We start from the raw sequence: 261782 nt of genomic DNA, 5'->3' as shown, positions 1-261782 counted from the left end.
TTTGCTCTGCATTAGCCAGGACAAGGGCTGTTGGGATGCAGGGGCTGGGAAGGGACGTGAAACAGGGAATCGGTGAGCACACTGGAGACAAGCACTCCTAGAAGAGGAGATTGTTACTATAGGATGGGTGTAGGGGGTCTTGCCTTCAGCAGTCACATGGCTATACTAATGCATTTGTAGGAAAGTGAGATGGCTTTCTATGAGCTGTTCACTGAAGGGATCCCAACAGCTATGAAAAAAGAATTAAAACTTTGCCACCTCTTAAAAAAAACCCCCCTCTAACGAGGAATAGCAGTGAATTGACAAAATTGAAACCTCTGCCAATGAAAAAAAAGCTATCAAAACATGCTCCTGTGAGCAAGGTACAACGTTAAAGTCAGAAAACATTTACTCTCAAGCCACATTAGTCAGAGCTTTAAAATATTGGCAGAATTGGCTCCATGGAAGGCATACAAACAGCACTAGTTTTATATACTGAAGATGCCAAGTAAACAGCCAAGTCTTGACCAAACAAGTACTGCACTGACAGCTCAGCCAAGGGAAAAAAAAAAAGCAGCCATGAGGGATGTAATAAAACTCCAAGCAAAATGTGTTGCCAGCCTAAAAAATAAAACAAACCTCAACAACTCAGGATAAAAAGACATTCAGAGCCTCTGAATGCTTACTGAGATTAGACATAAAAGCCTCTTCAACTTATCTTGAGTTGTACTTTCCTCTTAATGTCAAAGGGTACCCTGCTGCATAGGGAGATGTTTATACCCTCTCATGGGAAGCCAGAGGCTTCAGATAAGGGAATGTCTTTGGAAGAAGAGAGCTTGAAAGGCTTGGGAAGATAGCCTTCATTATCAGCCAACCCTCTATTAGGTTGGTGAGATTCCTGTTTGATTTGGCTGCAGTCTCTAGCCTCAAGTTCCTGCCCTAGCTTTTAAAATAGAACCAGATCTCCCTACAGCTGAAAAAGGGCAAAGGGTGGAACAAGTAAATAGCAATTAAAGCAAAAATCTTGTTTTTCAAAAACCCTCCCCTAAAAGATACTTTGTGCTCTTCCCTAGTGGCTGAGATTGGCAGGCTGACAAAGCGAAACATGCCACACGAACCAGTTCAGCTTAAATGTAAATGGCTATTTCAAACTGTGGACAGCAACACGATCCTGACATCCCCCTTCCTTGCTCTCATGATCAGAGGCAATTTAGGCAAAAGGACAGACCTCTGGACTGGAGTTGATGAGTGGTGGGGGCTGTCTTCTGCCTCCCCCACCAACTTGCTAGGTAACATCTCAACCTTGGAACATCTCTGCTTTCTGAAGCATTTTTGAGAAGTTCTGCATTAGGTATTACCATATGGTCCTACTGTCAGTAGTTTTTGTTCCATACAGGTTGGTATGATGACATGGGAAAATAAAACAACTAAGCAAACAAACCTTAATTTGAGGAATGAGAACCCCTCATCTCCTTCCTTACCATCATGGAGCAGCCCTGTCAGGCTGGTGCTTCACAGGAGTTGAGTGTGTTCAGCTCCCATTCACCATTCGTGTTTTGTGACCTTACCTCATCTGTTTTTCACTTTTTCACGATGCTGTTATAAATTATGACTTTCTTGTCTCTCAGCATTTCAATCAATATAGAAAATGTCAGATCAGATAACTGGTACTCTCTCAATGCACACTAATGTAATTTCATAATGTGATTTAGTTTTTCAGACAAAGAATCAGAGAAGCAATTATTGGAACAGGAAGAACTGTATAATTGATCAAGGGCACTTTAAAGGTAAAATTCTTTGAGTTTTAAGGACATTTGGCTTTGGATTATACATGAGTCGCTTCTGTGACTTCCACTCCATTTGTACATGTCACGAACCAAAACTACTTCCAAAAGCTAAGCGCATGTATGACTGACCTAGGACAAAGCGGATTCAAAGTTAGGTGCCAGTACCTCAGGAGATCAGTTAAGTCACAGAAGTTTTTCAGCAGCTGTAATTTCTTTTTATGTAGCATTAGTATCATGTGAAAGAAGTTCACTCCAGTCTACTGTTTTCTGTCTCATTTACAAGCAATATCTGACATATGGGATGAATTGAAGGTAACATGTATCTCCAAGTATGACAACACTGTATAGAGATCTTGAAGAGCTGCAGAGGGTGGGGTATGAAACAGAATCAACTAAAGGATTCATGGGAATTAATGAAGAAATCATACAGGGAAAAAACAATAACAAAACCACTCCCAAAGCTGTGCTGTTAGTTTGAATCTGTACTCCAACAGAGGACAAATCCAAAGATGCAGTCAAGTCTCAGTCCTGCCGGCTCTGGAACCAGAGCTGTGCAATGACCAGACGAAGTTCTGCTAATATCTCTGCACATTTCCCCTCTGTTTCTTCATGGACATATCATCCAATCTGTGTTAGAAGATGATGAGATTTTGCAGTGGAGATTCGTGGTAAGTTGGCTTTAGTAAGTGGGTAGTCCCTTCAGGGGCAGATTATGAATGTCTGGGTGAACCATTGATAATTCATGCCATGTAACAACAGTGTGCAATTTCAAAGCACTCTGTAAACTTTCCTCAGTTCTCTGGATTATCAGTATTGTCCTCTCCACTGCCCAGACTTGAGACCACAGAGAAAGTAAATAGTACAAGTCATTGGAATAGCCGGTGTTTGGGCCAGAATTACAATCCTTATGTTTCTTGCTTTAACCACCACTTGGACCATCCAAAATCTTTTGAAAGAATAATCAAATAGTTTAATTTTGACTCATCTTTATCGCTAAACTCTGGTTTTGCCCAAGGACTGGGTGGATACACAGAACACCTCCGTGGGGAATACAAATAATTTTCTGTAATAGCAGTGTCACTGTATAGTCTTGATGACTTGCCTTGTTTCAACTTGTAAAAGCTTTTGCTTCGTACAGAGTGAGGGATGTTTGGCTTAGATTTTAAAAAGTCGTTGCATTGTAGTTACTCTTATAATGTCCCTAATTTCCAATTACTTCTGCAAAGCAAAATATCATAACGACGTGTTTCTGTAAAACAGGGAAATAAGCAAAGAAGCAGACCTAAGTATTACTAGGATAGACCAATTTGAGATTAGTAGAGAAGGAAATTTAAAAGAGAAATTAAGGTATGCAGCATGGGTAATTGGCACAACTGTGGGTGAACATCTTGATGAGAATTAAAACCACCCAAACTGCAAAACTGCTCGCTAAAAAACGCTCACTGAAACCAGAGTGATCTCTGACTTTTTTAAGCACTGATAGGCTGAAGGGATGCCAGCACTTGAAAGATCTCATTTTTTTCCTATGAAAAAGGAGATGGTGAAGGATTCAGGAGATCCAGACATCTCCACATATAAAGTTCAGCAATATGGGAGAAAGAAAGGCATTTTTCTTCAAATCCTACAGTGCTAAAACTAACAGGGATTCAGACTGCACTGGAGCTGCATTTCACCTGCAGTCTCTGTTTGCAGGGACTTGTGTTGCCATGTCATTAGGCACACGTGGCAGAGCTGAGAAGTCTGGGCAGATACTGATTTTAATCAAGTTACTTGAAAAAGTCAGTGTAGAAGGTGACTTTACCTTGAGGTGAGAGAGATAAACCAGATACCTTGGACACTATTACAGAGAGATAACTTAATGTCAGTGTGTGCCTTAAAGCACTGAAGGTTATGTGGGCAATTCGACACAGGCATACCTGACATTCTTCCCAAATTGGAGTGAAAAGATCCGCCTGTGATTTATACAAAGGGGAGACAAAGCTGCACAAAGGGCCAGGGGCAGGAGTGAGATCAAAGTTCTTAAACAGAACAAGTTATCCATATCAGATTGAGGCTTTTTTTCTTTTTTTCATTTCAGGAAACGTTTCAAATTTTAATTTCCAGCAAGAATTTTGTTCCTGGAAAAATCTTCCTAAAAAATGAAATTCCAAGTCAATGAAGCTTCAGGTTTCTTGTCCTTTTTGATGATGTTGTTGTTGATTTCCTTTATCATTTTCCCTCCCTTCACTTTTTCAGTGACAAAATGGAAAGATTTAGAATGAGAGAAAATGAGAGAAAAAGTCAGGACATCTTCTATACAAATGCTGGTGAAATATTTGTAATTAATAAGGTGTTTATGCTGTATGCAAAGGCCTTCAAAATTAAAACATCTTTAAAGATCATTTTTCTACCACCATCATTCACAAGCCCTAAAATAACACTCTGAGTTGTACAAAGCATTTCTGACATTTCAAGGTTTTCCAAACTGCACTTGAATATAATCACAGTAATAACAATTTAAACAAACAATCATCTTGGAGGTCTGAGTGTCTGGATTCGGGCATCACTCAGTATCAGTATGAAAACAAAGAGCACAACATGATTTTTTAATTGTTTCTCCAGCATCTCTTTTTAAAGACAACATTTACAGGAGTACAAGGCTCACTGTTTCTTATTCCTGCCTAGTGTCCTCTGCTGAATGGCAAGCAGAACAAACCTAGCACTTGTTACTGCCAACCCATGGCCAGGCACAGCTTAAGACAATAATTTCCAGGGCCTGTTTCTTTAAACGGCTAAATTTCTTGTATCTGTGCTTGCCTTAAGAATTTTCTAGTTCAGCCATGTTCTAAAGGTTTCCACTTAAAGCTCAGGCCTTCCAAATATTGAGATGTCTGAAAACACGCTCATTCCAGGCCTGTAACTCTGTTAATTCTCTCCAGGCATCTGGAAAGAGAAGGTGGAACAGCAGTCAGTCAGAAAGACATTTATTTTCATCTCTCATGCAGCTGATATCTGAGAAGAACATCTCAGGGAGGCCCTGAGGGCAACAAGGACTGTGATTTACTCCAGAAACTGCTTTCTTAGACAAGTTGCTCTCTTGACAAAATTTAGAACAAATTCTTGAACTACAAAAGCTTGGGGAAGGTTTTGACTTCCTGCCTCACTTGAACAAACATCGTTTGCGCCATATTCTGTGTGACTCCTCCAGCCCCCCAGCAACAACACTTCACATTTCTTGATGGTATGTCTACACACTTCACATTTAAAGCCTTCATTGTTCAAAATATCAATAGTTATTATACAAACACAACACAGAAGAATTATTTCAAATCCTCATTAACTTCAATACCATCAGGAAGAGGAAACTAGGCCAGGAAAAACCTGCACTTGCTGTTATGCGTTCCCAGTAACATCAGTCACACCGCATCAGTACACTGTCTGCCTCGCTCTTCATCTCTCTTCATCTCGGATATCCTCTGGCAGAGCCAGCTCAGAGAACAAAAGCTGGATTAGACATTTCTACCACTAAGAATAGTATCTGCTATTTCTCTAGCTAATGAAAAATGTCCAAAGATACCAACCGTCACGCTTCAAAGGGATAAACTGATCACCAGCTGAGGTCAAGAAAAAATAGCTTCCCTACCCTCATCCACCCAACACTTCAATGTCACTGCAATGGGAACACAATAAGCGTTTCAATCTTTTTTGAAACAGCCACAACTGGAAGCACTGGAAAGAATACACTTCACCAAACTCACTTGCCTCAAAGATTCCTACAGCAGTATGAAAAATAGACAGGCTAGCAATCCAGACCCAGGTGGTAAAAGAATTTTGTCTTTTGTCTTGAAATGCTGGCAGATGAGCCACATATGGCTGCTTGCTCCAGTTCATTCCAACACATTAATGGGTTAAGGCACTACAGTTACTTCAAAGCATATTGTCTGCATACCCACCAAGGACCCGTATTACAGCTCTGCACACACTGTTTAATAATTCTGGTTGTTCTCATAACGGGTCCTGCAAGGTCAAACTGCCTTCATTTAGTCTGGCAGTTCTTCCTACCTCCACTCTAATGCATTAAAGTTCACTACTTAACAAGACAGTAACGCACAGACTCAGAGGCACATGTTGCAACTCCAGGCTCAGCTAATCTGTCTCTACATATGTCCCTTTTATTGCTTGTTCAGTCAATATTAAATACACTTCTGAGTAGTAACTTCTGCCTCTGCTTTATTTACCAGGCAGAAGGATTTATCTGTCTGCCAGTGCTGTACATTCAACCTCTTATCTGAGAATTAGACTTGTCTTTTTATTTAATTCATCATTTTTAAGAAGAGTGATCATGTATTCCCATGGAGAGGTAATGGATGAGATGGTGCCTTGTCCTGGAGCTGTGCAAATTCTGAATCAGGAGTAGCTAATACGTATATTAATTACCTGTCTCTCCTTAACTCTTGTATCTGTTCCTCTCTGGTAATATCCTTGCCTTCCAGACCTGACTTTGTATTTATCCTGGCACATCCAGAAAAGGCTGCAGAAGCAATATAGAACTAAAAATGCTGCACAACCAAACTATCTGCCTTATTGTGGCATTCTTTTTGCTGTTGCCCTATCTGTAATAGTGCAGAAATGAAGCAGATACTATGTGGTGCCTGGCAGTCTTCCTTCTTGAAGGTCAACATTCTTTGGGGTAAATATTTTATTACAGAAAGGGCAGGCAGGAGAAGATTTAGAGATACAAGAATGAAGTTCACAATTTAAGTATCCAAGGATAAAAAGGGCTTTCTAAAGAAGCTCTGAAATGTGTCATTAGGGAGCTCTGATGCCAGATTCATATACTATCTTTTGAGCAGTATTTCCTTGTCAGTTATCAAGAGAATGGGTATGTCTGGGTTGTGTGTCTGGCACGGTCCTACAAGAATTTAGTAGCCACAGTCATATGTAGATTAATATTCAGCTTCTGATTTGGCTGAAGCATGATCTGTTTATTGATTTCAAAACTAGATCAGTGCCTTAAATTGGTATAAAAACTAAATGTGAAGCAGCAGAGAGCAAGTTGTAGATGCTCACTGTGGCCTGAGGCATGGGGAAGGCAGGCAGGCAGACAATCATATGCTGTCCCCAGTGAAATCTGTGCACCATCTTCAAACCCAGCTTTTGGTACAACAAATAACAGTAACGCAATCTGGAGATGACGAATGAATTGGCATAATGTGGCCAGATCCTGTGTAAGAGAAGAAAGGCGAAACGTTCTTAGAAAGCTGGAAGTGAAAGGTTACATTTTTAGAAACTAATGTAAATCTGAGCTTCCTCAAGTAAAGTATGCTGATGAGTCTCAAAGCTTCAGCTGGCCTAAACACTGTAAGTAAACAGTGTAAGAGAAAGATCTTACTTTTTTTTTAACACCCTCAACCTTTATGACCAGATCTAACCTTTAACCAAATCTAGGTTTATGACAGCTTTTATATTTTTATACATGCACTTACATGTATGTATATGATGACAGAACTTTACCAGAAAAAACTATCTTCCCACTGGAAATTACTGACTTCGTTTCTTCTCACAAGAAAGCATTACTGTAAATTCCAGAGTCAGACAGAGTTTGTTTAAAACCTAAATCAAATGATGGCTCCCATGTGTAAGTATAAAGGTATGCAAGGAAACTGCTGGTAGATCACCTGTATTTCCTAGCCCCTATACACACTGGAAGACTCTGAACTGGAAATTCGGTATTTTAGTTTCCAAAGACCACACAAGATTTCTAACTTTTAAAATGCATATGCTTATTGCACACAAAGAAGTATTACCAGGTGTCCTGAGTGAGTGCTGTCTGCTGTCAGAGACTAAAACCCATGCCTTTTCTTTTCTTCACCTACACAAACAAACATGGGTACAATAGATTAGTCAACTAAGTTAAGCTTTACTAAGCCAGCACACAGTTGACGGCTGACTGTTAGCAAGACGAACTGGATTTAAAGCATCAGCACAGGGAAGCCAAGAGACAAGAGCTGGGCTCAGAGCACTATATCAAGTAGCTACTGATTCTACCCTATTATGAAATAGGTAACCAGTTAGACAGAAAAGGAAGTGTTCATTCCTAAAAAGCAACTGCTATTGTACAGGATGACTTCCAGCAGAAGTCAAAGCTGGCTTATGGCTTAATTTGGTATTGTAAAGCACAATTCCTCTGGTGACTAAGGGGAGCAGGGCAAGTATCTCAGGTAAGGCTGTCAACCCTTTCCTTTGCTGGCCCCTTTGCCAAGCTTGCTACCTCAAAGAGGAAATAAATATTTCACCTGTTCCTGTGCTTGTCCAACTTTCCCATGTTCCAGTTCCAGGCTTCAATTCACTTGTATGTGAGTTAACAAGAAAGGAAGAGATTATATGCATTGTTAGCCAAAAAGACATTGTAACCCCTGGAAATCTTCAGAGGGTGATGTTCCAAGTTAGATACAATTCACTGCTCCTAAATTAGGATCTTGGACTCTCTAGATAGTTACTGGGAAGAGCCACAGATGCTTCCAGAAGACTGCACCTGGATTGGATGTCTGAAGACAACGGTCAGAATACGTCTCAGATTGCTATTACACAGTCAGCAGCTTCCCGTCTCACATTTGGTTTGGAGGTTTTCTGCAGTAAGAATTGAAGGATTTCAGGCAGGACAACAGCTCAGGATCTATGTGCTTTTTCTAAGTGTCAGCAGACAGCTCTAGGTGCTGGGATACTTATTGTCAATACTCAGGTAGGCTGGAACTCTCAGATCTTCAGTATAAGACAAAACTTGGAGCCACATTCTCAGTTCAGATCAATTACAGATTAGCCACTGTCCTATAAAGACGGGGTGGAAGAGACTGAGTCTTTTGACACTTTCCTATGAAGACAGGCTGAGAGAGTTGAGGTTTTTCAGCCTGGAGAGAAGATGGCTCCAGGAAGACCTAATAGCAGCCTTCCTGTACCTAAAGGGGCCTGCAAGAAGCTGGAGAGGGATTTTTTACAGAGGTGTGTAGTGACAGGAGAAGGAGCAATGGCTTTGAACTGAAAGAAGGTAGGTTTAGAGTAGATATTAGGAAGAAGTTCCTCCCTGTGAGGGTGGTGAGGCACTGGCACAGGTTGCCCAGAGAAGCTGCAGATGCCCCATCCCTGGAAGTGTTCAAGGCCAGGTTGGACGGGGCTTTGAGAAGCCTGGTCTAGTGGAAGGTGCCCCTGCCTATGGCAGAGTGGTTGGAACTAGGTGATCTTTAAAGTCACTTCCAACTCAAACCACTCTATGATGAATCTATGAAACATTTCCAGTTTGTCTTCCCTATTTCTCCTCCCACTGTAGGAGAGGTTACAAACAAGAGTGGTGTCTAGTTGGATACACTGAGAAACAGCTTCAGATCCTCTGAAGTAAAAACAAACCAATCTGAGAGCTGCGATAGCTTTGAGGAAATCTACATTCAGTCAGGCACACCTAAACGTGAAAACACGAAGAGGCTGTGGCTTCCTTGCTGTCTATGTTTCCTAAGGAAGGGTGGATTCATTTCCAGATAGCATGGACTTGGGTGGAGGGAAGGGGGAAGACACTAGCAGCAGCAGTGTCTGACATGTATCTTTGCTCTCCTAATCTTTAAATACAACACCGTGAAACCAGAGCAAGTGTGAAAGCTGATGACTCCAGTGGGGTTTCACATCAATCAGGATTTTCACAGGCTAAAGGGTATGAAAAAAAAGGAGCGAGACAGCAAATGTTAGATGTCAGGATAATTTCTGAGCTCCTGCATAGACAAAACAGGTTTAAATCCATGACCCTTAGATTTACAGCCCACCTCAGAAGCTCACGCTGGCCCTGCCCCGTTCCCAGTCCCCAGGTGGCAGAGGAGGTTACAATACAAACAATGGCTATCTCTGGGGCAAGGCCACTTCAATAAAAGAATCGTGCCGGCTCTCCTCCCCTGACAAGGGGCTCCAAGAAGGCTGTACGCAGGCAGCAGGGACTCCTTCCTCAGCAGGATCCCTCTGCATTGCAGCAGCAACTCCAAGGATTTGCGAAACGTGAGCACTGGGAGGGAGCTGCTCTTGGTTGCCCAAAGAAGGGGGAGTAGCTTGCAGAGTAACACAATGACAATGGACAAAAAGCAAATTTAGACCTACTATCAGAAAGATAAATTGCTGAGAGTTCTTATGACCAGAGACTAATCCTCAGGGACTGCACAGCCCAGTGCCCCCCACTGCACAGGCCACCACACCTGCTCTGCTGCTTGAGATCAATCACTCCCTCATGGTAAGAGAACTAGGCAACATATAATAGCGGGTCTTGTTCAAACTCTATGTCTGGGAATGCACACTTAAAAAGCAGGCACACAATGGCATAATTGCAGCCCCTCCAAACTCCTTGGCCCCTTGCAGCATGATAACCAGAACTCTTTGTCTTTCAGAATGCGTGTTTGGACACTGCAAGGAAACCAGAGCTGAGCTGGATAGGAGAAGTTGAAGACAGAAGGGCAGAGGTAGTGTTGAAAGGAGGATTGTGTAAAAGGCAAGCTAGACATGAGGCATGTGTACACAGACTCACTAGCAATGAAGGATATTGGGCTTCAGTTTTATTATTGTAGGTCAAGAGTTTTGTTTTTCCCTAGTTGTTTCAAGCAGCTTTAAAGCCAGTTGCAAGTCCTTTGAATGAGCTGTGCATCCAGGCCTAGTGTTTTGAATTAATAATTTTAAAAGCATCATGAAATACAATCACAAAGAAGAAAAATGGCAAATGAAAACAGAATTTATATGTCCCTACTGTGCCGAAACATTTACAAAAATAGTGAAGTAATAATAACAACACTGTCTCATAATCATAGGAGTTTAAGGCTGAAGCATAGTATTCTAGATTTTATACATTTAAAAGAAATAGGAATTTAAACATAAGAGCATAGCATTTCTTTGAGAGGGCCAAAACAGAAAGAGATTAGGCTGGTTTTTAGACTTTAAGCAGGGTGAAGTGACAAACTAAACAATTGGTTTGAATGTCAGCAATTTCTTAGCTCCAAAAATCCGTGTATGTATTTGGAACACCAAAGAATCCAAGCACACACAGGCTCAGCTGTACACAGCATCACAAAGACTTCATTCACCTTTTGGAAGTCTGTAACATCTATGCTGGTCAGCTGCTGCATTCAAGGGACAAACAGATCTCAATCTCTCTCCTCCACTGCCTGTAACAAGCCAATATCTGGCAAAGGACAAGCAGACATACTCACATTCTGCTTTTACAGATGGTATCAGTTTCGAGCTGTTTGATCGGAAGGCAATTCAGTCTCCATCCAAAGTCCTGACTGGATGGAGATGGTCGAATTTGCTTCACTGATGTAGCTGTGAACCTGTGTAACAGACGTAAAGTGGGGTACATCCAAGTTACAGTTCTCAAAACTATTTGGATGTACTGAGTTATTGGTCTTCCTGAATGAGTACAAACATTTCTTGCCATTTCATGGAATGCATTCTTTTTCAAAACCACTAATTTTAATTGCATAGAAGCTTACAATTCCCTAATTAAACACCAATCACCTTTCACATGCTGTTGTTTGCAGCTCTGTTTAATGCTTATTACTCTGAGGTCATAAAAGTTATTGTAGTCTCAAATGTTGTGCTTTTTTTAATACCTTTATTTTCAAGATGCTTATTTTCAAGAACTTTACTCCCTCTGATTTGTGTACAAGAGTATTTCAATGCCCATAAGGATTTCAGATAGCTCTGTCTCCTTCTCCCATTCCCACTTAACTAGACTAATTGAAGGTTATATACCTCAGTGCACCTACTGAGCCACCCCAAATTCCTGCATGTGGTCTTGAGTACTGTGCAGTTAAAATAATTAGTTCAAGTCCCACATTGCATCTCAGCTGCAAATGATGAAAAAGCCAGAGTAACACCTAAAAGATGGTGTTAATTACACCTTGTTTAGGAAAGATATCTTTCCCCAGTCTTGTTAAAATTATTTCACATATTCAAAATTCTCTGGAAAGTTACACTGTCTAGAGATGTCAGAGGGCAGTTTCTTGAATTCTTGTTTGGTAAGAGTGTGTTCCTCACTTAGGACATATTGAGCCAAGTTGTTTAAAAAGTTCTCTTAGAACTGAGACAGTAGCAGAGCTTACCTCCTGGCTAGCCACTGTAATCCTAGCATTTTTTAATTTGATGTTGTTTTGCTTACTACTTCCTGAATTATTTATTTTAAATTTCTTTGTGTGAAGATAATGCTGCACATGAGAAAATGAGAGTAAGTCATTATCTATCATTTATGTTACAAACTTCATAATGCCTGCCTTTGTGAAGATAAAACTTTTTCAGTGCTATGCCAAAAAAACCCACCTCAAAATCACGTAACTACCTGCTGCCAGAAGTGTTCAAACTTGTGTCAGCCTAACAGAGCACTATTTCTGTAATACTGCTGTGAACTGTTAAAAAGCTGACATATGAAACTCCCCAAATGTAAATAAGGCTTCTCTAATAAGAAAGGATCAAAGAGATTATGCTATACAACTACACAAGTTGTATTTCAGAAACTCAAGAAAAATGAGAATCAGCAAAAGGAGAGGAATGCCTGCTACACGCAGTCCTAAGAATCAGAAATAGCGTGTCCAGCAGCACCAGGGCAGTGATTGTCCCCCTGTACTTGATGCTGGTGAGGCTGCACCTCGAAAACTGTGTTCAGCTCTGGGCCTCTCACTTCGAGAAGGACATTGAGGTGCTGGAGCATGTCTGGAGATAGGCAATGAAGCTGGTGAAGGGTCTGAAAAACAAGCCTGATGAGGAGCACTGAGGGAGCTGGGGATGTTTAGCTTGGAGGAGGCTGAGAGGAGACATGATCACTCTCTACAGCTACCTGAAAAGAGGTTGTAGTGAGGTGGGGGCTGGTCTCTTCTTCCAAGTAACAAGTGATAGGCCAAAAGGAAATGGCCTCAAGTTGTGCCAGTTTAGATCGGACATTAGGAACAAATTTTTCACTGAGAGGGCTGTTAGACACTGGAATGGGCTGCCCAGGGAGGTGGTGGAGTCACCATCCCTGGAGATATTTAAGACATGTAACTGAGGTGCCGAGTGATATGGTTTAGTGGTGAGCTTGGCAGTGTCAGGTCTGTAGTTTGACTTAATGATCTTAAAGGTCTTTTCCAACTGAAATAGTTCTATGATTCTATAAAATACAGGGAACATTGGTTACCTTTAATGTACGTTAATATCAAAATGAGCTACTTTTGGCACTGAAGATTCACTACTATGTGAGGAAAGACATGAAACTGTCAGTATCGTACATTATAGTTGCTTGAACCATACATTTTTAAAATTTAGATTTAAAAATATGTATTTAAACAGATCATTTTTGTAAGAAAACTGGGAGTATCTAACCTTGCAGTACAGGATGGCATCAACAGAACTCTCCACTCAAGGCAATGCTAAACCCATCTTTCTGTGACATGCTGTCAGTCTTTTCAGTTCTGAGTTCATGTGTCTTCAGTTGTCTATTTCCGTTCATTTTTACCTGAACTGTAGGAGCATTCAGGGGTTCTAGTTTTGCACATAAACATCTGTCTTAAAAAATGGATTTAGAGCCAAAGACTAAATCATACAAGGAATTTTTATGAAAGCCAAGAACTCAGCAGTTATGATACCTCTTTTTCTTATACCAACACAGCTCCAGTAACTCCAATTAACTTACTTTTGATTTATAACATTAAAGCGAGAGTTGAACTATTGACCCAGCACGCAACACACAGAAGGCTGGGGGTTTTCTTGGTAAGAAAATTAAGAACTTCACCAGTGGGGGAAGGGGAGGGAGAAGAGGTGACTGATGCAGTTATTGTCCCTCTGCTCCTCTCACGCTGCAGTTACCTGTCAGCTCGTCTGTCAGCTCCTCAATGCCAATGTCACAGCAAGGTGATTGCAGGCAACCTGCTGTAGGGTTGGGTGAGGCCAGACAACCAGAGAGGCCACCTCATCAGTCATTTCAAGCCAGGTTGTCATCATGTGTCCTTCATTTGGCCTGAAAATTACTTCAAATATACGTAAACTCAGTAATGATCTCAGTACCTCATCCTTCTTGGAATTTTAAGTATGAAGTTTCCTATTGAGTAATATTTTAAAAATATTATTGTACGCAGAAGACATGGTTTAGGCCAGATTTTTAAGGCTCTGACATTACTCAGTTTGTATTTTAGTCTTACTGTTTCCTGAGGGTCAGGGCACTGTAACATAGCCAGCATTTCTGACAAGTCAGTTATGAATAATCGGCTTCTTTCCCAAGCCATGGAGAAATGTGCTAGAATTGCTATTAAGATCAATCTACAGAGTATTTTGGTTAAGGCTTTACAAGGATTTAAGAAAGTTTGTTTAGGCCTCAAAGCAAAGCCATCCATCTGCTCTAAAGGCTCACAGCTTGAAGAGTTAAACCTCTAACACACTACCAGCGTTGTGGTCAGCCTGCAGCAAGAGAGCAAATGCTGCTTTTAAAAAGACAGATCGGCATTGGTTTTAATTAACTTTAATGGCTTGTGAACTAGACTCAACATACATTTTTAACTAACATAATTTAAACAAAAGCAACAACCATCTGCTTCTCTGGAAGATATCCTTCCATTTGCAGGTAAAGGAACATTTATCAAAACCTAGAAAATGGAATCCAAGCCCAAGTTGGACATATTACCTTTAACACATGTCAGGAATGAACTGGAAATTACATGTCTCCAGGAGGCACCTGAGTCTATGCAACTTTCTGAAGTGGAGACCTTAGGAAAAACATTCAAAATACAAGCTGCCAGGTAAATGCAAACAGCAAAGCAAAAGTCCTTGGTGTGTAAGACTACTTAGTACTAAGAAGTTATAGCACAGTAGTACTTGAAAACTGCTTAAAAACTCTTTAAGCTGTGTGTGATCTACTAGACAGGCTCTCCAGACCTCAGAGACCTTATTCGGATAAAGTGAGTGAAATGGTGAGATATACAGAGGTTGGAAGACTGGTGCCAGATCAGCACCATGTACAGAAAAACCAGTCTAAGGATAACAACAGTGAAGTGAAGGTAGTTTTGCCATAGTGACACTGAAAACAAATTCAGGAGTCTGCAGAGATCTGTAATGAACTCTGAGAAGCAATTACCTTTCTTGCAGTATCTCTTATATAGACTGAGCTCTTTTGCAAGGGCAGGTATTGTTTCATACTGTAGGAAAAGGAAATACTTAGTAGCATGGTGTCCCAACTCACCATTGTAAATCAATTGCTAGATGTACAAGTGCTTCAGATATTAATGGCAGAAGTAAAATTTAATATAGCTTGCCAGCATGTGGAAAAAATTGAAGGTCCAATTCAATGAAGTCAAATGTGATTTTGGTCTGAATAACCCATCTGCTACCTATATTAAGTAGTGTAACATTCTCTACATAAATAAAATACATGCATTTTTAATCACACTTGACATTTCTTACAGTGCTAAAATGTTTCTCAGTTGTCAACCTGTATTTTTAGAGCTCTCTTGGACTGACTACCAGGGCTCCATCTGGCAAAGTTAGAGGTGTACTTAATTCAGAGCATTTCAAAGCAATTCTTCCACATTAGTTTAAAAAGATTAAAGTGATTGCAGGTGATTGTAAAAAGATGGAATTTCATTTTCTTAAAAAACACAAACAGTGAAATAGTAACTTAAAAAACCTCTTTAAGTTACTGCACCTGCTACCTACCCATCTACCAATACTTTGTGCAGGTAGCTGCATTCAGAATGATTCTATATGAAGCCTGGTGTAGTATTTTAAAGGAATTATTTCAAATTATAGTATCATTTTTTGGTTAAACTAATCACTGTATTGCCCATACTATAAATGTGATTATAATCTGAAAAATACAGACTGTAAGGACAATATGTACACCTAAGGTACCTAATAGGTTAAATGTTTTTTTTTTCCTGAGTAGAGTGAATTTGAGAGCTGGTCTCACATGCAAGTCCCACTCTCAGAAATATTCTGGTTTGTATTCTGTATTCCTGAAGAAAGTGCACTAGCAACTTCAGATCCACAAACAGATCACTGTCTTCTCAGAGAAAATGTCCCTCTTTCTACCTTTGGGTAATCAAAGGGATGTCACTTTAAGGACTGCACCTACAAGTTATGGTAAAGTCCTTCCTAGACTTTGAAAAGGCAGAAAGCTTGTCTGCCATGACCCAAGCTACATGTGTCAACACTGCCAGCACAATTACCAAATACCCTGCCCAGTTTGGTAAGTACTCCAGCATGGATTACGTACAGAAATAGAGCTCTACATGTTCTAAAACCTTCCCTGCTTTGTCACAGACAAACACTATCAATTGCTAGTGGCAAGGCCCTAAACTGTGGTCAGCCTACAAGAGACTTGCCACACATAGCCAGTGTGCACACATCCAGATTCGCCATGCAGTCCTCAGTACAAGGGAGGATCTCAGTTACAGCAAATTAGTTAATGGAAACTAGAGTATTCTATGCTCATCAGCTTCCTTTGGGACTTTTCAATCATTGGCAACGCTCAAGACAGATGTTTCAGTAGGATGTAATGGTCCTTGCTAAGATCCTACCTCCCTTTGCTTAGTCCAAGTAGCCTGTAAAAACTTAATAATTAATATTTATTTTTTTTTCCTCTCATGAGTTTTCTGGGTATAGGGTAATGCACTGCCTCATCAGCCTTCAACCATCACTGGAACCAACACCCACTCTCCCGGAGTCATACTGGCTTGGATTTTAGAGCCTAAACTGACACACACACACACACACACACGTACACACAAAGTGCTACATGCATAAATATTAAACTTATCTACAAGGATTGCTCCTTGTCCAGCTAAATGATTTGGAAAAAAAATAAAGCAGTGAGCAGAGAGGTCAGGGCAAAATCACAAAAGGCAAATACAAGTGATACGGTTCGCTAGCCAAATACATTAGCTCATTTTAATATTTTCTAAGAGTACGTTACATCACAACTCCTTATCTGCCCCATTTTTTTCACTGTATCAGCCTTCAAGAACATATAAATCATAATGAAAACACAACATTAATCTCTATCGCTTACCTCACCATTATAAAAGAAGTTATTAATATAAGCAGTAAGAAGGGGGTTCCTTATACAGAATGCACTTACGGAAAACTGCCTTAAGAGAAAACAAAGCTCAATTTTGAACTCACCAGCTCAGCACATCCTACATGCTGTAGATGTGTTAGCTGGCGACCTCCCCAAAGCCCGCGTCTGAAAGACACAGCTGCAAATGACAGCTGATGTGACAGGCACTACCTAAGCATTACATACTGCTTTGGCAAGGTCTGACTGCAGGTGAATTAAACTATCATAACGTTTTTATTTCCGGACGATTTATGGCTTAGTCTTACATACGCCCCTCAGAAACTGTACTCAAGCAAGCGCAATGTTCAGGAAGAAAGCTGGACAATAGCAACAGCCTAGTATTTCTCACCCCTTTTAACTTCTTTAGATTGCTAGCACTACAGCTGTTAGCTCTTTATAATTAATGGTCTCTATTATGCCCAGAAAATCCTTGAATTGCTCTCATTACAAACATTTAGAAGGAGGCTGGCTCCGAGTTGAGTTTTAAATGATCTAAAAGTAAGTTTCATTTTATCTCTAAAAAGACTGCTGCTCTTCTTAAGCCATGTAAGAACATTTTAGCTTTTTCTGTAGATTTCAACCTCTCATTCTATGCCATTCACTGAGATATATAAGCATTAACATCACCGGTCTCAGACAAACCCAAGCGGTTTGTCGTATGATACCGATCTTCTACATCCCTTCAATGTGAACATTAGAACAGAAAACGCCAGCCTTTTCTTCCGGTGACACACCAAGTACATGCTATCACATCAGCGCATGAAATCTATGTTCTGTTATCCATGTACAGCAAATCAATATAATCAGCATAACCAAACGATTACTTGAAGAGAGATTTGCCAGTGAGGTGCATAGCAATTATGGTATACTACACAGTTCCAGCTCTCAAATCCACTCTCCCTGAATGATGAGACCAGTGAGTGTTCCCATGACCAAACCATAGCTGTCAGTAACTAAACCCTGTAGTTACAGACTTTATAATGTCTGAAATCCAGTGCCTTGATTTCATAGCTTAGGCCAGTTGTTGTAACTATATCTTGGAACTTCTCTGGGTAAGAAAATGCAGAGCACAGTATTTTCATTTACGTATTTGAGCCTTTTGAATTGACTTAATCCGATACTACTGACAGTAGGTCTAGAACATGTGTGTTGACTATGCCTTTCTCCACAGTAGATTTACTTCTAATTTCCATACTTTGTGGGAAAAAGTTCAGTACTGGAGGTCACTTCATGCCCTATTTTGTAACTCCGGATTTTACATACACACACATATATCATACCCATGAATTATACTTTTCTTGTCATCGCTGCGAAGTAAATAACATTCACTTACTCCTGTTTCACCTGTATTCTCTGGTATTTAACTGTAAGTCTAAACAGCAGTTGCCAGTTTAAGTGTTTTACTGCACTATACACACAGTTAGCACAACTACGGTGGTGTATGTGCTGCTCACCTCCAAGAGCTTTTCTTTAGATTTTCTTAGGGTAAATAGGTCAAAATATTCCCAAAACAGACTACTCTGCAGAGCTGGTCTTTCAGACAGTCGTGAATGAAAACAGTCAGAGTCCTGCTGCTGTCTCAAGATGCGCACAAGCCCATCAAGGCAACAGTAAAGGGAAATTATGTACTTCAAACACATGGCAATCTCAGCCTGCCCCAAACATTTTCAATCTCACAAGCTCTGCTTTCAGAAAAGGGAGAGTTTCTTTCTAACACTTTATTTCTTGAGATGGTCTGTAAGGAATTCAAACTCTAATGCCCTGAGACAAAAACTAAACTACATGTAATCCAGTTGGAGTTACAACAAAAAAAAAAAACAACCCCACAGCATTCTGGTCAACAGTAGGTTTTACTACACGTAAGGGCTTTATGAAATGTATAAATGTTACTGCTTTACAAAATACATTTTTTCATTCAAAAATGCAAATTCTAATTAATCTTTCTTCAGGACCTTCCTTTTTAGTGTTTGAAACTTGCTGTTGAAAGAAAGACACAGGACTGCCAAATCAAAATTTATTATAGCGTTTTTATTAACAAACTTTCATTGGAAAGTTCTGGGCGCATTAACATAGGAGGCACATTGGCTTCGACGTTTGGCATTTGACAGTCAACAGAATTGCACTTCACTGTGATAGCCTTGCTACAACAGTGCGAGTTTTCACGGCAACCCTCGTAGCGAGCCTCTCTCACTGACCTACTCAGCACGTGTTTTTTATCATTTGGGTCAGCCTTCAAAACCCGGTCATTCTGCAAAGCATGCTGATCTATCTTGCTCTCAGCTTTCTTTCTCTGCTTTGACAGAGAGGCTCTCTTGCTTTCAACCCCGTTCGCTTCTGTACCACCCTTTTCGTCACACTTGTCTGCCTGTTGACAGAACCCCTTTCGGTTACTCGATACACTGTTCTCACATTCGGAGCAACGCACTATTAGAGGCCCTGCGTTTCGGCAGAGAAACTGTGAGGAGCTCATCACCTTTGGAACATTTCTTATGCTTTCTTCCGGGTTTTGGTAAGCATGTGAATCTGTCCTATTTATTCTCTGATGTGCCTGAAACTGTTGCACGGACTGGAGGAAGAAATTTTTAGGCAGAGAGTTCTGCGTCATCGTTCTTTTGAGCCTTCCTTGAAGGCAACTGCAGTGGAGGACACACTGGACTGGGTGAACATAACCTTCTGCAGCTTGCTGCAGAGCATTTATAGCAGCTACAGAGCTTTGGATCTGTACAGTTCCTGGTGAAGGAGAACACTGGTAACAGAAGGTGTTGCTTAACTGCTGACACGACTGTGGACTCCACTTCACTGCCACTTGCTTATATGCATCAGGACAGCTACACTGCCTGTTCTGAGAGAAAATTGGGCATATGGTGTGTTGGTCAATAGCTGTCTGTAGCATAGCCGAACTAGCAACGTTTTTTATGCTTTTACTCACTTCACTACTATAGGCTGAATGCAAAGGCATACACGTGTTCTGGGGCCTGCTGTTGAAGAGCTCTGAGCAGATATGAGTTTCCTCGTACGCCACTTTCTCTGCAGGGTTACAGATACTGGTTTGTGACGCCAGAGGCTCGAGCTCATAGTGCTCATGCTCCATTTCTGGTTTTTGACTTCTGGAGTCCAGCTGGTATTTGCTAACAGGGTGTGATTTACTTTGACCTCTGCCTCCTTGGGCTCCAGAAAAGGTCTGAGAGAAGGCATTACACCGCAGTTTTTTTGGTAGTGGGATCTGGCCACAAGTGCCCTGAGGTCCAAGGCATCGGCACATGCACTGGAAGAAGAACGTTGCAAAAGCCCAACTAATGCACATTATAAGCATCATAAAAGTGCCAAGCTGCGTGTATGCCAGCACCGTAGAGGGCATCATCATTGCTCCAGCTACAAATGTAGTCAACGCAGCCATTGCAATAGCAGAACCCATACGGCTTAAGGAAAAAATGACTTTGCCCTCTCGGTCAGGGTCGGGGGCTAAGCGATAAGCCACTCCATAATGAACAGCAAAGTCTACAGATAAGCCAACAGCCACTGAAATAGTGACAGATTCTAACACATTTAGCTCCCATCCAAGAAGAACCAGAGAACCTACAGTGACAAAAATAGTTCCAGCTATTGAAACTATAGCGTAAAGGCTTATAATTATGTTCCAAGTTGTAAGAAGCATTACGCTAAACGCAACGGCAACCGAAAGACCCATGGCAATCAAAGTACCATCGGAAAGACTGTCCTGAAGGTCGTAAAATTCGAGGTTACTCACAAACCAACCATTGCTAAGACCTTCAGGAGCGGAACTAAGCTCACTTGAAATCCACGAGTCCACCTCTTTGTAGAACTGATGCATTTTCTCATAAGCCAGCGTGAAGAGGTAGGTGCTTTGGAACTCCAACACCACTGCCCTGATGGTGTCATTTAGGTCAAAGCGAGGCCCTGGGGTTTTACTATCTAAATGATACCCTGTGCTTCTTTCTAACTCCATTATAGCTCTCTTGATACATAACTCAAAAACTTCTTGTTTGTATGGAAAGGTCCAGTGGCTGCAGCAGGGGTAAAGAGATGGCTCATCACAGTCTTGATTTTCCATCCACTGCTTAAATGTTTCAATGAAGCAGCTTGTGAAGTCTTGCTCTTCGGTCTGATAATAAAATGTCTGATTTCTTAATTTCTGACAGAAACGTAAAATCCAAACCTGCGAAGCTGGGCTAGCGATATTAAAGCTGCTATCTAGCTGAAGCTTTCCTTTACTTTTAGGGTTTAAAGGGTCACCATTATCCTCGGGTGTGACACCCCAGATTACTGTAATTGGCATGTGGAGCTCCTCTCCGTGGTGGACACGTTCAAACATAAAAAGCTTTTTATATTCTGCATCATATCGTTCAAACGGGTGAGAAGACCTAAATACCTGAAACTCAGAGAGCTCCAGTGACGGCAATTTCATCTTTGGATTTACACATACAATATATGCTCCACCAATCGTTAAGGCAAGGAACCAGAAAAGCCAAATATATCGAAACTTGATAACAATGCATGGCAAAACTTTTTCAAAAAATATCCTGGATGCTTCTGAGACCGCAAAAATAATCTTGTGGAACATTTGGCACAACACTGTCCAGCAGTTTTTGTTGTTGTACACCCTCTGCTGAGGTTTCTTAAAGCAACTGAAAATATTGAGAAGATATCGTTCGTGTAATACAACTACAGCAGGCAGCCATGTGACCATCAAAACATAATTCACCAAAATGGCAGTGCCGGCATAAACACCGAAACACCTGATTGCCGTGATATTGCTGACGTAATTAGCATAGAAGGCAGCAGCGGTAGTGAAACTCGTGACAAACATGGAAAGAGCAGCATGCTGCAGCGTGATGCTCACTGTCTCTGAGGTTCCAGCATGAGGTTTATCAAATTTTGTGTAGTTCCAAACGTCGCATAAGACAAAAGCATCATCTGCTCCGATCCCAACGAGAATAATCAATGCCGTGAGATTCATGAAGGGAAAGAACTCAAAATTAAATACTACCCGATAGAGAAAATAAGAAATGATCAAGGAGCTAATTATTGCAAACATAGTCATCAGAGTGATAAACATGGACTTCGTGTACACACACATAACTAATAAAACAATTACAATGGCTATGGCAGGATACACAGTATCCATCAACAGGTAATCTTGAAACAATCTATGTTTTATTCCAAACTCAATCCCTGTGACAGTTGTTACACCATCAGAAGAGTTCCAGTTCTCAAAGTTGTCTAGGTAAATACTCATCATGCTTTCCCCTTTCTCAGTCGGAGAGAAGAGCATGCTGTATTTTAAAGCTGGTAAGACATAGTCAGCTGTCTTTGGGCTTAGGAAATCCTTGTCCACTAGGTAGTGGAGGATCTGGTAAACAGCGTTGTACTTGGTACATTTGCGAGGCACGTTTGTACACTTGAGTTGGTCTTTCCTTTTGGCATTCATATCCCAGCAGTCCGGCCCCAGGGTTCCATTGTAGTAGTATTTGGCACATGTGCGAAGCAGCTTCAGGGTGTGAGACACATCCCGTTCTACAATTTTTTGACACGATGACCTGTTGTTTAGAATAGCGATATAGTTGCCCAGTGTCCAGCTGGGACAGCACGAAGCAGCAGTGGCTCTCTGGCACAGATCGCCAAACTGGGAATGGGATCTGATCTGTATAAAGACAGGCAGGGCAAAAAATCCAGTTTAAAGTAGTAGCCTGAATTATTAGAAACATTCATCCATATACAAAAAATAACCCCAAAGCGATGAAAATTCAGCTTACGGTCCTTTTATGTTAATGTTTTAAATTCTTACTTCCATATACAGTTTTTGATCAGTGTCCTCTTACCTGCAGCAGACTAAACCACCAGTAACTCAGTACACTGACTTGTCATGGCAGCATAACATTGGCAGAAGAATTAAGAATATTGTCATTCTACTGTTTGAAGATGCACTGAGAGGTATTTTTTTCCAGACTAAAGACTCCTAATTTCTCTTCTATTATCTCATACTATACCCCTGAAAATAAACACCCATCAGTGAAGCTTCAATCTGCTTGGAATCACATACTGAAGTTTCTAGGAAAGGCGGGGATTTACCATCCAGAAATAAAGGATGTGACAGCATTGTGACAGCTTCCACCACCTGATGTCTCTTCTACAACCCTCACACTTTATGACACATTTTTTGGCTCTTGTACAGATGACAGACATTTTCCCCACCCAAGTCAGCCTGTAACCCAGGCCCTGTGGGTCCCCCAGTCATGCAGGATTACCAAAACACAGGCACAGGATAATTCCACTGTGGCACAAAGCATCCCTATTAGAATAAGCCCTGCTGCACAGAGACAACGGTCATGCCTCTGAATGCTGTACCAACTGTGGGACAAAGCCCCAAGAGTTGACTCTGGAGTAGAGTGCAGGAAGCAACAGCAAGGCCAGAGAAGTCACAGGGACAAACATGTACCCGTTGCAAGTGCAGAAAGGACAGAGAGCTGGGTCATGGGGAAGGTCTGCTGTTGTCAGCTCAAGTGAAAGCCCAAAGCCTAGAAACTCCTACTACAGCTTTAAAAACAATGACAGCAATTTTAACAGTTTGTTTAAGGCCTCTCCTTAGCTAAATGAGTGTTAATCCCTTATGTGGATCCTCTTTTTTCACTTCAAGAATATTCCAGATTTAGTTGAAGCCAGAGCATGACTTAGCTAAACCATCATAAGGCAATTCTAGGCAAAATGGAAAGTACCTACAAAATATAACTAGACTGGGGCTGTTTAGAGAAGAGGAGACTGAGGGGAGATCTTATTAACATTTCCAAATATCTAAAGGGTGGGTGTCAGGAGGTTGGGACATCCCTTTTTTCTATGGTACCTAGCAACAGGACAAGGGGTAATGGGATGAAGCTGGAACACAAAAAGTTCCATTTAAATATAAGGAAAAACTATTTCACTGTTTAGGTGAGGGAGCCCTGGCACAGGCTGCCCAGAGGGGTTGTGGAGTCTCCTTCCTTGGAGGTCTTCAAGACCCGCCTGGACATGTTCCTGTGTGACCTGATCTAGGTGAACTTGCTTCTGCAGGGGGGTTGGACTAGATGATCTCTGAGGTCCCTTCCAACCCCTACCATTCTGTGATTCTATAATAACTGAGACTCTTAAGTAACAAGGCTAGATGAGGGAAATTCTCTCAAGCTGGGAAAACTCAACCTTCATAGGGCAGAGGACATGTAAATCTTAAAAGTCAGAACTTCTAGCTCGATATATGTGACAAATTAGAATCAATCTCTCAGGTGTATGCAAAATTTTGGTGTTAATCAAGTTATGTAAAATGAATACATATTAATACAGTCACATTAATAATGCCATGTGCTTAAGAACTTACAGGATTAGGCCTTGAAACCATTATCCATGTATATGTTAAATTTAGGTGATCTGAAATACACCACTTTGCTTTTTCTTTTTTTTTTTCCACAGGTTTACTATTAGTAATCCTTTATAATGCAGACAAAAGACCTGCACTTGGATAGTCTCATGGCAGTTATAAAAGCTTCAGTATCAACTTCACTTTGTCAACTGGTTTCTGAACAATAACAAACTAGCATTCCTAAAAAACAGGATAATTCACATTTGATTGTTTCCAGATAAAAATACACAGGCAAACTCAGGAAAAACTGAACAGTCTACTAAATAAAAGGAAGCACTGGAATAGTATAACTATTTTTTGTGGCACATCTCCGGTTTAATCCTATGAGGATATAATAAGGAAATCGGGAGGAAAGGATTGTATTGTCTCTACGTATCTGAGTTCAGGATGGGACAATGAAGTTTATATGCTGTTCTTCAACACTTGCTGCAGGCCATAAACATTCACTGGTGAAGTAACTGTTGCCAAAGATGAAAGTAATATGAGCTGGTTGCTGGAAATTAGAAATTAAAATACAAAATTTAGCTCTACACAGCTCATTAAAATACTATGTAAAATGTTACTGTATTATAGCATTGGGCTTTGTTGGTGATTCAAAGAAATTGAAAAAGGCCATTTTGCTGTTGCCAGACTTGGTCTGCCACTGGCAAGATATTCATTTACTTTGGACTGAGTAAGGAAACTAAGCTGTGTGACCTGCACACGTGCTCTGCCTGTGGGCAGATCTCCCCAAATGGATCTACTGCAGTGACAGAGAATCACACACAGAGAGTTTTGGGCTAGCAGTCTGACAAGACCATTTACAGTCTTTGAAGTTTATAAAATGACTGTTTACAGGGAAAACATGCTGCAATTAACAGGTGAAAAAAGGGGCTTTTCTTATCCAGGTTGTAAAAAATTAGAATGCCTCCTATAGCTATTTTGTATATAAAGTTTCTGTGAAGATTAGAGGACTACCATATGCTGACCAGCTGTGGGATGGAGCCCCTAAATGTCCGTAAAACATACAGTTAAAGTACTTACAAGCAGATAAGAACACAATTAAATGAAATTCTGCTTATCATCAGAAAAATACACAAATTCTAACATTTACATTTGCAGAAAATAATGTCTGATTTTCCTGTCTTTGAATACAGAAAGCTCTGCCACTTATTTCAACAGAATTGTGGCCTTAAACAAGCATGAGTTCAATGTCAAGAATAACTACAGCCAGAGGAGAGTCTGTTAAGACCAGAAGGTCACCAAAGTTATCAATTTATTCTGCTATCTGCAGTGCAAGTCAGCATCCTCTCTAGGCTGCTAGCAGAACTTAGAAAGCGTTACAATAGTTTAAACATGTTATTTGTATGTAACAAGCATTTAAAAAAACTAATGAAAAAAGCTTCAGCTTTTTGAACCCCGAGTATGTAATTTTTATTATCAGTTTACATACACAGACTAGCAATAACTGCAACGCTTTTGTCTACTAACCAGCTAAAAATCAGTGCTGCTATCATGATGCACTGCTGCTTCACTCAGCTGAGACGTTCAATTACTATGTTTTAAATTAAATACTTAAAATTATAAAAACACAAAAACATTATCTGCAACAATATTCTCTATAAATATCTACATAACAGTGAGTGTAGCTGAAGTAGCCAACATTTACTTTTCTGCAGTGCTCTCATTTCAAAGGAAGAGCTATTTTATGCATACAAGATGTGTGGTGCTTGTTTTTTGAAGTTAAGTAGTTTCATCCTTCCCTCAAAAAGTAAAGTAGTATTTGAAATAACAGTGGGAGGGGAAAAAAGAAAAAATCCTCAGGAGTAATATGACTGTGACAAAGACTTCATTACCTTCAGAGGTAATTATCTGTCCTGATTTTGTCACACAGACTGCACTGCTTTGCAAAGATCTATACTACCTGAGATTTACCTGCATCAGCTCTCTGTGTGACTAAATTTCTATAGTTAAATGCAATGCTTAGCACCCCCTCCCTAGCTCTCCATTTTTACCCTTGTGAAAGGCTATTCTCCACTGTATCTCCTGATTGAACAGGTGCTATGATTACTCCCTAGCTCACTTAATTCAAAACTGAGCCGGGTCCAATATTGTACTCTGCTCACCTGGCTCATTCTGATTGAAAGAGATAATGGGTATTCACATGAGCCATCCTGTCAGTGCAATAATCTCTGAAGGGGAAACAAGGAACATTTCATGAGCATGTGAGGACAAAACCCACTTAGACCAACAGAGGCCAACCAGGACAAAACGCCTGTCAGCAGGCTGCCAAGAGAGATTAATTACACAGCATTTCCCTTCAGCTCAACATTTTAAGCTAGTAAATGCCAACCATTAGAGGAAGCAGTCTGGGAACTCATTAAATAAATACAGTTGTCTAAAAGGTAATGATAAATAATAATAATGAAAATATTCCTCACAAAAGAAATGTGAAATAATATGAAGTTAATTGTTTATGATTATTTTAGGAGGAGAAAAAATACAGTAGCTATATTTGTAGCTACTATTTCTACATCCCTTTGATGTCCACTTGCAGTTCATTCTCTTTTGACCAAAAAATAAGAAAAAATAAAAAAGTCTGAGCAACCCACTGGGTGTCAGAGAAAATTACATATGCTATGAAGATGCAGTTAGTTTACCTGAAGATGAAAAATCAAAAGAAATAATTATTTACTGGGAAACAAGAACAAATACCAATGGAATAATATACTAAGAGGAAATCATATAATACAAAGATACTCCTTTCTGCAAAGAAATTTCTGAAGCTACCCTCCTCCACCCCACTCTGGATGGCATTAGCAGCAAAACCAAATAAATTACCCTAAATAATCTGATTTATAGATCAAGTTGTTTCCTAACTTCATCTGCATGCTGATCAACCGTCTGAAAAGGATGTGAACAAAGTGAAGCCCTCTCATTTGCTACTGGATGGCAGTGGGCAGTAAACCAAAGTTTCAAATATATGCTTCGTATCGAACTTTAACAAATCAAATGCCATCTTTACTTACCTTCAAGTTATCCACATTGCACATTGACTTAATTGCATTCAAATTCCACAAATTCTCTCCTTCTGTTGATGTAAACACCATTCGTGAATAGCGATCACCTGAAATTACAGGAGAGGGGTTTTATAGATTGTTTGGGTGTGTCTGGTATCAAAGACTGAGGCAAAATCCCACCATTTAAATGACTCAGATGAAATAATCTTTGTCAGGTTGTAGGAATCCACCTCCTTTTCAAGATTAGCTATTTATCTGTAAGACTCAGTCCACATGAAAGTTTCAGTTTCCTTCAAGTGATTATAGTAAATATGGCATCTTCAATACTATATACCACTTAGAAGCTCTACAGACTTCTATTCAAGCAAACTATCCTCTGAAACATGACAAACAAATACGAATCAAAAGATCTAATCAGCAAACTATGAAATTCTTGGCACAGCATAATGGCAGTACACAGATAATAGTAATCAAAGGCTGATTTAGTAAGTCATTTGGGAATATAAATAATAATTATAAAGCTGCTTCTACATGAGTATTTTTGCTTTAGAAGCAAATGACTGCAGCGGAAATTGTTGAAATATCCTTGAGGCCATTTTTAAAGAATTCACACAGTTTAGACACATACAGCTTAAATTACAAATTAAATCACATTTATTAGAAGACAGCTCTTTGGAAAGGAAATAATTTCTTAGTGGCAGTGAGATCTTTATGCATATCTAACAAAGGAAACGTATAGAAACACAAATATACAGTACTATATAACACAATATAGTACTTTGGGTTAAGAAACATTATCACATTAATTACAATACTCCAAAAGTCAAAAGACTGAATTTTTCATACTGCTGTGAGTGTGTAGATTTTTTGCTTTTGACAAGACAGTAATGAAAAGACTCAGGAGTAGTGCTTTACAATTTCTAACCATGCTTTAGGACGAAGGAAACTGAAATCTGCAGATCTTGGAGTAGACAAAGAAAGATATCAGGAATTACAAAAGTGGGTTAAGAGGAAATAAACTGTTTTCTTAACATAATGGACTGGCAAGCCTTCCCATAGAAGCACAATTCCTTCATGACTGCCACAACTGAGACTACACAGAAACAGTAGTGGAAAGAATGAGAGAGACTACACAGGAACAGCAGGCAGGATAAGACGAGTTAAATCTACTTCACTTCACAGTTACTGCTCAGTAGGGCTTTGAGCACATTTTGCTCTTCCTTAAATAAGGTATGCTTAATCCAATTTCGGTTCTGCCCACAGAAGCAGAAATGATGACCTTGCTCACATTCTCTCAATTAGATGTAAGACCACATAGTAATCGGAAAAAATCTCATCAATCTGTTTTTCACCCTGGTTTTTACTGGTCATTGCTCTCTCAAATTAAGTAATATAAACAAATAATTTCACAATGACGTTTTTGTGCTCTGTTATCGGTCCTCACATATTGAAGTAGCTGCAAAAGAACCTAGGTCATTATATGAGTAAAGGCAAGATCTACATCTTCTAATGCATGTTCTCTGCCAGAACAGGACTTATCAGGGTTTTGCAGTATGTCTTGTAAAAAGTCAATAAAGACTTCTTTGTCTTTTTCTGTCCTCCAGTTTAACTCAGACAGCTTCATAAGCCTTCAATACTTTTAAGATGGTTTTTTTCAAATCATTTTTGTTTCTTTTGGGGAAGGTGTTTTGTTTAGTGTTTTGTGTGTGTGTAAGGTTTTTTTTTGTGCTGTTTGTTTTGTGACTTTTCCTAAACAAACCCCTAAATTCTGTACAAGATATGACCTGTGGATATTTTCTAGGACATATACAGGAGAAGTATTTTGATTTAGGTTTCTTAGCAGTAAATTCATGGCATGGATGAAATACAACTTCTTCTCTACTGTGAATAAAGTGCTACCTCTATAGTCACAAAAAACCCCACTGCTTTTACTATGATCAGCAATACCAATAACTAATAAAAACATTTACAGAATATTAAATCACTTAAAGGAAGTACTTTAAGTAAATATGTTCACTTCCTGTAAGATGCAATAGAATATAAAATTTCAGCCCAACTTCTCCAAAGGCTTCTGCACACAGAAAGTCATTAATGAGCACTAAACTTACTACGTATGACCTGGATGACAGACTGTACCCTCAGCAAGTTGGCTGATGACACCAAACTGGGAGGACTGGCTGATTCCCCAGAAGGCTGTGCTACCATTCAGGGCGATCTTGACCAGCTTGAGAGTTGGGCAGAGAGGAACCTCATGAGGTTCAACAAGGACAAGTGCAGTGTCCTGTACCTGGGGAGAAACAGCCCCATGCACCAGTACAGGCTGGGGATTGACCTGCTGGAGAGCAGCTCTGCAGAGGGAGACCTGGGAGTCCTGATCGACAATAAACTAACCATGAGCCAGCAATGTGCCCTTATGGCCAAGAAGGCCAATGGCATTCTGAGATGCATCAAGAAGAGTGTGGCCAGCAAGTCAAGGGAGATTCTCTTCTCTCTCTACTCTGCCCTGGTGGGGCCTCATCTGGAGTACTGTGTCCAGTTCTGGAGGGTCAGGGAACTTCTGGAGAGAGGCCAGCATAGGGCTACCAAGATGATCAGGGGACTGGAGCATCTTCCTTATGAGGAAAGGCTGTAAGAACTCGGGCTGTTTAGCCTAGAAAAAATTGAGGGGGGACCCCATCAACACTTATAAAACCTTATAAATACAAGTGTCAAGAGGATAGGAAAAGTCTTTTTTTCTGTAGTGCCCAGTGACAGGACAAGTGGTAACAGGCACAAGCTGGAACACAGGAAGTTCCACTCAAACGTGAGGAAAAGCGTGGCACAGGCTGCCCAGGGAGGATGTGGAGTCTCCTTCTCTGGAGGTTTTCAAATCCGCCTAGACACTTCCTGTGTGGCCTGTGTTCAAGGTGAACCTGCTTTAGCAGGAGGTTGGACTAGATGATTTCTAGACGTTCCTTCCAACCCCTACCATTCTGTGATTCTGTGTAAGCCAAAAAAACCAGAAAATTTCTAGTAAGGCACACTACGCAGAAGAGCTCAGAAATCATTTAACTGGCAAAGTTTTTTAGTCTTCCTTACATCGTTTCCCCACTTACTTGGAATATCGCAGAAAAAGGTATCCTTGTGGAAGTTCCAATCTGCTTGCCTCTTCTCTCGTTCGTAATGATCATCTGACCATCTGTCATCTTGATGACTAAAACACAATAAATTCGTTTACTTTAACTTAAACAAAGAGACTGATAATAGAAGGAGCATCTAAACTAACCAGACATCTTAATAATTCTTACACACGTGAAAACACATTTTTACCACTGTGACTTTGGTATACTAAACCTGAAATATTCATTGGATTTTCTGTGTAGAGGCTTCAAAGGAAATTATATTGAGTCCAGTACTAAAAATACCCACAATTCAAAAAGAAAAATAAAATTATACTTTTTTTCCAGGAGTTTGTGATGGGAAATATCTAATTTAATGTGAAAAGCCGTCAGAATTGCAGATGGTGAGAATCAATATGAATTGAAATCTGCAGCACTATATATACCTTAACTTCAGAGGGTACTATGCACTACGTACATAAAAAACCAAAAGCCCAATAAAATAAACCACATTTTTAGTACAAATTCTTACCTTTTAGCTTGTTCATCTGCATATTTGAAAGGATAGTTTGCAAGTGTTGCTTTGTAACCTGTGTTTTTCACCATATTGTTCCATGTGACCAATCTCTGTCCTATGGCCGTCCCTCTTGGTTCAAAACCCTAGGGGCAGAGCATCACAAAATTCCATTAATACTTTTCATTCTTTAACTCAAACAGGAAAGTGGAAACATGATCAAAGTGATGGATAGTTTTCATTATGAAGCATAGTCACTCCACTCTTCTACTTTTAAATGTAAAATACTTTATGACAGGTCAGACAAAATAATGACTGACTGTATAGAGTGACAAGGGATTAAGAATTCCTGCACGTGCTACTTCTCTCCCTGAGAATTAACAATGATTTAGTCTGTCAGACGTTCAACACTTGGTTTTCAGAGAAAGGGCATTCCACAAGGTCCTCTCTTCTGTCTCAGCTATGACTCTTTACTGATTAAACATGACTAAAAACCACTCAAGTACATCGTCTGTATTTCTCCAAGAATAAGGCAAATCTTCAAATAATTTTGAAAGTGACTTTGAAACAATTTTAGTATCTTGGCTGTTTTCACAAAATATCAATTCAAATAGGTATGTACAGATATACACTACTAAAAATAACAATAACTCACAGGAACGCTATCTTTTTATTTGAGGGCAATAATTAAATACAGTACTTTCATTAAGAGTCCTGAAAGCTACCAATGGGTAAGACTACATAGGAAAAGTAAGAAATGACTGCAGTATTTAATAGAATCTGATAAAAAATACTTTCAGTCTGTTAATATGGATATTATTTCATCCCCAGAAGGCACTTAGAATTCTCCTTCCTTTAATAGATCCTGGTCCTTACTCTTTGAAACCTGATTTAGAACGTATGGTCTGTGTTGTACTGCGCTGCACATCCAAAACTGGGATGAATTTACATTATTCAATCCATAGCAGTTCTGTTGAAGGACATATGACCTTTCAATAGCAAAATGCAGAAGGAATATAAACTAGTGGATAACACACTCCCATGTAAAACTGATTCTTTGTAGTGCCACCAGCTGCTCCAAAGTCAAGATTTAATACTTTTTAAAAAAAATTAACAGCACATCTGCTGTGTGGATTCATTACACAGAATTTGCTTTTGCAAACTTACTACTACCTGAATATCTCTAGAAATTTATTCCCAAACGGATTCATAGCACATGAAACCTTTTCAAGCATTTTGATGAGGCAGTTTTTTCACCTGGGCAGATCTCAATTTAAAAGGAATGTATCTATTGCTCTACTTGCATGTGCTGTTTACTGACATCACTGAAAAAACGGAGTAACCCAAAAATACTTCTGTGACAGTACATTTGATTAATATTTACCTACCAGCAATGGATCAGAGAAATCTGGAAGATCTGGGACTAATATTCCAACCAGTGCACACACCACTATTAACACAGTACACATGCCCAGGACTACCACAGGCCAGTCGGCTATCAGTGCGGCATAGCTACATGGAGAGATACAGAGAAAATGATGTTACAGAAATACAAGTTATACACAAAATTAATCCATACTTCTCTAAAGAACCATGTTGAAACACTGACCTGTTTCCATTGTTACAGGAAATTAAATTAGTTATCAGAAATGGATGGAAACCATTTGGAAGCAGTTTATTTCTATACTTTTTTTTTAAGTAGGAAAACAAAAAAATCCACCCCAAACATCTCTAATGAAACATAATATGACATGGAAAGCTATTCTGTATACAAGACTACTCTTTTTTTTTCTCCCAGGATTCTAACAAAAATGAACGCTTTATCTTAGATGTTCCTCATGCTGCTACAGAGGTAACTAACTATGGGCTACCGAAACAGACATATGTTCAGTATTTAAAGCAGCCATAGTACCATTTACATAAAATGTTCTTACATAAAAAATGCCAGAAAACAAAGTATATGTGAAGTGAAAATGTTTGTGTAAAACTAAACACATTTTAAAACAATATATAAATATTTTGTCCTTAATTTTGTATCTAACTTTTGGCATGGATATTATCCATGGCTGGGGACTGCTAGAAAATAGACCCTTTGTTAAAAATTTAGTGATAGAAAACACCACAGTTTCCTGTTTGAAAGCCTATGCTCTTTAATGAAAAATATCAAAGAGAGGAAAAATCAATTATGAAGTGGGACTCAAAAGAAACATTTCCTCTACATTTAAAACAGTCATTAAAAAAATACTCAAATCTCATATACTAATGATCCATAAAATCTGTTGTAAATTCCAAGGAGCATGGGAGTTGCAACTTGATACATAAACTAATCAGCAGTCATTGTTTGGTTTTCCAGTATAACATATATCTCTGGATTTGAACTTTGAGTTCATTCTAAATTGTAAGAGTGCAAGAATTTTTATATGCAAATCTCATTTTAATGAAATATTTTAATTTTTGTTACATTGGCAGAAAAGTATCAGAAAATAAAACTAAACTCTGAAAACTTAGCTTCTTAATAATTTTTCATATAGTAAAGACTTGCATTCACAGAGTTTGTTTCAAGGGCAACATTGTTTAATCTTGGGGCAAAAACAGTACAGAAAGTCCCATAAGGTTTAAAAGGCATTAGAAAAATAATTATATGCTATGAATCATTCAATACTGTTAAGTCTCTGTACACACTAAATACTGATTAAAAAGATCTATACTATTATTTCCTCCTCAACTTACATGCAATGCAACATGAAAGTTTATAGCAAAGCGCTCCTTTACTTATTTCTACTGTTGTAAAAGATCATGGTTCTCTTTCAGTTTCAGAGCAACTTGTTATCTAATCAAAGTTCAATTGTCTGTCCCTTTGCTAGGAAGGAAGGTAATTCCCAGCTCCTCACCTCAGCAACAGCTTCGCAGTTTTCTAATAGTAAAATCCATGGCAGCAAGCAAGTTTGCTGCTGACTTTCCATAGCACATGGAAATACATGGTACCAGTCTAGGGGATCTAAGTACAGCTTCAAGAAGCAAGGAAGTCCAAAGCACTAGGTGTATCTCAATTTGCCATTAGGTAAATGTGGAACAATTCCTACACTCTCACACAAGAGGTTAATTAGCAAAAGCTTGAAAAGCAATCTGAAGTATAAGTTTTTGTTAAAGTGAATTACAAAAGGGCAGCTTGCCAAATGAGCAATTGTACAAAGTAGAAATGAAGGGAAGTAAATGACCTAATAGAATTTTCCTATTTATAGGACTAAATGTTTTCATAAACATCAAGCTAGATAGACTAGCTATTATAGACATTTGCTCTGAAGTCATAAAAACTATACCCAAAAGATTTTTCATATTCATCATTAGTGCCAGATTTACCACTGACATGCTGTCTCTACACTTCCATTTTCAGCTGAGCAGCTCTTAAACTGGTTAAATTTTTCAGTCACTAGCTGTAAAAGAGACTATGTCCTAGGTGAAGTGTTTAACATGTTAATAAGACACATACAGAAAACAGTAGGTGCTTGTTTACACCTGGAAATTTGTCCTGTTCCCTGTACCACATACTGAAATTCAGATAACCAAAGCTGACCTCAGCTAGGACACCAAAAAGAACTAACCACGCTATACTTTAATTTTATTTGACCCTTGTTCAGCTCTGCTGAGGGCTCTGGCTCCAACCAAGCTGCCTACAGCCACTCTTGATCCCAACCCACTATAAGCAGCTAAGCAGATGGCAGATATTTTTTCACCTGTTAAGAAGTCATAAAATGAGTCCAGTTACTTTTTGTCTGTGAAAAGTAAACCTGCATAAATGACCACTTCCCTGAAAAATTTCTAAGTCCAAGAGAAAAATCCTTCAACTACTTCCTCAAAGAATCACATCCAGAAAGCACATCCTTTAGTACTTCTCTAAATCTGGATGACACTCCCTGCTTTTTGATGCCTAATGTGCAATAAGCTGGACATAATTTTTTATTCTCCTCCAAACTAGTCAATCACTGAAAGATGAATTCTCAATAACTCTGACTTGAATTAAATCTTTTTTATATCATGTTGCCCCATGCTTTTTAGTTGTTACAATGGTAACACTACTTTAAGCTGCCATGTACCATTAAACTGTATGTAATTTTCATTAATTTCTTACCTCCTGATGTTTTTCACACACTTGAAAAAGGTTTTGTTTTGTGGTTTTTTTCCCCCCTCATGTTTCAGATAATTACAAAAGTTTAGGATATAGAGTAAGTATTTCAATCTATATTTAACTCACCCATTTAGCAACAATAAAAGACTGGTTCAAGCAATTTGGTTTTAATGCATTTTCACTTAAATGGTTCCTTATTGCTATTACTGATGCACTAACAGTTTAAGGTGAGAGGCTCTGTTGATTTCTATGACTCTGTCATTCTTCAGAGCATATACAGTCCAAAGTCAGTGTTCCTATTTCTGAACTTTTCTGTCAGGTTGTTTAACCATTATTGATGATGCAACCAAGCTGCTTCTCAGAATAACCCTTACTCAAAAAGGTACGAAGCCACAGAGGCTGGATGTTGCACAGATGGTGAACATACACACGAAGAGAACGGCATGGGTTGTAATAAAAAAATGCCGTAAAATGTTTGAAAACATTGAACACTGAAATCTGCACAGGCTCCAACATTCTGGCTCAGTATTTCTAGAGAGACTACTTGTCTCTCCATAAATAGCGCACATGAGTTTGGCCACTATGGAGCAGGAAGGTCTATCCCCTAGACCTGTGTGTGATGCTAAGGAGCTTGTCCCTGTCTCCTTTAAGCGATTAGGTAGGGATTCATTGTAGATCAAGGCTTCTAAATGTTGTTTGAACTTGCTGATGCTGTCTGCCTCCACAATCTCCTATGAGAGTTTCAGAAATTCACCACCCACTGCATAAAGAAATACTCTTTTATTTTAAAATCTGCTTTGATTGTCTACCATTTTCCTTGAGCTTTCCTTACTCTTTCTTTCTATGGGGAACAACAGTTTTGCTATCACCTCATCTCAATTGTGACAGTATCAGCCCTTACCTTTTTGGTAACTTGAATGGTCTGGCTGGCCTGGAAGGAGGGAAGAAGAGAGTAATTGAAAATATATGAAATATACATGCACATGGCAATTTGTTTTAACTTTTTCTCCATCCATGAATAAGCAAATAATTTATAAAAATAAGATATTTTAGAATATGAATTATTTTTAAAGGCATACAATCATATCTAATTGAGTGTCTGCAAACAAGTAATTCAGAGAATAATTACAGCTATAGAGACAGCTGGGTTTTCAAAAGTAGAATTTTATGCAGCTGATTTTTGGGATTACTATTCCAGAGGCTCTTCCAGTTTTCAACAAGAGACAAAACAAACTAACATGATAAAAATCCAGCACCATTGAAAATCATGACAAAGTTTGCATTTGATGGAAACGGATAACCAAAGCACCATGTAGTGACATTGCACAAACCTCCTTAATTGTCCTTCATAATTCCATTAGAAAAAAAAAAAAAATTGGTCATAAATTCTGTCTTGCCATCATACACAAAACACAAAAACAAAGGTACCTAAAATAACTTTTCTATGCAAGGTTTATTTATTAAAAATTTACTACAAATAATATTACTTTGATGCAATAGCAACCCCAAACATAAATTATTCTGTTCAGTGAGTATTTGCATTTTGTTAGCTGTTGAATCACTAAGTTCAAACTTCACACTCTGCAGAGATTTTCATGAAAGTTTAAAGCTTATTCAGTGCTCAGGAAAGAGACTTGCTGTCCTTCAAAGCGTAAGATTCAACATGTTGGGTTGAAATTCTAGTCCAGAGGAACCAAAATGTTTTGGCACAATGCCCACACTAAGTTTGAGTACTGCTTAGACTCGGTTTAACTCTGAGCAATATACATGTGACCATTGCTGTTACTCCTTTCCTCAGCAGGGAGAATGGAAGAACAAATTAAACTAGCAAAATTGAACACTGATGCTAAATCCTCTTTTACCCTTCATTTTAATTCATGGTGTGTTTCAAGCAATATAGCACATAAATGTAGTTATGGATGGAACATTCCATCAAGAAACACAAAGCTATTATATTTACTTCCACAAAAAATATAAATCCATTTTAACCGTTATAAAAATTAAGAATTGCATAATATCAGCTACTAATTCACTGCTGTCTGGAAATGCTCCAACCTGAGGAAGTAGTACAGCTGCTAACTGGGATATGCAGTAAGTACATAGTAGTAAAAATTGTTCCTTGCAGCCATGAAGAAGCTGCAGAAAAAGAAGAGAAAATCAGAATAACCAATCTGCAGTTGCAGTAACTCAAGGATTAAGAACATGTGCAGACAAGGATTTTATGTTAAATCCAGACACTAAAATTAAGACTGAATTTATGAAATATCACCAACCTTCAGAGTGTAGACCAAGATGCACAAACTTGACTTTCAGAGGTATTGAACACACTCAGTTTCACAAGTGATGCCAAAAACTTCTGGTACCACCACAAGAACAACAGATTCGGCAGCAAACAAAATATATAGAAACACAAATAAACTGAGTTCTGAAACAATTTGGCAACAGCAAGTTGTCTGAGGCTGAAAAGGAATTGCGAATTCAGGGGACTGCTCGTCATCCTACTTACAGTGTCAACCACAAAACCAACTTTTCTCAACTAAGGCTAGACTGGACAATAAGAAACCAGGTACTGAAGTCAGAAGTCACTAAACTTGAATCTGTAGGTGGTGGTAACAGGACTCTATATGACAAAAATTGCTAAACCAAACAAGTCCTTTCATGGACTAATTCAGTACCAATGCAGAGTGCAAATGCCTATATGAAAGTGGAGACAAAGCTACAGAGTCAGACAGAATGGAGTTCTGTAATTGGAACACACACTCTTGGGTTTACAGATTAGAGAGAAATGTATACAGATATAGTTACGGTTGATATGATGATTCAAACATGAATATCTAGCTTTTATTTGTAAAGATCTGAATTTCCATATATGCTCAGTCACTCATGAAAGTAAATCCTATTTTCATCTGTGCTATAATGGACCCTAACTTGAGCAATAATACCATACAACTATTTGGCAGTCATGCAAGGACAACTACTAGTACAAGCTTTTTAATTGTGATGACTTGTATAAAGGTTTATATGACAATTTCAGTTGATACTGGCAAATAAAATTGCCTTCATATCTTCAGTTTGTCAATTTTAGTACCTACTTTTACAATAAAGTTCATCTATAAGGTTGACAAAAACAAACAGGTGCTTTAGTTGAGAATTAACTCCCATAGAGGCAACGGTTCCCTCTGCCTGGGCTGCAGCACTGCTATGCACATCATCATACACCACACTGTATGATTGTTGCCACAATCTCTACTACTCCATAAAGGGTTAGCTGGTTCATCCAGACAGCCACGTCTACAACACTACACACTCCCCCCAGGTGCAAGAGTTTGCTCGGACAGTGAGGTACAGAACCTCATCTGAGGTCCCGAAAAAGCTGGCAAGCCAAACATTTATTGGGAAGGACCAATGTGTAATTGCTGACACTCTGGTGATGTCACCTCCTCAGTGCATCTTGCTGTGTATTCCACAGCATTCTTAGCTTCTTCTGCATGCAAAAACTTACTAGGTGGGCATTTTAAAAATATCTCTCTTCAAGCTTTATTCTATTTTTCAATTATGTCTCTGTAACTAAATGACAAACCAGATTTTTCTCAACAGGACGTAAAATTTGTTTAACTTTCAAAAATTAACTTTGCCAAATTTGGTTTACACAAAAGGGCTAAAAAACACCAACACAGCCATTTCTCATCCTCCCCCGTTCCCATCAAAACTGAACTACATTTCCCTCTGTTTCCTCCACCTGCAAAATATATTCAGTGCCAAACAAATGATGATGATTAGGTTCTTCAAAGTTAGGGAAGGTTAAAGGTCACACCTGCTATCAAATGGTTTTGTTTCGAAAAGCATACGTTAAAAAAACCTGTGTACACCCGGGTGATTTCCAGCAGTGTAACCAATCCCTTGCAGCTGTTGTGATGACTCTATTATATCGGTCAATTGGAAAAGTTATCCCTGAAAATTATGCCCAAAAAATTCTTTAGTTATGCTCTGAAATACAGAAATGCATGGCAGAACCAGATCTTTCCCACTTAATTATTGCTGCTGTATCTAATTTTTGAAATATTATACTTCCCTTTATCCAGTATAAATAACACCACTAACCTCCCCCCAAAAAAGTCTAGACAAAAAAATCCTCATCACTTTTCATGAGAAAGAAATGGTAAATTCCATTATTTTGCTGGGACAAAATCCAAGCTGATCTGTGTATTAAGTTCCCTCTGTACTTCATTCTCACAAGTTTGATACTGGAAAGTGACGATCACAGTTGTTTGTGACAAGACTAGCACAACCAAGTTATTACATGAATTACAACCACTGATTAAAATCCAATGCACCAAAAGGGGGAAAGGGAAGGTGAAAGAAAAGGGCAAGCTCTCTTCTACCACTACTTACTGCAAGCCACAGCCCCCATTCAACAGATGTTTTGCTTCATCCTGTCTGTTCCCAATGGCAAGTTTAGACTGAGAACTATATAATTAGGAACTACACAAATAGATTATAAACCCCAGACGTTTCTCAACAAGAAACCTATTTGGTTGATCAGCATCCTTCAGTGCAATATGGCGAAATTGGAGTGGTGCTTCTAAAAAGTGTTGCTACAGTATCTGGAAGCTTACTGTAGGAATTAACAAGAGTATCAGAAAGAAGGATCAGGGCATTGGTTTGGACTGGACTACTACAGCTCTAATATTCACCTCTCCAGCTTAAACAACAACTTAACCTCAACATACTTATCAATATTTTGAACAGTTAGGTAAAAGAAAATGTTTGTATCTTTGTGTACATGCCAATACGGGCAGTTCACATGTATAAAAACATACTACTGCTTTACCTGTTTTCCAGTCCTAGAAAGATGAAGGGGAGGGCACCATGCCACTTGACCACATCCATCCTGTTTTCAGGTTCCCGATGCAGCCAAAATTTCCTTCCAGTTACAGCACCGAATGAGTTTTCTCATGAAAGTTAATAAATTTATATGGGTGTAACAGTGAGGTGAGTTTGGCTCTATTTTCAAGAATTGCAATGGAAAGCAAGCCTTTAGAAATTCTTAAGCATTATTAAATCTAGTTCTAACACCTTCGTGTCACCTGGACATTACATGGCAAAAAGCAATGTTTCGTGAACATGTTCCTCAGAATGAGACTGTTTCAAATGCATTTAACAGTTAATATTAAATTATGGTTGGTTTACTGCTTTTGCAGCATACCTGTTTCATTAATCTAATGCATTTCAGGGGAATACAAACCTGATCGTGTCAGACGACAATAAAAGTATCTAGATATTCCAAGACATTCTTTTGCAGTCTTTCATTACAAACCTCAGTTGTGAGAAAGGAATCAATTGAAATAAAACCCTTTGCCTGACACCACAAGGAATAAATGCCAGCTACTTCCTGAGCAGGTGCAAGAAACTCAGTAGAATGTAGCCATGGAATAGAAAATTAGGAAAACAGGTTGTGTTTTGAGTGTATTTTGCAGTTTTCTACCTGTTGTGGAGGAACCAGCATTTTTTAAGTGTTAGCAGCTAATCAGTAACCTAAAAGCTTGAAAGAGGTACTAATATAGTTTTGAACAGCAACATTCCTGCCTACATTGACAGTAACACTGTAACATTGATAGTTTTTTCAAGTCAGTTAAAAAGCATTAATGTATTCTAAAACATAGGCTTGTACTAACTTACCTAAACAATACTTTACAAAAAACACTTAAAATCCTGTAATTCTGGATATTGCCCTGGATAAACCTTTGATTTCTGATTCACTTCACATCACTCTGGTACAATTACAATCTGCAGTGTGTAGATGTAGAGATTGGAGCTTGGACAGAGGAGGGCTTTTCCCAGTTAGACCTTGACCTAAAATTAATGCCTCTGGGGCTACCACCCTGACCTGAGGCAGCAGAGAGGCACTGCCTGGGGTTGTTGCATCCTATGCTAAGGTGTAAAGAAACTACTAAGTGCATCACAAGTAAATCCAAAATTGCCAGTACAAGTGTTTCTCCTCTGTGTTGTTCACGGGAGACAGCATCCAAGTGAAGCAGCTTCCAGCAGTGATATCCAGCTGATTCTGGTGCTTTGCTACAGCTGAGCCAGCTTCCAGAATCAGTTGAAAGGTACCACCTCCCAGCTGGAACCAGCACTAATTAAGGAAGCAGTGCCCTTTATACCATTGCCTCCCATCAAGCAGTTTACTAGGAACTAGCTGCCAGGCGACTGGACTAGAAGCATGTAAAAAAGATATACAAAGTGGTTTCTGCAATCACTTTTCCTACTTCATTGAAAGAACCAGTCTCAGATGAAAAAGTACTGACTAAACCCCATCCCTTAGCAAATCCAGCTGAGACACACGCTTGGTGATGTCAGAATATAAACAGTGGCAAGTCATCCATAATTTCAAGGCTCAAACCCAGGCACAAGTGTGGCACAGAAATGATCACTGACAGAAACCTAACAGATCAGGAAACTCCCAATTTTCCAAACAGTCATTCAGAGAAGACTAACTGGTCAGGTGGCTGGTCTCCTTCATTTTGGTGCTGAGCTGCACAAAGTTTCAAAAATCAATGTATAGCTTACAACTATTTATCATGAAGTAGTTGTCACAGGGATGTAAGGTGATCACTAATAGTACTGCAGATAATGCAGCAGCAATCATGACATGATCCAGCAAAACAGGGTCCAGAGTAAATTAAAATTGTAGATATTGCAGTATATCTGTAACACCTTCAGTTTCTGACAGTGTCGACAAACACTGGTAGTACAGCATTATCTTAATTCTGCTACTCTCATGCAAGAGTTCATAAGAGGGATGTATTAATCCTCTTGACACAAATAATATCAGGTCCATAAAAACAGCATATTTGGGAAATAGTGTACACTGTAAGACACAAACTATATTCTTTTTAAAGCAGGCTGTACACCACAGCTGTCTAAACATACTGATACAAAAATCTCAAACATTAAAAGCCAATAGTAGAAAACCTCATTTTGCACTCTTGCTTTCACTTAAAAGATTCACTCGAGTCAAAAATGTTAGGTTACAACAAGTAACTGTACTTACTGAAAAAAACCCACCCAAACAAAAAAAATCAATATAAAACTCCTTTGCCCAGGGATTAGGAGGTGTTTAACCTCAATGCTCTACTTTGCCAGAGGGAAACTATTTCCTTTTTTGCTAGATCTGGTTACAAGAAGAGATAAAACATAGGGGTTTTTTGTCATTATTACACTCATGGATAAGCTAAATCCCTGCAGGATAGAATGAGATATGCATCATATTGTACATCTTCCATTAGAACATACAATACAAAGTAAATCCCCTCAGAAGAAGAAAATCCTCATGTTTTCAGAATATCATTGACCCATGAGAACAATTTGAATTGCTCTTAAATAACAAGCTAGCTTTTGCTGCTATATCAGACATAACACCTACGTGCTTTATCATTTTAACAATCACTGCAATCACTCAAACAACAAATCTAACAGATTAAGTTGCCAAAAAAAAATTTACAAGCCCCCCCAATTTAATCTTTTGCAATGATGTATAGAGTTTTCCTTTAATCATGGACTTACTCTAGATGTTTTTTAAACATGTACTTTTTATAGTATTTATCTGCTTTATTTATTTACATCTATGAAAGAAGAATAAGACAACCCAAAGCAGAAGGATGTTCTGATAAGCTCTTCTTTTTAAGATTTTATTGAAAGCAATAAAAACGCAAAGAATTTCCTTGTTCTCTCCCATATAAAATGTCAAAGAACAATCAAAAATGATTCTATTTTTTTATCTCTAGATTATCAGGGTGAGATGATCTGAAACTAACTGCTATTTCTTCCTACTAAAAAGCGTGAAATCTCAATGTTGCAGCTTTGCTTAACCTTATAAATTATTTCTGCAAAGACTATTCCTTTGCATAAAAGATGGAACTCTTTCTAGTAGAGAGACCAAAAATCAATATGCTATTTGGCATCTGTATTATAGACATCAATCCACATTTTTTATTGTTGAGACATCAAGCTATATAAAGGTTCTGGTCTACTCTTTGCATTCTTACCTACTTCTTCAGTTCCAACTGAACATCTGCTCTCTGATCACAGCAAGTAAGAGCAAGTAACATTGCCTTTCTGCAAGGAAAGCAATTGTAAGCAAGGTGTTAACAGTACTAAAATCATTGCCCAAGTGATTCCTCCTCTGATTTAAATTTAGCATAAAACCTTACAGCATATACACCGGGTGAAACCAGACTCCTCGAATATCAGTGGCAAATCACTTAACTAAGGGAAGGCACATTTGGCTATGAAATCAATATTAAACGTTATTTACCTGCATTGAAAAACAACAGGTAGTTTTGATACCTCCCACTCACAAACTTCTGGCTTAAGCCAGCATACAACAGGAAACTGTGTTTCCATCAAGTCAAGAGAGGTGGGAAAAGGTCAATGCAATCATATGGACAACCAGTATATACGTATTCGCATTTGCAAGTTATTTTGATAAGTTCAGCATCAGTGCTGGAAGGCACATTCTATGAAGAGTGGGTGAGGAATTTGGGCTTGTCTAGTTTAGAGAAAAGGAGGCTGAGGGGTGACCTCATTGCTCTCTACAACTTCCTGAGGAAGGATGTAGAGAGGGAGGAGCTCATCTCTTCCACTTGGTATTCAGTGATAAGCAAAGGCTCAAAGCTGCACCAGTGGAGGTTTAGACTGCATATTAGGAAGCATTTATTTACCAAGAGGATGGCCAACATTGAAAAAGGCTTCCTAGAGAGGTAGTTAATGTCCCAAACTTATAAAGCATTTAAAAGGCATTTGAACAACGCCTTTAGCTTGGCCAGCCCTTAATTGGTGAGGCAGTTGGACTAGATGATAGCTGTAGATCCATTCCAACTCAAATAGTCTATAGTCTTCTATCCCACTATGATTCATTAGATGCTAAAATTAAAATGTCTATAAATTTATAACATACTGATGAATTGAAATTTAAATGCTCCTATAAACATCTTCAAGGTTTGGAGTTTGTTGTTTTTTCCACCCTCCTTTTTTCACTGCTCCATATGGATGGTACACAAGGAAGAGCTCAGTATTTACTTACAGTCTGCAGTTTAAGTTTCCTTAGAAACTCATTTTTGCAATACTGACTTATAACACCTTCCCACTTTCATCTTCAACAACCGACTAAATATTATCAACTTCTAGGAAAGCTGGCTCTTTTCCTTAACAGTACCTACTTGGTTCACTTGTCTTGAATAGGAAATAAATCATCTTCTCTGTAGGAAAACCTGACAATGTATGAATAAGCCAAGCAATATACACCCATATATTTTTTTTGTATTCTTCTTTTCCTAAACTTTTCTCCAATGACTGAAGACACTTTTAAACACATTTCTCAAACTGTCAATAAGAAAATTGCCTTCAAACATACTTACACTGGAATACCCTAGCTTTAAATCACAAAGTTTATACATAATTTAAAGTATATTCTTCTTCAAAAGATTTAATTTAATATATTTTTATATATATATATATATATATTCAACTAACTTCTGAAGTACTAAGGGCAGGACCACGTATAGCACTGCTTGGCAAGTTAAACAAAAGTTTTAAACTATTCAAGACAATAAAAAAAGCTTAGCAAAATACCACCATGAATCACTATTTGAAAGCAAGCCAACAGTTAATTTGGAACAGACTAATATTATTTCAAGATCCTTCACAAGTCTAAAACCATTAGTCTTTTTTCTTTTCTTGGTAATTACAGTGAAATTAATAGATATGTTCTGGGATTTAAACCATGACTAGAGTAGTTTTCAGCATTTTTACTAGCAAAAAGTTCCTTCCTTAGAAATCTTTTATTTCAAAGCTGTTTTTATTGCACTTCCCAGTTGAATGGAGCAATGCAAGGTCATAGTCACATCTTGTATTTCTCTGACAGACAGGAAATTAACATGACCCAAGAAATCACAACATACATGCAAGAAAAACTCTATCCCATGATACCACAGAGAATGAGAAAGATGTACAAGAGCACTTATTTTTAATCAAAGTATTTCTCCACAAAGGCTGAAATCCATGTTCTTACGGGTATTAATGATTGACATTAAGCATACGTAAGTTTGACTCTGGAGCAGGGAGACTTTAGACTGTCATATATCACACTTCAACTGCTACATGCTTCAGTCTTCCTTCCTGTGCAGATGTAAGAATTTGTCAATGTAAGTCACCAAGGAGTTCATTTTTGCTCTCAGAAAACCTCCTTTGACCAGAGAGCTTCTACGGAGATAAGGCTACAAGCCCTTAGAATACCTCCAAGTTATCAGACTCACTGTGAGGACAAACACTGGTTTTTATCTGTCTACATATTTAATCTCTTGCAGTAAATGAAAATATTGTTACTTAGGCCATTTTGTTCTAAATGTAGCAACAAAGAATTCACTTTGAACATACATTTTGGTGTTGAGCTACTGTTCCAGTGTCTGTAAATTTAGTTGCTTAGAATGTCATGATTTTAAAATGGTATAAAACAAGTCCATATTCAACAGAAAAGATTTTAAAGGCTTTACTATGTACCTAGACAAGAAAAACTCTTTAGATCATGCTGACAGATTAAAAGCTGTACATACATGATGTGACATCACCTTCTGTACCTCCTGAGATTAAATTTGTTTTGTTTGGTCACTAAGAAGCAATCAAGAAGGGGAATAGTTACTAAACACTTAGAAGTTTGTCTGAATTGTAGCTAAACCCCCAAAAAGTACCATGAGATTAGACAAACTATAAAGAAGATTCAATATAATGAAAATTGTTCAGCAAAAAGTTTTCAAAAGTTCATCCATTTGAATGAATAAACTAAATACCCCAAAACTGGAAATGTAATGCAAAAAATATCCCATTAACACCACAGAAAACACTGGAAAAGTGAGAGGAGTGATGCATGTAAGCTTTTCCAGCCCAGTACATTAATGTAATTTTTTTTAAATTAAAAATACAAAAAACCATCCTCATTTCCAAATATATGGGCCAGGCTTTCTGAACTATGATCAAGATTTCTACTTTTAACTTTCCTTACCTGTACTGAGGGGTACCATCTCATTTCTATTTTGCATTGATAATCAACCCTTTAGAAGATTTCCTTAATAGCAGATGCTCTAGGCAGAAATCTCATAGACATCTTAGTGTAGCAAAACTACTGCCAAATTGCTCAGGTGCCCTCTGTATTTCCCTCTTGCATTATGTTTGGGGTTTTTTTTCTTCTTTTGTTTTAGTGTTTAAGCACCACTGACTACTTAAAAGCATATACATCAATTATTACTTACTAGGAGACAAAGACAATATTGATATATCATCAGAAAGGAAGGACAAGTGATTTTGTAAGGAGATAGAGACAATTACGGCAACTTACAAAGAGCTTTCCAAGTCAATGTTCCTCCTTCTGCATACTCCCCTCAACATAAGGAAGACTAAAGAAGTAAGACTTTGAAGAAGTAGGAATGCGCAAATCTTTCAAATCCTGTTTCTTTAGGAGCGCTGAAAATCAGGTCATCAGCTACAATTACTTTAGATTTTTGCTCTTTGTGTCTAGGTTTGAGTTTTTTCACATTTGAACCTTATCATAACCTTCAATTAAATCAGCAGTGCAGGAGAACAACCATATGCAGTCAAAACATTCCAATAAACTGCCATCATTTTGGCTGCTCTGTAGCACGTGTTTTTCTAAATAGGTGTACATAGATGCTCAGTTTTCAAAGTAATCTCAAAAACCACACTAATTAGTCCCTTTCAGGAATGAGTCCAGTTGTTGCTGGTTTTCCAGTCAATTTAGTACAAAAGAAAGGACCCATGCTTTTTACTATTATCAGCTTTATGTCTTCTGAAGACTGCAGTTCAGAGACCCAGCAGATTGCTGGTTAAGTACTAGCTCTTCTGTTGTCCAAGGAAAGGTGAGGGATACAGGGCACAAGAAATTAATCTTCCAGTACACAGAACTGGGGTTTGTAAGTGGCAGACTAAAGTTCAAAATACGGCCAGACTGGTACTCAGCTGCACTCGGATCAGAGCAGGAACCTTCCAAGTCTCCTAATTGCAAAAATGCCCGCTTCAAAGCGATCTGAAGTCTAGGCAAATACTACTGATTAATTAGTACAATTAAAATCCTGCAAAAATCCCTAGGACTGCCTAATGTGCACTTAATATTTTTCTAGGCATGTTATTTTTAATTTGGTCGGCCACTGAAGTATCAATGGAATGTTTTATTTGTATCCAAGGTCTTGTCAGCCCTTTGCTTTCAGCTCTGTGCAAGACTACTATAAAGTGCAGCATGTTGTTTGTACAGCCAACAATGCACAATATCACAGAAACAGCAAATGAATTAATAAAACCAGAATAAATCCCTTGAGGTATCACACTCAGGGATAATACAAGACTAAAAGTAAAAATGAGTGAAATGAGAAAAAAAGGACGCAAATTATTGAATGCCATGAAAAAGTATTTCTGAGAAATAAATTTCTTTGGTCATAGCGATAACTCTTCCTTCATACATGCACGACAGAGAATGCTATATTTGGCCTCAGATGGAAAAGGATGCATGAGATTGCTACATGCTCCTTTTTCCTTTCCTTAACTACATTAAAACGCCCAAGTATGCCACTGGGCTGTTAATGCTGCAACATGAAAGGGAGCAGCTAGTTTGTGGTTTCCAGGTGCCTCGAGCCTCTTCATTCTGGTAAACCATTGAATAAAACATTCCTTGTTTTAGCACGGAATAAATGGCTTAAATAAGTATAGAGACAGAATTTGTATTGTTTCCATACAAATTACCAACTCCTGATCTACAGCTCGAATCAAGATACTTGCAAAATCCTGATCACTGAATTCAATGATGGTAACAGCTTTTGTCTTTCAGTTGATAAAGATTGATAAAAAGTTTAAGAAATGACCTCAAAAAAAGTGACCCAAAGCATTTTTTTTAAAGGTATCTATTTTTAAATCTTCCTAGGTGAAGGAAGTAAATCTCTTTTACTCATTTATAACACAGTATATGCATAGGTATTTTGTACAAAAGACATTAGCACACATTTCATAAGAAGTGAAAACAAATGTCATCTTTTAATGTATCGAAGACAACAGATGCCAGCAACTTTCAAAATGGAAAACATTTAAACAGGTGGAAAACACTTTGTTTAAAAAGCTCGATGTAGGAGTTCTTACTAACAGTTACCTTCACTAAAACAGAATATTTTGAAATATTGTAGACACATGTATACATACAACCAGCCATGCAGAATGTACTAGATAACAATTATCCTTTTCCTGGAATCAAGCAGGGAACTGTTTCATAACAAAGTCTTGTTATTAAGATTGGTATTTGGCAAACATTCCCTTGCTTTTGGAAAAAAAACAAGAGCTTTTTATTCCTTTCTGGTTCTAATCTTTATGCCATGTAACTAGAAGGAAAAAATAAAATGGGTAAGAAGTAGCTATAATGTTCTATCCTCACTCCACAGACTTTCATTTTTATAGCTGTTTTTTAAAGTATTATTAAAAGTGTAAGTATTCAAGTATATCTGTAATATTGTTTAAACAGTGTGTGGCACAGAACTCTGAGATACAGCAGAACTCTGAATCCCAGAACCATCACATAAATCTGCAATGCCAAAACAGTTAAAAAAAGGCTTAAATCTAACTGAAGGGAAGACATACAATAAGTCAGGAGATAGTAACGCTTTAACAGTTTCCTGTATTGTGTTTTTGCTTTGCTTAGAATATAAATTGGTGTAGCAAGCAAAAATATTGAATTCTGCAACTCAAACTAACTAAGCTTTGGGAGTTAAAACCTCCCAACTAGGCTGGTGTGGGATGAGGAGCAATTTACGTGTATCCTGAAGTCTTATATTTTAGTCAAAATTTTGTGAGGCATTAAACTGATTTTATTTTCATGTACTTGCTTGAGATGACTGCATGAACATGGAGATATCATTTGACATATCTTTCTACCCTGTCCTTTTTCACAGAATCACAGAATCTCAAGGGTTGGAAGGGACCTTGAAAGATCATTCAGCCCAACCCCCCTGCCAGAGCAGGACCTAGAGTAGGTGACACACGAACTCATCCAGGTCGGTTTTGAATGTCTCCAGAGAAGAAGACTCCATAACCCACCTGGGCAGCCTGTTCCAGTGCCTCGTCACCCTCACAGTGAAGAAGTTTTTCCTTATGTTTCTTTGGAACCTCTTCTGTTCCAGCTTGTACCCACTGCCTCTTGCCCTATCACTGGCTATCATTGAGAAGAGCCTGGCTCCATCCTCCTGACACCCATCCTTTATGTATTTATAAACATTAATGAGATCACTCCTCAGTCTGAGGGGGTCTCAGTTTTTACCAGAGATAATTCTAAGATAATTCAGTTGCTTTTCAGAACAGTTCTTTACTTATCTGCTTTAGCCAAAAGCATTAACAATACAGTCTTAAAATGTATATAATAGTAGAGGATATAGAGCGGGTCTGAGTGAAGAGTACTTGTATGAATTTATTGGTTCAATGTATTCAATATTTCAGTTTGGAGCAGTTTCCTTATCAGCAGTACCATTGGTTCTTTCAAAATTCCCTGCATCTTCCTTCCCTACCTCTAGTCTCCATGTCCATAGACCTTAATTTTCTAAAGTGTATCACCAATCAGAGATTCCAGAAGAGTTAGCATCAAGATTAGCAAGGATACAGGTAGTTTTTAAGTGGTGTTTTCCCACAGAAAAAGCTCACATACAAGTCTGAGAGATGCAATTCAGTTTGGTAACAGAGACAATAGTCATGCACAGCACTATTATCTCATGCTTTCCACAACCCCGAGACAACTTACTGAACAATCTCTGCATTTTCTTCCTCTTCTGCTCCTGTGTACATGCATATGTTTCTACATAAATAGCAGATTTTGTAAAATAGCAGGAATGATTTTCAAGACTTTCCTGTTTTTACATTTTTTACTGTAGTGTTTAGTTCTGACAGAATAGGCAACCCTTCATTATTTATTTTATCCTGCTTTCATCCCACAAAACATGATGCTGGCCTGCATAGTTTTACTCTTCCCTAGTGACTCCTAACTCAGTGCTTCCAAATGTCAAGCATCAGTGTTCATGCTTCTTCCACTTGTTAATACTAACAACCTTACTTGGTTCTTCTGTTTCATTTCTACTGTCTACTTGGTGAGTAGAGTACTAATGATTACAGAAACAGACAGCAGCAAAGGAGGGGCAATAACTATCCACCTTCCAGCCCCACAGGTTTCTTGAGATATGTAAATGCATTCAGACAAAAAGGGTAACCTCAACATGAGTCTTCAGAAGGATAGGGAAAGAAAAAAAATCTTCCAATAGTAGCTGAAAAAAACCCTAATCATATCATGCTCCAAACAGCTAAGTTTAGAAACTGTTTGTCACAAAGTAAATCAAGTTCATGGACAATTGCATTCTGATATGGAGAAATGGCTAGAATCTCCCAGGGAGTGTTTGTGCAGTCAAGATACTATGACCACTAAAAAGAGGTATGAACATGTTTGAATGAACTACATATTAAATATGTGCACAAAATGACAAAAAAATCTGTGTTCAAGATTTCTTCCAACCTCAGAAAAATATCTAAAAATCATCAGAGTCATTATGATCAACAGTTGACCTATTTAACCTACTTTTACAAGAGAAGTGTTTGCCACAATCACATTGTAAACCACAAACCATTAAAAAACTTTTCTTTCATGCTACAAGCCTTTCCTACCAAACTAAAAAAATTACCAGCTGCCCAGCCATTCTAATTATGGTGCATAAATTATATTTCCATGTAATTTAGTTTAAACTTCAAAGCTGAATACACCAAAAAAAAAATCCAGATCCAACCAGCTTTAAGAGGATAAGACAAGTGTGGCATTATTTCAATCTGTATTCTGTATGTACTCCAATCTGCAATGATATACCAGAGCCACATTCCTTTAATATTAAGTCACTGACAAATGTTTAAGCCTTAGGCTTCAAAGCCTGACAAAACCTGTCGTGCTGAAACAATTGGTTACCTGCCTGGAGTTGTAATCACTAGCAATACAGTTTGCAAAAACTGTTCCCCCCTCTCTATCTAATCACATCTTTTCCCTCCTGTAAAAATTATAACAATAATTGAATGCATTTTTAAAATATACTGAAAACCAAAGAGAAAGCTAATTTAACTGCACATTGATTTTAATTTACGTATTGTATGAGAACCTGAGTTTTAATTAACTCTGTTAAAACAAGCACATGTTAAAGCTGGATGATTTCCAATTAGCCATGTAAGAAAAATATCTGGAGAAGAAGTTGTTGTGCAGATTATAGGCTGAAAATGTAATAAAGTTAGAATGTGGAACAAAAATAATGTAAAAATATCACACATCTAAGTGTTACTCCTCCACGTACAGAAAGCTATCATGTAAAAAAAAGAATACACATTTATCACCTATTCTTTTTAGTACTGCAAAGTAACTATCAATGACATGGTTTGCTTCTTCCTGAGCATAAATTCATTCACCTGCAAGGCTGCATCCAGTTTTTTTACCATCCAGCAAGAAGTCTTGATTGCAGTGGCCTCTCAGCATGATAAACGAGATTCATGATGCAACAGGAGACTATTACATTTAGACACATCGTGTAGACTGTTCAGAAAGGCTGTCTTTCTGAAGGCTGTCTTTGTGTCTGTATCACACAAATGATACAGTTGGACATATGCATTGTCCATTAATGCAGCTATGGACAATTTAAGGAGTTACAATACATCCAAGGAGTCCAGCTTTTCTGGTCTTACATGAGACCTGAGTCATATTTACCATATGAGCAGAACTTAAAGAACGGATAACAGCAATCAGAAGCTAGGTGGCCTTTAAAAGTGGGACTTATTTGATTTGCTGACCTATGAGGTGTATTGCAATTACCTTCTCACTGAGAAAACTCAGTTGCCTTAGCTAGAAGCATGTCCAAACCCAAAACTAACCACTTGACAGTGATATGTAGAATATGCTAACAAAAACAGTTGAGTAAATATGTACAGGTGCTTTAAAGGTCAGATTGTATCCTTATTTTGACTGTGAGGCACACTTGTATCATAAATCATTATAATTAATGCACATTTATGTACAAATGTACAACGTGGTGAGGAAACGTAAGACGAAAAACAACCATCTTGGCTCAAGGTCCCACTCAGAACAGTTCAAAGTCTTTTTATTTGTGGAGCAGGATGGAAAACATTATTTTACTATATCTGGAAAAACTTTTCACTATTCTTTTTGCTAGACTAAGAACAGAAACACGGATTATGGATCACATTTGTTCCCTTCCTCGAGACTATGAGATACAGATGAAATTCAACAGTCCTGCTGCACAGGGAGAAAAACAGCAAAATTAGTGCACTCATTCTGATACTTTGAAAAGTATGACTGACTTATCCTTCAACAGCTCAACCACCTGCATACTTTTGCATTAAAAAAAAAGTTTTGATCTTTACCTAACATTTAAACAAGTATGGGGTGGAAAAAACATGTCTGATCATAAGCAGCTCCAGCAACTAAGAATTTTTCCATTTGTTAAAGGAATAACTGGCTGGGGAAAGTCGATTTGCACTTTATATTATATTATCCTTATTTTCATCTGCTTTCAGCTTAAGGAAAAAAGCTTTATACACTTTGACTTTTTCCATATTACATATTTGTTCCAGTCTGATATTCTTGGATGTTTAAAATTAGTTCATATATTTCATCAAGACAAAAATCATTATAACTGTGTGAAATACTTGTAGCTCCAAGTTTTCCAGCAAGGATGCAGATGTTAAATGACAGGAGAAGGGTAGCTTTTATTACCCCAGTGAAAATTCATTCAGTTTGGCCCAACTGCAACTGAGAAAAAACCTTGCATAAAAACTTAGAATGGTCTTACTGCAATGGGAAATTGGATTTTTAGAAAATGCCTCTTGGACTGACTGATTTTCCCCAGGACCAGCAGGCTGTAGAAGATTTTCCTAGTGACTGCTGCTCCTTGTAGCTGTGACTACAGTCACTGAGACTCCAAAGCTAACAAATATAGAGAGGCAAGTTCACAGGAAGTGGATAGGCATGATTAAAGCACAGAACAATCCAAAATTTCTCAATCCAACCACAACTTTGAAGTTTAGCAAATACATACAGTGAAAAGACAGGGGGACAACTCACTGAATTAGTTAATGTGACAAAGAAAAACCACCCAGTACACTTATGAATAGAATTATTTAAAGTATTTTATTAATAGAATTATTGAAAGTATTTTTCAGTAAATCTTCTTGATGAAACATGGGTATTCATTACACTAGGCAGACACTTTGTGACCTGATCTAGGTGACCCTGCTTCTGCAGGGGGGTTGGACTAGATGATCTCTAAAGGTCCCTTCCAATCCCTACCATTCTATGATTCTATGGTTCTTTCAGTGTTTTCTTAGCTATCTCTTTATTGGTTTGTTTCACACAATACAGGTGTACACTGTGTCTTGTAAAAGAATCAAGGAGTTTCCAAACAACCCCCAGGAAGAAAAAACAACCTTTTATTTGTCTCAGAAAGAACCAATTAACTTCAGGAATACTCATGCAGGCCAGCAAAACTAGTTACCTGGCTTGGGTTTCTTCCGGAAGTAAAAATGAATACAAATTTGTAACACATCAAAGATTAACTTGTAAAAACACAGGGGAAGAAATCTGGTTTCTCTTCCCTTTGGATCTCCTGCTTTTGTAAGAAAATAAAAGAATCATGGAAGAGGCTAACCATACCAAGAACTAACAAGTAATCCAATCTGCTTACCTTATCCTGGTTATATGTTGCTGTACAGGCTGATGCTGAAAATGGTCAGGCCACTGATGGTGAAGGCAGAAGGATGAGGAGGGCTGAAGACAGCAGGCAGGCTGATATATGGGAGTGTGTTTTTGGCAAATAGATGCTGAATACTCAGCATGCGGCTGCATGCAGCACGAAGTCACAGGAGATGGTGCTGAGCTGCCAACCACCGAATGACATTCTTGCTTGTTATTATGGTTACTTAAAGAATGATGGTATGGACAAGGGTGGCAGCATTGTGACAACATCTGCTGAGTTCTTTGGTTGTCTAAAGGCAGAAAGGATGGTTTGATTGTACCATTAAGCTGCAGGCAGCCATTAGGACTTGCTTTTGCTCTTGGTGTTTCCTTGGGTGGGAGCTGTTGGACCGCGACATCTCCATCATTAGCTGCAACAATACCTGGGCCAGTAGCACTTGACAAGATGCTGCCATTGCTCAGAACCACAGAGTCACTGACGTTGCTCATAGCCATGCTCCAAGGTCTTGGTGGCTACACGATGGTCCTGAAGAAATAAAGAAGTGAAGTTTACAGAGCTGCAGTGTATTCAGATGCTCAGGAATAACTTTAGATTAAAATGCGTAAAGCTTCTCTCCATCTTAATCTTTCTCTACACGGGGAAACAGAAAGGAGTCCCACACACACTGCCAGGAATGTTTTGTTTGTTCAACAAAGATTTCAGAGTGAAGCTATGTAAATGCTCAGTGATTAAACCAAAATATAAGTCAACTGAACAGACATTTGACAGTCTCTGGACCATGGCTAATAAGTAATGGTTGAGATGCAGGGGAACAAGATAATTTTGCACAAGACTAAGTAACAGCCACTAGTTATGAAAACAGATTTTAGTATGATCTGTGTAACGATCCACACCTTGTATTGCATTTTTGCCTGGGTGCTTTGAAAGCCAGCAGGATACAGGATCACACAGCAGAGATTGTTTAATAATCCTGTGCTGGTTTTAGTAATCTCCTTTCCTATCACTAATTTCTCTTGAAAATGAGGCATATTTGTATTTTTGAAGAAATTCTTTTAAAATGTCTTGTTTAAATAAAACAAGACACTTCAGCAGAGATCTGTCAAGATTTCTAGGTGGCGGACTAGGTCTTTAGAAAAAGTTCAACATAAACTGCTAGCAAATACTAAAGAGACAGAATGGAACTACGTGTTTTCCTCAAGCTTAAATAAATAAATCAATCAATCCCAGGACTCAATTACTGCTGATTGAGAAGCTCATGCTTCTGAGTGACATGTAGTCCAAAGGCATTTAAGAAATGTACTGTGCTGTAAATGAAGAATATTAGAGATCTGCTTCTTAAATGAACGTATTTTTCAAACAAAATATAAACAAATGAAAATTGTTGTTACTGGAAAGGTGATTGGGGAGCTTGGCTCAAAATTAAAACTTGTCTGAGGTGCTCACAGCAGTCAATTTCCCCTATGTTAACTACAATGACATTTTAATAAGATCTGAAACTAAGTTGAAGATTATTATTTTGATCAGTAAGTTGAAGGGTCAAACATCACAGATAAGAATTTGTTTCCCACATTGGGGGGGGTGGGGCGGGGGTAAGGGAGAAGGGTGGAAGAGAGGAAGGAATTAACATTACTTTTGTACTATTTAGAAGAATAAATTAAGACTTGCTTAAAACCAGAAACAGTTAATTACAACTGCTTGAGCAACCCTAATGTCGCCTTTTTAATATTAAATTTAATCAACAATATTCCAATCCCAAATTGCAGGACTTGCATTACAGACACATAACTTTGCAGAAAGACACAACGTACAGATTAAGACAGATAAGCAAGGAAATGTCTAACTAGTTTTCTTCCCCGATACCTTCGCAAAGTGCTCAGAGAGCTAAGCCTGCCCAGCCAGCTGAGCTATTTAATTGCCTGAATGCTACTTCTAAGCCTAAAGTGCTTTACAGAGTGGAATGCTACCCCCAACAGCTCCCCCGTGCAGCATCTCGCCTAGACATAGCTAAATCCTTCACTTCTGAAACAAAAATTAATCCTCTGCTATTTGTTCTAGATCATGTGCAGAGCCAGATGCCCTGGGAACTCGCTTTCATTCAGATAACTACTCAGAGCAGGAGAATATGCTGCTCAACAAGCATATATTTTTTTCCAGCCTCCAATTCCACACATTCCTGATGGACACCCCCTCCCCTGGCCCAGGCAAGTCAAGCCCGTGGAGGAGTCTCTGCTGAACACAGAGAGTAAATTCAAGTGGCTGGCTAAACTTCGTTTCAGACTGAAGAGACATTAGTTATGCAAAATACTGCTGTGTTTGAATAGTCTGATGTTCTCCTGCACTGTAGGCAGCTTCAAAACCTGAAGCGGACAGAGCAAGAGCTAGACATCAAGGCAGAGAAAGCTCCTCTTTAGGTGTCTGGCAGCATTTTAGGAATTTCTGGCTGCTTATTCTCATGTTCACTCTCATGAGAGAGAGACTGCATGGTAATGTTGTTACATTTCTGTTTCTGAGCTAGACACATCTATATCGCTTGAAACTGCTGTACACTGATCAAAGTTTATGTCCACCAGACTACTCTTGTAACTGAAAGTAAGGTATGGAGATACTGCATGTATCTAGCCCTTCAAGAAGACTGAGGCACTATCTCTTTGTTTTAAACCCAGGACATCTGCAGCACACGGCAATTGAGATAACATGACACAAATTTTAATCACTGTTTCAAATCACTTTAAAAAGGAAACCACATATTTACACACAAGGCACACATGTGTCAAACAGAGATGTAAGCTAACACACATCCACAGAAGCTGGGTAATCCCAGCACAGACACACAGGCTTGAGATCTTCAGTGTCCCTCATGAAGACTGACATAGGAATGATGACTTTTGTTCCAGAGAGCCCAGCAGCCTCCGTTTAATATGATTACAGAGAAAATGGTTTCTCTTCAAGTGATGTAATATCTACCTGCGTGCCTTTCAATTTAAACACAATCTTCAGAAAGACTATTTAGAAGCTAGTAAATTCAAAGAAAAAATAGAAATCATTACCATCATTAGTACCACAACATAGAATTCTGTCTTTGTTCTCCTGTTAGACAGGCTATTCACAAACTATTTCAATCTATAAAAATTGTAACACATCAAGTTGATTCTTTCTTTCCTTTCTTCCTAAGCCTTGAGAAGCTCCTGAGTTCTGTCTATTTTCAATGGAGTCTTTGAGCAATGCAGTGAAAGCACCTGCTTACCTTGAAGTTCTTTCAATGCCATATTAAAATAAGCAACATTACTTTGCATGCATCTGAGTAAATATTTTATTCAGTCACAGCTAAGAAGAACTGGGACTAAAACCAAATCTCCAGTATATGAGTTGGGGTGTACTTTTTCATTTTGTTTGGTAGCATTTGTTTTTTCAAACAGATATAAGATAGCTGATGTGACTTGAAAAGTCTAATGTTATCTGAGTTTTCTTTCACTCAGTAGGTAAACGTTACCTACTGTGGTACTTCATTTCTATACAAGAGACTGCAACTCCACTGACAGCGAAACTCCACCTGTAGTTGATACACCAAAATATATTCTTAGGCTGTATTTTTATCTCTGCTGTATTTTGTCCCCTCTGCCACAACTGCAGTGTCTGGAAACTTCATGAGAGATTAATAATGGCCCAAGAAAACAGGAACTGACACTTTCTCCTTTAGAGGATGCACAAATAAGCCAGTTAAAATGGAACAAGTGAATGCAGTCAGATTTTAACAACACATGGCTGAGGGAGATAGAAGAATTTGTTCATGATGAAAAAAAATTCTAAAAATGTGAATCTTTGAAAATGCAGTCTTTCAGAATTCATTCCATGCTAAAGTTTATTTTTGCTGCATTCCTCAGACCACTTTAGGATTTAGTATTCTCCAATACAATAGATTTTTTTTCAGACACACCACTTTGCATCCGAAGGCTTTGAAGCAGTGGACAGGTATTCTGAATAATTAAGTTGAGGATAATGAAGACTTTAATTTGGGCAGCCCTACTCAACAGAAGATTAAATACAATTAGAAAAAGTGTGAACCTACATGTTTAATACTTAGGAAAAACTTCACTATTGTAAGGGTGATGGAGCTCTGGCACAGGCTGCCCAGGAAGGGTGTGAAGTCTCCTTCTCTGGAGGTTTTCAAAACCCATCTGGATGCGTTCCCGTGCAGTCTGATGTAGATGAACCTGTTTCAGAAGGGGGGTTGAACCAGATGATCTTCAGAGGTCCCTTGCAACCACTACCATTCTGTGATTCTGTAATGCACATTTCCAGCTAGACACAAGGTATTTTAAACATTAACACCTATTTAGAAATTATGCCAGTTGGACTCCCAAGAAAATTAGAATTATTTTTAATTACTGCATGCTTGCTAACAGCAACTGCTACAAAAGCACATCAGCCATGAAGTTCAAACCAACAGCTTGGAAGAGTGTCATATCTGGAAAGTACCACGGTCTGTAGTGATAATGTTACTCAGTGACAGTTTTATGAAGTAATCCTTCTATTATTTGTGGACCTAACAATGAACACAGTTTACCCAGCAGATATCTGCCATTGCACTGTAAGTCTTTCAGGAAATAAAACTGTACCACACTGTAACCACATAGGATTTGGTGTTCTCTAACTAGCGTGTTCTTTTAGACTTGGATTAAGTTCACCTGCTCTGTTGGCTGCAACTGAAACAACTGCTCTTTGCTTTAAAGTTTCTTCAAAACAAAACACCAGAGTTAAAAAAAACATTGGTTCAACAAATCCCATCTGGGCTTATAATACCTACAATTGAGAATGACAGAAGTACAAATTCAAGGAGGAATGATGCAGTGGAAATTTAGTATAACCTGGTATACTGGTACAGATAATTTGTAGATCTTCAGAAGATGACAGAGAATAGCTGAGGGTTGCTTTAACCATATAAGAAAAAAACCACAAATAATCCCCCAAATCTATACCTTGCCCTAAATACAAAATTAAGCTGGTTATAAGACTTTACTTTTTTTTTCATTTAAAAAATATCTAAAGCCCTTAAGCTGTATTCAGCTTCATGTCACTCAGCCATCTGAACCAGTTCAGGTTTTCTGGACCTTGCAGGACTGTCAGCTACAAAGTGTCATGGTTCTGAGATGAATACATGTCTGAACTAACAAAAACATCTTTTCATGTCAAAAGTTCATCTAAAATAGTCAGATTCCAAAAGTAGTGCATTCTTGAAATGAGTAACGCTTGACAATCCCAGTGCTACCTATTAAGTCCCCTTCTAGAGGAAATATTATAATGGCTTTATAGTCCCTTAAGACTCTAAAGTTTTTCATTATGGCAAATGGGTTACATGGTCTCAATCTGTAAACTCAATTACAAACTCTCCATAATCTGTTTGCTGTGCCAGTCAGTGCTTAAGGAGGGTTTTCTCCTCCTCCACATCACCAAAATCCTTTGCATCTTTGCTTTTTCTGCATGCTCACAGGAGTAACAGGTGGTGCCTGGTGTTTGATACTGGGTTTTATGGGAGACATCTAGTTATCTATCATTGCAATGGTCTTTGGCAAGTCAAACAGCTTTTTAATGTTTTATGGTTGTTGATCTGCGTTTTGGCTCTCAGATAGACATTTTTCAAATTCTCCAGCTCTTACTTCTATGCATTCATACGTGGTGCTTGGTTTCTCTCAATAACCTGATTTTTGCTTTTACATTTCAGCTGTTAACCACCAGGTCTTCCCTAAAAAGCTTTCACTATACAAAATATAGACATACACTAGAACAAGCATTTCCTAACTTCTCCACTCTTTCTTCAGAATTTAAAGTATATTTTAAATACATGCATTTTGCCTTCAAGAGTCTCAAGCTCTTATTTCATCAGCACAGTTTACCTAGTATATTTACTAATGCAACCGCTTCACTTTGAAGGCTGATACAATGTAGCTCCTATTTTCAAGAAATGCCATTAAGGTCCATTTATTTTTTGCAGAGTCTATAAATAGCTATTTTCTCAACCATTGTCACCCTATGAACGAGCAGATTTTCAGCAATCTAAGTACTCATATCATGCAGCAGTAGTTAGAAGACGACTATGAAGCAGAAGAGGTTTGCAGGAGGGAAATTTCCCCTCCTCCTTTTTCTACCAAGTGTTCCAAGAGCCAGCTAGCCTTTCCATCCCTCTCCACTGCCCAAGAGGTTGAGCAGCTGTCCTGTCCTCAACCTGAGATGCCATGAGCTCATTTCCTGTGTCGCAGGCTGGCTTGGGAATTGCAATTCCTGTGACATAGAGTTTCCAGATCTCACTGTGCCAGGAACACAGCTCATGCTACAGACAGGCACTAGTGAACCAGTGTTGCCAAACCAGCAAATGAACTGACCCACCAGTGACAGCTGTGGGGTGAGGGAGATGATAAAGACTGAAAAGGGTAGGAAACTGTATTCTGTGCAATTTCAAAAATAGATTCTGCTTTGCTTTTAAGCTGAAGTTCCTTCTCCTGGCACAACAGAAAAACAACAGCAGACCATTTCTAGAAATCGTTGGCAGGACTTTGACTAAAAAAATCAATAGCAGTGCTTTAGCTACAAAGTTTTTAATGTCAGATTTGCAATAAGTATAATTAAACTACAGATAAAAGCCACAACAAGAAGCCCTGAAAATTCTCTCCCAGAAGTTTTGTATGACACTAAAATTCTCTAAAACAAACAGCCCCCCATCCCCCCAAACCTCACATATATATATGTAGGGGAGATGGAAAAAATGTAGTAAGAAAATTTGAAAAAACTTCAAATACCTCTGAAAGGAGAGAAAAACTACAAGTAGACATTATTAGAACAAAAATAATATTTTAGAAAAAAATGTGCATAGTTCTGGAAAGCAGGTTTACTTCAGCACGGTTTAAAAGCATGGAAAGCGGTTAAAAAAACCCCTCCAAACACTGCTTACAACTACCATGACGTTATCACACTAAATCTTATTTACACAAATTACTGACTTTCTATTACCATATGAAAGACATGTAAGTTGCTTATAATTGCAAATATTCTGATCAAAATATCTCTAATCCTACTTACACAGTAGGGGAAAAAAACAAAATATGTCTCTTTCGGTATGTAAAAGGAGTTACCCACATTGAAAGTTCTGCAGGTTTTTACTTCATCCTGCTGCAGGATTAACATTTAAGTTATTACAACTGTAAAGAGACAAAACCAACACTCATCAAGACACAGGTCCAGCTATAACTACCATCATCCTGACCACGTTAGCGTTACACTTCAGAGGTTAGGATACCTCTCAAGTGTCTATTTAGAATAAGATTTTTATTGTTTTCTGTCTGACTTTAAAAGCCATGTTTAAACATACTTAAGACTATCTCTAATCAGAGCAGTTTTTTCTTCGTATTTTAATAGAAATGCTAACATAATTTTACAACTACTGTATATTAAACAAGCGAAATACTTGGTGAGAATGCCAGGGCACCTCAGGCAGGTATACACCAGCAGTCACACCTTTTTGATAAACACTAAGCATTCTTCGCGTTCAGCTACAGGAGTTACAGCAAAGTAGTTTCACACTAGCAGTGCAACGATAATTTTCTTCGAAAGCTAAACATGCAAGAACCGATTTTTTTGCGCTTCATTTCCCAGGCGTACCTTGGTTTAGAGTCTCCCGTTTGCAGAGCCGTGCTCTGAAGGCCAAATGATAAACCTCGCACACCACTTTAGTAACTGTGGATCTGCGGAGAGCTGTACCCTCGAGTCGGGGGGTGTTTTTCTTTCTCACCCGGCCCCTCAGGGCTAGCAGGGTCCTGTTCTGTGCTCTCCGGCTTTTCTACCCAGTTGTAGTCTTTTACAAGCTGAGGAGCCTAGTTGCATTACAAAGTAGCATTCTAGTGTAAATAAACTGAAGGTACACAATAGTCTTAGTTAAACCTACATCCTAACGCTTTCTGAAAGCCAGAGTTGTTTCAGCTGTAACATAACATACGCTATGGGAAGGCACAGGCCAGATTTGAAGCAATCCAATATAACACACTTAACACTTACCAGAGCCAAGCCGGAGAAGATTAGCAGTAAGGAGAAAGCGGCCCCCTCTTGATCCAGGTATCCCCCCCGCCTACGCGGCCGCTCGCCCCGCAGCCACCCAGGAGCCGGGCCCGCCGCGCCGCTGGCCTCAGCAACGGCCGCGAGCGGAGAACGCTAAGCCGAGCCGAACCCAGCCCAGCCGAGCCGAATCGAGCCCAGGCGAGCCACGCCGAGCCGCCGCGGGAAGACGGGGCTGGGTCCGCGGCTGCCCCTCCCCGCGGCAGGTCAGGGACTTGGCAGCGACCCGCCGGCTCCTCCCTGCTGCTGCGGGAGCCCCGCGGCCGCTCCCCGCCCTTGCTGGTTCCCAGCCCCCCTTTGATCTGGTGGGTTAAGGCTGATCTGGAGAGATTAGAGCCGCGCTCGGCAGCCTCGCCTGCCTGTGCCCGCCGGGGCGGTGGGACCTGCATCCGCGGGGCGCCCGGCTCCGCTTCCAGTCAACGCAAAAGCTTACGTGGGAAGGACGAGTGGCATCATCACCTTGCCACCACTGTTTTTTAAATGGAAAGAGCTGAGGAAGGCGGGACACCGAAAATAGCACCGAGTGGCATTTTGGATTGTTTTTCAAACTCACTTCAGGACTCATTAGTTCCCGGTGATGTCTAGTGCCCCCAGCACCGAGGCTCTTACTTCATCGTTTGGTTGTCAGGCATTTATTACAAAATAGCTCTGAGTGGCTACAAACCTCTGACATTTCTCTAACAACAAAAATCGTCTTGGAAAAACTAGGCTTTTTCTCCACCAGATTAAGATTACTGTACCTAAAATGTCTTTTCCTGAGCTTCCTTCACCCCTGAGCACTTGAGAACACGGCAGTCCAAAAGTAAACATCTCCATATACTCCTCAGATATATATTTTATTAAAGAGATGTTATAAATACAAATTATTACAGACTACTAATGCAAAAAGCTGAAATCTCCATAGCCTGTTCACAAGACCAAATGAAAAAATGAGAGATTGCCAAATCCTGGGGATATTTTAACCTTCAGTTCCCAGACTCAAAGAATAAAGGTGCAAGTCGTGTTCAGAAAGAGCTCAGCATTGAGGCATGAAGCACTGTCACAAATATAGCTCTGCGAATTGAGTATAAACTTTTAAAAACATTACTATGGGAAACGCTACAAGTTGTTTTCAACCTGCTCTACACCAGGGTGTGCTCAAACTACTAAACCTCCATATGCTCACAAGCCTTGTGTTTTGGGAGATGGCTGCTTGTTTTTCTTCAGCTCTGGTTATCTCAGATGCAAACCTCAGAACTGGCATCCTCCTGGAGCAGATCTCAATGAGTCCCCTGCCGCTCCAAAGTAGATCACAATCTACCTGGCCCTGGCTTTTTATTTAAGGGACTTTTTCCCCTCTGCCAAAATACAGGAGCTCTGATTCCATGGTCAAGTTGAACTGATTGTAGCAATAATAATTTCTCATCTATAAGCATTTTTACTCTTTGTAAAGCAAAAAAAAAAAAAAAAAGAGAAAATCTTACCAAAGGAAACACTGGGGCGCAATTTCCCCCAGTGCAACTTTAGAATTATGCATCCTAACTCTGGTCCAAGTTTTTATGCAAGGCAGTGTTTTCTGCTCACTGGATCTGGTCTTTGACAGGTGGTGAGAGACTGTGCTGCTTCCCCACTTCCAAGATTTGTGTTGTTTTTTTTTTTTTAAACCAGTGTTTCTTGCTGTTCTCAGCTGCAATTGGAAAAATTCACTGACACTAGCTGCCTTGTCTCCACCTCCCACACACCATCAGCATCCTATCTAAAATACCATTTTTCTAACACTAATGAAGTCTCTAAACAGAAAGCTTGCTTTCCATCCAATGTAGATTAGTTCAGTGCTAAGGATCCAAGACAGTTCTTACATAAGAAACTCAGATTTACTGAATGAAACAGCAGCACTATACAGCAGGTAACTTTAAACCATAATTCGGTATGGAAGTAGGACTACAGTATGGTATTCACTTCCTGTGTAGCTGAAATGCATCCTTTATGCCCACATGAAGCACAAGAATAATCTCAAAGCTACTTTTCCAATGTCACAAAACTATGTATTTTTTGACAAGCCTATCCACTAAGAAAAGTATCACCTAGGTATGTAAGTATAGCTGCATATCAGTCCACTGCAGATACCGTATCACTTGTATTTGCTAACTACCTCAAAGAAGTGACAAAAGACACATATTTATTTACTGCTTTGTTATCTAGGAGGAAAAGTACTGCTGTTTCTAAAGGATTGCAATATCTTAAAGCTCTCAGATTATAAACACTGCAGAAAATAGTGCTATATCTCAGCACATGAACTTGCTGCAGATACTTTGTTCCCAAGAATGATAGTAAAATTAATGTATAATGTATGGTCACAGGTTATGCTTAATGATTCCCATGCAAATTGGATTTCAATAATGTATCAGGTATTTGAATTACAGATTTTTAGTCAATTATTGCTTTTACAGTATCTGAAAGGCAAACAGCACTGAGAAACCTTCCTTACTCGCTATACTTTCCCCCCGCTCAAGAGCCTTAACTGTCCAGTGTCCCCCTGGCACACTCCCGATTTTGACATCTTCATCATATAACTTTTAACATCCCTTTCTGCACCACATTCAACTTCTGAAGTTGTTACTTAACCCACTGTTCATCTCCAGTAATACCAGAGAAATGGTGACTTCTTCATTTGGAAGTGATTAGGAAACCCAATTGAGCATATGGAACACAGGTACAGGAAATATAGGGGAAGGTGGAAAAGGATGGAAGAATTTAGGTCTATTCCAGGCCGATGATGGATATCAAATTTCATCTGTGGAGGCCTCAAGAAGACAAATGAGTAACACTGCTCTACCCATCACCTGGAAATGCATACATACAGCAAATCTGTATGACATCTGCACTACTAATTCAGCCTTGGTTTAAGTCAATACAATCTTTGATCAACCCAGAAGTTCCAACTACCTTTGAATCTATCAATACATTTTACAAGCAAGACTTTTTTATCATAAGTAAAATGAGCTCAGAAAGCTTCATTATGTATGAAATAGAAAATGAGCAGAATAAAATTTAACTGCTATGCCATATTGAAGATTAGTTATTTCTAGATTTGACAGATTAAAAATTTGTGATTTCAAGTTCAAGTCTGTAGTTCAAACAAGATATAAAGAGTTTCAACTTGATCCTTTTATAGCCTTTACCAGATTAAAGACACCAGGGCAATGCCATCAAGTGCCAGCCACTTGTTAGCTTTTTTGCCCATGATCAAGTGCTGCTACCAAGCTACCACCCTTCCAATGGTGTAGACGCAGCTCTTTTCTTTACCTTTTGTCTTTGCTGGCCACCTTCAGGTATCGATCTGAGCATAACTCAACATCAATCACAGATTCTTGTCATAGTGGTGACTTTTTAAAGAGAGAGATTTAGAAGAAGCTGAAGGACGGTGTTGGACATTGATAGGAGAGCTGACAGCCTTTCTGGGTGCCCTAGGGACAAACTGATGCTGAAGGACTAGACAATCACTAGGGAAAAAGCACAGAGGCTTTTAGAATCATTCAAGGCCAGAAAGAGGGCACCAGTGCTTTTGTAGAAATTCTGCTGAATTGCTTATAAACTGAGGAGAAAAAGAGAATGTGGACTAGCAGTAAAGAGCTAATTAAAGGTTAAAATGACAGAATGAGTTCTGCACATGGCACATGTATTCTGCAACTATTTTATTATAGCTATACTGAACTTTTATTACAATTCCTATCCACCTACAGAATTTCCTGACTGGTGTGTTTTTTCTTGGAAACAAATATTCTCTACTGCATCTCAGATGCTACCGCATGCTACCTGTAGTAGCCAATTCACCAAAAGCCACTGAAAACAATACATTGGGAGAAATATGGTAGGGAATACACCATTTATTTGCTACTTTTCATAATGAAGGATATTTTTGTGCAACACTGGAGCTAATAGCAGCAGCTACTTTTAACTATTCAGAGGCACATAGGGCACATTTCATAGGATCATAGAATTGTTACAGTTGGAAAAGACTTTTAAGACCATCAAGTCCAATCACTAACCTCACACTGCCAAGCTCATCAGTAAACTAAACCATATCCCTCAGCACTTCATCTACACATCTTTTGAATATCTCTAGGGATGGTGAATCTACCACCTCCCTGGGCAGCCCGTTCCAATGCTAAATAACCTTCTTGGTGAAAAAGTTCTTCCTCGTGTCCAACCTAAACCTACCCTGGCACAACTTGAACCCATTTCCTCGTGTTCTATCATTCATTACTGGAGAGAGGAGATTGACCCCCACCTCACTACAACTCCCTTTCTTCACGTAGTTGTAGAGAGTGATCACATTTTCTCTACGTCTTCTCTTTTCCAGGCTAAACATCCCCAGCTCCCTCAGCTGCTCCTCATAATTGGGATCTTCCACATTCAAACAGTACATGGAACACACCAGGAGCACAGTACTGAGAAAGTTAATTGGACTGAGTCAGCTTGATCCATTGGAGATTATTAGGTCTAGACTGCCACCGATTGTGTCACACCTGATGATTTAGTAAAGATATCTGAGTGCCCCATAGTGCTCTGAAGTGCTCTTGGGTCCAGAAATAAAAGGCAAAGACACAAACTGACTGATCTGAGACTCCAGCCACATAAACGAGTCATTTGCTCCTAGACCTAAACTAGACCTGAAAGCAGAACAGCTGTGTTTGCAAGACATCACCCCCCAAGATGGAGACTCTCAAAATCAGCATTTGGAGGCCTCTGAACAGACAATGGGCTTAATACACAGCCTATGTTACCCATTCAGACTCTTTCATCTCAGACTATTGTAAAAACCAAAACCAAAAGCACCTAGCAATGAAAACTCTGTACTTAGATCTGTGGTTTTATTTTTCTGAGATACAGGATGAATAAAGTGAACAGAATACAAGGTATTAAATGTAAAAACTCACATCATCTTATATTGACATTCTTCTAGACACTCTTTTTTTCCTTCCCAGGGGTGGAGACAAACCTCCAGTTCGCTGTATAGCAAAATTGACTCAGTATCATCATATACCTATGGCTGAAGCCTTAAGCACTGAGCCTTCCATTTTCAGACTACAAGCACCATGAGGATGAAATATTGCCAGATCAATAGATGACGTGCAGAAAATTTGCTGTCCTTCTCCAGTTTCCACTCATCCAGACTTCATTACCAAATCTTTCATAATTGATATCTTCAAGAAAGGCTAACAATTAAGTGAGTATTGAGGCCAGGAAATCTTTAAACCTTGTCCAGCACTTGTGACAGGCAAAATGTTAAGACATGATTGCTGATTGTGCTCTATTTGAGTTTTTTAGATAAACAAATGATTTCTGTCTTGTAATTGTGGAATTTAAACTCTACATTCAATAAAACAGATACCAACACATTCTTTTAACATTCTGGAAACTGGAAACTTAAGGTCATATCGTCTTAAATAACACTGAAAGCCAAAGCAGAGAAATAAATTTCTGGGGACAAAGAGTCTTTCTTTGTCCATGAAGTGCCTGGAACAATGTACTCTCAGTCCCTAGTGTAATTAAAGAGTCAGTTCAGTATGATATTGCAAACAAATATAGCAGGACTCTAAACTACTTCCTCTACTGATTTTTTTTTTAAAAAAAACCTCTCAAAGTATGATAGTGACATTTTCCAGTCATCCTCCCCTCAACCCCCACCACACCTCTCAACTGAAAACATGATACTCTAGCAGTATTTCTTTAACTTTTTCACTGAAATATTGAGGTTTTAAGCCAGGTCATGTGAAGGTTAGTTTGAAGAAAGATAAGACTGCCTTGGCTTGTCTACTTAGAGAACAGAAATACTAACATCAATTTAATGATTCTTCAGTACAGATCTAATAAAAATAAATATTTTATTTTGCATATTACCACGTCACATGTGCTTCAAATTGAAACGCATATCTAAGGCTCCACAATAACTCAAGTCTCATATCAAACAAAAGTCTTGAAAAGCGATTTAAGTCGAAAAAAAAAATCCCCACATTGAAAGCAAGGATTCACATTACTAAAATAAAAACCCTCAAAATTTTGTATTAATCATGCAGAAAAAACCACCGTATTTCATAGTCTGCAAATATGTTTTAATATGAAATCTCAAATAGATTTTAGATAATAGTAAAAAAAATTGTTAGAACTACAAATAAATCTGGAAGCAGAATTTAAGAACTATATTTTTTACTTCTCTTCAGCTCACACTGTTTTGAAGGCATTTTTAATAGCTTGTCTTCTGTTGTAAGTTTTATTCTCTAAACATAGCACTCCAATATAAGTTACATTAAAATGCAGCTGCATAAACATGTTTACACACAGTTATATTTTCTCATTCACATTCCTTTCTTACATATGTACCTTTTCCACCATGAACTAACTACATTTAAGTGTATAATGTATAATGTCACTTGTAAAACAGCCCAGATTGACCAGAGGGAAAACCTAACAGAATGCTTTATCTGAACGTAAAATAAACAAGTGACATAAAAAGACGTAATTCCATCACTTGTACACCATCAGCATTACAACCACCATCCTAACAGTGTAGGGAAAGTGACTATTGCAGTATATATTTTTTTTTTTCAGGTTATAAAAGAAATACACTTTACCAATTCTGTTACAGTAACTACCATATTAATCTTAAACTTGTCTATAATCAAAGAAATAACAAAAAACTGCATTTCTTTCTCCCATCGTTTGAAAGAATTCATATAGCAACAGTCCAAAAATAACAACTACCACTATTTGTATTTTGGCTAGAGAAGCAAAAGAAAAGTCACTTTTTCAGATTCATATTCTTAGATCAGGAAACACTGAAGTCTTGAAATCACATTCTTTAAAAAAACTATGGTATCGATTGCTTTTAAGATAGGGACCATTCTTTTGCACTTCATTTCAGAGAAACTAAAAAAGAAACATCAATATTTATTGCAACTGCATAAATATTACCGTATAATATGGACACAATATAAACAGTTACATGCAAAATAATCTTTTTTTCTTGCAGATATCAGAAAATGTTTCATGATCTTGTTCATTTCGTTCACTAAAACACAGCTACAAAACACAGAAGGATCTTGCTCTTCGCTTAAGAGTAAATTAGACAACAAATGTAGTTCTGAAACATTTCTTCTATCTATTACAAGTTTAAATTCAACCCAGAGGATAGTTCCCTTGGTTTAGAAGTAACAGTAGAGAAATCCCCTGTCAGCTTCTTAATTATTCATTCTTCTAAAAGATTTTCAAAGTTGACTGCCTAAACCTTCAAATAATGCATGAAAGAGCTCCCCAGTTTTGTGCACAGCCCACATCACACCTTCACCTTTCCTCCTTAGGAAAGTGAAATAAGCAAAGCTAATATTTTTTTTTTTTGTCAGAAGAAGAAAAAAAAAGATCTAAGCACTTGCAGTAAACATGCATTGCTAGAGCCCACAGAGGAGCTTTTATTTGATGTGAGCTTTACCAACACACTAATGAAGGCCTGATAGAAAGGCAAGAGAAAATGCCATTTGAGCACAGACTCAATGTTTGCTCACTAGGCTGCTTGTCTGCCAGAGGGTTACCCAAACAGCTCCTGCAATGGGAAGTCAATCTTTTTTAGCTGTCTCTTGGCAAACAGATGTAAGCCTGAGAATTTCTCATACGTTCAAATAAATCAAGAACCATACCTTTCAGAGCACCAACCTCCACAGCTTTAGAAGGAGATGTCAGATTTCTCAGAGACCCTCCGATTTCACACTGTTTAGACTAAACTACCGTTACAGCCTACCATACATAAGTCACAACGTTTCCAAAGCTGTTGACTAGACTAAGTTTGATACATGCCTGGTTTTTTACCTGCTACTCTGACTCCAAAATCTTAAGACAAATCTAAACTACGTTACATCTATGTAACGTTCCCCTACATGTTTTTTAAAAATGCTATTTTCTTTTTATATTATGCCTAGGGATAATCTGGTGTATTTTCTTAAAAAACTTAATTTGGCATTTTCTGCAGTGCACAGGTTCCCTGAAGCCACATGGCTCAAGCAAAACTGCAACTGTGTACCTTCTTGATCAATTAAAAAAACCCCAAAAAACCAAAAAACCCACCAAAAACCCCACCAAAAAAAACCCACATCACTTAGAAAAGCACAGAGTATACAGAAATTGCATTACGATTGTATTGCAAACTCAGATATATTAATTCTCTGCCTGAAGTCCATTTAACAAAGAAAAACTTTCCATTGAAGATGTCCAGTACTGATCAAATGTCTACAACGATGTACTCAAAACGTTTTTCAAATCTGATGGTACCTCTTGAGACTTACATTCAATAAGAACATTGGACAGTTATTTAAAGATTGAATTCAAGATCAGACTTCAATAAGATTACTTCTACTACAGTCTGTGATATATGTAGCCAATTCAGACAACATTGGGTTTTTCCAATTACTAAAGGTTACCCATTTTGTATATGCTAGATACATTCTGTTTCTAGGAGATTCATCAGAATAAAAATTTGGTTCTCTACATGCAACGTGAATTCTATTATCAGATTAACCCTCCTCATGTAAGAATTAAAGAATATGAATGATTAAGGATCTGGTGCTGAAACATATTTAGGAGTACAATTTCTTTCTGTACCCAGGAACTTAGGATCAGGAAGCACTCCAGGACTCTGAACCAGCAAGACTGATACCAGTCTTCTGCCCAGAAAACACGGTATGGGATCTGAAAGAACACTGGTCACTTTTGGTCATTACAGAGATTTTTTTTTTTTTTAAATATATCCTGGCAAAGAAGAATGACTCAGTGTATGCCAGCAGTACCACAGCTGTACAAAGTCAGCACCAATAAACCACTTGCATATCAGACACGAAGACAGGCATATAGCAGCTGCTGAAGACCCCTGGCAGCCCTGCAGCAGCAGCAGCTGCACAGCCATTCTGTGGCTAGGAGAAAAGTTTGGTCCCTTCACAACTCCCTCCCTTTCAGCTCACTTAATTGGGCTGTGTACCTGTTACAAGGCACTGCTCATTTTAATAAAGCTAAGAAACTGGTTTACTACCAAAAGCCATTGAACCTTTATACAAGTGTTCAGATATTAAAACTTAAAACTTATTTAACAGAACAGCCTTGTTTAGTCTACAGTGTTTAACAGTCAACAGCCAGGTATTATTTTAATGAGCAATGCATGCATAAGACACTGAACTTCCCAGCAAGAACTCACAGTCCAATCAACTATTGAAAGCACAACAGCAGCCACAGAAAGACAGCTCTGGTTGTCAGAAGATATTAATCTTTGTATATACATCTTCCAAAATAACTTGTGTATAAATCTATCAGCAAAAAACCTTTCAAAGAGTTTGCTTTAGAGACAAGATAAGGAAAAGAAAGAAAAATCTAACCTTGAAGAAAGCATCCCAATCAGTTTTGGATGACTTGTTCTTCATGCTTGTATGACATATCCACTATTGTTAAGAGTTTTCCCCTCTGAGAGAGCAAAAAGGTATCACGTAAATCTGGTCATTGTACTCCAAGGCAAATACATACAAAGTTATTGCTAGGCATTAGAGAAGACTAATATCCACCAGTGTTCTTCCCACCTTTTCAGTACAACTGAGTGCAAGATGTCAGGCAGGACCAGCAGTATTTGTGCATGGCGAGTGGAAACAGGTGACCCTGAGCTCCTTGGTTACTGGCATATTATATGCCAGGGATAAGAGCAAGCTGTGCATTTCAAGGGGAAGGGGGCAGGGAAGAAGGGAACCTGGAATGCTCGGAGGTCAGAGGACAAGGAATTTCACAGCTAGGCGATAATTTTAAGAGGCAAGTGCCTACCACACAAACATGTGCTAAGACGCTCACCCACACACTTGCTCCTCGTAGATTAGTTTTAACATTCACAAATTTTCAAAACTCAAATCGCCACATACCTGGACAAGCACATTTGCTGGCCTAAGGATAGCAACCATAACAAGCAAGAACAACCAGCAGGAGTGTGGAGATGTGCTTCTCTCGATGACACTAATGTTTTAGGTTCATTTAGAAGTATGTATATAATGTATATATTGCAGTACATACCATAAGAGAAATAGTCTGAGAGATGACACTTAGCAGTAATTTTTTTGTTTTTTTATATTTGCTTAAGAAGAAAACATGTAGGACAAAATAAAACTAAAAAGAAGAACTGCAAATTCAAGGGATAAGCAAGATGCTTAATTTTGGGTTGCAAGTTCTCTATAAAACAAGTTATTGCTGAACTAATTTTGAATTCTCACAAAATAAAGCAGAAACAAAGGGCTGTTTGAAATGCTTACAAATTGAAATTCCAGTCCCCTACATACAGGAATTTCTTTCATTAGGACAAGATGGAGAACTCCTTGGTGATTAGCATTCTAATTCAATACTAAAACATAGTTGGGTACAATTGGTAAAGCAACTGAAGGGATTTTCCCAGGTTTCTTGCCTTCTAGTTGATTGACAACACTTTTCCTTTCAGAGCTAAACAAGTCAACAGTTCATCACTACCTTCTATGAATTTCTTCAGAAGTGCTGCATTACTCCCCTACTTGCACAGTTACTGTAAACATTGAACAGAAGCATCCATACTCTTCAGATTATCAGTCACAGCGTCACTTTAGAGCAGGCTTCTTGTGCACAGAACAGGTCTGAAAGATACCAGCCCTCATGAGCTCCTTTGCAAGGCTGCATGTGAGAGGCTGCAAAGCAAGCTGTATTCCATTAAAATGGCATGGGTGAAACACGTGTGTCTGCCTTCAGATGGATGTAGTTCAAGAAAAACTGTGCTGTGTATTACTGAATTCTGTTTAGTACTTAGCAAAAGCCTCATGACCTTAAAAATAAAAGAACAGCCAGGTCCTGTTAAATTTACTACTCTCACCCCCTTTACATTTAAAGATGGAAAGAACTATTTCCCTCAGGGAAGGGGGGCCCATCTTATAATTTCTGGATTAAACCCATTACTATTAGCTCCAGAATGAAATTATTAGTGACAGGTTCACTGAATTACCTCTTTACAGAGGTCACTGAAGCTTCCTGTTAAAAAAACAGGTGAGTTTTTTAAACCACCAAAATTGGAGCTAAACATAATAAAGAACCTGTTTTAATACCCCGATTTAGTCAGGCACTGAAGTACAATACATTTGCATTTTCTTCACTTCAAAGTTACAACCTGTGTGTAATGCCATCACAGTAACACACAGATGTGGATATGGAAATTCTGTTGTCTTTCAAGATGCTCATTTCTCTTAAAATTATAACACAAATCAAGAATAATTTCTCTAGTGAGGACACTGCTTATCAACACATTTAAATTAAGACTAATCAGAGGTTTAAAATATGATTAAACAAAAGCTTTAACCATGCATAATTCTGCTGTGAAATTAATAAATTTTGCAAATATCTAGAATTTGGAAAAAAAACCACAGAAACCACATGCACAGAAAAAATTTACTTTAATTCTGTGTCTATTATTACTATTTTAGAGTTCCACCAATTATTTACAGAAGACAGAAATTGCACAATCCAATATGTTATAGGCTATGTTTTGTTATATGTAAGCTTTCAACATTGCTAGTGAACTCCATACTCTTCATGTAGAGTAGATACACAGTCCTCAAAGTACAGCCTGTGTTTCCCTCCTCCTATGTAAGCAACCTCATCGCTAGACTACAAAGTCCTGTTTCTCTTCCCTGTGTGCTCCCTCACTCTGGTTCTGTAAATTTTGTATCTGAGCTTGAATTCTGAGCTGAATCCACGTGGGTTTCAGCGTAAAATCCAAGTCTTCCTTTTCTTGGAATTATCACACAATTATATCAAAGCTTTGCAAAGCATTTGAAGACACTACTGCTGTTGCAAGGGAATGTGGACACTGAAGCACTGGTAGAAACAGCAGTGGACACAGCTTCTGCCCTACAACACACCAGAATGCCTCGCTGCTTGGACTGCGAAGAGACTGGAGCATTGCACTTGCTTAGACTGAGTTCTCTACTCCTCTCCTGTCCAATGAGGGCTTTCTCCCTGTCGTTCCTTTTGTGATCTACTTTGTCAGATGTTACTTAAAGAACAAATGATCCTAGCAAAAAGCATTTTAAAATCTGTATTTTTAAGAAGTAAATTAAACGTCTTGAATTCTGATGGCTCACACGAAACTGACTTGTAAAATGGTGCTATAGCTGAATTACCGGTGAATCACAGAATCACAAGAAATTGAACATCCCACAAAATGGTCATGGTAAATCTTACACTAAAATGAGAGTTACTTGTCACAATTGAGCCATGCTCATTAATATTGAGTAAGAACTTACTAAAGTTCTTAAAGTACCATAGCCTTAAATAGATTTAAAATGCGCTCTGTCATGATTTATTTTACCTGTAGAAAGCTATTGTGTAAAAAACGCTTAAAATTCCACTGCCTTTGTCATAAGTTTGCATGGAGGTATGACCAAAATTCAACAGCTGTCATATAGACCCTGAATCTGAAGTAGACCAATAGTAATTTGCAATTAAGAGGCTAAATTTTCATAGATTTCATGGTCTAAATTCACTTCACTATAAATTCAGTTCTTTTTGTAATTTCTTTTTTCTGCTTAATATTCTAAGGGGTTTTGTTTTAAACAACTAATACATTTCATGTAATAACTAGAGACACCCAGTATCAGACAACACCACAAAAGGCTGGAAAAAGTAATGAATTGTGACATTCAATATTACCTTTTGTGCAGGGCACATCTGCTTTTGAACAAAGCAGGCAAACAACCTCTTCTCGGCTGTGCCAGTTTCTGTGTCACTGTGGTACAGAGTAGGATCATGTTGTTCAATTACCTCTTGGCACCAGGTTTAGCTCTTCAGATGTCTAGCTTGAACAAATGGCCTTATTGAAATAAGAATGTCTTTGAATTGTTCTACTTTGCAAAATTTGCAGGGTAGTCTCAGTAAGATTAAGCCTAGCAGGGACAGGCACTTAGTAGAGTGGTCTAAATTACTCTGTCTCCCAAAATTAGTACACTGTATTTCACCAATACTAATATATTTCACTATCATTTCAAAGGTCTGTGGGTCTAGCTCCCCTTGCAGCAATCGGTACCTAAATCTGAAGAGCAACTTCTGCTAGCCTTCAGGACACCAGGTGATCTGGAAATTTAACAAACTCTGTTAGAGGCTGCACTGAATTATCTACCATCTGGAAACTGTAAACATCAAAATTATATGAAGGGTAATGAAAAAATACTATTAAAACATGATGGTGACGGCAAAGTTTGACAACTTTCCAACAGAACTAACTGGAAATCTGCTTCTTCTTGATGACCCATAAAACTTAGAGTAAGCTGAGTGAGAGCCAAGAGCCCTGAGGCATCAGATAAGGCAACTCAGCAGGGTCTCCTACCTGTGGATATAAATGCCCTGGAGATAAACTATTTCCTTTGACAAAGAAACACAGATTTTTTTTTTTTTTAAACTTTTAAATTGGATTAGGAGGAACCCCCTCCCCCCCTCAAAAAAAAAAACCAATGAAAATCTTTGCAGAAGTACAGCTCTCTTTCGCCAGCCAATTCTACATGGTATCTTTCTGAAAAAACATAGCACTGTTCAGAATTAAGTTAAAGGATTATTTGGAGTTATCTTGCATAAACACAAGCCAAGTATCAACTTAAGTTACTATAATGGTCTTTATATAGGCTCATAAGTCACACAGTAAATTTTGGCAGAAAGAGACTTTAGTCTTTAGAATATACATGTTGAAAACAGAGCCAAAAATCTTCCAAAGATAAGTGAAACATACAAGGAAAACTGGTTTTAATATCCAAAGAGTTACTCAACCTGAACTGAATTTATCAAGAGAAAGAATACATTTTTTTTTGCGATTCTGAGAACAGATAAATCTTTCTGCTCAATATCTAACAGCTGTTGCAAACAACAGATGCTGGAAATTCTCTAAGAGATTCTACAAAAAAAGGTCTTTATTATACAGTAAAATACCCTGCAACTTAAACACCAGAGTTTCTATGATGAAATCAATTTTCTGCCATGGTCTTAATTTCAGTCTGCTTCATGTATTCCTTCAATCTACAGACTCTAAGCTTTACATTTATTAAGTTCTCATACCGGCTGTAGTCTTCCATAAAAAGACTTGTTCACATAACAGTGCTAGTCTTTTCTCAGTGAACTATTAGTTCCTGCAACCTGTCAGAAAGTAGGTGAAAAAAACAACATACTCCAGCCCAACAGAAAAAGCTGAAAAAACTAAACAAGAACTAAAAAGGCTACCTTTTCCAAACTGAGACTTCTTGTCTATGAAGCTGACTAGTTTAATCTACATAATACAGTAAAGCTTATTCCTCCATCCAAAACCGATTTCACCAATTTGCTAAAAAGCTTTTCTTATTTTCCACACACAGTTTAAGCCAAATGTGCCCCAGCACTAGAGTCCAAACTTTAATTTCCTTCTACTTCTGCTATTGTTATGCCAGCACTTCTAAATATTTACCCTTCCCAGATTCCTAAAATGGAAGGAGCAGGGGTTCTTTTGTAGTGCAGATCATTTGCACAAACCCCAAGTAGTGGAGAAATTCTCACGCTTTCATGGGAGGGAACTGGATTTAAGGGACACTTTGTTCATGACAGGGTAAAGTAATAAATTTGAATTGAAGGGTCTTTCTAATACAGAGGGATTATATACACCTTCCTCATGTACAATGATAAACATTAAAGGGATTAACAATCATTCCTAAGAGAACTGTAGATTTGCATTTTTCATAAAAGGTAGATATGATTAAATTGTATCTATATCTGGAAACCTTTAGCACTAAACTGTCAAAAAGTTACTTTATTACATAAGCTACTTCAATTTATATTCTAAAAAATTAAAGTGTTATTATAGAAAACAATTTGGTAAAAGACCAATAAAAAACCCTAAGGCAAAACAAACCAAATGCAAGCATTAAACAATGTGAAAAAGGAAAGTAAGTGCCATTTTTATATCTAGTGAATGTTTTTGAGTCTCTCCAGGGACAGTTTAGCCACTGCTACCAACTGGGGAAGCTAGCTTGGTCTTTGTTGGTGTCACATGCATTCAGTAAAATGTACAAGAGAAAGGTTCCATATCCTATTAATTTATTAAATTAAACCCACAGTCTAAAAAGTTAAGCTACAGTAAATCTAAAGGAGATATAAACATAGAAGATCCTATGGAGTAATCAGAGACAAAATCAGTTTTCTTCCTTTTGCAAGCATACACCAAGTTAAATTCTAAGGCATTTACTCCTCCTGTTACAAAAGAACAGAACGCTAATTAAAATCTGATAAAGTCATTGATCACACTACCTTAGATGAAGCTATATATAAAAGTATAAAATAAACTATACTGTAACATATTAAAAGTTGACAAATTATGCCCTCTAACTAGAATGAAATCCTTCCAGAAAAATCTTTTGAGCACTGAGCCTCTTTTGTTATCAAAGTGAACATTTCCTTGTGTATATATTCCATCTGATAAAGTTGGATTCCCCCCTTATGGGTGCTGAAAACTTGGGGGATAAGAATCTAAATGAAATCATCGTCTTCATAAACTCTAGAATTACTTAAGAATCTATACAAGTGACATGGGCAAATAAAAAAAATACAGAAAAGAAAGCAGAGGCCACCAAAATGTGCTTTTCAGTGTAAAGTGGTAAAATAATTACCAACAAGTCATAATTTCTATAAAACCAGAAAAATACTTCAAAGCTCTGGTTGTTACTGCCAAATGCATTTCACACAGCTCTGCTAGTCTACCAATAACCATCTCTCCTTATGCTCAAGGCATAGTCCCATTTCTCTTTCACATGGACCTTTCCTTCATTCTCGTCTCCTGCTTCTATTTTTATATTCATTTTCTCTGTTACTGACTTTTCCTAATTACAAGTTTAGTAGAACCAGAAACTCCAAAGACTAATTTCTAGAAGCAGCAGTCTAGTTAGGAAAGGAAATCTCTGCATCTGTCCTACAGGCAACTTTGCTGCGTAGAATACCTAGCTGCATAAACACTATCATTGCAAGTAGTTTAGGTGTGCAGGACAGTTTTAAAATATGATCAAGAAGATTTTGTGGGAATACAGGTTCTACAGATTCTATTATCCAGTTTCACCTTTTAATCATTGCAGTGACCTGCAGTGCATTTGCACCTGCAGAACACTGAAGTGTCAGACACCATAAAGCTCATTGACGAGGTATGTCTTGAGTTTTCCAATTTAGGCTAAGATTATTTCAAAGCTATTTCTCTTCCTTTTGTTGGAAGACAAAATTGGAAATTTTGTTTATGAGTTTAGTGAGAAACATATTCAAAGTTGTCATTAAAATTATTTTTGTTTTATAGACGGATTTCAAGAAAATGCTTCTGAAAACCCTTTCTAAATGATTCTCAGTCAACTGTTAAGTTAGAATACAGTTACATTTCACCAATTTCAGATCAAGACAATCAACTGCTTTAAACTGTCAAAGACCACTGAACAAACAGTAGCTATTTATTGCCAAAGCCTCAATCTGTATACAATTAAATAAATTATTAATTATTTAAATTATTAATTAAATCATTAAATAAAATAAAATACCGTATTTCCTGTGTAAAAGGAAATACTGAATACCAGTGCTAGAATTTAAATCCTTGAAAAAAGAACTTTAAAAATTACAGTGGATACTGACAAATTTTAGGTACTTATTTTTCTTAGACTTACTTTACACTTACAAAAGCTGCTTTAGAAATCATAAGAAAAAATTAAGAACATTTAATTATTTCTACTGTTTAAAACTCACATCTGAGCCGTTAGAAGCCTAATCTATGTGCTTACTGAAGGGATAAATGCACATTATCTATCCAACCTCATCCACAACAGGATCTGTGATCACCTGAAACTACCGGAATTCAGAACAATTGATAATCGTGAAACACTTTAAATGCTCCATCTCCTCTGACTATCCAAAACCTGCAAGTATCACATATTTGGTTTACAAAGCAGGCAAATCAAGGTGTGTTGCGTGTCCCTAATAAGAATTTGGAAATACTTTCCACATACTCTAACAACTTTCTAACATTATTTAAATTATGATTAATTATCATAGTTTATGATAAAGAATCCTTATGATTCTTTAACTAGAAAAAAAAAAAAAAGAGAAGCAGAAAGGCCTAAATGCCATCAATGGCCATACTATATATAATAGAGTGATATGTTTCCTATGGCTTGGTTCTGAGATGTAAATAGAACGCATTAGTTCACTTGTATGTAACTGAAATCAGAAATGAAGACACTACTGTTATCTCTCAGTCTCTGAAGAACAATGACAGATAACAAAGCAAATGGGTTGGAAGAAAAATATCAAACATGAACTCTCAATTTATCTATTTTGTGAACAAGCTACAGAAGGTGGCTTTTAAAATGAAAACTATCAGGAGAAAAAACAAAAATCATCCTTGTTTCCTAAAAGCATTATTGGATTTTGTGATTTTTCTACGCTGATAATGAAAATAGTGCCAACCAGCTATAATGAATATTATTTTCAGAGTTATAATGTGACTTTGGTATTACTGGGTTTAACAGATACCAAACAATAGAAAATATTTCCAAATATAAGTTTAATCACAATAACATTACCTACTTGTTTGATGCATCAAGTAACACAGATGCTAGCTTCAAAACTAGTAATTATCAGAAAATTTTTAAAGCCAAAAAGAATCTGAACTTTTCATAATATTTTAACTATAGTAACCAAAGATTAAGTACTAATGAAGACTATATAAAACTTCTTAAGGTCTTTTATTTATAAAATTATGTGCTCTCTCATTTTTCTGGTTTAAAAAGGTATATTTTAATGAAATCTGACTTAAAAGCTGAAGACATTAAGGCAGCTAGCTAAACTGAAAAACTTACATTATGTGGGTACATGTCAAAGCTATGTGGATACGTGCAAAAAATATTTTGCCGACACTGAATAGCAAAGTAAGCATGCCTGCCTTAAGTTGGAAAAGCAGTTTTAAAAGGCAGGAACTTTGCTGAATAGGCAAGGTTAATTTGCACAGAAAAGAATAGCTTTAAAATGAGGAAATTATATACATATATATAAATACAGTCAATAGAATAATAGATGGTAGGGTTTGGAAGGGACCTTTAGAGATCATCTAGTCCAACCCCGCTGCAGAGCAGGATCACCTAGATCAGGTCGCATAGGAACATGTCCAGGAGGGTCTTGAAGACCTCCAAGGAAGGAGACTCTACAACCCCTCTGGGCAGCCTGTGCCACTGCTCTGTTTTGGCTGACATTCTCAGGAATCTCGTCCTCTATCCAATGCAGTCTGTATGATGTCAACTATGGAGTGCAGAGGCAAAATGGAATAGGAGGAGAAAAGACAGCTGGAAAGAGGTAACCCAGTTATAGGCAGGATGATGCCATGCTGAAAAGTGCTGCATAAGCAGAAAAATCCTTTGAAATAGCTCTTGTGTTTACCTCAAGGTAAAACTTCAATTATATTGAAAATAATTCTCACAGGGAACTATAGAAAAAAAATGAACTTGAAGCTAGATAAAAAAAGAGAATGTGTTCACAGGAAAAGATGCAAATACTTATTGTACCTTTCTTCTATCTGTCACTACAAAACATGACACTTTGTGTCCAGAATTACTACGTTTTAATCAATGCTTTAATTGTCACTAACAGCTAGAAAAGACATCACTTTTTGGTCCTGGCTTAGTTACCCTGAACATGAATGAGCCAATAACTGTAACATTAGCCTTCTCAACACAGAAGAATTGAAATCTTGAACTTCCGAGAGCCTGCAAAATGCAACCCCTTCCTTCCTCACCCAGCCAACAGTGTGACTCATGAGAAACAGCTGACTGCATGCAGGACGAAATCTCCACTGGAAGCCAGACTCATGTGTTACATTTGATGTACTTCAGGCAAGTGAAAAACTTCATTATAACATTCCAAACAGGTTTCCAGGAACAGCAGCACAGTGAATTAAAGGCTAAAGGAAGAGGAGTTGTCAGTTATAACTGCATCAGAAAGAAAAACAGGAACACATTTCCTGGGGTTTTTAAAATTACCCTTCAAGAGTTATTGTTACTAATAGCTGTGCTGAGCTGTAAAAACTGCAACCTTGGAGGGCAAAAGTCAAAGAAACCCTACTGATTTTCCCCGGATTACTCGCAGAATTAATAAGATCATTTGGGAGCTAGCCTTGAGGTTATCAGAAATCTCTCAGTCACATGCCTGCAGTTCACTTTTGCAGCATTTTTGTTTACAACTCTTTAATGAACTGCAGCACCGAAACGGAAATCCTCTTGCCTGCTAGTAGGTTGTACTGGAACGCAATTTGGGTATCTACATATTTTGTGTTTCCAACAGTGAAGTTAGGAAAAAAATGAAGCAGGTAAACCTTTAGTGGCTTTTCAGTATGTGGTTCAAAAATATATTTATAACAGTATCTTCATCACTGATAAAAAAATAGCAAAACATATACCAATATTATTACTGATCATGTCAGATAAAAACTGTAATTATTCATTATATAATCAAATTGTATTATTTATTGATTACATAATCAAACAGGACATTGTCTTCAAGTGCCATAAAAGACATTCCTTTAAAAAAAAAAAAAAAAGCAATAATCTCAAACAGGCAGAAACAACCCAAGTGATGAGAGTTCCATAGTTGAATTGAGCACAACACACACAAATTCCTAAATATCTACCAAACCGAATGGAGGCCATGCTGCAAATATTTTTGTCAAGAAAGGAATCATCGGGTTTTAGCTACAAGTAAAACACTATTTTAAGCACTTAGAGAGTTTTAACCCAACCGTCACCACTATTTGTGCACAACTATCTTACTCTGAGCACCTGGTTTGATGGAGTTCCTCACATTACTACTTAAGCAGAACAAAATAGACACCAAGCTGGGTAACACCTTTCAGCATCAAAAACATGGCTTGCCAGCCATAAGCTCGGACATCTGCTGTGGATTTGTGATAGGAGGTCAGCAGAAGGCAAACCAGAACTGGTATGCCAGCTACAGACTAGACTCAATACCGCCACAAGTGTAAGTTGGTAGAGATCAGACAAATAAAAAAAGAAAATAGAGATGATAAAGCAAGAACTCAACTTGCCCTTAATGTGAGTGTCACAATCAAACACTCAGCATTGCTGGTAGTGCGGTGCATTTGAAAACATTATGCATTTGAAAAGCAATCCCTTCTTTTGGCTTTCTGGACAAGCCTTCTGAGAAGAAAATGAAATGACTTGAAGAGGGTGAATTGGTCTAGGAACCAGAGTAACATTACAGCAGAGCTAAGGGATTGAACATCATCAGTTGGAAAACAAGTATCTGACCAAGATATGGGCTGGGAATAGTAAGAACAAAGAACCCAAAAACTTACTTTCCTCCTTAAAAGGAAAAGCCAAAAAGAAGCAAAAATCACCAAAGTAGCCTGTCAACAGGTAAAGAAGTTGACTTAACTTTGTTATCAGTTTGAGAGAAATCACAATATTTATGGAAGGATTTGTTTGGTTTGATCAATACAAGCATTGGAGGCTTAAAATTATCAGGGATTCACCATCACAGCCTAGAAGAAAGTTTTTCAATATTTGACATGCCTTCCTACATCCCAGGCAATCCAAAGGTGATTCTGAGCAAGCAAAAAAAAAATATTAAGAGTCTTTAGCCAGTGACATCTGTTTTATTTGAAAAGTTGTAAGTAGAACAAATCCAGCACATCAAGAAACAGGAGTAGCACCAAGATACATGCAAATACACATAATTTAGCTTCTGAAAGGGAGGTTATCTCAACTGCTGTACATGAAAGTTCATTGTGCTGAAATGGGTTAATACAATCAATTTATTGACCATTTCAACTTGCAAACCTATGCATTTTTTGCACATTAGCCTTGAAGCACTGAGACATCTGAAGTCAAAAACCTTATTGTACAACATGCTGTTTTAAGAAATCCCGTGTTGTTGCTGTAATCTGCTATTTAGGCACTGCTGATTCACTATTTGCATGCAAGTGTTGCAGAGACTACCATCACGTGCAACATTCTGCATCCAAAATCAGCATCGTGTTTGTGTTGACATAAACTTTAGTCCACTCTTGACCGATTATGCTTTTTGTATGGGAAAAGCTTAAGATGAGTTTTAGAAGTTCCTTTGACAGGGCAGATTCTCCTTTCCCTCATACAACTCATTGTTCAGGAGGTGGAGAATTAAAGCTTTTAATAAACTCTAAAGACAGAGAAAGAGGACACATTTAATTTTGGTAAGTCAAATTATCAGCAATCTACATATTTTGTGCCCCAAAAATGTAAGCACAGAGTATCTGCTGCTTCCTCTGTACTGCCACAACATCCAGGCAGGAGAGATGCATATCCTGCCTTAGAATCAATCCATTGATTTCAGTCCACACCTAACAGCAGCTCCTGTCCCCATGCTTCTAGTTGTAACACGTTCCTTCTGTCATCAATAAATGAACTGAATTTGCCATCTGAACAGGCTGGCACCAGCAGTTTGACAGCCTGCAGAACACTGGTCCCTTCAGCTACTTTCAGTTTTTGGCAACCGTTCAGCACAGGTTCTTACATCTGGATGCTGCTTTATGAGCTTGAGCAGCAAAGTGTCAACTGGAACACCTAAGTAATGGGGCAGTTGTACCCTGGCTGGAGATACCAATGGCAGTAAAGATGACACAGACAATATCTGGTCATGAAGGTTATGAAAATCACTGTCTTAGAGAAGCACCAAGATGCAGGATAATTTCCATTACCTGGAAATGACAGTCACATCAATTTCCTCATCCATCTTGAAAAGCAAACAAGAAGTTCTTAAGACTACAAAAAATCAGGTCTCTGTCCTGGAGCTACTGTAACTGACATCACAGAAGTGTAAGGTAGAAACATTTTCTTTTCTCACATCCAAAGGCATTCCTTACCTTTCTTACAGGTTGGGGTTTTTTTTAGACTTAAATTGGTTTTGAGCAGTGACCACCTGGGTGCCTAGAAATGGTACCACTTTCCTCGGAAAGAAGGAAAGTTTAGGGTTGCAGTAATTTTCTTCACATACTTTGTTGATCATTCATCCAAACCAGTCACATCAACGGAGTTTCAACACAGAAGTGTCATACTTCATTGAGCCAATCACAGAGCAACAAGAATAACTTCACCTGCCTGTTATGCTGTGAGTCTAATTACTACTAGCCCAACATCTGTATAAGTCCTTAAAATTTCCCTGCAAGCTTGTCTATGAAACAGACTAACACTCCATTTAAATATAAGAAAAAATTGTTTCACTGTGAGGGTGACGGAGCAGTGGAACAGGCTGCCCAGAGGGGTTGTGGAGTCTCCTTCCTTGGAGGTCTTCAAGACCCTCCTGGACATGTTCCTATGTGACCTGATCTAGGTTGACCTACTTCTGCAGGAGGGTTGGACTAGATCTCTAAAGGTCCCTTCTAGCCACTACCATTCTATTATTCTATGATCTTCAAGCAAAAATTTTCAAGACTCATAAAAAACAAAATGAAAGAGGATAGCATCTACTTTCTGTATTTAAGTTTAGACATTACTAACAAAAAAAGAGCAATTAAGATAAATCAACTCAAATATTTAGAATTCTGAGTATTAAAAATAAGGAAAAAATTAAATAGCTTTTTTAACCTGAAAACAAAGATCAAGAACTTACAAGATACCAAAACACTAAATGTACCGCACGTGGAATAGTTGAGAACGTAACTATACAGCTTAGAGACTAGGAGTAAGAACAAAGTTCTCTTACATGCTAGTTAGACAACTTTTTCACTGCTCATGGAAATTGAATGAGTGGCTTAATTTCAGAACTGACATCTGAACAAGTCAAGAACTTCTAGGCACACAGTTTCCATTGTAGTGAACTATCAAGATTTTTTTTTTTTAAAATAGAAATCCCATTTCCCCACAATAAAAAGCTTTTATTCAGTTGAAGCTTTTATTCAGTTGAAGCCTCAGGAGTGATGGGAACGGAGCAGACTTGCCTTCAACAATGGTCTAAAGTTATTTCAGTATACCTTGATTACCATCAGGTCACAAGACTCCCAAGCATGTTCCAGGTAAGGCCTCTACTACATGTTTTGTCCCGGATGCAGAAAGCTACATGAATTGGCAGTCAGAGGAACTAAGTGTCATGCTGACCTTGCCTACCACATGATTATTAAGTACCTTACTCACTATCCAAAATGTAATCAAATCCGTATATTACAAGTAATCAAAAGGTAAAAGTTTGTGTGCAAGATGATGGCAGATTCTAATACTCTTAAAACTTGATTTATGTCAGAAATATGATCTCATATTTCTAAGTTTTGAGATGAAAAATTAACTAACCGAACTATTTGTGCTCATTTGCAAAGATCACATCTCCACAAAGGACACTTTAGAAAGATCAAAGTTTCTCATTTTCAGTACCAGAATATCATGTCACTCACCTAAATAATTTTCTTTCAATGAAATAAAATTTTTCTTAATGTTTGGAAGAGAGTTAAATAGCAGTAGTTGTACCTAGATTGCAAATAAGCAGAGTCTGAGCCAATTAGCCTCATGAGGATAGGAAGGAATCTCAGTGTAAATTTTTAAGTGGGCTCTGCTTGGAATTTCAACAAGGTAATTAAGTATAGACCACTTCAAAGTGGGACATGTCTACACTGATCACTGGAACATACAGTATTGCAGAGGAGAAAGTCAGTACTTCAAACAGCAGCAGAATGAAATATGGCTTTATAAAGAAATCTGTATGCTATGAGAAACACAACAACACATTGACAACCTATTTGAGTAGGATTGCTTTTCTTTTTCACTTAACATTTATTCCAATACACAAGTATTTCTTTACATGCAGCAGAACTCAGTTGTTGTCTCCAAATGCCTTTTAAACATTAGTTATGCCATGATTCCTGATCTTTCTGTGCAGATTGTGAGGTACTGCAAATCCAGTTTGCCTCCTCTCTAGTAGACTTTAGGTAGTTGAGCTTATTCTGTTTGAACTCAGAAGTGTCTAATGTCTCTCCTGTAGCTCATGACATTCGTGATAATACTTCTATTGATATGTGTGCCAAAATTGCAGTTTCTTTCCTCCCTCCTTCAAACTCCAAACTCTTGCAGACAATGAAGAGAAAAAACACTGCGCTGTGCTGTGCACACATTACACTGCTGGACTGCCCTGAACACTGATTACTCCTAATAAACTCTTCTTTCATGCTCACTGACTCCCTCAAAAGATTTCCAAGTCAAAATTGTTCTCCACAACAGCAAAGGTGTCAATATATTAATTTTATGCACTTTATTGCAGAAGTGGGACTAAGATGATTCCTCCCCTTCAGTCTGCAAGCATAAGTGAAGCAAGTATTTATTCCCAGCATCAGAGAAAAGAATTAGCTGTCAGGCTTAGCTGATGTTGCAAAAGAGTAGCTAACACAAGCAGTAGGGTAACTAACTTATTTTGACAAAAAGGAGTTGCAGCTATTATAAAATCTGGATTTTTTAGAAGGAGAAATTCACTTACCTTTATTTCAAAATAGAATTGGTACTTTTCAGTGTATTTGGTTTGTTATTTTTGTAAACAAATTTAAAATTCTGAATTTATAATTACTATATCCCAATGCCCAAACAGATATATTTGCATTGAAAATACATTTTGTAGACAGAGGTGCACAGACTCAGTGATTTGAAACTTTGCCTGAGATTGTCAGCCAGCTGGAAGGAGATTCTAGGTGTACTGTCCAAACCGTATGTACATGCCGAAAGCCCTGGCCCCTTCTCTGGAGACATAGACAGAAGGCAATTTCACATGTAGGATGGAATACTCAAAGAAAAATAATATAAATAATATAAAGTAATACTAAAACATATAAACAAAGTAATAATATAAAGTAATTTTGATAGACAACTGAACAGGTCATGCCTTGAAATTAGCACAGGAAGATTCAGGGTGGTTTTTTTGGTTTCATTTGTTTGTTTTTAAAATACAAATATACACACTCTTTTTTCAGTCAATATTTTGTTCAGCAAGCATCAGAAAAAATATGCCATATTCTGCAGATTTGCAAACTGAGAACATATGTTAGCATTATGCATACCACAATAAAAAGAGCATGCCGCCTGTTCAGCTGAACATCTCTTCCTGCACATGTACACAGATGGAAGCAGCTGTTGCCTCTAAGTACCTTGCAGAGCTGAAATGTATTTGAGAAAATGTTCCACTCCTTAGGCAGGACACGCTCTGAGGGACTGCAGCAAAGCTGGATGGGGTAGAAAGTAAATGCAAGTAGTGAGATGGTTCATCATTCCACCCTCCCCCATGTAACAAGCTATGAAAATATATTTATATAGTTTTGAGAACTTAGAATACTAATACACTTTCTCCTGTAATTGTTAATCTAAGTAGCAACATTCAAAGCGCACACATATTTTACAGCACAGCATGAGCAAAAATCTAGGCTTCTTGCACTGAGCTATTAAAACATGCAATTCGCTCACCAGGTAAAAGTAAGCAAAACAAGTAGTGTCTGCAACACTGACTTACACTGAAAAAACAAGTGAGTGGAAGGATGAGGTAATGGAAAGAGGGAAAGCAGTTTATCACTCCACTCACTCTCCCCTCAGAGGACTCTGAGCACTCAGGAACAGCAGAGGACTATGTTCCTACTCATGACCTTTCTTTGAAAAAGTGCAGTGCTAAGTCTTGAAAAGTAACAGAAAAGTCAGGCTGGAGGCAGAAATCTGGCATTCCAGCACTCCCACTCCCAGCTTAAAACTTCAAGGCGGACCGATTGCTATTTCACAGTCTGCTGATTTGCTCTGCTTTCCATGAACCAAGAATGCTTAAAAAAATTTAACTTAATCTCTGCTTAATGTCTCAGGTAAATCATGTTACAATTTTGCTTCTGGAATCCTTAATGTCATCAATAGCAGTAGTAGACCATTGTAAGTAAACATTCAATAAGAATAAGAAAATTAAGGTTCTCATTGCTTGGACAGAACTCCTGTTGCTTGAGGAATTTAGAGACAGGTTAGTTTGGTTTGCATGTTTGTCAGGCGGATGTGCAACTATAGTAAGAGAAATTACACAAATCAGTAAACAAATTACAGTCTTCTCTGACATTTATTAGGTTATCAAAGATCACTAGCAATGGTACTGAATCATAAGGATTTATGGATTAGAAAAGGCATTACTGTTTTCTGTAGCTAATCAAGCTATTTCTTCTGTAGAAACTAGCTACAATATTGTACACTGCTGTATACAGTACATATAACTGTATATATAAATGCATATTCCTATACAACTGTAGGTATTTACATTTCTGTGATTAAATTATAGGAATGATTATGCTGAATCAATCCACATGATAATGGATTTCTGAATCTTTGAAAACAACAAAATATCTGATTCTTCAGAGAAATGTATATGATTGCCACAAGATGGACAACTCTATGGGGAATGTTTTCCCTAGAAGCTGAGCCTTAAATTTGTAACTATGAAAGAGTTTTTTAACTGATTGTCTAAAGTTTCATATTTAGAGGCCACAAGATATTTTTAACGCAAAGGCCCTACCCTTGTAACATTAACTCTTCAACCATGCAGCCAAATTTTCTGATTTCTAAATAAACTATGCCTACTACAATCCATCTCATACTTCCAAGAACTGTAATTTTTGCATTACTATAAAGTGAGTAAATTTGTAGAAGTGGTTAGCATTGGACACTGTTTTCCCTATCCTAGTATGGCTTTGTAATTAATAAAACTGCTATGGCACACATTATATTAACAGAGATGGGTACAGTCAGTCTCTCTGGGCAACTTCCTACAGTATCTGATCATTCTTATCATAAAATAAGGGTTTTTTCTCACATTTAAATGGAATTTCTTGTACTTTAATCAGTGTCATTGCCTCTTGTCCTTTCACTGGACTGAGATGCAAGCAGAAAGAGAGCCACAAATGAAAATTGCTACTCAGACAGAACTGTCCAGTGAGAGTGTAGATTTCTCTAATCTCTGGGTACTACTGTGTTTTGTTTGGAAATGTAGCAGGTAAATATTTCTAAACTGCTAGTCAGTTGCTGTCCCTTTAAAGATGTTAATGAGAACACTGGAAGCAGGAAAGCACATACATGAGAGTTTTATTTGCAAGTTTTACTCTACATTCTGTCACCAAAGAAACCTATACATTTTCCATTTCTCTAGAGAAACTGTGCCAGTATCTTCATGCACACAGCTGCATTTTTCCTTTTCTCAAATTTAGAATAAAACCTTTTTTTAATATCAAGTAAGCGTTCCTACAGTCAATTCCAGGCTTCGCTCCACTACCCATCCAAGCTACCAAGCAAATGGAAGAAGGTAAAAATGCCACAGCAACAATTCCATGAATCACACGGAAATTATTTTCCTTCCAAGCACATGAATAATGTTTAAGCTAGACACTCATAAAATCTTAAAGGCTCACCCTCCTGTACTTGAGGACCTCATCCTCCATACCTTCTAACCAACTTACACCCCACTCAAGAGCATTCATGAAATTTTCCCCTCTGCAGTAGGGTGCACTTATGTTTGTACTATATTTTAAACCATTTAATTGTTCTACCTACTTTGTAACAGAGTCATTACCTGGTAAGATATTAAAATCATTACAAGAAAATTAATTTTAAAAAGATTACATAAAAAGAATCCTCATGTAATAAATTGCCTTTTTAATCTAATTCATTCAACTTTTCTGCTTCTTGTTCTTCAGAGATATCAACAGCTCATTTTATTAACTCTTTGAGAGAGTCAGTTACTGTACTGGTAAAACACATCTTTAACAATGAAGAGATTTCAGGTGGCAGTTGTTGTCGATTGATTCCTCAGGTTCTCTCTCAAAGGAAAGTTCTTGTGTTGCAGTACCTTTCTGTAAGCCCTTGCTTTTATTCTTCTCTGACAGCATCAAGAAACTGATTCCCAATCACAGAATTTCACCTAACCTCCATCCTAACTCTCCCTAGTAAAACAACACTTGTGTCATTCTGACTCATTTTCCCAGAAGGCAAAGGAAAAAAAACCCATCTATAGTAAATAGTAAACCCATCTACAGTAAATGACAGTGAAGTTACAGATATCACTACCCTTGCAAAGAAAAGGAGTGCACCATACTAAAAACTATATGGAGAATAACTGCACAGAGAAGTTAACCAGAACTGGGAATTTCTGTCCTCCTTGTCTCAAAAATTGTCTCATATATTTATGAGACTTGCATGTTACAGTCCCACCTTAAATTGCTTCCCCCTCAGCTGCTTGTATCTCATGCATTTACATATAAGTACCTTCACTTTCTTCCCAAAACCTCACGTTTTATGAGCAAGATGCAGCTGGATAAAGCCACCAAGCATTTGGCATGTGCAAATCAGGAGGAAAGAGAATAAAACCTTATTACAGACATATGAGGTTTCTCTCCACACTCAGGACTCTCATTAGAAAGAATACAGTTCCCAGTGGCAACCTAACAGTGAAGAGAAATACAACAGAAGAGAGTTGTCTGCTCATGACAAGAGAACATTCAATAAAAATCTAAATTTGGCACCATGACATCTTTGAAACCAATTAACCTTTAGATTTCACTGCCAAATGATGCTAAACATGGAATATGGCAAGACTTAGTGCACTGCAGACTTATGGTTGACAAGAACATTTAGCTACTCATATTGTTAATATCAATGGAAAGACTATTGAGAGACAAAAATCCTGTTAAGACATTAAGATTTTCATGTTTCTGACTCAAATCACAGCAGTAATTTCACGCTAAGACAGCAAGATTCCTCAGACTAAGATTCCAGTCCCATCCCCGTTCCAACCAGCCCTAGTGCTTTTCAGCACCTGAACTGAAATGCTGCTTCTATTGGCAAAGATCATGGAAAAAAAAAATCATTCTCTCCCCGACTCTCTCATACTAGGTTATACTTTCACCTGGTTGGCACACCAAGCTGACTCAAAGGTGGATGTCTGAGTGCCAGAGCATGCCAGATCTAGTGCTGAGACAAGGCCATTGCAGTAGCATAGCTGCACTACGCAACCTTCACTCTTCATTTATCCTAAAGGGAGCCTGAACAACTAAGTCCTCAAGTACTTAAACAGCTAAACTTACCTGTGATGAGCTTTCCAAAGCTATTATGGGATGCATCAAGAAGAGTGTGGCCAGCAGGTTAAGGGAGGTTCTTCTCCTCCTCTACTCTGCCCTGGTGAGGCCTCATCTGGAGTTCTGTGTCCACTTCTGGGCTCCTCAGCTCAAGCGGGACAGAGAACTTCTGGAGAGAGTCCAGCACAGGGCCACCAAGATGATCAGGGGATTGGAACATCTTTCATACGAGGAAAGGCTGCTGGTATTGGGGCTGTTTAGTCTGGAGAAGAGGAGACTGAAGGGGGGAGATCTTATTAACATTTACAAATATCTAAAGGGTGGGTGTCAGGAGGTTGGGGCATCCCTTTTTTCTATAGTAGCTAGCAACAGGACAAGGGGTAATAGAATGAAGTTGGAACACGAAAAGTTCCATTTAAACATAAGAAAAAACTATTTTACTGTGAGGGAGCTGTGGAACAGGCTGCCCAGAGGGGTTGTGGAGTCTCCTTCCTTGGAGGTCTTCAAGACCCACCTGGACATGTTCCTATGTGACCTGATCTAGATGAACCTGCTTCTGCAGGGGGGTTGGACTAGATGACCTCTAAAGGTCCCTTCCAACCCCTACCATCCTATGATTCTATCATTAAGATGAGCCTGCTCCAGCAAACAGATTCTCACAACTATCTACCACAGCACTTTTCACGGACCGCTGACACCAGAGATGCAGTAACCTGGCAGACAAGTTGAATTGAGCACAGCTAGTTCTATATTTTATATATAGAATATCTATTCTATATTCTATAAGATCTGTCTTCAATATTCTGTTGCCAGTTCTCCCCAGACATCCCATATACTTTCTTCATTCTTCCTCAACTTGCTGCTTCTCCAGCTTTTTAATGGTGTGCTCTTTCCTCCTGCTTCTTCAGTTCCTCTATGCTTGCAAGAACATTGCTCCTCCTATACATATCCAGCACTCTGACAAGCCTTGTTCAAATAAGGGCAACTTATTTCAGCCTACTCACTACTATTAATGCTTGGTTCTCTGCCATCTCTAATCAAACTTTTAGAATACTAAAGTAGTGAATAAATTGGTACAAAGAGCCACTAAATACTTCTCTCTCTCTTTTAATAAGCCTTTTCCCATTAGTAGCAGCACAAAGTTAACAATTATTTTCAGTATCAAGATCCCAGTGCTACCAAACAGTGAGAAACCTCAACTAAAGTCTCAAGCAATTAAGTTCTAAAAATAATCTTACTCCGGTAAGCACCGCTATAGGCACTTCGTGTAGCTACGCCACACAGAAATCACAAGAATCAGTTCAGACACAATAAACCCCTGAAGATTCAGTCCTTGGCTTCTCAGTTGACCGTGATCACCCAGAAGGTTTTAACAATTTCAGTAGGTGTTCTATGAGACATATTGTGACTACAGCATATACAGAGTAAGCAATCCTCATCTTACACTTTAACAATCTCCAGCTTCTCCCATGAATATAAAGCTAGGAATTAGTATTTTATTTGTCAAAGACCAAGGCCACATGCTAATTTTAATCAGATTTCACTGCCATCATCTCCCAAGACCAACTTAAACATTTTTCCCCAAACACATTTGTAAAACTAGATTTTGTAAGCAACATATAAGTTCTTTCCCTTAGCAGGAACCTATTTTGTGCAAGTTTCAGGTACTAAAAACTCATCTAAAAAGCACACTGATCCATTGGATACTTGATTTTTTATTAATATAGTATTGATCTTTAATACTTATATGTCTTCTCAAATAACCAAAGCAGCTCTCTAATAACGCAGCAAACTGTGGTACAGCAAGAATGTTATCACTGTCTCCTTTTAGCATATAATTTTATCAGTGCAAATTTTACTGTAACTATCTTCCACTGCTTCTCCCCTCTCAGTTTTCCTATTTTGTAACACTGCTAACCCAACATCTTGCTTTGAAACAGCTTTAAAACAACTGGCCTATGGCCAATTTGCAACTGATACTACAGTTTAAATACCTTCCCAGCAAAGTTGCACAAACTTCAAAATACTCTGGGATCAGTCATTAAAATGTTTTTGTTTCAGTTACAACACTAATGAAAACCAAATGTCTAAATTTATTTTAGCTAGCTTAATAGTCTAGGGACTTTCCTTAAGAATAAGGTCTGAATCAACCCTCATTTACCCAACTGAATAGATTAGCAGTACAGCGATAGGGATAGTACTTTAAGAAGATTTAATTATGAGTGTTTCTTTCAGTCACATATTTAATTAAGGAGGCCAAATTAATTGCCTCAATTTGATTCTTCTTCTCTAAAGTCTTCAATTACAGTGCACTCAAAACCATACACTTTTCCTGAAAGTTTGCAAAGTTCAATTTGCAAACCGATTTAAGACCCAAAATTAAAATTATACTACAGGATAAGCTATTACCAACTGGATGTTTTTACTATCCAAATACGGTAGACAATAACAGATTCGGCCTGAAGTTTAACCCTTCTTCAAGTGTCTGCTTGTAAAAGATCTCACAGTGTTATATAAGTGTATATCTTAGTTAATACATATGCCACATTCAGCAATCACAGGAATAGTCTGAGCAGGAATTGTAGCATTTTAAATGAAATGCTTCATACAAAGCTGCCTTTCAGCTAAGAGTCATGACATTCTGCTGCTGGTTTAATCCATATCCTCCACAATTCAGCCAGAAAATTCTATGCTGGTTTTGTACAGGTTTAACAATTTATAACGAATTGATAGGTCAGCAACATTTTATTGAGAAATTAATATTAGAATGCTTTGTGCCTACTTCTCCACAGGAAAGAATATCACAGTTCTGCTAAAACAAAATCGACACAGGCTGACACAAATATCTGCATTATCAATGACAACATTGTTGACCATTGTCTACGTCTCAAGCTATTTGAAGCATGCACCACCTGTTTCCAACTAGCACTCAAACTGTTCAACCACAGGATTAACAACAGCTGCTAAAAAGTCTAAAATATCAGCCAAAAAAAACCCCACCAAAAACAGTTTAACAGCAGCCATATAGGATCAAGGCAAGCCAGAGTCTTTTGCTAAATGAGTCATTCTAATACATACAATACTCTAACAATATATATTTGAGATTCCCGGCATTCTCTTCAAGACCATTATAACCCAAAAATTAACAGTTTCTGTCTGCAAGAATGCCAGCATCTGTGTGTAACAAATAACTGTTCCTAGGAGAGGAGAGCAAGCCGCCTGTGTACTTCCAGAGTTGCAAGTACTTAAGAAATCCCTAGCAGACTTCCCAGTACTCATCTCTAACATGTACATTCATGCTATGTTGCCAGAAACATATAAAACAGAGCAAATGACTGCCTCAAGAGGCAACACCAAGCATACAAATGCTAACACAAAAAGAAAAGCTGAGATTCAGTCATTTAAAAATCAATTGTTTATTCCCTAAAATACGTAACATTTTATAGACAGCAAGAAATTAAAGGTGATAGATCATTGATCACCCAGGAAGTATGCTTTATAGCACCAATTCTAAACACTGTAATTTCATTTGAAACTGCAAGTCTATTTATGAACACTGACATCCTTGCTGTGATCTCAAAAGTATGTAGAGTTCTCCACGTAGAAATTCTTCTTCCTAGCATCCGAAGACATTGAGAGGAGTAACTTTTAATATACTTAGAGTTTCATAAAGGCCTCAAATGCTTACAGTAATTCAGTTAATTTCACTATTTTAAGAGGTTTCTTTTAAAGAAATTAGAAGAAAATATTCCACTAAATAGAAACAAATAGCTGATAAATGGTTTTTTCTGTTAGTCCGAAAGATGGGAGAAAGGAATAATGCAGGAAAAAGAGATACTTTATACTAAAGTATAACAAAAAAACCCCAAACAAACCACAAAAAAAGGCATTCAAAGCCTTAGTTCTCTGCCTTGATCACGACTGTGAAATTTATAGATGACAGCCATCATATCAAGAGCAGCAGAAGCAAAGAACTATCTCTAAAAAGCAATAGCCAACATTATTAAATTGTTCATCTATTTAAATGAAGTGAAAAAGTATGGTAAGAATAATTTCTTACTATTCTTTCTTTTGTAAATCCACAAACCTGCTCTTCACTACTTTGAGAAACAAAACCATGTTTATCAATATAAGAAATAACTGTGTAAGGCAGAGAAGACTGATCGGTATGAATTCAACCACACCCTTCAAGAAACTAACTATAAAAATACCATTTCTTAGTATTAATTTTCTCAAAACCTGGCAGCATTACAGAACACATGCATACATGGCTCTAGCCAGCAAAGAGGTCCTCTTTTGCAATTTCAAATGGATACAGGAATGCTTTCATTTATTAAACTGAGCATGGCTTATTTTCTTAATCTCAGACATTCAGCACAGAAGATTAATAAAGGGTATGTGGATCAAACACACAATATCCCTCAGAGATCAAGAATAACCCATCTCTGCAACAAGAGAGAGAAGTTCCCACTATCAAGTGCTATTCCCATAAAGCAGCACAGAAGTGCAAATTGTCAGCTTTAAGGAGACTCCCACATCTTGTATGCACACAAGGAGTACTTTACCTAACCTATCATTTCAGGCAAACTTCTCAAAAGTGAATCTACTAAAGTAATACACATTCACTCCTCTCTCAAAGGAAAATAATCACATTAAAAAGTAGATTATGGAGAAACAACATACTGAAGAACTAAGTTTCAAATTCTGAGTATTAAGAGTGATTTTTATGGCTTTTAGAAAAAGATTCAATTTCTTGCATGAGACAGAGAATCATTTCTGTGAACATACTGTGAGGAAAAAAAAATAGATAAATATTAAGTCTTCCCCAGCGAAGCAGAACCTAACACTTCTCATACTGAGCATTCCTGCTTTCACGCCTCACTCTACTTGGTTATTTATTTAAAATGTACCTCATCACATCAGCTGTTCCACAACAGTAATATGGAGGTAAGTATAACTTAAGAACAAGGTGGTTGCTCAGCTTCCTTCATATCAGCACACTCACAGCAGCAGTCACTCCTTTTGGACTAAGAGGACAGCTCTCTGAGTTAGTATCTCTTTTGTCCCTGCCAACACTTTGCATCTGAGGCATAGAATTTCTAACTGTGCATTAAGGGTTAATCTAAAAATATTTAATAGAGACTGCTTTGTGAATATTTAGAATCTTGATGGCTGGTAGTGTCAGTCTGGGAAGCTAGCTGTTGAGTAAGACCAAGAAGACTGATGAAAAATTAGGTAATCAAACAGATGTATATAGTACTTTAGGCTTTCTTCTTCTGTCACTAGCCCAAGTGGCTTTTCTGCCTACAGCACAATTTCCAAGTATGGAAAAAAGACATAAGAGGTGATTAGAAAAAAAAAAAAAAATACAAGGTGTTTTTTACCTAGAAACCTACTTGGAAAGTAAACTTAACTGCCCTAAAAACAGACTTACCCAAGATCATTTAACTGCTGGCTATTACCAGTAGAGAAATAGTTTGGTACTGTTAAGACAATATCTAATATAATGAAATAAGGATAGACTGGAAAAGGCATTCATCTCCAAGCACTATGAATTTATAACATCCCTCTGAATTTGCACATTTATGGTATATGGGCTACATTAGAGTCAGCAAGGGGAGCCATACAGTATCAGGCCTCAAAACCCAAAGCTAGTAATCTGTTTCTCAGCATTTCCAGAGACTACTCTCACAACTTCATTTAATCCAAGATACATAATACTAGTCCCTTGAAATCCATGCTCATGTTTTTCCCATAGAAGTTGAGCTTGTGTCATATAATACTCCAAATATTGTGTCTTTGTGTCAAGAAAACCGGACTACAGCTTGCCTTGCTGTTTTGCAAGATAAATGTTGCCTTCCTGATGCTCATGACTACATGTTTGCCTACGAAGAGTACCCAACTGTATTGACAACCAGGTGCAGAAAGTAAAGAGTATTTTCTATTCAGAATCTGAAGCATATAAGGTGTTCAAGAGTGGTGGATGCTAAGTGACATCTACCTTGCATGAACTACATCTAAAAAGCAAAGAGCAAGCTCATCTAATAAACAAGCATAGTTTATAACACATCTGTCTCTCTGTACCTATCACTTGACAAAGACACCTCTCTGGCTATATATCCATACATATATATGGATACCAAACCCATAGAACGCCTTGCCACTTCCCTTTGGTAACTCAGCTCTGATGTACTGCAGTACATAAAATACTCCCAGTGTGGTAATTTTATATATTTCAAAACATACATGACACTCCTTTGCAGAGACATTTCAGCTTTCTGGAAAACATAAGGTATGACTTGCATTTTGTGTGTCATGTAAGAACTTTAAAACAAGGCTGACAGTAGAGCTAGTATGAGAAACTATTGGTGCACAGCACTGTGCTACATGATAGAAGATCGTGCCCTGGCTTCTGCCCAGCTCAAGAAACCTGCCTTTCTTTATTAAGCACAGACTGAGCCATTGTGGCTGTGGAGTTGCAGAATTAAGTTTCTCTCAACGTGAGCACAAGGCTCATTTTTACCAAGAAAACTGCTAATTGTTTCTTTTGTATGATTAAAAGTGGTCATATATCTTTTACAGAGCTGCTTTAATAGAAGTTTTTCTCTCCTTACGCATTTTCACTTTCCGTATGAAGATGTCTACCTTTTCACTCTTTTCCGCTATGTCGTCTCTTGACTTTTGGCTTCCTTGACCAAAAAACTAACCATGTGAGTTAGGCAGTTGTTCGTCTTGCTCTTAATGGCTGGAAAGCTTAGAAAGAGACATTAGCAGTAGTCTACCTGTATCTTCACTATGACAAAGGCAGGGTTCATTTTTTTCAGCTTTCAAACATGTCTGCCCATACCTCTTCCAGTGTGACCTGGGAAAGACGCGAGTTAATGTTTGACTTATGTTTTATTTGAATACATTTTCTAGTGGTTACTTAGTAGCAGAGTCTGGTGTGCTGTGCAGGTAGTTTGCATGGGCTTTGAAGTCAGTAATCCATATTTCTGAATCAAGATTTGAGAAGATACAAACACATTAATCTTCATGACCTTTATTTTGGAAAATAAGAAAAGTAAAACATTAGTTTGCAAGGAGCAAAGCAGATGGTTTAGAAGGCAGAGAACTGACCAGAAGTATACTTCAAGTGTTATATTACGTAAGTAGTCTCTCCTGGGCATTTGATCTATGCATGCAGGAGTTTTATGGTTTAACTTCCTCATTATGCCAGCTCTTAGCTACATAAAACCCACCATCCCCTTTTCCCAAATCACAGGAAGTCTAGGACTTTTCCTTGCTTCATGAAGAGACATGAAATACAGCAGGTTTTGCAGTGGCAGCACTGCATTCCTCCGTTTCTGGGCATTGCAATAAGGCATGTACATTGCCTACCCATTTATGCTGATTGACAGGACTCCAAAGTACTGCAGGGCACACAAAATTAGCAGAGTCATTTTACTGCGGAGGAAAAAACGCAACACAAACAACTGACAAGCTAGTGCAAAGTAAAGATATACACATGAACATCTCCGCATTAACTCATTCCAAAGTGAACTTCATCCATTTTCAAAGCAGACATTAGAATTTACGTTCACTGGCCAGTTAACTTCCAATGAGAACAGCACCAGTTGGATGCAGAACATTCACTTGAAAACAGCTAGCGTGAACCTTCTCTACCTCATTCCTCTGTAAACAAACATTAAGAACCTGACATATCCATGGTAACTTGTGCTGTGGAAACAAGAATTCAACATAATCTTTTAAAAAATGATGCCAGCTCTTTCACAAAGAATTCACTGAAGGAACTATAAACCCTGTAGGGTGACACTGTAATAATAAATTTTAGTGTAAATGTCAGCGGAGGCCTAGTTTAAAATGCACACCTGCAGAAAAAAGCCTGAAGGGATTTCAGTCTGATGTTACCAGTTTTAAAAAAAAGTATTTCATTGCCCAAAAGACCCCACACACCCTTGTACTCTTCAACACTGCTGGTTTGTGAAACCAAAACGACATCACATCAGCGTAGTCCCCAGCCTCTTAAGGAACTTAAGACAAAAAATAAATCCATAGGATAGTTGTATTGCTATAATAGTTCATACTGATGCAGCCTTCTCAGAAAAGCTAACTAGTACATAGAACTGGGATTCCAGTAAAATCTAAATTCTGTAAGCTTTCTGTACTCCTATAAATCAAGAACAGAGACAAATTACACCACACGTCTGAAGCCTTTGATAAGAGAGCTATCTTTAACAGCAGTGGAGAAGCAAAGGAAGAAAATAAGAGGCTGTATTTTCCATACTACAACAACTAGGGAAACTATCACAGTAAATTTAACTGAGGTAAGTATTTTTAACCTACTAAAATTTTAAACTGTTGTTCTTTAACCCAAAGATACTGTAGCAGAAGTCAAAATTGACCTAAAAACCCATGAATGAAAACCTTGGACTTATATACTAACTCTTCATGCAGAAAGAGATACATATCTGAGAGTTTTCATCTCTCTGCAGACAAAAATTAATCCTTACAGCTCTGCTTTCTGTGTGTGGAAAGCAGGGCCAGGAATTAAACATGCCCTTCAGCAAATCATAATTCAACATCACATCTCAGATTAAGATGCTGACAGTTCTGTCTCCCAGGCCCAAGTTCCTGCTACCAGACTACACTGACTCTTATTTATGCATCTTAATTGCCAGGTTTAGAAAAAACGGCATGCAAGATAAAGGCTGGTGTCTGCTAATGAGGGAATGTATTATTTTATATCTTAACTCTAACTCTGAGTAATGAGCAAAGCTCTATGAAATCTCAGAATCTGATACCAAACTTACCATGGAGATTGAAGAGTTTAATCTCTCCCTTGTCCCAAAGCAATTTTATACGAAGCTGGGAAAGAAAGATGATTCTGTAATCACCAGTATACACTTACTGTATTGACTGTTATGTATTTACAGTCATGACATGGAATTGAGACAGAAAGTTTTAAAAATACTTTCCCCCCTATCCCCCCAAATACAATATTACTTTTCTTTGAAGAGCAAGGAGCAGAAATGAGAGAGCACAGATGTGCAATTTTGATAGGAAGACCCATTAGCACAAAATGAGCAAGTGACTATCATGGGTCCAATGCTATTAACCACTCTGATGCCTTTTTAATTTGTATGCCCCTGCTTTCTAGAAACCCTGCTAGGATTTTCTAATACTATAAAATAATGGTTTGAAAGGAACTTAATAAATCAGCTAATACTACCTCTCAGGCATGGGGGAGAAAAGCACAGTCTAGACATAGTTAATCTGTGCTTTATAAGGCACGTTAAAAATGGAAATAGAGTCTTCCCAAGGAGTCTGTTCTAGTGGTTCTTTCAGTGTCCATTCACACCATCTCTCTTGCAGTTTAAGCACATTACCAGCGGTTCTGACATCACTGTGGCTAGAATGAATGCTCTCTTCTTCTTGTTTATATCTCATCTGAAGATAGGTCTTCCTTCTCCCCGTAGCCATCTGTTCTTTAAGGGAATGATCTGTAAGCCTTTCTGTGAATCAAATAATTGCATCTTCAAGATTCTGTTCTCTTGATTTTTCTCTATACTCTCTCAAAGTACTCTACCTCTTCCCGAGGTGAAATGCCTGAGTCTACAAGGAAGGACTGTCATGTGATTTATGGAAAAGTATCCTGCTTATGTGTCAGAGAACATCAGTGTTGCAAACAAGTTGGACGTAAACAAAATAGTATCTGGTTTGTTAACTGCAACATTCCCAAATCCTTTGCAAAACACACATTCTACTCCACCATTGTCTCCTTCTGCAAAAATGATCAATAAATGGAGGATCTTGAGTCTTGTCCTTACCCAGAAGGCTTAGTCTTCTCCAGACTACTTCTCCACTTCTTTCAAATAATTTTGAGCCCTAACCACATTTTCCAACATGCAGCAATTCCTAGCTTGGTACCATCTGCTACTAATATTGCATAGCCTTAATGTTTCACTTAAGTCGAAATTAGTGACAGAATCCTGCAGAGACCATTCAGTCTAGACATCCTCTGGTCTGACAGTGATCCACAAAACTATTTAAGGTTTTCCACCAACTTTAAAGTATTTAGAAAACCATTCCCTTGCTTTTCTTACAGACAAAATCATCAGAATAGCTCACTAAGCTAAGAACGTATTTGTTCCTCCCAAACAAGACTCGATACCATGTCATGAAAGGAGGTTTAAATGCTTGTGAGTTTTGAGAAAATCTGCTTTTACATTATTGAACACTTGTACTGATTACTTGAAGAGCTTATCAAATAGTTCATATTTGTTACAACGTTTTTGCAAGTGGTCTCCATTGGTTCTTTTTCACCTTAGCTATGGGGTGGAGTCTTGGCTTCTCCTCCCTTTAAAGAACTTAATCTGTTCACATGGAAACTGATAATGGTTCTGAGAACAGGAACCAAGTGAAGCAAAACAACCTTGTTTCAATTTCACTTGCTTTTCAAATTAGCTTTTATAAATGTTCATTATTCTTCTTACCTAAAGAAAGTTCTTCAACTTCTGTTTCAGGGGTCAGGTATAATTGAAGCTTATCCTGCAATAAAGATAAATCTGAAGCAACAAGTGCACTAAGTGTACATACAATTTTCTCATCATCACGTTAACATTTCTCTGCTCAGAAGCAAGCCAACATCTTAAGAATTCTATCACCATACAAAAACTATTCTAGAATTACACTATCTTAATTGTAGGAATGATAAAAGGATACCCTTAGTGTCAAAGATGCCTGAATAAGACACAACCAAAGAACTAACCATGTAGAAAAACCTCTCTAGAGACACGAATACACTAAAGTAAGCAGTTTGTTGTATGGTATAATGCCTTCATATCATGCATTTCTACTATTTATTTAACCACATTAACCTTTTAATCTTTATTCTAAATTTGTATAACTTTTTTGATTTGATCTCACTGTCACAATTCTCAACCAATATGTGCCCTTAACCAAATTTATAGAAAGAAATGAAACTGTGAGAAAGCAAAACTGAAGTAATGGGATAAAATTACTACATAAATTCACATCAGCCCCACCTGCCCTTCTCCACCATGAGTACTTCTTCTGGCTCATGTTTTATTACACTAAACAGAAAACTACTCAGGAGCAACCCACCCATAGGAGATAACTACAGCTTATTAAGAACTACCAAAAATCACAGAATCACAAAATGCAGAGGTTGGAAGGGACCTCTAAAGATCATCTAGTTCAACCTCCTTGCTAAAGCACATGCACCCAGATCAGGTCACATAGGAATGCAGAGAAGGAGACTCCACACCCTCCCTGGGCAGCCTGTGCCAGGGCTCCCTCACCTGAACAGGAAAGAAGTTTTTCCCTGATGTTTAACTGGAACTTGTTGTGTTCCAGTTTTTGTCCATTATCCCTAGTTCTATCACTGGACACTACAGAAAGAAGTGTTGCCCCATCCTCTTCATATATATCTTTTAAATATTTTTAGATTAATGAGTTCCCCCCTCAGTCTCCTCTTATCCAACCTGAACAGCCCCAGATCCTGCAGCCTTTCTTCATAAGAAAGATGCTCCAGTCCCTTGATCATCTTGGTGGCCCTGTGCTGGACTCTCTCTGGAATTTCCCTGTCCCTCTTGAGTTGGTGAGCCCAAAATTGGACACAGTACTCCAGATGAGGCCTCACCAGGGCAAAGGAGAGGGGTAGAAGAATCTCCCTCGATCTGCTGGTCACACTTTTCTTGATGCATCCCAGGATGCCATTGGCCTTCTTGGGCATGAGGGCACACTGCTGGCTCACAGTTAGTTTATTAACAACCAAAACTCCAAGGTCTCTCTCTGCAGAGCTGTTCTCCAGCAAGTCAGCCTTGGCAGTGAAGACAGGCAAAGATATTCAGTAGCTCTGCCCTCTCTGTCACCAAAACACCCTCCTTGGTCATTAGTGGGCTCACATTCTTCCTAATCTTCCTTTTGCTGATGATGTATTTGAAAAAGCCCTCCTTGTTATCCTCTACTTCTTTTGCCAGATTAAATTCCCAAAGGGCATTGGCTTTCCTGGTTTTACCCCTGCATACTATGGCAATGTTCGTGTTATACTCTTCCCAAGCAACCAAGCCATTTTTCCACCTTACACAGATGTGTTTCCTCTCCTTGAGTAGTTCCAGCAGTTCTTCTTTTGCCCATGTAATCTTCCCACCTCCTTTTTCTGATTTTCTACATGTGGGAACACAATGATCTTGGGCTTGGAGGAAATGTCACTTGCAGATGGACTACCTGCCTTGGGTACTCCTACCATCTAGTACCTTTCCCATGAGATTCTTCCAAGCAGGTCTTGGAAGAGGCTGAAATCAGCTTGCCTGAAATCCAGGGTCACAACCTGGCTTGGTTTCCTAATTCTCTTACAGAGCATCTTGAACTCCACCATCTCATGGCCACTACAACCAAGGTTACCTCCAACCTTCACATTCCCAACCAGACTTTCTTTGTCAGCACAACGTCCAGCAGCATACATCTGCTTGTCAGCTCCTTGACCACTTCTGACAGGAAGTTGTCATCAGCATTTCATAGGAACCTCTTGGACTGCGTGTGCTTGGCCAAGTGGCTTTGCCAGCAAAGATCAGGGTGGCTGAAGTGCCCCAATGGAGGACCAGGGATTGTGATCCTGAAGCAGCTCTCAGCTGTTTACAGAAGGCCTCATCCGCTTCCTCTTCCTGATCAGGTGGCCTATCATAAACCCCCACAATAGTATCACCCACACTGCCCTGTCCCTTCATTCTCGTAAGCTCTCAACCTGCCCCTCATCCCCACCTAGGCAGAGCTCAATGTACTCTAATTGCTCGCTCACATAGAGAGCAACTCCACCTCCTCGTTTTCCTGTCTTTTCTAACTAGCACAAGCCCATTCATGGCTGTGCTCAAGTCACTGGAGCTGTCCCACCATGTGTCTGTAACTGCAGTGAGATCATGGTCCTGCATCTGCACCCACATGTTCAGTTCCTCCTGCTCATTCCCAGGGCTGTGTGTTGGCAAAGAGGCAATGCAGTGACAAACAAGGTTTCCCAGGACAGATGCAATAAGATCCTCCCTTGTTTGACACTCCCTCAGGGTGGTCGGCTTTCCGCTTCTCATCTTGGTGTGGCGCTGAGGGGCATCATCACTACAATTCCTGCTCTGACCTATTTCCCTGTTGGATGGGATGGCACTTGCTTTGCCGTTTTGCACCCTACCTCCCTGAGTCCTTCAGTTCAAAGCTCCCTTAACCAAGTTGGCCAGCCTATTCCCAGAGAATGCAGTGCCCTTGTGAGACAGATGTATTCCACTCTGCCTTATCAAATTAATCATCAAGAAGGTCCCATTGTCATAAAAACTGAAACCTTCTCATCAGCATCAAATATCTACTTTGCTCTATTTTTTCACTTTACTTTTGTTTTCTACTCTGCTCCAGTCCTTCTGCTTAGAGATGTAATACAATTGACAAAATTCATAACAAATATGAATACAAGTTTCCAGAACAGGCAAACAAGATGCCAAAGAGCATTCTCTTAACAGGGTTGACAATAAAGGTGGCACTATGCTTTGAACAACCAAGTAATTCTGGGATATCATTCAGACCCACTATTACTAGTTTACTAAATTTTAACTTGAAACCTCTGACACTAACGCTGCAGCCATTAGACCCTTCCCTGAAACAAGAAACGGCAATACCAAAAGGTAGGTTAGACAGTGAGCTCTCAATCTCAAAAGTCAGAACAAGCCTCAGTGTCTCATCATCCTGTTATTACAGCTTGAGTTTGTGGGTTTTACAGATTTAGCAGCCTAAATTCTAAATACAGCAGGTAACTCTGCACAGTATGTTCAAACTGCCTTTGAGGGTTAGAGGAAATTATGCCAATTTAAGAAGAACAGTAAAGTGTTTTGCACAAGCAAACAGATGGTAATTTCTCCTGCTTAGATAGTAAAAAATATTAGAAATTCATGTATTCCTGAGAGTGAATAACTTTTTCAGTATATGTTACTAGCAAAGCCAAGACAAAGAACTTTGCAAAGTAACATTTTTTGAAAAGAAGAGATGAGCTTCCCCCAATCCATCCACTGTCACACATCACTGATCAAAATCTACTTTAAAAAAAACAAAGACACAAACTTCTCAGTTTCCCCAGAAAGCAGTTTAGTTGGTAGAACTCAACTAAAGGCAGTAACAAACAGCCATGTGACCCTCTCGTGGAGAGATCATAGAAAAAAAGAATCTGGATGGAGTTTGTGTTGGCCAGGCAAATCAATATACTTAGTCATAACTCAACAGCACTACTTACAAAGCAAGTAATTGTTTTCCCACTAATGCCATCTCTACTACTTTTTAACAGAGAACAAGTTGCCAAAGTACTGAGTTTGCAGTGTAGCTTAAACTGGCTTCACTTGACAGCAGATTAAATAGAGAAAAAGTTTATTCATGCAACAGTTAAGCAGTTACACATTAAAAAAGCCAGTTACAGTTCACTATTAACCATAACACTACTTTCTTGATCTGTCTTACTGTATAAACATGATACAATTTCACAATGATACATTTACAAATACTATACTCCAAAACCCTTGATACAAATCTTGCTTTTTTCATTTCATAAACTTTCTCCATCAAAGAAAATACACAATGACTAACAACGCAGGCCCCCAAAATTCCTAGGCCTATTCAGGACTTCAAGACTTTACAGTCACAGAAGTGAGTTCTAAACTACAGTAATAATCTTACTTTTAGTTTTAATCATGATTTTGGTTTTAATTTCATTATGTTTTCATAAAGCTATCAGCATGACATACATTTCACATGATTTAACTTCAAAGGGTTAAGATTAAGTTACTGAATTCTTGCAATACCTGCTGTAGTTTTTTATGGTATTAAAGAAGCTATCAACAGTAAGTGAGAACATATGTTTAAGACTGGGGTAAAGTTTATTCCAAGAGGCAAAAATTCTTTCCAGCTTTATATAATTATTTTGAACAGCATACGTATTACAGAAAATATTTTAACTTACTTACATATTCAAACTATGTGACATAGTACTCTGTAATTTTCTAAGAACAAAATTTCCTAACTACAGCAATCTTTAATTACTTAGTTCTCAAAGTTCCCCTCTTCCTTCCCTCCCACGCAAAGGTACCTCCATATCACTCAGTTTTTACGCAGCTTCAACCCTTGTTGCTGCCCAACAAGGGTGTTTCAACCTTTTTTTACCTTTAAGAATCAATCTTATCAGCTGTACTGCTGAGCACAGCAACTACTTTCTGCAAACAAAGGAGAGAAAAATTCTAAGAAAGTCTTTGAAGCTCACGTCAAGTGTAGAAGCATCTTCAGTCTAAGTCTGCAAACATCAAGCACTGGCCATATCTCACAACCAACAGGAAAGTGCAGAACTCAGAAGACCACCAATGAAGTCTTGCAAAAAAAACAAACCCCCAAGATTCAAGCTTTAATTCCAGCACTACCCCAAAGCACAAGTGTCATCTGAGAAGTATCATTCCACTTGCATTCCAGGTAGAATGGATTTTATGTTTACAAAATGTGTCTTCTCAAATCTCACTACTGATGCTCCATAAATATTTAATCACAGACAAGCATTTCACAAAAGGCAGCTTAAACACATTGGTGGCAAATGCACTTTCCTAAGCTGAAACGTAAAAAAAGTTATGTTACACATCCAATTAAATATAACATTGGCAAAAAAAAGTCTTGCAGAGATGAGCATCAGAAGAACCAATTTCTTAAGGTAGTCACTTTTAATCGAAATTATTTTTAAAGCATACTCATTGATCAGACTGGTACAAGTCACAGCAAGAAAATTATGCTGTACTGAAACATTTGAACATGAAACAATGCTGAACAATGCTCTCCTCAAATGCTCGTGAAAACAGCAAACATGATACTTGTCAAAAGTAAGCCACAAGCACGGGATTAGCTGTGGCAATAAAACAATGTCTTTCGGATTCACTCCTTGGTATAGCTCCCACAGGCATGTCTTACCACATGCAATGGTATAGAGAAATACCACAAAGCCTAAAACAAGGCTGTTTATAGTCCTTGATCAACCTTGGTTACGTAAAGGCAGAAGGTAAAGAATTTCAGCTCTATGGGTGGGCAGTGATTCTTGAAAATCCAAGGGTAACAATAGTTTAATTTCTAAATGTCATGGCTCTGCACAAGAAAGCATTATTGCTTCACCCAGGAAAGTGTTTTCATCTGAAACCAGAAACATTTCCTCCTGCTAAAGCCAGTTGTCTCATTCACATTTTATCTGCATTTCAAGTTCATTAACAAGGAGACACTATAGTAGCCTAAAACAGTATCCATCTGCTAATAGTTATGTCTTAACTTAGTTATTTTTATTAATTTGTGCCACATAGCACAAGAGTTATGCTGTACTACAGAGACTGCACAAGAATGGCTCACTCATCTTCCGTTTGTCCGTTTCTACAAAAACAACAATGCTCTAGATTAAGATACACAGCAAGATCTTTCTTCAGACACTTGAAGGCAGAAATGTATCACTATTTCCAGACGTACATCAAACTATTACCGACCAACCAGAACACAAGTTGTTCACCTCTCCCATAGACAATAAAGATGGAACAAGGAATAAGAACATGAAGGGCAGAAAAGAGCGTTTCATTCACAGTTTACATAAGCTGAGCACACTGTGACCACTGCTCTGAGCTCTGCACCACTGAGGACATCCAGTGTGGCACCCTACCATGTGCCTCTTGAGGGTACCCACAGAGATCCTCTCATTTTGAGCCACATGTCTTAAGCTGTCTCCATAACACACGTCCTCCAGTTCCCCACATCAGCACTCACGTTGCCCCCCACAAGCCAGGCTCCACATCCCCGTAGTCTCATCTCTATCCATGCACTTTGAGACCACGTACTTTACTGTTCCTAGTTCTTCTGGTGCCTGTTAATCCTTGCAGATGTATTTTGACTAAAGTAGCACTTTCCTGGCTATATACCAACCAGCTTCTCCCTCTGCCTCTTTTCAATGACAACCTCCCTCCACAAAAAGCTTACTCTTGCAAGGTCTATGTCCCCTAACATCATGACTAGCAACCTTTAGTCTCCCATGACCTCTCCCCAGCTTCACCCCAGTCCACCTCCCAATACCTCTTTCCTCCTTTTTTTTTTTTGCCTCGCTCACTGGGCCCATTTGCCTTCACAATTCACGATCTGACACTGCTTTTCCTTCCCCACAACTCTGCCAGACAGACTTACTTCTTTCAATATGGCATGCTGGACAATCTCCCACAGAGTAATTTAAATTGCTATTAATAGCAGAGAGTAAAGGTTGGCTTAAAAAAACCCCACTTTTCACCTTCATGAAAGTGCTTCACACACAGCTCAGGGCTTCCCAGCCAAGGAATCCTCTCTGTTATTCTGGCTTTCACCAACTCAGCAGGACTGTTCTCCCTGATGCCCAGAATGTTTCTTGAAACCTCTTGACTTGTTAGTCTTTGGTGTTACAAAAATTACATGATAGATAATATTGTAATTTTTTTTAAATACTGCAAGTCTCAAAAATCAGAATTCAAGATGGAAATTTCATGTGGCTGTTCCACTAGTTAAGACTCATGCAACGCAATATTAGTGTATCACAACCTTAAGAAGAGATCCCCTTAAAACAGTAAGCTACTGTAACAGGACTCTCATTTTTGCAATAAAGCTAAAAAGTACTTTGATTACTACAAAACACTAATCTGTTAATAGTTATCTGCATTAAAAACTTCAGTGTCAAACAAACAGTAGTTAAAAGTTTTGATTATTTTAGCATTAGTCTCACTGAACGTATGATTTAGAAGCTACAATCCACCCTCACGCTGAAGTGAAAGCGGCCAGTTTTCTTAGGACAGAGAAGCAACTTAATTTTTTTTTAAACATAAAATCATTTTCACACCTTCCTATAGTGTTTAATTTTTGCTGCACTTCACACCAAAACCCAGCTGACATTGTAAAAACTGCTCACAGGAAGTCACACTGAACTCAGAAATACCGTATGGTCGCTGAACAAGAAAATAGCCATGGTTACCAAACAAATTAATGCCATTGATCATTTTAGAGAGAGATAGTTGTAGGCCTGCTAATTATCTGAGGTGCTTATTATGTATTTCAAAGTTTGAAAGTAATTCTATACTTCTATCAAAGCTAATAAATCAATCATTTCTGTTAAAGGCTTAGAGGCAAAGCAAAGCTTACTGCTCAAAACTATGGTCAACATATGAGAAGCATTACTATGAAAGCCCTTCAAAAAGCCTCCTCATGGGAAAGGGTAACATTATGAGAACTAAGTGTTTTCACATGTTCTTTTTACCTTTGTTCTTTTATAGTGGTTTTTTCACCTCTTCTACCACATGATTTTTTTGGAGGCTACTAATCTGAATTCCATCCCTTTCTTCTCAAGACCCCTTGGGACCACTCTCCCCCATCCACGTCTTTTGTTCCTGCTACAGTAATTCTCTGATCTGTCAAAAATAGCTTCACATGGCATTTTCCAACAGACTCAGGAATCTGCAGTGGTAGTGGATTTGTAAAGAAGGAGTGAGAGGAGGAAAAAAATAAAAATCCTTTGAAGGGAAAACCCCTTTTTCTCAGCAATGTTCTAAGCCCACATGCTAAAAAAATAAAGAACAAGCTTCATCCTGAAGCCCTGCCTCTCATGCCTTCTCTCTCAGCAAGAGAAGGCACTCAACCCAAAGCAAAGGTACTGCTCTGTCTACAGGACAGCTCAGCCACTGTAGCCTTACTTACTGCATCATACAACAAGCAAACAACTGTAATTCTGCTACCACGAGTTCAGAAGCAGCTCAAAAGAAAAGAAAATCCAATATTTGCATTTCATTCCCTACACATAGACAAGGCTCCCTAAAAAGAGGAAAAAATAACCCCAATCCTCCTGAGTTTTGCTACAAAGTCTCAAACCGTAATGTAGTCTCCTATATTTTGAACCACTCCAGTATCAGGTCCCAATTTCAACATCCATCTGTTTTTAACTGATGTACACATTCAAGCCATTCTCAAAATAACCATGTCTTCAGACTAGGCTATTGTGTTACTACAGGATATTACTCACTTTTCTGGAAAGGAGGAAATAAATCTTTCTGCAGAATTGGATTTTCCTTTCTATTTAACGACTTCCAAAACATCATACACTACAGTCACAGTGTAGTTCAACTACTCTAGTCCTAAATAGAATACTAGTGTCAGAGGCTGTTGTGTTTTGTTACTTTCAGCTTAAGAATTACTTAAGCAAAAAGAGATCCTGTATGTTTGTTTGCCTCTAATTTGTATCTCAGCTGACTGGTACATTCATCAACCAGCACAGCAGCATCCCAACACCAGCTGCAGTTTCTGGGAGCTACTGAAAAACTAAAGAAGCACAAGTCATGTTTATTTTGTATTAAGAGTAAAATTCAAGTATATACAAACAAAAATGTAACCTGAGAATGTTATAAACATTCTCTAACATACTGTGAATGTTTTTAAGCATTATTTGTTAGAATCCACAATTTAGTGATTACAAACCTAATTATTTGGTACAAGAGTCTACATATGCTGATGTTTTAAGTATTTCCTAATACACATATTCCCACTGCAGACTGCTATCCCTCCCTTTGTTGTTTCACGCTAGATTTCTGCCACCTCCATCACTGCAGGTTATTTGCTTCAAGCTCCTATCCCTTTGTCCAGTTAAAAAAAAAGGAAATATCCATCTTCCTTCCAGTCCATACCCATTCTCACTGCTTTCTTGCACATTTATTCCCTTGCATTTTCATCACCCAACATTTTCAAAGCTGAGCACATTTATAACCCCATTGACACTTTGGATTTCTTACCCTAAGTGTTTGTGTCACTATTTTAATAATTTGTCTAAGCCAGACATTCCATAACGAGCCACTTGCAATTCTGATCAGACAGGTTTTGTTCATTTAAAACACACACATGCTACAGACACTATGCATAACTACTTCTTTCCCTTTCTCTCCTGAAAAGAGATGGTTCTCAATTGCTGATATATAACAAGAGTTATCAACTATTCTGGAAAGAGGCTGAGAAAACAGAGTGTCCTATTGCCATCCTCACAGAAGTGTTTTCAATTAAACTTCTAATACTCTCTCATCCCCTACTAGGAGAAAGATGAGAAGAAACCCCCAGGTGAGCTGTCCTTCACGGGGAAGCTAATTCATTCTGCAAGTGAAATACTGTGATAGCTAGTAGTAGCTGCTGCAGATGCCATCACTGACAACATGGTAACTGCCTACTTGTGCTGAATCCAGAAACTGAGAAGGCTGGTGCATTATTTCTAATGTATGTGTCTCTGGATAGACCTCAGCCTTAATGGTCTCTTCAATACAGCTCCAGCATTTGCTGTTATCCTCATTGGAAGCAACACATAAACAGCTTATCAAAATACTGATTGTGCAGACAGAAGTCACTATATCTTAATTTCCCAGGACAAAGGGTGCTATACCCTTTAGAAACCACTGCCTGTAGATCTAATGTTCTCACTGAGACTTTGCTCCTGACAAATAAACCAGGCAACTGCGAGCAGCATGTGTCTGAACAAAGACCAAAAGCACACGGAACGCTGATCATATTTCAGTTCTTAATGAACAAAAAAAGTTAGGTGCCTAAAGAAAAACCACCAAAAGTCCCCAGCTCCCACTAAAATAAATACAAAAAATCATTATTAAACCTGAAGTAAATATATATTTTGAAGATAAAGCTCAGCAAACGTAAAGACATCTCGGGCTGCCCAAATACTGAGAGGTCAACCACGACCGCCCGCACACCTCCACCCCCCTGAGAGCCGACCCTCCCGCGCTGAGCAGATGCCAATATCCCGTGGGTACGGGTCCCCGGGGGAGGGGCCCACATGCCCTCAAGAAGCCCTGCTCCCGGGCAAGGAGGTGACTCCCCTCACTACAGCCGCCGCCAGAGCACGGGGCCAACGCCGCCTCCACCGAGCCGCCGGCCCAATCTACTCCAAAGAGCAGGTGGGGGACAGTCGCCTCCCGAACGGAAACGGGGCGGGAGGCCGGCGGCGTGCCCGGCAGTCCTGAGGGGCTGGAGGCAGGGGGAACCGTCCCGGCAACGATCGCGGCGGAGGAGAGGCGAGAGGGCTGCCCGCCGGCCACGCCGCGCCACGCCGAGGGGCCCCGCGCCGGAGCCGGCTGCGGCTGACGCGGCCGGTACCGCCCTCCCGCCGCAGGGGCCGCACACCTCAGCGGCGGCGCCGCGGAAAGACCGCCCCGCGGGGCCCGCCCGCCCCGGCGGGCTTCTCTCACCTCACGACCGGGGGCGGGCGCCGAGAGCCGCTGGCTGGCCCGGCCGGCAGCGCGTACCTGGCGGCTGCCGGCGGCGGGGCCCCCGAGGCGCCTGCCCGTTGTTGTGACCCGGGTGGCGGCAGGAAGCGAGCAACCCCCGCAGCGGCGGCGTCTCCACCGTGGCGCAGTTACCATGGGACGGACGCCCTCTCCCTCCGGAAGTCACCGCCGGGAGGGCGGAGAGGGGAGGGGACGGCGGGCGCCATCTTGAGCGCGGCGCCCAGCTCGGCGCTTGACTGCCGCCATGTTGAGCGTGGCGTAGCTGCAGAGCTCGTCCGAGGGTCTGTCCCGCTCCCCATCTCCGTCTTCAGCCTGGGCCTGAGCCCCTCTGAGCGGGCAGGGGTTGTGTCGGGGAGGTGCTACGGAGCGAGGTTTTATAAAGCTTTACAAAGAACGATAGCCTAATACAGTCTTATAAAGAAATCTAAACAGAGGTAAAGTCCTATCAGGGCTTGAAACTGCTCTTAAGTGTAAGAAAAGCATAGTAAGGGAAAGAGAACAAACATAATGCTAGCAGTGGAAAATGTTTCCTTTTTTTTTTTCCATGGAGGAATGAAAAAAACTAAACGTGTCTCTCTCAGCAGCCAGCCGGTAACTTGACATAGTCGCGGAAGTTTTGTGGCACCACACCGAGACAGGGAGCAGCAGGGAGGAGAGGAGGGCCATGAGAGACCTAGGCTACCTCTTCAGCCTCACCCCCAGCTCCAGTAGCCAGGCCTGCCTGGGACACACCACGGGCCACAGTGGCCCTGGTGCAGTTTCAACCCGGGCTGTAACACATATCCCTCTCCTGGCCACTGCAGAGGGGCCTGTAGCATCCCTGTGCATGCAATGTACAGTCCTTCATCTTTTAAAGAAATGTTAGTGTTGTATACAAAATTCCACATAAAAATCTGTGTTGTCTAGATGGAAAACTCCAGTGCCAAAATGCTAGGGAAAGCTTGCTACAGCTGTAATCCTGCCTATCTTGTGCATATGCTTTAGTTTTTAATTGCACGATTGCATACCATTTTGTCCCAAAGGATCTCTGCTGCATTTAGTGCACAGAATGGGCTGAAATAACAATTGCATTGTTGGTCAGAGACACAGTTTCCTAACTTTAGAGTACTTGCTTTTGCAGCTGGAATAAAAGTATGTATTTGTATTTTTTAAAACCAGAATAAAACATTTGCAGCCATCCCTTGCACATGACAAGCCATTACAGTTTTATCCCATCCTGAAGGTAATTGTCTGTCTCCTGACAGACACTCTGAAGCATGTGAAACATCCCCTGGTCAGGCTGTCAATGGTTTCAGAGTCAGTTTGCAGCCTGAGTCAGAGACACTGATCCCCTCCCTCCATCTCTCCTCATTCTTCCCTTGGGATTCACTTGACATGGTTTTTATTAAAGGCTCATTATAATCTTGAGTTCTGACTCAGACCTCAGCCTAAATGCCAGTGGCCTGTCTCCTGTATCAGTCCAAGAGTTAGTGTTTGGTCAGACAGGGATAGGATCAGAACATTAAATACTGTGGAAGCTGATGTTTTTAACTCTGTCAAGTCTGGCCCTAGAGCTGTACTCAGGGAGCACAATGGTGAATGGGAAAGAGGATATGAATTTTAGAGATTTCTTTTCTGCAAAGCAGCGTGAGCATGTGGAAGTGCAAAGGCTTCCAGCCTCTCCAGCTGCAGAAGGCCTTTGCTGCCAGGCCTGGTTGCTTAATACCGTGTTCTGCCACTTCATCTCTAATTGTGACAATTTCTTCAGTAGGCTCAAGTAACTACTGAATCATGTAATAGTGCTTCTGTAATTCCTGTGAAACGTTCTCCTTATTCACAAATATATCTACAGGAGATCATTTATGCTCCGGCGATCCTCCGGTGAAGTATAGGAAGCTCAAGAAATTTAACACACCTGTGTTTCCATGCTGCAGCTCCTGTCTTTCAGTGCCATCTAGTGTTCAGGCATGGAAGAGATGCTGTAATTAATGGACTTTCTCATCAGATCGATTTGCCATGATTAACACATCTTGGAAATTGACAGACGTCACTGATAGAAGCTATCTTTGTAAATTAATATTAATATTAAAATATAGAAATATTTCAAGACATCTTTTTATTTTATGGCATTAAATTCTGACAGATCTCTCACACATTGATAAATTCAATAACACTCACAAATCAAACATATATGTATATGTCAGTTACTTCTGTCTGTGCTGTTCCCTGTACCTAATTGGATTGCTTCAGAAGATAGTGGTCACCAAAGAGAAAAATTAAAAGCACCAACATAATTTCCCACTTTGCTTCTTTTTCATCTCTCCCAAAAAGTAGACATCAAGATCAGAGCCAAATCAAAACTTCACTTGCAAAGTAAAACTGAAAGCTTAGAGTGGCTTCAATCCATCTATGGAAAAAAAAGCAATGTGGTTTTTGAAATGAGGGAGAGACAAAAAGTGAGGGATTATCCAGAGACTATCTGCCTTCACTTTATCTTTTCTCCCTTGATGTCTTTACAGTGACTTCTAGTTCTTATTGTCATCTTCAGTCCATGGTCAGCAGTTAAATAGTTCATAACCACTGAAACACCCGTGTCTACTACTATTAACAAATAAGAGACAAACATGAGTGACTTACAAAATCTCCCCGTATTACTGTGAAGAATGCATTTAGTGGCCAATACAGATGATTCACCCTTGAACATCTCAGATGCTAAATTAAGATACAAATCCTGAGTAGGAAACACAATAAAGGAAATATGAATACAGAATTTTGTACAATAGTTTTGTTCATACTCAGATCCTTATTGTATACCTCACAAACCTTACCCTCCTTTCTTGCTCATTGGCCAAAATTGGAAAGTCAGTGTGCTCTGAATTAGTCCAACTAAAAAGGAAACAAAGCGAGGTGCTCAGCTGCTTTCATCCCAGTTAAGATTTAATTTAATTAGAGCAATTTCAAATCACACTTTTGGCAGCTGTGTTTATCACACTTTCTTCAAAGGATAGGAATTAGCGGTGACTGACATTAGCATCAAAGCTCATTTATTCACCCGCCCACATCCTACCAGCCCTTCTCAGTTTGTCTGTTTGTTTAGCACTTTAATAGCACCGCAGTAAATATTTCATTTCAGAGCATGCATGTATTTTGTCAAAGCATTTCGTACAGGCTTCTTGTAATGTGATGACAAAACCCCCGCTTTGCAGGGGAACAGCTATCTGCTCTTTCATCAAACCTGCAGAGACATTTTAAATGGACATAGGACATAGACTGGGATCCAGAATTTCTTTATGTTTGGTTGTTTGGAGGTGTTTTTTTTGTCAATAACTAGAAAACAGCTGTCTTTCAGCAGGGGGAAAATGTGCCCAAAGTAACCTGTCATCCTTTAAGCTGCAGAAGACTGCCAGAGTCAAAAGCCAGATAGGTCAGAGGGGCTTTGCACTTTGAGGTTTGCGGAAACCACATGGCACTGAAGACTCAGATCAGTTTCACAGCTGCTTTGTCCTTGCTGGCTCATACAGAGTCAGTTCATTGGCAGTGCACAACTTGCTGTCAGCTCTTATGAACTAAAAGAAAGTTCTTGCTGGCAAAGACCATATTTTTTTTTTTCATATTTGAGTCACACCTGACAAAACAGGACTTCATCCCCAATTACAGCTGCTGGAGCACCTGAATGAAGTGAATGGATTGTAGCCCAGCTGCCTCTTTTGGAGGCACATACAGAATTGCTGCCACATCAGATCGAACACCAGAGACATCAGCAACAGGGATCTGCTGCCTACATTGTAACTTTAAGCCCTGGGATGATGGAGAGAAGTGGTTAGGCTAGGTCCCCATGGGATTATTCTTCAGTTATCAGTGATAGTCTGCATAAAGTCATGATTGTTCATGGATGACAAACTATAAGAAAACAATGCCACAGGAAGAGAAAAAGCTCTTTTTGATTGCTTTCAAAAAAGAGGTATACAACTTCATTTGAGTTTTCAGCAAGTGGAGCCCAATTGAGCTGATAGAGCAGGTTCACAGCAGGCACCCTTCACCGAAACATTCCCTCCAGATCTCATCTTTACCACTAACTTGCCAACATAGATATCACCAGGTATAAACTAGAAGCAGCAAAGAGAGGTAACCTTTCAAAAGCTAAAGAGGGTGGAAATGGAGCTTCCTGTGTACATTACCCAGACAGAAGGAGCTGATTGCAAGCCTCTTCTGTCATGCATCACTTACTTATCAAAGTAGGAGAAAACCAGTGAGAGCAGCTCTGCAAGCAAAAGAAAGATGTGGGCATTTTCTGTCTTGCAGTGAAACATCAAAACTGATGATTGAAATGGCTGTTACTTTCCAAAGGTTTATCATGCTATGAGCAGAACAGTAGTCTCCCCTAAACAGTGTTATCAGTAGCTGAAAGAAAAAGATCAGAGCTCTCAGAGACAGAGTTAGGAATATGAAAAAGGAACAGCATAGTTGTAAGTTGTCTCTCCAGTGGGCATATGATTCTGAAGACAAACTTTAGAAAACCTCACAAAACAACAAAGAAATCATAGAGAGGAATGACTAAGAGGAATAAATTCGACTGCTTTGACCACAGCATCACTTTATCAAATCTCAGGACTTAATATGCAACAGAATTATCAGAAGACAACAGTTCTGTGTAGTGGAAATAATTTCAGTTTCAGTATTTCATCCAGCAGTGCAAACAGGCCTGTGGTGCATGACATCTTAGTGGGACATTTATTGATGCTGACCATTGCTTTATACAGCAAGAGCTGTGAACAGTTCAACTTTCCAATTCTGAAATTAGGAAGAAACTGAAATGCCAAGGAAAGGAGACACTCATCAGCCTGTGAGAAAGTGATGGAAAATTCATGGCTTTCAATCACTTCACAGCAGAAATAGGCTAAGCTCCATTTTGCTTGGAGGCTGTGTCAGTTCCAATCTTTCCTGTGAGACTCAAGCGTGGTGTATACTGCTGATTTGCATGTAGATGAATGAAATGTTGGCTTTCAGTGATTGTATTTCTGAAACTTGTTTTTCCCTAGTTGAGAAAGAAAATGGCTTTTTGGGGTGGGAGATTACTCTTGTAAAAAAACCTCATGCTCTAAGCCATTGCAATCAGAGCACATGCAACAGAGGAGCACTGATTTGCATTTTCAACTGACAACCCAGCCACTGGAGAATTTTGTTTATTTCATTTTCCTAGCCAGAAATCACACAGGCCCACACAAACCCAATTTTTTGACATGCTTTTTCTCAACTACCATGAAACTGTCAGATAAAAGCATAATTTAGATATCTCTTCAAAAGTGTTGACCAGAGAACTCATCTTGCGTAGCACTTTCCATAATTCACTCTTCCAGATGTTCATCTTGCTTTCTTCATGTGTACAAGTAATCAAAAAAGTGCAACGAGAAGTAGCTTAGGAAAATATTCAGTGTCTCATAAGAAGATTATTGAAGCAGCATATCAAGTAAGATAAGTAAAGTCTTCTTTTATTAGCTTGGTGGTCTACAAAGACACTTCACCTTTTTACAAATACTGACTGACATTTTAGTTTGCCAAAAAAATATCGACTCAGGAGAGCAAGAATTAATAAAATCATTATTATTAGTGTTAATTCACTTGCTTTGCTAAATATTTTAAAAGGTAAATTTTACGTGTTTTCAGACAGATGAAGTTCATTTGGTTTTGGTTTTTTTTCCTCATTCAGAAACGACCAGCTAGTGACAGATCTGTGATCCATGCATCAGAAAATAACAGCTTCAGTTAAATGGGAACTAGATGACAGAAGCTCCAGCTATCTCCACAGCTTACTTAAAGTGGTAGATGCCACAGAGTCCATGTTCGTTATCTCAAAACTCCCTTTTCTCTTCAATGATTGTATTGTTTTTTTCTCTACTGAACATTAAAATCTTGCTGTGCTGGGCAAAGGGAAGAGATGTGTTATGCCATGGCCTGATAACAATTCATAGCCTATAAATTACTTTAATTAGAGATGTATTGGAACAGCAAGATTTAGACTTCAATAGTTGAGACACTTTTTGGGTCACATTCTGAAACTTCATTAATATTTACAAATTATTTGCAAAAGCTCTCTGGGAGAAACTCGCTGTATCCTTAACTGGTCTTTGTTTTGCCAAATGATGGTGTTGATGGAAAGGACACAGCCACCAACCAAAAGAGCAGTCCTATTTTACCATCTACTTCAAAATATTACAGAAAATAAGATAATGCATTTAGTTACAACAATAAGCCTGTTACGCTCTACCTTTAAGCAGCAAAGAACGTAAGTAAGGTAATGCACCTAATCATTACTACATAAGGACAGTGATAGTGATTAAGAAAGGTACATCACCAATTGCCCTAATACTTTGCCATCATCCAGATCTGCAGTCGCTGGGGAGCCCTGGTTGCAGCAAGGATCAGGAGAGCCATCCCTGGCAACTGGGAAGTCCTACACAGTGCATCCACTTGTGGGTGAGGTCTCCAAAGTCACTGCAAGAGAGTCCAGCTTTTATATAGTTGAGTAAATATATTTTGGGATTTCAAATGCAGAAACATCTGGTGTCATCTTCCCTGTGGATTCCACCTGGCCAAGGCTCAGGAAGAAACCAAGGGGAGCTTCTCTATTTGTAGATTAGATGTCTGGTTTCATATTTTTAAATAGAGGCTTAACAAGAGTAGATGTCTGGTTTCACAGCCCTGCTCCATTTTGGTCCCAACCACATTGTTGAGAAACATGTGGGCAAATCCAGAATAGATCAAGGCCAGATGTGCGTATTACTCCACTGATTACTGATACTCAGTTAGTGTTACAGCAAAGCTTTTATCAGATGTGATTAATACTGTACACATTAGATATATCACTAGGTTGTGAGGTTCATCTAGAGGGCAACTTTATTTCGGGGCATATTGTTTAGGCCTGAGTACTTCACTCTTCAACGCCCTGTACCCCAAGGTGGATTTTTTGACTCAAAAAGTCCATTTCATTTCCTTCAGAACTCCCTCCATCATCTCCATGTTCCTGAAAACAAAACTGTGAAGCACTCATTAGCTAAAAGGCAAATAATTTTGGTATCTTCTATTAGGAGCAATTAAACATTCTAGTTGTCCCAGTGCTTCTAGTTACCTTGAACACAGAGGCTCCATCACATAGGGCTGATTGATGGTTGTAGCTTTTGTGGTGAGGTAATATCAAGACATTTGCAATAACAGAAGCCACAAAACGTAGTTAAAATAAGTCCTGAAGGGCAACAGTGTGGAAACACCACCCACAAATCTGCTGTTCCATTTAAAAAATGGACTAGTTTTGCTTTAGTAGCAAAAACCTTCAAGATGTCAGAGTTGGAGCAGGATGGGTGAGCTGCATTCACCTCTTGCTCATGTTTCAAGCAGGGTCCCAACTGCAAAGCCTCCTCTGCTACCCTTTACCTCTCAAGTTATGAAAATCTGATAAATTGTGATTAAAAAGGCTTATGTATCAAAGGCTTATATTGAACACTGATAAAGAGAAATAAGAATAGTATTTGACAAATGATAATCACGCACAAGTGTGAAAAATCAGGTTTTTCTATTGTTTCCAAATTGCTTTTTTGCTCATCCTAAGGCTGCCTCTAGGCATCCAAAACCAATGAGAGTTTCTTTCTGAGCACTGTAAAATGCATCCTTTGGAGAAAAAAAATGGTAGGCTGACACCAAGCAGTGCAATTTGAATTATGTCATTGTTTATAGAGTTTATATCATCTGAACAAAAGAAAATACCTAATTAAAAAAATCATCAAGTGTTTTAAATCCCGATGATGATCCCTTGATACAATGCCACTAAGTATTAAAAGGGAAAAAAAAATAGCAAACTACCGGCTTTGTTGCTTGAATAGTGGTTGCATCCTAGTTAATCCATCCTTAAAATACGCTAATCAATATTTTAAAAGTAAAAGAAAGCATAACTTGCTAAGAAATTCAGTTGTTGCAATTCAAACTACCCAAAAATAGATATTCAATCTCCAAGAGAGTGTGGGCTATGCAGCAGAAACAAGAAGAAAGCTGTACTTCTGAACATTGAGGGAAGCTTATCCATGAAGTTGCACTAAACAGAGGCCTGTACCATTCATCTTGCAATACAAAGTGATCTGTCAGATTGCAAAGAAAAAAGCCTGTAGCCTGTTTAATTGGTCTCTTCACACTGGCCAAATTCAGCTAATATATTATTTGCTTTAAATAATCCCACCATGACCATCAGATTTTGCTAGGATAGTTAACATATGCAACAGCTATACAAAGATCTGAATTTGGAAAGATAAAAATCTTAGAGATGAACCACCTAAAATCTGTGTGCCAGTTTGTCAAACCAAATAAGATAAAAAGGGCAAACTTGCATGTTTCCTCCCTAGAATTCATAACTCCGTACCCGAGATCTCCAGAGGGAGGGTTCACGTTAACCTCAGTTGTATCCTGTTTAATGTGGTGATTGGAAGAATCACTGGTGGTCTCTGTAATTACCTCTTATATTTCTGGCTTCCCGTGTTTCTAATACTGATATTTTGCCCCATGGAGATTTCTTGTTGTATTTGTGTTTTCTTCCAGACATTCACGGCTAATTCTCCTGTATGCTGCTGCACTCCTCTTCTGCAGACACTCAGTGGATGCTGATGGTATCACATCGCTCTTTGGCAGCTAAGCGCCACATAGCCACACTCACTGTGGGAAGAATTAGAAGGGTAAAATGCAAAACTCGTGGCTTAAGATAAAGACAGTTTAATTTAAAAAACCAAAACAATACAGGAGTGAAAAAGAAAACAACAAAGAAAAAGAAAAAAACAACAGAAAAACAACAGACTGATGCCCAGCCAGTCCCTGAAACAGCCTCCACCAGCCTCTCTCCTCCCCAGTTTTATTTGCTGAGATGCTCAGCAAATAGAGCATCTATTGAGAATCTATAGAGCACCTCAGATGCTTTGGTCCGTAGGGTCACTTGTCCCAGCTGTCACCATTCCCAGCCACTTGTGCACCCCCCCCCCCCAACTGCTCACAAGGCAGTGTGGGAAGCAGAAAAGGCATTTGTGATGGACTCAGCTCTAGGCAGGAGCAGCTCTCTGTTGGGACCAGGTGGAATGGGCTCTGTCTGAGATGAGGGCGGCTTCTGGTGTCTTCTCCCAGAAGTTACCCCTACAATCTCCTCACTACCAAATCATGTAAACCTCGTATGTGACCTCAGAGAAACCTTATGCAGGCGTATGCAGCATCACATCGCTTTCTTCCTAAAAGGCAGAAGCCCTGAAGGGGCTGCCAGGCCCTGGGACTGAGCAGCTGCTGGGACACAAGGCAAGAGAGTTTGTCAGTGCTTCTGCTCCATGGCCTTAGTGATAACCTTTATGGAAAGGCAGCTGCTCACCTGGTCACACAGTGTGCACGGGCTCCTGGATGTCACCATATTAAAAACATGTTGTTTTCAGTGTAACCTGATGTAAAAGATATAACTTGCTATATCTCTTCACATTTTAAAGCTGCAGTATGCTCCTGGGTACACACCATGTGTATTACACAGGCACCTAGAGGGCCTGTTGCCTCTACAGACTTCACGCTACTGACCAGAAACCACAAAACTGCAGAAAACGTGAGCTCTGCTGACCCTTAGTGGTCATAGCTCCACTACAGTACTTCGAGAATGCTCTTGTTCTGGTGCTGTTATATTCTGTGTTTTACTTAGGGGGGAAAGGTATAGACTAACTTGCTGGGGCCAAAAATTAGGGAAGTACTCTCAGCAGAGAAGAGGATCTGGGTATCACATGGGAGAAGGTAACTGACTCATTTTATGGCAATTCAACAGGGCAAATATTTAGGGGCTATCAAAATCAACACTGTAAACTGAAGGCGAGTTATTCTTTGCAAAAGACAGACAGACAGATTGGAGGCACAAAGCAAAATGAGTAAAGACTATCATGTGGCTCTGACAGACAGATGTGATTCCTGGAGATATCAGGAGATGCATGTCTGGCTCAGACAGGGAAAAAACACACTGTGCTACTGAGGCTTCACCTAGAATTAATAATAATCATCATAATAATAAAGACAAAAGTTTGGTTTTCAAAGATCAGGAAACAGGTACTTGAATATGTAGACAAGGACTCAGGTTGATCAGGACAACTGTAATGCTTTTTTATGAGTGGAACTTAAAGATTAAGAGGAGCCACCATAAAGGCAAGCTGGTAAACATACAAGGAAAGGATACCTCTTTAACCAGAGTCCTGAGACATCCCCAGTAGGCTAAGTGGAAGTCTCCGTGATAGGAAGCAGTTGGCCAGACAGAAGAAACCTTGATGGGTACAGGACAAAGAAACTGTGATCAAGAATTGACTTCCCTGGAAAACAAGAGTGAGCAACAATGATTCCTAGAACTGTTATCCTGTGTCTACTTATGTATTAGCACCAAAAAAGGTCTAAAAAGTAACTCCCTACCTACTCAAAATGAGCTGCTCTGCAAAAGCTTCATCAGAACTTCAGAGCCATTGTGTGCTTCACAACATTGCCTGCTTGTTGAGCAACTAACAGCAGAGCACATTTGATATCCCTGTGCTTATTCAAGCTCTTTCTTGACAGAAACTTAAATCTGACTTTGCTAAAATTCTAACTTCTAGGTGGGTCTGATGTAGTAGAAAGTAGAGCTGTACAAGAGAGAATCTCTTTTTGTGTGTGTGTGTGTGTTGCAATCATATACCTGCTGCCTATAAGAACTAGGGGAAAACTGTAAGGTTTGCTGTGTTTTTAAAAAGGCAAAAGATTTAAGAATGAAAGTCTGTGCTGTCAGACGAGTTCCCACACCATGCACACAACAAAAACTACAACAATGGCAACTTTCATTGATCTCAGGAAAAAGTACTGTGGTATAAGCTTTGTGATCGAGTTAGAAATCTGAGCAAAGTCATCAGCCCAGGTGATACGAACATGCTAGTCACAAAACATGAAACACATGGTTTATTTAGTCTTCCCATCAGCTTTGATTTGAAGTCACGGTTTAAAGAAAAAACTCCTGCAGACTTTTCCTACAACATCCAGCGCAGAATAACAATGTTGAGTCTTGCATTTTCCAAAGTTACTGAAAACAAATGAGTATAAGGCTTGCTACTCAGGTATCCACCAGAATCTCAGTTGTCACCTTCACGAAGCAAACAATGTGTGGACAACTAATCTGAAAAGGCAGTTTTACAGTTTTAACTGTCCATTCATCCACTTTGGCCTAATGATGTTAGCTAACATCATTGATAGTTATTTCACTTCTTCCTCAATTGTGCAGGAAAAATAGGGAAAGCAGTAACACACAGAAATCTAGGGATTTTCCCCCATGACTTAGAAGTGAAGGCATGAAAAGCAGCCTATAAGGCACTAGAAAAAGCACACGGATAGGGAAGTCTTTCACATTCAAGAAGCTGCTCAGCTTTCTGAAGTGTTTTATGCAATTCATCATCTGTTTTCAAACCAGCATGATGGAAATTGTGGGGTTTTAGGAGTTCCCAACATAAACCAACAACTTTCTGACTTGGAAATCTGTTTTACAGTTAGTCCATTTCAGCACAGACTGCTGAAAAGGTTACTTTATGGAGGTATACAAAGCAAAAATCCAGCCCAACAGGTACATGCTAAAATTATGAAGGCTCCTTAAATGTATCAACCTGTTTGTTTGGCTCCCTGGTTGAAACAATGGAATCTGATACTGGGCAAAAAAACTCCCTAAAGTAGAAAAAAAAAAAGTTTCTAAATTGAAGAGGAAAGTTTGTCTTACAGTTAATATCCAGGACATTGTCAAATTCCCAGATTGTCAAATTCCATTGTCAAGTTTTACGCTCAAAACAGTCCAGTCTTCATATTCCTTTAGCAGTATTTGATATTCTCCAAAACAAGATCATTTTCTATAGCCAAACAATTCTTATTCTCAAAAGACTACACAGAAATTTAAATCCTTTAAATAACTAGGAAGGAGGAAAAATAATATGGAATCAGTGACAGATACTTTTAAGTCACAACATGTCTGAAGGAAAACGCCTTTTCATCTGGGTCTTTTCTGTGTACCTTGTTGAGGGCAAAAGATCCATTTCAGAAGGAAATAGAAGACATCGGAGTTCGACAAAGACTTTTTTTTTTCTTCTAGAATCTGTGACAAAGTCCGAGAGGCTAAAAAGCCATTAGTATGTGTTTACTAAAGGAGCCAATCGTGCCTCTGAGAGTGAGAAACCATGTGTCCTCCAAATGTACTTGCCACCTGCTGGCAACGTAGAGAAGTGGCCAGCAATCTGCACTTCCCAAATAACTTTCACATAGCACATACAATAACCTACAGCATCACAGACTTTTGCAAGGACTAGCATTTTGTACAGGCACACAAAATCATACCTAATTACTTCCTTTGTGTTAAAATAGAAGTTTGGAAATTCCATCTCCTCCCTTCCTGTTCCGTGGGTTCAAGTGCTTCACTGTAGGTAATATTTCCATATGCACTTGATTCACACAAGTATCTTGCTCACTCAAGTCCTCCTTTGGGCATACTGCAATGATAAAGTATTCTCTGTGATTATCATGTTTGCATTAAATTTGAGAGAGTAGCAGTCCAAACAGACACTTTTCCTTGTTACTATACTTAAAATTGTAAATAATCAAACAAACTCCAATGCATTTAGATTGTTTATTGTAAATGATATTCTGAAACTTGTGGTTATGTACAAATTTTCAAACTATGAAGCTTAAGATTGCAGGGTGACTGTCTTCACAAAATAAGGCTGCTTGGTCAGTCTTACCAGAGCTGATTCCACTGAAGCTTGATTATTCAGAGCACAAGATGGCTTCAAGAAGGCTGTAATCCAGGAAGGCACCAACACCAAAGGGGGTAGACCTTCCTACAAAAAAAGCTAATCAAGGACCCTCTCAGCTGCCATGTGACATCATTTGTTGAATTGGAGAGCATCACCAGCAGGGAAAGATCTGAGTGAAACCAACAGACATTATGGAAAGGTCTTTATACTGCGCTCAAAATCTGGAGACAGTTACCTGCTGCAATAGCTTTTCCATGCCAGTTACATTTTTATGCTTTATTCCTCACTCAACCAGGTCAGATCGTGCGGGACAAAGGGAAAAAAAAAGAAGTTTATGCTGCTATGATAATTTAGCAATGAACTTCAGAGACAGATTTTTAATAATGGATAATTAATAGACATGAACAGAATTTATGTTAATGCAGAAATTTCAATTTAGGAACTAAATGTAGAGCTAGGACGAAACGATGGGATGAAACATATCATCCCTCAGCCAATAATTTCTCTGAATTGAAGCCTTAAATTTCTCTGAATTGACATAGAAAGCAGATTAATTGCTGCCTCTTTCCATGTTGCTCCAATACTAAAGGCAGAGATATGCTTCATGAGTTTGTTTTATACACAGACAACTGAAAATACAGTTTAGTAATGTTTTCCCATAAAAACCTTACCAATAGCACAGTACTGAAATCAGTGCAACAAAATTAAAATGACAGGAAAGAATATTTACAACCATGTTATATTATTCTGAAATTGCTAGATGAGAACTTCCTGAAGTGCAAAATTGGCTCTATTCTATAAAGATAAAAGAATCTGTTTTCTTCCTTACAGTATGAACCACAACCATCATTACACCATATATCCATGCTGAACATTTCAGTGACTAAATGTCATCCATAGGCTGACAGGCAAAACTCCTCTACTGAACGCAGTGGGAGGCAGACATCAGCATCCAAGGACCATATTTAGTCCCTCAGTTCTAGGAGTGTCAAATGTTGGATTAAATGTTTAACTACTGTAAACCCAGGAACACAAAACATGGAGGAAGTGTATTTAAACACATGGAGGAAAGTATTTAATTTAAATAGAAATCTTACAAAGAGATTAATGGTTTTATATTAGATTAAAAGACAATCACTGCATTTTTAAAAGCACAAAATAGAGGGCCCAGCACTCTGCATTTTATTTAACTGCAGTTTTGTCCTAGTTTAGACTAGGCACAATTTTTTTAAGACTATTTACACCAACAAGATTTGCAGGTTCAGCCACAAGAGCCTCTCAAACCAGAAAGAGGCCACAAAAACAGGCTCCTGCAGCATTAGAGTATTAAAAAGTCACGATTCAAAATACCTCATTCTTAAAAATTACAAAAGGAAATCATAACAGAGGGAAGGTGGCTGTTGGTTTCCAGATTAACTGAAACTCCCAGTCAATTCACGCACATTTTTAAGCATACTGGACAGTTAATCTGCTTATTATTTACAATAATTCTTGCTACTACCCACCCAACAAAACCAAGAAAAAACTGCTGGCTGACTCACAGCTCACTCTACTTTGCAAACTAAATGGTCTCCAGTTTGTTATTTTTGGGCAAAACTATCCATTGTTTGCCACGGGATTTTAACTACAAGTAAATAAAGTTTGTCTTGAAAAGCAACACATGTGAAGTGAATCAGTTTCTTCCATTAGTCTATTTTTAAACCACTACATCATATTTACTGAAACAGCTATGGCATAAGAGGTTACGCAGCTAGGCTTAAGTAATGCCATAATCTGAGACAATCCACTTGGTTGTGCCCTAAACTATTTACAGTGAACTTGATTCCAACAAACTGCTTAGTTTGAGAAAGCATCCAAAGAATTGCAAGTCCATAAAATAATCTTTCCCGAGGAGTTTTTTGGGAATGATTTAGTCATGATGTGTTCAAGATATTCAGATATTGAAATACACCCATGGGCAAAAGCCTCATTGGAAATCAGTCCCAGGACATAAACATGCATCAGCGAACAAAGGGAACAGTGTGTAGCAGGTGGAATGGCAAATGAGAGGAGGAAGGAAAAAGGAATCTAGTCTGCACAGAATGAAAATTCATTGAGACATGTATGTATGTCTCACACAGGCATCTGAAATGAGTAAATAAAAAAATCAGGATTATGCAACTGAGTTAACTGCATCTTGATCCTTAAAGGAGGCAGGCTCAGCAGATGTAGATGGCTCCTGCTGTGGTAAGATTTTTAGAATTAAAATCTATATAAACAAAGTAGCTCCACACTCTACTCTGTCAAAACCTAAGCTGGTCTATTAACAATGCAAGAAGTCTAAAAATGCAGCTGATCAAGTTATTAACAGATTTGAGTAACTCTTAATAAAAATATACCCCAGGCCCCTGTGCAGCATCAGAAGAAACATACCAATTTTAGATATAAATTCTTCTTAATGCTCATTATCCTCTACCCACGTAAGCCTTTGCAAAACAGAAAACATCTTCCAAAGCAATTTAGCTGATTTTACACTTATTTTTGTGTGCACAACTGGCTGAAAGAAAAATCCATCACTGGAAACAATGAGTTCTGCATTTGATTCACCCACAAGAGCCAGCATTAAGAGCCTCTTCACCTTTTGCTGCAACAAATTGTATAGTTTGGTTCAGAAATTTCAGGAAGATAATTGAGTTTCTTGTTAACCTCAACAGTTTCTGTTCCACAGGTCTTCAGAGGGAGCTACACGTGTGCCCTCCAAGCTAAGTTACCCTAAGTACCACAAAAGATTCCAAACAGAAGCACCAAATTACACCACAGTGGAAGATGAGGCAATCCAAACAGTACAAAGAGAGGAATCCCGTTACAGCATCACCATGATAACTGCATATGCCAACATGTTTTCTTGAAACAGGAACATTTTCAGTCTGTTCAGTTTCTTTCTCGGGTAAAGTGAAGTACAGCACATGCTTGAGAGCAGGAAGGCTCTACAGAGGAACCCAGACAGGCTGGATTGACAGACTGAGGCCAATTGCATGAGGTTCAACTGAAAAGCCATGTAGCTGATATGTTGAGGGACATGGTTTAGTGGTGGGCTTTGTACTGTTAGGTTAGTGGTTTGACTTGATCTTACAGTTCTGATTTTATGACTTCAAGACTCTCTTAAGACAAGCATCATATTCTTTTGCATTTGCAGCAAATCAGAATTCTATGTTTTTGCTGACATGGGTGTTTTGCCATGTTCAGCACTGAAGAATGTTATCACATTTTCCACAGTAGGCAGAATGGAAGACACAAGTTCTACAAAATTTTTTCTCAGCCTTGACTGGGCTTGGCTTTTTGCAAGTTCTCTTTAGAAGAAGCTAATTTCAGTGCATTACTGCAAAGGCTGAGGAACAGCACTGTTCACAAGAGACATAAAGGAAACCTGGAGTTTGGTTTCCCAGTTGTGCTATCAGATGTTCAGCTCATCTCTTCTCCCTATTCTCCCAACAGCTTCTTATAGACACTACCCAGATGGAAGCACAGCACCTTATTTATATTTCCATAATCTTACACATGGCAACTTCCTGAATTCTAGTACCCCAAGATTTTAACTGTCTGCAGTTTTCAAACTTAACCAAATAATTCAAAACTCAAAAACTCTGAATCAATGACACCATGATGAACTACTTTTAAGCACTTTCATATTACTTGCTGCATCACTTTTACATACACTTTGATAGTAAAGGATGTTAATTTAAGGACAGACAAGCTAAAGTACTTAATACATATTCTGATACAAGAACCCTAGTCTATAGAGGAAAGAGCAGAGGCTAATAGTTTCAGAAGAATGTAAGTTGTGCTCCAGTTAAGCAGATATTAAAGTTTTCCAAGTTCTGGCAAAGTCCTGTGAAATACCATAGGGGTGTTATAGGTTTTTTTCACTCACTACAACAGGGTGTTAAGCCTGAATGACAAAACCTGAATAAATATAACTGTGCAAACTTTTGTTTGCAGAATTTGACATTATATACCATATAGTTTAATGGAAAAATCTTCAAGTGTTAACAATCATGATCCGTCCTTTGCTATTTGTGGGTAGAAACTCAACCCACAAAAAAACACACCTCTCTAGAGGCACAGGAGGAACATTTAAGCCCACTCATTCTATGACATTCCACTAAACCCAAAAAGTCAGATATAAATAAACTGCTAGAAATCCACCACATTCTCAAGCAAGACAGATTCATACTAATTAAATTAAAATAAATTAGTTTTCTAAATTAAAAAAGAAGAATCAGAAAAAGGGAGATCAGAACTGAAGCCCCAAAGTCCAATTAATACAGTTTCAAAGTCAATTCAAAGCACTTATGGCACTTAAGAAATCTGGCATCCACTGTCTTTTTGAGGCTTTATATCTGGTTCCTTCAGAGGTTTTACTTCTTCATCTGGTTTTGGTTTAGCCTGCAAGCAAGAAGAAAAAAACCTAAATACCACAAGTACAAACCACGGTGTCTGCACAGTACTTATCCATGCCTAGCTTTATATATTCTAATCTAAATATCCCCTCTCTTTTCAAGGTTGAAGGCTTCAAGCAAGCCTCGACCAAAGGGGGAAAAACAAATATTCTCTATTTCAGTATCCATAAATGAATCATTTTCTAAAAGACAATATTTCCATATAACTCACTCCTGTAACATTTTAGCATATACACATTAAAGAGCTTCTTCCTGTTCAGGACTTAAAAAAAGAAGCCTCCTCATTTCCAGATGCTGGCAGTGTGGTGGAGAGGTTAACTGACTTGCCTCCTGGAACAGAGGAAACACGAGCTCAAGTGGAAGCTTTATATCTGCACCCTGTGCTGAGCTGAAGAACGCAAGAGAAAAGAAAAACAGTAGCTCTGTATTACACACAGAATAAAGTACATAAGCCCATCTTACAGTGTCATCCTTTGGCCTCTTGGTGAGATCAAATGCTGCAAGTGTTTCAGGAGTCCAGTGTGCGTTCAAGGCAGGAAATTCAAAAGGAATAGGCTCTACTAAGCCATAGTTTGCTTTCAGTTCCAGCTGTGGAGCCTCTGTTGGCACCTTCTGAAAATAGCTGTAACAGAATACAGCAACAATTTGAAACACAATGCACTCTGCAAGTCCCCTTTGCAATTCCAAAGAAAAGCAATCTGGACCTTTACAGTAGCAATCACTGCTCTCTTCCATTTCATTGAGGCACCTGCAACTGCATTCTACTGGGGCTTTTTCTTACTTGATAACCATTGTTGCCAGTGCTTGAATAAGAAGAGCACTTTTTGTCCAAAAAAAAGACCTTAAAAATCCAAATGAGGATTTAAAATACTTACCAAGAAAGATGAACAGGTCAGTTCTTTTCCTAGTCAGTCTTAATGTGCCATTGTGTGTAACAGCAACAACACTCACAAAGACTTGCTACAACAAAAAGCCTGAAGGAAGGTATAAATCTACCCTTGGCAAACAAACAAGAGCTGACAACTGACAAATACTGACACACGCTACCTTACTACCTTATTTCCTGTGTTGTGGCAGGCACATCTCCCAAAACAGTAACTGGTTATCTGGTTTCTCTTTCAAAGTTTCTTTCTAGAGAGACATGGATTTGTTGAAATTTCCTGTATGCTGCTGTTGTCAGCTATGACAATGGTTACTGGAACTAAAGCAGAGCAGAGAATTTCTTTCCTATTTGCAGTTCAGCTTGATGTATTTGACAGTTCTTTTTCTTAAGTCAATTTCCCTATTAAACAAGTCTTTAAATATCATAAAAAGGAAAATTATGAACCTATTATGGAATACTAAATCATAAGAGGAGGAGGGAGGAGAAAGAAACGATCAAAAGAATACTAAAGGCAAACTAATCTTGCTAGTTTAAACTGCTTTCAAACTCTTTCTGGAAGGAGCATTAACTAACAGAAAACCTTATTCACAATATCAACTATACTTAGACTGGTAAAGCTCCTAGCACCCCAAACATATTCTTCACTGGCTATATTTTGAAACCTCTGCTAGAAAACCAGAATCAGCTGACATCTTCTCTACTTCCCCTCCCTTCTCTTTTGCCTACCAGATTCCAGCAGGTGGAAAGGAAACATTAGAGCAACACAGCAACTTCTACAGGACTTTATTTTGTGCAGAACAAACAGAAACAAAGTGGCTGACAAACAAAGGAAAAAAACTGCTTAACCTCTCTGGCACGTCAGTCCAATCTACCCTGCTGAACTGGCACAGAACACAGAGAGGGTGACAGCACAGACCCACAGCAAATCTGCTAAGAGAAAACTACAAAATTGCAAATTCATCTTTAAGACATATGCCATGCCCTAAAGAAACATTGAGAATTGGCAAGTAAAATTGACCATCGCATCTTGAAATAAATGCAAATAAGGTAATAACATGGCATATGGAGTACTGTATCAACCACAAATTACTTACATGAATCCATTCTCCCTCTGGCATTTTTCTAGCGTGTTCTTAATCAAACTTCCTAATTTCCTGAAGAAGAGGTGTCCAGAAGGTTTGGCAGTAGTCCCAGGCCCTTTGGTTTCTCCATATTCTTTGCACAATGCTTCAGCCTTGGCAAAAACTTTGAAAGAAGCAAATGTAATAAAAATAATTTATATGACTGTATGAAATCACAGTTCGTATCTAGAGGACTTCAGTTTTAGGAGCTACTAGAACACATTCAGGCTTCTTTCTTCTTAGAAAAAAAAATGCAACAATAAGCCCAAAAACTGCGCCACATGGCAGTGAAAAAGAGAAGGCATGAAGGTGTCCATGCATAGTTGATTCTCTGAACAGCAGTATTTGTTTTACTGAAAGTAAGCTAACTTAATTTGTTCCTAATAAATTTTGTGTTTGTTTTAAAAATTAATACTAAAAGTTTCCAATTTGATGATTTGAGCGTTTTTTATACATTGTGGTAGTTACACAGCATAAGCTGTTAGGGTAACAATATTTTTGAAGGGAGAAGGATGGGCAGAAGACCCTGAACTACTGCATACTTCCCTTAATCTACCTTTGAAATGAATAGAAAGGAAATATGTTACTGAGACTTATTTAAAAACAACCAACCAACTAAAAATGGTCTCAATTTGCTATCTAAGACAGAGCTACCTCCAAAACAGAAAACACTGCAGTAACTTAACATACAAACGAGAAACTGTGACGACTAGACAAGTGATTTTTACACTGTATTGCAGACAATTCGAAGCCAATCTTTAACAGGCTCAGAAGTGAGGATGACATTTTCTGCAGCACTGTTAAAAAAGATGGTCGTTGGTAAGACCAAAAAAAATACAGTGCCTCTGTTCAAATACGTGCTGCATTTTCATCAGATAAAGGTGACAGATGAAGTCTTAAGTTTACATGAGATGGCAAAGTTTACAATACAGCAAAACAGAACAGGAGTTTCATCATCAGACCCTGTAGCCCAGTCTCAATCCCACTTACATTTTTCTGATTCCTGCAGAGATCGGATTGCTTCCCCACATTTATCACTTGCCAGTAAAGTTTGCCCATGGTAACAATAAGCCTAATGGGAGAGGACAAAACCATTACCAACATCATGGGGCACATCTACACATTCCTGTCAGACAGCTGACAATTTGGGAAGTCAAAGCAGCTTCCACTGGGCATTGCAGTTCAACATAAACATCATGAGGTAGGTATGAAGCATGCTGTCTCAAGTCTAGCCCAGAGTAACTTTAAGCTTCATGAAGGTTGTTTTACCAAAAGCACTAGTATATAATCTGGTCCAAACATCTCTGTCTCTCCCTCCCCATCACAGAAAGAGAATGAACCCTAGTAAAGTTTACAAAGCAAAGACTCTAAAAAATAAAACTACTTGAACATTTAAAAATCAAATCTGCAACAAACATCAGTGAATCCAGAAGAGATGAGCTGTTCTGCTGCTTGAGATATTTAGCCATAGTCTAAATAATCTTTCCACCCCAAAAGGTCCCGTTCCATCACATTAGGTTTGAAGACAGTAGGGTATTCCAGAGAGAACTGAATTGCCTCTTTTCTATTATCAAGAGTTGTTGAATTTGAATTCTAAATGCCATAGGTAAAGGAACAATCCTATGAACTACTGACTATCTTGCATACCTTTCTTCAACATCTGTTCTCACAGCAGAGCAAGTGCTACCTAAATCTACCATCGCCCGTATTACACAAATATTAAAAACCACATAGTACCACAGCTCTGTCTCTCCCTCACCTCTAGAACTTGCTAATAAGGCAGGCAGCTTTTAGCTACAGGTTTAACATAAGAGAAAGACAATTGTATTAACTGTAGAGTTTGTGCCTTTTTTTGCAGTATGAGAAAGATAGGTTACAGGCTCTGGTAAAGAAGTAATCAGCAAACTGAGTCAATAATGATCACAAGAGCATCGCTGCACTTACTAAGAGATCGGTCATGTGAAAAGGGATAGAACTTGGAATGGTACCTAACATCACTTGATGCAACTTCATTCAGGGCCTTCCAAACAATGATCAGTTCTGAATTACGCCTAGAACCAAACTGTGATGCAGGTAATGGAAGACAAGTATTGTGCTCAACCTGAATTCCCCACTGCAGTAATTTCACTTGGCTCAACAGAAACACTTCAAATGCCAATGACACCACACAGTCTTTTTTCACAGCACGGAAAGAAAGTCAAGGCAATGCTCTGTCCCCATTCCCTATCTAGCCCTCACACAACACTAAAAACTGTGACTGTTGCCAACCAAAGTACTTACATAGGCCATATAGAAACAGGTCTTCAAGTTTAAGTACTTCCTCCATTTACCTGCATAGGTTGGATCCAAACTGGATAATGTTTGATCTATGAACAGAAAAGGAAAATTATGCTTTAAGACCTTTCCAAAAAGAGAAAGTGCACACACTCAAAGACCAGAATTCTTAAACAGCAATAGATCTTAGCTATAAAGTAGAAATAAATGAGAAACTACTCCTGCAAAGGCACAGAGAAACTATGAGAGAAAAAAAAAAAGGAAACACATCAGTTTACTGAGTTATCATGGGGTTGTCCCATCACTGAAACCACTGTCCACAAAGTCTGGAAGGCTGATTTTCCTAAGTATTTTTAGGCAGCATTTCAAAGCTTGTTCCTAGTTTAATTTCAAGTAGCAAGCTATAAAAGCCCACGTTACAACGCTCTACATTGACTTCCATATTTTTGCATAATCCCCACTTGCCTCAGTACACCCATAGACCAGCTTACTTTACAGTCTGCATCAAAATCTGCTGCCCAAAGGCAGCTGAAACACTCCACTTGCATCAAGCCATCATTTGCTCCTGTTGCATACTCTCAAGACATTACTCTGTCTTCTGTCTCCCCTCACTAACATTTCCTACCACTAGCACCAGAAAGAGATTCCCAAGAAAACAAAAGGCCTTGTCAAAATATAGCTGTTATGCTGATAACTGAAGCCTTAAACGTCCTAAATAGAAGCTAAATACAGAAGCGTACCCACTGAGAAACAGCGTTAACATTGCAACTGATGGGTGGGTGAAGTATGTCTACTGGCAAGAACGCATAAATCAGGTCACTAGGGATAGAAAACAAGACACTCACCAGCTTTTTGGTAGAAATTAGCTGTTTCATAAGCAAGAGCAGCTATTAGTCCTGGATTGTGTTTCAGCTCAATAGCCCGAGCGATTGTCACTGAAAAAGAATTCCACACCACAGTATTAAAGTTTAATTGAAAATGTCACATCAAATCAGCAGAGGCATTTAGCATTTTCACACCCCTGCATGAGCAGAAAATAAGTATTGTGCAGTCAAGCAAACTGCAGAATAAAGACAGATTGTTTCTTGGACAGAATGGTAATAAATTAACAGCAAAGCTGAAGGAAGGCTAGACTGAGGACTGACTAGTAAAGAGAAGCTGCAAATATTTTAAAGGAAAAAGGAATTTATGTTAGACAAGTATCTTGGTGAAGAGACTACTGAAAGGAAAAAAGAAAAGGAGAGAAATGCCACACGTAAGTTCTTGCAAAATGGTTACATTTGTAATATCAGACTGATTTTGACATTTCCCTCCTATAATTGTCCATTAAGTTTCTTTAAAAGAAATCCACCCCAATAAGCCACACTACTTCAGAAATAAAAAAAAAGGCATTGCTGCCAAGCAGATATCACAAGACATCAAAGTAACCCACAAAGGCTGTCATTTCCGATCCTCAACAAACTTGTATTTGTAGATACCTTCTTGAGCTTCAGCTTGACACTGTATGATGTATGAGTCTATAAGTCGAGCTTCTAAATCTCTTCCTTTTTCTACAGGTGTAATCAATTTTGGAATGTGACTTTCCTAAGTACGAAGCAAATATCCAAGTTAAAGTAATACCACTGCTGCCAAAGCAAAGCAAGTCTCTTATCCTAAATAGATGGGACACTGAGTGAAGATCCCAAGACAGCTGCAACTGTTGCATGTGCTGCTGGACAGAGAAGAATTACTCTTCCAGAGCCATTGGGAAAGAGGAGCAGGGATTGTGTGGTAGCATAACATATTAATACTCTTCTTTTTTTTCTGTGTCATTCAGACAGTCTGAGGTATTTGTTTATTCTGTAATGTCATCAGAAAAGCAAAGGCTTTTCCAAGACAGAAAGTCAAGTACTTAGAGACAACTTAAAGAACAGATAGGAAAGAGAGTTTTTCTACCTTTAAGTGTTTAAAAATCCCAGCTGCTATCTTCAGGCTTCTGTGAACATCCTTTGCTTCATCTTCTGTTATACTAAGAATAAAGAATGAATCAATTAATTTCAGTTAGGAAGGCTCTCTAGTTGTCATTTAGTCCCACTTCCTGCTTCGGAGTAGGACTATCGAGAACACTACGTCAGGTCACTTACGGCTTTGTCTAGATGAACCTCGACTCCTTCAAGAACAGAGAGTCCACTAGTTCTTTAAAGTAACCTGTCCCACTGCTGTACTACTCTCATGGTAAAGAATTTTCTTACAGTGTCCAATCATTTAATAAATAAATACAAGTCACTTAAAAAAAGAAACATAAGACCTTGTAATGACTCTCAAGTAAAAGTAACCTCAGTGTTAAGAGCCAAAGCTTTAGAAACGTGTAAGGCTAGAAGTCAGTAAAGCTGGGATTTTGAAAATCTCAATTTTGTACCTGGATGTTTAGAGCAGGACTGATGAAATATTTATTCACAACTAACACTTTCTCTACAGAAGAGTCCCAAGGTACTAGTATACTTTGCTCACGGCGCAAGAAGGGATTGAAATGCACTTGACCTTTATTCATGTGCTGTAATGTCCAACTGCCTCCTTGAACTCCTACTATCTCAGCTGGACATGTACTACAGCAGTCAAAACTCAGAACCTGCTAAGTTTTTTGGTGGAATATTGCTGCAATGGAATTAATAAAAAAAGAAAAACACTTACTCTTCTTTTCCAGCAAGTCTTGATGCATATTTTGTGTACCACAGAGCTACATTAAATCCCATGGAAACCAGCTCAAACACTGCATCCTGCTGCGCGCTGAAGACAGACAGACAAACCCCCAAACAATTTAATGCCTTCCATTTTGTTTTGACAAATTCTATCTGACGATAGTTCACATAGTGAAAGTTGACATTTCTCTCCATAAGATATTTTCCATTTCAGAAGTCAACAATCTCCAATTCAGAACCTCCTACTTGCTTGACTGCCTAAAAAGAGACTTTGATTTTTACTTACTCCCTTTAAGAGCTCATAATTGTAATTTCCCATATTCAGAGGCCTATCCTTCCCATTTTGGAACTTTTATTTTAAAACAGTAACTCAAGATTTGTTCAGCTTTGGGTGTGGCTGACATTTTTCCTTTTTTTTTTTTTTAATTGCACATTTTGTGGAAAACTTTGCTCTGGAATGTCTACTTTAAAGTTGTAGCTGCTAAGTTACTAAGTCAGAGTCTATTACATCTCCCTCAAATGAATGTTATTGCAAGCGTTTATGTAACTGCAAACGGCATGTGCAAATAGCAGGAAATTTCAGAAGCTAAAGACATGGTCTTTTAAAAGAGAATTTGCAATCACAAACTCAGTGTAAGTTAGGAACTAGTAAACTTTTAAAAGAAAGGTGTGGAAGTGGAAAGAATAGTGTTGGTACAATTAGAAGTATGTTTGATCATAAGAAAATTAGAAGAGAGTCCTAATCAACAGATTGTCTTCCAAGGGGATTAAAAGCTTAGAGGAAGTCGAACACTTCTTCTACATAAAGCTTGCCAAATTTGTAAGCGTGGTTATACAACAGTTACCTACAACAGCAAGACCCAACTGAATAATCCAGAAGGTTATAGGTCTATACTCCTATTCAAAACAAACGCTTTGTTTGTTTGTACTAGGAAGTAGCTGTACCAGGAGCTTCAGACAACAAGAAAAAAATAGATCTTCAGCAACATTTGTACTTCAAAAAACTCACAAGATACTGTTCAGGCAATAGTGCCAAGAGATAAAGTTTTAAACTCTAGTAAAAATCTCTGTTCAATTCACCAGTACTCTCAGGGTTCTGCTTTGTACTGCTCTAGCTAACTGTAGGTATAGTTTGTGTATCAACTAAGACACTTCTACCATTGTCATGTGTGGGTACAACTATGACTTGGATCAGCCAGAAATTTCTTCAATAAAGTGATAACAGCTGGCAAACCACTTCCAGTTATCAGAAATATGTGCTGCAGGTTAATCAATTGAGCCCTGGGTAATCAGGTGGGAGGAGACAGCATACATAAGGAAGTGGAGGGCAAGCAAGGGGTGCCTTCAAGTCAGCCTTGCTGGTTACTATGTTGCCTGTGTGTGTCTTTGTATGTGCATTTCCTAGCTTCTCTACATTTTTGGATGAGTATTACTTGCACCATTACAACAGCTATGTGTTACCCATAGCTTTACATAAAAGAAATACACACTTCAGAACACCTAATACAGTACAGCAATTACCAAATCACAAAGCAACAGTTTTGGAACTACTTTGTATTCAACATTTTGCTGCACTTCTAAGTTTTCCTTTGTATCTGTGCTGGCACACATGCATGTGCATACACATACCAGAAGAAAGCAGCTGCATACTCTCTAATCGTAAAAGCATACGTACCTTGGAACTTGTCCTTGTAACGTGTCTGTCCACTTAAAATTCTGAATATATCTCAACTTGCATTCTTGGGAAGAGTCATCCAGTGAAAGGATAAAACCTATAGAATAAAAAAAATGTACCAACAGGCAATCTCAAAGTAAGAAACAGCAATAAGTGATGAAGGAATGGGGATCAAAGAGAACAAGGATATAGATAAAGGGGTGTTTCTTGCTGTACTACTTCAAAACCTGTGTTACTTTCCAAGGCTTTTATTCCCCAGTATCTTGAGAACAAGATGTGCAAAAACCCAGACTGGCTACCTACAAGAAAACTCCTTGCCCAGCAGGTTGCCAATTCAACTCTGTGAGCCTTAATTATTAAAGGAAAATCTTGTAGACGTCTGCATGTCCCATATGGTGAGACTAGTTGGGAGCTGCACTGATCCAGGTACAAGATGTCTGGGGCAGCTGAAGGACTGTCTCTGCCACCATAGTGGCAGTCAGGAAATTCCAGGAGAAGCTGCCTGGTCAACAACTAGCACAGACTGTCCTAGTCATCGTCTTTTTTTTGTCTCCAGGGCTATACAAAATTGGTTCTTTATGTCCAGCAGCCCAGAAAGCAGCAGTCAGTGAGACGAAGCTCATGCTATGAGATGTTTAAATCCTAGTATAAGCAGGCTCAAGGAATTTTTCAAGCAGGAGCAAGACAGGCTTTGATTTGATCAGGTCTTACAGACTTTGAGAACTCAAGGCATGCAACAGCAGCTATTGGGGCTACAGCTCTAGATGCTGTCTCCTGTTTACAAAGATTGAAAATACTCATTCCTTCCACACCCATAAGATTTTAGTGACCAAGCATCATGCTCTCCTGAAGAACTCTCCAAATCCTGTCTGCAGCAACATGAGCTGTTATCTTACCTTTATCTAGAATATCACATTAGCTTACACTCTCCCAGGGACTGAGAGAACTAAACCAGCTTCAGCTGCTCCATTTCCTACAGACTGAAAGATCAGTTTCCATGAATCAGTTGATTCCTGAAAACTAAGTCCTAAGAAACTTATCTGAGCATCTGTATGCTAAGAAAGAATTACCAAATATTGGCAGGGTGAAGATTTCAAGGGTATATAAATACTATGCTAATAAGCACCTAAATATACACCTAAGACAAGCAATAGCAGAAGTGTAAACTTGCAACAAGTCTATTATCTAGACAATATAGCAATTATCACCACAATCTAAGAGACAAATAAACATTTTCTCCTCCATCAGGAAGCAGAATTGAGGTTAAAAGCAAGAGGACAGGACTGCCAACACTCAGTACTTCCCGGGTCACAACAGACACTGAAACTTGTAGCAAGAGCCTGGTGAGTACCAATGACAGGTATCAAGCATAGAACCCATTAAGATACTCTCCCTCCTGAGAAATGCAAAGCTTCTTTACAGAAGATTAGCACAATACACATTCTGAGAAGTGTTATTAAAATTATATATGTCTCAATGTATCAGCAGTATTGTTAAAAAAACATTCCTACCTTGCAGGAGTGAGAAGTACAAGTCAGTTGCATTCTTCATCATTTCTGGGTTACAACTCGAGTCTGTAAACAGCTCCAACAATCGTGTTCGAGATAACCTCAAATCACTTTATGGAGGGAAAAAAAAAACCCAAACAAATAAAAAAAAAACCCACCTATGAAATTCTACCCCCAAATGTACTATTAATAAAAGTACCCATCCATGTATAACCCACCCACGTATATCACCACCCTTTTCTCTAAGAAAGTGAAGCTAAGCGTTCAGTTAAGCTATCTGAAGGCAAGGAAAGGTATTTCATCAGCAAGACACCAATAAATACAGAAAAAAATTCCTTTATCCTCTGGATACATATGATTGACTCTCGAGTTTTGAGTAGAACCCATTTTGGTCAAGCAGTTATGGATAATCAGTACTCATCAATCCACTGTTGTAACATAGAGTCATAGAATGATAGGGGTTGGAAGGGACTTTTACAGATCATCTAGTCCAACCCCTCTGCCGAAGCAGGGTCACCTAGATCAGGTCGCACAGGAACACGTCCAGGCAGGTTTTTAAGACCTCCAAGGAAAGAGATTCCACACCCTCCCTGGGCAGCCTGTGCCAGGGCTCTGTAACTCTCACAGTGAAAGTTTTTTCTTATGTTCAAATGGAACTTCTTGTGTTCCAGCTTAATCTCATTACCCCTTGTCCTGTCACTAGATACAATAGAAAAAAGGGATGTCCCTGTCCACCATTTATATACTTATATATATTAATGAGACTCCCCCCTCAGTCTTCTCTTATCTAGACCAAACAGCCACAGTTCCCCTAGCCTTTCCTCACAAGGAAGGTAATCCAGTCCCCTGATCATCTTGGTGGCCTTGCGCTGGACTCTGTCCAGAAGTTCCCTGTCCCTCTTGACCTGGAGAGCCCAGAACTGGACACAGGACTCCAGATGAGGCCTCATCAGGGCAGAGTAGAGAGAGAAGAGAATCTCCCTCGACCTGCTGGCCATGCTCTTCTTGATGCATCCCAGGATGCCATCGGTCATCTTGGCCACGAGGGCACATTGCTGACTCATGTTCAATTTATTATCAACCAGGACTTCCAGGTCTCTCTCTGCAGAGCTGCTCTCCAGTAGGTCAATCCCCAGCCTGTACTGGTGCATGGGGTTGTTCCTTCCCAGATGCAGGACTCTGCACTTGTCCTTGTTGAACCTCATGAGGTTCCTCTCGGCCCAACTCTCAAGCCGGTCGAGATCCCGCTGAATGGCAGCACAGCCTTCTGGGGAATCAGCCAGTCCTCCCAGTTTGGTGTCATCAGGGAACTTGCTGAGGGTACACTCTGTCCCCTCATCCAGGTCATTGATGAAGATGTTGAACAAGACTGGCCCTGAAACAGATCCCTATGGAACTCCACTGGCCACAGGCCTCCCACTCAATTCTGTGCCATTGATCAATTCTGTGCCACTGAGCCCTCTGGGTTCTGTAATTCAGCCAGCTCTCGATCCACCTCACTGTCCACTCATCCAAGCCACACTGCCTGAGCTTTCTGATGAGGATGTTATGGAAGACAGTGTCAAAAGCCTTGCTGAAGTCAAGGTAGATGACATCCACTGCTCTCCCCTCATCCAGCCAGCCAGTTATGCCCTCATAGAAGGCTATCAGGTTGGTCAAACAGGATTTCCCCTTGGTGAATCCAAATTGACTCCCCTTGATAACCATCTTTTTCTTCATATGTTTAGTGACTACGTAAACATAAAGTGAAATAACTATGTCTCTATCTACCAAGAGGTGCAGGAGGATGGATATAACAAGCAGGAACATTCTTCAGTGTTAGAATGGGATAAGTACATGAAAGAGACAAGAATAGATCTGTAAAATAGGCTGAGATCTCTTTTCAGTGTATTCTTACCTACAATAGAACAGTCAAGCATTATTCACTTATGGAAATTACTTTAAGTAATCTTTTCCCAGAAGAACGCAGAGTCATCAGAAAGACAATGAGATGTTTACTCTTTTGCCTCTGCATTATTATAATGAGCCTTGCTATATACTACACAGACTTGAAAACTGGATAATTCATTCTTTGTAACTAAATGTTGAGCGTTGTCAGTGTCTTTTTGTCTCACAGCCTACATCTTTCTAGTCAGCTTCAGAATAAAAACTGAAAAGTAATCCTTACTTTCAAGGATGTCCTGTAAACTGTGAGAGACTGAACAAAGTTAATCACAAGTACACTTACTTGCAAACCTTTGTTGCAGCTGGAGTAGTAGCTACCCCATAAAAGTTGAATGAAACTGGAGCTGTAGCCTTCAAAGGGTTGCGATGAAACCAGTGGGTCATTTTCTTTCTGTAGTGTTGCTTACGCCAAATCTAAAGTGCAGAAAAAAAAGAACAGCTGCAGGAACAGGTACCTCTGAGATACTATATACGTCACACTCCTCAGATCACAAAAAATATACTCCAAATGTAAACATCTTGGAAAGAAATTAACTTGCAAAGTTAATACAATTACATGGAAGAAACACTAACCTTCCACACAACTTGTCTGTATCATACATCAGCGTAGTTTCAGAACTTCACTCTCTCAAATCATATATGCTTCCTGAGACAACTATTTTAAGCTAGGCAAAAAGCTGTAACCTACCTTGCTCTGTATTACCACATACTTTCTTACTCAAAACACCCCACATTTGTTACCTCCTGCATAAGGCTATTTCTCCTGTAATTTACGGTATATCTTAATTTACTGAGGTCATTCAATTGAATCTGGTCAATCTATTGGTAGCTTTTATTGCAGCACCACTGATACAGATGAAACTGCAATTACAGAGTAACTGTAGCTAAAACCATGGATATGTTTACATACGTGTAAGAACCCTGAAAGTTTCGTAGCGTGCAGCTAAAACAGACCATTTTTTATCCTAATTTCAGCAAACATATAAAACATAAGCATTCCACTGAGCTTTCAATAGCCATGCATCGAGGGATTCTGAAACATAATAGGCATACATGGAAATGAGAGAGGTCTGTACTAGATAAAAGGAGGAACAAGTTGCCCAAAGATCTTGTGTGGTAGAGTGCACGCTCCAAGGCTTTCACGGGCTAAAGCCCTAAGCCAACCTGGACTAGAGACCTCCCAACACCTCCATCATCTTATGATCCCTTTTGAATCTCTAAATTCATCGTTATAAAACACTTTGCAGCTTTCCTAAAAAAACCTCAAACAAACCTGCCAAACAGCGAGCCCCTGCCACCGTTCAGGTGTTCCTGAGCAGGGAACTCGTTTACCTTGTCAGCACCTATCACGACATCTTCACACACCTGCGCAGCGGTCTGCACAGCCAGGCGGTGCTGCCGTACGGCTCGGTCGCCTGGGAGCCCGGGGACGGTTTGACAGGCACTTAACAAGAGATCCTCCGTGTCCAAACCTCCTTTACTGCCTGCACTCGACAGAGCACAGGGTGCTTTCCTCGCAGGCGCCTCCCGCCTCAGGCCCGCGCCGCCGCCTAGCCAAAGCACGCCGCGGGGCCAGCGACACACATCGACCGACCGCCGGACGGACAGACGGGTGGGCGGCCCCTTTCACAGCAGCAGTAACTGCGATGCGACCCGTCCGCCCGAGCCCCGCTGACAGCTGCGAGTCGGGCTCCTACGGGCGCCGGGACGCTGTCGGCAGCTGCCCCGCCGCCACTTCCGCCCGGCCGGGCCCTGCCCCGGCTCCCGGCGCTCCGTCAGACACCCGCCGCCGCAGGTAGCGCAAGCGGAAGGCCGATGACACCGTTCCGGGGCCGACCGCATCGATCTCGCCGCTTATCCCCCGCCTCGCCGGGTACCCCCGGGCCTGCGGCTGCAGTCCCCCTGCCCGTGACAGCTGACGGATGCACGGCTTGGCCCCGCAGCTCTCCGCCGGTAGGGACTCCTCAGCACCACAAACGGGGCGGGAGCGGAAGGGCACGGCGGCCCAGCGGAGACACCGGCCCTCCCGGATGGGCGACCTGCCTGCGGCACTGCGCAGAGGCGCCGCCGCTTACCTGTGGGGACGTCCCGCGGCGGCAGAGCCGGGAGCGGAGAGGAGGAGCGGTCTCTGCCCGGGCACCGCCGCCGAGACCCAGCTGGGAGGGCGGGCTCCCTCAGGAGACACGTGACCACCGCCATGACACATACCGAGGCGGAAGCGGTGGGCCTCTCCCTCCGCCCACCCCGCGGGCGGGGGCCGGCGCCTCGGTAGCGATGGCGCTGGGCGGGCGCGGCCGGCGCAGGCTCACTCGCTGGGCGGCGCTGGCGGGAGGCGCTCGCTGCGTTCGGTTGTCGCGGCGGCGGCGCTGGGCTGGGCCGGGCCGGCGGCGGGCGCGGAGCTGGCGGGAGCGGCTGCCCGGCGCGGTGCCCCGGCCTGGGGTGAGCATGCTGCCCTAGTGCTGGGGCTATGTCGGAGGCGGCCCGGAGCCTCCTGCAGCGCTGGGGCGCCAGCTTCAGGAAAGGCACCGACTTCGACTCCTGGGGGCAGCTGGTGGAGGCGATCGACGAGTACCAGATGTGAGTGCGGGGGCGGGCGGCGCCCGCCAGTCCGCGGCACGGCCGCCGGCACGGGCCCCGTGCGAGCCCTGTGCGAGAGGCAGGGAGAAGGGAACAGACCCGAGGCGAGGTGGGGGGGAGCCCCACCGGGCCTAGGCCGCGGCCCCCCACACCCCTCAGGCCCTACCGGCAGATCTCCTCTGTTATGTAAGGCCTGGGGCCATGGGTCGGGACGTCCCCTGAGGCGGGGCGGGGGGGGAATCTCCCGAAGCTGCCGGGAACTGCTCCACCGAGACCGCCGGTCGGTGGCGAGTACTCGACCGGGAGCTGTCCCCTCGCCGGGGGATAAGGCGGGAACCGTTCCATGCTTTGGCTACGGTGGCAGTAGGCTGGCGCGGAGCTGCAGGGCCCCCCCTAGCGCGGGCCTTCGAGGTGGTTGGTACAACCACCGGTGGTCCAGGGTAACCCCATCCTATCGCTCTGTTCCCCACCTTCGTGTTTATGGCGAAAAGAGAGACTTGTCTGAGGCAAATGGGCTGCTGAAGCCACAGCCTGACCCCCCCTAAAAAAAAAACCAAACAACCCAGTCAGGGTGAAAACTAGTCCGCTACATGCTTGTTTGTTTCACCCCAAGTCAAACCTGGATGGAAGAGCGGGGAACCTAGCAGCCCCAGTTCAATGGGTTGTAAGCCCCATGGCTCATGCTGGGTGGGATGGCACCATCCACAAATCCTTTGGTATGAGAGGATAATTGGCACTGTAGGGTACTGTTGATGGTATCCTATGGAACACACTTGGTAGCTTTAGTCAAATGCTGTTCTCTACTACATTCTACTGGATGAAAGTTATTTTGTTGTGATCAGAGTATTGCAGGCTAAATGTCTTATGATGCATTTTCTGGAAGAAGTCCAGAGAGTTTGCACTTGTTGCCTAAGAGAAAGTCAGCTGAAGAGACGCTCTTTGAGAGATCTTCTAACGCTACTCAGGACTATTCAAGTTATGGGTTGTAACTGTACTGGCTACCGGTTCAGTTGCCATTCAAAGTAACTAGGCAGCTGGCCGCATACAGCATAATCTTGAGATGCTATAATATTATAATTTCATTCACTCACTAGGCAGGATGATGCAAGTTCAGTTCTTTGCAGTTTGCTGATGGTCTTTAGAGCAGGGCAAGCTGTTACTACAAACTTTGGCACAGGGAGGAAAAGAAGTTCTCTTCCAGATCTGTATCTCAGAACAGAAAAAACACATCATCAGAAAGTAGAAGATATTTTTAATAACTTCCCTTATGTGGACATTATGAGGAGTCCACTGGATCTTAATGCTTTAAACTGACTTGGCAATCATAGCAGTTTTATGTAATGACGTTTCTTCAGAATGAGAAGTCTTCAGGCCTCTTGTTCTGAGCTCATTTCATTGAGAAGTAAGGTCACTAAACATTCATAGACAGTCCAGTTTGAGAGTTGAAGTATAACTTTAGTTCACTTCTTCCAAACATCAGTTGTATGATATGAGAACTGAGGTGATCTCTGCACCTTTGCTTTATTCTGACTTTGGAGCAGTGCGGTGTAAGAAAGTAGTTGTGTTGTAGCCTGCTTTTAAAAGCCTTATCAGTGAGTTTCTACTCAACAGAGTAGTTGTCAGTAGATGAGCTCTGAGGTTCCAGGAGGGTGAAGAAAGGGGAGAGAAGGATCAAAGGATTACAGGGAGCTATTTCCTTGTGAGGAGCAGAGCCTTTTCAGTCTGCAAATCTTGCTGCTTGTAGATACAGCAGGTAAGTTAATAATAGATCTATAGAATAGAAGTTGCAAATAAGAAGTACAGGGCAAGATACCTTCCTCTAGCTCTGGAGAGAGATAAGAGCCTGGTTTTACACCGTTGCCCTCTTAAATGGCAACCTGAGATGGGAAGAACAAGTCTGTTGCAGTTGACTGGCTGCCACTAATGTTGGCAAAGTCTGTACAGATCAGCCCAGAGAGGCTGGGGAGGAGCTGGTTATGGTGAGCTTGCTGACACTGAGAAAGATTTTCCCAAATCTAAGCTAGTTCAGGCTATGAATTTTGTGGCTACTGATGTAAAACACAGTTATTTACCTCCTGTGTCCAGCTGTGCCTACATCTGCTCAGGTCGTTGTTACTCTAGGAAGTGCAGGAGGCTTGGTGCAAAGGTTGGCCCTTGTTCGTTCAGGTGCTTACTTGAGCAGGAGTCCCCTCAGCTGTCAGCAATACCTTCTCTGTTGAATGTCCCTGGTTGTGGAACTTGGTCCAATCCAACTTTGAACTAGCCTCAAGTGGGATGCCAGATGTGCTTACTGGGGTTAGGATGATTTAATTGGTGACAAATGGAAAGAGGGCTGTGTTACTGGTGCTTGCAAAAATGTTAATACTGTTGTGCTGCCTGTTGTGGTTGGCATGATGCTGCCATGGTGATATGTTTCCTTAAATTGTTACTTTTAAGTGCCCTATATATCCTGTGTGTCATATCAGTGGGGTGGTAGGGAAGAAGTGTACCTTTGGGTACACTCATCTGTCATCTTTCCACCTTTATGAAGGGGGACAATGCCCTGAGTTGTTCAGTTGATTTGTCCTCTTATCTCTTCAGTAAATAAATAAGTTCTGATTTTTTTTTTTGTTTCTGACACAGGCTTTGAAGTTCATCTGTTTTGATATATGTATGTTAGCACTCCTTCCAAAACTCAGGCAAATTCCCACCGCAACCGTGACACAAAGCTGAATCCCTTTAACAATGCAAACTTGTGAGGTTCCAGACGGAAGTGTATTGTGGTGCCCTGAGTACTGCTGCTGCCCCTGGGTTTCCCCTCAATCCACTGTCCCCCATCCCCCTCTGCTTTTTAAAATAAGATTATTTACAGGGAATGGCAACAATTACCCAGAGGTTTTGCTTGTTTAACATTCTCCTTCCTCCCTGGACGGAAACTGTAACTCTTCCCATAGCTTCCCTCTCTAGCTTCCTTTCGCTTTCTGGAGCTGTTTGCTTACTGTTGCTTTCCAAACCCCTTGGTAGTCCTGCCTCCGTGGTGACAAGGGGTGGGAGCTCTGGCTCACAGGCAACGCTGACGGGCTCAAATAAGAGAGAGCCAATACACCCCAGCAGTGTGGGCCAGGCCACCCTGTGCCTGGCTGCCAGACACTGGGAGAGAGAGTGAGAGGCCATCACTGAGGGTGCCCGCACTTCCTGGCAGTCTGACACCTCAGACTCTCCCTATGAAATGCCTGTGGCCTTGGGCCACAGTAGCTCTTCATCGGGAGTATGGTTTGTTATTCTAGACCAAGGTGATGGGAGAGGAAAAAGGTCAGTGCTTATAAAGAGAGGGGCTGTTGGCTAGAAGGACCTTCTTACCTGTGCTCCCTTTATATTACATGATATATGTAGCCTTTCCTGCCTATTGTAGTTGCATACTAATTGTCCATCTTCTGAATGTTTTTAAGTATGGCCCACCACGGTTATAGAAATCTTTGTTAAAAAATCCCAAACAAAAACTATTTGAAGCAACTGCCTGTGGACTTTCTGGCTGAAACATTTTTTGGAGGCTGGGGGGAAAAGTATATGTTTCTGTGTTGTGTTCCTACTCTCTAACTTTCTTCCCCTCATCCAGATTAGCAAGGCATCTACAAAAAGAGGCTCAGTCTCAGCACAACAACTCGGAGTTCACAGAAGATCAAAAGGTGAGTGTTACTGTTTGCTCAGTCAAGAAGCTTCACCTATAGATGTTAATGTGTATTACTGGCTTTTTATCTCACAGACCAGAGCCTTATGAGACCTCTCTTTCCTTCCTCAAAATACCCAAACAGAAACAGAGCCCAGCACAGCTAAAACGATTGCTGTCATTAGATGTGACAGATGCTCTGCTGTGTTATATTGAATGTTGTGCTTGCTGGCTGTAGCCCTTCATAACTTCAGTGTTTCTTTTTTTTTTTTGGATGACCTTTTGATAACTTGCTTACACAACATTAGCACAATTTATGTTGTGAAGTCTGAATACAAAATGTCTTGAACTGCAGGCGTTGAGGACCTGTGTAAGGAGGACATTAGCTTAACATGTAACACCTGACTAGGAAGGGTCCTGGCAGAGTGCTCCCTAACACTTATTTGTTTATAATATTTCAAAATATTGAGTTACTTTACTCCTTCCTCCCTCCCCTCAGTTTAAAAAGCTGTTTCTTGTCTCAGCATCATATTAATGCTCTCCTGTGACAGGATTTAAGAGAAAAATGCTAGCTGAGGTCTCATACACTCAAGCATTTTCAGCAAAATAAAATCTTTTGATATGAGGCCCTGCTACGGTTTTGTGTCCTGTATAAAGACATGTTTTTCTTATGGATGTGAAATTAGAGAACCTTTGTATTTCCAGACTTCCAAGTCATAAGATCACTTGTTTGAGCAGTGGTGTTGCCTGAAAATTGATGTTTGCTAGCCTAGAATCTCACCTATGGTAATAGAGTGCTAGAATGATGGGATGCATGTTTGGAAATGCTGGTCCTGAAAACAGGTTATTGCTGCAGGAATATAACTTGATGAGCTTAAAGAAACTCATTACAAAGAAATATACCCTTACATAGACTGATAGGAGTTTGTAACTGTTTCCTCAACATGTATCAATAAGAAAAGCCAAGAACTTGTCTTCCATGTTCAGTTTAACTTCTGCAAAGAAGAAGATAAGGCTCATGATCAACCTAAAATGGTTCATAATCTTGGAGAAGGATTTCGTCCACCTTTCCTGAACTGAAGGCTTTGGGGCCTTGTTAAAGTTGGACAGCTGTTTACTGTTTGATTGCTTCTGCCATCATACCTTACTGGTAGTTTTCTCCATCATTATCAGCTATTGTCATCTTTACTATGTATTTCCCCTTGGTGGGTACTTTGGAAAATGTAGTTACTTCATGAAATCAAAGCTGTTAATCTCACTTCTGAAGGCATCATCTCCTGTGAGTGTGGGAACCAGAACCACAGAGGGCTTTGCTTCCAGATGTTCTGCAAATCTGATGGAAAGGACCTCAGACCAGATTGTGGAAGTGAGTGAGGTCAGCCATGAGGGAAGGCCTGGAGAGTTCAGGAAGCAGAGATAACTGACCTCAGATGTTGGATATGCGACTATGATCATGGCTTAAAGCAATAATCTTCTGAAAAGAAAAAATGAGTGGCTATTTTGAATCCTTGCAGAGTGATACCTCTTTCTAAAGCTGATAGAACCTACAATAGAGATTGTAATTTTTGTTGCTCTTTTTTTTTTTTCTTTTTTTTTTCTGATAAGTAAGGGGCTGATGCACTGAAACTTTGAGCATGGTTATCAAACATAGGTGCCTGTTGCATTGGCCACATATACAGCTGAATTCCCCAATGTTTTGCTACAGAACATTCTATTTCCCTCCTGAACTGTGAGGCATGCTAGTCCCCACAAAAATAAGTCTTGCTTTTGCTTTGAAAAAAGCACGTAGAACTGTACAGCAGAATCTTTTATAAGCTCCTTGCTGTTCTGGGCTTCCCTATTTCTGCAGTAGCTCAGCCAGTATAATGTAGTGATCATGACCAATTACTATCATCACTAGTATCCTTCCCTTGGCATGTAGGAGTAGAGTTTACCACAATTCTGGGCTTTCAAACAGTTTGGCTGAGTAGAAGTGTGTCTTCTCTCTGACCACCCTTCAAAAAAATCTACATACCAAACCAGCTGCTTTTGTTGAAGTACGTTTCTGCCAGTGCATCCACCAGCATGCTACTTTCTCCTGGTTACAGAAGGTACCTTCCTTTAATATCTTGACTTCCTGAGGTTCTGTATGTTATATAAGAGCCACTTCTTTGTTTTTCGGAATGTAGAAGAGTGTGTAAACTTCAGGGCATGTTTATGTGACACTACTAGCCAAGCATGTGCACAGGATTTCCTAGATTGGAGAAGGCAAGGCTGTGAAGCTAACTATGATTTCCAGTTGCTTGATCTACCCTCATTCCAGCCTTTGTGTAGATTTACAGTTAGCTGCTTTCCAAAAGACCATCCATACCATGGAGAATTACTGTGAGGCTGTCATTGTTTATTACTTGACAGCTCTGTGAAGACGATGGATTTCAGCAGTGATTCCTCAGTACAACCAGGGGAAAAAGTATGACCTTTACTGCTACAAGGAAAAGACAAGGCTAGGTTCAAATCCCTAGCCGCATCTGTCTGCATAAACTTTTACCATGTTTGGGTTTATTTCATGCATCACAGGTGGTGTTGCAGTACAGATATGGCCACACCATAATTGATGGTGTATTATTTGCTAATGTAATCATACAATCTGTTAATCTAAAAACACTTGACAGATACCACCAGTTTCTTTCCTAGGTGTACTGTGAGCCAGTTATCATTTATCTTTATAATAAATGTTTGTGGTAAGAATTCAGACTTAAAAGTATTCATATCTTGCCTTTTTGCTCTTGATCTGAAAAGTCTGCTTTGAAACACCGTATTCTACATTCCTTGATAGAGCAGACTGGTTCTCAGAATTTGCCATTCCTTCCTCAATCTTTAGGTTCTAGGGGAAGGGTGTCATCTTATATCTCCTACTGGATGTAATTCTGGAGTTTTAGCCCTTAGGGTAGGCTCTGTCTTGACTTGGATGGACAGTGCTGGAACCTTTTTTAGAGATTGTGAATTTTATATAAAAAAAATTCTCTACAGATATATACTGTAAACAACAAATCAGTATGTTTAAACCTATTCACCTGCAATAGCTTTAAGGAGGATGTGCAATAATTTCATCACCTAGAAGCTGTGTGTATGGAGTATTGACAGGTACAGTTACCTGGTGGATTTACCTCAGTCTTAATGTCTGCATCGTCTGTTCTTTATTTCACCTTCACTGTCTGAAAAACTCCATTCATGATCAAGCCACAGTGTTTTGCTACATGAATTGTTGCAGTTAGGTTTGGCCATGGTTGTCAGCTTGCCTCCAGCTATAGTTACTCTCACCCAGTTCTCTGTGCAATAAATTTGACCTTTAAAGCCCTCTTCTAACCGCAGTTGTTGCTTCTCTTGTAACTGTTTTTGTGCTAGGCTGAGTTTGCTTCAGTATTGTAAAAAATCATGCTTTTTTTATGCAATGATAACTTGCTGAAATAAGAGCACTGTTGAACAGTCTTTGCATGATTCATTAAACTACTGGTCTCCTAACAGCCTAGACCTCTTTTTAAAGCCAAACTCTGCTCTGGCTCAGTATTTGTGCAAACGTCTTTAACTGCAGTACCGTTAGCACAGTCATTACTCACACAACTGCACTGAAGAAACCTTGACTACGAGATCAGCTGGCTTTTTCCCTTTGTGATCACAAGTTTACGTAAAACTGAACCTTACATATTTCAAACTAGCAAAGTTAATTATGGCTTTAGTCTTTCTAATGAGATGCAGAATATTTTCCCTGCTGTAAAATTGAACCTTTGCATGGGATAGTTGCAGCTGAAAATGATAGCAGTGTTTAGCTGCATTTTTAACTTTTGGGTTGGGTGTGGTCCCTTAAAAAAATAGTTATGAATAATGCCTGCTGGGAGCTTGCCATATTTCAATAGATTCCATATAAAACCTATTCTTTACTATTTTAAGACTCCTGATCTCTCTTCAATTAATCTGTTTCTAGAGCCATTATTGCCTTTCAGCCCCGAGGAGCCAGAGGATGCAGACTTTGTATTGCTGTTTACCCTGTTAAGGAGGTACTTGCTTCAGGCAGTTTTACGAATATACAGTTCTTAATCTGTAGGTGACGGGGAACAGAGTTGTTGCTGAGCTGATTGGTGAATTAACAGGAAACAGGAGTTAAGCATGGTTTCTTGAGACTTCATTTACCATGCGGGCTTATTGCTCAGTGTGTGAGACTGGGAGGGGAAGAGCCATGTGAAAATCTGTTTACACATTCTGATTGTGTGGTGAGACACAGAGACTGTGTGCTGGCATCGCGTGAGCTTATCGCCCTTTTTCTGTGGTGCGGTTGGAGAGGTTCTGATGGAACGTGGAATGGGCACGCTCTTTGCTCAGCAATCAACTGCCAAACTTTCGGAACAGCTGGGTTTTTGCAAATGTTAGAGCTGTAGTCAAACCTCAGAGATTTCCCCTCCCTTCCCTAGGGGACCTCTGAATTCCTTTCTTTTACCCATTACTTCACACCTTCCTCTTTAAGATTCTACCTTTGCAAGTGTATCTTTCCAGATGTTCTCAAATATAAAAAGGAATTCCTGTTGTTACCCTGCAGCTGATTAGACGGATGTGGTGCATTCTTACCCTAGGGACTGAGAGTCTGTTTCTCTAGTACTACCTGGTGTGTCCTCCCATCCACCCTGAAGGTACATGTAAATCCACAACACTCGTGTGGAGTGTGGGTCTGAAATGCCAAATTTCATCCAGGACTGTATGTACTCCTCTATCTTTCAAAAATGTGTGTTTTTCCAAGCTGTGCTAGAGATCCAGCTATGTATCTCTGCTATGTCGCTGGGTTTATTTCAAGGAGGTAGGAGTTTGTTTACTGAACCTAAACTACAAAATGAACCTCCACAGAAACAGAGCTGTAATACTTTGCTGTGTTGCATGCAGACATACAGTCACGTTACTCTAGATCAAAATTACCAAGCAGCACACTGTTGCACATGGCATGTCGTAGATAGAGGAGAAAACAGTGTGTCCTGTGCTAATATGCATCACGGTGGACAGTAATATAAACTATGAGGATGTAAAGTCTGGGCTAATGCCATGCTGTAGCAGGGTGTTACAAGGAGACGAGAGGAGATACCAGCTGGGGAGAAATGGCTTCACAAGCTTTGATGATCCTGTGGTGACAGATGAAAGTCAGATATCTGAGGCTTTTACACACTCCAGCTGTTGGCTCTCCCCTTGAGATATTGAAGTCTGATCTGCTTATGATTCAGCTCCTGAACTCTTTCAACTTTCAGTGTGATGTAAGGTGAACTGAAACTGGAGCCATTTAGCTTTTAGCCTGGCCTGTCAAAACCAGTGGTGGCCCAGGAGCTGACTGAGGAGGAGTAGTGACATCTCCTTGCAGGAGAATTAGGATGGATGACTGGGGAGGATAGTTGCGAAAGCATGTCTAGCTTTTATCTTCTGCTATAAACTTCTTGGAGCCCTAAGATGTGATCCTCCTTTGAAGGAAAGTTTTGGCTTTTGACTGATACCACGTAACTTGCCAGATGCCCCTACTCTCAAACTTCTTTGATGCTGGAGATGTGCTCTAGGAAATATTTTTCTCTCCTTGCATCCAGCTTGGGTGGGGGGCTGTTTTTAAACTGGCTGATTTAAAAGGAGAGAATGAGTTACAGGTGCATATTTCAACTTTTATCTTCCTTCTGAGGAGAACACTTACTTTGAAAATAAACTGCTTTTCGTTGTAGCTTTGTTGTTGCTGTTATTCTTGCCTCATAAATGTTCCATAGAGTGTTTTGAATTTTATTTGGCCCCAACCTCTGCAGCTAGTCTTAGTTTTTCTTCACTAAAACTTCTTAGTTAATGAACAATCTTGTGATGGTCAGGTGAGGTAAAATACACCGTGCAGTTGTGTCCACTTGATGTCAGTTAAGGAAGTCTTAACTCCTCCTTTCAGTTGGTAGTAATAGAAACAAATGTGACTGTTGCTGAAGCTTCTTACTTTGAGACACAAAAGCTTAAGTAGCACCATCTTCAAAGTAAGACTGCTAGCGACAGGCTATTTCCAAACCCTTCTCTCTCTTCTACATTTTAAAATGAAAAATGAGGAATTACTTCACAGTTCTGCTTGAGGATATTTTAGATAGCTGACAGGTTTGAATCAATGTATTTCATACATCACTCAGGAGTTTACATGTCCTCATTACAAAAATAGAAAGTTAGAAAAATAATCTGCCTTTATACTTCCTCTCCCTTCAAAACCCACAAAAGTGAACTGTATTTTTTCAGTGCTGATATACTGGGCTTCTGTAACTTCTGAGGAGGGCTGACTTGGTCTGCTGAGATTGTTCACACGTAGACATGACTCTAAAAGGGCAAATTAGAACAAAATGCTCAAGTTCTTGGAAGCTATTACACTGGCTGTTTCTGATGTTAATTTTTTTTCTCACAAATCACTTCAGAACAGTCAAGTTTGTAAACAATTTATGATGTGGTAGGTTATTACAGTTTCTGTTGAGTGAATGATCCCTGTCTACACTGATGAGCTGTGGGAGGGGAGTTAAGTGTCAGATGTCTGTTTCTTCTATTGCACTTTCAGAAAGTCTGCCTTGTGTGTAAAAAAAAAGTTTATGATGATGAATTGTCTGGTACAGTATAATAAATCTGAAATCTTTGCAAGAAAAAAGCAGTTATTTATATTTTCTTTTAAAAATTGAATATGCTTTTTTTTTCTTCCAGAAAACCATAGCTAAAATTGCAACATGCTTGGAGCTGAGAAGTGCAGCTTTACAGGTATAGCACTTTTTTCCTATATGACTTCATAGATTAGTGACAGGTAACTGTAAAGCTTTTGAAAGCTAGTTTAGTGTCTTCAGAAATACCCCAAAACAGAATGAACAAACCCTTGAACAGTTGAGCTTTCCAGGTTGTCAACATGATGCTCCAAGTTCCTGCCTTAAACTTTTATATAAACATGTGTTAGGGTTTCTACAGGAATTTAACCACAAATTTTATGTCTTTGGTTCTTTGCCTCATTTTCCTCCTTCAGAACTGACTAGTTTGTCTTCCTGACCTGTATGCAAGGTAGAAAGACTTCCCCGAGGGATCCTTGCACTAATTCAGCTGCTTCACAAACCATAATAGAGCACGAGGAAGAATGTGTGTGTAGAATTGTCGTGGTTTAGGCCCATCAGGGAACAAAGGCGACGATTAGCCTCGAGTACCGAAGAGGCTGAGGATTGCTCGAGGGCAGGGAGGGCTTAATTGCCGCTTAAGGTTCAGGACAAAACAGACCAGGCTACTCGGTTTGGGGAAGAAAACAGAAAATAATTTAATGCAAAATCAACCAAAACATAACCAAAATGAAACAACCCAGAGTAATACATCAATGGAGAGTCCAACCAGCCTTTTTAAGAACACCTTCTTGCCACCCCTCCCCTCTTCCCGGGTTCAGAGCCCTGATCCCGGGGTTTTTACCTTGCCCCCCCCCTGAACGGTTCGGGGGGGCAGGCAGTGGTGGGGGTTCAGTTAGTCGGTTTCCGAGAGCTTCTGCCGTTTGTCCCTCCTCAGGACGGGTGAACTCCACGCCAGTCCTCCCTGCAAGTCCGTGGGGTAACTCACAAGCATGGCAGACTTGCACGGGCTGCTCCGATGCCCACTTATTCCAAAGGCTGCAGCTCCTCTCTGCCTCTCGTGTGGGGCTGCTCTGCGGCGCGCAGGCTCTCCAGCACGGCCTGGGCCATGGCCATCTCCCCACACAGTCCCTCGCCCGTCCGGGCTCACTCACATGGAGCTGCTGGTGGCTCTCAGTCCTGCCACGAATCTCCATAGGTTTCAGGGGCACAGCTTGTATTCTCGCCACGGCTTGCAGAAGGGTCTCCGGTCTACTGCTTCTCGTTCCTTCCTCCTTCTCTGGCTGAAGGGTCCGCGTGGTGGCCTCCATCTTGTATCACTCTCCACCTCCCCTCTCGCATTTCAAATTCCCGTCCCCTAAATAGTGATCGCAGAGGCGCCAGATTGGCCCAGCCGGGCCGGAGGTGGGTCTGAACCTAGGAGCCGGGGGAGGGTCTTCACTGCAACCCGCTCCCCCTGTTACCAAGCCAAAAGCTGCTCCTTGCTAAACCAGGACAAGAATAAAAACAACTTTGCAGCAGTCATGAAAATTGGTAGTGCTGTAGGCAAATATATGAAAACAATGATTTAGAATCTACTCTTTGAGCTTTTTACTAGACTGAAAGTAGATGTCATGAAAATTAATTTCTTTTTCTCTTAGCAAAATGTTATACTAAAACAAGAGGAAAGTGAGAGAAATTAAAATAATAATGTGGATGGGGTAGAGATTACAGAATCACAGAATCTTAAGGGTTGGACGGGACTTTAAACATCATCTAGTCCAACCTCCCTGGCAGAGCAGGACCACCTAGAGTAGGTCACAGAGGACCTTGTCCCAGGTGTGTTTTGAATGTCTCCAGAGAAGGAGACTCCAAAACCCATCTGGACAGCCTGTTTCAGCACTCTGTCACTCTCACAGTGAAGAAATTCTTCCTTGTATTTCTTTGGAACCTCTTATGTTCCAGCTTGTACCCATCACCCCTTGTCCTATCACTGGACATCACTGAGAAAGGCCTGCCTCTATCCTCCTGACGCCCATCCGTTACATATTTTTAAACATTGATGAGATCACCCCTCAGTCTCCTCCAAGCTAAAGAGCCCCGGCTCCTTCAGCCTTTCATCATAAGGGAGATGCTCCACTCCATCATCTTGGTGGCCCTGCACTGAACTCTCTGCAGCAGCTTCCTGTCCTTCTTGAACTGAGGGGCCCAGAACTGGACACAATATTCCAGATATGGTCTTATGAGGGCAGAGTAGAGGAGGAGGAGGAGAACCTCTCTTGACCTACTGCCCACAGCCCTTCTAATACACGCCAGGATGCCATTGGCCTTCTTGGCCACGAGGGTACATTGATGGCTTATGCTTATCCTGCTGTCCACCAAGACCCCCAGGTCCCTTTCCTCTCCACTACTCTCTAAGAGTTCATTCCCCAACCTGTGCTGGTACATGGGGTTCTTCTTTCCCAGATGCATCACTCTACACTTGCCCTTGTTGAATTTCATTAGATTTCTCCCCACCCAAGTTCATAAACTGAAGCAAAGTTTGGGTTACTGGATTACCTCTTTACCAACCTGGAGTGGTGACTGGCAAATTTTGCATCAAGTTACTCACAGCAACGAGGTGCATCAGCTGCATTGTGCTGCCCTGGGTTGTCTGAAAGGCTGGGATACAGTGCCAATTTAGGCAATGTGCTGAAGCTGGACTAATGAGGACTGACTTGTCTTGAGGTTGTGTGGAGTTCAAAGAGTTATTTGGTTAGCTCTACCTGTCTTTCAATTTTGCTTTAACCTGGGGTGTTTGAACGACTTTGTACTTGTTCTGATTCACCGTGACAAGGGCAGGAGTGTTGCATTGTGAGACCATGGCTCAGGTCACAACTTGGAGCAACAGCAGAAGATGCAGTAATGTCATAACCTGCCAAAAGGGAGAGAGAATGTCTTGCAGGAACAGCCTTCCTTGCTGTTGGTTCCTCAGTAGTAACTTGAGAGTTTCATAACCTCATGTGAGTGTACTAGAGCTTCTCATCCACTTGACTTTGGAGAATGTTTTACTTGGTGCAATTTTGTTACGGTTTCTGAGCAGAAATTAAAGCAGTGAATGTGGTAATTTTTACCCATTCTTCTAATGTATGGTTATAGCTGCTTTACCGTCTTTCTGTAGTCTTGCAGAAGGTCGCTGTTGACCCAGGCAAAACCAAGACATAAAAACCCACTGGGCCTTAAAGAAGTGTTTAAAACAATAGATGATCTTAAGAGTTACTGAGGATATAATGACCAGTAGGTAAGGCCTGATCCTCTGCCTGAAAGAAGTCCAGTGCTCTTGTTTGCACCACGTATGCCAGCTCTGCCACTTGTCGTCTCAGAATAGGCTAGTTCAGCCTACTGTTGCTGAACTACTTCAGAATAAAAAGTTAAGCCCCTTTCTGTTGAGGTAGTGTGTCAAACAGGCTCACTGAGGATCAGACATGTGCTACAGACAGGTGAGGAACCTGCATCATTAACAGTTGGAGAAAGGAGAAATGGGAATTCCTCTTTTGTTTGCAGTATTCTCTTAGCTGAGTGTTTTGTCAAGCTTGTCCTGTGTACTGTTATTTCTGCCAGTGTTACGGTGTCTTGGATTGTGAGCACTTCTGTTGGAACATCATTTTGCAGTGCAGTCTTACAACTGATTTTGCTTCAGAACAACTTGATTGGGAAAGAATTAAAACAAGTCCTCCTGTCTTAATATTCCTGTGGGTATTAAGTATGGAAGAACAACTAGTTGGTTTAAAAATATTTATCTTGCGTTAGAGCTTGGTATGTGGGATAAGTTTGTTTTCAGTAAATGAGAAGTAACGTGTTTCCTGCCTCACCCATGAGCCTAGCCTCTGCTGGGGAGATTTTGGTTGGTTTTTTTTTTAGGATGTAGCTTTGAAGTGTAACCTGGTATGCTTGAACAAAGGAAGCACCTCGCATGCTTATTCTAAGATACGGTAGCTACGTCTGAGGAGAAGGTGCATACTAAGATCTAACTCTTTCTTTGTAATGTCCTAGTCCACCCAATCACAGGATGAATTTAAGCTCGAGGATCTGAAGAAGTTGGAACCAAGTAAGTAATATCTTCATATTTTGAGTAACTTTTGTCATTACAGTGGAAAATTTGACAGCAGTATGAATACTGACTCACCACAGTGTGATTTGACAGTAATGCTGGTTTTAGGTAGTTCTTCTTAATATTCGTTACCATGTAGACACAATCTGATGTGTATTAAGGAATGTAATGTGGGTAACTTCAAAGTATAGTCGTCCTGATATTTTAGATAATATCTTCATAGAATTATAGATTCATCATTATTCTGAAGTACGGAATTCTTTGGATGCTGCTAATTCTTGCATCAAACAGTAATGTACAAGTAGTACAGTGTATAATCATCTGGGAAGTTTACCTGCAACGTTTCTTATTTGCACTGAATTTCAACACTTTGTGGTCTTCCTTCTCACAACATAAAACTTATTTTTTCTTCTGAAAACATTTAATTTGTGCTCATGGTAGCCAATCACCTGTCACCCAACACTGTAATACTACCAGACTGACATAACTCTGAGGGTCAAAGTGAGCATGTGAGTCAGTCTTTGAAGGGTTTTGTGTGATGTTGTGTTTTCCCAGCTGATCCTGGATCAGTTCTTAGTATGTCAATCCAGAAAAAACTTTTTCTTGCAGGAAGTATCTATTTATCTGTTACTTTTTCTTTCTTGTAACACTGACAAATTTATTCTCAAAGCATCCTGATGATCTAAGCTTCCACATCTAAGTAATGTTATCTTGAATGCCAACGTTTCTGCAACTCTTGGGGAACAGGAGCTGTGGAAGAGCTTATTTCATGCTGCCAAAAGCTAGTTTAACCACAACTTTGTCACAGTCATATTAAGGGGGATGTTGAGGATAAACACGATGGGCAGGCAAGTGTTTCTACATCATGAGTAAGCTGAGCTTCTCTGCACTCCCATTCTCTTAAGTAACTGGCCCAGGATCCTACAGGGAAGCTTTTCAAGAAGCAGGGCATGGAACTGAGCTTCCTAATGTCTTTACCAAAACATAGTTCCCTGAAAGTACATGACAAGACTGTGAAGACCCTAACTTGGGAAAGGATTTAACTAGTGTTGGAAGTATTTGGCCTTTCTCGGTCTACATATTGCATGTCTGGCTTCTGCATCCTCTGATCTGGAGTTATTTGGTATAGATACTCCTGCTTCCTGTTTACAAAGCATATAAAATGTTGTAATCATTGAATGACTGTGGGTTCTAAACCCCATTGTGCAAACACCCTGTGACAATGATGGAAGAGGGAGAGGAATCATGTTTTAATTGATGAAACTGTTCTACAAATCAAAAGAAGGGGCTATGGAAAGGTTTAATCACAATTTGCATTCTGCCAGCAGTCACAATGCTTCCTTGAAATGTCTCCTTTTCTTAAGCCAAAAGTTCAATTGTGGTGTAACAGTCCTATTGCTTATCCCGCAGTCCATCAGAGAGATGATTTTTAGCTGTCAAAACCTGTTCAACAGTGTGAAGTGCGTTCAGCCTGTGCCTCATACAACCAGCAACTATATTAAAACCAAGGAAGAGTGTGTGGCCATCAGTTTTCCAGGACACTCAGTTCTTTTCCTTGAGGAGACTGGGTGCTTCTACAACAACAACTGAACATTGATATTCTTAATGCTGCTATCTGGCTCGGATTGTTCTGGCCTCTTCTCTCTGAATTGTGCCTTTGTTTTGTGGTTTGTAAATGTATCTCAAATAGAGTAAATCTTAATCAGGCCAACACCAGCCATTTCCTAAAATACACTGTGAAGTGTTTTAATTTGTCAGTTTTCTCTTGCACTGCACCAGAAAAAGCTAAAAAAACCCTTCTGAGCTGGCAATGCAAATAAGTGTTTCCTTTGTTGGACCAAGCCGTTCTGTTAGGGTGGAAGGAAAACAGCTATTCACACAATTTGACTTGTTTTAATTACTCTTGTGCCTGAAGCTGTCAAAATGGCTGAGAAACTTGGTTTGGGAGTTTTATGACTACCAGAGCCCTCAGATTTAACCTTTCCTTTTTTTAAACCTTTGTTGTCAAGTTCTAACTTTTCCTACTGCAGCCTGCATTTCACACTGCTTGGGAAGTGAGGCAGTTGGCTAGTTTTGTTTGTTTATGGGATTTGTCGCTGAATCATTTGTGCTAGAATAATGTCACAGGAGGGTCCATAGATACAAATAGTTCTTTTGAGACTACGTTGTGAGAAATAATTGCTGACACACTAGATGTCACAAATCCTTTTCTTGTGAAAGCTTATACCAGTTTTATAATTCACGTTACAAACAGATAAGCTGGGACTGTCCTGTGTGTCTGTGTTTGTGTGTGATGATTCTAGCTGCTAAACAACTAGTTTCAAGCTCAGTTTATATGTGTTATAAGACAGATAGATACTGGACTATACTGGCGAGCCTGATAAAGGACTTATTGCCCTTTAATCTCTACTTAACAAAACAAATTGGTAGAGGTCTTGTAGACTGTCACTAAAATCCAAAAGGACAGTGGTCTTCACCAAGTTAGTGTGTTACAGCTCATGTTGATAATTTCTTTTGAAGTCAGCAAGAGAGAGACGGCTGCTGATAAAACCAATGTGGTACCGTCCAATGTCACAAAAGAAAAGGCAACTCCTGCACAAAAGCCAGCAGAAAAAGGTTTTTAAGATTTCTTCTAGTGGAAAAGAAACATAAGTGGAAGCCACAATGCTGGGATTTGCCCATTAGTTACACATGTGAAGAACTTTCTGTGAATTGTGTTTGTAGCAGCAGCATTGCAGAGGGGAAGTGCTTTTTCTCCCACCGGTGATGTGTTTTTAAAAACAAACCAAAAAAAGGCCCAAACTAACCTCTTAAAGCTTGGGCGTCTTACACAGTATTGCAAAGGAGATTCCTGCTCCTTGTAGCCTCATGGGTATTTTTTTCTGTGATGTGGTTAGTTTTATTTAAATCAACTGAAACTCGTGCTTGTCATAGATGTAAAGAGATGTTTCCTTTTTCCTCAGAGGATGATTGTTGCATTGCTGGTTTATCACTTTGCTTTTTCTTACTGACTTAAAGTATTTTACCTGGCTGAATGCCATAGATCCACTTCTTGCCCTGGTGATGATTAAAGGAGCACTGTAGTAAACCACCCTGTTACAACTTGGCAGAATTATTTGCTGTTGGTGATGAGACAGAGTTGAAGGCCTTTTAAAAACTTAACCCACAGCTTTATGCAGCAAAAGGCAAGAGATTCTGGATGTTGTTTCCAGAAGCATTTCTGAGCTAAATGTTCAGCATCCCCTTTGCTCCCAGAACTGCCTGCAGGTCTGAAGGCAGCATGTCCTCCTGTGTGCACGTCTCGTACCAATGCCCATGTGTGTGGCTGTGGCTCTGTGGTAGGGGGATGTAGGTTCAGCTTTGCCTCCAGACAGCAGCACGATTTTAGGTGCTGCAAAATGTTTGTCTTTTGCCTGTGCTCGCATCAGTGGAGTATTTTGTGCCCTCTAGTGATGACTGAATGTATTACTAGAAGGGGCTTTTTAGGGGGTGTTCACATAGCAAGAGAAGCTGGTTACTGGGAAGAAAGGAATCTAATGCTTACCACACTTTGGAAGATGGGAGGAGAGCTACTGTAATTTCTATTGTTTCTGTGTAACATGCCTGTGATGTGGAAGAGATCTCATTTTACTGAGATTCTTCTGCCTGGGCCAGTTTCACTTTCTGTCCGTGGTATGATGTAGCTCTCCAAGAGCTGGGGAATTCTGAGTGATAAAAATCCCCTTTTCCTAAACCTCAGCTATGCTGGAAGGTGACCGTGTTATTAATCAGCTGCTTTTCTGTTGGGAAGTGGCTGTGGTTCTTCACCACCACGTTGAGATCTGCATTACTGATGGCTCAGCAGAAGTCTTTGGGAAGAGAGTGAGATCAGTTTTGTCTGTCACATCTCTGAGATCAGCTTATACCTTTTTATGTATTGTGTTCAGCTGGAATCAGAGCTGGAATCAGACAATGCCTAACCTCTTAGGCGATTATTCAGAAATCGGAAAGAAATCCGAGTAAGCAAAGACTAGAAAGACTTTTTGGGTTCTTTGTAGTTTTCCTGAGGGATTCATTATTCTTTGTAGTGTTCAGATGGTGTCTGGTAAGTTCACGATGGAGCTCATGCCAAGTGATGTGAATATGAAGACAGATAGGAAACTCTTCTATGCTGGCTGAAGTGTGGTGTGCAGAGAGTTCTGGCATTGGTTCTTTAACCATCACTGGTATTTAAATGCCTCTGGGTATTAGTGTAATCTTGACATTGTTTTAAAACAGTGTTATTCTCCTTCAGTAGTCCTAAGGGGAGATTCCTTGTGCTCTGAGGGGGCTTATTGCTAAGTGAGGCTTAATGAGAGGACTCAGGTTTTGTTTTGCTTTGGATTTTTTTACCTTTTCTCCCCCTACCCAGACTGGGATACTCATTGTCTGGTGGGAGAGAGCCTCTCCTTGCAGGTGTTCTTTTGTCAATTTTTAGGCCTTTTAGCTTTCATAAAATCATAGAATGGTAGGGATAGGAAAAGGCCTCCAGAGATCATCTAGTCCAACCCCCCTGCAGAAACAGGGCCACCTAGATCAAGTCACATAGGAACATATCCAGGCGGGTCTTGAAGACCTTCAAAGAAGGAGACTCCACAACCCCTCTGGACAGCCTGTGCCAGGGCTCCCTCACCTGAACAGTGAAACCATTTAGATATTTGTAAATATTAATGAGATTCGCCCCCCCCCCCCCCGGTCTCCTCTTCTCCAGACTACATAGCCCCAGCTCCTGCAGCCTTTCCTCATATGAAAGATGTTCCATTCCCCTGATCATCTTGGTGGCCCTGTGCTGGACTCTCTCCAGAAGTTCTCTGTCCCTCTTGAGCTGAGGAGCCCAATGAAAATGCTTATTTCTTGCACATGATTTTGCAGTCTTTGTTTTTACTCATAAATGTTTTTGGAAATAACAGCTCAAGCTGTGATTACTGAAACTGGAGTAAGTTTCCAAAACAAATGGCAAAGCCATTCTCCACTGAGCGCCAGAGAGTATAGTCAATGTCTCTGGGGCTTGATGCTGTCGTGGTTTAGGCCCATCAGGGAACAAAAGACCACGATTAGCCTCGAGTACCGAGGAGGCTGAGAATTGCTCAAGGGCAGGGAGGGCTTAATTGCCGCTTAAGGTTCAGGACAAAGCAGACCAGGCCACTCGGTTTGGGGAAGAAAAAAAACCAGAAAATAATTTAATGCAACATCAACTAAAACATACCCACAAAAACCCAAAACATAACCAAAACGAAACAACACAGAGGAATACGTCAATGAAGAGTCCAACCAGCCTTTTTAAGAACACCTTCCCGCCACACCTCCCCTCTTCCCGGGCTCAGAGCCCTGATCCCGGGGTTTTTACCTTGCCCCTCCCTGAACGGTTCGGAGGGGCAGGCAGTGGAGGTCTCAGTCAGTCTGCTCCCAATAGCTTCTGCCGTTCGTCCCTCCTCAGGACGTGCCAACTCCACACCAGTCCTCCCTGCAAGTCCGTGGGGTAACTCACACACATGGCAGCCCTGCACGGGCTGCTCCGACGTGCACCCAGTCCAAAGGCTGCAGCTCCTCTCTGCTTCTCGTGTGGGGCTGCTCTGCGGCGTGCAGGCTCTCCAACACGGCCTGGGCCATGGCCGTCTCCCCACACAGTCCCTCGCCCGTCCGGGCTCACTCACATGGAGCTGCTGGTGGCTCTCAGTCCTGCCACGGATCTCCATAAGTTTCAGGGGCACAGCTTGCATTCTCGCCACGGCCTGCAGAAGGGTCTCCGGTCTACTGCTTCTCCTTCCTTCCTCCTTCTCTGGCCGAAGGGTCCGCGTGGTCGCCTCCATCTTGTATCCCTCTTACACCTCCTGACTCGCATTTCAAATTCCCGTCCCCTAAATAGTGATCGCAGAGGCGCCAGATTGGCCCAGCCAGGCCGGAGGTGGGTGTGAACCCAGGAGCCGGGGGAGGGTCCGCAAACTCTTTACCGGGTCTTCACTGCAACCCGCTCCCCCTGTTACTAAGCCAAAAGCTGCTCCTTGCTAAACCAGAACATTCCACCCCTCGCCTCTGCGAATCACTTATTCAAGAAAACATAAAGGGAATCTGAACCACCTTCACAAATCAACATATAGTAACTAAGATCAAACAGAACCAAACACTTCCCCGTGAAAATAAATGATATACACATAACACAATAAATACACATAAATAAAAATCCACCCCTAGACACAAGGTAGCCTCACCCAGACGTCTGTTTTGTCCTTTACCACTCCCAATTCACCATCCTTATCACAAATTCCAATCTCCAGCAGCTCAAGGCCCCACGTTGGGCGCCAAAAATGTCGTGGTTTAGGCCCATCAGGGAACAAAAGACCACGATTAGCCTCGAGTACCGAGGAGGCTGAGAATTGCTCAAGGGCAGGGAGGGCTTAATTGCCGCTTAAGGTTCAGGACAAAGCAGACCAGGCCACTCGGTTTGGGGAAGAAAAAAAACCAGAAAATAATTTAATGCAACATCAACTAAAACATACCCACAAAAACCCAAAACATAACCAAAACGAAACAACACAGAGGAATACGTCAATGAAGAGTCCAACCAGCCTTTTTAAGAACACCTTCCCGCCACACCTCCCCTCTTCCCGGGCTCAGAGCCCTGATCCCGGGGTTTTTACCTTGCCCCTCCCTGAACGGTTCGGAGGGGCAGGCAGTGGAGGTCTCAGTCAGTCTGCTCCCAATAGCTTCTGCCGTTCGTCCCTCCTCAGGACGTGCCAACTCCACACCAGTCCTCCCTGCAAGTCCGTGGGGTAGCTCACACACATGGCAGCCCTGCACGGGCTGCTCCGACGTGCACCCAGTCCAAAGGCTGCAGCTCCTCTCTGCTTCTCGTGTGGGGCTGCTCTGCGGCGTGCAGGCTCTCCAACACGGCCTGGGCCATGGCCGTCTCCCCACACAGTCCCTCGCCCGTCCGGGCTCACTCACATGGAGCTGCTGGTGGCTCTCAGTCCTGCCACGGATCTCCATAAGTTTCAGGGGCACAGCTTGCATTCTCGCCACGGCCTGCAGAAGGGTCTCCGGTCTACTGCTTCTCCTTCCTTCCTCCTTCTCTGGCCGAAGGGTCCGCGTGGTCGCCTCCATCTTGTATCCCTCTTACACCTCCTGACTCGCATTTCAAATTCCCGTCCCCTAAATAGTGATCGCAGAGGCGCCAGATTGGCCCAGCCGGGCCGGAGGTGGGTGTGAACCCAGGAGCCGGGGGAGGGTCCGCAAACTCTTTACCGGGTCTTCACTGCAACCCGCTCCCCCTGTTACTAAGCCAAAAGCTGCTCCTTGCTAAACCAGAACAGATGCTCAAATGTTGCACTGTATCTCTTCTGAATTTTGCCAGTCTGCCCAGACATCTGAGTGTGGGAAAGGGAGAGAAGAAAAAGAAGGGGAGGTCGAGGGGCAGAAACCCACAACATCAACAGAAAAAAACAAACCTAAAACATACACACGAAGAAGTAGGAAATCTCAACTAAGCCACATGTTAGCAGTATGTTTGGACTCCCACAGTGGAGCCTACATGCGTGCTTAATCATGTCGGTTCTGGAGGCTTCAGTCTCTTTGGAGCTGACGCCAGTACCAGCACCACTCTCCTTTCAATAGCCACCAAAGACTACTACTGTCACCCTGAGGCCTGTAGCTTTTTCTACTGATGCTTTCAATTATTTGCCATGTTTATCATCCCTATCTGTGTAAGATTATGTACAAGAGTCACAGTTATCTTGTCTGAATGTTACAGTGACACAGCTCTAATCAGGACTGTACTGGTGTTTAAAGTACAAGAGAGAGGGTAGGAGTTTTTTTTGTATTGATCAGATTCTTTTTAAGATATTTTTATTACTATTGGTGTCCGTGAAGATGCTGTGAGAATCGGCATAGCTGGCATTACATGCCTGTGTATGGATATGGATTCTTATTTTTGTTCTCCTCTCTGCAGTCCTAAAGAATATCCTCACTTACAATAAGGAGTTCCCCTTTGATGTTCAGCCTGTCCCAATCAGGTAAGAGAGAGTTGGGTCACTTCATGTACGGATCTGTATCTGACAGAAAGCGTAGCCTGGGACCTGCTGTGCATTAGAAACTAGAATTTCTAGAGGCATTTACTTGCTGTACTGTTTCAGGTAAACTTGTTAAAAGCATTTTTGAATTCTGTTTGTTTTGATATTGCTCAAAGTCAAGCCTATGCTTTTGGTAAAATCGGGACTTTGTACATCCCTACAGAATGAAATTCCCAGTATTGTGTCTTGACTCTGAGGTTTCTATTGGACTGGGTTCCTGCAATCTCTGTCAGAGTCTGTAGGCACAGATAGTAGCTAATGCAAAGTGTGAAGTGACATTAAAGCATGTTACTCTTGCCCTATATTCAGATGCTGACTTGTGAATTGAAAGCCAGGTGATGAATCATCTTTGGTCTCATTCTTCTTCCTTGTGTTTTACAGAAAGATTTTAGCACCTGGAGAAGAGGAGCACTTGGAGTTTGAGGAAGATGATGAGGAAGGAGGAGCTGGAGCGGGGTCTCCAGACTCTTTTCCTGCTAGAGTTCCAGGTAGGGGCACTAGCCTTGCCATGCCAGCCTACGTAGCATGTGTAAGTTCTGTCTCTGAGAAGCCCCTTTATCCACCTGTGATTTGCAAAGTTTGAGTGAGGAGCCACAGGCTAATGTAAACTCTGATGCTGTACTGGAGAACCACAGAGGTGGCCAGTGGATTTTTTTTTTTCCCCTCTGCAAACAGTATCCTATTGCAAAACACTTGGATGGATAACCTGTGAGGATGGTACCATCTACCTCAGATAATTAGCCTTTATTCTTTGTTCAGACTTGATATTTTCATTCCATGCGCTTTGTTAACTGCACTGTGTGAAGTTTTTCAAATGCATCTAAATGTAAATTGTGGCATTTCTCCTGCAAGGAGCATCACATCCTACTAGAGGTACGATAAGTTGTTGCTGGTTATTTTTGTATTGCATAGACTGAAGCCATTTTTGTGTTGGCTTAGACTAAAGCCAAGCTCTGAGAGGAAAAAGAAGGGGAAGCTTTGGTGTTTGACATCTTAAGTTCGTGTCCAAATGAAAGCATTTGTATAACTGGATATACTAACATCTAGATTCTAAAGGAGGTCTTCCTGTAACTTCAACTTTTGACAATTTACCAGCTAGAGTAGGACATTCTATCAGAGTTCTTTTGGTTCTTGATGTCATTTCTTTTCAGAACAAACAAGCTTCTAGTTTCAGAGCAGGTTGGCAAACTTAGTACTGGAGTTATGATCGAGAGAGCTGTGGTGTGGCGTTAGTGAACACGTGGAGGAAACATACCTCTGTCCTTAGATCTGAGCCAATGTGTGCTACTGAATATGATCCCTGCAGGCTAAACTGACATAGATACAGTCTACAGTTGTTTGTCAAACTCACATTTACTGTCTTGATCCTTGTTATTCCAAATGATGTCCATTTATGAAGGTGCATTCTATCTGTCCGAAGTCCAGCAGAGAGACATTGCGTAACTCTTGGTATGGTGGTGAATGAATAAGTCTGTGGCCATTACCATAATGCCAGCCCATAACAGCTGTATGCATCTAGTGGACATAAAAGCTGTATATTTGTGTTTAACAAAGAATCTAAGCTGATTATGGACAGATTGAGTTTACAGTTAAATCACTTCCAAAGGAACAGGGTAGCCAAATCACAAAGAGAAGGGTTTGGGGTGTATACTTTCTTACAGAATTACTCCTCAGTAAGACCATGCTTCTAAGAGCAGGTGAGAGCAGCTCCTGAACTTCCTGATATTTTACATTGTCATCTACTTAACCAACTACATACCTGACTTTCCTGATTCTATTTTTAGCATTAAGGTAAACTTCCCCATAGCTACAATGACCTAACCCCCTGAGGTGGTTTGTACTACTTGAACACTGACTTTGTTTCCCCATTGGATGTAAATTAGTGTGATTGGAGGCTGGTTTGTTGCCTTTTCTCTGGATAATGAGGCTTAAACAAAAGCAGTTTGAAGCCTTTTGGGGTGAGCCTTATAAGTAAAATGGACTTTCTCTATGGAACTGATAGAACTGTGTTGCACTCCTTGCTTCTATATGCCTTTAATCCATAGTGCATAACTGTATTGTCTAACTGATCATGGTCTTGTCTTCTACATGCATGGCTTCATCGTTATCACATTGCACCATTCATCTAACCCAGGAGCCAATGAAGGTATGATAACTTTTTAGTACATACAGTTATTTCTTTGATCTTATTCATTCATCTCTTAGTTTCAGCCCTCAAAATACAGTCTTTGGTAACAGTCAAATTACTCGTCATCTAGGTATTGATCTTCACTTGCCTTCAGTACTGGACAAAGGGAAGGTCATATTTGGTGGTGTATCTTATATAGCTCTCTACAAGTCCAGCTGTGCTAATAAAGACTTTGTGATTTTCAGTGTAGCCAAAAGTAAACGTAGCTAGATGTCCTTTAGTGGAATCCACGTTTTATGGGAAATCTTACCCAGAGTACTGACATAGTTAGACTTATGTGCTGTATGAGACTGAACCGACCAATGGCTTGCTGCCTCTGACACAAAGGGTTTCCTACCTTTCTCCCGTTATATACTTCTTTGTTCTAGTCTTATGCTGGCAATGGATTCTTCTGTGAACCACTTCAGTTTGTGAACCCAGCAGGAAACTTGTCACTTCTTCCCCTTTCTCTGATCGAGAGTTTGGGAACAGAGAGAATGCACCTCCCCGTCTTGGTGGCAGTGAGCTGTTTGTGTATCTGCAGTGCCCTTGTAGGAGGACATAGCTCACTGGTAGATGCTTCCCTACCCCTCTGGAAGTGATGCCCTGTGGTTGTGTCTCAAATGGCTGGCAGTTTTTCATGAAAAGCCTTGGTGTGAGCTAAGGTGGAGGGTAATCGACCCAAGCCACGGTAGCAGACTGGCAGCACGATGCCCAACCCTAGTGAAGCTCTGCCTCTATAGAGAGATTACTTTCAGCTACCGGTTCCCATGTGAAATGGCAACAGAGGCTTCAGAGAAAGATATGCTGAGGTGGTTGTTGCTCACGATGGGCAAGTTACAGTCAGCTGTTGTAGTCTATTGCTGGCTTGACTGTTCATCATGCTGAAGCTGAAAGGAAACAGTCTTCCTTGGAGATGGTTCATGCTACTGCTCTCTACCTGCTGGGAGTGAGCTTGACTTTGCATAGTTGCAGTGAACAGGAATTTCACACGTTTTGGAAAGTGTTTTTCAAGAACGGAATAATTCCTCTTAAGCCATGGGTTTTTTTTCACAAATGCCAGTCTGAGGCATTGTTCAGATGACTTTTCTGTCAAGTGTTCTATCACTTAGTCCCTTTGAGCAATGGATAGAAAAACTGAAGGTTACAGTATTCCTTAGCTTTTGGGGGATATGCTGATTTTAGGAGGCAGCTGAAAGATGACAGAGCAAGGTTTTGTGTCAAAGAGAAGATGGGCTTCTTTCTGCCTTCATTTAGATTGAAATAAGAACTCTCTTTGAAGATCAGTCTGAGAGACAGCAAGAGTAACTTGAGTGTGCATGCTGCTTTGCAGAAATGGATGCTGTCTAGTAAGTTTACTTTTCAACACTTCTCAGAAGCCTGTCTTGTTACTTCAGAAGGGTGGGTGGACTTCTGCCATCATCTGTTGTGAAGCATGTGCAGATGTCGTACCTTGGAGGTCGTGAGTCTACTAGCAGCTATGACAGGAAATACAGAAACGTACTGCATCATAGACGTGAATTCAAGTCTTGCTGATGATCCTGAAAGAGGGGCTGGATGTGGGAATGCTCATGAAATCTTGCTGAAGCTGTGGGTGCAGTTCTAAGAGCTGAATGCATGGTCCTCTCGTGCTAAGTCAATCTCTCTAATAGGACAAAAACTTCTTGGTTCTCCAGCTCCTCAAGCAGCTGAAAACTGTCAAGGAAAGGAAAAAAAACGATCAAGGACAGCCTGTATTGGACTTGCCAAATGAGACTATGTTTTGAACTCAAGTCTTGGGATAACTTTTGTTTTTTTCTTTTTAAATTAGAAAACCAAAACTTGAAATCCAGCTTGATCGTGAGTCTCAGCATGTTCTGTCTTGGTGCTTATTCACCTAACTCTGGAGAGAGGCTTGAAGCCCACTGTTTTCTTGTTAAAATCAGCATAAGGAAACTTACTCCATTGTTATGACAGAATCTCATGGCTTTTAGTGAGTTTGAACAGTCTGGATTTCTTGCCAGCTGCATTGTCTTCCTCGGCACTGAGAGAATTCATTTATGCTGACCATAAAGCTTTGATGCTAAATGTTCTTGTGTAGAGCTGGAAATGCATTCCTTAAGGCAGAAGGGAACTTGGGGATGCAAACATGTATTTGGTTTCATTTTTTCCCTTTCAAGTACAGGCCCATAGAACTTAAATAATGAAGAATCTCTCTTCTGGTTCCCTTATGTCCGGTGGGATTTGCAACAATGCCATTTTCCAACTTATTCTCCCACTCTAAATGGCCAACATGAAGCCAAGTCATGTTTCAGTGGGGTGGGACTCCTGATTAAAGTATCTGAAACTTCCTGCAACTGCAGATTGCGTCCAGCCTCCCGAATTTAATCCTTAAAAAGGGTATAAAGTGAGTTCCATGAATGAGTTATTCTGCATGACAGCATGAAAGAATGCTTTAAACAAAGGTTTCCTCTGTTCTTATGGCCTTAGCTGCTTATGAGTTCATTTGACTTGAAGCAGTCCTAGGGCTTTTGGTGTGGGCTTTGAAATCTGTCAGATGATGTTGTATGTCTGTGCACTCAGCCTTTCCCATAGTGCTGTGTACTATGGGGATATGAGTCCTGGGACTTTGAATACCATAAGGAGAAGCACATCTTCAATGAGAGGTGATGGGATAAGTAAGGCCTCTGCTGTAAGGTGACACAAAGGGTTAATAATGTACTTTACTCTTTCCAGGTACTTTATTACCCAGATTGCCATCTGAACCCGGGATGACTTTACTTACCATCACCATAGAGAAAATTGGTCTGAAAGATGCTGGGCAATGCATTGATCCTTACATCACAGTCAGTGTAAAGGGTAAGGACTTCTGCTCCTAGCTCATCCATTTTTAGTTTGGAGAGAGTGCGTTTTCAGAAAGCTCAATTAATCATATATATTTTTTTTCTACCTGCTGGGGAAAAGTATTGGTTAGCACTTGAATTTTCTATTGTGGACTTAAGGCTTCTGCTTCAGTCAAGGGTGGAAAAAAAAAAAATCTGCATTTAAGAGATAGTGGGAGGCGAGTCACTGCAGAGACAGGCTCACTGTACTCTCCAGGGTGCCTTCCCCCTGCTGGGAGCTGAGCTTCAGTGATTAGGCAGACTGTACTTCTCCATTCCAGCTTCCTCAACTGACTCCTAGGTGCAGATCTGTTGGCACTGCTTGTACTCCCCAAGACATACTGGTTTCTGGGCTGTCTGGAGATGGTGAGCCACAGCCCGCTGACATTGTTGTTGCCCTGTCATTAAACTAATTTTTCAGTAAAACAAAGATGGTCTTGCCAAGGCTTAAGGTTTAGAGGAATGAGTGCAAAGCTGGGAACCAAAGCTTGCAAGTGAAATAAAATATTAAAAATGTTTTAGCCTTGGCAGTGAGATATTCCAGCCAAAGCCTGTGGGCTGGCAGCCTCCCACTCTGCGAGCCCCTCTCCCTGTCAGTCCAGGACAGGCAACAGGATTTCTCACCGTTTCAGACGACATGGTTGTCTTTTGCCTGAAGCTGCGAGTTTCGGTGTTCAGGCTCTTTCTAGCATGAGCATTGGCTTCTTCCCCACATTGCATTTCTTAGCAGGAAGCCCCTGTAGTCAGAATCGCTTACCCTTAACCTACCCTACCTGACTTCTGCTTCGAGGTACAGGATTGTTTTTTGTTTGTTTATTGTGTACTGGTCACCAAGTGTAGGGGCAGGACTGTCCCTTCCCCAGTTGCTACAATTGCCTGTTTGTGTTTTCAGTCTTGGAATCATGCCGAGTTTCTGTTTATGGTGTTGCCTTAGGTTTGCAGCATTACTTATAGGTTGTGTAACTGTTCTTCAGGCTCCATTTCTCTAGTCACTTGTGAATCTTTCTTTGCTTCTAATATGCCAAGAAACAGACGAGTGACCTCAGTGGTGGGGCTGGCTGGATGGATGGTAGGTTTAATCAAATTGAATTCTTTCATGCCGAGTTTCTGTTGGCCAACAGGAGAATGCCAGCCCTAACAGGGATCTAACATTGGATCCTGGAACTTAGCAGAGCTTGTAAAGCAAATGTTCATTGCTCCTTCCCACTGAAGTGTTTGTCTTCACTTATTACTTACTGTTGAAACTGTTGCTTGCATTCAGAGCTAGCTCTCAGTTCCTTTCTGGAGCTGAGGGAGGCAATGTGTTGCTGGGCTTACTTTTTCAACAAGCCTTTCTGTTAACATGTGGCTCTCTATTTGCAAGCTGCTATAAATGGTGGCTGCCAAGTAACGGTGTAGAAAACGGGATGAAAAAGCATGTGTGTGGGAGGTGGGCTAGAGCTTTATCCTGCTAGTGTGACTTCATACTTTATTTCTCCAGTGTTTTGGTGAGGAAAAGTAACTCTGACATGTCATTTTGTCTCTATTAGGAGTCTGAAAATGCTTTGTAGTTATTTTCCCTGATTCTATACCAGGCTACTCTTCTGCAGATTTGGAGATGCAGACATCCTGGTGCAACATCCATGGTCCCAGCCCACTCTCTGGATGCAGCGCAGCAGTGGTGCTCCAGGGCCTCAGCCTGTACCCCAGACACAATGCTTGCACTCCGTACATGTAACCTTGGCCACATGTTGGCAGCTGTGCTCCACCTGAGGGAGAGGGATCACTGATCAGAGGAGAAGGAGGACAAATGCACTCACGTAAACAGTGGAGGCTTAGCGAGAAACAGGAATGGGAGGTGCTGGAGCTGAGAGCTGGAGTCTGAAATGAGTCTTAAAATGAGGGATAATTCCAAATTTTCATCTTTGCAACTGAAAACCAGTCAGGTTTTGACAGTAATCAAAAACAAAGCTCACTGTCTGTGAAGGGATGTGATTGCCTCTATTTTTTTAACTTTAGGGGAAAAATCCAGATGTTCATTAACTCTTTGCAGCAGTATTAAGAGTGATTCATAAGTCCCTTAAAACAAGACCTTTAAGTATGAGAAGCTTCTGTTATTCTCATGGTGTTTCTTTCCTGCAGATTTGAATGGGATAGATCTGACTCCTGTGCAAGATACTCCTGTGGCTTTGAGGAAGGAGGACACGTATGTCCATTTTAATGTGGACATCGAGATTCAGAAACACATTGAAAAACTAACAAAAGGTATGTAGTATCAGAGCCTAGGAGCTTTGAAAGCCTAGGAGCTTTGAAAGTGTAGACACTGGGCTGGTCCTGGTCTCATGAACAGTCCATGCCCAAGCTGCTGCTGCTGCAGGGGTCAAGATCCAGACGAGGATAAAAATAGAGCTTTGTATCCCATCTCTTTCAAATTGGTCACTGTAGTGAGTTGCAGACAAGGGAAGAATGACATAAAGAGATAAAAATGCACCAGTCTCCTCTGTTAGATGGGTATTGAGTTCCTTTATCACTTTCTTAGTCATTGGGCAAACTGTTACCTGGCTATGAATAACTGAGTGAGATTAGAAGCTCTGAGTGTGGTGAGCATTGTAAGGTGTTCTGCCTTGTGAGGAAACAACAGAAGCACTGGAGGTAACTCCCTCCAATGTACAGGGGTGTCTTAATGGAAGATATGTTTTCACATAACTATTGGCTATAATTGCTAATTGTTCTATTAAACCATTTTCCACTCTAGGTGCAGCTATTTTCTTTGAATTCAAACACTACAAGCCTAAGAAAAGGTTTACTAGCACCAAGTGCTTTGCCTTCATGGAGATGGATGAAATTAAACCGGGGGCAATTGTAATAGAACTGTAAGTAACTTGCAATTACAGATGCCAGTGACAGAAGAAATGAAATAGACTTGGGATGCAATGGATGGCTTGTTGCATCAAGGAATGTTTCTTGGGCTCAGTAGATTGACTTCTGTAAGGAATATTCTATTTGTAATAAAGAGGATCTTATTAATGGGGATCTCGTTAATATTTATAAATGTCTAAATGTTGGACATCAGGAGGTTAGGATATCCTTTTTTTCTATGGTACCTAGCACCAGGACAAGGGGTAATGGGATGAAGCTGGAACACAAAAAAGTTCCATTTAAACGTAAGAAAAAACTATTTCACCGTGAGAGTGAGGGAGCCCTGGCACAGGCTGCCCAGGGAGAGTGTGGAGGCTCCTTCCTTGGAGGTCTTCAAGACCTGCCTGGACACGTTCCTATGTGACCTGATCTAGGTGAACCTGCTTCTGCAGGTGTGGTTGGACTAGATGATCTCTAAAGGTCCCTTCAACCCCTACCATTCTATGATTCTATGAAGAGGAGAAAATAAAATGCTTTTAGGCAAGTAATATGGCTAGAGACAGTTTAAAAAAAAAACCTGGGCTACTAAGTAAAATGCTGTAACTAAAACTGGTGTTTGTAACTAAATTTTATATCAAGTTAACAACTTGGTTTTGGGAGATTTTAATGTTGACCTTAGCTTGAATTTCAGATTGCTAGATTTAAAAAAAACCACCAGACAACAGTAAAATCAACTCTCAGTCTTTTGGTAAATCTTTTGTTTGTCTGGGTCCAACAATCATTTTCTTTCTGTATAGGAAATGTGGTTTGAGACATGGAATACTGATTTGTAATTGAATTTTATGAACATTGCAAAGCATTGTTGGGTGGTTGGATGTTTTTGCCACTGTAAGCATACAAAGAAATAGACAAGCCAGCTATGCTGCAGTGCAGCCTGCCCTTACAGTGTTGCTGGAGGGCTGAGTGAGGTTTTTGAGGTTCTTTTCTGTTTGTTTTTGTCAGGAAGAGGGCAAACGTTGCAATTCTAGGCATCTTTGGGAAGGGTGCTTAGTCTGTGCTGGCTGGAGTACTTCTGAAGTACTGAGTAACTGAGGCTGCATCTCCTACAGTCCCAAAGCAGCATACTGGGAATTTTCCTTAAAACAAAAACCCTTTACGTTCATTTAACAACTGAAATCTGTTTTGTGTAGTAATCCAGAGAAAATACTGGTTTGAGTTTCTTCCTGTAAATCTACTCCTTGTTGGTGCTTCCAGTAAGTCTTATCGGATGTACCTAGAAGATGATGGTAGTGAGATGTGTGCAGGGCAAGCTTTCCAGCGTGCTGTCATCTTCTGAGGCAGCCATTAGCACTTGCATTAACTTCCCTTCTTGTGATTACAGGTACAAAAAACCCACTGACTTCAAAAGGAAGAAATTGCAACTGTTGACCAAGAAACCACTTTACCTTCACCTCCATCAAACATTGCACAAGGAATGACTCTAGTTGTGCGACTTCTGTGAACTGAACGCCAGTCCTAGTAGCTGTGTGCCATAGCCTTGCCCTTCGAGGGGCAGGAAGCCGAGTGGATTGATGCCAGTAAGGACAGAGGGGCCCATCAGTCACACCTGCACAGCACTGCCTGGGGCTGGGGCCAGCCCCACATTCCAGCCCAAGATCTTTTCAGTACCTTCCTTCCCCATACAGGCTTCTCCCAGAGCCCCAAAATACGTTGACTGCTTTTCCTAATTTTGCTGTTCATCACTTTTTTTATCTTAACCGTTATTATCCTTTTGCCTCGAGCTCCACCTGAGGATGGAGAATGCCCCTTTGCCAAACCTGTAGCAATAAAGATGTGGCAGGCCTACTAACTGTTGACACTCGCTGTGCCATTGCAGTTCCTCTCTTCTGCATTTTGGAGTCCTCTGTAGCAGGTGGGGTGGCAGGAGACGGGGAGCAAGATGAGGTGGGGCAGGAAGGAGCTTGAGGTAAAGCAAGTTGTTTGAAGTGAGAGAGAAGGAGGATGGGTCAAGTGGGTGGCCGCAGAAGAGCTGCTGTTGGCTTTTCTGCTTTGGCCAGGCCAGGAGGAGGACAAGTACAGATGAGAGAACCCCGAACTATGATTTCGACAGCCTTGCCTGATCCACTCATACTGAGTTTTGGGTACATGTTACAATCCTTCAGATCACTGTCACTCTCTCAAAGAGTTAATTTTTGTGTATCTTGTCACAGAGTGATTTGCCAAGGTGGGTGGGGAATGGAGAGAGGCTTCCTCCTCATGGCAGTGGGCATCTCACCAGTTCTGTGAGAGCAGGACAGGCCCCTCAGTTCAAGCCTCAACTTTCCAGAGTTTTTGGTAAAGTAGATCTGGCTAACAGGTTGACCCACCTTTTACGTGAAACTGCTGTTCTCATGAAAACTGATTAGATGCAGTTTTCTGCATTATTTTGTGCAAGTCTGGAAACTAAAAATTACCTTTATATGTAAGTAGATAGGATTATCATTTATTTTCTATATTTTTGATTTGGTGTGTAATAAGCTGCAGGACACTGGCTTATTCCAACACACTTGCCTTCACCTTTTCACCTAATAAAGGGACAGAAGTAGAACCCAGTCCAATCTTTCATATATTTGTGTGGATATTTAATATACTACCTTAAGGTTTGATGCATTTCTTTGCATATCTAACTAGTGCCTAAATACTCTGCTATGCTAACAAAAGACCCACCTCCTAAAATGCCATTGAATATTAGGTTTTAAACAGTCTTGATGTAGATGCATCACCCATTCTTCTCTTCTGGCCACGATGAGAAGATGATGAGATGATTCTTTAACCCCAAGATGTTACATTATGCTTTGATAGATGGGATGTTACTTTTCCTTTTTTGTCTGACTGCAGGCAGGTCTTCATCATTGATGGTTTTATGGGACTGGTTAGGACAAAAAACTGATTTTTTGAGTGTCCTAATCTTTTTGCCTTCCTTCTGTTGTGGTTTAATTAGGGATGTCATTGAGGTGTCAGGACAAAAGTCAGCTGCCCTTCCTCAAATTCCACTACTGCATGGAAGGGGGAAAAGTGCAATTGAATTTTCCTGTTTCTGGGTCTTTACCCCGCCGCCATGGTCTTATATATGTGAAGTAGCAAGCCCTGGACTGATACCCCTATGCATTTAGGGGATGTAGCTCTGGAGGCAGCCTTCTTGATACCGGGCTCAAGGATACAATAATAACTTGTAAAAAATCATCCTTTGGAGTCCGCAAAAGGCTGGAGCAAAGTGTTAGTCCATGGCTGCACATACCGGGGAGCTTGGGCCCTAGGGCTGCTACCTGTCCCTGGCTGGCTCAGGTCCCTGCCTGAGCTCCTGCGAACCGAGAGCAGCACTTGTGCCTGGGCCAGGGCTGGGGCTCTGTGCCGCCCTCTTGTGGCTGCCGGGGAGAAAGCACAGCTGTGGCCACCCGTGCTTGGCCCTGAGCGCCTGCCTCAGCCCCTCCCGCTGCGCAGGGGAAGGGAGGAGACCCCACTATCAGCCGGCTTGGTGCTGGGGAAGGGAAGGGCCCGAACTGAGCGAACCCGACTTTCAAGCACAGATGTTCCTCAATGTGCCTACGCAACTCCACCATTTCCCCTTGAATTACAAATCCACCCTGCCTCCGCCCCAGTTTCTAGAGATCTGTGTTAACTCCTTCTATGAAATGTCAACTTTGAAGTGTTTTTTGTTAAATACACAAGTAGAGCTTTGTATTTAACTAATTGTGGATTCATGGCTGTAGAGTGTGAATTACTTTTTATAAAGCTGCTTCTGTCCTTTGTGTGTTTCCTAGGACCTGCCTTTCAGGGAGAGGGGTGCTCCTCTCCCTCACACTTCTTGTACCATTTTATGCTTTAGCCATGTTCTATCTTGTCTGTTGTCTGAAAGCTAAAGCTCAAGCCTTGTACTGTAAAGATGTAACACAGAGGGGGCAAGTCAGATGGCTGCTTGTACAGTGCCAGTAAAGCTGTAATGGCCTCTCAGGAGGGGTTTTTTGTTATACCTATTTCTTTTCCCTTTTTCCCCCCCTTGCTCAGGCTGACTTGTGTACCCAGCACTGTTGAAAATCCTTAGTGTCTAGGTAAGGCAGTAGCAGCCCAGCTACACCAAATGCTGCCTCCTCAGCCTCATCCTGTTATGTTCAGGGCCTTCTTCATACACCTGCAATGGGAGGGCGTGTTTGTGGAAGTGACGCAAGCTCTGTGTATGCAAAGGGAGCTAAAGCAATACAGGTTAACGTGGTTGACTCACTCACTGCCCCTGGCCTGGCTGTAACAATGTAGCCTCTCGCCTCAGCAAGCTGAAGTGGTCTTAGGATGTACCAAGACAAAAACTCAGCTCTCAAAAGCTTGCTTAATGCTCTAGGCCTCTCATGAAAACAGCCCTTGCACCAGGGCTTAGTTTCTACAATCCTGGAGCCTCCACCTGTATTTCCCTGCACTGCTCTGTAAGGGCTTCTAGCTCCCAGGGAAGCAGCTCAGCAGGAGGGCAGCACAATCCGTCATGCAGCAGTTACTGAGCTGTGATTTGCCTCTTGAACTTGGTCAGTGCTGGGGAATTCTCTGGCTAAATTACTGAACCCATCTCCTTTCTGCATGAGAAATGGCACAGAAGCAAAGCCTACAGAGTCTAGCAAAACAAATGCTGCATTTTATTATAACTTTCCTTTGTATACAGCGGTGTTTGTGCTTCTGATCTCAGACCAGACACCTTTTTTTAGAAGAAAAAGGGAACAAAACCCCTTTTCAGTCCTCCTGTAACACCCCCTGGCCTACAGTAGCTGGAGCTGAATGATGTGATGGAGAAGGCAGGTAGGATAGCATTTTACTTAAAAATTATTTCCACAGGAAATGATTTGCTTTACATTTTTCACGAAATCAGTCCATTCACCAACTGGTTACAGAGGCTACATTTAATTAAAACTAGCCACACAGGTACTTCCCTTCTATTGCACGTTTAGAGGAGGTTCAAGTCCATCACGAAATGGTTCTTGCAGCCCAAGAGGGTGGATGAGTTGAAGGAGATCAGAAATGCACATGGGATGGCTGTAGCAATTGGATAAAAATCAATCCCGCAAAAGCTGAAATATACTGAAATGAGGCCGGTGGCTTCCCAGAGAGAGCCGTTTCTCTCCTGAACTGCTGCCTGCAGGAAGTGCGCTGGAGTCCACGCCGCTGAGCTGCTGCTGGGCAGAGGCTGCAGTCAGGGCTTCTGGGCTGGAGGCTGTGGTGTGCAGTCCTTGGAGCCTGCCACGTAGTCCCTGGGGCCCGAGGGAGGCAAGTCTCTGTTGGGAGAAGGTGTATAGTCTCTGGAGCCGGGCGGGGGTAGCCGCGGGCCTGGAGGGAAATCCCTGGGGCCAGGAGGACCGAGGGGTCGGAAAGGAGGATGCCCACGGCCGTAGCCTCGTGGATCAGGAGGTGGCGGGAGCGGGCCAGGAGGCAGATCTCTCATTCCTAAGGGTAGGCCAGGGAAGAAATCTCGCGTAGCTGGAGGTGGCAAGGGAGCACCGCGAACTAGAAGGGAAGGAAGAGACAGAGTTAAACAAAGTGTTGTTTTAAACCTCATTGGTGGAGCTCCTGCTGCCTTCCTCACTTTATTCTCTTTTGGCTTTCTGGAGCAGCTCTGGCTGGATCACTGTCCCATGTCCCACTTCACAGGCCATGAATTACAGTCCAGTGACTTTTGGCTACTGGTTTCCATTTTAGACTAAACAAGGAAAAAGACCTCCTTTATACCTTGGCCTTAAGGAGGCTTCAGAAAAAGCACCTGTCTGAGCGTGCCGCAAAAGGTGGCCAGGCCCCGCAGGGCGTGGGGAAGCCGTGGGAGCTGTGTGCTGAGAGCGGGAGGAGAGCTCAGCCCTGCAGCAGGCTGGGCAGAGCCAGGGCAAGGAAGGGAGATTTGGAGCAGTGTGAGCGTGGCTATTACCTAGGGGCACAGGTAGGGGGCGAGGGCCCAGGTGCCCGCGCAGAGGGGGCGGCAGCGGTCCCGGCAGCGGTCCTGGCGGTGGTGGTCCATAGCGAACAGGCGGTGGAGGCGGAGGCCTCATCACCGGCGAGGCCACGATGGGTGTCCCAGGGAAAGACGGCGGGCCTTGGGGACAAGCAGGAGCCTGTGCAAGATGAGGTTATACTTCAGTGTTACTCATGGCAGTAAAGAAGCACTGACACTGCTGGACACTGCAGCCACTCGCATAAACCCTGAGAGGCAGAAGCGGGGGAAGAAAAATCACACCCCAAAACACATTAACCAAGCAGAAAAGAGAGAAAGTTACTGCACCATCGTTGTCCCTTCACCCAAATGCTGCTTGCACTACGAGGAGTCAGCACTCTGTACCTTCTGAGGTGACAAGGCTCTTTAGCTAAGGCTGCCCTAAAGAAGTTTGATCCCTTCTGACGCAACAGCCCTTTGGCAGAGAGCCTGGCACCTTGAATTATGTAAGGAATTGTGCTTGAATTATCACAGGTGAGTCAGCTTCTTAGGGTTAGTGTTGAAATCACTTGAAAGTGTTTGGCTGCAGTGCTTAACGAGAAAGATCTCATTTCCTCAATTCCATAAAAACCAGACAGCAACTGCTCACCATTAGAGAAACCTTTGAGACAGAGGTATAAGCCCTTGGTTAGTTTTGCAGAGCATTCTGTTATTTAGCAGTTCAGAACACCAAGACTGTTATTCCTGGCCATCACAGAAGGGTAACATCATATTCAGCCTCCAAATACTCACTGTGCCTGGTTCAACAGCTGCAGGTGAATCAGCAGTTACACAGGGGGCTTCAGGTTCTTTGGGAGAGGGTTGCTTTTTTTTTTTGAGGGGGGTGCAGTAAAAAAGGATAGTGACAGGATATAGACAAGACAGAACATGATACAGTTAAGGATGCAGCAGGAAGTACAGTGAATCATGTATTGGAAACACTTTCTGAAGGTTGGGGTGTTTTCAGCTTACCACTCCATCCATTGATGTGGAGGGGGAGGAGGTTCTTGGCCCACTACTGCCCAGGGATGCTACAGCAGGCCCAAGGTCTGTGAAGAGAGACACAAATTCATGTCTTACTGTGCCTGAGTTAAGGAATGGGGTTAAATTGAATTTCTCAAGTGAAAGAATGACTGAATAAGTTGCAGTTGGTTGCAGGCCACAACTTACCAGGAACAGACATCCTTCCAGGTAATTCTGGTGGCCTTCGTGGAGCAGGAGGACCATCTACCATTGTACCTTTAGGGAAATAAGATCCCCAGAGATCCTCATCAACACATGACTGAGCTATTTCTGTTGGGTTTTTAAAAAAGACCTGAACAACTAAACCACCACCCATCTGTGTCTCGGTAAGACACGGACCAAGACTTAACACCAGCCCTACGACCAAGGTCAGACCTCGGTGTTCTTGGGTTTGTAGCTTGAGAGAGCTATCACAGCAGAGGAGCTGCACTGCTTACCGAGGTCACCTCTTGAGCCTTCCCTTCGAGGTGCAGAAAGGGGCCGAGGAGGAACTTCTATCATCTGCGTGGGGGATGGATTTCCTCCGCTCACAGGTGATGGGCCAAAAGAGCCATCTCTGCTTAAGGGCCCTACGCCCAAGAAGGAAAAAAGAAACCCACTCGATTTACTGCTTTACTTTTCTACAGTTTGTCATAGCCATGAGGGGGAAAGTGTTTCAGGATATACTGATTCAAAGAGCAAAGTTTTGAGAGGAACAGCAGCTTCTACCTCGTCGTGGTGGGAGCTGGCGATCAGGTCTGCCTGGAGTTGGCTTTACAATCAGTGGCCTTTGAAGCATCACGATTTTTTGGTTTACTTCTATTAATCTAATTTTTAAAAATAAAGTTTTTCTTAATTACTCAAACAATACACAAGTTATATTTGTTATAATGCAGCAAGGCAAACTGCATCTTAAAACATCACGGCTTTTACCAAGAAATCTGAATTTTAACCACCCAAAGAGCTGAACAGTTTAAAACCAGTAACTCAGGCAGGCAGTGCACATTTGGTGTAAGCAGGCTAACAGCACCTACCACTGCCTAAGCTCCTTCTCTCCCAACGTAACACCCACCACGTTCAAAGAGCAGTAGCAGTGGTCTGTGCTGTACTTACTTTTGTCTCAGGTTGGCTGCTTCTCTTTTTTCCTCAGCCAGAGCTCTCTCGGCAGAGCGGGCAATGAGCTGTGAGGGGAAAATGTTGTCAACTGCATTAACTGCAGCAACCCAAAGGCAAATACAAACTGTCTGTAGCAGCAGGGGAAGAACATTCTTACCCAATTGTCGTGGGCCTTTTTCTCATGAGCAGCAATCTGAGAAGAAAAGCAGCACGTTAGTTTGTTTTGTCCAACTATGAGTATTTCCACTAATTCACCACAGAGCACTGGAATGATCCAGTAAAAGGCGATACAATAACCTGCAAGCAAGCAGCTCACCTGGTTTTTGTAAGACCTCTCTGTTTTTTGCAATTCCTCTTCCATGTCTTGGATCCTTTGCCTGTACAGAAGAGAAAAGAGGGGAAGGAGAGAGGTTAAATGAATTTTCTTCAATAGCTGAAATAAAGGAAAACAAGAGTCTCCAGAAACTGAAGTTACTTGTAAACTTTCACTTCCTCGACAGCCAGCACGGCTTTTTCATCTGCAGCAGACAGTTTCTGCTCCTTCTCCTGACGCTCATACTCTTCCTGGGTTAGTTTTCTGCACAGGGGGAAAAAAAAGAGAGCATCATATATTCCACTGTCTACTACACAACTCAAAATCAAGGTACTCTCCTGCTATCATCAGTGATGACAGAATCTAGGACAATGTATGAGAAAATAGAGGTTTGGGTTTTTTTCTAAAGGGACAGAAATACTGCCTTTTGAAACCAAGAGAACAACCCCTTTGTGTATAAAACCTGCAAATTAAGGACAAAGAGTTGACTGAAAAGTTCCATCAGCATTTAAAGACTTGTCAGAATCCCAACAACTGCAGACAGATCATCTCTTCAGATCCTGCAGCGCACTTACCAGTTCTACAGAGGGCAATCCAGATTTCCAAAGGGACAGACAAGGAGACACACAGAACTCACATCTGACCAAGGGAAACGAATGGAGGAAGGGAAATGAATGTGGAGTGAAAAGGGGAGAATTTAGGGCCCAGGTGACACATACATTCCATTGTCATCAACCATGTGGAAAGAGGCTTTTATCTAAGTATTCTCCATACCAATTTATTACACAATTCATTCCCACAGTTTTAATTTCCTCGTGGTTGACTATTTTTTTCCTCTCTTTTTGACATTTCTCTGGAAGTATTTAAGAGGTCCACAATGTGTTCCTAACTGACCAGAGCTGTCCCACACAATGGGAACCATTAAACTAGCAGTAAAACAGCCACTGCAATCTAATCCAGTTCCTTGGCCACATGTGGAAACTGTTTTCCAGGAAAAAAACAACCTGCAGGAAGTCCTTCATTCTAATCAAGTAACATCAGGCAGCATAATTGCCCATAAGTTTTGGATGCATGAAAAAATCCTTCTGAGAGGTCAAGATGAAGTTTTCCTTGAAAGGGGGGCTATCCTTCACCTCCCTATTTGGCATTTACTACACCTGGATCCTGAACTTGAGATCAGGTAGTTTCACCATCAAGTTGTTCACCAGCCTCAATTCCTTTGCTTGTTCCAACCTTACGCCTCCCCCAACCTATACTCTTGAACCTTAGAACTTGCAATTGCTTCCTCGTGCCAGGTTCACCTTTTCCACAGAATTTAGCTGAAAATTCTCCTGAATCCTATCTCAAATTTTCTCCACAACGCTGAGATAGTGTTACAGACCTTTCAGTAAGTAAATACACAAACAGAGATATACAAGTAGATCTTCACTGCTAACAGTTCATTCATCTCAGATCCCACCATGAACTCAGCCATAGTTTAGCCCTTTAAGGATACAAAAAGCTCACAAGACTAAAATACTACATGATAAGAATTAATTTCACTGAACTGAGGTCAGAGTAATCAAAACAAACCCTAAGGGCCACTATATTCTCCTTGACGTGCCCGGATAACATGATGGAGCTACCACGGAATTTGCAGACCAAGCCACACATCTCCCCTCTCCAAAAGCTGTTTGTGGTTTGTTGTTCAATAGTAGAAGGCAGTATTGTGTGTGCAAAGTGACAATCTTTTTAGAGTCTCTGGAATGACGGAGCAGTGGAACAGGCTGCCCAGAGGGGTTGTGGAGTCTCCTTCCTTGGAGGTCTTCAAGACCCACTTGGACATGTCCCTATGTGACCTGATCTAGGTGAACCTGCTTCTGCAGGGGGGTTGGACTAGATGATCTCTAAGATGATCTTCCAACCCCTACCATTCTATGATTCTATGAATGGTGGAATAAAGTCCCAAAAAGTGTGCTAGCTTCAACCACACTGGAACCTTTCACTCCAAAAACAATTTCTAAGTTATTTGGTCCTTCTGAACAAAGTTCATTTGGATAGTGGCTATCATACAATACGCTGTGTATGAGTGGAAGAGCAAGGAAAGGCTTACTTCTGGAGTGCCATCTCCTTCTGCTGGTAAAGTTCTCCAAGAATCTCCACTTTCTGCTGCAGTGTTTTGCATTCGTTTTCCAGTCGAGCTTTGGCTGACTGCAGCGAACAGGAGTCATGTTCTAACTTCTTTATTTGCTCTGTTGGAGAAGCAAAGGTAGGTGAAGAAGCTGAAAGAAGCTGCAATGAGGACCGTTACACCACTTCAATGCTCTGTTTCTTTTTAAACCACATGCAGCATTTAATCCAGAGCGATTGCTTTGCTAAGCGCACCTTCCAGCTCATGTCTCGCTGTTACTTCATCACTCAGTTTGGATTGCAGAAGGTTTCTGTCTTCTTCCACTATGGACAACATAGTTTTTACCTGAAAAGAGGAGTAGAAAGTTTATGATCTTAGGCATGGCAGTAATGTGGCTGCATTTATAAGGTATCTTGAGCAGCATACCCTGGAGACATCCATCATCTGCTTAATCTGAGTCTTCATCTTCTCACTCTCATTATCTAAAAGAGAAAAAAAAGGTATTTGTTTTGCTGGTTTCTTAACCCCCATCCATTGGGCTCTATAACTGCTAAGGGCAAAACTCCCTACACTTTAACCTGGGATAGGCCTTCTGATGTGGTCATTAGTTATGTGTATGGAGGTAGGCACGATACTCACTAATAATTTGTATTAAACATAAATGCAGAATATAACAAAGCTGAGACTCTCATCCCTGGGAATGTTCTTAACTACTAACCCTTATGGGCAATGTTTGAAACTGTGTCATTACACTTACGAAAGACCTAAAAGCAGTTACTGTCCTTTTTAACAGCTTCTCCCTTCAGTTAGCAACTATTTTGTGCCTGAGACCTCTTAACCCACAGGGGCAGCTGAAGGCACGGACTCCCCTTGCTCCCCGCACGACAGCGTGCAGGCTTTGGCTGCTGACTGTATTGAGCAGCATCACTGTACCTGGTAGCTCCCCATTGGCCAGATCCTCGCCCGTGCTCCATTCCTGCCCTTCCCCATCCTTCTTGGCCTCAGATGCTGGATCCATGTCAAGCTGCTTCAGCTGCATGATGCAGTTCGTTAAAACCTGGTAACAGAATCAAAGGGTCACCGAAAAAGAATTGCTCTGCACTTCGTAAAGTATTTCCAAGTATTTTATGCCACATAGTATTTTAAAGCAAGTTTGTTAGACAGAACCTACTTCAATCTCATTTTCCTTGTAGGCAAGTGCTTCTTCTATGTCCTTCTGAGATTTCTGATAGAGTTTGATCTGTTCACTGAGCTCGGTATGCCTCTCACTCCAGCCTTCGGCTTCTTTCAGCAGCTGTGTGAGGCACCAAGGCAAGATGATTACTTGCTTTATTTTTAGCACAGGGTATACATAATTAAAACTCTATTTTACTGCCAGCTCTGGCGATCACTGATCGCCACTGGTCACAGATAAAGAGTAAACGTCAGTTATCACACACATCGTTAGTCTGTCGGTAGAACAGGATGCTGGGAATCTTTCTGCAGTTGATATTACTAGGTGGATTCTACAAATTTAATGTTTTCCCAGATAATATCCCAACATCAGCACCAAACTGGTGACATGCTTCAAAATAGGAGTAATTAACTGCAGTCCAGAGGCACTCAAACCTCACTCCCTAAAAGGCCACCTACTTCAGAGGAAGAAAATAGGTATTTACAGTGATTTGTAACAGAACTGTCATGGCATTTCTGGGCTTCAGATCCTCTCCATTGAGCTTAGCTTCAGAATTGCTTTTTGGCAATTCTTTACTACAAGTTCCTTCAGTCCCTATTCAGAGCAGTAATCTGATCACTCGGTGACTAATACATCAGCACAGGCTCTCTGTGAAGGTGCTGACAAAAACCGAATCACCGCAGTCGGTAAAGCCTTCGTACATGCAGCTCACCTGCACAGAATGCCTGTGCAGGGAGGCACAAGAGGTTTACATTTTATCTTTATAACATGAAACATCAAATTCTGACACATTAAGAAAAAAACCCCACAGAGACACACTGAAGTTATATTCAAGGAAACTAGGAATAGAGCCCTGATATTTTGTCTAAAAGAGAAACAAAAGTTGTCTGGCCAGGGCATAACTTACTTGCTCCTTGCTTTTTTTCAGCCTAGCATTCTCTTCTTGCACATGATGAAGCTCGGATTTCACCTTTTCTTCACTCAGTTTAGCTTCATTAAGTGCTATCTGCACCTACATACGAAATAAAAAGGAACAAAAAGTCAAACTGTAATGGAGCAAAACCTATGTACTTCTTGGTAAGATGGGAAAGAAAAAGGTACGTATGCTCAACAACCTGGAATCTGCCAAGCCATTGTTTTCTATTACATCCTAGATATGACTTTTTTCTGGTACAAGAACTTTTGACTGTTGAGAGGGTATAGACAATGCATTACCTCTGAAAGTTCTACAGAATGTACATTGACAGCCTCTTGAAGTTTCTCCAAGGATTTCTGGGTTTCACAGATCTGTATGAGAAAAAGATGAGCGGTGATTTAAGCTAAAGCATGTAACAGGCTAACACAAAGTAATTACCTGTGTAATTTGGGAGCATAAAAGGCAAAGCATCAACACATTTCCACTTAAAGCAGCCATCAGACCAGCAGCAACATCGTGCTGCCTCATCAGCAAGGCAAGGAGCAGAAACACACAGCACCTGAGAAGTGACTTTCCGCCACTGTGACTCTGCCTGTTTGTGGCTGGGGAAGTTCCCTGTAAACCTGCACAGCCTAGAACGAAACTAACACGTGCTGCTGTCATTAGGAACAACCTTTGGTCAAAACAAGACCAAAGAACTTGTTGGACCTTCACATTATTAACACAAACTCAGGCTTTAAAAAGAAGGTAAAAAAAGAAAATACAAATGCAGCTGGGCAACAAGAACAAGAGGCAGTTTAGAGATCTGCACACTCACTACAGAACTAGATGCCTCCTCTGAGTAGAAGGCAACATCTTTCACCAACCTGAAACCTTCAACTTACAGTTAAGGAACTTCCTGGCTCTGGCTAGCAAGCATTAGACTAGCCCACAACTTGCCTACATCTGTATGTGTGTGAAAGTTTGTAACCACACAAATCTATCAAGATTGTATTTAAAAAAAAACAACCAAACCCCTACCCCCTTCCACCAGTAAGCAGATGCTACTCCTTGAGCTTAGGATGAATCTGAAACATAATTTCAGTTCTCTTTTTCAGGTGGTTCATCTTGTTTGCTCTGCCTCTACCTGATTAGCCATCAGGTTGTAGCAAGCTTCTCAGGCACATTAAGTTAAGGACAATGTAAGACATGAGTGGGATTACTCTTACCTTATTCTGTTTCTTCTCATTCTTTTTTCTCTCCGTTTCAAGCATTGTACGGAGATTTTTTACTTTGTCATCTAGCTGTCGATTTGTTTCTTCCAGTCCTTTGACAGTGTCCTACAACAGAAATAAAACAACCATGGAAAAGATCAGCTGAAGAAGCTGTTTTATTGATGCTTTTTGCTTCAGCATGGAGACAGTTAACTGTTTCTTACCTTAAGGCCTACAGTTTCATCAGAGAGAATGTCTTTTTGTTCTTGGGCCACCTTCACAGATTCCTTTGCTTCCTTTATCTAAGCACAGAAACAACCAAATGTAAATGAGGAACATAATATTCAGTAAGAATAGAAAATATAAATGTATTAGCTGTGACACAGTCAGTGCAATCAACCAAATAACAGAAAATTAGGAAGCAAAGGATGGGAACGTAGAACAATACCTTTTGATCATATTCTGACATCTTTTGTAAGATTTCTGATTTTTCTTGAAGAAGGTTTTTAATCTTTTCAGCAAGTTGCTTTTCAGTCACTAGGAAGAAAAAGAAAACTCACAGAAACTGTACTTCATATCTTCAGGTTAAAAAAAAATCATTAAGAAAAATCAGAGCTCTCAAAACTACCACTTTAGGGAACACTTTCAAGTAAGGATTAAAGCATAAATCAGGATAGTGTCAGCTCCCTGGCAGTCAGCCCTCTCTGCAGGAGTCCGCATCTCCAGCTTTCATTTAAAGTTAGGACTGAAAACAAACAGTAAAGCACTGAACATGGACACAAAGCATACAGTTCTTGCATCCACTTCACAGACGCTGGTCTCAGAACGCACAGCAGCTTAAGGTGTTGGCTACACGCAGATGAGGCATGCTTGAGAGAAGAATTGGCAGCAGGGATGTCAGAGCAGTCTCAGACTACTGCTGTGACACTCCATGTGGTGCAACACCTTCCCTAACAACCACCTCTTTGTGCTCTATTGAACCTGAAGGTTTGGTCAGCAAAGAGAACAGGATGAAAGCTCTGAAGGACCTACTGGGAACAGACAAGAGACTGCCAGCTAGCAGTCAGCATCAGTAAGCCTCATGGGACTGCATGCTCTCTAACAGGCCTCATAGGGGCTGGGACCAAGCAACAGTTCTTTAGGCAAGCATTTGCTTCTTAACCAACCCTTAGGAGTCAACAAAAAACATGAGCACACTTAAATTATTTTATTGCAAATGAAATTAAAGATGATCCAACTGTTGATCTTTTACAAGCCCTAAACCACCTTGGCATTCAAACACTCCCAGCCTCCTCTGCCTTGAAGCAAATCCCACAGCACAAACAGGACCCACTGGTTGTCCCAACTGCAACCCACAAGCAGCAATGGCAACTGCCACTCCTCCTTCCCCTCCTACCACAGGCCTCTGGGCCAGAAGGTCCCGAGCCCTTGCCACCAGCAAGTGACCACTGAGGTACATGACAGATCTCAGCAGTTTAAGCAGGGCATTAGCTCAGTCTCCCAGTTTTACTACTGTCAGGAATAGAAGATAATAGATTTAATCTGGGGGACTCCAAATGTGATCTATCTTTTAAATCATTTTGGTCACTGTTAATATTCCTCCTTCATAACAACTCAACCTTTATCATGCTTGAAGAATACCTATTTGTCCCCAGCTTTAGTAGTTTCTATACAGTACCATCCAGAAGAGCATTTTCAGAAAAAAGAAAAGAGGGTTTGACCCGTGTTTCTCACTTTTTTCCAAAGTGGGCTGCTAAATAATTTCTACAGCACCAATACCAATGACTTCCCCCTGCAATAACAATTATTGTTTCGCAGTATAGAAATCACCTCTCAGTACACTTTAATTTTATGTACTTGAAGCTGGATAAATATTCTTGTAACAAGCAATGTGCTAGCCACAGGAATATCTGCATATCTAGGTCTACATTTAGAAGATCTCTTTGCAAACACACAGCAGGCAGTTTCAGGCTGCCCTCAATCCAAAAAGGCAAGAGGAACTAGCTACTGCTTTTTGTGAGATGCAACAAGATGATCCACTGCTAGTTCAAAAGCCAAAACAAACTCTGTTGTCCCAGTAAACCATGGGATCATACCTATGTTGAACAAGGTGGGGCTTTCCTTACCCTTTAATTTGCAGGTGTGTGCTGCATTGTTTCTCCTAATCAAAGAATTATCAAATGCAAAACTGAAATCATCAGATTCGAGCACATCCTATCTCCTGGCCTAGCTTACACTGCAACCTTAGATTTAGCACTCTCCTTGAAAGGCACTATGCTCAGGCCTCTGAAACTATCTTCAAAATTTTTACATGCCTAAGTATCAAGTACACTGGAAATCATGAGAAACTTACCTTGGTATATTCTACTCTTTACCTATAGAAGAGGAAAAAAAAACCCAAGAATTAGCCGTAAAAGGTCATGTGAAAAATCTAGTAAAATTTAAGTCACAGATTATATGTAGATTAAAACACACATGGAAAATACATCTCTTGCTGCCAACAAAAGTGTTGAATAACACTTCCAACAAGCTTAAGCTCTTTTCTAATAAAAGCTTCCAGGTTAATGCCCTGTCCTGGAGCCTTAGTAAATGCCTGTTCACTCAGCTACTAGAAGGAGAACATTAACTACCCACATCCAATTTGCAACAAAAGAAAATGAAGCCATTTTGCATCAAACAACAGTCCTGCACTCAAAAACACAAAAACTACTTGCATCCCAGTTCTGATCCTTTTAAAACAATGTATGTTTACATGACAGCGGCTCATTTCAAAATGAATACCGTCAAAGAGGGCTTTCAGAAGCTTTCTTTTTATGCTGTTACATTAACACTATTTGGCATTTGAAACTGGCTTAGTGTATTCAATACCAAAACTAAGCAAGGAAAAAAACCCCTACAGATAATATTTAGCGGTAGCTTATTTTTTTAAGCGAAGATGAAGTATCCCACAGACTTCCAGAGTGTACCATCACTGACTGGACAGCTGTAAAATAAACTGTCCTATTTGATTTTTATCTGTTAGTTCCCAAAGATATGCACTGCTGTACTTGAGAGCTGGTGACGGTATTTTTCTTGTACAGAGAATTACCCATGTAGGAAAGAGAAGGACAAATGCAGAGTGAGAAGAATGGGGAAAGGGCTCTCCAGTGAGAATTAAGATCAAGTTTTAAGGTTTCTAAATTCAGGGACTCCAAGCAGCTGGATAATACGACGGAGGGGGATTAACTGCTTGTTTTGGAGAGAGTTAGCAACAGACTCAAGCACATGGAAGGCTTCTCATTTCAAAGATACGCTGACCCTTTCCGTGTCCTTTAATTTACACTCTACTCCCCTATTTTGTTTCTGAAAGTGTCTCTTACTAAGAGAGATGTTAAACTAATAGCTTAAAGGAAACAGTTCTTAGTATTCTGTCTTGAAGAAAACTGCAACTTACTTTAGCTGCTAAGCCCAGCATTTAGTTTGCGTTAACGCTCCAAATGGGAAAAGTAGAAATGCCAAAGACTACATGTTGCTTTAATCCCAGAAATGCTGAAACAGTTTAACCATTCAAAAGACTGCTCAGTAAGTGAAATACTAGTGGGCTCGCAAGCAGGAAGTATACTCACTGAAAGGCAGGTTCTCCAGAAAATTACAGCAAGCGTGGCAATTCCCACTAAGGCAGTGATAATAACCGGCTCCCATGGAAGTCCATGGAAATCAGGCCCAGGACGAATTTCCTCAGGCAGGGTAGCAACCAACTGAAAACCGACAGCATTGACAACTGTGAGTATATTTTCCTTAAGAACTCGGGCAAAATAAGCAGTCTGCCAAATGCTTTTATTCTTCTTTTAAAACCAGAGAACCATCTAGAGCTTTCTAGCAGGTTTTTTTCAGTTCTGTAAACTGAAAACCAAAAAAAACAAACAAACCGCAAAGCAACTTGATGCTTACATTTCAAAAGCCTCAGTATCTGCAACCAGACACTCAGCACTAACAACCTGCTGGCAAAGAACAGCTACACCAAAATGAGCTGATACACACATTTTGCGTTACATGGCACTACTACTTGTTTCATCTGTTTCCAAATAAAGCTTGAAGGATGGAAAAAACATAGAAAAAAAAAAAGCCCACGACAGTTTTATATGTGGAAGTTCCTACACAGTGTAGCAAATGCAGCTCAGATCTTCTCCCTGCTGTCACCCTGGTCACAGGGTCATGTCATGTGTCTCGTCATACGCCTCCCTAAAGGCCAGAGAGCACCAGCCGCAGCCGCCTGGAAAAGGTGCAAATACCTGGTACGGTTTGCAGGGTCGAAGTGACATGGCGCTCAGAAAACAAACAGTGCAAGCCACACAGTGAGTGCTGCTGCCTTCTCCCTGGCGCCAGCTGAAGATGAGGGCTCACACTTGCCCCTGCAAAGCCCGACCCGGGGCGTGGGAGGGGGCTGATGTCCCGCCAGCGCCCGGGTGCGGTGGGAGGCCAGGCAGCCATCCCTGCCCATCCTGACGGCGGCACACGGCTCCGCTCCCTTCGGGACTGCCCCACACTGCGGCGCGGGGTCGAGGGGAAACAAAACGGCCCCTTCCCGAGGGCCGCGGGGCAGGCGTACGGCCGCGGTGACCCTCTGGCCTCAGAGCTACACCTGCCTCGGCCCATCTCCCTCGCGGAACGAGTGTCACTGTGGGCGCGGAGCGCGCCCGGTCCGGCCGAGCCCCCCCCCCGCCGCCTGCCACGGCCGCGCGCCCTGCCCCGCTCCGTCCCGCTCGCGCACCTGCAGCAGCCGCCGCGCCGGGGGCCCGGCGCCGCCGCCCGCGGGGTCCATGGCGGCGCCAGCCAACTTGCGGGCAACACGTCAGCGCGGAGTGACAGCCCTGCCCTGCCCCCCTCCAGCCCGCCCCGCGCCTTCCCGCCGCCCCGCGCCCGCGTCATCGCCGTGCGCCGCCTCCCGCATGCGCCGCCGCTCACCCGCCGCAGGACCTCTCGCGCCGCTGCCGCCGCTGCCGTTTCGCGGAGGGCTTCCTGCGAGGCGGGCCCTGGCCCCGAGGGCTGCCCGCCGCTGTCCTCCCGGCCTGAGGAGAGAGGGGAGAGACAGAGAGAGACAGGCGTTAGTTACCTCAGGGAGAGGCCGAGCCCCTGGCAGCGGGGCCTGCGGGAGCCCCTGGCCGCAGCGGGTCCCGACTCTGCACCACCCCCGCGCGCTTTCGGTGGCATTCTTTAAGGAGACTTCAAATTACGGTCCCCCGCTTCTCCGAGGCATTGGAAAAAAAGGGATGAGTCCTTAGAAAGGACGGTGCCATTCCAGAAGCAGCTCTGGAAGAGGAACCCCACCGAGGGATGCAAATAGAAAAAGTCACTGTGCTAAGCCTGCCCCGGAGCACATACAACTCCTTCAGCAGCAAGTCAGCAACACTGCACATGCTCTTCAATTGCCAAACAATAAAGCTACATCTGCTAATGAGTTTACAGCACTACTAGTACAGTATAAGCTTTAAGCCGTCTTCTACCATGATCAGAAACCCGCCTCTTCCTCCCATTGCTGTCACCATGAATTCAGGTTAGCAGATTGACACGACCCGCCCAGCCTGTTGCTACACTCTGGAACAGCTGCTGTCATCACCAGTTCTATAAGCATCTGTCCTGCTTCTTAGCTCTCCTATAGGAGTCCTCACAGGAATTCCTGGCAAACAGCATCTAACTACCGTTAAGGAAGGAATGGAAGACAGTCTAAAGTGCAACTGAACATCTGACTGTTTAACCACATCAGTAATCCATGAGCCATTTAAAATTCTTTAGCTGTCTTTGCATTAAACCGAGAGCTGCTCCCAGAAGATGCTCAGCAGTGCTTGGCTATGGGGACGGTACAGTGCCTCTGCAGCGTACAACAGTTGAGATATGCCTGGATTTTTTTCTAAACCCTCAGCGGAGGCAGATTCACGAAGCATAGCCAGAGGTGAATGCAGAACAGCAAAGCTGAGCTTAGCTCCGACAATGGAGTCAAAGGTAATTTCATGCCAAAACACAGCTGCGGATGTTGGCGGTAATGCAATCCCTGCTTGGTATGATGACGAGTCAGCACAGCTCAGCACACTTGCTCCAGAGCTAGAAAGCCTCAGCAGAACACAGTTAAACATTTCTCCTACAAACACCTTAGCCAGGAATTATTGAACTGCTTGAGGGAAGCTATACCCTGTCTTTCCTGGAAAGTAATAGAGCCCAGAATCAAGAGGTTAAAAAAAAGAAGGTGAGAAGAGAGAGCACATGATTCTATTGCCTAATGGTCAGGCTGTTGGTTTCCCCTTGCAAGGGGGAGGAAACCTGGGCTGACAGCATGCTTCTGGCAGTTTCTGCTCTTTACCCACTACCGTCCTGAGACACGGTCCAGCAGCCTAAGCACAGACCTCTGACTCTGACACTTATAGGAAACCTTTTAACTCTATAGTGCAAAAAGGTAGTAGAAAAACCTTTCTGCTGAGATGAGCAATGGCAAGGCAATACTACCACTAGAGGGACTGTCACAGATGAATGAAAGCTGTTAGGATTACAGCAACAATGAAAATATTCCCCAAAAAATTTGGTATTTGCCCAAAAGCCACTCAACCATGCTCCTCCAAGAGAAAATGAACAAAATAACATGGTACTAAAAGGTTACCTGTAGCAGTATCTTCCCAGGCACTCTGTCCTGAATCAATCGACTCTAAGGAAGTATCTTCCAGCAGTGATCCTCTTTCACTGTCATACTCTTCTTCAGCTTCTCTATTATCCGAGAAGTTGGCCTCTTCATGCTCAGGTGGAACAGGAACAGCCCTCTCTTCTTCAATAGGCTCTTCTGGCCTGTTCTCTTCAAGCTGCTGAAAGTCCTGATTACTCTCATCAACAGCATTTGGGTTACTGATGGAAATTCTGTCATATTCAGCTTCTTTTGCATCATCTGTGACAGATAGCAAGACACAAATTAAGCACTAAGCTAGCGTATATTTCTTACCCATAGCTATCTCCAGTGAAATACTGCATTTGACAAACTTTCCTGACAGTTTTTAAACACTTCAGCTTCTGTTTTGCTTCCAATATCTTCTCAATCAGCTTTCAGTAAAAGTCTAATTGAACATTTCTATGGGATTTATGCAAGGTATCAATCACTGACCTTGCAATGAAATACTGCAAGGTAAAACATTTGTGTCATTCGTGACTTGATCAGAAATCAACTATTTAATATGTGTTACTGTAAAAGGTGCCTTGCTAAGAGCATATCTTCCCATCTTGCACATTAATGAGAAAAACAGACTCTACAGTTGGTTTTACCCCCATCAAAAGATCTGTTTCTCGAGTATTTCTACTTATGCACTCTTTTAGGAATGTGGGCAAAAATATGATGATAGGGACACCTGAGATTTTAGGTGCATGGATTCACTGCCTAAACTTTAAGTTAATCACTGGATCTATCCTATGCGACCTGATCTAGGTGAACCTGCTTCTGCAGGGGGGTTGGACTAGATGATCTCTAAAGGTGCCTTCCAACCCCTACCATTCTATGATTCTATGATCTCTCAAAATTAGGTGCTAGCCAGTTCAGTAAAGTATAGCTTTAAATCCTCTGGAAAATTCACCACATTAATATGTATGAAACTCTTATTTCTTCAGAGGAGGATGTACTGATTACCAGAATGGCTCCTTCTAGCCATATTCACGCACAGGTCCCACTAGGCTTAACACTGGCCCATAAGAACACAAATGCTGAGCTCAACGTTTTCTCTCAGGATTTGTCCCTGAGCCACCTATCACAATAACAAAAATAAGCACTAAAGCAAAATCCCAGTAGATTCCACATGACCTCTTTAAATTCTGCTCTCTCACCCTCCTCTTAAAGCTCCACTGGGTTACACAATGGTTTATGGGATAGGGTTTCACTTCTGTTTCATCTATTGATTAACTGGTTCAACATCCTACCTTGTATGTGCAGCTGATCACCCTCCTGTTCCGGAATGGATGCAAGCGGGACGCTCTCAGCAGCAGCAGAGTATTTACTCCTTAAGGAATATATTAATTCTTGAATATCATCCATCAGTGCACTCTCCTCATCGTATAAATCCATCTCTTTCACCACTTCCTCTTTATTTTCTGCCACTCTGGAATCTAGAACTTTTCCTACAACATCCATAATGCTTGACTCTGAAAACTCAAGTATCTGGTCCAAAGCTTTTTCTGTATCTTCATTATTGTGGCTTGCCTTCTGAGCAAGCTCCATCTCGACCTTCATGTCGTGAAACATGGCTTCTATCCTAAGCATGTGCTGAAGCCCAAGGTACTTTTGTAAACGCACTACTCGCTTTTCATCAAGAAAATCTCTCGTTATAGTGAGCCGCTTCACAGACTCACTGAAGTCTGTTATGGTGTCATTCAGGGCTGCTGAACTGGCAGTAAGGCTGGGGATTTGTGCGGAGTGCTGGTGATCACTTCTTGTATGCTCTAAATTTTGCACCTCTTTTGAGTCTTTCTGTGAAACACCCTCTGGGAGATGACCTTTCCTTTGGTTAAAGTCACCGTCATCTTCTGTGTCGGGAGACTGGAAATTATGGTTTTTCACAGCTGGTGGTTCCTCAGCTTTAGAAGACTCATCATCATCTTCCAGGATGTGTTCAATCTCATCCAATTTAGCATCCTCACTCACTGGTACACCAACCTCTTTGTTCCCAGTCTCACTTACTTCGTGCATGCCGATAGGTTTTTGAGACTCTTTAGAAAATGAGTTTATTTCCTCTCCTGGTTCGTAAGTAGGATTTTCGATTCCCACAACAGCTCCACCTAGTGCTTCTACTTCAGAGTTTGTGTGTTTAATATTTAGCATATCACCCCGTACATTCACAGCCCTTGCTTGCAACAGCTTTGCACTGGCAGCATTCTCATCTTCCAGCAGCTCTTCCTCTACTTCTTCCAGGTCAAGATTGTCTTCAGCATCTGGCTCTTCAGATTGCAATTCTGCTCTCAGTGTTCTTTCCTTAGCTAATTCTGTGCCAAGATCTCTGTCTGAATCTGCATCCTCGGTACGAACAGTCCCTTGCTGAGTAAGATTCTCTGGATTAGTATTCTGTGTGGTGCTTTTTGATTTTTCTTCAGCAGTGCTTTTCTCAACGCCTTCTTCAAATACTGTCACGTTGCCAAGATTTCTTGAAAGCTCTTCTTTCACATCTGCCTCTGAATACTCAGTCTCATTTTCCCATGACCTAGGTTGCTCGACAGCTCCTCTATGGCTTGGGTCTCCCTCCCCTGTAGTAGTTTCTTTCATATTTCTCATTTCTATTTCAGGTTCTTTGAGAGAAGTGGGGGTTTGAGTTTTGTGATCAGTCTCCTCTGTTTGTTTCAAACCTTCTTCGTGTCTTAGAAATTCTTTCTCCACAGTGGGCATTCTATGCCCCAGTTTCTCCTTCAAGAGGTCACCATCTCCTAAGTCACTTTGAGGTGCTTTTTTTACTTCTTCCACTGTTTTGGCTGGAACATCAACAGAAGGCTTATTCTCAGCTCTCCCTTTCTCCTTTGTTTTCTCCCATAATTTTTTTAAATCACTTTCCAAGACCTCTTCCACAGTGTCAACTCCCAGCTTTTTCTCATCTTTCTCTATCTGAGCAAGTGTCACGCTTTCTGGACTTCTGTTGATCTCGCCAACAGATGGTTCTGAAGCATCTTGCTTAAATGATTTGGAATGCAGATCATCTCCCAGACTAGGCAAAACGTAAGGATCAGGCACAGCTGTACTCTTCAGCTCTTCAGTATGTGACTCAGTCCCGTCAACCATTAGCTCTTCAAACTGTTCGGTTTTGTTTGTGTCTTCTTTCAAAGCCAGGTCACCTGTATCTACAGGTTCCTTTCTAAGGAGTTCTTTGGAGAGATCCTCAGGTTGAGTTGTTGCTGGTGTGTCTCTCTTACTTATTAGCATCACCTCATCCTGTTTCTCTTTTGTTTGTTTAGATTCGGACCTGTCCACCCCTATACTGTCACCTGACTTCTTGTTCTCACTGAAGGCATCCTTAAGAACGAATGCATCTGAATGAGGTTCTTCCTCATGGTCTCTTTGGTTTTTTAGCTCTGTAGCACCCTTTGCATCTTCATCAGGTTCATGATTTTGAGACCCAAGGACATGATTTTCAACTTCTTCTGAATCCACCGGGGATGTAATTTCTTCCTCTGCCATAAAAGACAGCAAAGGGATTTCTTCAGATGGATCTGCAAAGTCTGGCTCCTCCTGTGCATCGTGAGGATTAATGCTCAGGTCTTCATTAAAATCATCTTCCAGTGACGTAACAAGGCGAGTCACTTCATCATCTGATACAACAGCATCAGCAGTTGAACCAAATTTTGTTTTCAAGTTCACAGAGAGCTCTCTGTTTAAAAGTGTATAGGCATTGACTTCTTCATTCTCTTTGTCAAGTTGACTGGTGTCACCCTGAGGAATACTAGTGTTTTTGGTATTTTCACTTTCTAGCCCTTTTAGTGTCCCATGTAGTATTCCTTTCAAGTGCTCATGTGCAATTTGATCTCCCTGAGAGTTTTCTTTGTGACTACTGGCGCTGGAGTCTCCCCCAGTAGTTTCAGTTCCTTCTGTAATAGAACTGTCTATCTCCTCATGGCGAGGAGCTTCCTTGTCATCTTCTGTACTTTGCTCAAGACTGTCTGTCTGCAAAGTATCGTGGGACTTTGCTGTATTGACCTGTTCAACCTCCTCATCCCTTGAAATTCCTTCAGTTGGTTCTGTCCCTGGATCATTTGATTCATTTTCCCCTTCATTTGCCATCGTCCCTTGCAATGACTTCAAGAGCTCATCTACATTATAATTATCAAAATCATCCCTTCCGCCATCAAAGCAAACAAAGTCTGTTTCCTGAAATGAAAATCAGTATGTAGTCACAAATATTATTCTTCTCATTATGGTGATGAGACCAAATCCATTTGGTGGGTTATAGAGAGAGTAATGCAGCAGCAGACTAAATGATATTAATCGTTCAGAATTAACCCCTTGAGTCCTTAACCAAAGCTCTCTTTGAAAGCAGTGGAAGTTTTGCCCAAGGGCTCTTAGAAACCTAAATAAAAAGCTTATGGCTTAGCCCCATCAAAAATCTCCTAGTGATGAACAAACTGGAAGTTGGCAACGGAGTTGACAGTATTACACTTTACTCATCACATACATCCTGAATTACAAAGTCTATTGCTGAATGCCAACAAGGAGAAGAAAACAAATGTCACTGAGCTCATTTATCACAATCTCTTTTAGCTGATTTGTCCTTAAATGACTGAGCTCTCTGAGCAAGAGCTTCCTCTTACAATTTCTGAAATAAATGGCAGTGCAAGCCACTGAAGGGATAGGGGTCTCAAGATGCACCCACGATCAATGTAATCAATGCACAAAAATCATTTACGTGTGTAAGGGTTGAAGGCCCAAATCTAGAACCAAAGAGCTAACGTATAAGGGTTTGTTTGCTTCTGATTGTACTTTAAACTTCAAAACTTTGGGAAAAAGAAACAATTCTGAATACATACCAAACAGCCTCTGTGTGAGCCAGCTAGCAGCATTTCTAGAGCTCAATCCGAGCAGATTTTTTTAGAAGGAAACCGGAATATTCAAGAAAAGCAATATCAATGCCCATATTTTCAGCTGATGAGTACACAGTCATCCACAGGCATAGCTACACAAACTTCCCATCCCCTGACACATAATGTGCGTCTCTGCCCATCTGTAGCTGCTTACTAACAACAAGTAACTAAGGATCACTGATATTCCCATTCTTCTCCTCAGAGATTTTACTGAATGGTGAGATAAAGGATCATGAAGAAGTCCAATTAAGAAAAAACAAATAAAACTTACATCTGTTGGTAATTCTAGCTCCTCATTGGAATAGTTATGATTTATTTCAAGTAAATCCTTTGGAAAATATCCAAAATCGCTTCCAACCTGAGAAGAAAACAAACACAAACAAACAAAAAGCAGTAAAGCAGCTTTCAAAATCATGTGACTATGCTAAAACCCTAATTACAGACACCAGTAACAAACACTTTAAACTCCCTCTCAAGTATTTCTCAATGACGTTTAACACAGCAAATAAGAGAGAAAGGTTAGCAACAATTTGTTTCTGGCAGGAGCCTCCATTGGGTTTTACACTTTTACAACACCCTAGTGAAGTTGACCGGTAATAACTAGGAGAGTTGGGAGTGAAGCCCAAAGCTTTCTGGCTCACGTGCTTTAACTGCTATTGTGCACTCTCACTGGCACTACATAGGCCTCAAGTATTTTGCCAGGTAATAAGCAGAAGAGGAACATTGACTAAGAAGATTTATATCCACGCACAACAGCCTGAAATATGCTCACTTTGTAGCTCAAAGAAAACAAAATCTTACAGCAGATTGTAGGAAAACGCAAAATGGTAGCTGAGGCTCTAATCTAGTTTAAAACCTGGGTGGAAAATGTGGCCTCTCTGCAAACACATTGTTTCTCTTCAGCAACTAATACAGGGAAAAAAATTAGTCCCAGGTGGCTATTTTCAAGCAAGTGAACATGCTAAGCCAAGGGAAAAGGTGGAAGACAAGAGTCTCTCTTATCACTCACGAGATAAGATCTACACAGTAATGCTTTGGCTTGAGAGTTCTGACAACAGCTGTCAAGCAGCCAATATTAATAGCACGCTATCACCACGCAGATTAGATAATCCAGGCAATTAGAGCCTGCTGGACACACCTAGAAAGGTACAGAGTTCCTAGACAGACAAATTTTCCAGGGGAAAAGAAAAAGTGTGGCTCATTTCCTCAAGGTTTTGTTATAACAGGAAGATGACTGTTGCCAATTTTCTTGAAGAGTTTGTTTGGGAAGAGCACTCAAGAGACCAAATTAAAAAGGAAACAAGTTACATGAAAGCAGTTAGAGATATACAGATAGACATATTGTTACACCAACAACACTAGTAGGTTAACCTGGATTTATGGCCTAAAAAAAAGAGGAAAACTGTATCCAGTCAATAATATATATATAGTAGATATACTAATACTTTTTTTGTGTGTCTGATTTTGTTATGCAAGCAAAGTAAGCACTGATACATTTTAGGGCTTCCTTTTTTAACATTCAAATTTTACTTTCCACAGTTGATATCTCAGAAGTCAGTTACATGTGTGTATATATATATATATATATATATATATATAAATACACAAAACCCCTAAACTATTACCTCTTTGTAAACACGTAGAGACCCTTTTCTGGAAAAGAGATAATGTATGCAGGTTTGCTATTGAAAATTACTGGGAACAGGAAATTCAAAAAGAACTGTCAAATCAAAAGCTTACCCTTGTGCAGTATATTAAAGTTTTATTCTAAATTGGTTTGTTTCTCTCTACAGACTTCTACTCTAGTATGAAATGATCTTTCTGAAAACAAAAGGCAAAGCTTCAAAGTAGCCTCCTTATGGATTAATCTTGGTGACTACAGTTATAATTAGGCAACACAATTCGAAAGTCATTTAATGAAATCCAAGCTGATGACCATTCAAGTCCTCTGCAGTGACCCAGTTTGCCACTTGTGTGGTTTATGAGCCATATGGGATCTGCATGCCCAAAATTTCATCTGCTCCTCTCCCTACAAGTCCTCTCTTGTAAGGGAAAAAAATGCCTCATTGTGCAAATAAAGGAAACAGTCTTCACTCTCTACAGACACAATAGAGGAAAAGCATTATGAATGCCAAGTAAATAAGGGAGGAAAGAAATGCATCCTTCATTTCAACTCCCTTCCCAGCTAAAATGCTGTGGGCAGACAGAACACGTAGCAGTGTGCACAGCATCTGTCCCCACCAGCTGCATCAGATCCACCAACCACCACTGACCAAGAAGCCAGACCCTCACGCCACCTTCTTCAGCAACAGAAAAGAGAAAATTGGCAAAGAAGATGTTTAACTGTTGTCATCTTAAAGCCCACATGCCTAAAGCACAGGCATCACAGGTACCTAAAGCTGCAGAACATTGGCCTGTCCTTCTTGACAGATGTTTGCACTGTTAAGACAACACAGAAACAATAGGGTCCTCCAAACACACTCTGTCTTCCTGTCTTACTTTACCCCTCTTGCCTTCCTTTTTATTACCAGGTGTATAAATACCTGAAAACAAAAACATCACAACAGAAAAAAAAGCTACAATCTGCAGCCAAGTCCACTTCTTGTAATGCAAGGACAGAAATAGTTTCCTCAACCTTGAATCAAAGGAATAAAGAGTTCAGCCTTTTGCCTTAAGATAAAATAACATTCTGTGGCAAGAATTTAAAGTCTTTGCTGAAACGTTTTGTTAAAAAGCAGCAGTTTTTACTTGGAATTATCGGGAGTAGTTTTGGAGTTCTGGACCTTTCTAAAGATGAGGGCAGAGTTCAGGAAACATGCATAGGAGGAAAGTCTAAAGAAGACAACTTGATGGAGCAGACAATGTGAGGTGGATATTAAAAGAGTTTTGAGCAAGACACGGGGCACTGTACAATGAAAGTACCAGATGTGCCCTACCTTTCAGCTTTGGGAAAAAAAAAAATCAGCTGTTTTCCTTGAATCAATGTCTTTGTGAGATTCATAACATAAAATCACTATCAAATCATGGTCATAGAATAGTGTCAAAGCATTTGGGCCTTGCTTTTTTAAATTGAGGTTTAGATAGCTCTGCTAAAAAGTGCATGCCATATAACGTACAGAATATATATTATAGCTGGGTTCCAGAAGTTTTTCACATGCAAAATACTTACTGGGCTCAATGGGGGCTCTGCAAGCAATAAAGCATATAAGTTTGAGCTTATAAAATAAAGAATCTGTCTTGTTAAAACACAGCCATGTTTGTCAGCACAATGAAAAATAAATTTAAAAAGAAAATCAACAATGGCTTGAGAAGGGTGGAGTGAATTAGAAAAACAAAGACAAACAAATCTCAGACCCAACAGCTACATTTTTCAGCCTTGGTGAAAGGCTCCTTTCTTATCAGATCATCTCCCTTCAGGTCAGAAATACTATCATATTGCTCCTCAAAATCAATGTCAGGGTTAGAGCCTGTATTTACAATTTGTTTGAAATAAGCCCCAGGCTGCTGTAGTTAAAGCTTTTCATACACACATTCCCCTAACCTCTACTTCTATGTGAAGATCAGAATACCAGCTACTCCTTGGTTTCATCATTTCCATCATACCCTAATAAATACTTTCCTCAAAATCTTTGAGGAATGGAAAAAGGCAGTAGGGAAGATGCGTGGGATCAAACGATACATACGAGCACACATAAAGTCACATGCTCATGAGATCCCAAAAGGGCTGCAGTGGAAAGTAAGATGCCTTCCATTGGAGTCCATTTGCTCGGAGACCCCTCACTACGTAGCCTGTTTTCCATTAACAAGCAATAGCCTCCCTCTAGCTCCAAGACTGCACACAGCAGGCGCGGCTGGTCTGCATAAATCAAGTTGCCCAAATCCGGCGTGGTAAGTCACATCACGCGAGACATCCCAGCATCACCTGCAAGTCGGGGTCAGAGGGTCAGACACGCCAGTGCCCTACTCAACATGCAAAAGTTGGCACCTCTGACCTTGCCACCGCGTTCGCACACCGGCTGTTGCAGCATTCTGATGAATGCGGCAGCAGTCAATCAAATTGGGGAAAAGAGAAATAAATATCATAGCCACCGACTGAAAAGAATTAGTCTGTCACCGCTGCCCTGAAAGGAACATTGAAAATAGTGTCATACAATTAAAAACTCACCACAAATAAACTGGAGCTTTGCGATTCTTTTAGATCTGCATGCTTCAGCTTTTACTTGTTAAACTCAAAGCAAACATCCTTTCAAATTGGAGACACACCTAACTGTTGCATGAGCTCCCTATCAGCGAATAGTTAAACCATACCAACTGGGCAATTACCTTAAACCTGCTGTCTGATCTTGCATCCTGCATTACACCATGTCAGAAGATGCAAAATTGGCCCCATGCTGCTACTCTGCGTTTTAAGAACTCGCAGCCCTGGAAACCTGTACCAGCTAATTAACCAGATTATTTATGGTACAGTACATGTCAGAAGGGAATTACCAGAATGATACAATTATAAACTCTTCTTTAACCACATGCTGCAGTTTTATGCTGTCCTCTGTATCATTCTAATTGGATTCAGCTCCTGCTGAGACGCTGGCTGTCCACACCCAGCCTGAACAGGTTAGAGAAAGTGATACACCCTGCTTTTTGCTAAACCACTAGTCCCACAGTCAACACTCAGGTGTGGCTTCAAGCAGCTTAGACCACTGTCTCAGGAAAATCATCTATCCCTTGTAGAAGACCAGAGTAAGAACAGATGATGGAGTAATCGATTCAGACACAAAAAGATACGTAGGGGAAAAGCACAGGAAGGGGGCAACAAGGACAAGGTCTATACAAACTCCAGACTGCTTAGGGAAGTCTACAAAAAGTGCTCCTCCTCTGGGGTATCTCAGCACTGCCTCTGTCAGTCAAATAAGGTGTTTATCACCAAAGCCAAGAGGAGTTTCTTATAAATTAACTGCAAGTATGAGTACCCTCCTTTCTCGTTAACCCTTCCTTTATTGCCCAAAGACAACAACTCAGGCAAGGCCACTACTCTGCCAGCTGCTACAACACGTTACGAAAGCTGAGACAGACCCTTTAAAAAAACCAATTCTACCCTAATTCTTTTAAGCTTTGCTACTTTTTTCCCCTCCAACTCTGCATGCAGCTTAGATAAAAAGTGGAAGACAGCAGATGAACATTAGGAAGAGAAACACGATTAAAACACGTACATGGAACAATTTTCAACAGGATTAGAGAGTGCAGAGTGAGACCGTGTCACGGGTAAACAGAAGTGCCGGCTTAAGCCTCCCTAGATGGGAAGGGAGGCCCAGCTTCCAGGCAAGCACATGAGCCATCACTTACAGTGCTGCAATGGGAGGTTTTCCACACAAAACCAGACTTCTAACAGTTTTTAGCACACATTAGCATTCCCCACTTTTCACAGCACTTAATAACACCTTAGGTTTGATCAAACCGCATCCCATTTCACACTGGTCTCCACAAAATGGCACTCTTCATGTTATTTGGCAATGTTCAAAACCGTAAGTATTATCCTATGACACAAAAGGAAGGAGAAAAGAACACCAACAGAAAGCATCAAGAAGAGGATGCAGAACAAAAGCTTTACAGTACTTACACTTCCAGCCCAAAGCTCAGTTGATTCTCCTATTAGCTTGTAATATACGTACACGGCTTCTCCCTTCTTAAAATTTACAAAACGACAATCTGGACCTTTAAAGTCCTGCATTGCCTTCCCTCGGCACATTAACACTGTGCAAAGAAAGCAAAACAAAAAGAGTATTACTTTAAAAATAATACCAACGAAACAGTTTCATGAAAAGAGTCTTTGCTAACTAGCAGGAAACGAGACCTTCCCCGCATGCACCATTTTCCTGTTTTCCCGATTGGGTCAAGAGAGGACTGATCTTACAGTTTAATCAAAATACGAGATTATTTAAAAGGAGAAGAAAAAAAAATAAGGGAAAAAGGGAAAAACACTCGAGAATTACATTTCAGAAGCGTTTTATGAAGCTAATTATTAATGCTAAATTAGATGGGCTGGAAGATGACATCTGTGTCCCTGCAAATCGGCCCTGAAATTATCCAGCGCATAGAAAACACCCAGAAAAGGGGCTGATGGCAAGGGGAGGGAATTAAAAAAATAATAAACCAAGGAACTGTGGGGATCCGAAAACTTGGTGAAATGGAGAGGCATGCCGCGTGTCGGCGCCGCCTTTCCCTTTTCCCGATTCTCCTCAATTTGCGTGCCAGAGCCAGGGGCACTTTGGAAAATGCCCCCGTGAGGCATGCGACGCTCGCATCTCTTCCTGCAAGAACTTCTCGGGGTCGCGGAGCGGCCTCCCGGCCGTGCCGAGCGCCGAGAACCTGGCAGGGCCCTCTCGCGTCCCACCGGCGTTCCCCGCCAGCCCCGTCCCCGCCGCCCCCACTCACTGCTGCACTCGGGATCGGCGCAGCGCTTGCGCTCGGCGAAGCGGCGGCCCAGGTCGGGCCCGGCGGCGGCGGCGGCGCGGAGAAGAGAGGAGGGCGGCGGGGGCAGGAGCAGCAGCAAGGCGAGCAGCAGCCGGGGGTCCGGCGGCGGGGCTGCGGCCATGTTGGCGGGCACCGGCGGCGGGGAGGGAGCAGACACGTCAGCAACGCCGGCGGGAGGGCGATGTGGCGGGGGAGGTGCCGGCCCGGCCCAGCCCGGCCCGGCCCCGCCGCCGCGGCGGCGAGAGGAGGGCAGCGCCCGGACCCTCCCTCCTGGCCTTATCCCGATCCGCCCCGCGGAGACGGGTCCCGTGAGAGGGCCGTCAGGCTACCTTCCTAACGGAGCGGCTCTCTACGCCCTGGAGGAGTAAGAGAGAAGGTCCTATCTATTTGAGCTTATTGATGGCGGTTTTCTGTGAAGAATAGCCCCCTGGTCTGACCACGGTGCAGAAAAGATACAATCGTCTTCCCCTTCCCCAAGAACGCAACATCCCTCTCGCTGCTCTCCCTCCTGCCACGCCGAGAAGTTCCTGGCGCCGGTCGCGAAGAGCAATGGTCACCGAGCAAGCACAGGGGAACCTCCCGAGAGTTTGAGGTTAAACCTGCGGTAACACGGGCGTAGGAACTCACTCACCCGAAGTTCCGCTGAGGAAAGTGCAGGCAAATGAAGGGCTGCACACCAAAGTACCGAAGGTGCAGGCTCTCCCAAGGGGACTATTCGGGCCCTTTCATAGTTGGCAGCAAGTGGAAGGTGAAGCTATGGATCTTTGGAAACCAAAAAGATGCCCTAGTTGAATCCTCACACCCATCACATTTGTATTGCTTATAAGATCTAAAATGGCAGAATAACAGCATAAGTCCCAACGGTCGTGTTGGAGGAGAAAACTAAGCCAAACTTCTCCCTCCTTTTCCGACCAGTGTTATTTGTTCAGCACACCCCCTGACTGCAGAGAATAAAAGGTGCAGCCAAGTAGGAATGTATAGTCATCTTGGTGGTTTACAAAATGCCCAAATATTTTTTCCCCACTTTTAAAGGGAAAATTCTGAATCTGCTCCCAAAATGAATAGGCACTGATAGTCAAGGTGAAGGATTCTGCTTTTCTGTATATGTCAAAGGACAATTCTGGACAGCTGAGGGAGTTTTTCTTAAGAGCTCTTTAAAACGACACATCGCAAGAGTTAGCAATTGCCACTGTTAATTGTGTTACTGGCACCGCTGGTCTTACCACTTCTTCACGATTATAGATTTTTGCTCCACATACTCTCTCATTTCCACAGGCACCTTGTGCAGGGCCCAAGATCCAAGCTTAGTTACTGCTACGTAATCTCTGAAATTTACGTAAGTGTTTCATTTTCAGCCCCCATCTAGAACATTAATATATATTTTAAGCACATTATGAAAAAGCATCAGGGTAGAAACGGGTATCTGTCTTCCTTAGTGCTGCAATGAACAGCTTGGTGACTCTGCCCAACATACCTTGATCATCTTGCCATATCTTACAGCCATGTCCATTCTAAGGTTAAGGAAACGTTTGGAGGCCACAGGAATGCGAATACTCATTCACCCGGAGCCCACACACATGCTCTCCAAGCCCAGCACAGTTATCACAGCTGTAACATGGAGCATTGGTGACAGCCGCCCCTGCAATTTTGTTGCTGTTTGTATTTCACATCCTGTAAAACCAGGGGATACCTATCTGCCATTGCTGATATTAGCTGATAAAAAGCTCTAAGAAAGCCTAATTCATAAAACTCAAGAGGTGAATTTTATCACAACTTAAAATGTGGAAAACATTCAAGCGACATTTTACAATGACTGTACAAATGAGAGACAAGGCATTTTGCCCTTGACATCAACATTTCTTGTGGCTTAATACCCAAAGCTTGGCTTTTTAGGTCCAGTTGCTTGTGAAGATGAATGTGTTTGCTAATTACCCATCAGTATGAATTTATCAAGCTTATCTTTATTAAAAGACGAAGATGAAAGGTAATGGTGTCAGGGTCATAAAGACAAGGGCAAGAAAGGGAGATGTGGAGAGAAACAAGATTACATACTTCTTGTATAAGTCATTGCCTTTATTGTGCAATAGTAAGTAGCTCGCAGTCAATACATATAGACAAGTTTGCCACTGCAACCACCCAGCATTCTCTACAATTTCACGTATTTTATAGCAATAATGTACTCACTTATTATATACCCAGGTTCCTCTAACATGAGACATAAAAGTCCTTCTCTTAGTTCATTATTTCCTTCATCTTCAGCCCCGGTCTTGGAAACAGATGTGTTCAACTATCAGAGTAGTCCTATAGTACATGAAGAATCTACACAATTTTGTGTGTCTACAGTTACAAAGCAGTTCTCCCATCTAAAGTAATATCCATTAAACAAGATCAATTAGCTAAGTTTGCATAAGAATCTGCAAAGACTCTCATGTTTGACAATGGAAGATAAAAGTAACAAGTGCAAACATTGCTTCTAAGCAGATGTGAGAACTTTAAGAAATAAAGTGGGGTAAACTGGATAGTGAGATTTGGGTCCTGACCTAACAAAAGATCAGAAATGTTTTAGGAAGTGACAACAAGCTTGAGAAATGCTAGCAATCAGTGAGACATTCATATGAGGTGTCATATAAAGGACAGATACTGTTAAAGAATCGGTGCTATATAAGAGTTTATCATCAAATTGTCATGTAAGTTAACTATTAGTAACATAGGATATTTATGAGCTGAAATGCTAATCATATACTGGAAAAACAGAGGACTAAAAAAAAAAGAGGTATCTGTTACCCCCCACATAGATGTATTATATGTTATATACTGAGGTTAAATGTTTAGAAATCACAAACAACTGTGCTGCCTTGTACTATTCCATTGACACTTGTTACTGATCAGAGTTGAACCACGACACTGAGTTACATGAACCTTCCATCTGAGCCAGTTTATTATTTACTCATCCTCACGTGGCAGAGCCATTCTGAAAAAAAAAAAAAACCCAAACAAACAACATCTGTAAATTCTTACTTGGAAAACTGGACTTTACACATATTAAAACGCTCCATGGCAAAGTCGGTTGCCAAAAGCAACTTAAATAAACCAATTCCAACACAAATTTGTACAATCCAGGTTGCGTGGCTGAGGCAGACAGAACTGGAACCCAGGAACTCTGTGAAAGCACAAGCAACATTACTGCTCTACAGTGCACAAGAATTTGATTCTGAAGATATATTTTGCTGTAGAACACAATGTTCCAAATGACAAACTATCAGAAAAGTCACCATAGAGCTAACAGAAAGAGTGACAACTGGATCAAGTTAACTATCATTTTTAGAGTACCATTAGTCACAGTAACGCTGATTGTGCTACATTTAGCAATTAAACATATCCCGCCGCACTACTGAACACATCAGCGAGCCTCCCATCCTCTTCCTGATCCCACCTGCTCTTTTCTCCTATCCCCACATCCCCAGGCAGGGGGAAACCAGCACGCCTCGCCTACAGTAGCTGCAGGTGCTGAGGCGCCAGCTCCAAGGCAGCTTGCCGCACTGCCATGGCATGTTGGCTCGATTCGTCGCTCACGGCACTCGGCCTCGGCATACGCCGGCCTGGGCATATGCGTGCTTGCGCCAGGGCCTCCCACGAGGCCTGCGCCGCTTTCTGCCCAGCCTATTGCTCGGAGCTCCCAACCAAAGGGTGCTGAACTCCGAGGGCGAAAACCACCTTTCTTAAAGCCGAAGCCATTACGAAAGGGCAAAGGCAGTGTCTCCCTCCACCTCTAAGACCCACAGGACCATATCAGCCCATGCCAGCTGCCCGTCCTGCCGACTGCTCCCGTGTCCCTTCTCCGCGCAGGCGCCTGGGGAAAAGGGCCCCCGTAGGCACCGCCCGGCTCCCTCAACGCGCATGCGCGGCGCCGAGTTCGGCTTCTCCCCTTCACTCCCCCTTTCATCATGGCGGCAAAATCAGGCTGTGTTTCTCAAGACGTGTGAGCCTCACCAGAGTGTGTGCGTGCTGTAAGCTCGTCTGTTGGCCAGCGTGAGGGCGTGTTCTCTGTTTAACCGAGCTCTGTCGCGCCTTGCTGGGCTGCTGCTTTTACGGACTGACGGGTTACGGGAGACACCTTGGCTGGTTAGCTGACAGAGGCCCGTAAGGTCTCTCACCGAGGTCGCCCCTCAGGGTCAAAGACGGCTGTCTCCTGCTGCAGCGGGACGGGGAGGCACAGTTAGTGCGGGCGTGCCGGCCCGCCTGCGGCGCCATGGACAGCTTCCTGGAGGAGGAGGAGGAGGCGGCGGCGGCGGCGGCGAAGAGCCTTGAGGCCCCGGCGAGGAAGGCCCTGCTGCCGTGCCTACACCTGCCTTTCTTGCCGCCGCACCTCGACCGACCGGGTAAGGGCGGAGCAGTCGGCGGCTCCCGCTCGTCCCCACCCTGCTGCCGCGCTTCCCAATGCTCCGCCGTCCCTCTTTTCTTTCCTCCGGCCTTGAGGGAGAAACGCCGCCCTCTGCCCCCACCGTGCCCCTTCGCCGCTCCCTTCGCCGCTCGCCGCCGGGTGCCCGCCGAGGAGGCAATCGGGGTTCCCGGTTCCCCCAGCGCTGCCCTTGAAAGCGCGCGGCCGCTACTAATCAAATAAGGGCTAACGAGGTGGCTGGTAATAAAATCATTGAGGATGCCGGTGACCCCAAATCCTCGGAAGAAATTGTTTCAAAATAACTTTCCATCTACTCTGTACATATTGGATGACTTCTCAGCAACTTGGAGTTCAGCTGAGGGCTACCAAGATGGTCAGGGTTGTAGAAAATCTTATGAGGAAGGGCTACAGGAGCCGAGGCTGTTTAGCCTGGAGAAGACTGAGAGGGTATCTCAGAACTACCTAAAGGGTGGATGTCAAGAGGATGGGGTGATGCTTTCTTCTGTAGTGCCCAGTGACAGGACTAGGGGAAACCAACACAAGCCGGAATACAAAAGTTCCACTTAAATAGAAGGAAAAATTTATTTCCTATGAGGGTGAGGGAGCCCTGGCACAGGCTGCCCAGGGAGGTTGTGGAGTCCTCTTCTCAGGAGGTTTCCAAACCAGCCTGGATGTGTTTCTGTGTGACCTGATGTAAGTGGAGCTGCTTGAGCATGGGGGTTGGACTAGATGATCTCTGGAGGTCCCTTCCAACCCCTCTCATTCTATAATTCTAACTTACCTGGTAGAGTTTACCTACAGTTGCTGGGGTCTTTGTATTTAATTATGCAAAGTTCACTGTGGGTATTATTTTCTTAGTACTTGGAACCTTTGATGTTAGAAAGAGGCATGAAGACTAGACCTATAGGTAGATTGATTAGAGGTAGCTTTGTAGAATGCATTGCAAAAACCCTGTGTTGTTTGCCTACAATATCCAGGTAGGAGGTGGTTTAGTCAGCTCTGCCCGTCCTTTGTAGAAGGCTTTTATGGCTTGAGCATTGTTGTAGGGACACAGTAGACATGGCATAGATGTGAGTCTCATGTCTCACAGCTGTGAGCTTTAAACAGATGTGGATACGAGGTTTTGCCTTTGTGCTGTAAGAGGAGTTGACCTACTGTCCCTATAAAATGAGTAAGTGGCCTCTTTCCAGTCTTGTACTTGAAATATTTCTTTACTTTTCTGCTTTTTTTCAATATAATGACAATTGCTTAGCCTTTGGTGCTGGATTGGCCTGTTTGTATATTTGTGTGCAAATCTTCAGCACAGTGAGGTCACAAACTTAGGTGATGATCAGTAACAGAAGTGAGTGGTCCTCAAATTATAGCTATAAATGTACTATGATGTTTTTGTTATATTTCCAGCTTTTGCCATAGTCTTGCTTCCCTGCAGACTAATAGGTGTGTTTAACTTCAAAATTACATAGCTCAAGATCGCTATCCGTGATGTCTGAGATCATATAATAGAGATACTGAAATGGTAGACACCTTGCTATCTGAATAAGGGCTGTGAAATTTGTGGGCTTAGTTGATTTTTTTTGTTTATTTGCTTGTTTAGCATCTTCCCATGAATACAAATTAAACTTCAGGAAGAGCAAGGAAGCGTGTTTACGTTACATTCAGGACGCCATGCTACAGAAGCAGTGGAAAAGGGCTGCAGAATTTCTGACCTTCTACATTGAGTCACTGGAGAAAGACTTTTCTAGAGAATACATGGGTCCGTCAGAGGTAAGGCAATGTCACTTATCAGTTCTTCTGCAGATATAAAAATACTTAAAAGAAGCATTTATCATACTTCAGGACCAACATTTGTCTTAATTAACTGATCGCAGGCTTGATTTTTCTTCTTAAAATTAAAAAGTACCAGAACTAAGACTTGAAAAGCTGCGCAGCTTCCATCAACTAAACTAGTTTCCTTACAAAAAAAGATACTGAAGCTTCTAAAACCAAGTAAGAACTGTTCAGGTGCTGATGTAGAAACTCTTGGATAGCAGGCTGCAAAAGTGCAGCAGACCTCATCATTGGTAGTGCTTAAGGCAGCATACTGTCTGTTACTCATGAGCAGTCTGCCTCTGCACAGGCATGCCTCTGGTGTGGTTTAACCAATCTTCTGGACCTTTAATTCTGCTGAGATCTTACTCTCAGGGCTGCTGAGAATCCGCAGTTTTTCCTGACAGTGCTCGGAGGTTCTGAAAAGTTCTCTGGGCTTGTAGGCTGTTTTTCTGGGATTTAGCTTTTTTTTTTTGGTTGGTTGTTGAGGGTTGTTTTGTTGTCTTGTGTTTTTTGGGGGGTTTTTTGTTTGTTTGTTTGCTTTTTTTACATAGGTCCTTGACACAACAGATTAAAACTTGACTTTGCACAAGGTAATTCAGTAAGGAGTATATCTATGAAAAGTCATCTTAAACTACTCTTCTAAAATGGAAAAAGCAGAAAATGGGTTTGCCACTGGCATGCCATCAGTCAGAATCTGTTTAAAAGCTAGTGGCTTATTTAGGCTTTTACTAGATCCTTCAGTACTTGCAAAACTCCTAGCAGATACTGAGCCAGAAGCAAGAGGAAAGGAATGAGAGCTGTTAAATAAATGGAACACTACTGGACTATTTCGTTATACCATGTAAGCACGTCTCAAAAACAACTGCATTTAGATGAAAAGGTACTGGAAATAATCTTTATTACTAAGTCCAAAGGATTATGTGTACCTTATCTTAGAGGAATCATATCAAAGGAAAACACAATTTGTTGGTAACAGGAGGGAGTAACCTTCTGACAAAAACAGTTTTTGTAAGCTTTGCTGGAGTGTTGCATTTATAATGGGCAATTACGAAGCACCCACAGAATGGTTGTGAGAATCCTCATAGATGGGTATGTAGGTTACTATAGCAGTAGATAATACTTAGTATTAATTCTTTATTTGCAATTCAAGTGTATCTCTTTTTTTCACATTACAGTAACTGGAAGTTTGGTAAAACGGTGATTCTCATCATTTTTGTATGAAAATTATCTTTTAATCTCTTTCTCCCCATGAACAGATTATTTGGAGAATAGGAACTGAAATCTTGTGCCATCATTCCCATAGCAGCATGAGAGAGTTCAACTCTTTCATAGAACAGATGAAAACTTTAGGAGTAAAAAGGTATTTGAAGGTGAGTGCACTGAATGTGATCTTGATAATTTCCGTGTTTACCTGAACACTTACTTGAGTGTTAGTTTCTGAATCTCTTTCAAAATGTGCTGATGACAATAGTGCCAAAAAAAATCATCTGATTTACCAATTGCGTGGTATTTTAAGTGGTGTTCTGTACCGAACTATCTCACTTGGTCTGTATATTTAATCACAGTTGTGTATGATTAGTCTTTAAAAGTGCCTAGATGCTTTAATCTTTGAATTTCAGTTTGAAACATCTGTGTAGAACGTTGTTGTGTTGTTGAGAATATCTCCATTTGTGATTTGAATTGCTGTGATATGGGCTATTTGAATTACAGGTTTGCTTAGAGCATGTCTTTCATCTCCTTTGTAATGGACTAATAGATGAAGCTTACCAAAACCTGTCCCTGGCAGAAAGCTGGAGGTTTGGAGAGCAAACAACCATTCAGGATAAAGAAATGAAACTGATTCAGGCTTACAGGGGACTGTTGGACTACTATAGCTGGTCTAAGCAGAAGAACATCCTGTTAGAGCACGGTAAGTGGTATTTGTCTTCTGCTGTGAACTTAAGCTTGCTTGTGCAGACACCATGGTTTGCAGTGACACCTTTTCACTTTGCTAGACTTCAAACTTTGATGGTATGGTTGTGCATAATTTTACATCAGCCATGTTGATGGTGCCAAAATGGCATACTGACCCGCACTTCTCTGAAGTGTCCTGAAATGCTTTTCTGAAACCTTTTCACCTTATGCATCACACTTCTTACAACCGGCCAGTATCACCTAAAATAATGATGAAAGTAATGAGTTTACTTAAAGCAGTGGCTTAATGGATGTGTAAGTACTCAAGTGCTGCTAGAATTTTAAGTGGTAGCAAAAGGCCCTGAAACTTGTGTTTGAATTTCAGTTTCTTCAAAGATGTGCAGGTTGTTAATTGTGTGTGGCATCTAATTCTGCACCTGCTGACTGTGTGTTACCAGTTTTACCGGTTCTCTACTTGTTTCTGTGGAAACCAAGTATTGAATTTGGTTTCTGGATCTTGTGCTGCTAGCTTCTTGTCTTGAAATACTACCTGTCATGCCCTGTGTGTTGAAATTGGGTGCTGATAGATTTGAGGAACTTGAGGCTTCTTTTTTAAAAAGCTATCTGACTGGAGTCCTTACCTATCAAAATGTGACCATCTCTTAGGTGCACCACTTCTTAGTGATCCCTTTTGATTAGCAGAGCTAACATTGTGGCATTTTTTTCACGTTTTGGTAGGTCAGGACGGATTTGAAGACTTGTCTGTTGAACAAGAAATGCACAGTTGCTTTCGCAAGGCAGCGATGAACTTAAAGGAGATTATTAAAATACCTGGTGTCTGGGATCTCTTTGTGAAGTGCTATGTGGATGTAAGAGCATGATTTACAGTTGTTTTCCTTCTCTATTTCCCTGTCTAATTTTCATTACAAGTCTGTCTGCAGGGGGATGGGAGGGTGTGTGGGGTGTGGCGGGGGGGTGGGGGGCAGTGACAGCAAAATATTTTAAAAGCAACACATCTTTCTGTTTGTCTCACTGATTTTGATTTAGAGCACAATTCATTCCTGGTAGAACTACAAAGCCTACACAGAGTAGAAATCAGTACATTGCCAAGAAAAAGAAAGAGAGAAACAGCTTGCATACTTTGTTTTTGTCATACTAGTACAGAAACGAGCACAGCTGCTTAGTTTAAATTTCTGAAGACAAATTCTCCCTTTTTGTCAGGGCAGTATTTTTTCTGGATATGCTGAATGTTCAAGGCACCAAACATGTGGTCTCTCTGAGTTTTGGGGTTTGTTCTTGTGTTTTTAAAAATCTTGTGTTTTTGAAATATTTACTCTCTGTAGATGCTGATAAGCTCAGACTTCTCTCTAAGAACATCTTAGGAATTTTGCTTGGTGCTGACAGCAGCCAAGTTCTCTCTTTAAAGACATGGCAGGCTGCTCCAGTGTCTCTTCCCAGTGAGCAAGTGCTGGTAATTGCTTTCACAATTTAAGTGTTAAAGGAATTTTCTCCTGTAGCAACTTCTTTGTGTGAATTTTGGTCTTATCTGTGATGAGAGTAGCCAGTAAAAGGAAAATCTGTAGTCTTGGTCTTATCTTACCTGCTGTGCTCTTAGATATGGACTGTGCTATTGGATAGTTCTGTGGCAGCCCAAAATGAATTGCAAGAATTTGATTGCTGATATGTGGCAAACTAACAACAAACTTCACTTCTCTTAGTTGTTGGAGTTCTATGGAGACCATAACGAAGCCCGCCAAGTATTAAATGAATATGCCTACAACTCAAAGTTTCCTGCTAATCCCAATGCTCATGTTTACCTCTATCAGTTCCTGAAGAGACATGGTGAATCAAAGAAATTACTCGTGTCTACACTGAAGGTATAAATTACACAGTAGGTACAATCTGTGGTCATTCATCTTGTACGGTGACCTGATAGTTTGCTTCACTTAACCTTCTGCTTCTCACAAAGAATACAATAGGGTAAATAATGTTACAGCAGATAAGGGAAAGTAAGCAATGGTGCTGATGAGGCAGCAAACAGTATTACTGCTTTTCATTTCAACTCTTTGTTTTGCCTTTAACCAACACATCGTATAACTTCTCTGAGCTTGTCTACTGACTCTAAGAAGATGTTTGCTGATATATAGACTTCTGGAACCCTGTAGTCTTGTACATAACATGCATTGATTTCTGTTACAGTTGTATCTTTACCATATTGAAGAGATTAGTAGATGCTTGCTCTTAACACACATTGATCCTGCCTACCAATTAGTTTCTCTGCTTGTTTTCAGTGAGCTGTGCATTTAAGCTAAAACAGAAGTAAATTTCTACTGGCTGTTGGCAGACAAGGCCTTGCTGTATTAAGCTTTTGTAAAGTTGCTTTTAAATTCATGCTTACCTTGCTCTTTGCTCAGGAATCTTGGTAGCTTCTTGCAAACAATGTTTTGCAGTCTGTTTTGCCACTTGATGGCACTAATGTGCTTTCGTTAGGGCAGACGTTTTAAAAGAGCTTCATCAAGTTTAGACTTTTAAACTGTCCTATATATATTTATAAAATTCTATCTTCTCGGTGCTAAAAAGCAGTGCCTTTAGACACTAGTCTCTTACAAGATATCAACAATCAAATAACTAATCTGATAGATCCAGAAACTGTGACCCAATACACAGAGCACTGGACAGGGGAGCTAGAGCTGGAAGAAAATTATGCTGCCCCCTAAAAAGAGGACACTGGATATGGATTTTGGACTGTTCCTTGAGGATGCTGTATTTGTCGTGGAGTGTTTTTAAGCAGCCATCAAGATATTTCATCCATTGTTTCTCAGAGTAGTGTCACAGGTGTACAAAATGGACCTAGGTATTAGTTCTTTACACCAAGGCACTGAAGTACCAGACTGTTTAATTTTCTTAACTAAAACACCCGAAACTCTGAAGCCTCTACTTCTTTTGATCAGGTAGAAGTCTTCAAAAGTTTTCACATCAAAATAATGTGCCTGGATTTTTTGAGTTTATTTTTATCTTTCAGATCTTGCACGATATTGCTCCTTCTCACGAACTAATGATTGATTTTAATACCATGCTTCAAAAATCAAGTAAGTCTTTAAATGTCATTGCTCCTTTCCTTTGTGTTAATCGAAAATAATACTCTGAAATTATTCTGCAGCCTTCCTTCTGCTTTTTAAAGTAGTTTAATTTGTTCAGAAGAAAACAACAAGCCCAAATCCCAACTTTCCAGTCCCAGGAACCTTTAAATTGGATGCGTTAATAGGCAGTTACAAACCTTTGTAAACAAACGCCTTTCTCATTTTCAAGGCCGATCAAGGCAGACTGTTCTAAGCCAGAGCTGGGATATCAAAAATAACTTATTTTTTTTTTAGGTCCTCTGCTCTGAATGACACAGTCTCTATTCCCTTTTTGGGGTCTCTGATTTATGCATTTATTTATTTATTATTCAGGAGGAATTAAGATGCATCTATGCTTTAGTTCCTTGTTACAGATGAAAGGGCAACATCTTTTTCAAGGACATTTTGTCTTCAAGCTGGTAAAAAAGTCTTCCGATTTGGAGACTATTTTTTCCCTATCTCTAAGAGGAAAACCAGAAGAACAGTCTTGATTCAAGGATGTTTCACCAATCTCCCGAGCTGCTGGAACATAGCAGGTCACAAGACAGACAGGCAGCTTGGAATACAATTGATCAGCATGAGAAAAACAATCTCCTGGCTGAAACTTCCCTTTTTCTGTTCATATATGACACGCTTGGTAACCTTTCATACCTTACGAGGACAGTCTGGTTTTTGAAGAAACTTACACTGATAAACAACTTTTCCCGCATTTATGTCATAGGTCAAGCATTATTTTAAGAACTCTGCTGATACAGAAGTGCTGATGTGAAATGTCTGTTTTATTCATATCAATCCTAGGTCTTCTTTTGGATTTTATTTTGGTGGCATCTCAGGATTTAAAGTGCTCCAGAGGTGCTGTGTTCCTTTACCATAGGAAGAAGAGTGGGAAGCAAGGATTAGTGAGCTTTGGAAACAGGAGCTAATGTAAGCAAGGCAGTGTGGGACAAGTGAAGGGTCCTGTGTGTGCCTCTTGACCCAGCAGTTTTTGAGCAGGATGTGAACAAGGAGAGTGTTTCTGATATGAGTTGTGCTCTAGAGCCAGGAAGTATTCCTTAATTTTTTCTCTTAAGAGGCAGAAGGCAATGAGGGAAGCCCTCGTGAGAGGGGAAGTAGCAGGATGGAGAATTATATTTTACTTGATGTGTATTAATGAGTTCAGCCCAATCTATTTAATTCATTAATTAGCCTAATCTTTTTCCAGAGAAAAAAAAAAAACGTAGACTGGGGCTAGAAGTTATTTTTGCAGCCTTGGATTATGCTGGCTGGAAGGAAAATGTAAAAGCATGGAGTTGTTTGGCAAGACAGATGAAACAAATTGTAATGTAAGTATATCTGGTGAAACATGCTTAAAACAAATATGCTGAGTCTTCACCTTTGATCAGTTGACAAAGTGGCCCTTTGTAGCCTTTGTCCTCTGTGCTAGAGAAGGCAAGTGTTGTCTGGCCTTCCGTGAGTTCTGTGCTGCACTTGACTGCAGCGTGCTTTTGTTGGGAGGAAAGAAGAAATTCTTGTTGAGGAGGATTCCAAATTTCCAGTATTGTCATTGCCTGAAGACAGTGGTTTGGGTGCTATTTTTTTACCAGATTACATGCTTACCCAGGAAGTTGTGCAGGTGCTCGGTGGGTGGGAATACTAAGTTGTTGGGCCTTGTGCTCAGTTCCTGTGCCTGCATGATTGGAAGCTGGTATGGGAATTGCTGGGGCTGCAATAAGGACATGGGTGGTGCTGTACAGACCAGTGTGATGATGGTACCGCTTACAGAATGCAGCCAGTGTATTCTTGAAAGCTGAGCTAACGTGTCCTTGCCAACACTGACAGACATGGCCTCTGATTTGAGAAGAAGCCATCTCAAGCAGTCTGTGCCCAGAAGGCCTCCAATGTCTAGACTTAATACAGTACTTAATTTGCTTTGTTTGACTGTTTTATTGCCACTTCCACCTACCCAGCATCTGCTGTTAAGGTCCAGAAACTAGTGGATTAAAGCTAGGAGAGTTGCTGCATAGAGTTAGTAAAAGTGGTACGATGACTTAGAATCATAGAATGGTAGGGGTTGGAAGGGACCTTTAGATATCATCTAGTCCAACCCCCCCTGCAGAAGCAGGTTCACCTAGATCAGGTCACATAGGAACATGTCCAGGTGTGTCTTGAAGACCTCCAAGGAAGGAGACTCCACAACCCCTCTGGACAGCCTGTGCCATGGCTCCCTCACCTGAACAGTGAAATAGTTTTTTCTTATATTTAAGTGGAACTTTTTGTGTTCCAGCTTCATCCCATTACCCCTTGTCCTTTTGCTAGATACTAAAGAAAAAAGGGATGTCCCAACCATTTAGATACTTGTAAATGTTAATAAGATCTCCCCTCAGCCTCCTCCAGACTAAACAGCCCCAGTTCCCGCAGCTTTTCCTCATATGAAAGACGTTCCAGTCCCCTGAACTTTGCCTACATTTTTGTATTTTAAGACACAACTTCAGGGCATCTCAGTCGTTTTATGGGAATATCACTTCTCTGTTGTAGGTAGTGTCTATTTCTGAAATGCTTGGCTTAAGGTCTTTATTGCATAACAGTTATTGGGATGAGTATTTGGGATAAGATAGTCTTGGATTATGCATAGGATAACCTTTTCTAAAAGCAAACCAACACCTTCATACTACTAATGTGTTCACAAGCTTGAAGAAGCTGTCTTACTACTATTGGCAGACTGACAGACAAGTCAAAGACTTGCTTCATTTCGCACCATAATTTAAATATGACTGCTAGAGTTTGCCTCCTGCATCACTAGTATGGCTTTTTTGTGGTCACTGTGTCTATGCTAGCAGTTTGAGAATTGTAGCAAGCTGATTATAAAATTCAGTGCCTCCTAAACATCTCCCAATTTAAGCTTTGATATAATTTGTTATACTTTTTCCCAGCTCTGAGAAACATCTTGACTGGATCAAGCAAGAGTGGAACTCCAGAAAGGACTGGTGGCCAGCCTTCCATTTTAGCCGTTACTTGGCAAAAAGGAATTGGCAGGAAAATGAAAGCCTTTCATATGAAAAAGCTCTAGTGGCTGGAATTTTACTGGGAAAAGGTAATACTAAATGTTCTTTCCTTTTCACTGCATAGAACAGAAATAAGGTCTAGTTCTATTCCTAATGAGATGGGGTGCAGCTGATCTGCTCGTTGGAAGAAATGCAGTCTCTTTCTTCTAGGAAAGATTGTTTTCTTTGAAGCTGAACACGAGAAAAATATTTAAATTGCTTTGATATCCAACAGTGAGGCATATTTTGCATAACTCGTCTTATCCTGGTTTAGAATTCTGTTTTATCTGGCCTTGTTGAGTAACCACGATACTATTTATCTTGTTGTTTAACCTTCAAAACACGGTTCCAAAAATGCACAACGTGTTCCTGATTGAATGTTGTGAGGACTGTGGAGAGTTGGCTTGCTGGGTGCCAGCCTGGGCAGTACCTCAGCAAACACTGGGGAGCAACTGCTCGCTGGGGACCATGGGGGTAGTGTAATGCAGGGAAGAGGACAAAGTGGGGGTCTTGAGTGAAACGCACCAGCAGTTTGGTAAGAAGGTGAAAGATCATGACCTCTTCAGTAGCATTTGAAATGCTGCCAAAACCAAATGGAATATCAGGCCAAGAAGCAGCTGCTAAATTGAGAATGAGAATACGGTGTGGAGACTGGCTCACACATCGGTTTGGACTTTGGGTTAATAGGAAACTGGTTTGTTTTCGGCTTTCATGTAACTTTATCTTCTGGACTTCATGAAACAATTTCTCATGCTGAAAGTCTTTTCTTTCTTCTTTCAGGAATATGTTACCAAATGTCTCACAACATTTTATTTCCAAATGGCAAATAAAATTGTTTCAGCTCTATCTTTAATGAAGTCTCTATGCTTACTGCTGTCAATATGAGCCTCTCTTGTTCCTTATCCAACACAATAAGTTGACGTATGAAATCAGTGCTGCTTTACACTGTAAATGTTTTACTTTCTGATCTATTTGAATGGTAAAATATTTTTTGAAGACACAGCATACAGTTATATATATGTAGAATGTTTCCTGGGTCAAATGAGGATAGGTTATGTAATGCTGCAGCTATGTGTCTTGGATTATTTTCTTACCTTACTGAAAACTTTTAGATGCTTGTATGTTATTTAAACACTTAAAGCATTTTGCATTTACTTGTGTCTTGTTATAACTTACAATGCTTTTTTTTTTTTTTTCCTTAGATTGCAAGTACTTTAAATATGTGTCACACCAAGGCTGCAAAGCTCAAGTGAAAAGGTTTCGGTTACTGAAGAAGTTTGTGAATAGACACAATCCCGTCTACCTGAGAATATCTGGTGTTTTGGATTCTTCTGTATAACCTCAATAAGGTTCTTGTACTTGTTCCTTTCTATGAAACTGACTTCTGCTTTGATGCTATTCTAGGCAGACTCTATTGACTCAGTACCAGACTTTTTAAAATATGTTTCTGTAAAAATGCTTTGGTTTGTATGTGTTTTATAATAAAATGAATATAAATCAACTGGGTAAGGTTGAGGCATTTCTTTAACATTAGTCCCATATTTCTGTGTGAAATGCAAAGAGCATCAATTTCAAATACATCTTGAGAAATATTTTTCATTGTGGTGTGGAGTTTCTGTATCAATAGTATTGTAGAGTTGATCCTCCTTATGTTTAGATGTGTAGATGGTGCTTTAAAGGACTGCTGGATTTTAGTTCAAAGTCCATCCAGGACTAGCAGTGGCATTCATACTGGGTGTAGTGTCTTAACTTAGGAACAGCGTACTGTGTAAACACATTCTCAACTGATAAAGCTAACGTAGTTTGCTCCTTGTAACAGCATTTCCTGAAGTGTATGGGAAATGGAGAGGCATGTGGCACATTTTTTGCCTTATAGGTTGTGAATTAGAGGTTGTGAAGATTAACTGCAGCTTGTCCAAATAGATCAACATATCCAAAGGCCCTCTTTTTCTTTTTTTTATTTTCCACGTGTTTTGTGTCTAGTTCAGGGATTGTTTTTACGTCACCGGTAGGAGAGACTGAGAAGTTGCTGGAGCTGCAGAGGGAAGCTAGAGTTTCAGTGCTTTGGAAGAGCAAAAGCACAGAACTACCTAAAACTTCTGTACCTAGTGGAAGAGACTTTCTAGTATTCTTTTTACAGCCTTGCCTGTGAGTCAAAATATTCAGTGTTGCTGTGTTTGGGGAGCAAATGTTAACATGTTATCACAAACCAGCCTTCCAGTCTGCTTGAAAACAACAACAAGGTGGTTTCCAAATACTACTCCTGTTTTAATGACCGGCCTGTAGGACTCTGGATGAAATGCTTTGAACTACCTCTGGGAATAAAATAAAGGTGTCTTTAATAACAGTGATATATGGGTAAGTACAGCTGTGCTTTTCAAAGCAGAATGGTGCCTAGTCACTGTCTGGGGTTAAACCACAACAGCTCCTTCTCAGCACCCAACCTGGGGAAGGAAGGCTTGAGAGAACAAATTTGTTACAAGTATTATATTATTTTCATAGTTGTTGCTCACAGTGTGATTCCTGGCTGTTGGAGTTCTGCTGCTCATGTTCAGATTTTTGCTGTGTAACCCTTGCTTGCTATATGTATTCCTGGTGCTGCCACCTGCAGCAGCTATGTTACAATTAGAGCTTTGCTGTGCCACCATTGTACTGGTTTATTGTACAATGAAGTGGTTGTTGAGATTAGTCTGGTGTCTATTCTTGGCATTGTTGTCGCCTCTGTCATTCAGGAATCTTCTACCGGAGACTATTAACAATGACCCTCTTTACTGTTTCTCCTTAGAGAGTCAGTCTGTGGGAGAGGCACCATCCTGCACCTTCTCCTCCAGGCTAGTTTCAGTAGCTCTTGAGGATTTTGAATATCCTTGGGATGTTGGAACCATTGTGGTTCTATTGGTTAGGAATCAACATGTTTCCTGAGTGAGATTCAGGATTTTTCAGTTTCCCAGACTGCTGACAAGGAGGTGCACCAGAAGCTGGGAGGGAGCATGGCCAGGGCAGTTGAGCCCAACTAGCCCAGGGGCTGTTCCCTGCTGTAGGACATCATGCCCAGTATATAGACTGGGGGAGGCTGGCCAGGAGAGGCGATTGCTGCTCGGGCATTGCTCAGTGGGTGGTGAGCAATTTCATTGGGCATCACTTCTCTTTTCTTTTTTGCTCTCTCTCTTTGTTCTATTCCTTTATATACTTTATTATTGTTATTACTGTGTTGTATTTTATTTCAGTAAGCTTCTTATCTCAGTCTATGAATTTTACTTCTTACCCCCACAATTCTCCTCCCTATCTTATTAGGAGCTGGGGGAAAGTGAGCAAGTTGCTGTGTAGTGCTCTGGGGTTAAACCACAAGAACTCCTTTGTGGGCATGCAGAGGAGCTGTATAATTTCCCCTCTGTCTCTTTGGCTGCCTGTAAGATACATGTATGCCTTGCAGCAGCTGAGAAAACATCTCTATTGAGGAAGAAATGTGAAACAAAGCAGCAGAGTTTGGGGTGGAAGTATGAAGAATGCAGTAAGGAGAGTGAGAAGACAAAGAAGAGCTTGATGTCTTTGAAAAATCTGTTAATCCACTGTGCTCACGGCTTTCTCTCTGGCCTCTGGAAGCAGGATTGCTGCCAAGGATCATGTTCTGTCCTGGTGCTAGAACTACCATGCTGCAGTCAGCAAGTAGAAGAGCAGCTCAGTCACAGCTTTCACTTAACCATCTCAAGCGTTGCTCTTTCATGTCCTGCGAGAAACTTGCTGTTTGCTGACACCATAGTACTTGCATCTGAGACAACCCTGCAGATCACATGTCCTGAATGAAACTTCCTGAGCAAATTATTGTGTGCATACTCCATTTTGAAGCTTGTCTATGTTAACTCTGCTTTGGCTTTGAATTCTGTGCTCTAGGTTTGTTTTTCTGAATTGTCCTCCTCATCCTGTGTGCAAAACTTCTGTGAAGATGGGGATTTTTTGGTGGTCTTTTCTTTCCCTTCTGTGAAACAAATTAGCACATCTGTTCTTTGCTGTTCTCCTTTATGCTGAGACAAGGAACTTGTTCATGGAATCCACATCTCTGTGCAGACCCACTGTCTGTCCTCCCTCTGTTACTCCTGGTATTTTTCGTATTAAAACCTAATGTAGTGATAACACAGAATTACAAATCACTTCAGCTTTACCCTTCGCTTTCCCTGTGATTCCATTCATGTTTTTGTGATGCTTTTGCTTGTGCTTTACTATTTTAAGAAGGTTTTTACTCAAAGTCAAGAAAAACAAGCTAATGACATGTCAGCTGCTTTTCAAAGCATGTTGACCTCATGTGTTATTCCCCCCACCCCGGTTCTCTGTATTCTGACCATCTGTCTAATTCCAGAAACTTTGGCAGGACTCACCTTGGCTTTCAGAGCAATGTAAGGATATTGTCAGGATTCAACAAGTGCATACTTTACCTTTGGAGTAGTCCCTGCAGAATTGGAGGATTGTTGTGCTCTGCACTGGTTTAAATATGCAGTTCTTTGGGGCTTTCTGTAATTGGTGTTCTTATCTGTGATAATAAATGGAAAGTTCCTCCCAGTCTTGTGTTATAGCATTTGGAAGATGACTGGAGGTGGTAGGTTGGCCAAAGAAACCCCAGTCTGCCAACTGCAAGGAGTCCTTGGGTAACGTGAGCAGTAAGATCTGTGGGAGGTTATGTCTTCTATCCTTGCCTAAATGTGAGTAAAGCTACTCTAGCCGTTCTGCCCTTGGCAGGGACAGCAAGGAGTGCTCTTGCCTCCTGCGCTGAAACAGCCAGTAACTAGGAAGGGCCGTTCTGCACATGGGTAAATATTCCGAGTTTTTGTCTGCAAGTAGCATGTCATGTCCCTAGGAAAGGGAGAGAGATGCTTAAGTTCTTTTAATTGTGGATAATTTCTTACACCAAAGAGCTCAGTAATGGTACTTAAAAGCACAGGGAACTTACAGGCTGTAGTTACAAATGAAGAATACACAAATATCCTCACATATCTTTGTTGTGCTTTCAAAGAAAGACAATTGCCGGGGGACACCAGAGTAATGCAGGCAGTCACTGAAATTTTGAGGGCAGTAACTGAGACTCTGGGGAGATCTGTAATCACATAGTATTCTCATCTGTGATGTTGCACTGGTTGTTGTTTGAGAAACTAGGACTGGGAGCTTCGACTTCTCCATGAGCTACATACAGATAGATCTTGGGAGCAAATGGTGATGTGTGGGGAGAGGGTGGAGAGTTTTGAATGAGTGGAGGTCTCCCTATATGTGAGATTCTCCCTGCAGCTTCACTTCCCTCGCTCTCTTGCCTTTGTCCCATCAAGGTAAAGCAGTAAGTAGGAAGCTGCTAGAAACAGCACAAAGGACATCTGTGTGTCTGCTGTAATAGTTTCTCCAGGGATTTGTGAGGGCTATCTAATAGATTTTTTTAAAGATTGCTTTGTGCCTCCATGTTTCAGAAACAATAGAACAGATGACAAAGCCTTGCTGTCTGATAAGTTCTGCTGTATGGAAAGGCAAGTGTTTGGTTTTGGTGAAGTGCTGAAGGAGCTTGGTTGTGATCAGAGCTTGTGGAAGAGCAGAGCTTTAGGCCAGTGTCACTTTTGGAAGCACAGGCCAAGTACAATGTGTACAGACAGGGTACACCTGCATGCACAGCTGATGGTGTCCTTTGCTACCCAGAGGGCTCACTCATGCATTTGTCACCAAAGGGGAAAGGGGGCAGAAATCTCATGCATCTTTAACTCAGATCAATGTCAGCTGGGATCAAAACTACTAAAATCAATTCACTTAAGCACACAGAAGATCACAGTTGACTTTGGGTTGTGCTGGTGCTTTAAATTAATGTTTTCTCCTTCAGTCACTCTAAATTTCTTCTCATTTTAACCCTGAAACTGGATTTGTGCATAACAACAGTGTCTCTGTAAAGCTTTGTTTTGAAGTTAGTTGCACCTATGGCTAACTGCTGCCTTAATTTGGTTGCATTTTATGACTCATGTTCAGTCTTTATGAAACCAGACCGACATTTGTTGCATTTTTAAAAGCCAATTAAAGTAGTAGATAACAAATGGAGAACACTCACTTGTGTTTTTAAATGAGGAGAGAGATTATCGGGTTCTGTATATCGCTATCATATTTCATATTTTTATGTTATTCATACTTCTTAGTGCAGGATTTCTCAGCCAATTCAAACTAAGATGTAGGGATTAGATTGTGAGTGCTTCTAGGGGCATGAGAAATGTCCAGAGGGGAGGGTTCAGCTATGTGATGAGTGAAATACCAAAGAGGCAGCCTGGAGGGTTTCTCTCCTGCCAAATAGTAAACTTCAGAGAGAAAATGTAAGCAAACCTGCGTGAACGCTGAGCTCTGTGGCCGGCAATTAATAAAGCAGGGAGCATGAATGAACCGTACTACAAAGTAGCCCAGGATTTCTATACATCTGACCTCAAGAAACCTCCACTGAAGGAAGCATATATTTGGCCCTGCAATGAAAGGAGCAGCAGCAGCTCTGGAGTTTCCTTTTCTTGCCCATTTGTCTGTCTTTGCCTCTCCTTGTTTTGCCTGGTAGGCAGTCTGCTGGGGCATCCTCAGTGCTTGGATTACGGGCTGCCTTTCCAGCCTCCTTTTTACTTGGAGTTCTGCTCTGCCTATGAAGACTTTGGCTGCTGTGACCAGGAAAGAGACAACAGCATTGCAGCAAAATACTGGGGCATTATGGATTCTTTTGATCTTCAGGTTCATAAGCTGTGTGGTAGGTATATCAAAGATATCCTGTGTCAGGTAGGGCAGAAAAATAGTATCTATACTACACTTTGCGCTGACTTGAGGGATTAGTTGTCATTCTGATAGCAAAATAAGTAGCTGCAAGAGGCTATGCAGAGAGATGTGGGAATATGGGAAATGTGGGCTGACAGTGTAATGGTACCTAATCCTCAGCAGGCATTTTGCAAAATGCTTTGTGTAAGGTTCAGCACTTTGTAGTACCTGGCAATATATAGTGACATTTGCCAGCAAGAATCATTTATGGAAACTTTGCCTCAGACGGTGATGATGAGAATCCTACTGCTCTGGTAATTTTCTCATAAATGAAAGAGAGAGTTACAGATCGGTATTTATTTTCTGCATGCAGATACTGAATGGTGGATTCCAAATGTCACAGGATCAACTGATACAGGAATTGCTAGGCAAATTGTTTGGGTCCCTGGACTCCATGAAGGATGTGTTTTTGTTGTGTTTCTGCCGAGGATGCTCCAAATGGTGTGGCTGTTAAAGTAAACCAAAATGTAACAGGCAGTGGTTTCACACAACTGCTATAAAGGTCCTGAGGCTTTAGTTGCTCTGTTTTCATCAGTGCTGTCTCCCCACTATCCGCTTGGCTCACAGGAATAAGCACTGCGCAGTCAGAAAAGACCAAAGGCACTGTTCTTCCTGAGCCTCCCTGTAATTAGAGAGTGGAACTGACCTGCCTTTTTAACAACTTAATCTCGCAAAGCTGGGTTTCCTGCATGCCAAAACAGAAAGCAGCCAAAAGACACATTTAAACTTACTAATAACGTATGAAACTTGTTCAAGTTAATACTTCCTTAGCCCTAAAATATTATCTGAGTACCAAAATGTTTCCAGGGTCTCTGGATACTGGCAAGATTCTGGCATCTTCTTGGGGTGGGAGGGGACTCCCTTTCGATACTAGGGCTGAAAAAAAAAAAAATAGCATCAGAGTTTTGTCACTTACAGTCGGTAAACCAGAAAAAGATGTTACGTGTCCTAGCTGTACCATCTTGTTGATGTTATGCAGCTTTTTTATACATGTTGCAGGTAGATAAAGCACTGTAAAAGTTACTATTGCTTCTTTGCTCATTCTGCAGGGCATAATTTAATTTTGCATTTCTTCTAAGTGTATTTGGTAGCAAAAACAAAAGGCAGGACTTCAGTTAAAGTTCTGATGGTAAGAAGTGCTCTGATTGATATTATTTGTATGGAACTGGGGACACAAAGATTAGTCTAGGAAGCAATGGACAAGATAATATTATTAGCTTTTGTCTTTTGAATAAAGAGGTGTAGGTGCTTATTGATGAATCTTTAGCATCATCATGATGAAACTTTAGAATCATTAGCAGCTGCTCTGATTTAGAGAAAACAGTCTTATTTCACATCTTTGGAGGAGATCAGGGTAGTAGCAATGTGTTCTACCAATGCAGCTCATTCAGTCAAGTGTTCTTTCAGTGGCAGAACCAGCAGACAGTAAAAACCAGATAGCGTTTCTTTTTTCCTCCCCAGCCTTCCTGGTGTGGTGATGAACGGTGTGCTGGTTGTTACACCGAAGAAGGTGGGGGTTTTTTTTGGTGACTGAGGCAGTCTCAATGGTCCTGCGGAGCCACAGAAGCATGACACAGAATGTACCTTACCTTGGCAGGGGAGCTCTGTGTTTGTTAAAAGACGTAAGATGATTAGATGAGGATGTGTTCCAGACCACATCCTGCTGTCACTCTAAGCCAGATATGTTTTTCTGGAATGCTAACAGGCAGAAGAGATATCTAAAGCAATCTGGCTCTGCTGGTAGAGCTGCTTCAGTTTTTATCTGGCAAGACCTGTATTTTTGCTAGCTACACTTGTTCTAAGTACTCCTAGCTTTAGAGCCTGACCCTCGGCTGAGCTGGTCAAGAATTTAAACATTAAATTAACATTAAATATGAAACTCCCAACACACTGCCTGTAGTGTTCTTGAAGAGGTGCAACTTGCCTGAATATAAAAATTCCCTGGATGCAAACCTTGCTACATGCACCAGAACAGCTGTTTGGCTGATGGCTGAGATGATGTTTCTCTATGCAGAAAACTCCCACAGAACAGGCTTAAAAATCCAAAATGACCACTTAAGCCTTATTCAAGCTGATTGAAAGCCATGCTATTAGCATGGGATAGGAGTTAGTGCAGGGAACGCAACATACTTTTTAAGCTGGTTTTAATTTAAGGCCTGACTTGATTGCTGAATTCACACTCTTATTGCAGAGAAACTATTACAAAACAGAAAAGTATCAACTTGATCTTAGTAGCTTCTGTTGCTTCTGCCCTGTAAAGCAGTGGGATTAATTGTATCGCTTCACACACACTTGTGTGAGGTGGAAGCAGATAACCTTTAGTGACTGCAAGGCTACCTCATCCCGAGGGTTTATGTAGATCCTGAGGAATGGCCTCCATCTCCCATGTCTTGTTGGCTCTGTGTGCTGCAGGTGTTGTTTGCCAGGCAAACACTGTGTGGGAAGCCCCACAACTGGAAAGGCATGGCAGCAGCTTGGAGGCTGTGCTTACTGAGGAGGAGGAAGAACTGTAGGAGACACTTAGACTGCATGCTGTGGGCAGAACATAGTTGGTGGAGCTCAGGGACAGTGAAAATATGATGGGTTTGTCTTCATTTTCTCTTCTCATTGTTGCTCTGGGAGCTGGACTATGTTCCCACTTATTGATAGTAAAAAATGTTTTCAAAGCTGTTAATAATGCAATGGCTTCTGAACAGAGCTGAGGGAAGTTTTAGACTGCCAGTGACTTGTGTACAGTAGAGTGGTGGGCCAGCTGCATGTTAGTTGCAATGAGGGAGCTTCCCAGGACTCAAAATACAGCACAGGTTAGGCTCCTTGGTGACACCTTATCAGGCTGACACAGAGTGGTCCCCTGGTCACTTGAGATCAGCACCATATTTTGTGAAAACTAGCAACTCAAACTTATCTGGGAGTGTGTCAGGGTGTACTGCTCAAAGTGGAAAGGGTAAGCCATGCTGAATGGACTCAGCAAGCATCAGAGGAGGAACGTGCCAGCCAAGTGTTGCTGAATGCCTTGCCCAAAAGCTCCTCTTCTTTGAGAAAGTGAGAACAGAAAGATGCTTACCTGAAGCTCTGGCTTTGGGGGATGGCACCAAGGGCCTAATGGTGCCCTTCCTCTTTCTGGGAAGACATTAAACAGGGAAAATGGTGTGGTTCTGCTATCCAGGCCTGGGGTCAGGCTGCGAGGACAGGTCTGCCCCTTTGCAGACTGGGGACTTCTGGTTTGGGAAGAGAGGTTCCTTACAGATGTGATATATAAGTAACAGACACTAGTTCTGTGCAGCTTGATAACCAAATGGCAGCAAAGAAAAGTGAGAAACTTTACTTACACCTTCCAAGACTTGAAATGGCTTTACTACTTACAAGTCACGTCTGTTCTTAGTATGGCCAAAAGCCCTTGGGTTCTTCTATGAGCAAAGAAAACAGTTTGCTGTACTAGGTTTGGAATGAAGGTCTGTAGCTTTCCCATTAAATATCCTGGAAAGGCTGCTATTTGCACCAAAAAAAACCCCAAGTCAATGCTTGTATAACTGCCTTGAATTTATTTGATTTTGTTTAATGAAGCAAACTTGTTTAATGAGACAGAAAAAAGTATTAATGTAGTACTTCTTCACTCTCTGACTGTCTATATACTTACCTTCCTACATATGTGCCCAATAAAAACTCTGGATGGACTGTTTCAGGCTACTGGCATGAAAACCAGTAAAATAATATTTCTGCAGGATTTGGCTCCCTCTGTTTTAAATTCTGTAACTTTGTGCTGATTTTAATGGAATTTAATGTGGGATTTTAATGGAAGTATTTTATGGAACTTCTGGCCCTGGGTTTTTGCAAGACGAGGAGCTGAAATTTAGGTACAGATTCAAACACAATGCCTGATTGTTTTCAGTGTTTAATCTGTATTTTCCACAGCTAAAAACTTAATCATATTTGAAGGGATATAATTTTAGACACATAGCACTTCAAAAGTTGCCTGCAGTATTTTTTTCTCCCTAAAGATCACAGATAGAGTCAATGGCAGCAACATGAATTGTGTAAGATGGTATTTACTTATTTGAATTGTTTTCAAGTCTCAACTACAGCCTGCTTCTGGGATATTATGCACACAATGGAGGATGTATGTCATTAGACCAGAAATTAATTTAGCTTGTGTATTTAAGCAATGTTCACCTTTAGTACCTCCATTTTTTTTCTGTCAGAGTTTCACCTTTTTTTATATGATGCTCCATCACTTTTCTTCCGGGGTAAAGTGAGCCTCGTCCATCTTCTCAGTGTCAGTTGTGGTATTTACAGACCTCTGTCAGGCTGATCCTCTTTGCTCGAGACTGCTCAGTTCCACCCTCCCTATCTGTTTGCTCTCTTTGACTGTCCTCGTGGCTCTTCACTGTCTTTGTGGGTTTGTTCCCCTGTGTTGCTTTTGGGAGAACCAGAGCCATGCAGTGTTGAAGATGCGGGTGAACCTGTACCGGTTTTGTTTTTCTTTCTTCCCTAATTCTTGATTAGACCTAGGTATGGGCTTAACTGGCTTAAAATAAAATCTTAAATATAGCTGGAAAAGCCAATGATGCTAGCTGACATAAAAGATATGTCCAGCTTTGAGATGGCTGGTCTGGAGAAGACTGAAGTGTGAAGGCTGACATTCTCCATAATACAAAGGACTGCTGCAGTGAGTGAGTTAACAAATTCTTCTCTCAGTCTGTTAAGAACAGGTTACAATGTGCCTGGTTTAAAAATCTAGAAGGGGAATCTAAGGGGAATTTCTAAAAGTAAAGGGAAGGCTAGATTGCAAGAAGCAGCTGCCTGTTGCTTCCTTAAAATCCTCTTCAGGGGACAGCTCACAGCCTCCACGGATGTATTTCTGTTGGGCATAATTTAGGTGCAGCTGATTGTGCTTTGTTAAAGGAAACTACTACTGACCTCTAAATCCCCTTTGGCCATATTAGGAGTTGGACTAGATGATCTCTAAAGGTCCCTTCCAACCCTACCATTCTGTGATTCTATGATATTCTGAGTTAATGTCTACCACTTCACTTCCAAGATGTCCCATGTTCTCTTCCTTACTGCTTTTTCTTTGTATTACCCATTTGGTTCCATGAAGGTGTCTTGGCTTCTCCTGCTTGTATGCACCCACATAGTTATTTTCTTGTACTTTCTAGGAATGTTCTCCATACGCTGCACATCTCTATGATGCAGAAAACCCTCGGATGCTGCTAAGAGACCTCCCAGGGCTTTGTTTTGACTACTGCTCTGAGTTTCACCTTAACTGCCACTCTGCCATCAGCCTGGTGACGAGCAATAAGCACATCCAGGAATGCCACGAGACAAACAAGACATGTTTTTGCAACCTCCTTCACCTACAGGACAAGGACTATTGCTTCCCCAATGTGCTGAAGAACACTGACCTCAACTGCAACCTGGGCTGTGTGGTGGTGGGCCACAGAGGCTGCCTCCAGCTCTGTCTGACTGAGGTTGCCAACGGGCTGAGGAACCCAGTGCTGATGGTGCATACCGTGACCGTACCCACCACATGTTTGTAGCCGAGCAGGTGGGCATGGTCTGGGTCTATCTTCCTGACAGCAGCTGGCTGCAGGAGCCCTTTCTGGACATTAAAAGCATAGTGCTGGCTACGCAATGGGTAGGGGATGAGAGGGGCTTTCTGGGGATGAGTTTCCACCCCAAATACAGGGACAATGGGAAGTTTTACATCTATTACTCGTACACGGATAAGAACCGAGTGGAAAAGATCAGGATCAGTGAATTAAAGGTTATGATGTCTGACCCTAACAAAGACGATCCACGCTCAGAAAGGTGAAGTTCATGTTGATTGCTACTGTATGCCACAAGGAGAAATGGTTTTTCTCTGTGCCTGTCCTTCCCCGCTGCAGAGCCGGCACATTTTCAGTTCAAGTGTGTGACTGGCCTGCTATGAAGCTACTAGAGACTGATTGGCTAAAAGTCATATAGCTAAGTAGAAACAAAAGTGAAAAGAGGAGTCGGGAACTAGGCTTTCAGATCATTGTTCTCCCTCTTCCACTCTTGTTTACTAAAGAGCAATAATAGTGTTAAGCCTATTGTGGAATTTATATCTGCCCTAAATGTAGTTTGTACTGCAGAAGAACAGGGATGCTTCACTACAGCATTCATTCACTCTGATGTGTGTCCAACTGCCCTATCACCCCGCTAAGCAAAAAAGAAGCTAATTCTTAGCTATGGAGATGAATTTGTTACTAGTGGGCTTATTTTCTCTAGTTTCACGTTCACCTTAAGATGCTTCTGAAGCTCTCACATTCACCAACTGCTTCTTATGTAAGAAAGTGGCAATCAAAGATTTACAGGGCAACAAGTGCTCCCTGTAGAAGAGCACTTGTTTCCTGATGGGCCTAAACCAGGACAGCGGTCTTCATAAAGCTCTTTGGAAAGCGTGACAGAAGAACTGGGTATTGTTATAATGTTCCTTAAATGCTGGAAGTAGAGAGCTGGTCTCAAGCTCATGTAGCGATTCCAGAAACATTTGTATGAGCAGGCAACTGTAGAGCATGTGTTATCAACCTTTCTCTTCTGCTGTGCTGGCATCCACACGGCTATCAAGTTTTTTTTTTGTTTGGTTAGGTTTTTTTTTAATGGCCCAATCCTCAATTGACAACAAAACTGAATTAGATTTTGCTGTTAATCTGCAGTTTTTAATGAGTTACATTTATGGTCTTTATCCTCATCATTCAAGAGGAGATACTTGATCCAAGCAAGAAAAGTGAAGACAAGACTGTAATTCTGTGGGTCCTGATTGTCAGCTTGAGAAAGGGCTGAATGTGGTTTTTAACACTGACAGAGACAGAGCCTTTATTTTGTAAATGTCATGGCATAAAATGGAGGGAGCTCACTTACACACATTGTGCTGAAAATGTCAGCAAACCTGTGAAGGTGTTGAGTTCATGTGCAGTTGTTTGATCTTATTCCCTTCTCTAAAACTACTGGAATTTGGAAAGATGATCCCTGCCAAAGTGGTCGATGTAATCGTGATACAATATTTCCTGCAGGCTGGTACCTTTCTACATTGCTCATCTGATGCAGAGACTCTTGGTCCTAAGTATTCTGGAAGCTCATCGTGAATAAGCCTTGATAAGCAACTATACAGAAGAGCTCCTTAAAGCCCCTGGTTCTGTTCTGTCTCAGAGTAGGTTACCAAATTCCCGCTGAAACATAGCTATGCTGTTTGTTCAACTGTACTGGTCCTTCTAGTTGTTTTTGTGCCCATCAGTGTCACTGAGCAACTTTTTTGATGCTCTCTGGATGTAGATTTTCTCCCTCTTTGTCCTTTGGTGTTTAACAGGTGACATTCTTCCAATATTCACGTATGGCCGCAACGTGGGGAAGTCGGTCACCGGAGGTTACGTGTACAGAGGATGTGAATCGCCCAATTTGAACGGACTTTATATTTTTGGTGAATTCATGAGTGGATGAGACCAATTGTTTTTCTCTGCAGCTTCCATTCTGTACCCAACTTTGCCTTATCTAGGCAAATAAGCATCTAGAGCATCCCAAAGCCTTTTTGAGGTGAAGCAAATGAGAATCTTGAATGCCTGTGTATTAGATTAAGTGCTCTGACTATTTCAACAACATTTTTGCTGGAATCTAAATTTCCTCCAATTTGAAGTCCCTGGAATTGGATTTGCTTTTTTTCAGGTCTATTTTTCCAAAACATGGCCATTAATGCCAATGAATAGTCACTGACCTTTTTTTCAGTAATGCATGATTTTGTAAGGAACTAATCTTGATAATGGAAGTATAAAACACAAGGTTTTATTTTCCATCTAGTCGACTTATGGCTTTACAGGAAGATAAGTGGGCAAATGAGTGGAAGAAGCAAGATACCTGCATTGGCAACACAAGAGCTTGTGCTTTCCCTGGAATGCTCAGTTCTTACAGATAGATTTCATTTGCTGAGGATGAAGCAGGTAGGCATCATGCTAGCCCTACCTTTATTGGAAACTATATGGTTGGTTCTGTATTGCAGGGCAAATATCTGTATTGCTTCTCACATACTAGTAGAGAGTAGGTACTGCAAAACAGGTTTGTTGCCAGCTCAGCACAGAAGGTAGGGTTGGCAGGTAGTAAGGAGAGGTCCCTTGCCCTGTGAGACTGTGGCAGATCAGCTTGATGGGGAGAGCTCGGGAGACAGATACATGCACATTCAGTCTGAATGCTGCAGGTTTTCTAAGGAATTTGCACTCCTGTTTATTTCAGTCTTCCACTGTATTTCTGTTGCTCATTTATGCTGTTTCATTAATGAAAAGACTATACCAATGCAGTTTGTTCTTTCATTGTAACAATTCATCCTGAAGTTTTTCCAGCTTATCTGAATTTCCCCTGCTTCATTGGTATCAATTCGCCGGTCTTACTCTCAATGACAGCACTTCACTCTGTGGATTATAGACCAAGGCTTTATTTGGGGGTGAGAAAAGCCACTAATTTTAAAGTTTAGTAGAAATGTCTCAGTGCATAGGATTGTTGCTGTGGTAGTGATGACCAGATCTCTCACCAAGGTGAAAGTACCAATGCATACTTTACTCACTTTCATACTGTCTGCAGGTTTTTTGAGAATACATATGTGCTCTGGTGAGCTCTGAAGCTTCACGATTCAGCAGAAAAGAGGCTTGTAACAAAAAGATCCTAGCTACATGTTCAGTCAGAGATGCAGGTTTTACTGTGAAATATGTACAATTTTAACACGTGGAGTGAGTGGATGTTAAATGTTTCTTTGGTTATTCTTTTAGAAAGCACTATAGTGATGCCATTTAATTTCTAACACACCAGTCTTGCCTCTTTTGCAAGCTCCTATAATTTGCCTGGATATTCTAGTAAGTGCTGAAGGGGAAGGCATGAGTTCCTCTCCTCAGCAACCACACAGGAATAAGAAGCTTCTGTCTTGCATGGATTAGAAAATGGAGCAGTTGTTGGATTTGGATTTTGTATGACTGTGAGATGGTTAAATACTTGTTGTGTGGTCTTTCTCTGTTTGTAGCTTTTGGCTGCTGCTTTGGTATAAACAAGTTAAAAAACCCCACAAACGTATTTATATAGAGGAAAGTAACCTTTTAGAAGGCCACTGACATGAGGTAATGGAGGTCCTGGTCAGGCACCGTGCTCAAATGAGAGCTGCTGGTTCTGCATGGAACTTCTGATTCTGCTGCAATCAAGAGATCACTTGGTATCCCTGGGAATCCACCTGCACAGGTCAGGGTGAGATCAAAGCCCTCTTCTTGGTAGACATGAGTAAAGGAATGACTTGAAGGGGTTTTCTGACCACATGAATAGTGAAGAGCAGGAAAGAGAGGGAAATGGAAAACTGGGATTCAGCTTGGGTGCTTGAATCTGAGACTGGTTTTCTTTTTTCACCTCCATTTAGATGAGCTGTATTTTATGTCTACTTCTTACCCTAGTGCCTATGCACCACATGGATCACTCTACAAGTTTATTGATCCTGCAAGGTTAGTAATTAAAGATTCTTTTCTGTGCCAATTTTCTTGTCTAATGGCCATGTATTTTCCAGTTATCATAGCAGAAAGAATGCAAAGTACTACTGACACATAATCTCACTGATAGCCGTGACCAGTCCTCAGTTTTTATTCACCCACTGTACATCCAGTGCAACTTTAATCAGTTTTAGTGAATTTATTCTTCATTCACCATATCTGTGCACCCAAAAATAGAGTTCAGATACCTTAAAGGTCTGAAACAGCAAGGATCAAAATAGTGTCTCCTTGGTTGCATATCTGAAGTATTGCACAGTGGTGTTTTAAAAATGACAGTCCATATCTGTCAAGGTCATGTCATCAAGTATCTGTGATGTACCTGCATATAAATAAACTGCAGTTAACAGCTCAGCTATTCTTCATGAAGAGGAGTGAAACCTGGTGGTTTGTGCAGTGTTCAAATGACTGGAGCCTGAACTCGAGTTATTTTCCAAGCAAAATGCGTTTTCCCCACTGATTCTTGCTGAAGTCTGTTTTTACAATAATAAGAATGCTTATGTATTTTTTCCTCTCCCAAGCTTTTGGATCTTGCTGAAAAGCATTCAATGAGTTTCAAATAACCCTGTAAGTAGACACAGTGGTCACGTGTCTGTGCTGTTGCTAAGATCTCAAGACGCCAACGAAATGAAGAAAACAAGTTATGTTTTCTTGGGAAGTTAAATCCAAAACTAGATAGTTAATTCAAGCTCCGTACCAAGATGATGGGGATAGGAACTGGAGTCTTTTATTTGCTGTAACTACTTGAGGAGACTCTTGCCTTTAACAGCTTGTCTGCCAAGAAGCTTTCGAACTATATTAACTGTGGCTGACCAAAATGTAATGTTTTCAATTAAAAAAATGAAATATTATAAACATTGAGAGCTGGGGCATGCTCTTTCCAAATAGCCCTATAGTCCCTTTGCCACTCCTAATGTGCCATCAGGACGATTACGATGAGAAACTCTCTCCTCTTTCCCACTGTAGCCTCCTGGGAAGAGGGAGGGGTGGGGGGAGGTGTTTTAAGATTCAATTGTATTTCTCATTTCCCTGTTGTGATGGTTATTGTGCTGTGCCTCCAGCAGCATGACATGTAGCTGAACACACCTAACCAGCACTCTTCAACTCTTTGGTGGGTTACAAGTTCATGAAGGCACAAACAAATTAACCCACACTAAAACCGATCAGCTATTGATGTTGAGTAAAGACATCCCAGTCTGCCTGATAGCAGAAGTTGACCAGAAGGGGTGGTAGAAGAGAAGCTTCAGCCTTCCAGCTGCTATTGCTATTCAGACAGAGATTTTATGGCTTGTAGCACTTGTTAGGCTCTTAAATTCCACCAACATTGCACTCCTGGTGCCTAAAGTGCTCTCATGCCTCTTCTAGCAGAGGCAAACGACAAGCGGGGATTGATGTGTGCCTCTGCAATAAAGAAATGTGCTTAATCTCTCCTATCTGCCTATGGCTTTCTGTTTCCCAAGGTGAGCTCCACCACGGAAGTGTAAATACAAGCCTGTTCCAGTGAAAACAAAGAGTAAACAGATACAATTTTTTCCACATGCAAGTGAGTTGTCAGAGTTTCGTTTTACTGAGAAGCAAAGTGTATAAACATCTTACAGGCAGGTGACTGAAATCTTTAGCTGTCTTAAGAACTGAAGCACTGAGCAGGAGCAATCTTGAAGTTAGGATATCACATTAAATGTGTGCCTCTGTCATCTACTAGATGCTAGCCTTTTCTTAATTCCAGGCTCTGATTTTTTTTATAAGTGTTGCCCAATAATAGTGTAAATGGGCATCACAAGGGAACCAATGACTTTGATTCAGGCATTGGGCTTGTTCTGAGAAGTTCTGAGCATCTCATCCCTGGCTCTGTTACAAATAAATAATCTCCTCTCTGTACATCTAAGGGAGTCAATCTTGCTTTCTCCTGGCCTTTTTCTCTCTTATGTCCTGATGTTAGCGTAATGTGAGAAATTAATGTTGTTAAGTCTGCCAGAGAAGTGTGCAAGGTTTCATCATATTCTACCTGGAATTACTTTCCTTACATATATATCCATCATTTCTAAAATGAAACAAATTTTATTTCCATGAAACTCAAGGTTCTTTTGATGGAAGAGGAGGGATTTATATGGTGTGTACTTCTTTCAGAATGTCAGCTATTTTTCTTAACTGTAGCTCTAATAAAGGTTGATATCAGTCATATCTCTGAATTAGCCTTCTGCTACTGTAAAGCAGAGAGGCTAACCCATATTAATAATTTTCCTCAGATACTGTCTGTGAGCTGCTTAATGAACCCTCAACAACCAAGCCTCCAAAAAAATCCTCTACCCCCACTGCTGCCATCCCAACAGTATCCTCTAAGCATGCTAAAAAGACCACATCCACCAAAATAAAAGCATCAACATTGAAAACAGCTGGTAAAAAGAGACAGAAAATCAAAACTAAGGCTGGACCTAACAAGGCAAAGCAGGAAGAGAAGCCTGCATGCATTTCCAGAACTACACCAGCACCACCTGTGCCAAAAAAGAACTCCCACCTGACCAGAACCAAGAAGCTGCTTTCAAAGACAGTAGCCCTAGCCAATGGAAAAATGGAAATGACAATGAAGGAGAGTAGATAAAGAAGTGCCTTTTAAATCTCAGTATTGTCCCAGAAAAAACAAGTCACTTAGAAGGTGGTGAAATAAATGGTTTGAATAGTGACTAAATAGAATCAGCTGCTTTGTTCTGGTAATGCTCTGGGTGCATCTCTGTTAGTGTCTCTAGATGTTCTGCTAACCTCAGCAGCGCCAAATAGTACCTGTCTTTACTAATCCCACTGTGATGTCCTGTTCTGAAAATAGGTAGCTCTGAGAGTCTCTGATGGACATTCCTGGGGTAGATTTGGCCGTGTAGGACTATGTAATAAATCCAAATGCCTCTGATGTTCAGGACTTGCATCTTTTATCCTAGAGTATGAAACAGACATATTAGTGATCTTACCTTTGTTTTCCTTTAACTGAAAGGCACTGAAAAGAGCACGTTAAGAGTAATTGCCTTTGAAACAATGAACTTAAGTATTTTTCTAAGTAGTATTTTTTTTTCCAAGGTATGTGAAATTAATGAGCAGTTAGGTGCTGGAAGGAGAGGGGGGAGAGCAAGGCCAGTGGGAGGCTGCATTATCCACCGTGGAAGACGGACCGTAACAACTCTCAGCTCCAGAGAAGTGAGGCTTAGGCTGCGCGTGGAGGGTGTCTAAGAGGGAGCTGAAGCACACGACCTTGTTTTTTCACTTTTGAAGTCATATTTGTGTTCTACCACCCTTCTCTGGGTATTTTGGATGCAAACAGCAGCTCCCAGAAGGCGGGTAACTACATCCGTCTGCAGCCCGGGTGGCTGACCGCCCTCGCGTCCCCGCTGGCCCCGTGGAGGCGGCTCCGCTAACGCGGAGCGGAACTCTCGCCTCGGTCAAAAACGGGAAAAAAAAGTTAATCACGGGAAAAAACTCAGGAGGCCCCAGCGAGGATCGAACTCGCGACCCCTGGTTTACAAGACCAGTGCTCTAACCACTGAGCTATGGAGCCACCTATCAGTTGTAGCGCTGCCGACGGATGGTGGGACTGTGAGCGGGCAACCGCCCGCTCGGCCTTCCGGCGCGCTTCACAGGCCTCGGCGCTGAAACTGACCCAGCTGCCGGCCCCCTGGGCGGGTACCCGCCCCAGGGGCTGCTCGCCGCTCCGCCCTGCCTTCCCGCCTGGATGTCCGCCCGCGTTCGTGCGAGCAGAGGCCAAGCTGTGCAAGCACCACACAGGCTTCCACACCGCTCCACAGTAGAGGGACGGGCAGCCCCGGGCGCCAGGCATCACGCCTCCCGTCCGAGGGCAGGGCCGCTTCACCCGCCACACCCCCAGCTCGGAGCCAGGCTCCTCAAAGTCTCCCACACAGGTGCCCTACGCCAAAACCAAACAATCTGTGCCTGAGGTGTGTGTGGACCCGAGTCCCAGCTCCGCCCCCGGCACAGCACTCAGCTGTTCAGCATTGCCTTCCCTCCTTTATCACCCGGTTGCATGCACCTGCTGCAATTTTAGAGTAAACCCACCATTGCTGTGAGAAGTAGTGCAGTGGCAAATGGGGGCTCATGAGAAGGCTGCTGTAAGGGTTGCTAGAGTGTTTTCCAGCTCCCAGTCCATCTAACTGTGTCTTCATGTTGTAAAGGGGGGCAGCAGCTGTTCTCTGTGGTGAGACCCGATCCAAGATTCTGGGAGGTAAGGCTGTACCATGTATGGTTTTGTGCAAAGTTTTGGAGGGGGGAAAAACCCCCAGTTTAAATAGAAAGATTATTGTCAGCTTGGTCTTGTAAGTCTTCTCAGGTTTTGTGAAATAACTGTTAGAGAAAAAGGGGTTTAATTATCTTGTAAATAAGCCACAAGTCTAGGTTGGCTAGAGTGTGAACCTAAGGGCAATATAGTAATTGTGAGACTTTAGTTTCTCTTTTCATTTTTACAAAGCAAAGAAGTTTGAAATCATTGAACTTTTTATCCTTTTTTTTTTTTCTAAAGAAAGAGGCTAGTCTGTCACATGCAATCCTTCTCCATGAAAGTTTAGGTGAAAGTGAAAAGGTAAGCTGTGGAGAGGAAATTGAGAGGCACCACTATGGACTAATAAATCTGAGCAGTTCTGCTGCACAATGGAGTCATATTCTAGAAAAGCAGACATGATTTGCTGGGTGCCTGCCTCAAACTGTGTGTGACCAAAAGTAAAACTCCTTGAAATGAGAATAGACAGAAAAAAACTGTATTAAGGAGTTAAAGACCTTTCATCCATCCCACACTCCACAAATCATGAACTAGATCAACTTCCTTTTTTCTTTCTTTTTTTAATTTCACCTTCTATTTCAATGGATATGATCTCTGTGGACAAACTAGACTGGTTCTGGTGAACTCTTCTCTTGCTGTTTATGTAAGACACTAAAATTACTTTAAAAATCTACTTTTGACCTCTAATGTGGCAGCTGATAAATTAGTGGTTTCACATTTCTTTGATCGTTGCTTTTTTTCCTGTTCCCTTTGAAGATAGTGACTCTTTGGAGTTGGTAAAGCTCTGCTAATGCCTCAGGGAACTGAAGTATAAGCATAGCTTGTTTTATAACTTTAAAGTAGGTAGGAAAAGAACTGTCTTATGCTTTTCGTGCTATAAGACAAATCTACCTAAATCTAACAGAGCAGAGCAACACGGTGAGACATATTCTGAGAACACAACGGTGTTGAAATTGAGTTTTTTGTAATAGGATGGCTTCATGTCACTTAGTTCCTAAGTCTGTAACTCTTGTGGTTGTACTGCTTTTTGGTTCCTTTTGCTGCTTGCTTAGAGCTCACTGCAAGGTGGGCTACACTTCAAATTGCTGTGTAGCAGGCAGTCTTAAACACCCTGGGTAGGATTCAGGACACACGGATCCTGAATGGAGGTACTATGCTATCAGTAGGGCTTCTAGCTTCTTTTTGTAATGGAATTGAAGAAATGAGATGCTTCTAGGATGCAATTCATCTCACCTCAAGGTAAATCTCTGAAATATGTCATTTGAATCATGGCCTAGAGGCACTCATTTCTCAGTTGGCTGTGGAGGGAGTTGATGTTGAAAATGTCAGCAGTTAAATGAGACCCATCTCACTGGGTGTGATGAGTTTGTACCAACCAAGTTCTGCTGGTGAGACCTGGCACAGGGGAGGGACATGGCAGCTGCTTTATTTAACAGGCTCAGCAGCACTATAAAACTGCTGTCTGCAAGCTGCTACTTCTCTTTGCCAGCCCACCCTGGCTAATGGAGCCCTAGCACAGGCTGCCCAGGGAGGATGTGGAGTCTCCCCTGGAGGTTTTCAAACCTGCCTGGATGTGTTCATGTGTGACCTGATGTTGGTGAACCTGCTTGAGCAGATCTCCAGAATTCCTACCAGTCTATGATCCTCTCAGTCTCCTTCTGCTTTATATGTTGAAACTAGAATAACTGTGGTGCAAAATTCCTGTCAGGGGACCCAGATAATTTTTAAGGGGATGACAAGATAAATTGCATGTTTAAAGAAGACTTTATGAATGCTTCTGCAACTAGACGTACAGATTTTGAAAATTAAGCCTTTAGGTGATGAAATGCCCGCCTAGTGTTCTGTTTATGGCTGCTGAAAGCCACTAGGTGGAACCTGAGTACCATGGGAAGGATTGAGGAAAAAAATTTTGCGACTTCCACTGCTGAAAACAGTAAGTTTTACCACAGATGTGTTTGCTTTGTTTGTTTGGTTTCTTTTAAAAAACCCAAAATCTGTAGAACAATTTAGCTTTAAAGATGTGCCAAACATGTAAAGATACACGTTTATATATGCTTGGTGAACTTTCTGCTGATTAGCAGTAAGATTAAACTTGTGTTGCGTGTCCTCTTTGCTAAATCAGATCTTCCGGAGTGTGCATTCTTTTCATCTGGGTCAGTGAATTAACGCTGATAAAAGTGGACAGCTCATAGCAGCTGTGTAGTAAAGGCCCTATGAAAGCAAGCAGATAGGCCTTTTGCAAAATGCCTTGAAGGTGTAACATTTGGCTTTTTCTTTCATATGGAAGAGTTTTGTTAACACAGACACTCTCAAAGTAGGGAGAAATGCTGAAGGTTATTGGGAGCAGCATGCAGAAAATTTTCCCTTTCCTGAGGAAAGTTGTTAGGGGGGAGCAGAATTTGAAAGATATGTCCTAGACCTCTACACCAAGGACAAGAATCAAGCTAGGAAAAAAATGAGTAGCTAGTATAATAATGGATGTGGTTTTACCCACAGTCTGGACCAAGGTGGTTATTAAAAAATGACTTAGTTGTTCCTCATTAGCACCCTGATTGTCCTTAACTGGACAAATATGTGTTTAACTGTATAAAGCTGCTGCCAGTCTGCAGATGTCAAGTGTGTTGCTGTGCATTTATGTCCATCTTCTTGTTGAGAGCAGTGAGTTAATCTCATGCATATTCCATATGATCTTATTGCCATATCTTGCATTCACGTGCTAATAGAAGTGAACCAAAGGAATGACTCTTCAGATAGCTGGTTCATGAATTATCTCTAGAACTTCTCTTACAGTGTAGTGTCCTCTTTTTCTAAACTCCTTTGCCTGGCTTGCCATCTAGTTCCATGCTGAATTCAATTTTACTGGTGTTTTGCAGGATTCAGTTCTTTATTGCACAAACTGGCTCCCAGTTTTGGGCTGCTGCAGTAGGAAATAAATAGCAGCAGCAGTTTTATTTGCAGACATGATGTGTCTCCTAACAGGTTGTCGCAGCTTGCCTACCTTTCTCCTTTTCACCTCTGATTTTCTGTGCCCCAGGGACAGCCTAGTGCACCTGGGATTATCTCAGCAGAATTACAGATCAGCAAAACTCGCATGCTTGCCTTTCCTTGTCAGCCTCTGTGAGAAAGAACTTGCAGCACAGCTCTGATCTTTTTATGAAACGGGTTGTTTTGAGGGTTTTGAGTGTTTGGCAGGTTCAGTACTGTTGGTTTTGTTTCTTAAAGTCTGTTGTAACCTAACAGTGTCAGAGTTTAATGTATTCATTTTAATTGGCAAGTGCTGATGGATTATTTTGTCTTGTACAAATGCAAGGTGTTGTTTTTTGAGTAAAATGTTAGCAGGAAGCGTTTCCCTGACTTTACTAAGTTTGGGTGGCTTTTGGAGTTGTTTTAGGGTTGTTTTGGGCACTGAAGGATCTCAACATGTGACTGAGGCCTCCCTTCTCTTCTGCATATGAAGCTTTAAGTCCTGTCTGATTGAGATATGCCTGAGGAAATGTCCTGTTGTTCTGCAATTTTGACCCAATCAATCTTTTTTAAAAACATTTTTCTTCAAATTACATGGGAATGATTCACTGGTCCTTGAAGCACTGGATACAAACCACAATTTTTTTGAACATAGGTAAAAATCAACAAAATTACTTTCCTATTATTTTTCCACTACAAGTTGGATAAGATGCGGTGAAGGCTGTTTCCAAGTTTGAGCTTGTGCACTGCTTCCATCCCTGCTCCGTCCTAGCGTGAGATACTGATGTTGCACCCTGCCCCTTCTCTGCTTCCCATAGGAAATAAGTTGAAATGTGCAACAGACAGCCTTTCAAAATTACTTTGTAGTCTCAATCTTCTTTTGGAGAATCATCTATTATCACATGGGAAGAAACAGTTCCTGCCTTTTTAACAGCATTTAGTGCTGCTCTGAAGAAGAGTCAGGTATTGACATACCTATGAAAATTTACTTATTCTTCTTTTTTTCCTTCAGAAAGGTGACATAGTACACAAGAGGAATGTAAAGACATTCATATTCCATGCAGCTCTTAGCCCAGCTCATGGAATGAGTGTTGTGGTGCTCATCGCTCATATCTGAGCATCAGTACTTTTCTGAGGAGATGCTGTCACTGTTCTCAAGCCTTACTCCAGAGTAATGGTCTGTCTGCCTCTCTGTGTTCTTCTGTTGTGGAACATGAGGCAGTTCATTTTTTTTTCTTGAAGCTAATAAACATATTATGCACTTTTCTTAATGTGGAGAATCCAAGCAGAAGCGATGTTGTCTTCAAATGCTTATTATTTTCTCCCTGAAACAGAAGTTTTTGAGGTTGATTTTTTTTGCTTCAGAGTTATTTCCTGATCCAGGTCAGATTTTAAGCTATTTGTTGTAATAAAGTTTTTCTGATTGTGATTGCGAAGTAGCTGGTGATTCTGTGTGGCACTAAAAAATCAAGATGTTACCTGTTCCAAGCTAACCTGGCTGCAAGTGAAGATGTTTTCATGACAGTTATGTACTTTGAGAAGGAGACAGAGTATCTATCTTTTTCCTTGCCTGGATTAAAAAGAAGTTGAATCTACTTATGTTACTATCAAAAAGATCTCCTTGTCAAAACCATTTATGGTGCTACTCAAAAAGATCTCCTCCCTGTCGAAAACATTAAGGCAGCCTGCATCTTAGCCAAAGGACATAGTGTTCTTCAAAGTGCATAAAAGGTCTTAACCATGCCTGGCCTTTGCCTTGAAGACAGAGATGCTCCTGGATCCCAGCCAGGGCGGAACAGAGTGAGGTCACCTAATGCTTCACCTCTCTGGGAAAGCGTGAGGGCTTCCTCGTCTTGAGCTGCCAGAGAGGATTGACATCTTTCATTAGGTGGAGGAAGAAAGCGCTGTAGCATGTATCTTGTCATGCTTCAAGCAGTGAAGCTGTGTGTGCTGTCCTCTGTCTGAGTGTGCTTCTCACTCCCTGAACCATGTTGAACCTACTGTGAGCTCCCCGCAGATGAAGCGTGGCCACATGGTGCCCCTCAGCTCAGGTCTGCCTGTCAGCTCTGCCAGCTGCCCAAAATGGGCAGCACGTTGAAAACTGTGTGCTGTTATCACCCAGCTTCTTGTCCTCACATGTCCCCCATCTAAGTCCACAAGGCAGGAAATAGCTGGCCCATAGCTATGTATGTTCTGCTTGATCTCTGTCATGGTTCAACCCTAGCTAAGCACCAGGCAGCCACCCGCTCATTCCTCCCTGTTTCCGGTGGGATGGGGAGGAGAATCCAGAAGAAGTAAAACTTGTGGGTTGGGATAAAAAGAGTTTAATAACTAAAATGAAATAAAATATACTACCAATAATACTTGTGATTAAAAGAATGTAAGAAAGAAGAGGAGAAATGTAACCCAAGAAAAAAGAAGTGATGCCCAATGCAATTGCTCACTACCTGCTGCCTAATGCCTGAGCAGCAATCTGCCTTTCCCAGCTGCCTCTCCCCAGTTTATACACTGGGCATGGTGCTCTACGGTATGGAATAGCCCTTGGGCTAGTTCAGCTGTCCTGGCCATGATCCCTCACAGCTCTTTGTGCAACTCCTCGCTGAAACAGAAAAATCCTTCACTTAGGATAAGTGCTACTTAGCAACAACTAAACCATCAATGTGTTATCAATGTTCTCACAAAATTCTCACACTAAATCCAAACCACAGCCCTGGACCAGCTACTAGGGAGAAAATTAATCCTATCCCAGCTAAAACCAGGACAGTCTGTCACTAAGCATGTGTGTATGTATGTACACAGTAATGTTTGTGCTGCCAAGCAAAGCCTAGAGCAGCTAGGTAGAGCTCCCTTGCTGGAGATGCTAACCTGAAGGTCCCTGCTCAGTTGTTAGTTTCAAAAAAAATGTGGGAATGTAGGATCATCTTTGAGGCCATTAATCCTCTTAAATTTGGCTGATATCAGGTAGCGGGTTTGAAAGTTACTCAGGAGTGTGGTTGGCAATTAGTGTGGTTACATGAACTGTTTTCCAAAGAAAACCAAATTAAAAATGTACTGATCACATTTTCCAAGCAAGCTTTTAAAATTCTTTGGAAAACAGACCATTCAGGATTGAGTGTGAAGCAGAGGAACCAGGAGATCCAGATTCCACATCCCTACTCTGATACACACCCTCCTACTTTGTTACCCCTGTGTCCTCTTTCTGTATCTGTCCAGCAATTCTCTTGCAACCTCCCAAAGGGATGGCAGATGCGCTTGTAGCACGCTCTATACATGCCAAGTCTTATTGTTATCATTGTAAAAATAGACTCAGAAGATTTCCAGTGGGCCGTAATGAAATGAAAATGTAGCAACAAGATAGCTCAAAACTCCCTGCCTCTGAAAAAAGATTATGAACAGATTCATTTGTTGTTGGTTGCTGTTTCTAGAGATGGGGAACAAAGCTGATTAATAGGCAAGGTATCCTTGTTTTAAATAAACCTTTTGTGATTGTTTCTTCCAAGGAGCTGTAAAGCTACAGGTACTAAGTTCCTTTTGTGACTCGATGGGAAGAAGGGAAATGGGAATGTATCCCAGCGTGGTCAGCGCTGGTGTAGGTGGGAGGCTGTTGTCTGTTTGCAAGGGCTTGAATTTTTGGCAAGACACAAATGTGTGGGTCTACCGTGCACAAAAGGTAGAAAGGTAAAATAAAGGCAAAAGGCAAAATAAAAGACCTGGCACAACTATCAAGCACCTTCCTCAAATGCTCAAGTTTTCTTTCCTATGAAACACATCTGAATCAGGGTATCTATGCTAATTAAGGAATAAACTCTTTATTCTGGAGCTCTCTTAAGACAAAGATGCATGTATAATAAATAACATGTGAACGGTGAAAAGCCATCTGTTGCTTAAGCGCTGGACTTGATAGTTGGACTAGGTGATTCCTCCCTTCCACTTTCATGTGGAAAGGTAAGAGAACTGAAAATACAGTTTTGTTCTAAGCTCTGTTTCAGATTTTGCCGTATGTGTGCTGCTAGAGACAATGATTTGTGGGCCAGAGTCACAATAGTGGTCGTGTGTTAGTCTTCTGAGCAGTTAGTTCAGAATATCCTGCCCCCATTTCCTCATATGCCTGGGAACAGTCATGCACCGAGCTCCAGGGGTTTGGAGGCCTGTCCTCACCTCCCAGGGATACTTCTGCTGAAGCAGAAATGTACTCTGGAGGAGTGCCAAGGACCAGGGCTTTCAGGCCCCAGGGAGAGTTGGTGGCCCAGCAATGCAAATGGGAATTTACCGATTCCTTTCTCTGCTTCTAGGGCTAGGCTGTATGGGCATACTTGTAGTCCTGTGTACATACAGGCTTATCAGTTGTTCTGTGGACAAGATGTGTGGTTCAGCATCTGTGTTTTTTTTTTTTTTTTCCCCCAGGAGAATACATTCATCTTTCCAATTGCTGGACTGGACCAACATGTGTCACAGAACAAATTTGAAATGAAAAGTCAATGGATATAAGGCTTCTATATACTTCCTCGCTTGTGAATTTGTGTCATATCAAAGCCCTTCTCTGAAATTCAGTCCCTTAGTTCCCATTGCTGCTTCAGGTTTTGAACATGGATTGCACAAGCAGCTGCAGTTCTATGTACTCTGGTTTTGTTGTCTTCAACTGTCAAACTGCTAAGGGTCCTGCATACACGCTAAGTTTTGAGTATCTACAATTTATGAGGTGAACAAAAATAGCTAATGGGACATAGGTGTGCTGCAGCCTCACTGTGTAAAATCTAACAATGGCTTTGTTTTCAGATAGTAAACCAGCTGAGTGTCTGTTTCTCAGATCTAGTTTCTGTTAGAAATGAGCCAGAAAAGAATCTGAAAAGTGACCAGTCTGGAATGCTGGAAAGCTGAGATTCTGCTTCCAGCCTTATGCTAGTAATTGGTAGAAGCCTTTCCTCCCGAAGTTGCTGCTGTAAAATTTTCCTGTACCACATTTCAGAAAGCTTGCAGGACAGATTTTGAGCAATGAAATCTTCTTCTGACACTGTTTCCATAGGCTTGCCCCCTCTCACCTCCTTCAGTTTTTAGATAGATGCTACTGTTTCTGAGTATGTTTCAGAGTATTGTCAGGTTTTCAAAGTGGTAAGTAATTCACTGCTTCAGATTCTTTACTTCCTTTCTCCTGAAGGACCAAACTGTCTTGCAGACCCTTGAAATCTCCCAGGCTTCTTTTGAGTAAGCTTGGACCCACAGTTCAGCTTTGTGACTGGGTTTGTCTCCTTTGCCGTTTTCCCTGCTTTTGACTGAGATTACAGCCTTCCTCAGGGTACTATCTGTTTTCTCTGGCTTTCCCAAATGTAACACATCATACAGAGCTGAAAATGAGTGGGTAGAGAATGAATGAAAATGTTTTGAATCTTGAGGATTTAGATTACACTTTGTGTAAAGATTTGGTTTGAGTCTTGTCTCTTTTAAATGAGCTCACTCCATAATAGTGCAAATATATCTACCACTGAGGTCCTGGCTAGCTAATGAAGGCTGACGCAGGTGATACTACATCCGTCAAACGCTGGCATCCAATCTGCATTCTAATGGCTTTGACAAATCCTCTCAAGCAGAATTGTCAAGCTGACTCCATGATCAAATGTGCCCAAAAGCTTTAAAAGCACCCCTGAGAATGTCAAATGGGACTGATGAGCTTAGATAGCATCTGCATGAGGGGATAAATTGTTCTTGAGTGTAATTCAAAAATCAGAACATTAAAGTATTGTAATCAAACTCCAAGTGAGCCTCTCTGTAGGGCATAAATATCAGCAGCTGCTCTTCATACATGACAAATCTCTTTCAAAGATTATACATGCCTATTAATTCTTCTCCTGACCAAAACTTACTTGAAGGATGGCTCAATCTGCTGTATAGTAGAGGAGATATCTTAAGTATCTTAATTCACTTAGGTAATTGATGTATTAATGCTTTTAGTGTGTTGGGAAATGCTTGTCCCAATTTACCTTGCTATTATGTGAGTAAATTTAGAAGTGACTCCTTTGTAATCTCCAGCCAGGACTGGCTGAAGGGCAGAGTATTTATCAAGACCATAATTTCTACAATGTGGAGCTGAACTGATTCAACTCCTGTGGAAAGACTGGGTCATTATTTTGGTATACTCAGAAGTAGGAAATAATCAGGATCAGGACACAGTGGCACTTCTGCCAAATAAATGATAAGAAAATCGGTCAGTTATGTTGGTAAATACAGGACTTAAACATCCAGTGGGATTGAAGGGAGGGTGATGAGTTTGTGTATATGAATCTGAGGCTGAATAAACCAGCAAAACATTTAAGTGGTGTCACTTTCAATGGTATTCAGAACTGTGTGCTGCAGTATTTGGCTTGTACCAGTCCCCAATTCTTCTCTTTGCCTTCAAAACACGTCTTCATTTAAGAGATGCACTGTCTTGCTGCTCTTCAGGAAGCCTCGTTTATTGTTGTACTGCTGGTTTTTATATTTTAAGTCTCCTCAGTGGTTCTCATTGTGAATGAGGAGAAGAACAGGGAGACATTCAATTCACTGAAATACAGGCCGGGTCATCTGCTGTGACCCAGAGCATGAAAACCAATGTCTTAAGACCATGTTCCTTATCAGCAGGATGATTCAAACACAGATTACATGGAATATCTTTTGCCTGGTATTTCTTAAGTCTTAGAGTGACTGCATACTTTCTGGGCTATTGAATGCATCTTACCTTTCAAAGTAGGGAGTAATTTAGATGTTTATCTTTAGATATTCTTAGTCTTTCAGTTAAGACAGTACTGGATGGTGTGACTGTGTTGTGGGTGTGTTTATGTAGCATTCTTGTTTGCCTGATAGCATTTCCTCTGCAGAGTGGAAAAGCTCTGAATCATCACTCCAAAAGAATCACAAAAAGAATGTATGAAATGTATCTTACCTACAGAGGACACAACTCTGGTGACCTTTCCACCAGTGCAACCCTAGGCAAAAACCTACTGAAAATTACACTTACCTTTTGCTTAATTGGCTGCTCTGGTGGAAGCAATTCTGGCAGTGGGATAAATCTGGCCAGTGGCAGACTTTTTTTTTCCTGTAAAAAATATTAATTAACTTTTCATTTAGTTCTATAGTTGAGGCAGAATTGCTTCAAGGTTGAAGGAACTAATATTAATATGGTACAAAAGATTATGGTTGGGAAATTTCTCTTTCAAATAGTTCTGAGAAAAAAAATGGTCAAGTCTTCAAGTAAATGAAAAATGATCCATTCCTATTTATGGTAAATAAATACTATGCAAAAGAAGCAACCCTAATAAAAATAAATGCTTTTAAAGACCGACTCAGCTATTGTGATTTTATAGCACAAGTGAACGAAACTTGTTTGGATTCTTCCCAGAATAAATATATATATACACTTTTAAAGCCCTCCGGAGAACAGAAGACGAATCAGTAGTAATGCAGAATCACTAGTTAAATCTCCAGTCCACCAGATACTTTTCTGTTAGAGTGCACATGGTCAGTCCTAAACTATTCTTATGCCTCACATACATGTTAAACATTTAGAGTCCTTGAACGTGTCTATGAAGCAAGAGTAGAGAGACTCAAGTTCTTCTTAGTGTAATAACCTGAGAAAGAAAGGCAAAGAAATATGAGTTTGCTTACACCCACCTCCTTAGACATGTCCTTGGGCTGAGTTCTCTACGAAGAGAATCTTGGTATATATCGTGGGATGTCTGCAAAATAGATAGCAATAAATAAATCATTCTATTTGGAAGACAGTACTTAAGAATGTGAACTGGAGAATAAATCAAAGCAGAGAGACTTTCTCTTTGGTGTTCTATTTTGCCTTTTTCTTTCCCCAGTGAATGTTTCTCAGTAGTCCCACCAAAGCGATGTTTTCACAAATCATTTGCTGAAAATCTCAGATCTGCTGTCTTTCCTCATGAGAACTGAGAATTGCAGACCCGAAAGTGGATCGTTGCAGCTCATGTTTAAAGCAGCAAGTAGGATGTCAAGGTAATTTTGAGACTAAGTTGTTGTTTCTAACTAAACCAGTGGTCACTTGTTTAAAATCAATCTGACGTGCTTAGTGAGAAGGAATAGTGCATTGCTGACTCCTCTGAACTCCTGAATTTACAGTTGTAATTGTATGACGTGAATCTAGGTTTGAGCTAATCTCCAGTTACCTCTTCTATTTTCATTTTACGCTTGTATGGTCTGCAATGACCCCCTCTAGACTGGTAGTTCTATAAATCTTTGTCACAGAGGGTCACTGGGTGTGAGGGAAAAGAAGAAAAACCTATGAACAAAAAGAAGTCAAATATACTTTCTGCACTAGATATTGTGCCAGAGGTAAATGTGCTTAATCCCATGTGATGTAGCTGGTGCAGATGGCGCCACTAAATATGTAAACTAGTAGAGGTTTGTTAATTAGTTTATAGATGCACTTATAGGAACGATTTGATTCAGGAAGAGCTGATCAATCAAATTTCAGCTGAAGAAATCCCAGAGTGACCCTTTCCTCTTGACCTGCTGGGGAACAGGTTAGAAAATACCAATAACACCAGCAATTGACTATTGCAGTGTGCATTTGGTGTCCTCTGTTTGGGTTTAGGAGAAGCAGGGAGGGATCGCTTTTTCCACCTCAGTTAGAATACTTCTTCTGTTACAAATACATTTTTGCCAAGAGAACAAATACCTGAAAACTCACAAGTCTAATAAATTTGAAGATTAGTTAGATGAAAGTTCCAAAGCGCTTGGTCCCTGACCGCAGTGTTTTGGTGAATTGACAGAGTCTGAGAACCTTTATCTCATCCCTCTGACCTAGATTTATTCCTTTAAATGCCTTCTTCAGGCTCATTCTCCCAGTCTCATTTTAGCCTTACTCTTGTGATGCAATAGAAGGAAGCTTGAAGCTCATGTTCTCTTTAAGCATTACTTGGAAAAGGAGCATCAGTGAGACTGATGTTTGGATCAGTGTGTTTTGGCCCAGCCTGGATTAACGTGTAGATGTTTTTCTACTACATAGTGCTCAAATACAGAGGCTGGAACACTGTTTGCATGAGTTTTGAATGCCTTATCATCAGTTTTACTCATGCTGATGGGCACTGCCTGATCCAAGGAGTCACAGATTTGTGCTATCAGTCCTCAGCAGTAGAAGGATGCAACACTTTGTCCTTGAGGAAGCTTTTTCCTTAGATACTCTTTACACTTGGATGTAGCTGTCAGACTTGAGATGATCACCTTATCTGACAGTGGTTACCTTGCACGTCTCTGTGGATGTATCTTAAATTCTGAGTGCTCCTGCACAGGTGAAGGCACTTTTGTACTGCTGGCAGCATTAATTGTGCCACATTGTAAATGTGGAATCTTTTACACAATTAACAGGATAGGTTGATCTTGGCAAAGCTCTTCTGACTGATAAGTTCAGTTGGTCCCTATATTAGAGACAGAGCTATGGTACATCAGACAATTGATGTACTTTGTGGGGGATGAGTAATTTACATGAGTTGTGTAGCAGGTCAGTGCAGAAGTGAAGGACAGAGTTTCTTTCTTCTGGTAGCAAATCCAAGCAAGTGATGTGCTGTGTTTACACTGTGAAGCCCAGATCCTGCCTTGTACTATGCTGTTCTAATCTGTGCTAGATGACAATCTGAGCCTATGACAATTCTAAGCTGATGATTTTAAATAATTCGAGTCATCTAATTCAGAATCTGGACGTTTTTTGAGGTGCTTACGTTTCAAACTGGACTGCTTATGTTTGACATCCTTTCTGTCTTGCATAGCTTCTGCTGGATGGAAAAAAGAATTTGTCTTTTTGGGATGCTCTTTAGTGAAAATAATTCTTTATGTCTGAATGTACAAGAAAACTATAGGTGATCCCATCAGAAAAATCAAGTGCTCCCCTCTGGTTTTCATTTTTGCCTCAGGAGCAAGGGGAAGAAAGTGAGACCTTTTCAGAGCTCTAATTTGCACTTGTCCGATAAAATCATGAGACTTGAATTACACACTGAGGTTGAAAATGTTGTTGTGCAGGAAAGGACATAATCTAAACCTGTCAGAATTGGTATCTATAAAACTGCACGTATGATAAGTCCAAAGTTGCTATCAAAAAGAAAATAAGGGAGATGTTTTTGATAGCCAAAGTGTCACATCTTGCAGATTTAGAGCAGGATGAAGTGATTTTCTGACCTCCATGCTAATCACAGGGGCCAAATAAGTCTTTTTCCCTGTATAATCCCACCTGCTTTTCTCTGACACTCCAGAGAGGGCTAGGCAGCTGATAATGTATACTATCACTAATCTGCCGAGTCACATACATTATGAAGCTCAGCATTTTGCAGGTTGCTGTCTGTCATTAAAAAAAACCCCAAAACCACAATAGCACAATACATGAAGACTCTATTTGCCTTTTACTATTTATCTTCATCGTTTCACAGACTTTTATCAGCAGTTCTGCTGAATAATAGCTGCAAGAAAACATTATGGAAGTGTATCAGGGGACTCTATCTCAGAATTACCAGTTATGCTACCTAATAGATACATACTTCTGGCAACACAGTCTGTCTATCAAAGCATCTGTAGACAAGAATTTCTTTGAAGCAACTGCCCAGGGAAGGTGTTTTTCATGATCTTGAGGAGGGAGGGAGCATAGCAGGTTGAGAGTCGACATGGAGCTGTGTGTAGGGTTTTTTTGACAGATGTTAAATGCAGGATGAGATCTTGGGAGGTGAGAATGTGGAGCACAGGGAGTTTGTGAGCAATGTGTGAGGCAGGTCATATGAGAAGATTGCAAGTATGTATTGAAGAAATTGGAGAAATTATTTCAAGCTCTGCCAAGCTGTGTGCAACAGCCTATGTAACACTAAAGAAACTTACAGTATCCATTGAACTCATTTGCAAATAATCTGCATGAAAACTCTATAGGTTTAACACTGCTTGTCAGCTCTAACAAATGGAGTCACTTGCTCATGTGTAAGGTCATAGCAGGTTGCTTCTAACCCTCTTAAACCTGCCAACCCAGTACGACAATTATTCAAGGAGAATCACGGGAACAATGGCACTGCAATCACAGAATTGTGATTGGGAAGGGATTAAGGGTTGGAAGGGACCTTGAAAGATCATCTAGTCAAACCCCCCTGCCAGAGAAAGACCACCTAGAGTAGGTCACACAGGAACTTGTCCAGGTGGGTTTGGAATGTCTCCGGAGAAGGAAATTCCACAACCCATCTGGGCAGCCTGTTCCAGTGCTCTGTCACCCTCAGAGTGAAGAAGTTTTTCCTTCTTTGGAACCTCTTATGTTCCAGCTTGCACCCCTTGTCTTATCACTGGACATCATTGAGAAGAGCCTGGCCTCATCCTCCTGACACCTGCCCTTTATGTATTTGTAAACAGTAATGAGATCACCTCTCAGTGATCCTATTTGTTAAAGATATACTTCCCAAACTGAGTTCTTGTCTTCTGGGACATTAGGTAGGTAGACTTCCATCCTGAAATATCTTCTACAGCCTGTTCACTCTCTCTTTGTGCTCTAGCAATCAGATTCCCCCGTCCATTCTTACAGGCAGAATTTCCATTTATTATACATAATAAAATATGTAGTAGGAAGTTTTCATATGTGTTTAGGCATGCTATCAAGTGTAATGCACAGCCATTTAACAAGGAATGTCTACATTAGGAATCTTGCACAATGGAAGAGGATATTCTGTGTATGCATAGTTTTGTCACAGAGGAAAACATGAAGCAGAGAAGAAATGTGTGAAAATACCCAGGAGTCTGGTGGTGCAGGAACTAAAACTAATCTGCAAGGCTTTTGTTTGTCCGTCTGAGCATGTGCAACAAATACAGTTCTCATTACAATTCTCAACTGTGCAGTCACATGTTGTTTTCCCCTCTGATTGTTGAGCAGTGATAAGTATGGTACTTGTGTGGCTGCACAACAGCCTCTTTCATGAGCTGCAGGATCAAAAGGAAATAGTGTTATGTATAGTATTATACTGGGAAGTTCAGCCTAGAGAGGAGGCCATAGGGTGTGGCAGAAGCATCATGGTATGCACCATTTTGGCAGGAAGAGCCTGACCTGTATGCTGCAAAGTCAGTGTGAAGGGTAGCAAAAGATGTCACATGTATCTTTCAAAAGCAGATAAATTTAATTGGAGATGATAATGCCACAATCGCTTCCAGCCTTTCACTTCCACCCATGTGTCTCTGATCCTGCTACCTGAGCCACTTAGATTTCTTTATACTGAACATATGGCATGAAGCTGGAACACAAAACGTCCCACTTATATTTAAGAAAAAACTATTTCACTGTGAGGGTGATGGGGCAGTGGCACAGGCTGCCCAGGGAGGATGTTGAGTCTCCTTCCTGGAAAGTCTTCAAGACTCGCCTGGACATGTTCCTGTGCAACCTGATCTAGGTGGACGTGCTTTAGCAGGGGTTTGGACTAGATGATATCTAAAGGTCCCTTCCAACCCCTGCCATTCTGTGAACATCATGGATTTTCACTGCTTTTTTTGGAAACACATGTAACATACCTCAAGTTATTGGTAAGCACTCTCAGTCTCCTCATGTATTTCCATTTGGGGATTAAAAGGGACAAATTCCTGATTGTAGTGGAATTGACTTACCGCACTATGGTGGTGTGGTCTTGAACTCATCCATAGGTACTGGTTCAAACAGCTCAGCCTCTCAGTTTGATTTCCCTCCATCCATTTCCTTTCCTCCTGTTTCTGTGGGTATATGTTTTAGGCAGTTGCTTCTCTACTGCACAGTAGAGAAAATATAGATATGAGAGGTGTCACATGCACGATGGCTGCTACCAGGGGCTCCTGTTCTGCTTACCGAGACATTCTTGTTGGTGTGGTGATTGACACAGGATAGTTAGGACCATGTATTGCTGAAGTTCTGTTCCCAGGCACTCTCTGCTCAACTCTGCTCTTTTGAAGTGGGATGCCTCTGTCAAAGGCAAGCTGCCTTCCTGAGCTTGGGAAATTATTAGGGGTTTGGGAGCTGCTTCCTTGGGCTGATGTTGGTATGGATGGAAAGCAAAGAAAGGGAGAAGAGGGTGAATAAAGAAGATGACGCAAGTAGGCCTGGTATGTGCTGTTCTCCCACCATCTCCTGGATGGAGACAAGCTGTGTAGCAATGTGCCTCAGTTTCCCTATCTGCACAGTAGGTATAACTGCATGTCTTTGAGAAGTGTAGGCAGAATGAATGCTTCCATTGCTTGGATGAAAAGCACTATGCACACCAAGTGTTTGCTACTGAGAAATTGATTCTGTTTCATGATGTTTGTAAACAACTAATGTTCTGTTCCTTTGCTATCTTGCCCATTACAGGGGTGAGAAGACATTAGCAAGGGCTTCTGTTTCCTTCCCTTAATGGCTCATTCCCTTGCTGTTGGCTAAGAAATCATTAAGCTTGTTCAGAAGAAGACTGTGCAGATTTGTTTTGGAAAGCTTCACAGAAATCTGTGGAGGACTTGTCTGAGCCCGGGGCATTTCCATATTGCGTATCCTTAATTGTATTAAACACTTCAGAGCCATCTGACGGATTGTCTCACAGTTCAACCATCTGGTCTGGAAATTTAGGCGAGCTTTACTTTATGGAGAAACTCCGAGTCACTTGCACTGGAGTGTCATTAGATGGCCCCTGGGCTGCTCTTTGATGGAGAAAGGCTAGTATAGTGGCACTGCTGATAGTATGTTGATTGAGAGAAACATAAGGTTTTAGGGGCTCATTAGTTTTGATTAATCAGGGTAAAAATACAGTTTTCTTGCCTTTCTTGTCTCTACAGAAAGACTAGTTACCTCCCTGCAGTCCAAATAATAAAAATTGGCCATTATTCTAGCTGCTTTGTATTTGTTATTATAAACCTACAAAGCCCATTCTCCTTTCAAAACAAATTATTGTTGTCTTTTAAGGAAGTTAGGACCTGTTTAGTTGATTACCACAGCACTCAGAAGCTTTGATGCACTTCCTCTTGCAACAGTGGTGTGAGGTGGGGAATATGGTTACCCTCAAAGTGGCAACACGAGGATGTAATGTAGGAGAAGGTGACTTTCAGTGAGGACTACACCAGCTGCATGAAAGCCATTTCAGTGCTGGTTTCATGCCTGCTAGCTCCTGTGTGCCCACTCTCTTTCCTCGATGCAGAGAAACTCTGTAAATAACTTACTAAGAGTTATTTGTCTCTCAGAGTGAGATTAGGTGCCATGAGGCCTTTCTTGTTCCCAGGCCAAGTATGCAGATATGGTGTTTTGGGCTCAGGAAAGCTCCTCTTTCAATGGGGTGCTTAGTAATGCCCTCTCACGTTGTAGTCACTGTGCCCTGTGTTGGCCAGCTCAGGGGGTCTGAAGATGTTGGCTTTTCATACAAGAAAGCTGAGCATTATGTTTTCATTCTCTTTTGTAATGATCTGTATTCAGTACCGGCAAGGGGCAAGGGGAGGCATGGTGACCAGTGCTGAAAGGAAGAGAGGCAGTTATAGAAATGTGTTCAGTTGCATACTGCAGCTATTACAGACTCCGTTTTTGAGATCATTTTGGCCAATAAACCAAGCATTTCTATTTAAAAATGTTTGAAGACTAGAGACGTGCTTGAATTTGTCAATTAATAGGCCCAAGAATACATGATATTTCCCAGAAATGCTGTGGATCACAGAAGGCTCTACAGGCCTGAATCACGAGAGAATAACTTTTTAAATTTATGGAAGGAGCCTAACTTTCAATTGGCTTGTAATAAAATCCTGAACTCAAACCTGGGTCATATCTGGAGATGGGAGGTCATCCCGTTCCTTGGAGTTCTAAGATACAAACTAAGTCCAATTGAGAAAATAACTTTGCTCAGCTACAACTTATACCCCACTGTCAGACACAGCAACAGTCAGCAATGACCTGTCTGGGTACTGCCAAGGTTTTCCCTGTCATGGCTGAATGTACAGGAGACTGTCTTACAGCTTGTGTGGGACATCAGAGATTGTGCAGCTTCCTGCTTCAGCTTCTGTATGTTCACTGTGTCATGGGATGAATGTTGAACTGCTTTTTTTCTTCCCTTTTGCTCCCCCTCTCTCTCCCTCTCTTACTCCTTTCTGGACTTTTCCTATTGACAGGGTATATTATTAGGGAACAGCAGTTTCATTTGTGCAACCAATCTAATCTGTCAGTCCTGCTATCGGTGTGTTGTGCTTGAGTAAGATTCATTACTTGTAAGACACAGTGAAATTCTTTGCGTTTTACCTGTTTAACCCTCTTCCTCTGATTAGGAAAAGTCTCAAAGTGATTGCTTTGTCTGGGGTGATCCCAAGATCAAAATCCATATTTTGATCAGTTCTGTATGGTGAGAGGGGCTGACTACTCCTGATTTCCTAGGGGTAATTCAAAAGCAATGCTCTGGAAATGAAATGACATTATTGAGTACTAGAGCTGGGCTAAACATGATCAGAGCTGAGCTGTTTCCCTCATCCTTAGTTAGGTGACATGGAAAACAATGCTAACTTGCAGCAGGGCTGCAATTTTTGGGGTGTTTTTAGTGTCGGAGTAAAAGAGACTGTGTTGGGTGAAGAGACTTTGTTCTGCCCAGTTTAATTTCTGGCTCTCTTACAATCTGCTGTTATTTTCTTCTGTGCTTCAAAAGGTGCAGTTTCAGGAAGAGAGTACAACAGTGGCTTGAGGCCATCTCTGCTTCTGTTCCTCAGCTTCTCAGCTGCTCAGGGGCCAGTTTAAATTAGAGCAGCCCCCGTGGGTGTCTTGCAGACGCTCTACCCAGCTGCTTCTGTTTCTGGAGCACAGAATGCTTCAATCACGCCTCCATCCCTGACATTGCCCCTGTGCCAAGGACAGAGATGGTGGCACTGTACAAATATATGCAGGCCCTGCGATGCTCTGTAGCTGCTGCTGTATTGCCAGAGCAGTGTGTGAAGACCAAAATGGGTCTCAGTTCTGTAAAATGCTTATATTATTACTTTGGATTGTTGCAAGGGTTGGAGTCTATGAAGTGGTGTTTCAGAACCCGAATTTTAATATACTGAAGGCAAGTTTTTCAGGGTGTAAGCATTGCAGCTAGACTTGAATTTCATGTGAGTTGGTCCAGCTCAACATGTAAATGCAGCCTCATTGTGCGTCTCAGTACAGCAATATCAGTGGTGGGAAACTGAAGAGAGGAAGAAATGGATGCATTGCTGAGCTGCCCACCCATTCCTAAAATGGATGTGCTGGACACCAAATAGGTTCTTCAAAGGTTTCAGGAAAGTAATAAAAAAATCACATTTCTATAAATCAATTACTTCAAAAAAATGTAGCATTTTTTTCTTGATTAAGAACTTGGCTATCAATAATTTTTGGGAGATATTTTGACAAGTGTGGCATTGCTTTAAAAAAAGAGAAGCTTCTGAGTTGCAGAGAAAAAGAAAAAAGAGGCCATTTTTCATGAAAGAACTGCACATGAAGCATTCTACCCAGATCTTAAGATTGCTTCAGTGTTTGGGTGAATTATTTATAACTGGGCTTTATTCAAGCTGGTATAGTTTTGCGCAATAAAAGGAATTTTCCACTACAGAGGCATGGAACGGGATTTTGCACTTCACAATCAACCAACCTGGTGTGGGTCTTCCAGTAAAACATCCTGTCTGAACACAAAATATCAGCACTAAGCTGGTTAAGTGGTACAGTGAACACTTCTCTCATTCTATAGATCTGGTTTGCCACTGTGTCACTGGCGTAAGGAAACATAAGGCAATCTCACAGTTGAGGGGTGTCATGCACAGGCACCTCAGGGTTGCTCTAGATTTCCTGGTGGGTTACAAGACTGGCCTGCAAGATGAGCTGATGCTCCAGACAACTTTTTGTTTTAATAGCCTCATTGCTTCAGCAAGACGCGTTGGCCATGACCAAATAGTGATTTCCTCTTCCAAACCAAGATTAAGTCGTGCTTCCCTTTGCCCCACATAATAAACACAGACCTTCTTCAGCAGGCTAAGGACTGCAAGCATATCATTCACGTCCTTCTCCACAGTGAAGCTGCTTTTCCAAGGTGTAAACTCTATAGCAAAGGTTATGCAATGCCTGAAACTGTTTTCCAGCAGCTACTGTGCTGATAGTGTCTCCATTTTCTTGTTATAATTTTATGTCAATTCAGTAAGGGGATGGATATATTGCTGGACTGGAAGGATGATAACTTCCTATTTTCCATTTAGACTAACACCGATTTTTTTTTCCTAATATTTTCCTATATTTTTGTTCTGAGTACTAGTTTTGTAGGGTTTTTTTGACCTCATGAAGAGATTGCTTTAATACTTATATTGCAGTGTCTCAACTGAAAGAGGAAATGGCTTGCTGATGTAAATATCAAGGGTCTAATCACTTTCTTCCACAGAAATAAGCATGCAAGGGACTGAGAAAGGACTGATTTAGAAATATTTTTTCCCCATTCTTTGTCCAGGACAGTGGGAGTATGTCTCTTCTAGCCAAAATGGGGAATTTCCTTCCAAAACTCTCATGCAGATCCCACAGGATTCTTGGCTGTCCTGTATGCATCTGAGGGATGATGTGAGTTTTGGACTTGTTACTGGATTCTTTGCTGATCTGTTCAGGTCCTGCCGAAGCCAAGGGCAGTACC

General features: G+C 40.9%; 6 protein-coding genes and 1 non-coding gene across 23 annotated transcripts; 3 read left to right on the top strand and 4 right to left on the bottom strand.

Annotated features, from left to right (window-relative positions):
- Nucleotides 1-18849: 18849 nt before the first annotated feature.
- Nucleotides 18850-112557, bottom strand: DISP1 (dispatched RND transporter family member 1). Of its 5 annotated transcripts, XM_061991482.1 has the most exons (13): nt 112375-112557; nt 101566-101620; nt 100459-100584; nt 99883-99937; nt 91082-91349; nt 87134-87208; nt 53806-54342; nt 35889-35918; nt 32250-32373; nt 30880-31007; nt 30345-30442; nt 27259-27356; nt 18850-22504 (listed from the first exon to the last, which is right to left on the bottom strand). In XM_061991482.1, the coding sequence occupies exons 7-13, from the start codon at nt 54309-54311 to the stop codon at nt 18860-18862; spliced, it is 4629 nt and encodes a 1542-aa protein (XP_061847466.1). In that variant the 5' UTR covers nt 54312-54342; nt 87134-87208; nt 91082-91349; nt 99883-99937; nt 100459-100584; nt 101566-101620; nt 112375-112557; the 3' UTR covers nt 18850-18859. The 5 variants fall into 5 exon arrangements, with proteins under 5 accessions (XP_061847466.1, XP_061847468.1, XP_061847469.1 ...); XM_061991484.1 differs by lacking the exon at nt 87134-87208; XM_061991485.1 differs by lacking the exons at nt 87134-87208; nt 91082-91349; nt 99883-99937; nt 100459-100584; nt 101566-101620.
- A 4403-nt stretch (nt 112558-116960) lies between these two features.
- On the bottom strand, nt 116961-143941 carry BROX (BRO1 domain and CAAX motif containing). 9 transcript variants are annotated; one of them, XR_009818318.1, is made up of 18 exons: nt 143787-143941; nt 141995-142125; nt 139771-139877; nt 138260-138356; nt 136577-136672; nt 135842-135914; nt 135385-135490; nt 134752-134841; nt 133913-133998; nt 132623-132704; nt 131606-131756; nt 130091-130250; nt 125175-129614; nt 124774-124925; nt 122618-122747; nt 120889-121086; nt 118745-118884; nt 116961-118305 (listed from the first exon to the last, which is right to left on the bottom strand). XR_009818318.1 is itself a non-coding variant. In XM_061991474.1 (13 exons), exons 2-13 carry the CDS (start codon nt 142093-142095, stop codon nt 129528-129530), a joined length of 1236 nt encoding a protein of 411 aa, XP_061847458.1. In that variant the 5' UTR covers nt 142096-142125; nt 143787-143941; the 3' UTR covers nt 125049-129527. The 9 variants fall into 9 exon arrangements, 1 of the variants encoding a protein (XP_061847458.1); XR_009818320.1 differs by having other exon boundaries at nt 116961-117200; XR_009818315.1 differs by having other exon boundaries at nt 116961-118884; nt 122605-122747.
- Nucleotides 143942-144080: 139 nt separating this feature from the next.
- On the top strand, nt 144081-178551 carry AIDA (axin interactor, dorsalization associated). 3 transcript variants are annotated; one of them, XM_061991475.1, is made up of 11 exons: nt 144081-144288; nt 147884-147953; nt 154646-154699; nt 158551-158605; nt 166572-166635; nt 167074-167180; nt 168827-168838; nt 171575-171697; nt 173842-173964; nt 174455-174572; nt 175940-178551. In XM_061991475.1, the coding sequence occupies exons 1-11, from the start codon at nt 144179-144181 to the stop codon at nt 176034-176036; spliced, it is 933 nt and encodes a 310-aa protein (XP_061847459.1). In that variant the 5' UTR covers nt 144081-144178; the 3' UTR covers nt 176037-178551. The 3 variants fall into 3 exon arrangements, with proteins under 3 accessions (XP_061847459.1, XP_061847461.1, XP_061847460.1); XM_061991476.1 differs by lacking the exon at nt 168827-168838 and having other exon boundaries at nt 144084-144288; XM_061991477.1 differs by lacking the exons at nt 168827-168838; nt 171575-171697.
- A 642-nt stretch (nt 178552-179193) lies between these two features.
- Nucleotides 179194-206579, bottom strand: MIA3 (MIA SH3 domain ER export factor 3). 2 transcript variants are annotated; one of them, XM_061991471.1, is made up of 29 exons: nt 206345-206578; nt 205530-205663; nt 200187-200273; nt 196280-199205; nt 194985-195263; nt 193301-193404; nt 191962-192093; nt 190710-190731; nt 188805-188893; nt 188581-188658; nt 188372-188482; nt 187463-187534; nt 187155-187259; nt 186245-186367; nt 186007-186130; nt 185500-185555; nt 185328-185418; nt 185056-185194; nt 183126-183227; nt 182967-183027; nt 182808-182843; nt 182648-182715; nt 182264-182361; nt 181993-182124; nt 181703-181771; nt 181505-181581; nt 181286-181357; nt 180491-180674; nt 179194-180078 (listed from the first exon to the last, which is right to left on the bottom strand). In XM_061991471.1, exons 1-29 carry the CDS (start codon nt 206502-206504, stop codon nt 179768-179770), a joined length of 6042 nt encoding a protein of 2013 aa, XP_061847455.1. In that variant the 5' UTR covers nt 206505-206578; the 3' UTR covers nt 179194-179767. The 2 variants fall into 2 exon arrangements, with proteins under 2 accessions (XP_061847455.1, XP_061847457.1); XM_061991473.1 differs by lacking the exon at nt 181286-181357 and having other exon boundaries at nt 206345-206579.
- A 3699-nt stretch (nt 206580-210278) lies between these two features.
- On the top strand, nt 210279-222179 carry TAF1A (TATA-box binding protein associated factor, RNA polymerase I subunit A). 2 transcript variants are annotated; one of them, XM_061991469.1, is made up of 10 exons: nt 210279-210762; nt 212377-212546; nt 213848-213961; nt 214302-214500; nt 215223-215353; nt 216203-216361; nt 217507-217573; nt 218805-218925; nt 220513-220673; nt 221826-222179. In XM_061991469.1, exons 1-10 carry the CDS (start codon nt 210633-210635, stop codon nt 221960-221962), a joined length of 1389 nt encoding a protein of 462 aa, XP_061847453.1. In that variant the 5' UTR covers nt 210279-210632; the 3' UTR covers nt 221963-222179. The 2 variants fall into 2 exon arrangements, with proteins under 2 accessions (XP_061847453.1, XP_061847454.1); XM_061991470.1 differs by lacking the exon at nt 210279-210762 and adding an exon at nt 211733-211953.
- A 4828-nt stretch (nt 222180-227007) lies between these two features.
- HHIPL2 (HHIP like 2) lies at nt 227008-240355 on the top strand. The gene is given in 10 exon segments (XM_061989637.1): nt 227008-227391; nt 232584-232932; nt 232935-233235; nt 234365-234465; nt 234755-234893; nt 235240-235379; nt 236831-236912; nt 238415-238497; nt 239201-239545; nt 240213-240355. Coding segments are annotated over 10 exon segments (2067 nt in total).
- Nucleotides 240356-240422: 67 nt separating this feature from the next.
- TRNAT-UGU (transfer RNA threonine (anticodon UGU)) lies at nt 240423-240495 on the bottom strand. Its single transcript has one exon. It is a non-coding gene; the product is annotated as a tRNA-Thr (tRNA).
- Between the last annotated feature and the right edge of the window lie 21287 nt (nt 240496-261782).

Source organism: Colius striatus, chromosome 2, assembly GCF_028858725.1.
Source record: "Colius striatus isolate bColStr4 chromosome 2, bColStr4.1.hap1, whole genome shotgun sequence".
Classification (NCBI taxonomy): domain Eukaryota; kingdom Metazoa; phylum Chordata; class Aves; order Coliiformes; family Coliidae; genus Colius; species Colius striatus.
This window is presented reverse-complemented; position numbering and strand designations above follow the sequence as displayed.

Coding starts and splice junctions, on each gene's coding strand:
- DISP1 (XM_061991482.1), bottom strand. CDS start 54,311: ATGGCTATGAGCAACGTCAGTGACTCTGTGGTTCTGAGCAATGGCAGC. Junction 32,374..35,888: donor CCATTCAAGTTACCAAAAAG/GTAAGGGCTGAT, acceptor CTCTCCATGTAG/CTATGCCGCACTGATAGCCG. Junction 31,008..32,249: donor ATTTCTCTGATCCATTGCTG/GTAGGTAAATAT, acceptor CTCTGCCCCTAG/GGTTTTGAACCAAGAGGGAC.
- BROX (XM_061991474.1), bottom strand. CDS start 142,095: ATGACCCACTGGTTTCATCGCAACCCTTTGAAGGCTACAGCTCCAGTT. Junction 139,878..141,994: donor GCTGCAACAAAGGTTTGCAA/GTAAGTGTACTT, acceptor CCCTCCATAAAG/TGATTTGAGGTTATCTCGAA. Junction 130,251..131,605: donor CAGAGGGAGAATGGATTCAT/GTAAGTAATTTG, acceptor ATTCTGTTACAG/CTATTTTCAGAAGGTGCCAA.
- AIDA (XM_061991475.1), top strand. CDS start 144,179: ATGTCGGAGGCGGCCCGGAGCCTCCTGCAGCGCTGGGGCGCCAGCTTC. Junction 144,289..147,883: donor GCGATCGACGAGTACCAGAT/GTGAGTGCGGGG, acceptor CCCCTCATCCAG/ATTAGCAAGGCATCTACAAA. Junction 147,954..154,645: donor AGTTCACAGAAGATCAAAAG/GTGAGTGTTACT, acceptor TTTTTCTTCCAG/AAAACCATAGCTAAAATTGC.
- MIA3 (XM_061991471.1), bottom strand. CDS start 206,504: ATGGCCGCAGCCCCGCCGCCGGACCCCCGGCTGCTGCTCGCCTTGCTG. Junction 193,405..194,984: donor CTGGGAAGATACTGCTACAG/GTAACCTTTTAG, acceptor CTCTCTCCTCAG/GCCGGGAGGACAGCGGCGGG. Junction 182,844..182,966: donor AGAGGTCTTACAAAAACCAG/GTGAGCTGCTTG, acceptor TTTTCTTCTCAG/ATTGCTGCTCATGAGAAAAA.
- TAF1A (XM_061991469.1), top strand. CDS start 210,633: ATGGACAGCTTCCTGGAGGAGGAGGAGGAGGCGGCGGCGGCGGCGGCG. Junction 217,574..218,804: donor TACCATGCTTCAAAAATCAA/GTAAGTCTTTAA, acceptor ATCTTTTTCCAG/AGAAAAAAAAAAAACGTAGA. Junction 220,674..221,825: donor TGGAATTTTACTGGGAAAAG/GTAATACTAAAT, acceptor TTTTTTCCTTAG/ATTGCAAGTACTTTAAATAT.